General features: G+C 35.0%; 24 protein-coding genes, 2 long non-coding RNA genes, 2 other non-coding genes and 1 pseudogene across 47 annotated transcripts; 19 read left to right on the top strand and 10 right to left on the bottom strand.

The window, feature by feature from the left end:
- The first annotated feature begins 10,541 nt into the window (after window positions 1-10,541).
- On the top strand, window positions 10,542-18,490 carry LOC108205045 (disease resistance protein At4g27190-like). 2 transcript variants are annotated; one of them, XM_017374804.2, is made up of 4 exons: window positions 10,542-13,660; window positions 15,490-16,065; window positions 17,501-17,963; window positions 18,352-18,490. In XM_017374804.2, exons 1-2 carry the CDS (start codon window positions 10,922-10,924, stop codon window positions 15,550-15,552), a joined length of 2,802 nt encoding a protein of 933 aa, XP_017230293.2. In that variant the 5' UTR covers window positions 10,542-10,921; the 3' UTR covers window positions 15,553-16,065; window positions 17,501-17,963; window positions 18,352-18,490. The 2 variants fall into 2 exon arrangements, with proteins under 2 accessions (XP_017230293.2, XP_017230294.2); XM_017374805.2 differs by lacking the exon at window positions 18,352-18,490 and having other exon boundaries at window positions 17,501-18,130.
- Window positions 15,646-19,764, top strand: LOC108216578 (uncharacterized). The gene is made up of 3 exons (XM_017389375.2): window positions 15,646-16,065; window positions 17,501-17,899; window positions 18,352-19,764. The coding sequence occupies exons 1-3, from the start codon at window positions 15,646-15,648 to the stop codon at window positions 19,762-19,764; spliced, it is 2,232 nt and encodes a 743-aa protein (XP_017244864.2).
- A 9,656-nt stretch (window positions 19,765-29,420) lies between these two features.
- Window positions 29,421-37,835, bottom strand: LOC108198426 (uncharacterized). The gene is made up of 3 exons (XM_064091021.1): window positions 37,757-37,835; window positions 30,229-30,779; window positions 29,421-30,123 (listed from the first exon to the last, which is right to left on the bottom strand). Exons 2-3 carry the CDS (start codon window positions 30,742-30,744, stop codon window positions 29,455-29,457), a joined length of 1,185 nt encoding a protein of 394 aa, XP_063947091.1. The 5' UTR covers window positions 30,745-30,779; window positions 37,757-37,835; the 3' UTR covers window positions 29,421-29,454.
- A 180-nt stretch (window positions 37,836-38,015) lies between these two features.
- LOC108204609 (disease resistance protein At4g27190) lies at window positions 38,016-44,936 on the top strand. 2 transcript variants are annotated; one of them, XM_017374133.2, is made up of 3 exons: window positions 38,016-38,170; window positions 39,159-41,820; window positions 43,040-44,935. In XM_017374133.2, exons 2-3 carry the CDS (start codon window positions 39,205-39,207, stop codon window positions 44,516-44,518), a joined length of 4,095 nt encoding a protein of 1,364 aa, XP_017229622.1. In that variant the 5' UTR covers window positions 38,016-38,170; window positions 39,159-39,204; the 3' UTR covers window positions 44,519-44,935. The 2 variants fall into 2 exon arrangements, with proteins under 2 accessions (XP_017229622.1, XP_063947085.1); XM_064091015.1 differs by lacking the exon at window positions 38,016-38,170 and having other exon boundaries at window positions 38,758-41,820; window positions 43,040-44,936.
- A 4,444-nt stretch (window positions 44,937-49,380) lies between these two features.
- On the bottom strand, window positions 49,381-50,403 carry LOC108216567 (uncharacterized). Its single transcript, XM_017389364.1, has one exon. It carries the CDS (start codon window positions 50,401-50,403, stop codon window positions 49,381-49,383), a length of 1,023 nt encoding a protein of 340 aa, XP_017244853.1.
- Window positions 50,404-52,041: 1,638 nt separating this feature from the next.
- On the top strand, window positions 52,042-57,852 carry LOC108205060 (GTP-binding protein ERG). Of its 2 annotated transcripts, XM_017374836.2 has the most exons (9): window positions 52,042-52,663; window positions 54,603-54,692; window positions 55,198-55,343; window positions 55,439-55,597; window positions 55,683-55,749; window positions 55,941-56,048; window positions 56,293-56,432; window positions 56,635-56,704; window positions 57,714-57,852. In XM_017374836.2, exons 1-9 carry the CDS (start codon window positions 52,178-52,180, stop codon window positions 57,732-57,734), a joined length of 1,287 nt encoding a protein of 428 aa, XP_017230325.1. In that variant the 5' UTR covers window positions 52,042-52,177; the 3' UTR covers window positions 57,735-57,852. The 2 variants fall into 2 exon arrangements, with proteins under 2 accessions (XP_017230325.1, XP_017230334.1); XM_017374845.2 differs by lacking the exon at window positions 57,714-57,852 and having other exon boundaries at window positions 52,043-52,663; window positions 56,635-57,032.
- Window positions 57,853-60,735: 2,883 nt separating this feature from the next.
- On the top strand, window positions 60,736-62,601 carry LOC108215362 (protein UNUSUAL FLORAL ORGANS). The gene has a single exon (XM_017387839.2). It carries the CDS (start codon window positions 61,173-61,175, stop codon window positions 62,454-62,456), a length of 1,284 nt encoding a protein of 427 aa, XP_017243328.1. The 5' UTR covers window positions 60,736-61,172; the 3' UTR covers window positions 62,457-62,601.
- An 8,712-nt stretch (window positions 62,602-71,313) lies between these two features.
- Window positions 71,314-73,261, bottom strand: LOC108209975 (B-box zinc finger protein 22-like). The gene is made up of 3 exons (XM_017381204.2): window positions 72,948-73,261; window positions 71,877-72,305; window positions 71,314-71,635 (listed from the first exon to the last, which is right to left on the bottom strand). Exons 1-3 carry the CDS (start codon window positions 73,128-73,130, stop codon window positions 71,561-71,563), a joined length of 687 nt encoding a protein of 228 aa, XP_017236693.1. The 5' UTR covers window positions 73,131-73,261; the 3' UTR covers window positions 71,314-71,560.
- Window positions 73,262-81,777: 8,516 nt separating this feature from the next.
- On the top strand, window positions 81,778-86,511 carry LOC108214975 (uncharacterized). 7 transcript variants are annotated; one of them, XR_010290847.1, is made up of 7 exons: window positions 81,778-81,910; window positions 82,094-82,162; window positions 83,497-84,813; window positions 84,946-85,039; window positions 85,639-85,689; window positions 85,769-85,838; window positions 86,185-86,511. It is a non-coding gene; the product is annotated as an uncharacterized LOC108214975 (long non-coding RNA). The 7 variants fall into 7 exon arrangements; XR_010290851.1 differs by having other exon boundaries at window positions 81,821-82,162; window positions 83,497-83,763; window positions 83,963-84,813; XR_010290850.1 differs by having other exon boundaries at window positions 81,821-82,162; window positions 83,497-83,763; window positions 83,947-84,813.
- Window positions 86,512-87,708: 1,197 nt separating this feature from the next.
- LOC135150653 (protein UNUSUAL FLORAL ORGANS-like) lies at window positions 87,709-106,952 on the top strand (annotated as a pseudogene).
- A 24,390-nt stretch (window positions 106,953-131,342) lies between these two features.
- Window positions 131,343-133,690, top strand: LOC108213672 (pentatricopeptide repeat-containing protein At4g20090). Its single transcript, XM_017385470.2, has one exon. It carries the CDS (start codon window positions 131,572-131,574, stop codon window positions 133,546-133,548), a length of 1,977 nt encoding a protein of 658 aa, XP_017240959.1. The 5' UTR covers window positions 131,343-131,571; the 3' UTR covers window positions 133,549-133,690.
- Window positions 133,691-136,431: 2,741 nt separating this feature from the next.
- On the bottom strand, window positions 136,432-137,951 carry LOC108193682 (uncharacterized). Its single transcript, XM_017360454.2, has 2 exons — window positions 137,660-137,951; window positions 136,432-136,781 (listed from the first exon to the last, which is right to left on the bottom strand). Exons 1-2 carry the CDS (start codon window positions 137,877-137,879, stop codon window positions 136,648-136,650), a joined length of 354 nt encoding a protein of 117 aa, XP_017215943.2. The 5' UTR covers window positions 137,880-137,951; the 3' UTR covers window positions 136,432-136,647.
- Window positions 137,952-139,097: 1,146 nt separating this feature from the next.
- On the top strand, window positions 139,098-141,679 carry LOC135149913 (uncharacterized). The gene is made up of 3 exons (XM_064086138.1): window positions 139,098-139,102; window positions 141,183-141,286; window positions 141,384-141,679. The coding sequence occupies exons 1-3, from the start codon at window positions 139,098-139,100 to the stop codon at window positions 141,677-141,679; spliced, it is 405 nt and encodes a 134-aa protein (XP_063942208.1).
- Window positions 141,680-144,751: 3,072 nt separating this feature from the next.
- LOC108216526 (MYB-like transcription factor 4) lies at window positions 144,752-145,983 on the top strand. The gene is made up of 2 exons (XM_017389312.2): window positions 144,752-144,924; window positions 145,254-145,983. The coding sequence occupies exons 1-2, from the start codon at window positions 144,792-144,794 to the stop codon at window positions 145,925-145,927; spliced, it is 807 nt and encodes a 268-aa protein (XP_017244801.1). The 5' UTR covers window positions 144,752-144,791; the 3' UTR covers window positions 145,928-145,983.
- A 439-nt stretch (window positions 145,984-146,422) lies between these two features.
- On the bottom strand, window positions 146,423-152,559 carry LOC108216516 (eukaryotic translation initiation factor 3 subunit H). Its single transcript, XM_064090992.1, has 12 exons — window positions 152,422-152,559; window positions 152,226-152,308; window positions 151,039-151,155; window positions 150,786-150,889; window positions 149,836-149,902; window positions 148,792-148,925; window positions 148,629-148,677; window positions 148,402-148,473; window positions 148,222-148,323; window positions 148,080-148,147; window positions 147,396-147,548; window positions 146,423-146,768 (listed from the first exon to the last, which is right to left on the bottom strand). The coding sequence occupies exons 1-12, from the start codon at window positions 152,429-152,431 to the stop codon at window positions 146,711-146,713; spliced, it is 1,017 nt and encodes a 338-aa protein (XP_063947062.1). The 5' UTR covers window positions 152,432-152,559; the 3' UTR covers window positions 146,423-146,710.
- A 4,351-nt stretch (window positions 152,560-156,910) lies between these two features.
- On the top strand, window positions 156,911-174,873 carry LOC108216509 (uncharacterized). 3 transcript variants are annotated; one of them, XM_064090989.1, is made up of 13 exons: window positions 156,911-157,140; window positions 157,393-157,538; window positions 161,098-161,238; window positions 161,797-161,927; window positions 170,492-170,698; window positions 171,171-171,349; window positions 171,512-171,612; window positions 172,274-172,444; window positions 172,808-172,863; window positions 172,974-173,031; window positions 173,840-173,960; window positions 174,051-174,161; window positions 174,300-174,873. In XM_064090989.1, the coding sequence occupies exons 1-13, from the start codon at window positions 157,131-157,133 to the stop codon at window positions 174,398-174,400; spliced, it is 1,533 nt and encodes a 510-aa protein (XP_063947059.1). In that variant the 5' UTR covers window positions 156,911-157,130; the 3' UTR covers window positions 174,401-174,873. The 3 variants fall into 3 exon arrangements, with proteins under 3 accessions (XP_063947059.1, XP_063947060.1, XP_063947061.1); XM_064090990.1 differs by having other exon boundaries at window positions 157,000-157,140; window positions 174,327-174,544; XM_064090991.1 differs by lacking the exons at window positions 174,051-174,161; window positions 174,300-174,873 and having other exon boundaries at window positions 157,000-157,140; window positions 173,818-173,918.
- A 1,793-nt stretch (window positions 174,874-176,666) lies between these two features.
- On the top strand, window positions 176,667-178,441 carry LOC108199390 (protein phosphatase 2C 51). Its single transcript, XM_017367190.2, has 3 exons — window positions 176,667-177,406; window positions 177,779-177,884; window positions 178,107-178,441. Exons 1-3 carry the CDS (start codon window positions 176,924-176,926, stop codon window positions 178,439-178,441), a joined length of 924 nt encoding a protein of 307 aa, XP_017222679.2. The 5' UTR covers window positions 176,667-176,923.
- Window positions 178,442-190,616: 12,175 nt separating this feature from the next.
- On the top strand, window positions 190,617-195,255 carry LOC108201256 (LRR receptor-like serine/threonine-protein kinase GSO1). The gene is made up of 2 exons (XM_017369795.2): window positions 190,617-194,628; window positions 194,713-195,255. The coding sequence occupies exons 1-2, from the start codon at window positions 191,205-191,207 to the stop codon at window positions 195,081-195,083; spliced, it is 3,795 nt and encodes a 1,264-aa protein (XP_017225284.1). The 5' UTR covers window positions 190,617-191,204; the 3' UTR covers window positions 195,084-195,255.
- Window positions 195,256-195,574: 319 nt separating this feature from the next.
- LOC108202094 (uncharacterized) lies at window positions 195,575-198,749 on the bottom strand. The gene is made up of 3 exons (XM_017370782.2): window positions 198,438-198,749; window positions 198,175-198,312; window positions 195,575-195,905 (listed from the first exon to the last, which is right to left on the bottom strand). Exons 1-3 carry the CDS (start codon window positions 198,526-198,528, stop codon window positions 195,889-195,891), a joined length of 246 nt encoding a protein of 81 aa, XP_017226271.1. The 5' UTR covers window positions 198,529-198,749; the 3' UTR covers window positions 195,575-195,888.
- A 7,056-nt stretch (window positions 198,750-205,805) lies between these two features.
- On the top strand, window positions 205,806-209,305 carry LOC108204951 (galactan beta-1,4-galactosyltransferase GALS3). Its single transcript, XM_017374651.2, has 2 exons — window positions 205,806-207,196; window positions 208,715-209,305. The coding sequence occupies exons 1-2, from the start codon at window positions 206,082-206,084 to the stop codon at window positions 209,058-209,060; spliced, it is 1,461 nt and encodes a 486-aa protein (XP_017230140.1). The 5' UTR covers window positions 205,806-206,081; the 3' UTR covers window positions 209,061-209,305.
- Window positions 209,306-213,055: 3,750 nt separating this feature from the next.
- On the bottom strand, window positions 213,056-214,471 carry LOC108207273 (uncharacterized). The gene has a single exon (XM_017377735.2). The coding sequence runs from the start codon at window positions 214,327-214,329 to the stop codon at window positions 213,205-213,207; it is 1,125 nt and encodes a 374-aa protein (XP_017233224.1). The 5' UTR covers window positions 214,330-214,471; the 3' UTR covers window positions 213,056-213,204.
- A 452-nt stretch (window positions 214,472-214,923) lies between these two features.
- LOC108207282 (ycf3-interacting protein 1, chloroplastic) lies at window positions 214,924-219,446 on the bottom strand. The gene is made up of 6 exons (XM_017377743.2): window positions 219,039-219,446; window positions 218,780-218,824; window positions 217,875-217,988; window positions 217,070-217,150; window positions 216,305-216,469; window positions 214,924-215,147 (listed from the first exon to the last, which is right to left on the bottom strand). Exons 1-6 carry the CDS (start codon window positions 219,309-219,311, stop codon window positions 215,058-215,060), a joined length of 768 nt encoding a protein of 255 aa, XP_017233232.1. The 5' UTR covers window positions 219,312-219,446; the 3' UTR covers window positions 214,924-215,057.
- Window positions 219,447-234,310: 14,864 nt separating this feature from the next.
- Window positions 234,311-235,063, bottom strand: LOC135148341 (uncharacterized). The gene is made up of 2 exons (XM_064084196.1): window positions 234,854-235,063; window positions 234,311-234,742 (listed from the first exon to the last, which is right to left on the bottom strand). The coding sequence occupies exons 1-2, from the start codon at window positions 235,061-235,063 to the stop codon at window positions 234,311-234,313; spliced, it is 642 nt and encodes a 213-aa protein (XP_063940266.1).
- A 3,035-nt stretch (window positions 235,064-238,098) lies between these two features.
- Window positions 238,099-239,588, top strand: LOC108214895 (probable purine permease 4). The gene has a single exon (XM_017387138.2). The coding sequence runs from the start codon at window positions 238,231-238,233 to the stop codon at window positions 239,461-239,463; it is 1,233 nt and encodes a 410-aa protein (XP_017242627.1). The 5' UTR covers window positions 238,099-238,230; the 3' UTR covers window positions 239,464-239,588.
- Window positions 239,589-244,669: 5,081 nt separating this feature from the next.
- Window positions 244,670-249,572, bottom strand: LOC108211733 (uncharacterized). 6 transcript variants are annotated; one of them, XM_064090986.1, is made up of 3 exons: window positions 249,248-249,467; window positions 247,157-247,953; window positions 244,670-244,989 (listed from the first exon to the last, which is right to left on the bottom strand). In XM_064090986.1, the coding sequence occupies exons 1-2, from the start codon at window positions 249,324-249,326 to the stop codon at window positions 247,172-247,174; spliced, it is 861 nt and encodes a 286-aa protein (XP_063947056.1). In that variant the 5' UTR covers window positions 249,327-249,467; the 3' UTR covers window positions 244,670-244,989; window positions 247,157-247,171. The 6 variants fall into 6 exon arrangements, with proteins under 6 accessions (XP_063947056.1, XP_017238914.1, XP_063947058.1 ...); XM_017383425.2 differs by having other exon boundaries at window positions 244,978-244,994; XM_064090988.1 differs by lacking the exon at window positions 244,670-244,989 and adding an exon at window positions 246,200-246,394.
- A 1,022-nt stretch (window positions 249,573-250,594) lies between these two features.
- LOC108196340 (uncharacterized) lies at window positions 250,595-267,880 on the top strand. 4 transcript variants are annotated; one of them, XR_010290686.1, is made up of 7 exons: window positions 250,595-250,919; window positions 251,728-251,930; window positions 252,391-252,549; window positions 252,712-252,804; window positions 254,110-254,251; window positions 266,366-266,448; window positions 266,547-267,880. It is a non-coding gene; the product is annotated as an uncharacterized LOC108196340 (long non-coding RNA). The 4 variants fall into 4 exon arrangements; XR_010290689.1 differs by having other exon boundaries at window positions 250,595-250,957; window positions 252,475-252,549; XR_010290685.1 differs by having other exon boundaries at window positions 250,595-250,957; window positions 266,390-266,448.
- LOC135150000 (small nucleolar RNA R71) lies at window positions 264,163-264,269 on the top strand. Its single transcript, XR_010288355.1, has one exon. It is a non-coding gene; the product is annotated as a small nucleolar RNA R71 (small nucleolar RNA).
- A 6,961-nt stretch (window positions 267,881-274,841) lies between the features above and the next one.
- Window positions 274,842-274,948, top strand: LOC135150002 (small nucleolar RNA R71). The gene has a single exon (XR_010288357.1). It is a non-coding gene; the product is annotated as a small nucleolar RNA R71 (small nucleolar RNA).
- Window positions 274,949-279,941: 4,993 nt separating this feature from the next.
- LOC108205080 (uncharacterized) lies at window positions 279,942-284,140 on the top strand. The gene is made up of 5 exons (XM_017374861.2): window positions 279,942-280,185; window positions 280,696-281,343; window positions 282,157-282,706; window positions 282,845-282,925; window positions 283,772-284,140. Exons 1-5 carry the CDS (start codon window positions 280,178-280,180, stop codon window positions 283,823-283,825), a joined length of 1,341 nt encoding a protein of 446 aa, XP_017230350.1. The 5' UTR covers window positions 279,942-280,177; the 3' UTR covers window positions 283,826-284,140.
- Window positions 284,141-288,358: the final 4,218 nt, after the last annotated feature.

Raw genomic sequence — 288,358 nt, 5'->3', positions numbered from 1 at the left:
ATAACAACAGAGTGGAATCAGATCCTTATGCTCTTAGAAGATTATTGAATATCTGTAATTCTACTTGCTACCTGTTGCACTTGTGTTAATTGATTTAAGTAGAGAGTATCGAATCTTCTGAATTGCATAACTGCCTGTCTTGCTCTTGTCTTGTCTTATCTTTGATTGGTTGCCATGTGTATTCAACATCATGTCTGCTTATTTTCATGTCATGAATGCACATCTTTGTACTTGCATTGATTTTAGAAAAGCATGTTTGAGAATCACATTAGGGCAATGTCTAGATAAGAATTAGCATGTTAAGGTTGCTTCTGTTGTTACCATTGTTAAAGATAAATCTCTAATCCATTCGGACCCAGTTATGCTTGGGGACCATAGAACTCTTTCCATTTGTGATTGCAGGTTACATATGTTCCATATGATTTTTGGTGCACTCTGTTTGCTGAGTAGCTGAAATCATATGATTCACCAAAAGTACCCTGTTAGCAAATGTGATCGTGTGAGCAGTTCCGTCAATAATCTTTGAAAGATGACAACAAAGATTTCCTTGCGGGACATGCCTGTTTTCCTGGAATGTCATCATGGAAGCATATCTTTCTTGGAAGAGTCAAAGCACACAAATTCTTAGTATCAGACTGTTCTCTGACAAAGGACATTATGTCAGTTCAAGGAATAGTGTTTTATCTTAAATCAGGAAGGATGTGAATTTTTCTCGTAGCTAATATGGAATTTCAACTGAAGATGAAGTGAGCTGTTTCGATAGAGAAGCTTCATCGGATGAGTATTAGCTATGGCACTTGAAGCTCTCAAACTTGTATGTCAAAACAAGGAGCTCTTTTTATTAGTAAGAAGAGATTTGGTGAGAGGACTACCTCATCTGGAATTCAATATGGATGAAGATTATGAGGTATGTCAATAGGGAAGTCGAAGGAGCATCGCACAGAAGTAAAGATATGATTAACATTACTGAGCCGCTTCAGATGATACGTATGGATTTCTACGGATCAGTTAATGTCATGTCTGCAAACAAAGCCAGATATCTTTTTGCGATGATCATTGACTACTCTAGATTCTTTCGTGTTGTTCGTAAGTGTTCGAAGGATAAGACGTCACAAATGAAGGTTGATCAAGATGAACCCTGATCATTGATAAATCCAGAAAGGCACCATTCTTGTCAGTCGCCAATCAGAAGCAAACACTAACTCTTGGTATGTGTTTGGAGGAAAATGCCTCTTTGCAAGTCTTGCATTTGAAGCTCATTGAATATTTTCCTCGGCTACTCAATGGAGTCTACAGTCTACAGGGTGATTGTGATTAATCAACAGAAGGTGATTGTAAGTCTGGACAGGACATTGAACGACACTTTGCTCCAAGCTGTTAAAGGTGATAGTATTGGTTTAATAATGATTCAGATCCAAGCAGAATCTCTTTGCAAGGATAAGGATTATTAAGGAGATCCCAGCAACAGCTTAGGGGGAGCATTTGGTGGATCCACTAGTCAAACTCAACACCACATTGAAGATGAACAGGACATATCAAGAACGTATCTGCTTAGACAAAGGGTTTGAATCTATATCATTCCCGGATTCTAGTTCTAAAATGTTCCTAATGGTGAAGTGAAGACTGGGAGAGCTATTGTGAAAGGATGTTATTTCTTTGAGTTTCAATCTGAAGTGAAACTTGAGGAAGATTCAGAAGCTCTTAAATGGATCCAGATTGAGTGATTGCACAACAAGATGATCTCAATCAGTTTGAAAGCAGATTGTGCGGATTCTGATACCTTGACCTAAAGACAATTCAGTACTTAGTACTTGTTGGGTATTCAGATTCCAACTGGATAATTTTGGCTCTGTTACGAGGGACAAGCCAATTTGGTTGCTAAGAGTTACCACAAAAGAGAAGGTTATGAAGATGATGGAAATAGAATCTTCAAGTTCAGGACTCTACATCTTAGGGGACTCAACAACCTTCATGATTGAACTAAAGCACCATTGACAAGACTCGGGTTCAGGATATTACAGTGATCTAGAGGATGAAGATTCATACAACATTTCAAGGACTTTGCAGTTGCGGATCCAATAAAATTTGTATTCTCTTTCTTCACCAGCTCTCTATGAGTTGCTATTCAACACCTGATGATCGTCACGGACATGGTATGACTTCTGACTAGCATATTATTTTAAAATATCTGTTTGCTAGAGTCATATTTGGTATTCAAATCATTACCTCTCATGATACAAGGCACACACAATACAACTATCTGTGCTGTGATACCATGATTATATTATATGTGGACTAACGTCACTTGTGCAAGATAATTGCTAAGTGAATGCAGATTAGTGGTATGATGAGTTTGTTGGAAAGTTACAATTCTTTATGGTCTACTAGTTAGCCTAAAGAATGATGGCAATAAAAGGAAGTCAAGGATCTTTTAAATATGCGCATTTTGGAAGATTCTAGACCTGCCAAGACTTATGCCAACAACCACTGGACTTGATCAGAACAAGAAAGGTACATCAACTGAAATGTCAAGTCTCAGAGGTATTCAACTTATCACTTTACTTAACTGCAAGTAGATCACATACTATATTTTCTATAAGGTATTACTTCTTTCATGAGCATGTCTATCGTATTTCTTGAATGAATTCATGAGTATTAAATTGTCTATACATAGGACTTGTGAATTTATTTAAAATCCAGTACCTCGTGCTTTTGGCTATGCTATATGATTGCCATGTTTATTGCTTTGCATGCTTAGATGGTGATTATATGTTTTAGCATGAGTATTTGTTATTTCAAATTATTTAAATTGTGTTGCGTGACAATTAAGTGACTTATTTGTTCATGATTTAAATGATTAGAGATGACATGAAGCATGACCTAATTATGTTATTTTTCTTGATCTATACCTCTTCAACAATTGGTATCTAGTAGAGAACTTTGACATAATCTAGTTGTGATATATCTGTATTTGTGAATATACTTAGGATTATTTTCTAGGTTGAATTCATCCTTATAGGTATTAAATCTGAAGCATGACTTATTTGTTTCTAGACTTATGACTTGTATCAGTAATTGGTATGTGGTTAGAATCTAGTTAGAATTAGTCATGATATACTAGTATTTTTGGAGTTACTTAGATTCTCTCTAGGCTGAATCCATTTATATTAGTGTATATACTCGAAGCATAACTATTTGTGTTGGATATTTAATGATTTATTATTTGGTATTTTATTTCATGTCTAACTGCATATAGTTGTGATACTTTTAGTGTTAGTGATTTTTTTTGCATGCTTATATGTAGATCACTAATATTAATTGTTAATATTTTTCTGCGAGGAGTTGTGTGAATTCACTTGTGTTTAATGATTACATGTATAGGACTTGTGAACTTTTCTTCAACTTTCCCTCGGGCTTGCGAATATCTTTGTATGATTGTCATGATTTTAGTTGTTATATGCCCATCTGATAATCATATGATATTGCGTAGATAATTATTATTTTATCTTAGTTAAATTGTGATCCATGACAATTATATGCTTATTTGTTTCATGATTGACTTTGATAGAATAATAGAAGCATGATTAATTCATCTTTGAAATATTTGATTGGTATCTTTTCTTGATGCTTTATTGATGTTTTATTTGTGAATTGATTGTGATGTATTGGCACTGGTGAAATATTGTTGCATATTTCTTAAAACCACTAGTGCAAATATATATTAGGTGTTTAATATTCTGAGTACAAGGGAGACAACAAAATCTTTATTTTGTCTCATATTTATGTTCTGGAGTGGTGAGTTTCTTCAAAGAAATTTTCTTATCAATTGATTTCAACAATTGGTATCCACTACTCTATTTCATAAATATTTCTTAGAATATTTTGCATCTATACATGTAGCGTCATAAGACGAGACATTGATTATCTTGTATTTGTGTACTTGGTGATCTTTGTCACTTGCAGCGTCTGTTTTGACGATGTGCTAGTATGAGGCATTTTCACTAATTAGTGTGGCGAGTGCTTTATACACTGTAGCGCATAAATTTTCTTGTTTCCTTTTTAAATTGTAGTGAGAAACAGGAGTCTGTGTCTTTTTCAAAGACAAGTTCATTTAAACCTTTTATGCATAGATTCAGACTCTCGTACTCAAACCAGTTTTTAACGGAAAACTTTGATTCTTTTTTTCTAAAAAGATTAAATGCAATTGCTTTCATTTAAAATCATAGATTTTCTAAAGTGCATTTATATCTCATTCTGTTCTTTGGAACTTTATCAGCCTCTTGGCTTTCCTAGATAGTCATAAGGTTGAAAACCAACAATCTTTATCCCAGACTATAAAACCAAATTCAGAACACATCCCAACTTTTCCCCTGGAGTAATAAGGAACTTTTTAGACTAGAGGTCAATGAGGGAGAAACTGTACTCGTTACAGCAAATAAGGATGTGAGGGATATAGTGTACCCACAGCTCTACCTCTCAAGAAGAAAAGGTGTTTTCAAATTTGAGGTAACTGTTGCTCATCTGTATTCTCCCAAAAGAATATAGAGCTGAAAAGGCAATAAAACAGTCTCTGGAATCATTCTCTCAACAGGATGAGTCCATTGAAATTCGCTCGTCAGCCAGAGCATCTTGTATTGAGTCAAGCACATTATCAGTCATCACTCTGATGAAGAGCCTAAACAAAAATCTTATGGACACAATACAAGAGAGTGCACAGTGAGGTTAAAGGTTTTGTTCCAGAAGCAACTTCTTCATTTACCATTTTACGGTAGATAAGATGGTTGATGCCTTTACAGGTGTAAGGAGGAAACGAGGATCTCAATTGCCAAATCTTCAGGATTCTCGTCTCCCTCCCCAGATAAGAACAGATCTGGATCCAATCGGAATGGATTTCCTATTTATAGGAGATCGGCAACTCTCTGACTATGAGTCAGTTTATTGATGAGTCAGTTGAGGATTGGGGATTTACGAAACCCCATTGCACCGCCAGTGACCTCTCTTGAAGGGGCTATGGTGATTTTCTCATGCAGGTACAGAAGACCATACTTTGAGTGCTGAGAGAAACACTATGAGCCAAACACTGAGAGCTAAACACTTGGTGCGATTCTGAGAAGAACCAGTGAGATATCAGAATGAGAAATATGTGAGCATGAGTGAGTGCAAACACATAGGATATTGAGAAGAGTGAAACACTTGTGAGGTACATATTATAATATTTAGTATCGAAAACTCACATGTTGAAAGAATTGACGGAAGCAACTACGGTTCATTCCATTTCATGGTGTGAACTTATGGTTGATGATTCTCTTGAATCAAGTGTCTTCACAGACATTGAGGAGGACTTAGGCCTTTGCCATAATTAAGCCTTTGTCTAACCTTCCAGAGCAAACAACTCTGGATCCTTAATTGGATAAGCCACTTAGTGGTTGGCAACTTGTGGACCATGATTCGGATTTATCTGATGAGTCTACAGGGACTGGGAATTACGAACTCCCATTGCACCACCAGTGACCCCCTTTAAGGGTGGCTAAGGTGATTTTCTTGCAGGTACTCAGCATTTTGGAAGCTCAGTATTTGTGTGGAGGGATACACTTACAGAACTCGTGAGTGACACCCTTACCCAAAAACCGAGAGAAAATTGAGTGTTGAGTGATACACCTGCAGAACATTTTAGTGAGACACCCACTAATTACCAAATTTATACCTAAAGACAAAGTGGATGTTGTTACTGGAATATTAGTTTTTACTCATTACTTTTCCGTTTGGAACCTATTCTTTCAGCATAGGGACCAACCCAATCAAAGTAAACCCTTCTTCTGAACTCTTTCTTCGACCCCAGCTTTAGCGTTGTTTAGTTCTCTATGGGGAGATTATCTTTTGGTACAGGAAGTATTGTACGCGTTCCTTGACCTATTTGATACCACATATCCTCGGAGGATTCCACAACTAAGGGGGAGAATATATTTAGGGGGAGAATATATGAAAGGGGGAAGAAAAAGTAAGTTAGCTTTCTTCTATTGTCTACAACTAAGGGGGATTAAACTACTCTTTAGCTGTGTACTACTGAGGGGGAGATTCTTCTTCAACTACGGAGGAGGATTGATCTTTCATCTAAGGGGAGATAGCTACTTATCACCAAGGGGAACCTGATCAAGGTAACGGGAGGAGAAGTATAAGGTGATACATTTATTCTTCAGTAAGTGGTAGACATGAACTCATTCATTACCACTGAAGAATTCAATGAAGCTGCTGATTGTTCTTTGCATAATGGAATGTTTTGAATTCTCTTCAAGACAGACTATGAGGATTATCTGGCAGGTAAGCAAGAACCAGAGAAATAAAGGTGATATGCACATTTGTTATTTCTATTCATGAAATCTGGAAATGTATTATATGATCCAGAAACTTTGTAGCATTATTTACTAGTCCAGGACTTTACTTTTTCTAGTGTTAGTTGAGTTATCCTCCAGAGGATTTGCTTGTTATGATTAACAAACAAATAGGGGGAGATTGTAAGTCTAAATGTAAAGACAACCCTATCTGTTACATAGGGATGATAACTCAACAATAGAACAGGACAAGTAAATAACACTACGCCTGCACCGAAATCGGAAGATACGAAGACAAAGGTTGAAGAAGCCATCTACAGTCTTAAAGGAATAAGTTCACTGGAAGAAGTTCATTAATATGTTCATGCCTCAGTGAAGAATAAAGATTGAAGTATTCAAGATTGTGGAAGCAATGAAGATGTTGTCCAAGTACTCGAAAGATTTCAGTGCAACCCCTGAAGCAAGATATTTCTATATATCTTGGTTGGTTATTTATAATCAACAAACTGAAGCATAAACTAACCCGGAACCGACTGATCAATGTTTGCTGACAAAGAAGGTACAATGTTTGACTTCAGTGTTAGTCGCTTGTGAACCAGACCAGTGCACTAAGCGTCAGCACGTACGGAGTTTGCAAAGTATTTATCAATCGAAGAATTGATCAAGTCATAACAAGTCATTTGTTCCAAAGCCAAGCCAAATGCCTAGCCTCTGCAAGCTGTATCAAGTCTACCGCTCAAATGCTCAAGCTTCCACACAAAGCCATATCAGGAAGTGACCTATCTTTTATATGTGTGCACTTATATATTTGTATATGTACAAATATATTTATATATATGTATATATGTATATTTAATTAAATATAATATATATAGTATATATGTATATATGTTTTTTAAACATATGTATATGTATATTTATATGTATATATATTTGAATAAATATATATGTATATAATATATGTATTTATATTTTACATAAGCAATTATATAATTAAGTGTATATATATATTATATTATGTGCATAAATATATGTATATTTAGAGAGAGTTATATATATCTTTATATATATATTTATATTTATATTTACACATAGTTATATGTATATTATATATATTTAAATATATGAGAATATATTTAAATATATGTGTATATATATGTTACTATATGTTTATATAAATATTATATATATGTATATATTTATATATACTTTTCTTTATATATATTTATGTTTATATTTATATTTATAAATAACTATATATATCTCTATATATATTTATATATATATTTACATTTGTATTTACATATAATTATATATTATATATATTTAAATATATGAGAATATATTTAAATATATGTACATATATTATTATATGTTCATATAAATAATATATATGTGTGTATATATTTATATATACTTTTATTTATTAATATAATCACAACATAATATATTATATTATATATATTATGCATGCATATGATGATGTCAGGTGTCTAGGGCACTCTAGGGTTTGCATGTGCATGAACCCTAAAGCACCTGGTATCTACTGTTGAAGCTAAGTGGAAATAAATCTAAGGCAGTAGTATACAGGGCTCCTTTGAGCGCAAGTTAAAAAGAGATAAGAGTGTGCACAGTGGGAACAACAGCGCCAACTCAAGCATTTGAGTAATATTGGCTAAGTGTTGAGTGAAGTTGCGCCTATACACACTCTGTGTATATACAGGCGCAAGTTCAAGTCAATGGTGGTCCAAGGAGAGAGATCAAGGGGAGTTCCTTCACTAGTGAGGCGCCAATTCAAATTGTGGTTTAAAGAAACTAAGGCAAGGCTCCCCATAATACATACAGTGTACATATACCGGTGTGGGCGCAACGTTTGACTCGAGGTCAAAGTTGGCGCCACCCACTCTCACTCTCGTCCAAGCGCAACTTTCCTCCCTGAAGAATTCTCTAAGTGCAAATTCAAGAGAGCATTGTATACTGAAGGTTGAAGCGCAACATTTGACCAAAAGTCAAATGTTGCGCCTCCTGTCCTTGCACTCTCCTTCACACCATCTACTTAGATTTATTCCAAGTAAAGGCAATGCAGTAAGTGGTGATTGAGGCGCAACTTTGTTATATATATATACAAATATATATGTATATAAAGTTGGCGCCACTTCCTGCATACATTTGGAGTTGGATTTATTTTGATAAATCGAACTCGTCCAGGACGAACTCAAGTCGTCCAGGACGAACTCGTTAACCATGGTTAGTTTATGAAAGCCTATAAATATGTGATTGTGGTTCTCACAATTCACAGATCATCCTTCGGGATGAAATGGCCAAGTGCTCTGCACGGCTACTCCCACTATATATACACTCTAGTCTAGCTTTGTAATAGAAATATCCGTAGCGGTTAGAGTTTGTAATATTGAGAGTAGTGGTCATTGTAGCCAACCTTCGGGTTTGGATTTGTAGCACCCTTCGAGGTATTTATCAATATACAGATATACCTTGGAAAATATTGTGTGTTGGTTTAATATTTTCATATCCTCAGAAACCGACCCAATAAATATCCGGAACACGAAACCCATTACAGACTGCAATTTATTTATCCGCAAGATTCGAAAGAATTTTAAATTGTAGTGAGTATCGTATTCAACCCCCCCTTCTACGATACTTTGGACCTAACAAACCTTAAATTTATGGTCTAATTTAGGGTTTTCTAAATTAAATCCAATTTGTGAAAATTGGTGTCATATGAGGGTCGCTAGTGATTCAAACTTTAATTTGACTACTTGAACTTTAAATTTGGATATCACTAACACCTTCAAAATTGCTTGGATCCGTAGTAACATCAAGAACCCTAGTTAACACCGTTAGAATCTATTTGACGGAAGGACTTAGATAAGAAAACAGAAAAGTTAAGTGACCTAAAATACCGAATCTTTAATTCAGGAACCTAGACAATAAAACGTCAATAGTTCATAGAGCTATAATTTAATTATCCCTTTATGATGAAATATTAAAAAGGAGGCCAGAGCAAGTCCAATAGGTTACTTATATGATGTCCTAAACTCACATTTAGGTAATGTGTCAAAAAAATGCACTCCAACACTATCCTAGTGTTATCCTAAATCGCTAGCACAATCTTAATTCTCCTAGCCATTACCTATTTATAAGTAGCCCCTAGGCATTATCTATTTAATATTTATGAATAAAATAATCATCTCTCTCCTTTTTCTTTGTCTATTCTCTTCTTTTCCCCTTTTTCTCTCTCAAATTTATTATTAAAATAATCTTAGGAGAACAAATAGAAGGATTACTATTGGAGTTGACACTAAAATAGATTACCTAAATCACTAAGACATACTAGCACTCATTATTTTATATTATTTAATATTATTTATAAGTAATAGGATAGGTAACTATTAGACTTGCTCAAGATTACTAGCATTCGAGTAGTCCAAATGTGTGAATGTATAATTCATCAACTAGTCCAAAATGAGCACCAATCTGTTTATTACCCAATACCAGTAATGGAAACTGTATCACCGAGGTGATGATCGAGCACTGCAGAGTAACTAACTACTGCAGTTGTTTTACCAAACATTTTTGAAATTACATCTGAGACATAAACAAATTGTTGCAACCTTGAATGAGTTACAAAGGAGAATTGATTGCATTGCATGTGAAACAAGTTTTATAAAACTCAAAATAACATCCGACCATGAAGTTAAAATACTTGGACAACCTAACCCTCCCAAACTTCAATTAGTAAAAATTTTTAAGGCTGTGTCCTTAGGCAGTACACCATTCAACAACGAAAACTGAACAACAGAACACCGTGCCATAGTCCGATTCACCAAGCTATGCAAAATGACAACAGGACAAGACCTCGTAAGTGTAGACGTACGGTTTAAACTTTAAACCGCGTGTAGAAACTTTAACTTGAGAGTGAGAATCATTACTTAAAAGTTTAAACAAAAATGCTCTTAATGTATTTTGACTAGCTGGAACGATAAGAAAACAAGGCTGCCGCGGAGCTTTTTTGGTCCACCCATTTACTTAGATTGATGCTTTCTGAAACTCAATTGGTCCACCATTTACTTAAAGGGTAGTCCAGAACATATAATAGTAGCATATGTTCATTGTGAAAAAAGCGTTGGACGTGAAACCTAGAAGTAATTTTTCATAAATTTTTCTCCGGCAAACGTATGCTACTTAATTATATATGTGTCTTAGGGATCCAATCCTTACTTAAATTATACCTTTTGAAACTCAATAATGTTGGGAGAATTATTGTCCAGCAAAGTTTTCCACTGTGCATCTTTTAATTTTACTATTTGATTTAAAGTAGCTTTGAAATTTCAACTCATAGAATCAAACTCTCATCTTTGTTTGTTTGTATTGTCATATTACAAGATAACGCAGTGTATCCACCACTCATTCTTGCTGCTCTTCTGCTCCCTTACTATTCAACTGCTCAGCTTGACTTCCTGTTCCGTTTGCTCCTTTTCTTCTCCCCTCTTATTCTTTAATTGCATTTTAAGTTGTTCTACTGCATCTTGTTACACAATTACAGGAAAAAAAATTAGAAGCAAGTAAGAATCATGGTTGGTTTATCTGACATTCCATTCGTGGGGAAACTTGTGGACAGAATATCTGATGCTGCAGTTGACACCATCTTCCGTGGATTCCGTTACATGTTCTGTTACAAGGATCTTGTCAAGACTCTCGACTCCCAAGTCGAAAAAGCTAACACTGAGGAGGAAAGGGTGTCCACAAAAGTTGCTGCAGAAAGAGCTAATGGTAAAATTATGGAGGATCGTGTATTCAAGTGGCAGAAAGAGGCTGAAGAAATCAAGGAGAGTGCCCAAGAGTTTGCAGAAAGATACAAAAACAGACATTCATGGAGGTTCATTCAGTGTCTGCCTATTCCTAACCCTGTCTCTCGGTTTCGACTCGGCAGAGAGGCGGTGAAGAAGACAGAGAGGCTGACTGAGCTCATTAATTCGGGAAAGGAGCTCTTGGCTGATGAAATTGCACATCCTGCGCCAAATGAAAATTTACCAAAAAGTACTACAGAGTTCCAGGATTTTCAATCCAGGAAAGATGCTTATGCGGAGCTATGGCAAGCGTTGACCACAGATAGCTCTCTGATCCTTGGTATATATGGAATGCCCGGAGTAGGGAAAACCAGGATGATGGAACAACTATGGAAAGAAGCCAAGGAGAAGAAGATCTTTAACAAGGTCACGAGAGGGAACGTGGGTAATGAAATTCTGGATGTGATACAGCTACAGGAACAGATTGCTGGGCATCTTGGTTGCACCTTTGATTCGAAAGATAATGCGGAAAGCAGAGCCTCTCAGCTGAAGCAATGTTTATTGAATGCAGGCAAGACACTCGTCATACTCGACGATGTATGGAAGGAAATTCCTCTGGATGTTATTGGAATTCCATGTGGTGATGGAAAGAGTCCTATGGGTTCCAAGATTCTCTTGACATCTCGGGAGAAAGATGCATGCTTGCATAACAATTGCAAGACTCCTGTAAAGATCAAACCCCTGTCAAATGATGAAGCGTGGGATCAGTTTAGCGCAGTGGTCGGTACTGCTCGATTTAATTCTTTGCAGGAAGAATCTCTGGCAAAAAATGTGTGTAAAAAATGCAAGGGTTTACCACTCCTAATTCATGCAGTCGGTAAAGCCTTGAAATTCAAATCTCTCAGTTCATGGGAGGATGCACTTGAACAACTTGAGAAGGGTAGCTTTGAAAAGATTTCTGGAATAGATCGAGAAGTATATTTTTGTGTAAAATTGAGTATCGATCAATTGCCAGACGATGCAAAGTCATGTCTCTTTTTGTGCTGCTTGTTCAACGAAGATGCTGACATCCCGATCTCGAAGCTTATCCGGTTGGCAACCGGGTCACAGCTTGTATCTGGGGAATCTAGGGTACTATCAATGGTTGATACTCTCAGATCATCTTCTTTGTTGCTCGATTGTAAAAAAGATGATAGGATCAAACTTCATGACCTCATCAGAGCTGTAGGGAGATCTATAGCGTTCAAAGATCCAAAATTTGCATTTTCACAGGTAAAATGTGACGTGCAGTTGCTTGATGTTGCTGATGTTGAGACTACCAAATATTTACGTCTAGATCTGGATGGTAATAATATTCATATCCCTGATGATCTTGTATTCCCAAATCTGCATAGCTTGTGGATACTATGCAAAAATGATATAGATTTTTCAGCCTTTGCACTCGAGGGCAGATTTTTCAGCATGTCTTCGAATCTGAGATTTTTATATGTTGAAGGTGGTCTCAGTTATCCTCCAAAGCTTCCGTTCACTACTCTTCAATCCTTGGGTAAACTAAGGACGTTGGTTTTAGATTGTTGTGACCTGAGTCAGGTGACTCACATTAACAACAAAAATGTTGGCTTTTTTCCTGAAAACCTACAAACTCTTTGCATTTTGTATGGTATTTTTCTAGATCCTCTGGATTTATCAAAGCTGAAATACCTTCAAAAGCTAGAAATTACGGGGGAAGGATTGAGAATCATGCCAAATACCATTTCCAGCCTATCCAGACTTGAAGAATTGCATATACCCCATGGCTTTGAGATTTGGCGTGATGATAGCTCTGCTGTTGCTAAACCCATTTTGGCCGAGATTAATAATCTAACCCACTTGAAAAGTTTGCAGATACAATTTAAAATATCTGAACCTCTTCAAAATTCAAATATTTTTCATAAGCTAAAATTATTTAATATAAGTGTACGTCAGCGTTGGTTAGGTTTTGAAAATGCAGATCTGTCTTACAAGACATCGGTTGAATTGGAAGACTATCATGAAGAAAGCTTGAATAGTCTGATAAAGAAGGCTGAATATGTGAGTTTGAAGCGCACTGATATTAATGTGATCAGTAATATCTTCGATAGCAACCGGGAAGCATTCACAGAATTGAGAAAGCTTTACATCGAAGAATGTAACAAAATGGAGTATCTAGCAAGGATGTCACAGGGTGAGATTCAGCATAGCCAGCAGACATCTTTTTCTAATCTAACCTGTTTAGAAATTAAAAAATGCTCCGGTTTAAGATACCTCTTCTGCAACTCTGTTGCAAAATGTCTCACCCAGCTGCAAAAGTTGATAATAAGAAATTGCCCTGCGATGGAAGCAATAGTAATGAATGATGGCTCAAGCAAGGGAGATATCATACACTTTCCCAATTTAGAAGAATTGGAGCTAAGCAAAGTGCCGAGACTCAGCAGCTTCTGCAGTGAAAATAAAGACGCCATGATGCAGCCCTCTGCTCAGTTTCAACCTCTATTCCATAATATGGTACGCTCCCGGCTCCACCCTTTGCTTTTCTAGTCATCCTTGAAGCACTTATTTTTATTAATATTTTGGTTGTTTAATAATTACATATCAAAATTTAAACAAAATAGATATTATGTGCAAATAACGGTTAAATCTTAAATGATTAATTTTTTTATTATATTTATTTATTATAGTTATATAACTTGAATAATTTTATATCAAATATAATGTAATTATCATTTTTCATTTTATAGTTGTTTATATCTTATAAATTAATATTGTAAAAGTTATAATTTAATATTTTTAATGTTTTAAAAAGGATGTGTAGGGTTGTGGTTAGGGGTGTTTAACGAACCGAGCTGTTCGCGAATAAACTCGAGCTCGGCTCGTTAAGAGCTCGAGCTCGAACACAAAAAATAGTTCGTTAAGAAAATGAGCTCGAGCCGAGCTTTTAGTATGTTCGGCTCAAGCTTGTTCGACTCGAGTTCGGCTTGTTAAAACTCGAAAAATGTAATATTTTTTGGGGTTTTTTATAATATATATATGTGTGTGTGTGTTATATTGAAATCAGAATTCAATATGTAATATATCTATAGATTTTAGTGATGTAACCAAAGTTTCGGGAAATAATAATTTTATTTGTATTGCTATTTTAACAATCAAGTAGAGGTTTGACTAGTACCGCTAACTAGTGTTTAATCCTAATTTGGTGTTTCCATATTTTAAAAAATATTTTTTTACCGATCCAACCGTATGAATGTTAACATATATACATTTTAGTGAAGGCTTAATGACCTTTTAGCCCTTGAAGTTTGGGTGGAAGTTCCGATGTGGCCTCGAAGTTTAAAAACGTATCTTTCGACCATCAATGTATTTTTGTCATACCTTTTAACCCTTATGGCGTATATCGGTATATAACAGGGTGGACAAAGTTGATATTTCACACGTGAGGGTTAAAAGGGGCATTAAACATTAAGGGTTAAAAGGAAGATCTAATGTATTTTAATGTATTCTTTAGGGGTTAAAAGGAACGAGATGTATACTTTAAGGGTTAAAAGGTACACCCAAACTTTACCCCGGATATGAATTGTCAAGTTTATCCTCTGATTTATACCGGTATTTTTAAAAAGGGCTAAAAGGTACGACAAAGATACTTTGAGGGTCGAAAGGTACGTTTTTAAACTACGAGGCCGCATCAGAATTTCCACTCATACTTCGAAGGCTAAAAGGTCATTAAGCCTTTAGTGAAATAACCAAAGTTTTAGAAAAAAAAATTATTTGGTTAGCTATTTTAAGCATCAACTAGCGGTTTGACCTTATTTTTTTCTGGCTCGGCTCGGCTTGGCTTGTATTTGTTCGCGAACAAGTTAATGAGCTCGAGTTCGAACACAATTTTTGTTCGATAAAAAAGTTCGGCTCGTCAGGAAAAAAACTTAAAACTCGGCTCATCAGAAAAAAATTAACCCGGCTTGGCTTGGCTCGGTTCGTGAATAGCCCGATTGTGGCTCCCCAGATGGGTATAGTTGGGGTCTGGGTGGGACCGGAAAGATTAAGCGTTTGTTTTTGTCATTTTGTGCATGTCTAGAGCATAATTGAGAGCCGTCTTAACGAGGCTCTAGTGGGTCGTATTAGATTGAGTGGGTCAGACATGGTTGCGGAGTGGTGGGTAATGTCACGCACAATTGGTTATGTGTATTTTATGATTTTATATAATAGTTTGAATTTAATTATTACTATATATCTCTGTCTACAAAATTTAAATAAATTCCATTTGTGTTTTATGCCTATGCATTTAAGTTCCAAAGTTTGTAGTAGGATAACAGTGAATTTTGGTGTTGAATTATTAACAGGTTGAATTCCCTTCATTGAAAGATTTGAAAATCAAAAATGTAAAAGATACAAGTGATATTTAGGAGAGGGATTACAACTGCGAATCCTCTTTTTGCAAACTAACAAGCATCTCAGTACAAGGCTTTAGTAGATCGGAAACAATAATTCCAGTTGTCATGTTGCATAAGCTATCGAATCTGCAATTCTTAAGAATAAGTGATTGTAGTTCATTGATCTCCGGAGTGGGCACAGATGCAAGCAACATCGATGTATGCGGCTTGCCAGCTTTAAGACATTTGTATCTGAATGAATTGCCTTGTTTAGCGGAGACAGGGTTGAAGTCAGGGAACCTGTATCCAAATCTCAAAAAACTAGAAATAAACGATTGTCATAGCCTTACAAACGTGGTTCCCAGAGATGTTATGCACCTTGAGGAAATTATTGTAAGAAAATGCAAGAAGATGAAAAGGATCGTGGGGGAAGCTAAACAAGGAGAAATCAATGATGCCCTAGTCTTTCCAGAATTGACGTGTTTACGGTTAGAGCTTTTGCCAAACTTGACCAGCTTTTGTGGTGAGGAAATTGATACCTGCAAGGTACTATATTTATATTCGTTTCTTCAATTTTTTATGTGTACTATATTTATATTCATTTCTTCAATTTTTTATGTTAGCAGTGCTTGGTGCATATAAATGTGTCAAAAATTTTGTACAAAATGACATGTGGTGAGTTTTAATTAAATAGAGCCTGTATTTACATCAACAACCTCAATTAAAACTCAGCACATTAATTATCACATACAAAATTTTCGCACACAATTTTGTGCACACAACACCACTCTTTATATATTTTTATGTTACTGCTCTCCAAGAGAAAAATGGAGAAAAGTGTAGGTGGAATGGGCCAAATTAATGTTGAAATAATAATTTTTCAGGTGAATGTTGAAAAGGTAATTTTTTCTTGATTAAGTAACTTTTAATCTAATAATTAGATTATAGTTGGAACCAATAAATTATTTTATAAAGAGGTTTATACGCTTACTAGAAAAATATGTAAACTTGCTCCTCTATTTCATTATAGAAATTAAATAATGTAGTTATGTTATATAGTTTTATTGATAAAAAAGTTGTTTTTAAAATTGATTGTCTGATTATAATATTATAATTATTAATATTCACAAAATTTAAAGTTAATAATTAAATTTTAATTTTATGAAAAAATAATGATTATATTATTAAATCAACTGTCATTAGTATAATAAAAGCTAACAAATAGGAACCGAAAAAGAAATATAAATTTTTCTCCCTCACAACATAAAAGCTAATAAAATGAAATGAAATTCTTATTTTCAACTAAAAGTTAAAAGATTTATAGAATTCCTATTAACAAGTAACAAAAAATTAGAACAAATAAGAAATATAATTCCTAAAAATTATATAATAATTATTTAAAAAGAAATAACTGAAATGGAAATCATAAAAATAAATATAATTATTAGTTTTAACTATATAGAGCACCTAAAATAGCTTGAATCTAATTTTATAATTTTTTGTTTATAATATAATTAAACATCATTTTATTAGTAAGATATTTTTGTATTAGAACATCTATTAATCGATTGAATATATTTTCTCTTAGATATTTAGCATTTATAATATTTTTTTATATATGATAAATGAGTAGTGAAAGTATCACGTGGATGTTTTTCTTATATTAATATATGTTAATCATGATAATTTTACAATTCTAATATTTAATCACAAATTATATTTTTCATATTTATTATTTCTCTATTTAGAAAAAAATGATATTATATATCTTTGTATTGGTTAGATGAAAACTTTCTATAACAAGTTAAGTTTAAGCCTCTCATTATTAATATATAATTTTATTTATTTTAAAAATAAGATGTATAAAAGAGTACCACAAATCAAATTATAAATTATCTATTTATAATATTATTATTATCAAGAAAATAAAAGAAACGTTCTCAGCGTAAAGTTGACAAAATGAAAAATATTTATTTTGCAGGTTGAATTTCCAAATGTAGTGAAACTTGGAATTCGCAGTTGCAAGGAAATTAAGCTGGAATTGATAGAGTTCAGCAGCCAACTAAAGAGGTTGTATATAAGTTGTGATGAGGAGATGCAACTTCCGTCTACATGGCAACCTCGATTACATAATCTGGAAACACTCTTTTTGAGTGGGTGTTGGTCGCATGAGCTCAAATCTTTACAGTTCCCAGTGCTGAAGGTGCTTAAAGTTCGCAGATACTCTGGAGGCGCTGCTCTTTTCACATTCTCAGGCTTTAGAAGTCTACAACAACTCCGACAACTAGAAATTTCAGATTGTGCTTTCTTGGAAGAAATTACTGAGGATGACAAAATATCTGGCATCAATAAGAAGACTATCACGCTCTTGATGATAACTGTGAATTCTCTACTCTCTTCACGTGCTCTGTTTTCAGGAATCTCCCAAAACTCCATTCTTTGAGGTTGGCATGTTTGATCCGTGTTTTCATGTCTTCTTGTTCCAGCCAAGCTTCATTTCAGGAAGATAAGTATCAGTCGGTTGGTCAAAACCTTGCCATACAAAATTCTTTTCACTAAATGCATCTTTGTACAGCACGAAATTAACATCAAGAAATCAATTGTTTAAGAACATTGTGTTTTAAATGTGATTTGTTAGGTCACAACGTGGATGCTCAGGAAGTATCAAACTCCATACAAATAAGAGTCAACTCAATTCAATATATTATAAATGGTTCCGGAAAATCACATGAAACTTGCATTGCGTGTTCAAATATATAATGCATGACTAATGAAGGTGCATGTAGACGTTCTCTCTGTCAAGTTGACAAATGAATGGCATTTATTTTGTAGGTTGAACTCCCAAACTTAGTAAAACTTGAAATTAGCAGTTGTGAGGAAATTAAGCTGGAATTGATAGAGTTCAGCAGCCAACTAAAGAGCTTGAAAATAAGTTGTGATGAGGAGATACAACTTCCGTCTGCATGGCAACCTCGATTACATAATTTGGAAACACTCATTCTGAATGGATGTTGGTGGCATGAGCTCAAATCTTTACAGTTCCAAAGGTTGAAGGTGCTTAGAGTTCTCAGATACTCGGGAGGCTCTGCTCTTTTCACATTCTCAGGCTTTAGAAGTCTACAACATCTCCAAGAAATAGAAATTTCAGATTGTGCTTTCTTGGAGGAAATTGCGGAGGATGACAAAATGTCTGGCATGAATAAGAAGACTATCACGCTCTCTCACCTGGAGAGAGTTGTTCTAAAGGATTTACCAAAGCTGAAAAGTATTATTCATGGAGCAAATTATGGGTGCCATGTCCCGTCTTTAAAGAAAGTGGAAGTTGAGGATTGTGGACTCTCTAATCTTTTTTCATTCTCAGAGTTGACAAGTCTCGCATTTTTGAATATATCAAGCTGTGCTCATTTGGAAGAAATTGTGGAGGATATTAGGAGTGATGAGGTTTCTGGCATGAACAAGAAGACTATTACACTCTCTCAACTGGAAAGAGTTGTTCTTAAAGATTTACCAAAGCTAAAGAGTTTTATCTACAGTGCAAATCATGAGTGCCTACTTCTGCCAAATTTATTATATGTTTCAGTTATTAATTGTGGACTCTCTTCTCTTTTCATGTGCTCAGCAGGCTTTGGAAGTCTACGGAGTCTAAGAGAATTAAAAGTACGGGATTGCAGAATGTTGGAAGGCATCTTTGAGTATGCAAGGGGAGATGAAACTTCTGGTATGAGTGAAGATATTATCTCACTCTCAAAACTCGACACACTTGAACTTATAAATTTGCCAGACCTCAAAAGTTTCATCCACGGTGCAAATTATGACTGCTATATGCCGGCTTTGTGGAACATAAAAGTTGATAACTGTGGATTCTCTACTCTCTTCACTTGCTCTGTTTTCAGGAATCTCCTAAAACTTCAGTATTTGACAGTCTTAAATTGCATATTGTTAGAAGTCGTTGTGGAAGATGCAAGGGGTGACGACACAAATGACAAGACTATTACACTCCCTCGACTCGAGCTTATTAAACTTGAAAATCTGCCAAACCTCAAAAGTTTTAGTCGCGATGAAAGCTATGTTTTCAATATGCCCCTAGTAAAGTATTTCAGTCTGGTTGGGTGTCCCAGGGCAAAGAATTTCACTTGTTTGAATACAAGTACAGGAAACGGATATGTAAGGACTGACGGGGATAAACGTGAAGAAGTTCCAGATCTCAATGACTACATAAAGAGGCTATTTATAGAGCCTATTTGAAGCAGTTAACAGGTCTATTATTTGGTGTCATTATTTATTTGGTGTAAATTCTACCTTATTGCAATGTTATATTGGAGTTTGATTTCCATCGTAAAGTATAAATATCTGATTAATATGACGAAAGTCAAATTGCACAAAATATTTAAAATTATATTATATTTAAATTAGATTTCATAATGTACATGATTATTTTAAAAAGTAATAAGAGCCCATCTTCCTGAACTCCATTTCCTAGGCCCTGTTTGGGAATTAGCTGTTAGCGGTTAGCTGATAGCGGATTCATTAGCTGTTTTGACTAGCGGATTTAATTAGCTGTTTTGACTAGCGGATTTAGATTAGCTGTTTTGTCTAAATCTGTTTGGTAGTTAGCTGTTTGAACTAACTGTTTGTATTTTTTTAGACACAATCACAAACCTCTAATCCAAAAAGCTCCTCCACTTAGCTTTTTGAAAATTAGCTTATTGAGCTCAAACCGCTATTACAATCCGCTAACAACCAAACACCCAAATTAGATGATTCTTTTGGTCAAACCTCTAATTTAACCCAAACCTCTAATTTTTGCTCAATCCTCTAACTCCCAAACAGGGCCCTAATCTTTTGAACAGCTCTCTTAAATTTGCTAGCATTTTCGGCCAAATCAAACATTAGCGGCATAGTTGTTATATTCGAGCTCCCCAGAGAGTTAGTAGAATTCTACATTATTTTAGTATTGTATTGGAGTTGATTTTACACCGTAAATATATTGTTGGGTTGGATTGTTTATTTAGATTATAAACAACATTTATAATATTAAATTTATAATTATATTGTACAAGATTAAAATATCTTTAGAAGTTCAATATATATTATCTAATGATATAAAAATTTTATGAGACATCGTACTACTTCCTCTGTCCCCCTCAATTATTTATATTGGACGACGAAGGCTCACAACGCATTTTAATACTCTCATAAAATATAGTTTAATAAATTATTTGAACTTTTTTTTCAGAATAAAAATTTAAACATTAAATTTTTATACAAAAAAGAAATGCTTTGAAAACAAATTATGAAACTATATTTTATGCGCGCCTTAAAATGCGTGTCAGGTAATAAAAAAATTGTAAAAAAAGGTGATAAACAAAAATAGTACCTCCTAAAGAAATAAACTTCACAAATTAACATTCTTTCATGTTATCCTCATAGCCATTTGCCAAAAGAAATAAAGTTTCAAATTGATCACAACAACAAAATATCCATTTTAGAACTGGTAATACTAATGCCAGTTCAGTGTTATCCTCCCTTTTCAACTTAAAAACATGAACTTGTTACACGTTGTGTTAGTAATCTTTATGTTATTTCTCGTGGTGAATGTTTATAGATGGCAAAAAACATAACCCATTCAAAACAAAGCACTAAGGTTCGTTTTTTCTGGAGCGAAAGCAAGTAAATGCGAGTGAAAGCAACTAAATGCAAGTAAAAGCAAATGTGCTTTCAATTTCATCTCACTTGTATAGTAAAGTATATTATATTTGCATTCATTTTCACCTGTTTTCCTCTTTTTAAAAAACTGAGTGAAAGTTATACAATCTTACTTATTTTTCATTTGCTTTCCTCCCTCCTTATAACTCGAGAGAAGGTGTAAAACATTGGGTTATTCAATTTGTTAATTAGTAGCTTCTGGAATTAGGATTTCTTAAAAAGCATATAATCTTGACACTTGCATTACATACCTACATGACCTATAGCTCTAGCTTATTTGGGCTTGCTTGCATACTACAACTCAAGCATGATATGGAATAACCCGGGTACTACTTCCTATGGACCCGGACCCACCCGGACCATGGTCCTCGGAGAGAGCACATCATCCCAGACCCTACTCGAGTACATCACCCGGGTTAAGAATTGGACCCGGGTAACTCCTAACCGCACCCCTCGACCGGGGTCCAAACATGTACCAGCCGACAACTACTGCACGAGCCACAGACTGACACGAAGAGGACAAATATAACGGTCAACTACTGGCGATAGAGACAAGCCAGGGAACATTCCAAAAGACTACTTCTACGCCGACACCTGGACACGTGTAGGGGATCAAACCCCTACACGTGTAGGACCAGGATCCAGGTACGCACCCCCGAACCCTAATCCTTGGCCTATAAATAGACCAAGGATCAAGAGTCTGGGGGTCAACTTCACTCTCTACACACTCGTTCATACACACTCTCACACTCTCACACTCAGCATACACTCAAACACTCTCAGCCACCAGCAACCACCAGCCATACACCTTCACTCACCACACATAGATAACACTTTCTCTAATCTTTATCCTTCCGAAACCTACGCTTACTCTCACGCCGGAGGCGCCTTGGGGCAAAACCCCCCCGCCGGCGTTGTTTTGTAGGCCCCCATCCAGCAGCTGCACCACGAAACCATCAGTCACGGCGGAGGAAGGACCGGGATCGGAGTTTGGAGTTATCATTTGGCGCTAGAAGGAGGGGAAGGTGTCCTCTGTCCTGTGGTCACGGTGCCACTGGACTCATCTTCTTCAACAAACCCCCGAAACGGGGGTCCAAATAACACCAGTAAGCTCTCACCAAACACCCAGCTTCTCAGAACCCTCAGCCATGGCTTTTCTTGATATGAGCATGTTAGCAAACCCTGTCTGAGCAAAACCCTAATCTTGTCTGTAGCACATAAAATCTTTTGTCTCACACCTGCACACATTTTGTCACTTAACTATTTGTGGTATCTCTGAAAATAGTAAGTTGGCTACTTGTGCACACTACTTTTGTCATCCTGTCACTATCTATATTATTTGTGGGCACTACCACCAAAACAGCAACCATATACCCTGTGTGAGTTCTTGAAACCATGACAAAAAGGACACGCTCCCACCTGGGTCTTCCCCAGAACCCGGATAACCCTCAGACAGACCAGGATAACCCGAACCAGGATCATGCCTCGGGACCCCTTTTCACCCATGTGAACCCAGACGAGAACCAAGCAATCAACCCTAATGATGCCCGGATCACGATCGAAGCAAACCAGTACAAGTACACCGATGTCCCGGTCACCACCCTCCACCTATCCCAGCTCACAAATGTAGAGTTGGCCGAAGCCATCCGGCAGTACCATGATCGCTGGGAGAGCAACCGCAGACTTGAGGACATCGGCGAATCCGAGGACTCCGGGAACAGCCGTCAATCCCGGGGTTCCGTCTTCGACCGGATCGGAGACAAAGCCAAGAAAAAGAAACAGAAGGATAGTGAGGAAACCCGGCTAAGAATCTTGGCTGAAAGAAAAGAACAGATCCGAAAAGAAGAAGAGGAAAAACTTGAACAAAAAATTGCCATCCGGATGCAACTCGAAGAAGAGAAACTGATAAAAGGATCCCGGTCCAAACGATACCGGAAAGAAACAACACCCGAACTCATCTCTGAGGACGAGGATGAGAGACCGGGGCAGACCAACCTCAGGGACATGATCAATGAACTCAACCGGAAAATCGGAAATGATTCCGGGCTTGAAATTGGAGGAACCCTGACTCCCTTCAGCCACTCCCTGGAATCCATACCCCGACAAAAGGGTATGAAACACTACAACTTTGAATCTTTCAATGGACTGGGAGACCCGGAGGAACACCTGCACTACTTTGAACAGATAGCTCTGATCTACTACTACAATGATCTGACCAAATGCCGCTTCTTCGCATCCACATTCAAGGGAGGGGCCCAGAGATGGTTCAGCCGGATCCCCTCCCGAAGCATCGGATCTTGGAAAGACTTCAGGGAAGCCTTCCTCAGAAGGTTCCGAGCAAACAAGACACATGAACTTCATATGTGTCACCTGGAAACGGTTCGACAGTATGACAATGAGGCACTCTCAGACTACATGAAACGTTTCCAGGAAGCAATCAACAAAATTTCCAACCTGGATGAGCGTGAGGCTCTGAGCATATTCCGAAGGAACCTGGACCCGGAACAAAATGAGAGATATGTGGTCGAATTGATCAACAAAGAACCCCAGAGCCTGGCAGCTGCCTATGCCATGGCCGCAAAATTCATTAAGGAGACCGATGTGCTCCAAGCAATGAGGATGACCCGACAGGGCAGTTCAAAAGGAAAACAAGTCGAAGATAGACCCAGGAAAGAATATCACCAGGATAAGAGATTCAAACCGGACAGACAGACAAACTTCATCCAGCAATCAGGGTCCAAGAGGACCAACCAACAGGGATCCGGGTCCAGAAGTGACCCCGGTCCAAACAAAGCAACCAGGGAACCAAAACCAGAGCCCGAGTGGACTCCTCTAAACAGATCCCGCGAGGACATACTCAAAGAGGTCCGGGACAAACCCTTCTACTACCCACCAAAACCCATGCAAACTCCTCCTGAAAGCAGACCTACCAACAGGCACTGTGATTACCATGGTACCCATGGCCATAAAACTGAAAATTGCATATCCCTCAAGTACTTCATTGAAGAACAGATCAGCAAAGGCAACATGGGGCAATATATAGCCCGGAATACAGCAAACAAGGGAGATGGTTCGGGGAAACAAAAGAACATTGTCAACGTAGTACTGGGCGGATCCTGCTCCCCCCCTCCCAGCCCGGACTCCTGTCAAGAAATCATGTCCATCCAAGCCTTCCCCGAACAAGTCATCTCCTTCAGCAGCAAGGACTTCGAGGGTGTCACCCGGGGTCACAATCAGGCCCTGGTGGTAACCTTGGATATAGCCGAGAATGAGGTCAGACGGATCCTAGTCGACAACGGCTCTTCAGCAAACATCTTGTTCAAGCATACCATGGACCGAATGCAGCTAGGGAACATCCGGATGAACGACTACAGGGAGGACCCCTTATACGGATTCGGGAACAGCATTGTCCCGGTCCTAGGCACCCTTTACCTCCCGGTTCGTTTTGGAACAGCACCAACCCAGGTTGTCCATATGATCAAATTCTATGTTACAGACACTCCTTCCTCTTACAATGTGATTATTGGCCGCCCGGGTCTAAACAAAATCGAAGCCATCACCTCTGTCACGCACCTGAAATTCAAATTCCCAACTCCGTTCGGGGTAGGCGAAGTCAAAGGAGATTCGGAAACAGCCGGGGTATGCTACAGCCAAGCCTTGGTATTGGCGGAAACACACCTAGACAACAAAAGAAAGGCAACCGTCTTCCAAAAGCAGAAAAGCAACAAGAAGCATCGGCCTCACCAGAAAACAAACCCCAAAGGAGAAGTCCAGGTGATCGAACTCGACCCGGGTAACATCAACCCGGGAGCTGCCAACCCTGATCCCAGAAAAAGCAACCAAAAAGCAACCATGAGCTCAGCTCGAGATTTTGTGGAAAAGAACACTGACGCCCGAATCCAGCAAATGATCTCGGCACAAGAATTAACCAAGGTCGAAGCTGCGGTCGAGACCGAGTCGGTCCTGATCGAAAAAGACAACCCGACAAGGAAAGTCAAAATTGGAAAAGGCCTAGATACTGTTTTTAAAGAAGAACTCATCCAACTACTCCGGAGCTATGCAGACGTCTTTGCCTGGAGCCCGGACGACATGCCCGGGTTGGATGAATCATTGGCAATGCACAGCCTTGACGTCGATCCCAAAAAGAGGCCTGTCAAGCAGAAGCGAAGAAATTTTGCCCCGGAGAGGCAGAAGGCAATAGATGAGGAAGTCGGGAAATTAATGAAGGCGGACATCATATGTGAGATCAAATACCCGGAATGGCTCGCCAACGTAGTCATGGTCAAGAAAGCGAATGGAAAGTGGAGGATGTGTGTCGACTACACAGATCTGAATGCAGCATGCCCCAAGGACCCTTATCCTCTACCAAGCATTGACCAGCTTATCGATGCCACGTCCGGACATCTGATGCTAAGTTTCATGGACGCTTTCTCCGGGTACAACCAGGTCAAGATGAACCCAGCAGACATAGCCAAAACAGCCTTCATAACCCACCGGGCAGTCTATGCCTACAAGCTGATGCCTTTCGGGTTAAGGAACGCCGGGTCTACATACCAGAAGGCAATGAATGAAATTTTCAAAGACCAACTTGGAAGAAATTTGGAATGCTACGTCGACGACATCATCTCCAAATCTACATCAGTCCCGGGTCACATTTCAGATCTCAGAGAATGTTTTGAGAACATGAGAAGAACTAAGCTAAAGCTCAATCCAGACAAGTGCACATTCGGGGTAGAGGCTGGAAAGTTTTTGGGTTTCATGGTAAGCAACCGGGGTATCGAGGCTAACCCGGAGAAGATCAAAGCTGTACAAGAGATGCAACCACCTCGGACTCAGAGAGAAGTCCAAAAACTAGCAGGGTCCTTAGCAGCACTTCGAAGGTTTGTCTCCAAACTCGCTGAAAGATGCCTACCGTTCTTTGAGTTGTTAAAAGGGGCGAAAAATCAGAAGTTGGTAGAATGGAGCCCGGATTGCCAAAGAGCTCTTGACGAAATAAAAGCATACTTGTCCAAACCCCCGATCCTGACAAAAGCCCTACCCGGAGAACCTCTCTATCTATACCTGTCAGCCGGACCTTTGGCCGTTGGGGCAGCCCTGATCAGGGAAGAAGCCGGGCAGCAGAAGCCTGTCTACTATGTCAGCCAGGTCCTCAAAGATGCAGAGACCAGATACCCCAACTTAGAAAAATTTGCTTTCGCGCTGATCACCGCCTCCAGGAAACTCAGACACTACTTTCAGGGAAGAGAGATCAGGATCGTCACAGACCAACCTCTAAGGAAAATCATTCACAAGCCTGACATCTCCGGGAGACTAGTGAATTGGGCAATCGAACTTAGCCAGTTCAGCCTGACATTCCTACCCCGGACAGCAGTCAAAGCCCAGGTCCTAGCAGACTTCGTAGTGGAATGCAACTTTCCAGAGAACCAGACAACCCCCATGGAAACTGACCCGGAAGCCCCGGGAGAACTCAACCCGGAGGCTTGGGTACTTCATGTCGACGGTTCCTCAACAATCGAAAGATCAGGAGCCGGGATAATCCTGAAAAGCCCGGATGGGTTCATAATCAAGACAGCAATCTCTTTCAACTTCGCAGCAACCAACAACCAAGCGGAGTACGAAGCCCTGTTGGCGGGGTTAAAGTTGGTCCGGACACTGTCAATCCGGAACCTTATCATCTACAGCGACTCACAAATCGTGGTCAGGCAGACAAATGGGGAATACCTCGCCAAAGACCCGATCCTGACCAAGTATCAAGCCTTGGTGAAAAGCTACCTTACCATGATCCCCGGGTGCAAAGTTTTGCAAGTCAACAGAGAAGAAAATGCTGAAGCGGACAACCTCTCTAGGTTGGTCCAAAATTCGGCGGATCTGGACAGCTCGGTCTATTTCGAAGAGTTGCACAAGCCAACAATAGAGCAGGAAGAAATCTTTGAAATCAACAACGACCCTACCTGGATGACTCCCCTGATCAACTACATAGAGAAGGGAGAGTTACCCGAAGACAAGGGGAAAGCGCAACGGCTGAAGGCTAAGGCGGCCAAATTTTTTGTCGAAGGAGGAACACTCTTCCGCCGGACCTACTCATCCCCAATCCTGAAATGCATAGGTCCGGAGGAGGCCGAATATTGTCTAAGAGAAGTTCATGAAGGGATCTGTGGAGATCACATGTCGGCAAAAGGCCTGGCATATAAAATCATCCGACAAGGCTACTACTGGCCAACAATTCATCAAGACTCCGTCGAGTTCGTGAAAAAATGCAAGAATTGCCAACTATTCAGCAACGTACCCCGGGTAAGCCCTGTTCTACCCTCATCAGTCCTATCTCCAATACCTTTTGCTGTTTGGGGGATAGACATCATGGGACCCTTTCCCCGGGCCAAAGGAGACCTTAGGTACTTGCTAGTTTCCATCGACTATATGACCAAGTGGGTCGAAGCTAAAGCAATGCGGACAATCAATCAGCAAGATGTCATCCGGTTCATGGACAACATCCTGATGAGATTCGGGCTACCAAGAGTCCTGGTATCAGATAATGGACCCCAGTTCATAGGGTCAGACTTTGAAAGCTACCTGGCTGAAAGAGGCATCAAGCACAAGAAGTCTTCAGTCGCCTATCCTCAAGGAAATGGCCAGGTAGAGGTCACCAACCGGATCCTCCTGAGAGGAATTGAAAAAAGGCTAGAAGAAAGCAAGGGCAAATGGCCGGAAGAACTACCCCATGTTCTCTGGTCATACCGAACCAGTCCCCGGACAAGCACCGGCGAAACCCCGTTCAAGTTAGCCTATGGAACCGAAGCAATGCTTCCAATAGAAGTCGGGTCACCCTCCTATAGAGCAATCAACTTTGATGAAATCGCCAATGAAGAAGGACTCCGGGTCAACTTAGACTTGGTAGATGAGGTCCGAGATCAAGCAATTGCAAAAATGGAAAAATACAAGGAAAAAACCCGGGATCACTTCAGCAAAAAGTCCCGGGTCAGAAACTTTCAAATAGGAGACCTGGTCCTACGAGACACCGAAGCCTCTGATCCAACCAACACTGGCAAGCTGATGCCTAAGTGGGAAGGCCCATACAAGGTCAAAGAAGTCCTAAGGCCGGGTACCTACAAACTAGAACACATGGACGGGTCAGAGGTATCTAACACCTGGCATGGCCTCAGGTTGAGGAAATTCTATCAGTAAAGCCGACGGGAAGAAAAGACCCTAGAAGACAGCTACGCACTCCTAAAAGCAACCATGTATTTTTGATTATCAAAGCTGTGTAATCATCTGAATATCAATGAAGTCTTTTGCTACCTATAAATCCATATTGTTATTTACTTAGAAAGTTTCTAAGGCAACCAAGCAATACCAATAATCAACCCGGGAAGTATCTACCCGGGTCCATCCATGCAACCATTTAACTTGGAAAATTTCTAAGTATAAAAGCTAAGAAAACAATCAACCCGGGAAGTATCTACCCGGGTCCATCCATGCAACCATTTAACTTGGAAAATTTCTAAGTATAAAAGCTAAGAAAACAATCAACCCGGGAAGTATCTACCCGGGTCCATCCACGCAACCATTTAACTTGGAAAATTTCTAAGTATAAAAGCTAAGAAAACAATCAACCCGGGAAGTATCTACCCGGGTCCATCCATGCAACCATTTAACTTGGAAAATTTCTAAGTATAAAAGCTAAGAAAACAATCAACCCGGAAAGATCTACCCGGGTCCATCCATTCAACCATTTAACTTGGAAAATTTCCTAAGTATAAAAGCAAAGAAAACAGCCAACCCGGGTAGATATTACCCGGGTCCATCCATTTTTATTTACTCGGGAAAATTTTCTAAGTGCAAACATATATAAAACAATCAACCCGGGAAAGATCTACCCGGGTCCATCTATTTTATTTACTTAGAAAATTTTCTAAGTGCAAACATATAAGAGCAGTAAACCCGGGTAGATATTACCCGGATCCATCCATTTTTATTTACTCGGGAAAATTTTCTAAAGTGCAAACATAAGCAATCATTATAAGCAATTAATCTGGACAAAGAAACAGACAAAACAATAGAAATCATTCACAAACAAACACGACAAGCAAATATTTGGCCAGAAACAACATCCATAGTACCCGGGTCCACACAGACCCGGTCAAATCATCAATCCAAACACACAGATATACTTAAGATCTTACAAAACATTGTTTTTTTTTTTTTTTTTTCAAAGCAGAGGCAAAAATAAATCTAAGCAGGTGGAGGGACTTGGACGGAGAGGTCATCGGCAGGAGGATCTTGGGCTGGAATCTCTCCGTCCACAGAATCTTGGACAGGAATCTCTTCGTCCACCGGTTCGGAATCAGCCGAAGAATCCGAGTCCACATCCTGACCCGGGGCCACGTAAGGCTCGGGCTCCGCCCCACCTGCATTGACTTTGTTCTTCACATCAATATACAGGTCAATGAAGCTCTGGGCAGTGGCACCCGGGTCGGTTTTGATATGCTTCTCGGCCACCGTCCAGCAGCGCATGACTTCCGCAGCCGCAGCCTTTGCTAGAGCATCTGCATAGACCTGGGACTTCTGGAACTCGGCAACAACTTCAGTCGGGGCTTTCCGGCTCTCTAACTTCTTCTTCAGCTCAGCCACTTCTTTCTCCAGCCCGGATGCCCTCTTCTCCGCATCATCAGCCCGGGCCTCAGCATCCTTGATTTCCTGAGCCAGCTCAGCTTCCTTCTTCAGCTCAGCCTCTTTAATCTTGGAGCTCAAACTAGCCTCTAAGGCCTCCCGAGCTGACCTCTCACGATCCAGGTCCTTATCCAGCTTCCGGACCCGGGCAAGAGTCTCAGCAGAAAACTCTCTCTCCTTCTTCAAGTTGGCCAAAGCATGGGTGTTGAACCCGGCCAAGCGTCCACCGAGCTAACAGAGAAACATCAGACCCGGGTCAGCAAAACCAGAATTATAAAAAACAAGGAAAACAAAACAAAGTACAAAAGGAAAATTGAACCCGGGTAGGAAGATTACCTGACCCCAGAGGTCCCCGATCTCCTTGAAATTTTCGACCAGACCCTGGTCCTCCATCACCTCCCAATCCTGGTCAGAAGGGAGCTCAGACATCAATCCGATCACCTTCTTGACCGGATACTTCCCAAACTTGGGCCCCGGACGGGAACCACCTCCGAGTTCGACCCCCGGATCAGCTACATCCATAGCCTCCTTGCCCGGATCCTCTGCTGTCATGTCAATGATCTCCATGTGAGAAGAATCAATCTTCTTTTTCTTTTTCTTTGGCTCATGGACCGGGCTCTCCACCTCCAGGGCCTCAGAATCCAACTCCGGGTCCCTCACCTGCAGCTCTGGATCCGGAGTTGCACTCGAGTTGCCAGTCCCCTCCGTCTCCTGACGAGAGGACCCGGACTCACCCCTCTTCACAGCCCTCTTCTTCTTTTTTGCCGACTTATCCTTCGGCTGAGGCTTGGGAACGGTATGAATTCCCCCCAAGTTCCGTAGAGCAGCAGCAAAAGAATCGTTCGCAGACATGGCCCTCCAAAGATCCGGGTCAAAGTATGGAAGACCTGTCAAGAATCAAGAGAACTCGGGTCAATACAAAGAAACACTACAATAAATCATTCTAAGGAATAGGCTCCAAGCAAGAAGACCCGGACAAGACATTAATACGCAACATACAGATTGCAAATAAAAGGACCCGGACAAGACATTAATATGCAGATTGACAAACAAGAGGACCCGGACGAGATACTGCAAAAATAACAACAAAAAGCTAAGGAAAAAAGCTAAGGATGAAATGCAACTCACAGCCGCCCTCGTGCAATTGGTTGTGCTGCATAAACGTATCCCGGGTCAACTGAAACCCGAGACAAGTGCAGAACTCAACCAACTGAGCCCGGAATTCCCCAGCTGCTCCGGGCGCCCCAGAATCAGTCTTCACCTTCTTGTCATCCGTCTCCATATAAGGCATGAAGGCCAAGTCTAGACCCTTCAGCATAAGGACTTCACCATTCCACCCCTTCAGCGAACTCTGATGCATAACCGGGCTCACGAATCCGGAGCCTAGACCACACTCCTTCGAACGGAAGCGTAACTCATATAGGGGCTTCACCCCGGACTTCTTAAACTGAAACAGCATACGGAACAGCTTCAAAGTGGGATAGTAATTCATCTTATTGCAAGCCCACAGAAACCAGGTCATCCACTTGACCGCATTCGGAGTTAGCTGCATCGGAGACACCTTCCACTCATATTTACATAGATGTTTGAAGAAAATGTGCCATCGGGGATTCCACCCGGACCGGAGATGTTCCATCCACACCGGGACGAAACCATCTGCAGGCCGGTGGTATATCATCTCCCCGGGCTCGGGCCACCTCCACTCGACCTCCGGCGGCAGTTGGAAGGCAGTCCGGATCATCCTATCAATCGCACCCGGATCCATCTCTCTAATATGGGCTTTCAACGGAAAAGGAGCCCGGACTCCAGTCAACTCCCGGAACCTCTCGTCGAACTCTTCTTTGTTATAGGGAGCCAGACGACCATTTGGATGCTTGCATCTGTAAAATCCGGACATATTGGTGTAAAAGCTTTTCTCCTCCACCAACGGACCCTTAGTGACAAAATACGACTTGCCATTTCCCCACATGCCCTCCGGGGTCATTATTACTTGCCGCCCGGTTGAAATCACCACATCTTGATGCGCGGAGACGACCCCGGACTCCGCAATTTCATTTTCTGCCATCTTAATCCGGGCACGATGAGATAAAGTCTGGACCTCGTCGCACTCTGTATCGCTAGAAAATTCTCCGGGCACTCCTGAATAAGGGACAATCTTTTGCTTTGGCCGCTTGGAAAGCCGAACCCGGGCACGATGCGCAAGAGCGTGAGAACCGTCAGACTCACTATCACTAGAGGACTCCCCGGGAACTACCAAACAAGCAGCAATCTCTCGACTTGACCGCTGGGGGATCCGGACCATAGACCTAAATAAAGAAGCAATTCGGATCAGTTTTAAGGATTCACAAATTATTTCAAGTTTTATTAAGGTCCGGATCCCGTCCTAAATCTATGTGAAGAAAGCCAAGTCAGAAGGAAGCAATTAAACACAAACAAAAACAAAAGGAGAAGGACTGTACCCGGGTCCATATTATCTACCCGACTCAGTTACGTACACATCCTACAAACCCGGGCTCTCTCCTTCTGCAGATTTACGGGGGAGAAGGATACTAGATACTAAAAAGACACCCGGATCCTATATACATACCACAGCACAAAACTTTCCCAAAGTACAAAGCAAAACACCCTAAACCTACCCAACCCGGGCAGAAGGATCAGGCCCGAGTTCAGTTCAAACATTCCCAAAGCAACCCAAACCCCCTACCCGGGCTTGACATATATACCCGGGTCGGGAAACCTACTTTTCGCTATCATATACACCATCTACCAAAACACCTAAAACAGCCATATCCTAAAGCTACCCAACCCGGGCATACTGGTCATACCCGGGTTCAGTTCAAACCACCGAAAAAACCCAACAGGCACAAACAGTTTTATAACCATTTCAAACCAAAAATCAAGATCAAAACTCAAACCCTCACAGTTATACACATATCTATACATACATAACCAAGAACATTCAAACAAAACCTCAAACCGAAACTCAAACCTCCAGAAACCACAACCCCAGACTAAACACAAACACCTGCCCATTTCAAACCAAACTCACAAAACCCCAACAAACACATGCAAATGTCCAAACACAAACGAAACCAACGAGCAAAATGCTTACAAATTTCAAAAAAAAACTACGAAAGCGACATCAAACACATATCAAGTGATACAATGCAAAAGCGAAAGGGGGAAAAGCAACGCTTACTTGAAAGAAGAATGAAGAGAAAGACAAGGCGCTCAAGCGACGGCAACGGAAATCCTCAAAGAGCACTTGAAAACCCAGCAACCTCAGAAGAAAACTCCGGTGGAAAGATAATTTCGAAAAACAGAAGCAAAAGTAAAAAATGGAAACTAAAAGGAAGGGCCATATTTATAGCCACATCGTAGGCCACGTGGCAACGTATCAGTGGGCAACCAGTTTTAATTATTACCGCTGTAATAATTAAACACTCCCCTCGAAAACCGCGACGGCTCAGATATCAAAGCGTTAGAAACGGTTACGAAACCCCTCGAAATTCCAGCGTACTGCAAACGCTTCACTCTCACGAAACAACTCGGGAGGACCCTCATGACCCGGGCTCTGCCAACTAAGAGAGCAGAACACACTCCCTGCTTAAATCTACCCGGGTCGGAGAACAACACCGGGTGAAGACTAAACACAACCGCTACCCGGGTCCAAGGGAAAACCCGGAACTCTACTCGGGTCCACTCTGCCAAAGCAACAAAAGCAAGAACTCCGCTCTACTCCCTCACATAGAAGATCTATATAAGGGAGTGGGGGGCAAATGATATGGAATAACCCGGGTACTACTTCCTATGGACCCGGACCCACCCGGACCATGGTCCTCGGAGAGAGCACATCATCCCAGACCCTACTCGAGTACATCACCCGGGTTAAGAATTGGACCCGGGTAACTCCTAACCGCACCCCTCGACCGGGGTCCAAACATGTACCAGCCGACAACTACTGCACGAGCCACAGACTGACACGAAGAGGACAAATATAACGGTCAACTACTGGCGATAGAGACAAGCCAGGGAACATTCCAAAAGACTACTTCTACGCCGACACCTGGACACGTGTAGGGGATCAAACCCCTACACGTGTAGGACCAGGATCCAGGTACGCACCCCCGAACCCTAATCCTTGGCCTATAAATAGACCAAGGATCAAGAGTCTGGGGGTCAACTTCACTCTCTACACACTCGTTCATACACACTCTCACACTCTCACACTCAGCATACACTCAAACACTCTCAGCCACCAGCAACCACCAGCCATACACCTTCACTCACCACACATAGATAACACTTTCTCTAATCTTTATCCTTCCGAAACCTACGCTTACTCTCACGCCGGAGGCGCCTTGGGGCAAAACCCCCCCGCCGGCGTTGTTTTGTAGGCCCCCATCCAGCAGCTGCACCACGAAACCATCAGTCACGGCGGAGGAAGGACCGGGATCGGAGTTTGGAGTTATCAAAGCACATCCGGAAACTATGAACAAAATTTTCTCAGAAAACTTTCTTTAAATCGACTCGTGACCAATACTATTATAATCGCACACATGACGAAGTCCTTTTCACCATCCATTTTGATAATAAAAACTGATTAAGTAAACAGTGTGGCATGATCTAATCCTTTAGAGCAAGTCCAATAGGTGTGCTAAATCAAGTCTTAAATCCAAAAATAGGGAATATGGAATAAAATTGCACTCCAACACTATGCTAGTGATGTGCTAAATCACTAGCACAAGCCTCCCCTTCCCTATTTTTAGAATATGCTAGCCACTTCTAAACTATTTTTATCATTAAAATATTCATTTCTCTCTCTCCTTCACATCATTTCCCTCTCTTTTTTCCCTCTCTCCTCCACTATTTAATATTATTATAGTAATAGGGAATGGATATAGGGAGTACTATTGGAGCTCATGTGCTAAATCTTGTGCTAAATCACTAAGACATATTATTTTATAATATTTTTAGGGAACCTCTTAGCATAGTGTTGGACTTGCTCTTAAGCTATGCATAATAACAGTAGGACAACTTGGTATCTTTGATATCTTTCATCCCAGTCTTTTATTCAAAGATTCCATCACCTGATCAACTTTTTTCTCAGAAACTGCCATAATTTGTGGTCGTCTCATGATTGAAGCAAAAAGACTATGGCCCTGTTTGGGGATTAGCTGTTAGCGGATTGAATTAGATGTTAGCGGTAATTAGCTGTTAGGGGATTGAATCCGACCAACAGTACTTCCTCTTTTATATTGTTTCACTAAGCTCATTTTTTACGTAAAATTTTTTCACCAACTGACTCTTTGTTAAAAATAATTAATGCGACTTATTTTTTAATGGTTTAAATTAGATTTAATATTTGCTGCAGAAATAGTTTACCAAGTCAATACCAGTTAAACTTGGACAAGGTTGTTCGTGTTTATTCGCATTTGAATAAGTCAATAGGCTAATATTAGCACACAATCCTGCAAGAGATCGTTGAGATACACATTCGACATAATTCGTTGGAATTGTGAATTATTTTGATGGTTGCTCCTTTGTCGAAATATTAGTTACACTCAGGTAGCCAGCCTCTACTGATTAGTTTGTCATATGTTGGATTTTTATGTCCATGTAGGAGATTGTGTTCCTCAGCAACTTACTCTCTGCCGAACAATGACTTGAGAGTTATCAATTTCAATTGCATTCCTAATGTCTTCTTCCTGAAATAGTTATCAATGAATCACACAGACTCATCAAAAGTTCTCTCTCATTTTACAAGTTTTCAGATGGTGAGCAAAAAGTTACAAAACCATTACTACATCCCCGTCACGCTAAAAAACTAGTGCAATGTCATTACTATTCCATTGAGGTAATGCAACTCTCATTGTAAAATGTGATCATGGGATTCTAACCCAGTTAACATGAATGGGAATGAGATTTCATAAATTCATTTTCTTTTCTATTAATGGGGTTGGAATTCTACTTTCCCATGATCCAAAAGGCTTTGTGTTACATTAGGTGACATAATGTTATTTTAGACAAACAAATGTTGTTTTATGTTACAATAGGCACGATAAAGCTAATAAGTGGGTCTCATATAATGATATGGAAGTGTGAGCTCCCATATGCTGATGTGGCAGTCCACATGGCAAATTAGGCCCCACATGTCAGACCACATGGTAGTGTGGGCCCCAACTGCTGACGTGACAAAACACATGGCAATGTGGGTCTGATGTGGCCATGTGATCTCCCGTCGTGGGACCCACATTTTAAACAATGAACTTTTATTATAGATACAATTAAAATTATAGACTAAATTTATATTCATGTAATTATTGTATAATAGAAAAGAACTAGTTGCACACTAATTGCAAATCATCACTCGACACAAATCCCCCGTCAAAAAAAACTAATAATTCAGCTTCTACATACTATCTTAGTGATCACCGTATACATTAAGCCCAAACTACTTTGCATTAACCTAGTTTGGTGCTCTTGATAAAAAAAATTGATATAACCAATACGGATTAATAATCAAGTGAGTCACCAAAGTGAACTCGATATATCAAGTTGGTCACTGAACTCAAAACCGTCTCAAATTGGTCATTGAAGTCAGTTACAAGTATCTTTAATTATGAACTCAAGGAGTAAAAAAATAATTTATAATGATTTACACGTTATTTTTTATTGTTACCACAACTAAGTACAAGGTTATGACTCCTAGTATTTATGATAATATATTAAAATTTTATCAAGTTTATTTATTTTTTATTTTTTATTATATAGTTATTTCTTTGTTTTAATTAAAAATAAATAGTAAATAAACTTGATAAATTCAGAAGTACATTATGATAAATATTATAAGTCATAATCTTGTACTTAGTTGTGGTAACATTCAAGAATAATGTGTAAAACTCTATAAATAATATATTTACTCCTTGAACTCGTATTTAGTGATATATGTACCTAACTTAAGTGACCAATTTGAGATCGTTTTGAGTTCAGTGACCAACTTGATATATACAACCCACTTTGATGACTCACTTGATTATTAACCCTAACCAATACCTGTCGTGAAGAATGTATTGCCGAGGTTCAACACAGCAGAGTAACTACTGCAGTTGTTTTAGCAAACATTTACAAAATTATATCTGAGACGCAAACAAATTGTTGCAACCTTGAATGAGTGACAACTACGCAGGAAGAGTGATAGCATTGCATGTAGAACAAGTTTCATAAAACTTAAGTTCTAATAACATCCAGATACAGATAACAAACAAAACAAATTGTACAAGTACGATAGATGCAACCATGAAATTAACAATATTGGGCAACCTAAGCCTGCTAACCTTCAATTGATAAGTGGTCACTAAAAGGTCATTTCAATACAGGTACAAGATATGCAAATTATAGACAATTCTCTAATTCTGTGGTGCACACAAACGAGCCTTTACTGTAAATCAGACAAAAAAGTCAAGACCCTTTGTTTGTAATCCTAATGTTGTCCGACTTTTTAAACTCTTTGGGTAGCAGAAAACCGAATCTTAATGGCCCTGATCCATTCATCAATGCTCAATAAGCAATCTAATAGACACTGATGTCACCTACGCTTCCACTGTCCTTTTATACAACTTGAGTACTTGCGGATATTTCAAACAATATTCATCCACGTACTTATCTTTAAACCGATTCTCCATTGGTACTATAAAATTGTTCAAGGCCTAATATTTTTATCCTCACCAAAACCCATATGAAGCAAATACATCCAATCTAGGCCTAATATTTTTATCCTCACTAAAAGATACCAATGAAGGCTGGCGGCTGCTATGCATTTTTTAATTAAACAAAAGGGGTTGCTAAAAATGTTAAAAAGTACCAATTTTTGAAGCTCCGCCGGAGTGGTTCGCCGGAAAAATGGGCCTTTCTTGAAAACCTAGCCGAGAAAATGAGGAGAAAAAGAGAGCTGTAGTGTGTATTTGTGTTATTTGAAACGACCCGGTTAAGCGTTTGTGATGGGCTTGAATTGGGCCTGACTTGGGCTCATGGGCCTTATAAGTACTAATTGATAAGATTTTGTTGTTATGAAAGAGACATGAGATTTTGCAGTCTCAGGATCTGATTTTATTTTTTTCAACTGTCTGCTGCTGCTACTGAAAGAGACATGGCGAGTTGTTACTGAACTGCTGTAATTGAAGCTTAAGTTTACAACTGTACTGAGATTGGAGAAAGAATCAACGGGAAGAGCTGGTGGTGGCGAGATGGGTGGATGAAACAAAGCTCAAGTGTGTAGGTATGTTACTCATCACTTTAATAAATCAAGAGACTTGCATCAATTTGATCCATTTAATAAATGTGTGAATGCCATTCATGAGGAGAACTGGAGAAGCATGTGGGTACTGAATTATAATTTTACTTCCTCCGTCCCACAGTATATGTCTCTTTTGAAAAAATTACGCATATTAAAGAAACATTAAATAGATAATATTTTCTCACTTGCACCCTGATAAATGTAGTATATGTCTCTTTTGAAAAAATTACGCATATTAAAGAAACATTAAATAGATAATATTTTCTCACTTGCACCCCTGATAAATGTATAAATGTAGACTCTTATTAATTATTATACAACTTTCAAGAAAGGTAAATTTGAAATAATGTCAATATATTTGTATTGGAAACTAAAAGTGGATAAGTATTATGGAACAATTTTTTTTTCTCAAAAGTGACATATATTGTAGTACGAAGGGAGTATTATATTGTGCTCGCTTATGCAGAACATAGTCCATAGCTACGCGTCCCATGTCTTGTTAAACTCCGGGGCAGTAAAATAAAGATTCCAAAGTAGTTTAGAGTGGGTAGGATTGTTCAATCAGGGTCAAGGGTGGACGCCCGTTGATGACAAGAGTCGTCTCCTTTCCATTTAAAAAGTAGTATTGTGCTCAGGCCTGCATCTTCAGCTTCAATTGTTTAAGCTGTCGAGGCTGTGGTAAACTAAATTATGGAGTATTTAAGATTAGTTTAAAATTGTAAGCATCTGCTAGTCCTCGGAGAGTGGATCTAACATGCACTTATGGCCAAAACCTTGAAAAACTTAAATCAGATAATTATATATTATGAGTTAATTATGCCTGTGGTCTGTGGATTAATCATCCATCTCAAGATTTTCCTTTTCTTTTGCTATCCTTCTCTCTTCTCTTCTTTCCTTTTCTCTCACAATTCCAAGAAAGAATCATGGTTGGTTTATCTGATATTCCATGTGTGGGGAAACTTGTGGACAGAATATCTGATGCTGCAGTTGACGCCTTCTTCCGTGGATTCCGTTACATGTTCTGTTACAAGGATCTTGTTAAGACTCTCGATTCCCAAGTCGAAAAAGCTTACACTGAGGAGGAAAGGGTGTCCACAAAAGTTGCTGCAGAAAGAGCTAATGGTAAACTTATCAAGCCTCATGTAGATAAGTGGCAGAAAGAGGCTGAAGAAATCATGGAGAGCGCCGAAAAGTTTGCAGAAATACACAAAACCAGACATTCATGGAGGTGCATTCAGTGTCTACCAATTCCCAACCCCGTCTCTCTTTTTCGACTTGGCAGAGCAGTGGTGCAGAAGACAGAGAGGCTAACTGAGCTCATTAATTCCGGAAAGGAGCTCCTGGATAATGAAATCGCACATCTTGCGCCAGCTGAAAATTTACCCAAAAGTAATACCGAGTACCAGGAATTTCAATCCAGAAAAGATGTTTATGCGGAGCTATGGCGTACGTTAATCACGGATAGCTCTCCAATCCTTGGTATATGTGGAATGCCAGGAGTGGGGAAAACTCGGATGATGGAACAACTATGGAAAGAAGCTCAGGAGAAGAAGATCTTTAACAAGGTCACACGAGGGAACGTGGGTAATGAAAACCTGGATGTGATACACTTACAGAAACAGATTGCTGAGCATCTTGATTGCAAATTTGAATCGGAAGATAATGCGGAAAGCAGAGCTTCTCAGCTGAAACAAAGTTTATTGAATGCCGGCAAGACCCTCGTCATACTAGACGATGTATGGAGGGAAATTCCTCTAGATGTTATTGGAATTCCATCTGGTGATGGAAACAGTCCTGTGGTTTCCAAGATTCTGATGACATCTCGAGAGGAAAATGTATGCTTGCGTAACAATTGCAATACTCTTGTTAAAATTACACCCCTGCGAAATGATGAGGCGTGGGAGCAATTTAAGAATTTTGTCGGTACTGCTCAAATTGATTATATGCAGGATGAGTCTCTTGCAAAGAAAGTGTGTGATAAATGTGGGGGTTTACCACTCCTAATTCATGCGATCAGTAAAGCGCTGCAGTTCGAAACTCACAATTCATGGGTGGATGCACTTGAACAACTCCAGAAGGGTGAATTCGTAAACATACCTGGAGTAGAACCACAAGTATATGCTTGTGTAGAATTGGGTATCAGTAAATTACACGGCGATGCCAAGTCATGTCTGTTTTTGTGTTGCTTGTTTCCGGAAGATGCTGACATCCCTATCAGGGAGCTGATCCAGTTGGCAACAGGGTCACAGCTTGTATGTGGGAACTCTAGGGTACTATCAATGATTGATACTCTGAGATTATCTTCTTTGTTGCTTGACTGTGAAAAAGATGATAGAATCAAACTGCATGACCTCATCAGAGATGTTGGGAGATCTATAGCTTTCAGAGATTCAAAATTTGCATTTTCACAGGTAACATGTGACGTGCGGCTGCTTGATGATGCTGATTTTGTCACTACCAAATTTTTACGGCTAGATCTGGATGGCGATAATATTCATATCCCTGATGATCTTGTATGCCCAAATCTGCAAAGCTTGTGGATACAATTCAACAATGATATACAACAATTCTCAAGCGGCTTCTTCGGTATGTCTGCGAATCTGAGATTTTTATATCTTGTGGGTACCTATTCTCCTTCGAAGCTGCAGTTCTCTCTTCGACCCTTAGGTAAACTGAGGACGTTAATTTTGAAAGGTTGTAACCTGAGTCACATTAACAATACATGTGTTGGTTTTTTTCCTGAAAACCTAGAAACTCTCTGCATTTGGAAAGGCGATTTCCCAGAACCTCTGGATTTATCAAATCTGAAATACCTTCGAAAGCTAGAAATCAAGGGGTCGAAAGTGAAAATGAAGCCAAATACCATATCCAGTCTATCTAGACTGGAAGAATTGCATATACCCGATGGATTGGAGATTTGGTGTTCTGAAAGTTCTGATGTTCAGAAACCCATTTTGGTCGAGATCAATCAACTGACCCGTTTGAAAAGTTTGCAGATAAAATTTAAAATATCTGAGCCTTTTCAAGTTACAAACATATTTGATAATCTAAAATTATTTAATATACGTGTGGGTGGGTGGGGGTCATGTGTTGGAAAAACAGATCTGTCTTACAAGACGTCGATTGTATTGCAAGGCTGTCATGAAGAAAGCTTGAAAAGTCTGATAGACAAGGCTGAATATGTGAATCTGCAGTGCAGCAATATTACTGTGAGTAGTATCTTCGAGAGCAACCGGGAAGCATTCACAGAATTGAGAAATCTGCAAATTGAAGAATGTAACAAAATGGATCATCTGGCAAGGATGCCACACAATGATATTCAGCATAGCCAGCAGACATCTTTTTCTAAACTAACCTATTTAGAAATTATAGAATGCTCCGGTTTAAGATACCTCTTCTGCAACTCTGTTGCAAAACGTCTCACCCAGCTGCAAAAGTTGATAATAAGAGATTGCCCTGTGATGGAAGCAATAGTAATACATGATGGCTCAAGCAATGGAGATATCATACACTTCTCCAATTTAGAAGAATTGGAGCTAAGCAATGTGCCCAGACTCACAGGCTTCTGCAGGGAAAATAAAGACGCCATGATGCAACCATCTGTTCAGTTTCAACCTCTGTTCCATAGAATGGTATGCTACAAAATTTACTTTTCTAATCTAATTTTTATTTTATTCGATAGAATAGCACTTATTTTTATTATAGAAATGCTAGAAGTATCAAAAAATTATTTCAAAAAATTTCCGAAAAATATGTGTCAAGTTGTTTTTTTTTTTTTGTGGGTAAATGAGGGCGGCACCTCGTGTGAATTTTATAAATTAAACAAAAATATACAACCTGGGGAGAAAAAACCACACCCAGGACCAATCACAAATTTCTTAGAACACCCTCTAAGAAATTGACACAGCAACACCTAAACACCATAAAAAATAATACGTCCAAGCAAAATTACAAGCTGAATAAATAATAAAGCAAGTCCTATTAAAAAACCCCACAATGCTCCACCAAAATAAACTGGTGATACACCACAGATGGCTTCTCCAGGCGACCACCTTACAAAACCATGGGGGGACCTCCAAATAATTTCCACCTCCCCCAGGACAATCAATACAGCCCAGAACCCCTCTGAAGCTATCCTCCAAGCCACCATGATGAAGCAGGCCGCACATGAAAGACCAACATCTCACCGGATCACCTCTTAAAAAATACCACAAAAATTGGTTACTCTGTTATAAATCTAATGACATGCACAACAATTTCACTAATTAAAACATGTCATGGGTTTTTGGGAGTTATTTTTGTATATCGAGCATTGCTCTTTTTATCAATATTTTGGTTGTTTAATAATGAGTAATTAGCACTTTATAGTCCTTATTTTTAGGCGTTTATAGGCTCTAGCAAAACTTTAAATACGAAATTAAAATGCCTCATCTGTGTTTTATGCCTTGGCATTTCATTTCTAAAATTTGTATTAGGATATTAGTAAATTTTAGTGTTAAATTTTGATGTTTGGAGCTTCTATGATAATGTATTAATATTTGTTGAATGTTATTTATCGATTGACTATATTTTTTTCTTAGATATTTAGTTTTCATGATATTTTTTATATATTGTAAACATGTAGTGGAAGCTATACACATTTTTGTCACGTAAATGTTTTTCTATAGTTTTACCTTTTATTAATATCTAATTTTAGTTCATATTTTTCATATTTATCTGTACTTGTGAGAAAAAAGATATTACTAATGTTTGTATCACTCACATGAGTTATGATGGCATTGAATAGAGATCAACCCATTAATAAGAGCTGAATTTCAACTACTAATAAAATGAATGACATTTATTCTGTAGGTTGAATTCCCAAACTTAGTAGAACTTGTAATTAGCCACTGCGAGGAAATTAACCTGGAATCGATAGAGTTCAGCAGTCAACTAAAGAGGTTGAGAATAAGTTGTGATGAGGAGATACAACTTCCGTCTACATGGCAACCTCGATTACATAATCTGGAAACACTCTTTTTGAGTAGGTGTTGGTCGCATGAGCTCATATCTTCAAGGTTCCACAGACTAAAGATGCTTAAAGTTTTCGGATACTCCGGAGGCTCTGCTCTTTTCACTTTCTCAGGCTTTAGAAGTCTACAACAACTCCAAGAACTAGTAATTTCAGATTGTGCTTTCTTGCAAGAAATTGTGGAGGATTTTGAAATGTCTGGGATGAATAGCAAGATTATCACGCTCTCTCACCTGGAGATAGTTGTTCTAAAGGATTTACCCAAGCTGAAAAGTATTATTCATGGAGCAAATTATGGGTGTCGTGTCCCATCTTTAACGTATGTGGAAGTTGAGGATTGTGGACTCTCTAATCTTTTTTCATTCTCAGAGTTGACAAGTCTCGAAACTTTGAAGATATCAAGGTGTGCTCATTTGGAAGAAATTGTGGAGGATATTAGGATCGATGAGGTTTCGGGCATGAACAAGAAGACTATTACACTCTCTCAACTGAAACAAGTTATTCTTGAAGATCTACCAAAGCTCAAGAGTTTTATCTACAGTGCAAATCATGAGTGCCTACTTCTGCCAAATTTATCCATGGTTACAGTGAGTGATTGTGGGCTCTCTTCTCTTTTCACGTGCTCAACAACCTTTGGAAGTCTACAAAGGCTTGAAAACTTACTAGTACGGGATTGCAGAATGTTGGAAGGCATCTTTGAATATGCAAGGGGAGATGAAACTTCTGGTACGAGTGAAGAGATTATTATCTCCCTCCCAAAACTATGGTTACTTGAACTCAGAAATTTGCCAGACCTCAAAAGTTTCATCCACGGTGCAAATTACGACTTCTATATGCCAGCTTTGTGGGAAATAAAAGTTGATAACTGCGGATTCTCTACTCTCTTCACGTGTTCTGTTTTCAGAGATCTCCAAAATCTCTTTCGTTTGGAAGTATCAAATTGCAAATTGTTAGAAGTGGTTGTGGAAGATGCAAGGGGTGATGAAACTTCCGGCACAAATGACAAGACTATCACTATTCCTCAACTCGAGAATATTGAACTTGAACATCTGCCAAACCTCAAAAGTTTTAGTGGTGATGAAAGCATGGCTTTCAATATGCTCCAATTAAAGAATTTTAGTCTGGTTGGGTGTCCTGGGGTAGAGAATTTCACTTGCTTCAATACACATACAGGAAATGGATATGTAAGGATCGACGGGGATGAATGGATAGAAGTTCCGGATCTGAATGACTACATAAAGAGCCTATTTAAAAACGAAGACGTCGCAGTGCCGGAGAATCAGAGAGACTCAAAGATGAAAAGTCTCGGGGAGCCATAATAGGTCCTTTTGTTCAATATTCACTTCTTAAAGATAACGAGCATAATAACTCGTGCTAGTTCGAAACGTTTTACGATTTGAAAATGACAGATTGTTGTTTAATCAAAAAAATTTCAAAATTCGGTTAGATAATAAGCTTTTTGAATGAAAGAAACTCCTCGGAGTAGCGGCGTTTTCTCGATACGAGCAAGTGCATTTCTGTCAAAAAAAAAAAAAAAAAAATTTCAAAATTCGTCTGGGAGCTATATGTGAAGATCCCGTCATTATTTTCCTGTTCTGTCATCTTAAAATCCTATGATTGGTTATGTTACAGTAAATATGCAAAAATATTCAGCAATTATGTACATGAATAAAACTTTAGTCCCTCAACTTATACATGAATTTTTTGGTATATTTTAAGATGTCTTCTTTTCTTTCTTTCCTGATTTATATCAGCATTGGCTTACCTTGGCAGTGTTGCTGACGCGAGAAATTTTTTAATCATGTAATAATTGGTAGATGTTTTTACCTTGTTCACTAAAGTATATATATTTTTTTGGGTGGCAATTTCGGGTAACGGGTCGTGTTCGTGTCAGCAATCGGGTCGATTTCGGGTCAACCTAAAATCACTTAAAATTGAATAAAACCAAAAATTGAAGTTATTACAAATGAAATTCTAACTTCGGGTCATTTCGGGTCCATTTCGGGTCTGTCGGGTGATTTTCGGGTCACTTTCGGGTTTCTGTCTCAGTAAATCAGGTTTCGGGTTGGGTCGGGTTCGTGTCGGGTTTCGGGTCGTGTCTGATATTGCCACCCCTCAATACTAAGTTGGCAGTATTTTCTTCCTATTACTAAAACCATTCAGTCGTTCAATTCAGTTCAGTGTGGATGTTTAGACGCTTTAGCATGGTTTTAAGGTCTATAAACCGTAAAAAAATTGGAGTGGTGACCCCTTTGTCACAATTTCAATAAATATTGTTTCAAATATCACTTAGCGTTTTAGTCCAAACCCATTACAAAATACATGCAAACTCTATGACCCTAACGCAAGATAATGTAAAGTTATGAAACAACCTTACTTTTTCAGACGTTGGAAGCCCAAAACCCATATAAAATTCACTTTAAATGTTATATCGTATGATGTAGTGTCTTATATTTATGATATCTAGGACCATATTTTTACAATATGATATTTGGGTTATTTCAACTCCAAATTGTGATATCCACGATCTTTTCTCAAAAAATGTTATGTTGGCGAGGAAAGATACGAGGATAGAAAAACGGTTAACACACTGGATACTAATCTTGAAGTAAATTATTAAAAAGGCCCCACCCTCTCCTGATCCAATTTATAATAATGTATTGTCTGCACGGCAAGATAAGATTTCCTTTTATTTGTAAATTGATATGAAAATACTGAATTTAAATTATGAACTTGGTGTTAAATTAATTTTGAGTTGAGCTCTGTTTAATGATATTTGAACTTTGTAGAAAATGAATGCACTGTAGATTTATATGTGTGCATTTTATTCAAAAATTTAAAATATTTAACTCTAGGTCCTTAAAAAATTTGTTTTTGCTAGTTCTTCATCCATGTTCATGTTCATGTTGGACGCTCGTGTTTTGGTCTCTCTCTAGTCTCTTGTGCCTTTAGAAGTTTCAGCATGTAGATAGAAAGAAAAGTAATTCATCCTTTTTAACCCTCTTTGGCCTTTACAAGCAAAAGTGAGATTCCTACAACTACAAACTCCCTCCTTGCAATCAAAAGTGAGAGCAAGTCCAACAGCTGCCCTATTTGTTGTCCTAAGTCATAATACAGGGCATTTGATGAAAAAACTTGCTCCAACAATATCCTAGTGATGCCCTATATCACTAGGACAATCCATTCAAGCCCTATTTTTGAGGCACTCTCTCTCCTTGCCCTATCCCATATTTTATAATAAATTTTTACTAACATTCTCTTTCTCTCTCTATTTTATATTATGTTTTAATGATGAAAGTGAACTTTTAATAGTAAAATATTAAACATATAGTGAAAATAAGGCACATTGTTGGAGTTGAAACTAGTAGAATATGTCCTAAACTACTAGGACATAATTTTTTATATTATATTTAGGGCTCCAACTAGGACACTGTTGGACTTGCTCTGAGACGCCTACAACTGCGAACTACCTCTTTCAACACATTGCAACATCTATTATATATCTAATAGAACAAGTGTGAGTAATTTAATTCGTTGAGACGAAACTACCCTTGCTCACAATACATATATATTCATAAATAGTGAGGCTATTATTGACTTTTTATTTTAACAAATTTATTAGACATTAATGTCTCTTCATTAATATACATTAATTACTTTATAATTAAAACTCCAATATACATATAAGTATATACTCCCTCCGTCCCTCCTATTTCTTATCAAATGGGTTGGGCACGGAGGTTAAGAAATATGTATAAAGTAGTGGAAAAGAGGAAGAAAAGTGGATGAAGTGGTGGGATCCATTGATTTTTATCGTATAAAAACAAGATAGTGGAGTAAAAGTAGTGTGACAAGGAAAGAAAAATGGAGAAGTAGTGGGACCCATTAACTATTTTTGGTAAGTTTTGAAATGTAAAGAATTGGATGGGACACCCCAAAAAGGAAAGTGTAAAGAAATGGGAGGGACGGAGGGAGTAATATTTATAATTATGATTTAATAAACATGATCATTATTTGAAATTAATTTAATATTATATATGTTAAAACAATATATAATCATTTTTAAACTTTAAATTTTCCCCATAAATTTTGTAATTTTTTATATCCTGGCTGATTTTCAAGCTATTAATCAAATCTCTTACCAATTAGACATCGATTTAACCGGATTTTACCAAATCGGATCAAAATCTGTCCGATTATCGATTATTCCGTTAATTCGGCTGATTTTTAGAATTTAATTATTATGATTTAATAAAATTTATATATATATATATATATATATATATATACACACTCTAATATATACATACATACATATATATACATACATACATACATACATACATACATACATATATATATATATATATATATATATAATAGAATGATTATAAATAATATATAACTATATGACAAAGACTCTAATTCGGCAAGAACCTCATTTTTTTAAAACAAATTTTCAATAATTTTAGGTGAGTGGTATTTTAATTATATAATAAAAAATTTAAATAGTGTATTTTTTTTGTAATTATATTTTAATAAATATTATTATAGTGAGGATATGTGTACATATATACATCAGCATAGGGGTCGTTTGGATAAACTTAAAAAAAGTGACTTCTTACTTAAAAAAAAAAGTGGACTATTAGTGAGAAGTAAGTCTAGACTTTAAGTTTATTAAAGTGTTTGGAAGAAAGTAGAAGTCCTGATAAAAAGATGGAATTTTCGGTTTCTTATATGTGCTTTTGACTTTTTACACAAACGGGTCAATAAAAGTAGAAACTAACTTTCTTAGAGCATCTCCAAGAGCCTCCTGTTGGCTCCTAAATATAATATAAAAAATGTGACTCTTAGCAATTTAGAACAAAGTTAAGAGTGTGAACTCCAACAATACTCTCTCTACATCTCTTCTCTATTTCATATTTTATTCATATATTGGGCTCCACGAGAGTGAAAGATGGAGGTGAATTGGATGGAAAGATTTTTTTATTGTAAAAAAAATAAGTTAGGAGCCATGTGGTGGCTCTTAACTTTGAGGAGAGAGGAGAGAGAAACAAGAGACTCTTAAGATTTAAGAGCCATTTAAGAGCCTCTTGGAGCAACATTTTTCCTCACCCTCCTCAAATCTCAGTTAGGAGCCTAAATGAAGAGGCTCTTGAAGATGCTCTTAGAAAAGGAAGCCGGAAGCAGGAACAACCTAACATACACATGATATGACTTCAAATACAAACAAATAATATATTTAAATTACGTTTATAACACAAATAATCTTAATTTGGAAAAGATGAACAAAAAAATATGAGATATATTAAAAAAATAATTTAAAACAACCCGTGCTTTGCACGGGTTAAAAAGCTAGTTCTTTTAAACAATGAACATTTGTTATAGATGGGTAACAATATATAATTAAAATCATAGACTAAATTCATATCATAATTATCGTATAATTGAAAAGAACTAGTTGAGTGCCCACTAGGTAATTGCAAAATCACCCCCCACCCCCCCACCCCAAAAAAAAAAAAAATAAATAAATAAATAAATATCAGCTTCTACATACTTTCTTAGTAATCACCGCATACATTAAGCTCAAACTACTTTGCATTAACTTAGGATGGTGCTCTTTTTTAAAAAAAAAATTGATATAACCAATACCTGTCTTGAATAATGTATTGCCGAGGTTCAACGCAGCAGAGTAACTACTGCAGTTGTTTCATAAAACTTAAATTATATCTGAGACGCAAACAAATTGTTGCAACCTTGAATGAGTGATAACTACGCAGGAAGAGTGATAGCATTGCATGTAGAACAAGTTTCATAAAACTTAAGTTATAATAACATACAGATACAGATAACCAAAAAAACAAATTGTACAAGTGCAATAGATGCAACCATGAAGTTAACAATATTGGACAACCTAAGCCTGCTAACCATCAATTGATAAATGGTCACTAAAAGGACATTCCAATACAGGTACAAGATATGCAAATTATAGACATCTCTAATTCTGTGGTGCACACAAACGAGCCTTTACTGCAAATCAAACAAAAAAGTCAAGACCCTTTGTTTGTAATCCTAATGTTGTCCGACTTTTTAAACTCTTTGGGTAGCAGAAAACCGAAGCTTAATGGCCCTGATCTATTCATCAATGCTCAATTAGCAATCTAATAGACACTGATGTCACCTACGCTTCCACTGTCCTTTTATACAACTTGAGTACTTGTGGATATTTCAAACAATATTTATCCACGTACTTATTTTTAAACCGATTCTCCATTGGTACTATAAAATTGTTCAAGGTTGTGTCCTTAGGCAATACACCTTTCGACAGCAAAAACTGAACAACTAAACACCGTGGCATAGTCCAGTTCTCCAAGCTATGCAAAATGACGATAGGACAAGACCAGACATCCGCCGCATTCCATCCCATTTTCTTAATCAAAAAACCGAACACCCGCTCTAGCTTCTCCTCCGAAACAACAAGAACATTAGGCTGCTTCCTAAAAGCCAAAAGAATTTCATCATCTGTCCAACCCCACTTCTTAAACAAATCCCACTTCCGCTCTCGATTTTCCTTACTTAATCCAACAAGCGCATTGATAGCTGTTAGGAAATGACCCTTAACCGGCTCAAACCCCATTTCAAGAACCTCTCCAACGACCACTTTAAATCTATCACTCCCTAACATCAACACCCTCGGCTGAACCTGTAGAAACCTCACAATCCTATACTCAGGAACCCCATAATCCCGCAAAACTTCAATATTGGGTTGCAAATTGTGCTTATAATCGTGCTTAAGTACCCAAGTAGACCGCTTAACAGTAGCAATAAAACTCTCATTATCCTTAACCACACTCTTCAAAAACTCGCAACAAGGTACAATCTGATTCTTAATACCACGTCTCAAGATATCGATATCCGAAACAAGTATCTGATATATATCAGCAGAAGAAAACCCATATGAAGCAAATACATCCAATCTAGGCCTAATATTTTTATCCTCACTTAAAGATAACAATGAAGGCCGCTTACTCAAAAGAGTAGTAATTTGAGGCTCAGTAAATCCATAATTCTTGAAAAGAGACACAGTAGAAGTATTTTTTACAGTATCTGAGAAAAGACGTTGATTTAAGAAACACAAAGGGGCTGTTTTCAAAGAAACATTAGCAATGTTCTTGATTAAATTCTTGTATATATAGCTATACATTGTTTAATTAAACAAAAGGGGTTGCTAAAAAAGTTAAAAAGTACCGATCTTTGAAGCTCCGCCGGAGTGGTTCGCCGGAAAATGGGCCTTTCTTGAAAACCTAGCCGAGAAAATGAGGAGAAAAAGAGGGGTGTAGTGTGTGTTTGTGTTATTTGAAACTACACTGTTCGGCGTTTGTGATGGGCTTGAATTGGGCTCATGGGCCTTATAAGTTATAATTGATTAGGTTTTGTTTTTATGCAAGTCTCAAGATCTGACTTCTATTTTTTAATTTTCTGCTGCTGCTGCACTGAAAGAGTCATGGCGAGTTGTTACTGAACTGCTGTAATGAAGCTGTGGAGTTAATTTCTTAATTCTTGTAATTTTGTTTTGTGTTAATTTTTCTGTATATAGAGTTGTGTATGATGTAATATTGATATTGCTTTGGTTAATAATTAAGGAATATATAATTGTGTTATATGTTTGACACATATTTTAATACTCTTATAAATATAATTTTATAATTTACTTTTGAAATGTATAAATAAATCGATTTATTTAAAGTTTTATTTTTTTTCGTCTGGGATCTACATGTTCGTAGACGAGTTACATGCTCGTTGATAAGTTGTATCATAGATACAATAGCCGCCTATAGATTTCTTTCATCTAACAAAGTTTATCATCTAACTAATACGCAAAGATTTAGACAATAAGACTTTAAAATTTAAATAAGAAAACCCATAAATCCGATAAATCAAAACAAGCAAAGAGAATTCGTATTTTACGGATCGAATTCGTGTCGGGTTGTCGAGTAGGGTCCAATATTGCCATCTCTAATATTTACACACGTAATCTTCTAGAATTGAATATAATATACTCATACCTTAACTCCATTGAATAACTTTTATGATAATGGATGACATCAAAATTATTTGACAGGAAATCTAATATAAATTAGTATTAACAATTATTATTATATGCATAAAATATATAATAAAATGCAGGAAGATATTATGTTTTTCTTTGTTTAGATTTTTTTCATATTCAAATATTACTTTCAGTATAATATATTTAAAAAGATGTATGATATTATTAATTTGCTGAAATAAGTATTTATAATATGAGAAGTAAATGATTTATATTTTGAAATCAAGATAAAATACAGCCGCTTGCAAATTGCAATGAAAAACCAAAATTCTATATTTAATTATAAATAATTTTAAACTTTAATAAGAAGAATTATCCAAGTTTTTTTTTTTGAAAAACAAGAATTATCCAAGTTTGTTCTTGAATACTAGAAGTTAATTATTTAGAAGAAAAAGGTTTTTAACCACAAAAATATACTAGTCTCAGCACGTTGTTTACGTTTAATTTGCACATATTTTGAAACTCTTATGAAAAATATATAGTCTTATAACACTTTTTATTTGTTTTTAAATAAAAGTTTAAATGGCCAGAAAAAAGGTTTTAAGAAAATATTATAAATTATATTTTAAATCTCAAAATACGTATCAGAAGCTGCTTGGACTTTGGACCGTGGGAGTAAGTTTTGCTTCCAAAATAAAAAAAATATAAAATTATTAGTAACGTTTTGTAATCTTAATTAGCTGCAGTATATTAAATAAAAATCACTTCGGCTAAAGCCCAAATAAAAGCCCAATTCAAAACCCCCTCTTTTGCTAAACCCTGAAACCCCAAGTCTCTTTTCTTCTTCTTCATCATCACCATTTCCTTCTATCACCCATGAATCTATTCCTCTACACACACCTATATTAACACCCCCAATCCTCTAAAAATGAAGTCTTTAAGAGTCTTGCGAGCCCTCTCTTCCCAATTCTCAAGACCCCATTTCAATGCCCCCTTAATTCCGCCAAGATTCTACTCAGCCCAGCTAGAAAAAGAGACCCAAGTGGCGTTTGATGATGAAAACGGGGATGGGGTGTTTGATTCTACTCAATTTGAGATACCCAGTTTGGGAAATGTCGAAAAAGTTGGGCAGGATGGGGGGTGGGATGAGAGGTATAGAGAGAGGGCTGAGGAGAAGCTGTTTGGGAAGAAGGTGGAGGGGAGGAGTGTGTCGAGAGCGGTGGAGAGGGAGGAGGAGAAGAGGAGGAGGGCTGCGGTTTTAGCTAGGGCCTTGTTGGAATCGGTTATGGAGAAGGGGGAGGAGGTGGAGGAGGAGGTGGATTGTTTGTCGGTTAAGGAGGAGGATCAGAAGTCGTTGTCGGTGGGGATTATTGGGGCTCCGAATGCTGGGAAATCTGCGCTTACTAATTTTATGGTATGAGTTTCATTTCGAGTGGTTGTGTAATGTGTATCTTTTTGTGTGGTTATGAGGTTTGGTGCATTGTTTTTTTTGATTGGATGTGGACTTGCGTAGTTTCTATGTGGCAACGTTAGCCTAGGAACCTATTAGGAAAATGACGGTTTGTGCGTGATGTATTGATAAATTTGTAATGTATGATTACCTTTAGGTTGTAGTATATGGGAAAGAACATTAAAATATTTCAGAAGTAAAAAGAGAATACTACTCAGAGCAATTACATTTAACTGTGAGTATAGAATCGTCAGGATCATCACATGCAACTAGAGAATAAGACGTGAAGCTCGCCAAGAAACTAGATAAAGTGAAGGATCAAATTATCAAGTTTGCTCACATCTTCAATTTTATTTTCACCTCTCTTGTGAATACCTTTTGATTATAATCACTTAGAAACATCTTGGCTCTTAATCTTATATGATTATGTCAATTATGGTGGTGCCAACCCCTTTCAAAGTTATGTCACTTTGCAAACTTGTATAAGGAGTTTTTTGTGAGCTGGATATTTGCAGTTCTAATGATTAGCTGATGAACTCAAACTTTGAAGTTTCGTTTATAAACGGTAAGGGAAGTAGCCAAATCCAGCTTTGGTTTAATTCTATGTATTTTCATAAAAATAAAATCTCTTATGCTATTAAGTCTTCTTCCTTCTTAATGGTTAGCTTTATCTGTTTTCCGTACTTGAAAGTTGTATACGAGGAAGTGAAGACAGTAAACAATAAACCCACATGTCCATTCTCATGTCGGTTTGTAAAGATATAGAGATGCACACTTTGAGATATGTTGCGCAAAATGAGAGAAACGGAAATTTTAGGTTCTTTACTCAACTAGAATGAGGTTCTCGAATCATATCTTCGATCATGTCTAGTCATGCAAATACTCTTGGAACTAAACTGATCTTTACTTTATGCTTAAAAGCTGTGTATCCACCAATGGCAATGTGGAGTCTCTTGTACATCAATGGCAATATAGAGTCTCTTGTACATCAAATAATTATTTCACAGTTAAGTATGAAGTAGAAATGTAGAAATATTTTCTTGCACATTTTACATGAAAAAGTACGGGATTTGCACATTTTTTATGAAAAAGTACGGTATACATGGTCAAAAAAATGCCGCAGATCAAGGCGGCGTCAGTGTGTCACCATTCTAGTTTCCTTGCTATTTTTATAATATGGAAGTGTTTTATTTTTTAAAATAAAGAACACTTGTTTGTGTGTTTCCTTGTACATGAAATACAATGGGAAAGTATATATGAAATTTGAGAGTTAAATTTCTTTGATAGAGGGAGAGGGAATGCAAGTGAAAATAAAAAACATCCAAAGAAGAGGGAGAGAGATGTGACCCAATTAGACAGACAGTGTTTATAATAGTTTGCAATTGCATCTTACTTTTGTTTGAAATTTCTAAATTTTTTTCTTCTCTTAGCTCTGACTCATAAAGTATTAAGGGACTGTGTGGTTTCATTCCATTTCTCAAGACATGTTTGTATCTAGTTTTAGTTATACATCAGTATCTGCAAAGTTCATATATTTAATTAGCAAAAGGAAAGTTCATATATTGAGTAGCTTAAAACAAATGCAAAAGGCTAAACATGGATAACAATTGCAACAATTGACGAAGAACCGTTATGAAGTACTCCCCGAGAACAGAAGTCTCTCTTGCTGCGTATCTGGTCTTTTAATATGTATTACATCTGTATCAGTTAGTGTATTTCCTACTTTCTTGTTAGGCGCAGTAGTGATATATTGGAATTATTAAATTTTATATGTCTTACAAGCAATTATGTTTTTAGACTTTTTCCCTGTGATCCCTATTTCCAGCATAGTATTCTTTTTAGGTTGTGCATACTCGTATCACTTGATAAGCATTTTGTTCAAATATTTGCTTTTCTGTTATAGGTTGGGACAAAGGTTGCTGCTGTTTCCAGAAAGACACATACAACTACACATGAAGTTTTAGGAGTGATGACCAAAGGAAACACTCAAATTGTATGTCTGTTGTGCTGATAAATGCATGAATCCGTGAATATTTATTTCTGTACAGTAATTTTTTTTTCCAGCTTATGTTTTCCTCCTGACCCTCCTTCGCATGAAGTGTCACGTATATCTCTTAGAGCAACTATAAGCTTATTTGGGGTTCAGACAAAATTTATGTCCGAGGATGGTTTTTTCAATTATAATTACCAAACATATCTGTACATCTAATAATAATAAGTATGTTGGTCACATTAGAACTTTGCATACTTATCTCTGATATACCTCTTGGAACTTGAATACTAGATCCCTGTTGAGCTGTATGTTGTATGCTTAAGAAGTATGCCCTGCAAGTTCTACTTTTGGTGGGATGTAGTGATTAAATTTGGATCTCCGTTTGAGAACAAAGAGTTCTGAAGGCATTACAGGGAAAACATGCATACATTTATTCGGTTTTTTAAGTTTTGATAGGACTGCGCAATGTTATTATTTCAATATATCTGATTGATTTTCTGTACAGTGTTTTTTTGACACCCCAGGGCTTACATTAAACAGAGGAGGATACCCGTCTAAAGACATAAAAGTTCGGGTGGAGTGTGCATGGAGTGCAATTGATCTATATGATGTTCTTATTGTTATTTTTGATGTTCACAGGCACCTTACCAGGTTAGTATTGGTTTGTGTTTTTATTAGTTTATAGATTATTGATCATATAGTTCAATTACTAAATAACTTGTCTCTTATTACATTTTACATCATAGGCCTGACACTAGAGTTGTAAGATTAATCAATCGAATGGGTTCCGATGCCAATCCTAAACAAAAGCGCATATTATGTATGAACAAAGTTGACTTGGTTGAGAAGAAAAAAGATCTGTTGAAGGTAGCTGAGCAATTCAAAGAGCTTCCAGGATATGAAAAGTACTAGAACCCCTCTTCTCGCTGTTATAAAACTAGTTTTATTGCCCTCTCAAGTTTTTTGTAATGATGCATGCTTCTGTTTCAGGTACTACATGATCTCAGGGCTGAAGGGTTCTGGAGTCAAAGATCTCACTCAATTTTTAATGGAACAGGCATGTGTGTTTCCATTGGTTGCACCTTCATAATAGTTGCCTAATTTACTTCATGTCATAAGTATGACAAAAAAGGGGGTAGTTTCCTTGCACATGAGAGTGCTATCTCTTCTCACAAAAGATAGCTTATTGACGAAGTTATATGCACTATTTCTGTTTAGGATTCCTCTAATATTTTTTACTTCTGTTAGGCTGTTAGACGACCTTGGGATGAAGATCCCCTCGCACTGAGTGAAGAAGTCATGAAGAACATATCCTTAGAAGTTGTACGTGAAAGATTATTAGACCACATACATCAGGTAGTGTTTGGAGGAAGCATATTTTTAATTAATTAGTCTTCTTTTCTCTAGAATATATTTGGTGTTATGGTTCATGTCCCGCTTTTGTTGCCTCCCAATCTGTTGAGAATTGTGCCATGAATCATATTACCTAAGTCTCTATAATAATTATTAGAATGTCTAGTGTACTAGAGCAAGTTTAAAAGAGGGAGTCTGTATAGAACCAGGTTAAGTATTATCATAATAAGCTTTGTTGATGTTACAGGAAATTCCATATAGTATTGACCATCGGTTGGTGGATTGGAAGGAGTTGAGAGATGGCTCTATTAGAATTGAACAACATTTTGTCACCCCCAAACTGAGCCAGCGCAAAATTCTTGTGGGGAAGAATGGCTCCAAGATAGGGTATTACTTTTTGTACTATTCATTTTCTCTTTGTTGTGCATTTTGGTGCATAAAGTTGGATTGTAACAAGTGCCTGTGTCACATCCATCTATGCATTTCCCTTGTTTAGAGGCCTCTAAATTTACAGCCATAATTAAAATACATCGTGTCAATTGATTCGTATCTCACAAAGCAGCTTATGTTTTCTTATTAACAAACTCAGGAGGATAGGTGTTGAAGCTAATGAAGAGCTGAGGTCTATATTTAAGAGGAATGTTCATCTCTTTCTCCAGGTCAGACTTAAATGATGCAACTAGCCAGATGACTTGGAGCTGTTTTTTTGGCCTCCTAATCGGGTGTACATAGTAATAGCCTGTTAATTGTACAAGTACCCTATCTGAATTGTTTTACATTGTCTAGCATACACGGAATTCTACATGACAATAAATATGAAGCTTTCATTCAGATAGTTGAGAGCCTAAAGTTTTAGGTTATTCCAACTTTTCACTATAGCTCCCTTTTGTACTAGTTAATTCTATATCTTATTTGTTCGGCCATGTTCTGTAGACTGCAACTCTATATTTCTTTATGTTCTCAATATATTATGTTTATGTTTTTAAATTGTAACTGAATATATTTTAAAAATATATATAATTAGTTGTTTCAAAGATTTTAATTTTCTTAATATAAGTCGTTGAAGATTTCAATATTCTTAATCCAAGCACCTCCTTTCTAATTCCTGAGTTTGGTTTGAGGGCTATATTTTGCAACCATTCTTCATTATTTATTTATTTTTTTCTAATCATTTTCACGTGACTGGTGACCTGCATAAAAATTCTTCTTGACTATTTTGGTTGCCCTTCTTTACAGGTTTATTAGTCTGCGCCTGTTTTTCTTCGTTCATTTTTTTCCGGTAGTCTCTTTATTCATTTTCAGGTGGACTGTATAAATATTTTTCCTGAATGTTCTGCACCTGTTCTTCTACCTTCATTGTTTCTTCTGTTAGTCTCTTTATTCGTTTTTTTTTTTGAAAGGCAAAAGTTCATTGATAGATAAATATTGGGTACACATATCTGTGAATATGTGGAGACAAAAGAAATTTTTATTCGTTTTTTGGTGGGCTGTACTAAAGTTATTCTTATTTTTTTTTTTTTGGTTCCCTTGACAGTCCTGTGTGTTTAATTAGTCTAAATTAGCATAATTAACTTATCGGTTTGGCTAGTGTGTGCCCATGGGCACATGCTAAGCGCGGAAATTTTTGTATTTGGGAGATTTTGATTGGTGTGGTTGGTGTATTTGCAGGGGGGTCCACCATTATCATGAGATAGGAGCCAATCAAAATGATCCAAACACAAAATTTTCCGCGCTTAGCATGTGCCCATGGGCACACCATAGAAAAACCGTTAACCTATTTGTCATGAAACAGTGTAATCAGCTTAATAACAAGTCAAATTCAAATATGATTCATGTATTTGTTTCAGAGTTTTACAGGTCTGTCTGGATATTATTATCTGTTATCATACTATTTTCGAATGATAGGCGGCATTTAACCTATTCGAGTTCAAGTTACATGTGAAACTTGACCTAAACTTCGCGAGAGCTGCTTTCATTACCCCCGACAAGGGATGGTTGCACACTCGTACTCGTTTGTTTGATCATAGAATGCTTCATGTTTTTCTTAACAAGCCAGATTATGCAAGCCACAACTTGGCTCTGCTTGACTAGTCGATTTATACCTCAAATGTGTTATCTTCTGAGTTACAAATATTATTTCAAGTGATTAGTAATATTTAAACCTAGCGGATCTCTAATTTCTCATTAGTTGTGATTTCTTGTGAGTTGTGACAATGGAACTTGTTCACAATCAGGAATCAGGCCTTAGCCTCTGTTGTGTTATTGAAAACTACAAGAAAACAAGTCACAGCATATTTAATATGTTAGGAATACAATGCAATATGGGGTGGAAAGATATGTATCAATGAGTGTGAGGTTGAGTTAGAAAACACCAAGTGATTGAAAAGTTCATGCATGAAATTTACTGTCACACATCCTATCAGGTATTTCACCATTCTTGAGAAACTATAAGAAATCTCAAGCTTGAGTGCCTGAGTGAAGATATCTTCTTCAAAGTCAACCCTCTCTATCACGTTTGCACTAGTTTCACATCATATACTCCATATATCCCAAAATAAGTGTTAAGGTTTGACTTTTTGCACGTAATTTGAGGTGTAAAATAAATATATTTTATCCATTATCTTTCAAGTTTTTTTTGAATAAATTTAATATCTATATTATTATTCAAAAAAAGAAATTTTTGAAAATTAATGTGTGAAACATGTCTGTTTTTTCATCATAAAATACGTGAAAAAGTCAAAGCAGGGAAGAAGTATTTTCACGAAAAAGGTGAAATTCTTGTTTCAACTGCAATGCTATAGCCTTGTATTTAGATGAGTGATTTTGATAAATGAATAAAAATATATAACATATTTTGGTCAAAAGGTATTCATTTATCGAGATTCACCCGAGATGAAATAGGGGCCGTTTGGGTGAGCTTAAAATAAGTGCTTATTACTTAAAATAAATAAGTGGAGTAGAAGTTAGAAGCAAGATGAGACTTATAAGTGATTAAAGTGTTTGGAAAATAAGTAGAAGCCCTGAAACAAAAGCTAGCATTCCTAACTTTTTTTAAGTGCTTCTTGACTTCTTACACAAACGGTACGAAATAAGTGCTTCTAACTTATAAGTCGAGAAGTCGAGCTTATAAGGGGGGCCAAACACCCACATATTTTTATTTTCTTGTCGTAAGACTTACAAAATTATTTGAGCAAGTATAATTTATGAGAGAGATGGTGGGGTGGGGAAGGTTCCTTAAGGTAAACATTAAATTGAAGATGAGAGGAAAAGAAGCTTTTACTAGAAAAGGAGGTTTCTTGAAGGAGAAAACAAAGTTCCAAATCTGAGCAGCTCCCCTTTTACCAGTTATGGATGGTGGAAATATTTGCATCGAGGCAATCATATTTTGCAAAAGCATTGACAAGGCCAACACAATGGGTGACTGCTGGTGCGTGAAGAAGCTCTGTCTGTCTGACTTGTATATGCTGCTGCAGACCTGCCAGCTGCATGTTCCCCTAACAAAACTAAACAAAATCCAAGAGTTTTGCATAAAGAGAACTTGATCACTCAGTGAAAACAGCAACTTGTAAATCAAGTAGAGAGAGAGATGGGGGAGATGGGGGAGAGAGAGAGAGAGAGAGAGAGACTTGTACCTTCTTCTCCTGTGTCCTGGAATTCAAGTTCTGATAACTTTCTGTGTGTGCATGTTTCTGGCCCAACTTTATTATTTTTAACACTGTCAATTCAATCACTTAGATGAGATGGGATTGGACAGAGATGATCTGAAGCTCTGTCTGTGTATGTTATTCACCCCTCTCTGTCTGGATCATTCATTCTAATTTCGGAGCTTCTCTTCAAAAAATAAATCAAAATATCAACAAATACTCATTTATAAACACATAGCCTAACTAAAGCCTAAACACAAACCCTTACCTTGTTTATAGTTTAAGATCATACTACTTTTGCATAACTTTTGAAATGCCAAATGGTTACAAATCTCTAACCTTTCTTTCCATAAATGTTGTGTTTCAAATTCTTGAACTAACAACTCCTTTTTTTCAACATCTGGTAACTTTAAGTAGATACTTCAAAGACTAAAAAAACGAGTCTACATGGATTTTGACAAGAAATACGTATATTTAATCCTATTCTCAACCTTCTGATAAGGAATACTACCTTGTGACAAGAAATACGTATACATTTCATCCTGTTCTCGATCGAGAGATCTTATTATCCTATTCTAGATGATCCTTATGGTTAAACCACAACAAGGGAAAAGAGTTGCAAAATGAGAGGGAAATGTTTGAATGCCATGCATGTCATTGTTGGACTATTTTGACTTCCGGCTCAAATCCAATTTCTTAGTGAACAGTGTGAAATTGTCAAAATTATCTGTGAAAAGCAAATTTTATCTTCTCCTAGCTCATCATATATGTACATCTCCGATTAGTCTGCTCTGCAGCTTGAGCTTTGTCCTTCCTTCCTCGGCCATGACAAGAGATACATTGAATAGATAGATGGATCTATCAGAAACAGTACTGTCACCCTCCTTTTCTTCCCACATGCACCAAAAGATAGAACAATTATTTGCTTTTTATATAAAGAAGAAAACACAATAATGAAGTTCATAATTCGTATCCCCACAAATTAAATATGATCGTCTGGGTACATTTTTGCATTATTATTGAAACAGAGGGAGAGAGATAGGGAGGGAGAGGGAGAGAGAGAGAGAGAGATGGGAGAGAGATCATAGGGAGGGAGAGAGAGAGAGAGATAGGGAGGGAGAGAGAGAGATGGGAGAGAGATAGGGAGGGAGAGAGAGGAGGGGGAAGCTTACCTGCTTATACACATCATGTAATCACTCTCCTTTGGTCCTTCCCGTCAAACAAACCAGTCCAAATGAATCCAACAAACAAATATCACAAAGGCAAAAAGAGTAACCAAGCAATGCTTCTTAGGTTTCCTACTTAGGACTTGTGGCCTTGTCTTTCTCTATAAATATGCTACCTTTCTCCCCTCTAATATACCCTCATTCTCCCTCAACCAATATTTATAGAAAACCACAACAACCTTAAATTTCCCACTACATTGTTCCAAAACTCCTACCAAATATTGTCATCAACAAAAAGCCATCTTTCTTCACCACAAATGGAAGCCTTTAACCCCCACATTAACATGCCTTGCATTCCTTATGCATTCACCACAATCAGCACTGCAAGCTGTGCCTTCCCCGGTTCCATCACAGCCACACCAACTCCCTGGATGGACACCAGGATCTGGAGCAGACTCCCTCACCGCCTCATCGACCGAATCATCGCCTTCCTCCCCCCTGCAGCCTTCTTTCGATCCCGCTCCGTCTGCAAAAGATGGTATGCCCTCATATTCTCCACACACTTCCTCCAGCTCTACCTCCAAGTCTCCCCTGTCAGACACTGCTTCATTTTCTTCAAACTCAAAAGCCTCAAATCACACATCTACAAAAACACCAATCCCCCCTACAACATTGACCAAAACAGACTAAACTGCGAAGGCTACTTGTTCGATCCCGAAACCATAACTTGGCATTGCCTTTCCTTTCCCCTAATCCCACCCGGATACTCACCATCCTCATCCTCCGGAGGCCTAATCTGTTGGGTATCCGACGAAGCCGGCCCAAAAACCATTTTCCTCACCAACCCTCTCATTGGCTCCCTAACTCCATTGCCCTCAACAATAAGGCCAAGACTCTTCCCTTCAGTAGGCCTAACCATCTCCACTTCTTCCATCGACATTGTCCTAGCTGGCGACGACATGATATCGCCTTACGCAGTCAAGAACCTCACCACCGAGAGCTTCCACATTGACAGCTCAGGGCTCTACTCCCTCTGGGGCACCACCTCATCTCTCCCAAGACTCTGTAGTCTCGAATCAGGCCAGATGATCAATCTCGGCCCAAAATTCTACTGCATGAACTACAGCCCATTCAGCGTTTTAGCCTACGACATTTCATCAAACACCTGGTGCAACATCCAAGCTCCCATGAGAAGGTTTCTCCGATCACCAAACTTAGTTGTGATCAACAACAAGCTTGTCTTAGTTGCTGCAGTGGAGAAAAGCAAGCTCAACGTGCCGAAAAGCCTGCGGCTCTGGGCCCTACAGAGCTGCGGCGGCGCGTGGGCGGAGATTGACAGAATGCCGCTACAACTATACGCGCAGTTCGAGGCGGAGGAGGGTGGCAGAGGGTTTAACTGCGTCGGAAACGGTGAGTATGTTGCGGTGGTGATCAGAGGCTCCGGCAAGGCGGTGCTGTTCGACATGGGGATGAAGAGGTGGCAGTGGATTCCGGCGTGTCCGTACGAAAATGGCGGCGGAGAGTTGCATGGCTTTGCTTATGATCCTAAGTTAGCTACGCCTGTGACTGGGCTTCTTGATCAGTTAACAGGGCCATTTTAGTCATTAATGTTTAGCTAATGCATGCACAAGTATGATTAATTATGATGTTAATGATCAATATTACTGCAACTTTGCTTAAATTAGTTATGATTAATATTGTTATTTTTCGTGAAAAATATATGTAATATTGGATTTTAGTATTATTGGGATGATGGTTAAAAATCATTACGAAACTAGTTTTTCTTTTTGGTACATTTTTATGTAAATTATTGTTTTTAATATCCATATGTATACATTTTTGGACATGCTCAAAATAATTCATATTAAAGTTATTTAGTTAGTACTTTTTTATACTTATTTGTTGGATATGGTACTTGAATAATTCTCTTCTCAAATCACTATTTATACTTTTACAAATATAAATTTCAACTAATTTATGATAATAGATACAAGAATGTTACACTTTTACATCACTATTAATAACTTTCAAGTGATTTACACTAATATGTACTAATCTTATTACCCGTGCCATGCATGGATAATTTATAATTTTATCGTATATATTTTAAATTTAATTGAAATACAGATTAATTATACTGATCGAATATTTAAATGTTTTGATTTAATTGATAATAAAAAATTATTAGAACACGTTGTATGTTAAAAAGACCAGTAGAATAATATCGACCGCTGATAAAACTCGACCGACCAATAAAATTATTAATATTTCAGTTTTAATAGAATAATAATAATATAGTTTAGTATTGTATTATATCATTTATTGTATATATTAATAATTATATATAATAATATTATTCTTTTTATATGTATGTTGCATGTGTTATTTAAAGAAAATCGATTTTTAGTTAGAAATTTGAAAAAGATAACGTGTTTTAGTTAAAAAAGGTAGTTGCTATGTTATCCAATTTTATTTGTAGAAAACTTGATTTTTTGTAGTTGGAAAATATAAGAAAGATAATACTTTATTTTTTTCCGAAAGAAATGCACTTGCCCGTAACGAGATACACTAACACTACAATGTTCCGAGGAGTTCAATTCATTCAAAAAGCTTATTTATCTAACCGAAAGACATGAAAAAGTCTCCGGAAGTTTTGATAATAAAACTTAATGCCCGAAAAAAAAGTCCCAACTTGAAAGACCACGTGACCTGAAACAAATACAATCCATTAATAACAAGAAAATAATAATAATAAATTTAATTATTAAAATCAGTATAGATTCTCAAAATAAGATAAATCCAAAATAATTTATCAAAAAAAGAAGAAAAATAAAAAATAAAAATAGAAAAAAATATACCTAACCAAATGGAGACCCTTTGGCTAGATATATATAACAAGCTAAATAAATACTAAGAATATAATTAATAATATAAGTATTAAAATATAAATGTTGAAATATAAAACATATTCAAAATAATATCTAAAAATTTAAGAAACCGACTAAATATAATAACAAGCCAACAAAATGGCACTAAATTGCCGTATACTAAGCCAAAATATACGCCATCAATCATAATCACCCACAAATGGTACAATAAGTCATTAATCAGCATTAAACATGATTAAAGCATTTAGAGCATATATAAGCAATTACAAACAAAATAAAATTCAAAATGAGCATCAATCAAGCGAGTCAAATTACCATTTGAAAAATAAATAAAATTTAAATCATCCTTACTACTATTAAAGTCAATTCAATAAAATAAAGTTGGCAAGAAACTTACTAATTAAATAAGAAAATCTTTAATCATGCAAGAAATTTATTCAAGAATATTCCTATTCAAAATCACACTAATTGATAATGACATCTCATCATCACCAACATTGAACGTCCTAACCCACATTGAATCGTACTAATCTTGTCATTGTCACTAGCAATAACAATGAACAAATTATAACCCCTACAAACTCAGAAACACGATTGCAAATAAAAATTTGTGACTCACAACAAATCATGAACAAAATATACAAAATAAGTGACTACACCTCACCAACTTTCTCATCTTCTAGATAAATCAGAAAGAGATAAAATAAAAACATAAAACAACACATACAATAATTGATTATCGAGCATAAAACAAAACTAATGAAAAAATCCGATTATTTACATCAACACTTTTAAAAACAAAATATGTAAATGTATCAAAGGAAAAAAGAATAGTCACATAAACATATAAGTTGAGAATCAGGGAGAGTACACCTTTGTTTTGAATGTCGAAATCTTGACACGTAAATGAGTCATAGTAGTACGATCAGAGCACGGGTGAATCATGATCGTTGGAGTAGAAGTATAGAAAAACCCCAAATCAGAGTAAAGTACGACAACTGAAAGATCAGTGACCTGGCTCGTTCAAGTGGTAAATCGGTGATAGACCAGAAGTAGAGCTTGGTGGCGGTGACGGCAGATGATTCCGACGATGAAAAAGGTAGTCATGAATTGGCAAATAAATACGATAACTGATTCTATTATTTACATGTACCTTATACAGATCAAAATTTCGGCCACGGAGGAAATCGGAGTTAACGAAAACGGGAATGGATGGAGAGAATCCCTCTAACTGAAACGGCTTGACAAATCTTGGAATGTAATTAACAAATCTTGGAATGATACTGAAAATATTGATATATTGTCATATTGGTCCTAGTGTCGTCTTATCCTTTTGATACAAATTTGCAGGTTGAAAATATTCAAATTATTATTTTTATAATTCACATCACATGTTCTTCTATATAAACAACTAATTGTCAAAGCCGCGCTTCGCGACGGCGTATAATATTTATTCATAAATTTTCAAGTATAAGATAATATAAAATTTGTGATATTGTATCATAAATTTTGAATAATTACAAAAAGATAAATGTATTCAAATACGTGTACTTACTAATTAAAAAGATAATACTTTTACTTAAAATGGATAATTGACGGTATAAATAGGCTCATAATTCGGACTAAGTACCGACTGACCAAACTTAATTTCTATGTTATAAATTTTATTTGTATAAAATTGAGTTTTTTTAGTTAAAAAATATAAAAAGATAATACTTTTAGTTAAAATGAATTTGATGATATGAATAGACTCATAATTGGGTCCAAGTACCGACCGATCAAATTTTCAGGGATCATTTGATTCGCGGAGTGGTATGGTGTGGGAATGAGTAATCGGGTTAAGTTGGTATGAGTTTGAGGTATCATATTTGATATCATGTGTTGGGTTGAGTGCTGAAATCAACATATACAATATTTGTAAAAAAATAAGTTATTTTATTTATATTAATTAAAAAATTTTAATAAAATTATTATTGTTATATATTTTTGCATCATTGATTTAGGGGCTGGTATTGTATCATGACTTTTAATGACAAATTTTGGGAGGATGACTTTAATGGATTTTATAGACTTTTAGTGACTCTCTTTGACTTCTTAAGATTTCAAAAACAATTCATGACTCCCGAGACAATGACTTTTAAAAACTTTAACAAACTTTTTTTTACAAATTCATGACTTTGAAATACTTTAATAGACTTTTATTAAAATCATAAATAGCCTATCTGAAATCCTATAGACCTTTTGCTATACCCTCTCGATTTTTTGCTATACCCAAGTTGGGTGTATGTTCACAAATTCGGCGACTACAAAGTCGAGTGGGTGTATGTTCACAAATCTGGCGACTACAAAATCGAGTGTACAAGGTATTATTGTTGTATTATATATACTATAATACTGTTTATTGAATCATATTTATAAACATAATGTTAATTGTGATCTTGTATCATATTATCTTTAACAAAGGCAAAAAAAATCCAAACTATGCAAAACATTACCCAGGCATTTACTCTTCTTTGTATCATTACTGTGCGGAAGGTAATATTAAAAATCAACGCTTGCTAATGAAGCAACAAGTGGTCAAGTACAGGTGAATTACTCGTATCCTTTGTGGCTTGTAAAAGCACATGTTGCACTTGTCACTCGTCATAAACCTTATGCATTCTTTTTCATCTTCCAGGTGTGGAGAGCTAGATTACTGATGTAGCAGTCCTCTGCAGTGAAATATCCTTCAATATCTGGGCACTAATACTACCACTATTGATGGCAATACAGCAAACACAATGATAATAAAGAATCATAATAGAGAAGAAAAGGAACTTTTTTCACAGAGGATGAATTGGAGAGACTTTTCGCAGAGGATGAACCCTAGGTTGGAGCGACCGGTTAATTGAGTGAAGATAAAGTCATGTCAAATCTTTTCAAGAATGGCATGACAATTTTCTGAAAAAATATATGCAATTTTTCATAGAAAGTCATTAAAAGTCTATCAATTATATTTTTCCACCAAAGTCATTGATATATTGAATAACAACTGACTTTTAATAACTCTTTAGAAGTTGTAATTCAATACCTCAAACTTTGAAAGATTTTTTAAAAATCCTGATACAATACCTCTTTACTTTTAAAGAGTATTTAAAAGTTGTAATTGAATACACCTAGATTTTAAAAGTCAATAAAAGTCATTAAAAATCATGATACAATACCAGCCCCTTAATTTTGTATCAAACATTAATATTGCATTACTTAAATAGAGATTAAAAAAATAAAAAATGGATGCATCTCATACCCACCTCCCCACTTTGGTATAAAAACTCGTACCTCTTTGGGGGGTTTTAAGGTATGAGTTTGAGATTTTAATTTTTTCAACCAAACACCAAATATGGGTTTGGAACGGACAAGCCCCATTCCTGATTCTAGATACCCATGAACCAAACAACCCCTTAATATTTTGGAACACTATACTGATAAGAAAATTTATGCTTTCACATTACTACTCATACCTAACATGTTATTTTAGTTATTTGGATACACTTATCTTATAAAGATATTCATAAAGATTATTTATAGTTATGTAAATATATCATTTTAGAGTTGTTTTGTGAAAGTGTTCTTTTTGTCAATCATAAAATCTAATAGGCGATATTCAATATTGTATTTTAAGATTAATATATATTCGCCTACCTCTCTCTCTCAAAAAAAATCCTAATTCTCTCTAGACTCTCTCTTGTCGTAGCCACATGGGACTTCCACAGGTTTTCATTAATGGAAAGCCCCGAATCAGTTAACTACTTTGTTTTATTCTTATTTTTTGAATAATACTTCTTCTTGGGAAACTTAGATCTGAAATCAACGGAGATTTCGTTGTCTCTCTTCCAAGCGGGTGGGTTTCAGTCCGATTTTTTTTTATGATTCTGCTCGAAATCTATTATCGGGGGAATCATTAGATTTAAAACCATCGGAAATTTTGCTATCTTTCTTCTCTATTTCAAACGGGGGGATTTTCAATCCGATTTCTCTTGTTTCTATGGTTAATTCCATCTATGGTTGTTTTCTCTCCCTAGCGAGAACTTTGTTTTTCACTTCTTAATTACCATTAGAATTAAAGATGTAATTACCATTAGAATTATATTAAAATATTAAAAATTATATTTAAATTATTTGACTATTACGATTGTTCAATGAAACAGATAATTCATTAATTATGTCAATAGTAGTATTTTGCATAATCTAAAAGATATTGGTCTTTGGGCAACAATATTAATTAATGATACTGGAGTAATTGCTATTTATTACTTTTGTTGGTTGTAGATCTTTGAATGACATGTTGCTATTTCTTTTAGCTATAAATATATATATTATGCTACTAATATTATTGCTCAGTATCATCCTTATAAATCTAGCACACCAAGCCTAATATACATAACAATGACTACAAATAAAATCTCTCAATTCTCAAATATTGTAATCTTAACTTTCCTTTTTATTGTTCTAATCATGAACAAAGGTATTCTTCTTTTATCTCCCCCACATTCATCTATACTTGAGTCTAACTAGTGTAAAATGAAACTTTTTCCTTATATTCAAAATACATACATATATATATATATATTAGTAAAATCATAGGTTATATTCTATTTAAAATTATATAACTATTTATATTGATGTAATACAGGACTCGTAACTGCTCAGCCAGTCCCCTTAACAGACTTCGGAAGATGCAAAGATCTCCTTGGAAAATGCCTTGATGATGGGTGTTATAATTATTGCGAAAGTGTTGATTATCCTGGTGGAATGTGTGAATCCATCCGTGGCCAATGTCGGTGTATCTGCATAAGTGCCGAGCCTTAAATGCTGAACCACACATGTACTCTACAAATTTGCAGAGAATCGTTGGAACTTATATAGAATTTTAAGTTATTTTTATTATAATACTCTTGTCACTTAAGTGAATGGATATCTTAAAAAGTTGGGTGATGTTAGTAATCCATTATATAAAGTTTTTATTTATTTCCACGTATTTTCAAGGGTTTTTCTATATGACTGAAATTATTAATTTAATTAATTTTCATTTTATGAATAAAATATTAAATAGACAATTATAAATTCTTGAAAATATAATCAAATATTATACGTGAATTAGATCAATCGAGTCTTAGAATGATGGGTATCCTTTTATAATAGTAATGATTAAAAACAAGTTAATTGATTGTAAATAAATTTGAATTAAAGATTTTATAAAAATTAATTGAATCTTAGAATGGAGGTGGTCAGGAGTACTATGTTAAAAGTTATGCATGAGTTGGTTGATAGTTAATCATTAAATTATATTAATTTAAAACTAGTACTCTAATTGTTAGTTGATGATCATTGATCATTAAATTATATTTGTCTTAAACTCATACTCTAATTGTTAGTTAACAATCAATAATTATTAAATTATACTAATCGTATATATTCTCGTTATTGGCTGATGAATAATAATTATTAAATTATATAAGTTTTAAATTAATACTCCAATTGTCAGTCGCCCATCAATTATCAAATATTAGTAAAATGATGGGGGTTTTAATTTTGGATTTTAATGATAATAAATGATGAAATTCAATGGATTCTAACCGATTTTGATTTTATGCGGGGTTGAGATAAAAGATCATCATATTGATGAAGAGTTCTTATGATTTAGACACCGTCATTAAGAATACCGTGCATTCGGTAGTATTTTTGAAAATGTTAAATAGCCTCACAAGAGTTATTAATTTTTAAAGTTTAAGAAATCAATAACTTGTGAATACCACTATATTATAATAAATTTTATATTAGCTTAATCAAATATCATCATATTTTGAAAAATAATGTAATGTTTAAAATAATTTTGATCAATCTTTTTTTTTTCAATTTAAAGATGTAATTACTACTAGAATTTTATTAAGATATAAAACTTATATTCAAATTATTTGACTATTAGGAGTGTTCATGAAAACGAATAATTAATTACGACAATATTTAGTATATTAAAGATGATATTAGTTACTTCCTCCGTCCCATAACACAAGTATTTTTTGAAAAAACTATGCAAATTAAAAAAATATTAGTTAGATAATATTTTCTCAGTACCCCTAATAAATGCATGAATATTGTAGGCTCATATCCAACTCTTGTTAATTGTTATACAACTTTCAAGAAGAATAATTTTGAAATGATGTCAAAATAGACAAGTATTATGAAAAACAAATTTGTTCCCAAAATGACTATTGTGGGGCCGAAGGAGTAGTATGTATCAATTAATTTAGTTGGTTGCAGATATTTATTAAATAACGTTGGGAGTAATTATCATTCAATATCATCCTTGCGACATTCTATAAATTTACCATAACAACGCTAACATACATAACAATGGCAACAAATAACATTTCTCTATTCTTCAATATTGTGCTCATAACTTATAATTATTGTTCTGACCATGAATAAAGATATTTTTCTTCTGTCGAAAAATACCTTTTTCTTTTATTTAATATATTTATATATCAAAATTGTGTACCTGAAGTTTGAAGATTCTAGCGATATGCATACTTATGTTAGTTTAGGATGCACGCCGTTAGTTCTTTTACATTGTTTGAATAAACAAACAGCTAGAGTGCACATGCATTGGAGAAGGCAAGCATAATTTTTTTTCATAGGATTAGGACAAATTTGATTTACTTCATGACTAGCTTATTTCCGTTTAAATAACTTTCATTTGTTTTTCATTATTTATTATTTGTTATAATATTTTTTATTTAGTTACTTTGTCATCTTTTTAATATATTTATCTACGTTATCGTTGTTTAAGTATAAAATATGATCTTATTTTAAAATTTGAATTTTCTTAAAAAATTACTCACTGTGATAAGAATTTATTTCAAAATGAAAAGTAAAATGAAAGATTTTATTTAAAATTTTTTTTATATTGTTATGATTCTAAAAGAGATGAAAAAATATTGAGCAGTAACGAATATAAGTTGTCTTGTAAGTTTTTAAATCTTCAATAAAATTTAAAATTTTTATTTCATAATTATTTAGAAATCTAATAGATATATTATCTATAATGCTAGTTGAAGTTACTATTTGTTAGTAGTAATTGTTTCAATAGTTATTTGACAAATTAATATAGAAATCTAATGTTTTTAAATTAAATTATTTTAATTTGAAATTAATTTATTATTAAATTCTTATGTTTTGATTCATTTATTATAACGACAACATGAGCAATTATTATAATAATAACAGTATCAATGACATATTAGAGTTTGAATTTGTCATGTCAGTGTTAAACTATTTTCTTCCTCTTTATTATATAATTTTGTGAAAGAAGGGCTTGAATTTTATAGAGTTGTTTATAAATTAAATTATTTGAGTTTTAAAATTAAAATAGATATTTTTATTTATAATTAATTTTGTAAATTAAATTATTTGAATTATAAGTCATGAAAATTAAATTGAATAGTTTTATTAACGATAAAATTCCAGTATGAAAGTTTTTTCATGATAGTGTAATAATTATTATTAAATAAAAATTATATTAATGTAACAATTGAGCAATAGTAATATGTTTATATAAATATTCCGGATCCTATTATTAAATTTTTACACAGGACCTCACAATTTGTTGCTGAGGCAGTGCACAGACCTGGCTTCCTCTGTTTAATTGCTAGAAGTAATGGTAGTACACCGCTGGAAAGTACTCAACTACCCTTCACTTTGTAGTCTTATTACAACTTCAACTAACGGTGTTAACATAAAACTAACGGGAGTATGCTTTTCGATAGAATCTTCAAACTCTAGGTACACAATGTGCCAGAAAGTGATAGTTCAGGTACACAAAGTGCCAGAAAGTGATAGTTCAGGTACACAACCTGCAATTCACTCTAGGATTAGCCATATAGATACATGGGTTAGAATTAGGCACAAGGGAAAAGAAATTAGTAACTTTTCCAGACTTATAAATGTCAGAGATTAGCAAGGCTGCTTGTCACAGCAACTGATGAATTTTTATCTACACCCATACCTATCCCCGGAGTCAAAAACTCACGCTGAAAGCAATGCAATAGTATAATAAACAAGATAAGTTATGGTACAGGTTTATAGACCATATACCTTGGATGACCCATTGTCCATATAGTTGTAATTCTGATTGAGATCGCTTACTCCAAATATTTCATCTAATTGCCATTGTTGAAAGCTTTCACAATCAGACCCTCCACCAAAAGGCGAATTGGTCGGTGCCACCTCACCAACTTCGCCAACTTGGAAATGTCCACTGTTGTTTTGACCTTCCAAAGCCACGTTGTTATTCTTTTTAGACAATGGCCTTGACTCTGTTTCAGTAACTTTGTCAGGGGACTGAGACTTTCCTGAAGAAGATGGCGCACTACGTTCATCAGTAGGTTCAAGTCCCACCTTCACTCCAGTTAGCAGAAAGCGTTGATGAGCTGAAACATGGGCATTGATCGAATGTATGGAGACGTCACATTTCCTGCATAGCAAAGCACGATCTTCCAGACAAAAGAAATATCCAACTGTTTCCTGTACATGGAAGCATCTTTGAACACCACAATGAGAAAACAAAAATTCCATCTAAATGTTGAACACTGAAAAAATGTGAACCTAAAAAAAATCTGTCAAGGACACTTCACTGACACTCGAAGCTATGCTATGTACCCCATACTCAAAATTAATTAGATGAAACGAATAATTATCCCTTCATGAGTCCTGACTAATAAAAATCATCAGATAGATATATTGTTTTTATCAATTTTATTGGTCACACTCCACAGAATTTAATCTCACAAGGGAAGCTTGTTCAAACAAGGGGATCTTTATTTAATTTTTGCCAACTGATCGAATTTGACTCGGTGCTACTAGATCAGTATGAGCTTCTACACTAAGACGCTTCACTAATCACTAGGTTATAATATCCACAAAACCACATCTTCATTTCCCGTGTATACAAATCCAATGCAAGACAACTTCGATTTAACAATAATCAATCCAATTGTTTAAATTCAGTTGACAGGAAAGTGTATGCTTGGTTAATTATATTCAATTCGTAATTGATGGATTAAACAGGTAAAAAAAAAAAAAAGTCTACCAAATTGTGACTTTAAAAGAGTGATAATCAGATTAATCAAAATAATATCAGACTTAATCGATAATGACACGGTTAACCTGACAAATATCGCATTTGGGCATAGGAGATGAGGAGTTAGTGAGAGAAACTCTCTGGTGTTTACTAGCCAGCTTGTTAGCTGCATGGACGGTCTCATCGCAACCATAACACAACGCCGCCTCGTCGGCGCAGCACAGCACCGTCGCCTCCGCCGCCTCACACACGTTACACTGTATCTTCATCTCTCCCTGGTGATGAGCAGCTATTAGAGGAAAGGATAGTGTGTTTTAGAAACCACAGTGAAAAAAGGTAAGTGGATCAGCTTGAGGAGATTATGTAGCATTACTTGTACTCATCCAAGGCCGGCCCACATTTGGGTGCCCTAGACGAATTTTGAAAAAAGTGCCCCTATTTTTCAAGATCATAAATGAAAATTTTATATAAATTCAAATTATACATTGGCATGATCAAAAACAATATTTTAAGATTAATAACACAATCAATTCAAATGCATATATATATATATAGGGATAGGATCAAATAAAAACTTTTTTAAGTTACAAACTTTTTTTTATTCTCCCATCGTGTTAATCCTTAGTTATATAAAATATCTATGTTGAAATTTCTTCAAAAAAAATCACAATTTTTAAAAATAACGCATAAATAAATCGCGTTTTCAACACATTTATAACTGGGGTTCAACATCGGGTGTTGAACACTAATTATCATTGTGTTGAATATATCTAAAAAGATGTTTAAACTATAACTCTGGGGTTTGGGTAGGGTCTAGAAACATAAATATTAGTTATATAACATGTTTACCTTAGTTCTTACATTTAAAAATTGGTTTACGTACTTCTCCACCACTATTTTAATCGATGTTCAACAAATTATGTTAAAAAAATGTTGAACTCAAGTTATATATGTGTTGAACAAAAAAAGTTTGTAAGTTTGTAAGTTTGTACTAGAACCCTCCCCTATATATAGGGATATATATATATATATATATATATATATATATATATATATATAGAGTGAGGTTCCAGAGAAAACCCTCTTATCAAGAAAACTGAGGAACCCTCTTAGATACCGTTGATCCACAATAGATAATTATTTATAAATATTATATTTTATTAATGGCAAACTTGTAATAGTTTCAATTTATATGTATCATTGTTAGGGGGTAAATTGATATTAAAATGGTAACAGCTGTACTACTACTAATTGCAATCAATCACGATTTAATGCAAATCAAATCAATAACCTATAACTTATTTAGAATTCATATACACTTTATATACACACAGAATTCATATGCACGCATGTAGCAGATTCTGACAAACCACTGCGTCTTTCTCATCTTTCTTCAACAGTGATACTTACTAAACACAGATGCTGCAAATTTAACCAAGAACTCTAACGACTCAAGATTCTTGTTGGTGATGTATTTTACATACTCCAAATTCTTAATGGTGTTGGTAATGAGAATTTTGTATTCTTTTCATCTGGATTCTATAGGGTGTAGTTTTAAGAATCTTAGTCACCAAAGATATCACTATTAAGAATCCATAGTCAATGAATTATCATGTTCATAATCCTTTTTTACAGGTTTTTTGAGTCAAAATTGATAAGAATTCGTAGATTTCGCCAACCATGGAGAGTGCCTTCTAGTGTGTACTTAGACATGGAGAGAGTGCAGATTCTTAAAAAATTTGGAGAATTCAATAATCCGCGAAACTTAAGCAACTCGGAACTTTATATGGGCTCTAAAAGCTTTAGCAAAGACGAAATTCTTGGCAGTGGAGGTTTTGGAAGGATTTATAGAGCTGTTTTATCTAGTTATGGATCCGTTGTCGCGGTTAAGTATTTAGCTGAGAAGAGTGATCGGTTTGAGAAGACTTTTGCTGCGGAGTTGCTGGCCATGGCTCATCTTAGGCATCAAAATTTTGTTATCCTAAGAGGGTGGTGCCTTTATGATGATCAGCTATTTTTAATTTATGACTACATGTAATAGTAGCTTTGATCACCATTCTTTTTAAGGCCAAAAGGTCCGTGGTTCTTGATTGGGGTCAGAGAGTGAAAATAGTCAATGGTTTAGCAGCTGCATTGTTTTATCTCCAAGAACAATTGGAGACTCAGGTCATACACAAGGATGTGAAGACCAGTAATGTGATGCTGGATTATGAACTTGACGTGAGGCTGGGTGATTTTGGATTCTTAATAGTGATATCTTTGTCTTCAATTAGTAATATCGGGTAATTTAAGCAGACAATTTGACGAGTTGTGTCAGACAAGCAAAAATATTCACATGGAGGTTCTTAAAAAAGGAAGGCGCAAATAGAATTCAGTTTTTGATTTTATCGTAATAGATGTCGTTTGCTTGAAGATTGGTGATCAAAATGCTTGCAAATGAACATTCTGTGTAAATTTAAAATTCTGCTGAGTGTTCTGCTCAGTGTTCCATCAGATATAATCCTATTAGGATTCCAGATTCTGCTCAGTGTTCTATCAGATATAATCCTATTAGGATTCCAGATTCTCAGAGGAATTCAATCAAGGTATTGGTTGATGCGGTCATCTTTCAAGAACATAATGCATTTGCGCCGGGTATCTTAGCTAGAAACTCAGACAGAGAGGTGATCTTTGCACGCACTGTTAGGCATTGGGGTATGGTTGGTCCAGATATGACTGAAGCCATGATAATCAAGGAGGCTTTAAGTTGGTGTAAGGAGACTAATACAACTGACCAGGAGGTCATGATTGAATCCGATTGCCTGGTGATAGTCCTGGCAATACGAAGCAGTGTTCCAATGTTCTGGTTGGCAGGTTGGCAATTGGCATGCCCTTAGTTTAGCTAGAGCTTGGTATTCGTCACTATTCCTGTTCAGATCCGTGGTGTTTGGTAGAGTTGATGTACCTGAGAAAGTTGTCAATTGTATTATGAACGATTCTCTTTGAGTTAAACAAAAAAAGAAGATCTAGTTTGTCCACTTTCTCTTATAGCTTTTTAGGAAATAATTTTAAATAATTTAATATAAATTCTACATTTCTATTAATATTTTAAATATAGTTAAATAAATTTTATTTAAGAATTTAAAATTTTGTATTAACATGTATTTTATTTAGATTCTATTCGATGATCTTTATTTAGCTATACACTTGGAGAGAATCTATTATTAAAATATTAATAAATTGAGTAAAATCTTAGATTGAGATAAATAACTAATTATTTGTCGAATTTTAATTTATATGAAGTTGTTTTATTTGTCATACCAAGTAGACATTCCCACAAAGACAATTAAAGAATTATTAATAGAAAGCTTATTAGAATTTTATAGTTGAGAATCTTAAAAAAAATAATTAAAAGAATAATAATATTATAGAATAGATTTAAAAATATTTTTAAGAATCTCAATTTCTATCATATATTATATAATTTAAATAAATATTGAGATTCCAGTAAGTGTTAACTTATATATAATAATATCTGTATTTTATTAACTAATTTAAATAAAATATTGAGATTCTAGTAAGTGTTCACTTATATATTGAGATTCTAGTAAGTGTTCACTTATATATATTATATAATTTAAATAAATATTGAGATTCTAATAAGTGTTCACTTATATATTGAGATTCTAGTAAATGTTCACTTATATATTACATAATTTAAATAAATATTTGAGATTCTAGTAAGTGTTCACTTATATAATATCTGTGTTTTATTAACTAATTTAAGTGTTCACGAATTTAAATATTGAGATTTTTCATACCGAAATCAATAAATTTTATTGCATATTTACTGAAAAAAGAAAGATTTCATTATATGTGATTACTCCCTTTTAATTACTGTTTACTATCATTGTTCTAAGCATTTTAATATAAATTTTACATTCTATTGTAATTTAAATATAGTTGAATAATTTTTATTCCGAAAATTTAAATTCTTTCTATTGACATGTATTTTATTAAAATTCTATTCAATATTCTTTATTTTACTATATACTTGAGAGAATCTTATTGTTAAAATTTTATTGAACTGAATAAAAATTTAAATTGAGATAAATAACTAATTTTTGTTAGAAGCTTAAATTAAATACTTTTTATTTGTCCTACCAAATAGACATTCATAAAAAAATAATCAAAGAATTCCTAATAGAAAACCAGTTAGAATTTAAAATTGAGAATCCTAAAGAAATAATTAAAAGAATCTTCATATTATAAAATATATTTAAAATATTTTTAAGAATCTCAAATTCTATCATATATTACGACATGATAGTTTATTATTTTTAAAAATATAATCTATTATTCTATATTCTCTATAGTATATAATACTATCGTGTTTTAATAACTAATTAAATTTGTTAAGTGTTTTTCTAGGTGATTTTGTAAGAAAAATTTCTTAAATGCTCCTTGTCTACATAAAATATTTTATAAAATCTTAATTAGATTTTGCATATCAAAAACAATAAATTTTATTGCATATTTATTGGAAAAAAAAGACTTCGTTATATGTAATTACTCCCTTTCATTATTTTTTATTCGGGAAAATTTAAATTCTTTCTATTGACATGTATTTTATTAAGATTCTATTCAGTGATCTTTATTTAGAGAATCTTATTTTTAAAGTTAACTTAGAGGAATCTTATTTTTAAGGTTAATATTAATCAAAATTTTATTAGTTCTAAATAACAACACTTTGGGGAACAATTTAAATAATCTTATATTCAATTAGAATTTAATGAATATTTTAAATTCAAGTAATTAAATATTAAAAAACTTTAATGATCAGATTCCATAATTTGAATGAAATAAGAAAAAATATATTTGTTAAAAAAGATTATATAATAAAATATTGAGAAATTTCGAACTTGTTCATTAAAATTATCGAGAATCTTTAAGATTCTTTAAAATTCTACAAGGTGCTCTTCAAAATAAAATAGTTAAAAATTTAAAAATTTTATTTAAATAATACTCGAAAGAATTTCTGGATTCTATTAGGTGATTTTTAAAAGTAATAAGTAATATAGTAATTACATATTAAAAAATAAGTTATTTTATTACAAAATTAGTATTCAATTATACTGGGAGTTGTAGATTCTGTTATGTGTTTTTGCCTAATATACTCAAAATATTATTAATGATAGTCCGAATATAAATATTTTTATTATATTAGATTTACTATTAATTAGTACTCAATTATACTTGGAGTTGTAGATTCTGTTATGTGTTTTTGCCTAATATACTCAAAATATTATTAATGATATTTTTATTAATATAATATTTTTTTACTTATATTTTTAGATTCTACTATGTATTTTGAGTTCTACCAAAACAAATAATCAAAACTTAAAAGAGAAATAAAATTAGTTACTTAATTGCGAACTTATCCATGTATTTTTACAAATATATTTTTTTAATTCAATATAATTTATAATAATAAATTTCAATAATCATCCCAATTATCATATTCCCTTAAATATTTTAATATGACTTATTACATTATTTAATATTCAACGAAGTGTTCTAATGTAAAGATCTATTTCAGTATTCTAGTATTCTAGTATTTCGTATTTTATATAAAGATTCATTTCGGTATTCTCGTATTCTTTTATAAGATTGAATTTTAAACATTTTTCATTGGTGTTTATAGTTTCACTTACCTTATATTAGATTCATTTAAGTATTCTCGTGTAAGATTAATTTTTTTCGTAAATTCTATTATATATATTTATAATATAAGATTTAATTTTTTTATTTTTTTAGAATACAAAGCATGTTACTTATTCAAAATAAAGATTCTTTTGAGATTTTTATTTGATTTTTAAAACACAAAACGCGTTAAGTAATTTGTTCCGGCTGCTTATGGGTTCAGTACACTTTTTTTGACATCAAAGTCTTTTAATTTTTTTTTTTTGAACGGAAGTCTTTTAATTTTTAATACACTGATCACACATAACAAAAACGGAATCGTTGTAGACTTATATAAATAAGGAAATTAATAATGCAATTTTGAATTTTAAAATCTATAAAATGGAATGCATAAATCAGGGATCCGATTGCTGCCTGGAAGATAAGATGTACATGCATTAATGTACCCCAACAATGCAAATTCCAGACATGTCCTTGTGCTTTTTTTAAAATTAAAAAGTGTAAATTGCTTGACCGTTGGATTGTTGATAAGATCAACGGTGATGGGGTGGGTTTCTCGGTTTTCTTCATAAGCTGGGTTTTCTTAGGATCTTCCTCCTATATATATATATATATATATTTAGGCACTTGTTCAAATACAAACCATACTTAGCATAAAAACCTAAAAACTAGTTTCAAAATGATCAAATTTCTCCTCAAACTTTTAAAAACTAACAATTACCCCCCCTACTTTTGCCATCAATGTTCCAAAACTTACACTTTCTACCCACCTGCCACGTCAGCATTGGGGCCAGGCTGCCACGTCAGCTGACGGCAGGTCTGCTGCCACGTCAGCAGTGGGTCCCCCCAGAAAATTAAAAAAATAAAAAAAAATGGAGTTCGGTTAGCAATTATGGAGTGCTCATAGCAAAAATGGGAGTGTACTTAGTGGTTTTTAGGTTTTTATGCTAACTTGGTTTGTAGTGGAATAAGCCCCTATATATATATAGGGATAGGATCAAATAAAAACTTTTTTAAGTTACAAACTTACAAACTTTTTTTTATTCTCCCATCGTGTTAATCCTTAATTAGTTATATAAAGTATCCATGTTGAAAATTCTTCAAAAAACATCACAATTTTTAAAAATAACGCATAAATAAATCGCGTTTTCAACACATTTATAACTCGGATTCAACATCGGGTGTTGAACACTAATTATCATTGTGTTGAATATATCTAAAAAGATGTTTAAACTATACCTCTAGGGTTTGGGTAGGGTCTAGAAACATAAATATTAGTTATAAAACATGTTTACCTTAGTTCTTACATTTCAAAATTGGTTTACGTACTTCTCCACCACTATTTTAATCGATGTTCAACAAAATATGTTAAAAAAATGTTGAACTCAAGTTATATATGTGTTGAACAAAAAAAGTTTGTAAGTTTGTAAGTTTGTACCAGAACCCTCCCCTATATATATATAAATGTATGAATTTCTCGTTATATACTACATATGCATAATTTTTTTGATGCTCCTGAAGATAGTGGTGCCCTGAACGATCGTTTTGGTCGTCTTTACCGAAGGGCCGGCTCTGTACTCATCATCTCGTTTTGCTCCCGCATTATCTTGTGCTTGTAATAATCTTATTTAGTCTGACCATTATGCCCCTCCTGCGATATTTTCGATAAAACAGAATCCCCAACACGTGGCGTATTTGTGACGGCAAGTCACCATGTACGTGTAGCTTGCTGGGGCGTCCAAGCTCTGTTCAGTTCTACTCAGCCTCCATTCAATTTTATATTCTATTTTCGCCGTATGGTACATATTTTAATATAAATAATAATTTTATAATTTATTCTTAAAATTATAAAAATAAGTATAGAATTACGTTTTACGAAAATATTAAAATATACTCATCATCCCTTGATGTATACATGAGGACGAAGAAATTATGTGTTTTTTCTTATTTATGATCGACTATATTCTTATAAAGTACTTGAATTTACTGTTAATTAACGGATATTATTGCACAATAAATTGGAAGAAGCATCTCAGAAATCTCTCGAAAATTCTGTAAATTGTGTAAATTGTGGTCTTGTTAACTTAAAACAAACAAATCTTTACGATTCTGGAAGGTGTCTTCTTGGTACAAATCAACAATGCATGTTTTCTGAGGGGTGGAATCGTTTGTGAGGGGGAATGTCCTAGATATCCGCATCAAATATCAAAATTTTCAAACAAAATTACCAGTTGTATAAATATCTAAAAACAAGTTGGTCAAAGTTAAAATACGCAAATGGAAGAGATATCTTAAGATCTGGTTCAGACATCATAAAAATCAAAATTATATGGAGAAAAAAATATTGAAAGTAATTCATTTCTGAATTTATTAAATATTCTGAACATGATGAACCGAGAAATCACAAATATTTAATAGATTCAAAGATGAATTAGTTTATCAGCAAGAAGATTTTTCTTTAAAAGTTACAATATAAGGGGGAAAATGAAATTTTTAGACAAACTAGAAAATGATTGAATAATATATTTTTGATTTTCATTCTTTCTTTTTGTTTTCTTTAAAAAAGATAACTGAAATTTTAAATCATTTTTTTTAAAGGATTAATCAATTTTTTATTCATCAGGTTTCATATTTCCAGCCTGCTCTTCTTAGAGCATCTCCAACCATAGAGTACCCTTAGCTAAAATATGAGTTGTCATACCATAATTAAAAATTATAGCCAACATCGTCAAAAAAGTACACTCCAACCACGCCCACCTGTTGTCTATAATTTTAGCCAACCTCCTATGGATGGCTAAATTTGTCGAACCTCTACAGGTCTGTAAGAAAATCTGTAGCAAGATTGCACATCATTTATTACCATATTGAACTGATATATTCTATTTTAACAATTTGAAATATTAATAACATACTACTTTTAAATTATAGCCAACCAAGATAGCCAATACCATTGAAGCAAAATGTGTTACAGGTTCAGCAAATTTTACATAAAATCTTACAGGTCCAATTTAGCCAACGGTTATAGCCAACGCCGTTGGAGATGCTCTTACTCACGTATATTCTTCCTTCATACTTATATTTTTTTGAGTTAAATGCAAACTGTGTATTTAAAGTACACATCATGTGCACTTTGTGTACCTTGTGTACCTGAAGTCTCTCTATATTATAAATCCTGTTGCGTTTTTTGCTACTAAAAGACTAAAGTGTCCCTCTACATTTTCCGTATTCACATCCATATGCCACTCTTTCCGCTTCAACTTTATACACTCAATCCATTTCATCCGTTGATTTCAAAAGCAGAGCCGCGTGTCACCTCTTCCACTCCTCTCTTTCGTTTCTTGATTTTATTTCAAATTTGAATCTCGCTGTGTGTATCTGTCTCTATCTCTCCTTCTTACTCTCATATGTTTCTCTCTCATATTTTAACATATAGCCATTGATGATTGATTGTTCTTGCAGAAGCTTGATTCTAGGGTATTTTGAGGAGTATAGATTTATGATTTAGCTGTTTGACTGACGATTCTCTCTGTTGTGTGCCCCTTTTTTCTAGGATTTCAAGCGCTGCTTCGCCGCTGGGAAATCAATTATCCTATTAAATCTATCTTTCTCGCCGGAGCTGGTAATCTCTCTAACCTCTCTTCGTTTTTTAATTCAATTTACTTTAATTACGTTTAATTAGGGTCCTATAGTTGTTTTTTACTGTCGGATCTAATGCTCTTTTGATCCGATTTGTGCTTTTCATTATTAGACGAGGTGGTAAATACAGCTTTATTATGTGCTTTTCGATGAATATAATCAAAAGGCTGTGTTATAATTGATCAACTGTTCTTTAGTGGTTTGAATCGTGTAGTTGGATCTGTAATTTGTTTTGTATATTTGTTGGATTTGACTGACAATGAGAGCATTGTAAAGTTGTATGATTCCGTGTCTTTTTGGAGCAGCTTGTGTGATTGTGTTTGTTTATATTAGCAAATATTGAAGCAAGGTCATTCTTGCAACTCTGTTCAATCTGCAGTGTCCTGCATATTTAGACAAAAAGCAAAGCACAAGCCAAATTCTTTATTCTTAGTAGGATAATTATAGGAACATTCATCAGCATTTTCTATGTTAAAAGTAATCATTGAGCTAATAAGATTATACCATTTGTCGGACATCGTTTAATAATATTATCAAATGTAAGAGTATTCTAAGTAATTAATATATTTTGGATCAAAAATTGCCTCTAATTTTGATAATACTAATGGCAGCCGTTGTGAGGGCATCAATTTAATTCAAATGTGTATATGTGCTGCAGTAAAGTGTTGTTTTTATATATTTTTTGTATCGACTGTTCTTTAGTGGTTTGAATTGTGTAGTTGGAGCTGTAATTTGTTTTGTATATTTGTTGGATTTGACTGACAATGAGAGCATATGTAAAGTTGTATGATTCCGTGTCTTTTTGGAGCAGGTTGTGTGATTGTGTATGTTTATACTAGCAAATATTGAAGCAAGGTCATTCTTGCAACTCTGTTCAATCTGCAGTGTCCTGCATATTTAGACAAAAAGCAAAGCACAAGCCAAATTCTTTATTCTTAGTAGGATAATTATAGGAACATTCATCAGCATTTTCTATGTTAAAAGTAATCATTGAGCTAATAAGATTATACCATTTGTCGGACATCGTTTAATAATATTATCAAATGTAAGAGTATTCTAAGTAATTAATATATTTTGGATCAAAAATTGCCTCTAATTTTGATAATACTAATGGCAGCCGTTGTGGGGGCATCAATTTAATTCAAATGTGTATATGTGCTGCAGTAAAGTGTTGTTTTTATATATCTTTTGTATCGACTGTTCTTTAGTGGTTTGAATTGTGTAGTTGGAGCTGTAATTTGTTTTGTATATTTGTTGGATTTGACTGACAATGAGAGCATATGTAAAGTTGTATGATTCCGTGTCTTTTTGGAGCAGGTTGTGTGATTGTGTATGTTTATACTAGCAAATATTGAAGCAAGGCTGGGTGACCTGGGTCCATGTGATCCTAGAACACCATAATTGTGCAAACCTGCCTCTTCGTACTAGCACACACTCTCCAACATGAACTGGTATCTCTCTCATTTTTTATGTGTTTTTAACAATCTCTTTAGATATTGTTCAATCTAACAATCTCTTTAGACATTTATTGTTGTTGTCTTAATTTTTTTTGTATTTGTAGCTCATCTTCTACCCATCCAGAAGGTTTCTCTCTGCCCCTCATAATCCTATATAAGCACGTCTTTTTGAACCTATTTTTGTTTTTCATTACTGTATATTGGAACCTCATGTTCTGTAGATACTATATATTACTTTTTCGTTCTATGTTTCATTAAGCAGTTAACTTTTTGAATACTGTATTGAATTGCCTACCGACTTCATCCCCAGTGTTCTGTTATTCTAGCTGAAGATGTTCCAAAATACACAGAACGAACTGGAAAAAGACATAAGAGCATGGAAGAGTCATAGCCAGTGTTATGAAAAGCGCAAATCGGCTCTAGGCGGTGAAAGGACCTTCTAGCGCTTAAGCGGTAAAGCGGACGCTTAAGCGGATTAATAAAATATAATTAAATATTTAATTTTAATATTAATATATTCAAAAATAATGTTATATTGTGGTAAGAATTTAAATTTTTAAAAATATATATATATTAATTCTTTAATATAATTATAGTTATATTATATAAAAAAATATTTTAAAACTGAAAAATTAGCAAGTCAAAATCATTTTGACCGCTTAAGTACCGCTTAATCCGCTCAACGACCGCTTAATCCGCTTAATAGTCCGCTTAATTTTCAAAAACGCTTAAGAACCCGCTTAATACAAAATCGAGGCGTTTTAGGGCCGATTCCGCTTAGGCGGCCGCTTAAGCGGCCGCTTAATGCGCTTTTTAAAACACTGGTCATAGCTTGCTCATGCCAAATAGATTTGACTTTCGCGGTTGAGAGCACATTCACAAAAAAAGGATGTTTCCAACTACTTTAGGTGAGGAGGAATCCCCCTTGCCCCCATTACTTGCTAATTGTTTGAATATGTCGGGTAAAAACCTTGGTATCTCTGTTTGTGAAATTCCGCCTAGCAACTCTGGGCCTGTCCAGGATGTCAGGATCTCTTTCCAGCAAAAGAGAATGCTTGGCTTTGTGACTTCCGTTTTTGCTGAGACAGTAAAGCAAATCTGGCCAAAAGGAATCCTCATTTTGTGTGGGGTGCCCATGTTCTGGTGAAGCCTTGGAGAAATTAAGGCCTTTTGAGAGGTACATTGTGAGTGTGTGACTCTGTCACTAAAATTTTGGTGACAGAGTAAAGCACTGAATTATGCTCAATGAGCCGCACACTTTTGTAACACAAGAGTATGATGTTGGCCTCCTTCTTCACTTATTCTGCAGGGCTGAAAACTCTGCGACAGAACCTTAAATAGTTGGTCACAATGATCTTCTTACTCATGCAACTGCCATGGATATTTACAGAAAAAAATACAAGGTAGACAATACATCTTCTTGCTCATGCAACTGCCATAGATTATATGCTGAATAACAAGGGTCTTTTGTAATTTAACAAAAAAAATTTTGTTTGTTTTGTGATTGTTTTTGGTTGTATGTGATTTTTGGGTTTTTGTGATTTCAGTATTGTTAGTTAATAATAGAGGTTGAGTGATTGATTGGCCTTGTGGGTTTGCTAAATTTGTTTACTTGGCACGTAAAGATTGGATTTTTTGAATTTGTTTTTCCTGGTATGCCTATCAAGATCAAAATTTACGGTAAAAATATTTTTTGCAATTCTTGGAACCCAATTAATTAGTGATAGAATGAGATACTTCTTACATGGATGTCCTATGGTGCATTTTCGCTGGAAGTACAACGAGTTGGCTTGAAAAGTTTCAGTTATGTCTCCCTAAAATGATAATCCACTTTCTATAGCAGAACGTAGTTCGTTGTTTATTAGAATCAAGCTCCACTCTGCAAATTATTACAATTATGCTTCCACATGTCAAGAAATTCTTACAATTATGTGAATCCATTAGTTCTCATGATATTAAGAAAATTCTCAATCTAGGAGTTTGTGTTTTGCATGATTTACAGAGAAGTGCGGCGAAAAGGTCGCTGAGTATATTTGAAGTGGCTATGGAAAAGGTATAAGTTATTTTTTACTGAAGAATTGGAGGTTTTTGTTCTTGACGATTTAATTATTGTATTCGGATTTCTTGACCAGCAACATGATTCAAGGCTCGAAATTCAACCTGTACTTGACGACGTTTGGAACGTAGATGATAGATCAACAGGTAAAGAAGGTGTTTTTCTCTGTATCCTATGTTGTTGCTATATTTCTATATACTGACTTCTTGATTTATATGTGTATAAACTCTGAATCTTTTTTATTTGGCCTTGAAGGTTTGCTTTTTTAACTTTACATTTGTTGCTCTGTTCTGTAACAGGAGTGTCATAATAATGTTATAGGACTGAAAAATGCCTCCATTCTAGATATATAATTTTGAAAAATGTCTCCATATGGACGAATTGAAATCTTATGGGAGTGTCTTGGATTTGCTTTTTGTATTTTCAGTTATTTGATTAACATGAAATATATCAAGCTTGCTTATTAGATGTTAAAATTTGTAATTTTTACAGGTTTTGAGCTTTTATAGATCAAAAGTGAATTGAAGGGCTCATTACGAAAGAAGAAGCAGAAGCTTCACTCGAAGATAATGGAAGGTTTCAGGACACGGGGACATTTGTACTGCGATTCCCTACATGAAGGAGCTGGCCCCATCCAGATGCCGGCAGTCTTTTAGTCACTTATAACGGTTGTGATTATTCACCACAAATTTCTGCGATTTGATCTATAGATTTGTGTCTCTTCTTTCTAATAAAACAGAGCATATCTGAAACTGATGCGAGAATATCCACTTTCTAATCTTCGGTTGTCATTTGCAAAGTGTGGATGTTCAGTGTTCACACAGTGTAGCCATGTTGATACTCGATAATTTCAACAAATTCACAATCATTGATAGGTAGCAAACAAGTCAAGTGTGTATTCCTGGACTTCTCTTCTCATCTCCGGATTACAAAAGCCCATTAACAATAAAGCTGCTCTCCAATTTACTGGCAAAAAAAAAGGTGTTTGACCTAGACTGAGTTAATTTTTAGGATTAAACTGTCCAAAATTTTTCTTTTTCCGCCTTCTAAGTGTAAGTTTGTCATAACTGTTGCATTTGCCAGCCTGTGGCCTAATACAGGGTCCAGTGTCAGATTTCATGAACTTGAGATCCTCAATCTTCATTAAACTTCTAAACAATTTTTAGTCCCCCTCATTCATGGAACCTTTGCCGTTTGAAACTCATGGAACCTATTAAGTAGCGGAAAGCATACTTAGTATATATATAACTATTTATTCATGTAGAGTTTAATTTAAAAATTATATATTATATTTTATTCTCTTATAATCGTAAATTTTATCAAAATTAATACTCCCTATGGTTCTTTTTATGAGTCACTTAGACTTTTGGTACACAATTTCATGTCCTTTGACCACTTTTTTAGAATTATTTTTTTCTAAGTTTTCCTTTTCTAAATTAAAATATGAGATGTATATTTTTATTTATAAAAAATATTAAAAATATTAATTCTAAGTGTGTGGTCAAAACACTTAATTTTGTGTGCAACAAGTCAAGTGACTTAAGGACTAGAGGGAGTATATAACTACAGACGTGTAAATCCTATTTAATTTTTAACTACTTCTATTAGTACAAATAAATGAAACATGTTTTTTTATAAACTATTTAAAAGTTCAATTTTAAAGTAAGTCATAATCATAGCACATCATTGGATGATAGAGATATATCGTCTAATTTAAATTATGGAACATGAACATGATTATTTTTAAGACAATTTGAATATATTAGTTTCCGGTATGGACATAAACAGAAACGGCAAGCACTGATTGTTTGCAAAGAAATAGCTATAGGATTTGGTAAAGTCTCAAAAATCAGAGAGAGAAGCGGGTTATGTTCAAAAAGAAAGAGAACGACAAAGAAGATTAATGTAGATGTAAGTAAACAGGAAAAATAAACACCACTACATATATTATATATCGAGTTAAATTTTAATATTAACACATTAAATTTATAAAATAATTTTTCATTCGAAAGAATAATGCCTGCTCTTGCGAAGCGGGCAAGCATACTAGTTTTAATTAAGCACATTGTGTACTTCAAGTATCTAAGTATCAGCAATTTGTGTACTCCGTTAGTTTTAGTTAACAGACCTCTGTTAACTGCTTACGATGTCTTTGCTTTTCCGTTCGTTGCTCCACTGAGCTTAGCTATCTTTCACTCTGGATGCAATATCTTTCACTCTGGATGCAAGAAAGAAATAATAAAATAATTAAAGGAAAAAAAAGCGTATTTTCAAAAAAGTTTAACTCAGAATTAGTGTCCTGAACTAATTTATAATTTTTAATTAATTATTTATTGAATTCATTATTAAAAAAAATTCTAACATGTTCCTTCAAATTTTTGTATATCCAAATTTATAACACCGCTTTAAATTAATAATATTGTTATTTATCATATATTTTAATTTATAATTCTATTGTGAATATAAAACTATGTTTGAATAATATTATTTATTAATTAAAATAGATTTTTCAATAATTAACAAATGCGTTTAAATTAATACATTTTTAGTGAGTTTTAACATTATAATATAAATAAGAGCAAGAGATTGACTAAAATAGATAATATAATAATATAAAATATTGATTATATAAAATCTGTTAACCTCCTTTAGAGCTTAAATGGTTAAAATTTATACGACTTTATTTTGATGAGACTGACTATATTTTATAAAATAATATTTTATTAATATTTTTATTTCAAAATAATAGTTGTTTGAGTTTTTATATATAGTTTGAGGTGAAAAAAAATTGTAACTCTATACATTATTTTCTAATTTTTCTCTATCTAAATAAAATATATGTGTTAAATTTTTTATTTAGAATTTTTTTCTAAAAAATAATGTGTAGAAGTAACTTCTTTACACTTCAAGTTATGTGTAAAAAGTTAAATTGAATATTATTTTCGAATGGAATATATTATTTTAATATGATAATAGATGTTGTAAAATATTTTTTACGGTTCAATAAATATGGAAACAAGGAAAATATTTGTGCGGTTCGACAAAATAATTATTCCTAAAATTTATATTTTCAACATAATTTATAAATATCAATTTTTTTATGTATATGCAAATTATTTTTCAATATTCTCATAAATTATTGTTTACAAATTTTATGTGTGTTAGATTTCTACTTCAACAATATGAGATAATAAAAAAAGTGAGAAATATAAATTTCTTTGAGTTAATTGGAGATCTATATAAATCTAATTTTAAAATACTCCCTCTGTTTTGAAATATAAGTCGTTTGACTTTTTGGCATACACTTTTAGGTCTTTTGACCGCATGGTTAAAATCATTTGTTTTGAGAGTTTTTTTTTTGAATAAAAATATATGATTAATATTTTAATTCAGAAAAAGAAAATTTTGAAAATAATGATTCTAGCTATGCGGTCAAAGGACTTAGAAGTGTGTGCCAAAAAGTCAAACAAACTATATTTTAAAACGGAGGGAGTATTATATAAAAATTAAGTGTAAAGGAATTATAAAAATTATTTTCAGTTTTGATTATTTTAAAATATGTGAATTAATTAAATTAAATCAATTAGATAATATTATTTGTCATCATTAAAAAAAATATAAAATAAAATAATAAATTTTGATATAAAGTCTTAAAATTTATAGAGGCCCATTTAATTGATTTATTTCGTGGTTAAAATTTTTTATAACCAGTGGACGTGTTTATTGACAATGCCTTCACTGGAGTGAAGTTGTGTCTGGGAGGGCACTGAATAAAGAGATCAAAAGAGGAAGCTATGAAAGTTAACGGACGTTAGAGAAAACTAACCGGAGTACACACATTGCATATATTTGTATAATTAAGGTACACAAATTGTTCAATCAATAATTGAGGTACACAAAGTGCATAACGCATACTTTAGGTACACATTTTGCATTTAATTCTATCAAAAATTTAGTAGAACAATATGTTATATTATAACTTGGCATTGTCTTTCCTTTCCTCTGATCCCACCAGGATACTCACCATCATCATCCTCTGGAGGACTAATCTGTTGGGTATCCGACGAATCCGGTCCAAAAACCATATATTTTTAAGCAATCCTCTCTTTGGTTTACTAATTCCAATATTGCCCTAAACCTTAAGGCCAAGATTTTTCCTTCAGTCGGCCTAACCGTCCCCATAACTTCCATCAACTGTACTAGCTGGAGACGACATGATATCTCTTCCGAGACTCATGAGTCTTGAATCAGGCCAGATGATCAATCTTGGAACAAAAGTCTACTGCATGAACTATATATAGCCCATTCAGCCTTTTAACCTATGACATCTCATCGAATATTTGGTGCAATATCCAAGCTCCAATGAGAAGGTTTCTCAGATCACCAAATTTAGTGTTGATAAACTACAAGCTTGTCTTACTGCAGTGGAGAAAAGCAAGCTCAACGTTCCGAAAAGCCTGAGGCTCTGGGCTTTACAGAATGCCACTACAACTGTATGCACAGTTCGAGCATGAGGAGAGTGGCAGAGGGTTTACCTGCGCTGTAAATGGTGAGTATGTTGCGCCGGTGATTAGAGGGTCCGGGAAGGCGGCGTTGTTCGACATGGGAATGAAGAGGTTGCAGTGGATTCGGCGTGTCCGTATGAAAATGGTGGTGGAGAGTTGCATGGATTTGCTACGACTGTTTTAGTCATCAGTGTTTAGCTAATGCATGCACACAAGTATGATTAATTAATGTTAGAGTTTTAAGAGTAGTGTATATAAAATTTGTACATATGACAATTGTTGTGACATGTTTTAATTGAGATGGTTGATGTGAATGCAGGGCTCATTTCAATTAAAACTCTCCACATTATGTACAAAATTTTGTAATATGCACCATACATTTTCTTTGTTAATTCAATATTACTGCAACTTTGCTTTAAATTTATGCCGAGTATGGGATTTGACCAGTCAAGTTATGATTAATATTTTTATTTTCCGGTGAAAATTGAGATGTAAACTTGTGACATGCATATATAGTTGGACTTCTTAGGCTGGTGAAGAAAAGAAAATAGAGATAAAAGTAACTTTTCACGGAAAATACACTGCCAGAGTAATCGCGTATTGCATCTAAATTTAGTCAAGGAAACATATCTGTGAGGAGACTCCACGGATGGTACGATAAGAGATCTTGAAACCGATGAAGAATTTTTAGATTTTAAACACAATCATTTAGATTTTCATGCATTATGTAGAATTTTAAAAAAAATATTGAATAATCTCACAAAAGTTATAAATTTATATGGCTTAATAAATCCATCAACAGGGTGAATGTCATTATATTTTAATAAATTCTGAATTATCTCAATTGAATACTATTATATATATGTGTAAACATAATGTAATGTGACAGCATGCAACAATTTTTGTACAATTTTCTTCAGATGATGAGTTGTCCTCTAGTTAATGATCAAATTTTTTCAACAAATAAAATAAGGCCTTGCTCGTCGAAGACTTAGAAATGAAACTATATAGCAAAAATTAAAATTTGTCATGTCATTTCAAAATAATTTTGAGATATGCTTTGTGAGCTTTGGCATTATTCTAATTTAGAATCCTCATCGAATATCACCAGATATTTTGGACAATTAGAAATCATAACTGAATATCAATAAGATTTTATCATATTTTTTAAAATCGAATTAATACTCCTAAATTTTAAGAATGAACAAAAATTAGTAAAAATCATAGCTCAGAATGTCTTCTTTTTAAGTATCCAACTGAATCTAAAAAAAAATCTAATACAATAAAATTATAAAAAAAAAGTAACCTAAAAATTAAAAGATACTTATTCGCTTACGAAAAAACACGAAGAAAAGTATCTCATAAAACTAGACGTGAAAATACTCACTCAAATATTTGATAACCATTTTATAAGAATTTCAATTACTATTTTGTAAGAAAATAATTTTGATCAATGTTTTTCTCAATTTAAAGATGTAATTATCACTAGAATTACATTAAAATATCTAAAATTATATTTAAATTATTTGACTATTAGGATTGCTCATTGAAATGAATAATTGATTAGTCAAGATTTTGTCTAATTTAAAAGATATCGATCATTGTGCAATAATGTTAATTAATGATAATGGAGTAATTGCTATTTATTAATTTTGTTTATGGTGGATCTTTGAATGATATTATTGCTATTTCTTGCCGGCTATATATATAATGCCACTCATGTATGTTATCACTCACTATTATCACTATAAATCTAGCATACAAGCCTAATATACATAACAATGGCGACAAATAATATTTCTCATTTCTCAAATATTGCGATCCTAACTCTACTTTTTATTGTTCTGGTCATAAACAAAGATAATCTTCTTTTGTGTCTCTGCATACATATAGACTTGAGTCTAACTACTGCAAAATGAATTTTTTTCCTTTTGTTTTTGTTATTTTACACCAACTATGAGAAAGATTGTAGAAGGGGGGTTGAATACAATCTTTTACAAATTTAAAAGATTCAAGAACAATACACTAAGAACACAATAAACAGGAAAACACCAAGTATTAAAAATACGGGTGGATTGAATGATCCACCCGTGAGATTTTATATAGAAGAATCTGTGGATTGTTTTACAATTCGCACAGCTGCTGGTTCATCACTTAATACAAGTTCTAACTCTCAGATTTTTCTCTCAAGTAATTTGAACAAGTTCAACTGATGCTACTAACTTGGTTATATACTCCAAGTTTTACAAAGCTTTTAGCTAGATTACAAAATGCACTCTAATCTAAAAACAATGCTGCACAACTTTGTCTTATGCATGCTTTCTGAGATGTCTTCATCTTTGACCATCATCTTGATTTGATCCAGATTGCACTGCATGAGATAAGTATGTTTCTGCTTCTTCTTTATTTTCCTAATTAGGCTTCCATGTCTATTTTAGTGTAATTCGATCCATGTGATTTGTCAGACTTAAGCTCTAGTCACTTTCAACTGCTCTTTGCTTCATCAGTTGAAAGATTCTGGTTGCTTTCAACTGCTATTGACTTTATCAGTTGAATGCCTGGCTCATCAGTTGAATGAATTACAAACTCCATCAGTTGAATGCTGTTCCAATCTCATCAGTTGAATTCCTCAGCATTATCCGTTGAATACTTTGTCTTCAGTTGAATGCTTGATTTTCATCAGTTGAAACATCATCCAGTCTTATCAGTTGAACAGTTACATCTCATCAGTTGAATATCCTTCACTTAGGTAAAATTACATGGCATTGGATATTTACAATTAGCCATCCTATTCTACCCATCCGTTGATAATTCCCAAGGACAAGAAATGTAACAATTACAACTGAAATTTGATAAAGATTCTAAGTAAGACATGTTACAAAATGTTTATGTTATCATCAAAAATTATTGATTCCTAACAATCTCCCCCAATTTATGACTGGAGAAGATGCAGACATAAATTCTACACTTGATGATAACAAAACATTAATAAAATAAAATGCAGAATTTAAATACAAGAGTTAGAAAAGATTACAGATGATTATGCTCCTCTAGACTGAGCAGTTACTTGTTCCTAGAAGATCTTCTTCTTCTGGACTTAAGTTTTTCTTCAAGAATATTAATCTGCTTCTGAAAGATCCTGTAGAACCATTCTTCATCACTATCTTGTCTGTTGAGCTTGGATTGAAGAGTCTTCAGAGTATTCAAGCTAGCAACCTTGAGTTGATCTTTAGGTCTGAAAAATCTCCTAACACCTTGATTGTCCCTAAATTCCATGACTGGAGTAGGTTCATGATGAATTTTCTTTCCAGTGTAGGGAATTTTCAGCCTTCTTTGTAGACTAGCATCTGAGTTCCATTCCTTCCTGATCTCAAGGATTCTCTTTAGTACCATTTGCTTGGCAGGTGGTGTAAATCCTCCAGTCCTCTTCATAGATCCATATATTTTTGTTAGAGAACTGAATCCCTCAGAATTCAGAACTCTGTGAAGAGGCCAGATGACATCACCCTTGTTTTTGTAAGAGAATACCAATCTTTCAGGTAACTTTGAAGTTGCTTCTATTCCTCTCACTTCTTGAAGATCATCCAGCTCCAGCTCCAACTCAGAAATTTCTTCAATGTTAGCAATGATCAGATAGTCATCAGGATTTTCAGGTTCTTTTGGAGGTTTAGGAGGGTTAGCCATCCTCTTAGCCACAGACTTGACTTTCTTCTTTGGCTTGGAAGATTCTTGAACAAGAAAAGCTGGAATTGGGATATCTTCCAAGTCAATTGGCTCCTCCTTTGGCATTATTGGCTCATCATGGAAGTTGACATTTGGATGTACTACTGTGGTGTCCTTGATTGGAGAAGAAGGCTTTGAGATAGGCTTTTCTGGTACTTCTTCTCTTCTCTTGGCTGCCTCAGGCATCTTAGTCTTAGATTTGACTCTCTTTTTCTTTGGAGAAGATTCAAGAGGCAATCCTTTCTCATTTAAAAGCTCAGCTGTCAACTCCTCTTCCAGCTCAATAGCATACCTTTCATCCACCTCTATTTGGTTCAAAGAGAGTTGGGATTCAAACTCCTCTTTTTCACATTCTCTGGCCACCTCTTCAGCTTTTGCAAATGAGTAGTGAGGATGGCCAGTTCCAATAAACAGCTTCTGGCCTTCTCTGTAGATGATGGCAAAATGAGCCTTTAAGGCCACATCTGCACAATCTTTATAACTTTTGATTTCTTGGCCCAAAAGCTTGTATTCATTTTTGTCAGGCCTGGCTGGTGGAAAGTAGATTGAGCTTGAGTCTTTTCCAGGCCTGGAGTAACCACAATTGTTTGGAAACAGAATGGGCTTGAATTCATTCACAATTGATGGCTCACCCTTTTCTGTCTTGAAAGGGATAACAATCTCAGGTGTAATCACCCTGAGAATTGTGGTTGTGGTTGGAAAAGAGATTTGAGCTGTGGTGGCTGTAGAAGATGTAGATGATTTCTTGCCCAGTTGAGCCACTCTTTTTGCAATGGAGTCCAATTCTTTCATCCTTTCAATCTTTTGCTTTTCCCTTTCAGTGTGGAAAGGAGGAGGAATTTGACTGATTAATTCTGCAGGAGTTGGTAATTCTTTCTCCCCCTTTTTGTTAGCAGCAAGTGTAAGGGATGGACTGGGAAGAGAAGCACCAGAGGCAAGAAGAAGATGTTGAAGGAGTCCAGTCTGAATTCTTTGATGCTGCAACATCTCATCCATTCTAGAGTTTAAGATATATACATTGCCTTCCAGAGCTTCTACTTGCTTTTCCAATTGCAGTTGTTTTTGCTCAGAACCAGAAAGAGCTGATTTGACCTGAGCTGGAAGCTTTTCATCAATTTGTCTGGTCAGATCAGTCTTAACAGAGGCAATGAGAGAATTGAGATGCTCTATCTCTTTCTGAAAGTGGAGAGATTGATATTTGTGAAGCTTGAGGTTTTCCAGAGCTTGACTGGCAATGGTGGCAGAGATGGGTTGAGAGGAGGATGAGCTTCCAGGTTGTGATTGAAGAAGAGTGGAGGCTTGCCTTTCCAGCTCCATGCTAACAACAATTGCATTTGCAGATTGCATGGAGAGCCATGAAGGTAGAGAAGTTGTAGGTTGGTCACCAAGAGATTCCTCAAGAGCATCATTGAGGTCTTCATCACTATCATCATAATGAAAATCATCTCCAGCATTGGCAGGCAGAGCTGTGAGTGCCTCCTTTGCTCTAAGCATTGAAGATGTAGTGTGAATCAGATTGAGGTGCCTCTCAGCTGCTTGATTGTTCAATCTGGCAAAGTCTTGAATGGAGGACATCCCATGAGTAAAAGTCTCAGGGTCTAGTGAAACACCATCCAATATGGATCTGTATTCAGCTTGAAACTCTTGTTCACTAAACCCTTCATTGACACCTGCATTTCTCTCAATTTCTCTCTTTTCTTGCATCAAGGGCTCCCCTTGGCTCACCACACAACTCACCTCTCCCTCACTTACCCTTACTAAAGGGTCACTCTTATTCTCTCCTTTTTCCTGGCTAGAAGAAAATGCCAGACTCTCCACACCCTCTCCTTTTGCCAGCTCACTAGGCTGCCTCTCCACTCCATAGCTCACTCCACTCAATCCTAAAAGTGTTTGTGCTACCATGTGATCAACTGCTGTAGAAAGAGGTAAATTAATTGAAGTAGCAGCAGTTGTCAACTGATGAGAGACATCAGTTGAAACATGAGTAGAAGAGGCATTCAACTGATGAGCGCTGTTAAGCAGATCAGTTGAAGGACAAACACTTGTCAACTGATGAGGGAGATCAGTTGAAGAAAATGAAGAAATAGGTTTAGAAGCTGTGATAGTTGAGTCTGTGGTGATTGATTTTAAAGGAAAATCCACAGAACACACTGTCACAGAAGAAGGAAATGGAAGAGAAAGATCCAACAAATCATCAAAATGATGATGATCAATCTCAGATGGGGGCTTCTCCATGAAGTCCAAAGATGGAGAATTTACAAGTGTGGTGTGAATTAATTCCACATCCACAGAAGAGGTTGGGGATTGTGTTTGAGGAGTAGAAATGGTAAGATCACAAATATGGGTGATTTGTTGAGATGAAGAAGGGGGCTGTGACTCCACATTTATTGGAGTCACATCAATCTGACTTTGAGAAGTTAAAGGCATAAAATCCAGAATGGATGCCTGTGTGTGTGCAGAGTGCTTCAATTTTTCACTTCTCAGCTTCTTTCTCCCATAAGCTTTTATTGGTGAAGAAGTGGTGTCCCTCCCCTTTTTTGACTGTGTCCCTGGTTGAGGACTATTTTCAATAGCAACATCCTTTTGGGAGGATGCTGCTAGGGATGAGTTTAATTCCATATTAACATCTACAGTCTTTTGGGAGACTGCAGAGTGGCTTGGCTGGTTAACACACATCTCTCCATCCTTATTCTTAGGGCTTCTTTTATGTTCACCCTTTCCCTCCCCCTCACAACCTCCAATCACACTCCCCTCAGGTTTGTGTTTCTTGGATTTTACAACAGATGTCTTTTGGGAGGCATCTGAGGTTGGTTTAGAAGACTTGTTCTTAGAAGATTTTGCCACTTGTGTGGACTGTTGATGGGCCTCTTCAACAGCCCTGATGGCAGAAAGCAAAGAAGGTGAGGGTTGAGAAGGAGTAGTAGGAAAGCCATGTACCTCTTTGTGCTTTCCAGCCTCCATTGTTGGCAGGTACACCACCTCCAAGGAAGGATATAAATTCATCCTAAAGAGGTCTTTAAAGACTCTCTTTTCCTGCACAAAACTGGGAAGCTTGGCTTCCTTGTTAGTAATAACTAGCTTATCATTGAGATGATTAGCTAGCATCATAAGAAATCTGACATAATAAATATTCCTAGGTCTATCAGTTTTATCACCTAGTTTCTCCCCAATTTCTTGGATCATCAAACCACCAAAGTTGAAATATTCATTAGTCAGGTACATGTAAAGCATTTGTAAAATCTGAGAAGTAAGAGCATTAAAATTACTGATTTTACCAGAAAATGCCTTAATAAAAGCATCACATAAATAGCTCCATTCTCTCCTAAGACCCCTCCTTTCTATTTTACCTAAGGCATCAGTTGGTAAAACATAATTCATAGCATAAAGTAAATTAACCAACTGAACATCACTAGGCAAAGATAAAACAGTATCTTCAGGAATCTTAAAGCATGCTTTCATAATATCAGCATTAACAGCATGAGTTTCATTTTTAATAGAGAAGGTTAGAGTTTCATTCTCACTATTAAACTCTGCAGAAGTCCACATCTCCTCCACTATTTCATGGTAAATGATGGGAGCTTCAGTCATAGCATAAGAGAGCTGGCTTGACTTGATGAACTCCATCATCCTGTGATACTCCTTCTCCTCCACAGCCTTGGTATCCACAAATGATGCGAAGTTGTTCTTCTCATAAATAAACCCACTTGGTGCAGTATACTTCTTCATCGGTGCCATTGCAGTTACAAAGAAAGCTTGAAGAGAAATTAGAACTTGTTTTTGCACAGAGAGAGAAGAGAGCTTTGAGAATTCGAAAGAGTGAGATGAAAAGAAATGAAAATGAATTAAAACACTTAAATACTTTCTCAGAAAATTGCTGTGATTGGCTGAGAAATTACCGTTGAGAAGAAATTACTCTTATTTATCTCTACAAAAATTACACACACGATCGTGTGTATAAAGTAGGTGAGAGACAAAAGAAGTTTCAACGGCTCAGATCTGATAATACTTTCAACGGATGAAATAAGCGCCTCTTTAAACTTCCTATTCAACTGATGAAGATCAGTTGAAGGCGTCCTCAACTGGTGTCATCAGTTGAATGAAAAACAACGCAAGAGGATATTGTTTCAAGCATCAGTTGAAACAATTTCACTAGTTCATCAGTTGAAATATTATAGACTTTTATCCAGAATTATAATTAATTCAATTTTGATAAATTAGAATTAATCAAATTCTGGCTGCCAAATTACAGAAAAATTCAGTCTAAATTAGGAGAAATTTAACATACCTAATTTACTTACCAACCTTGTGAATGTGGATTCATCAAGAGGCTTTGTGAAAATATCTGCAATCTGTTCTTCACTTGGAACAAAATGCATTTCAACAGTACCAGCCATCACATGTTCTCTTATGAAATGGTATTTGATGTCAATGTGCTTGGTTCTTGAGTGTTGTACTGGATTTTCAGTTATAGCAATAGCACTGGTGTTGTCACAAAATATTGGGATTTTTGAGAGATTTAATCCATAATCAAGTAATTGATTTCTCATCCACAATAATTGTGCACAACAGCTTCCAGCTGCAATGTACTCAGCCTCAGCTGTAGAGGTTGATACAGAATTTTGCTTTTTGCTAAACCAAGAAATCAATCTGTCACCAAGAAATTGACAGGTGCCTGTTGTACTTTTTCTATCAATTTTGCATCCTGCAAAATCAGCATCTGAATATCCAATTAGATCAAATCCAGAGTCTTTAGGGTACCAAATACCAAGATTTGGTGTTCCCTTAAGATATCTGAATATTCTTTTTATAGCAATAAGATGTGATTCTTTAGGATCAGATTGAAATCTAGCACAGAGACATGTAGAAAACATAATATCTGGTCTACTAGCTGTCAAATATAAAAGAGAACCAACCATGCCTCTATAATTAGAGATGTCCACAGATTTCTCATTAGGACTTAATTCTAATTTTGTGGCTGTTGGCATGGGAGTCTTGGCTTCTTTGCAATCCAATAAATCAAACTTTTTAAGTAGATCATAAATGTACTTAGTTTGATTTATGAATATACCTTCCTTTACTTGTTTAACTTGTAAACCAAGAAAGTAGGTGAGCTCTCCCATCATGCTCATTTCATACTGACTTTTCATTAGATTAGCAAACTTCTTGCAAAGTTTCTCATCTGTAGAACCAAAGATTATATCATCTACATAAATTTGAACCAGAATAAAGGCACCATTTACATTTCTGTAAAATAGTGTTTTATCCACAGTTCCTCTGGAAAAATGATTGTCTAACAAGAATTGAGACAGAGTGTCATACCATGCCCTTGGTGCTTGCTTTAGTCCATAGAGTGCTTTTAATAACAAGTAAACATACTCTGGAAATTCTGGATCTTCAAAACCAGGAGGCTGACTGACATATACCTCCTCTTCCAGTTCACCATTTAGAAAAGCACTCTTGACATCCATTTGATAAACTTTAAAGTTTGCATGAGCAGCATAGGCCAGGAAGATTCTTATTGCTTCTAGTCTTGCAACTGGTGCAAAGGTCTCATCAAAATCAATTCCTTCAGACTGAGAATATCCCTTAGCAACAAGCCTTGCCTTGTTTCTGGTGACAACTCCATTCTCATCCACCTTGTTTCTGAATACCCACCTTGTTCCTACAATAGTTCTGTTTTTAGGTTTGGGTACCAGCTTCCATACATTGTTTCTCTCAAATTGATTTAATTCTTCTTGCATAGCAAGAACCCAATCAGCATCTTTGAGAGCATCTTCTATGACTTTAGGTTCATCCTGTGAAAGAAATGCACTGTACAAACACTCATCTTGAGTTGCTCTTCTTGTTTGTACAGATGCATTTGCATCTCCAATAATTAGCTCAAAAGGGTGATCCCTTGTCCACTTTCTTTGTGGTGGAAGTGATTGTCTTGATGATGTGGCTTCATTATTGAAGTTCAGGTTTCCATGTTGGAAAGCTCCCCCTAAATTTGACGTCTCATTATTTCTAGACTGATTGAAACTTTGAGATATTCTTTCAACTGATGATCCTTGAGGTGTTTCAACTGATCCCTCCAGTGTAGTTTCAACTGATGCTTCAGTTGAATTTCCAATTACAGTTGTTTCTTGCACCAGAGAGTCATCAGTTGGAATATTAATTCCAGGATTAATTCCAACATTTTGAATAATGTCATCATCATCATCACTGTCATACAGATCACCTTCACCTTCATTTTCAAATCTGAGATTATCATGAAATCCTTCATCTGAGAATCCTTGAATCTTCTTATCATCAAAAACCACATGGATTGATTCCATAACAATGTTGGTTCTCAGATTATATACTCTAAATGATTTTCCATCAGAGTATCCAACAAAAATAGCTTCATCTGCCTTGGCCTCAAATTTTCCAAGATTTTCACCTTGATTTCTTAGAACATAACACTTGCATCCAAACACATGAAGAAAGCTAATTGTTGGCTTCTTTCCTTTGAAGAGTTGAAAGGGAGTTAGATTGTGAGGTTTGGTAATTAGTGAAATGTTTTGAGTGAAGCAAGCAGTGTTCACAGCTTCAGCCCAAAAATAGGTTGGAAGTTGAGCTTCATTAATCATGGTTCTTGCAGCCTCAATAAGAGTTCTATTCTTCCTTTCAACAACACCATTTTGTTGTGGAGTTCTTGGTGCAGAGAACTCATGAATAATTCCCTCTTCTTCACAAAATTCTTTCATCACTGAGTTCTTGAATTCTGTCCCATTGTCACTTCTTATCCTTCCAATTTTGACATCTGGATTGTTGTTTAATGCCTTGATATGATTGATGATGATTTTCCCAGCTTCATCCTTAGAATGCAGGAAGAAAGTCCAAGTGAATTTTGAAAAATCATCAACAATCACTAGGCAATATTTCTTCTTTGAAATAGACATGATGTTGACTGGTCCAAACAAATCCATATGCAGAAGCTGAAGGGGTTTCACAATTGATGAAAGAGTCTTGCTTTTGAAAGAGCTTCTCTTTTGCTTTCCTAGTTGACAGGCTCCACAAAGTCCATCTTTTGAGAATTCCAGCTTTGGTAGACCTCTTACCAAGTCCTTCTTTACTAACTCATTCAAGGTTTTGAAATTTAGATGAGACAATCTCTTATGCCATAGCCAACTGTCATCTGAGCTTGCTTTGCTGAGAAGGCAAGTGATAGATTCAGACTTGACAGAATTGAAGTCAGCTACATACACATTTCCTTTTCTTTGTCCAATCAGAACCACATTGTTGTCATCTCCTTTGGTGACAACACAGGCTGCAGGAGTGAAATTGACTTTGTAACCTTTGTCACAGAGCTGACTGATGCTAAGCAAGTTGTGCTTAAGACCAGACACCAATGCAACTTCATCAATGATGACATTCTCTTTTGCAATCAAGCCATATCCCATAGTATATCCTTTGCTGTCATCTCCAAAGGTAATGCTAGGGCCAGCTTTCTCCACAAACTTTGTGAGCAGGGAGGAATCACCAGTCATGTGCCTGGAGCATCCACTATCCAAGTACCACAAATTCTTCTTGTGGTTTCCCTGCACACATTTTAGAAACAGATCAAGTTGATTTTGGTACCCAAATTGCTTTGGGTCCAGATTTGTTAGTCTTAGCAGCCTTTTCCACTTTCTCAACCTTTTCCTTGGATTGAATTGGTTCAATCTTTGGTTTTGGTTGAGAAGTTGGAATATCAACTCTGTTTTCAAACACAGGCCTTTGAGACATGCATAAATTGTTCATTCCATGCAAATTTGAATGAAATTGAGGCATGTTAAAGGCATTAAAATAAGGATTAAACATATATGGCATGTTAGGCTGAGAATAAGGATTGTGAGGCAATAAACCAGGCATCATATTCATAGCAGATAAATTCATGTGACGAACAGATGTCATAGGAATAGGCAAAGACAAATTAGGAGCAATCACAGTTTTACAATTGGCAGATAAATGATTTACACTACCACACTTGCTGCAGGTTTTCCTAAGAGCACTAGCATTGGGAGTGTAATTGGTGTGCTTGTTAACTCCTATTTTGCCATTTCTATTTCCTTTCTTCTTTTTAGTCTCCTCAGATTTATGCTCACTAGTATCCAACTTCTTCTTGTTCTTGTTACTGGAATTAAGAGTGTTATTAATACTATCACTGGTCTCAGAAGAACTATTCTCACCTTTAACAAAATTCTTTTTAACAGGACCATATTTCTTGTTAAGCTTCTTGAGAACACTCTTGTCAACTGATGAGTTTTTGTTCAACTGATGACTCTCATCAGTTGAGACTTTGCCTTTCAACTGATGATCATCATCAGTATTCTCATCACCTGAACTGTTCTCAGATATCTCAAGCACTTTCTTACTCCTTTTCCACTCATTCTCTACAAAGGTCTCTCTACCTTGCATGTTGATGATATTGGTGGAAACATTCCTACCAGATTTCCATTTGGCAATAATCTCTTGTTCCTTATCAAGCTGCTTTCTTATGATCTCTTCTCTTTTCAGAACAACCAAGAGATCATCCTTGGCTGTCTGACACTCAATTTTCAGCTTCTCAAACTCAATAAATTGAGCTTCTAAAACACTGTTTCTATCACTAAGAAAGGTGTTAGCTTCCTTAATTCTACTATTTTCCTTAGTGAGAGATTTTAAAGAAACATGCAAATGATACAATTCTGTAGACATTTCATTAATGGTAGCATTGCATTCATCTTTAGTTAACTCAACTAGGTTTGTAGTGAATACCTGACTACTGCTTCCAGTGTTTTCTTCTTGATCTGTGGAGTTGGCCATTAGAGCTAGATTGACAAACTCCTCCTCTTCATCAGAATCATCTCCAGCTGCCCAATCATCCTTTGTGATGAATGCTCTTTCCTTTTGTTTGAGAAGTTCATAATATTTCTTTTTGTAGTCAATGTTTTCACTTGACTTCTTCTCAACTTTAGGCTTTCTGCACTCATTTGCAAAGTGACCTGCATTCCCACAATTGAAGCACTTGAATTTAGATCTGTCTACCATGCTTCTATCAGACTTGGGATTGCCTTTAAAAGATTTTGCAGAATTAAAATTCTTTTTGAATTTCAGTTTGGAGAATCTTCTTGACAGGAAGGCTAGATGTTCATCAATTCCATCACTTTCTTCACCAGAATCAGCTACTTCTTTCTCCTTTCTTCTTCCTTTGCTTGACTCTGAGCTCTCCTCTTTGACCAACTTCTCAGTTTCTTCAACTTGAGACTTTCCCTTGTCCTTGACAGTATCCTCCAGAGATGCAACCAGAGCCACAGATGAATGCCCTTTCTTTTGGCTTTTCTCAATTTCTTCATCTTGCTCCATTTCAAGCTCATAAGTTTTTAAGGTTCCATACAGTCTCTCCAGAGTATAGTCTTTAAACTCTTGTGTATTTCTGAGAGAGACTGTCATGGGCTTCCATTCTTTAGGAAGAGCTCTTAAGAACTTCAAGTTTGAGTCTTTAACTTGATATACTCTTCCAAAGAGCTTTAGACCATTTAACAGTTTTTGAAATCTGTTAAATGTATCACTCAAACTTTCACCAGCCTTGAAATGGAATGACTCATATTGTTGAATCAGAAGCTGCATTTTGTTCTCTCTCACTTGCTCATTTCCTTCACAGATGGTCCTGATGGTGTCCCAAACTTCTTTGGCACTTGTGCAGCTAATAACACTATCAATCATTTCTTGATCCAAACCATTGAACAGAAGGTTCATGGTTTTCTTGTCCTTGTGCACTTCTTCAGTATCTTCTTGAGAATATTCATGAATAGGTTTTGGAATCATCTTACCTACCATGTCTTCACCATCAGCTCCCATACTTGTGCAGACCTTCATGGGGACATGAGGTCCTTTTTCAATGCAGTTCACATAGCTTTCATCAATGGACAACAGATGCAGATGCATTCTCACTTTCCAGTGAAAATAGTTGTCTTTGTCAAGAACAGGAATCTTCACTCCAGCATCCTTCTTTCCCATCTTTCTCTAGCAGTGTTGATCTTTTTCCCTGTTTGTTGGGAACCTCGCTCTGATACCAATTGTTATTTTACACCAACTATGAGAAAGATTGTAGAAGGGGGGGGTTGAATACAATCTTTTACAAATTTAAAAGATTCAAGAACAATACACTAAGAACACAATAAACAGGAAAACACCAAGTATTAAAAATACGGGTGGATTGAATGATCCACCCGTGAGATTTTATATAGAAGAATCTGTGGATTGTTTTACAATTCGCACAGCTGCTGGTTCATCACTTAATACAAGTTCTAACTCTCAGATTTTTCTCTCAAGTAATTTGAACAAGTTCAACTGATGCTACTAACTTGGTTATATACTCCAAGTTTTACAAAGCTTTTAGCTAGATTACAAAATGCACTCTAATCTAAAAACAATGCTGCACAACTTTGTCTTATGCATGCTTTCTGAGATGTCTTCATCTTTGACCATCATCTTGATTTGATCCAGATTGCACTGCATGAGATAAGTATGTTTCTGCTTCTTCTTTATTTTCCTAATTAGGCTTCCATGTCTATTTTAGTGTAATTCGATCCATGTGATTTGTCAGACTTAAGCTCTAGTCACTTTCAACTGCTCTTTGCTTCATCAGTTGAAAGATTCTGGTTGCTTTCAACTGCTATTGACTTTATCAGTTGAATGCCTGGCTCATCAGTTGAATGAATTACAAACTCCATCAGTTGAATGCTGTTCCAATCTCATCAGTTGAATTCCTCAGCATTATCCGTTGAATACTTTGTCTTCAGTTGAATGCTTGATTTTCATCAGTTGAAACATCATCCAGTCTTATCAGTTGAACAGTTACATCTCATCAGTTGAATATCCTTCACTTAGGTAAAATTACATGGCATTGGATATTTACAATTAGCCATCCTATTCTACCCATCCGTTGATAATTCCCAAGGACAAGAAATGTAACAATTACAACTGAAATTTGATAAAGATTCTAAGTAAGACATGTTACAAAATGTTTATGTTATCATCAAAAATTATTGATTCCTAACAGTTTTAAATATTAATAAATATTATTTAGTAAAATCGTATGTTATATTTTATTATTATTTATAATTATTTTTTTGACAAATAACTATCTGTTCTAAGATATTCTCGAGACGAGTCAGGGTCGAATCAAGACCTGGGACGACCGAGGATAAGCTCTTAACCACTAGGCTGAAACAGGATTTGTAACGGCTCAACCTGCCCCTTTAGGAGGATGCCAAGTTTACGAGCGATCATTATGCGTCGATGATGGGTGTGCTCGTTATTGCATGAGTATTGGTCATCCTAATGGTGGGATATGTGAGCCAAGAGGTGACCCACCGGTCCATGTCCAATGCGAGTGTGAGTGCGTGCCATAATTCGCAAGACTAATTAAATCGGTCAAATGATAATTTTGAACCAGACATATTTTCTCAGTGTACTCTACATATTTGTGAGTATTTTTGTCGTATTACAACTTATATACTATAATTTAAGTGTTTTTTTGTTATAATACTCTTGTCAGTGTGCTAGGTGGTTAAATCTCTATTTGTGATCTTACAAAAAAAAATTCTCAGTCTAAAATGAAGATATTAGTCGAGATGATATGTATTCATTGTAAAATTTGAAATCAATTTTGTAAGAGAAAGACACATAAGAAAATTGCATGAACTACTCAACAAAAAAATCATAAATTTTTTTTAACATTCTCGCCACAATTTTAAAAACTCAACTACAAGTAATTTCAATTTGTATATTAAAAAAGTTATGTTTGTTAATGGGTTTTTGCTAGCTATTCTTTTTTTTTTTTAATCTCGTTTTTTTTTAAAGAGAATTTTTTGGATGGTTCACTTAACATATACTCTCTCGATTTGAATCGACACGAAGCAGATATATTTAATTGTGATTTTAAGGGATTTTTTATTCATGAAATTCAAGTGTATTCAACCTGGATTTTAAAAAATGTATCTGGATCTCGAGGTATTCAATTAGGATACCAATTTTGCTATAAATTTTGATGGTAATCAAAAATGATTTTAAATAATGTTTAAAAATCTGATGATATATTTAATTGAGATTATATAAAATGTTATGGTATTCAAAATGGTGATGAATTTTTTTAGACTTATTAAAATGATGATAGATTTTGTGGGATTGTTTCTTTATATTATGCCTTTTGAAACCCCACCATAACATAGAGAATTTGAAACATTGTTTAAATCCTAAAGATTATACATTAACTCTTTTATCTCGAATACGCATAAGATCAATATCAGACACAATCCATTAAAAATATAGATTATATATAATACACCCGGGAATATTTATGCTTTTGCATCACTGCAGTCAATATCTTCCGACTTCCATCAACATTGTACATTTGTACTAGCTGGCGACGACATGATATCGCCTTAAGCTGGTGCAATATCCAAGCTCCAATTAGAAGGACTCTCAGATCACCAAATTCAGTGTTGATAAACAACAAGCTTGTCTTAGTTGCTGCAGTGGAGAAAAGCAAGCTCAACGTGCCGAAAAGCCTGAGGCTCTGGGCTTTACAGAATTCCACTACAACTGTATGCACAGTTCGAGGCTGAGGAGAGTGGCAGAGGGTTTAACTGCGTTGGAAATGGTCAGTATGTTGCGATGGTGATTAGAGGGTCCGGGAAGGCGGCGTTGTTCGACATGGGGATGAAGAGGTTGCAGTGGATTCCGGCGTGTCCGTATGAAAATGGTGGTAGAGAGTTGCATGGATTTGCTACGACTGTTACTGGCCTTCTTGATCAGTTAAAGTGCCGTTTTAGTATCAGTGTTTAGCTAATGCATGCACACAAGTATGATTACTTGATGTTAATTCAATATTACTGCAACTTTGCTTTAAATTTATGCCGAGTATGGGATTTGACCAGTCAAGTTATGATTAATATTTTTATTTTCTGGTGAAAACTGAGATGTAAACTTGTGACATGTATAGTCAGACTTCTTAGGCTGTTGAAGAAAATAAAATAGAGATAAAAATAACTTTTCACCGAAAATATACTGCCAGAATAATGGCGTTTGCATAGAAATTTAGCAAAGGAAACATATCGTTAACTGCAAAATAACAAAGACTAGGGAGGAGACTCTACAGCGTTGCTACGATAAGAGATCTTGAAGCCGATGAAGAGTTTTTAGATTTTTAACACAATCAATTAGATTTTCATGCATTAGAATTTAAGAAAATATTGAATAATCTCGAGTAAATGACAAAGTGGTGGCTATAGTTTACCAAATTTAACAAAATGTTGGCTGGTGTTCAAAAACTACAGATTGGTGGCTGAACTTTACCTCCGCCTTTTAATAAGGTGGCTGCCGTCAAGCTCCGTAAAATCTGGCCGTTAAATCCAAAAAAAATAATAAAAAAAAGGATAAAAACGAATTAACTACCCATCAATCTCCTTTTGTCTCTCTATCGTCTCATCCCTCTGTTTTTCGTCCTCCCTACTTCAACCTCCTTATTTCTCCGGTGAAAATCGTCCTGCCAAAACCCTAAATCAACAACTTTAGTCACGAACTCATCACACCCATTTAAGTCCGACGGCGGCGACCCATTTAAGTAATTTCTGTCCAGAATTAATGTTCTAGGTCTTTGTTTCTTGTTGTATTCAAGTGGGTAGAGAAACCCGGATAATGAGTTGGCTTAGATGGCAATTTGGTGGAGGCTTGGGGGTAGTTTTTGATTGACCCGGTAAGTTTGTTGTAACTCAAGTCCAGAGGAGTCAGACTCGTCGCCGAGTTCAACGTGTTTGGCAGTGGTCCTGAGAGAGAATTATGAGACAAGTCTACTAATTCTAGTTTCTCAAGAGCGAAAACTGAGGGTGGGACTCAGCCGGAGAACGAGTTGATACTGTAGATTTTTGTAATCCTTTCATTTGATTCAAAACGAGCCGTTGAAGACGATGTAGATATATATACAAGTTGGATAGGATTTGTTTGCGGCAGAAATTAATGATCGGCATTAGACCAAGCTCACTTGTTGATTTTTTGATAATTGATTTCAGTGTGATCTTGTCTATATTAGATGGGCAGCTTTTTTCTCCTAAATTTGTGCAAAAACCCATTTTTAACCTTTTTTTAATTATTTTTTTTGGACTTAACGGCCAGATTTAACGGACCTTGACGGCAACCACCTTATTAAAAGGCGGAGGTAAAGTTCAGCCACCAATCTGTAGTTTTTGAACTCCAGCCAACAATTTGTAAATTTTGGGAAACTACAGCCACCACTTTGTCATTTACTCAATAATCTCACAAAAGTTATCAATTATATTTTAATAAATTTAAATTATATTAATTGAATACCATCACATAAACATAATATAATGTGAGAGCGTGCAACAATTTTTGTAGAATTTTTCTCCGATGATGAGTTGTATCTAGTTAATGATCATATTTTTCTCACAAATAATATAAGCCCCACTTACATACAATAATAGCAAAAATTTGCCATGCGTCATTTCAAAATAATTTTGGAATATGCTTTGCGAGCTTTAGCATTATTCTAATTTAGAATCCTCAACCAATATCACCAAAGCTTTTGGACAATTTGAGATCATAACTGAATATCAATAAGATTTTATCATATTTAACATTCTCTCCACAATTTAAAAAACTCAACTACAAGTAATTTCAATTTGTATATCAAAAAAGTTATGTTTGCTAATGGGTTTTTGCTATCTTTTTTTTTTTTTTTTAAATCTCGTTCTATTTTTAAGAGAATTTTTGGGATGGTTCACTTAACATATGCTCTCTCGATTTGAATCGACAAGAACCAGGTATATTTAATTGTGCTTTTAAAAGATTTTTTATTCATGAAATTCAAGTGTATTCAACTCGGATTTTAAAAAATGTATCCGGATTTTTGAGATATTCAATTAGGATATCAGTTTTGCTATAAAATTTGATGATAATCAAAAATGATTTTAAATAATGCTTCAAAATTTGATGGTATATTCAATTGAGATTATGTAAAATCTTGTGGTATTCAAAAATGGTGATGAATTTTTTTAGACTTGTTAAAATGATGATAGATTTTGTGGAATTGTTTCGCCTTTTGAAATCCTACCGTAATATAGAGAATTTGAAACATTGTTTAAATATTAAAGATTGTACATCAACTCTGCAATAATTTATCTTGAATACGCATAAAATCAAAATGAAACACAATCCATTAAAAACATAGATTATATATAATGCATTAAAATCCAGTTAAATATACCCCTGAAGATTATAAAATGAAATTTCTAAATTTAAAATAATTCATGATAATACAAACAAGAAAATTTATGCTTTTGCATCACTGCAGTCAATAACTAATTTCAACTAATATGTATTGTGAGAAAACTAATTTAATTAATTGAATAAACTTATCTAATACAAAATATTATGAGATTGTTTGTAATTCTGTAAATATATCATTTTAAAGTTATTCAGTTAAAATAATCTTTTTTTTTTTGAAAAGCAAAGAAATATATTAATAGAGCAGCCAAATATTCGAGTACAGAGCCAGATACGTAAGCCACAACCCACAAACAGAGACCTAACCAATCATACTGCATACTAAACCTGGGATATAACAAAAGGAGCCATCACAGCAGACCTACATAATTGGATTATAACCTAGGAATATAATATGGGCACTAGGGGAAAATGGCCCAGGGCATGCATGCAATCCTATCCATATCAGTCATCCAAGATCTCGATCAACTCCACCATCGCATCATTACCTTCAGCCTGATCAGCCACCGCCCGATGGACATCCTCCACAACAGGCTCTGCCTCTCCATCTTCCACCTCAGGATTGAGATCCCTCTCATGAACAGCTACGAACCTGGGATCGACGGAGCCAAGTCCTATGTCCAAGCTCCAAAGCTCTCGAATCCGACCAAAAGGTTGATCGATAATAACCAGCATCTTATAGTTCTCTGCACCATGATGAGCAAGATAGGTGGCCAAAGCATTAGCATTTGCATCACAAAGTGTTACCTCTATTGAAAAGTTTCGGTCTGCTTGTCTCTGATTGAGTTGCTGCACAGCTTGTGCATGCTCAGGATGCACTCCCTCAAGCGTAGAGTTTTTCCACTCCCAAAATGAGTCAAGGTGGTCACTCTCGAGTACGAAATACTTCCAGTCTTCCAGATACGCACACTTGCAGCCTTCAAGTAGAGCTTGATATTCATTCAGCCTCCTATTAACAAACACCAGTGACCCTGCAATCATTCTGAGAATCTTACCCTTACCATTTCTCACAACCAAACCAATACCAGATCTGTTGCCATTTGGGAGTGGATCCTCAAAGAAACAACCATGCACATTTATCTTAACCCTTCCATTGCGAGGCATGAGCCACCTAACATTGGCCTCGACCGCTTCAACTTCCTCCATGTTGTTATTGCAGAAAGAAGTATAAAAAACTTTCTCTAAGAGATGAGAAAAGAGAGCTGAAGATAGTGTATCATCTGGGGCTGTATTTATACTGGAAAATGGCCTGCTATGATGACTATATTTCGAAAACCGAATGAGTGCATGAGAATGGCATATCTCCTCAGCTTCGCATGCAACAGCCCAGGTAGAGGTATGCAGATAAGCCTAGTCTACAGTGCAAATTCCCTAGAAAATCTAGTGCACTATTGTTTCCAAAAGCAGGCCATCTCTGATCTCTGAGCGCCTCGTTTGGCTAATAGGTCCGCACGGGCATTAAGGTCCCTAGAAATAGATTTTATGGACACGCTAAGGGATGAAGCCACCTTATGAAAACTGGGATCCGAGTCATACTTTTTGACAATTTGCATTTCAAGAAAAGCTTTTACCACAGCACTATTATCTGTATATATACATACAGACTTTGATTTCCACTTTGTTTCGAAAAGAGAAAATAATAGATACCTGAGAGCCTGCCATTCCACTTCAAATGGGCTTTTTGAGTTAGCTGGGCCTGAAAAGGTGAATAGAACTTTTCCTTCCTTATCCATAACCAGGCCTCCCAGTCCAGCCCAACTAATAGAATTAATTTCCTTTACTGAGCCGTCTACAAAACCCACCAACTCAGAGTCTGTACATAAGAGTTCCTCTAACTGAAAAGCTTCAGCGTTTGTGACTGCACCTACTGGATTACTTATCCACCATTTAGACGAGAATTGAGTGAAAAGGCCCGAAGCTAGTCCCCAATCTTTAGAGTAAAGTTGAACCATAGTAATCAGGGTTTTAAGAGGAAAATGAAGATTTCTAAAAACGACCTGATTTCTATTTAACCAGAGAGTCCAAAGTGTAGCACTTACCACCACTTTCCATGCATACCTTAACTTCTTAGATCGGCCTCCCCTGAAAAGATTCCATCTCATACTTAAATTCTCATAATGATTTACATGCATTTGTATGTTCCACCACCTCAGGACCTCACCCCAAAGAGCCACAGCCACCCTACAATCCATCATTATATGAATTCCTGATTCTACATGATCTGAACACATAGGACAAAGTATGTTTTCTTCATGAAGAATTTCTCCTAGTGCTAGCAGCTCCCTTGTAGGAAGGATGTTGAGATGAATTTTCCAAAGGAAGATTTTAATCTTTTAGGGAACTTTCAGCTTCCATATGAATTTCCACCCTACTTGCACCCCTCTTGATTCTAAGATTTCTGAAGCTTTTTTGACTGAGTATTGAGATTTATTAGGAGACCACAACAACAAATCCATTCCATAACCTAGTCGAACCCCTGTAAGCTGTAATTCTAATCTTTTAACTTCTTCCAACTCCCAGGATCTGAGTGTTCTGTTCCACAAATACAGGCTATCATGAGGTATATTGGACCAATACCAAAAGAATTCAGATACAGTAACGGCCTTGAGAGAAGAAAGTAGGTATAACTTCTTAAAAACAGATTGGAGAGACCCTCCATCCAACCAGTTATCTTCCCAAAACAATGCCTGATGTCCACTTTTAATTTTCCAGCAAAAATTATTACCATTCAACACGCTTTGGAAGTTTGGATCCCCTGCAGCCTCAAGTATACCTTTCATCGTGTCAGAGAGAGACTTATTACCCAGATCATCTCTTATGTTGCCATAACTAGTACAGTTGTACTTGCTCCTTACCCACTTATTCCATGGTCTGTGTCTGTCTCCGATCCACTTGTACGACCACTTCCCAAGCAAGGACAAATTCCTTACTTTAACAGGCGTTAGCCCTAGACCTCCTTGTTCTTTAGGCCTGCATATCTTCTGCCAAGACGTAAGATGAAGCTTCTTGCTATTACCCGGTGCATGAGCCCAGAGAAAGTCCCTCCTTATGCGCTCAATTTGGTTTATGACAATGCTTGGCATTTTATGCATGCTCTGCCAATATACAGGCAAACTGTCCATCACAGCCTTGACTAACACTAACCTACCTGCCATATTTAAATAATTTTCTTTCCATGCGGCCAACTTCTGCTTCATTTTATTTATAAGAGGCAGCCAAAAAATCTGTCTTTTGGAGGATGTGCCTATAGGCAATCCCAAATATTGCATTGGCCATGTCCCAGTCTTATATCTTAAAATCTTTGCTGCCTCCTCTAAAATACTACCAGCATTCCCTGAAGCATAGACAACACTTTTCTCAAAGTTAATCTTCAGGCCCGAAGTTAACTGAAAGGTCTGAAGAATAGCTTTGACATTCCTAATAGATTCTAAATTTGCTTCTATGAAAACCACAGTATCATCTGCAAATTGCAGGTGAGTCAGTTGTTTTGCTTTGTGTCCGAGAGTGACTCCTTTGAAAAGTCCCTTATTAGCAGCAACCACCAACATTTTATTAAGTACTTCTCCTGCTATGTTAAATAGCAGAGGCGAAAGCGGATCCCCTTGCCTGAGGCCTCTGCCAGGCGAGAATTCCTTCGTAGGAGATCCATTAACTAAAATGGATATTCTTGAAGAGTCCAGGATTGATTTAACCCAAGAGCACCACTTCTGATCAAAGTGCATGGTTTCCATGACGTGAAAAAGGAAGTCCCAGCTGACTGTATCAAAAGCCTTCTCGAAATCTAACTTCAGGACCAAGCCTTTACACATATTTTTCTGCATTGCATGCACAGCTTCCTTGACTACTATTATGCTATCGGATGCTTGCCGTCCTTTAATAAATCCTGACTGAACATCATCTATTAGGCTATTCATATACGGTGCTAGCCTTGGAGCCAGAACTTTAGTCAAAATCTTCATGGAAGTATTTATGAGACTAATGGGTCTATAGTCTCTCACCTGTTTTGGATCAAGTACTTTTGGGATCAAAGAAATGAAGGACGAGTTCAATCCCGGTGGAATGAATGAGGTGCTGTGAAAGTTCTCCAGAAAAGAGATTATCTTGCCTCCAACCAACGGCCATAGAAATTTGAGGCTCTTAATGTTAAAACCGTCAGGCCCCGGAGCCTTGTCATCAGCCATAGAGTTAAGAGCAACCTCAATTTCAAGCCTCGAAAAAGAACTAACCAAAGAATTCCTAGCTTGATCTGATAGTGTAGATAGGGGGAGCGATCCTAAATTGAAGAGAGGTTTACTATGCTCTTTAAAGAAATCTGAATAATAATTCAGAAAAGCCTCCTTTATTTCATCTGGACTTGACAACCACCCATTGTTCCAAAAGATTCTTCTAATCTGATTTCTGCTTTTCCTCTTTTGCACTGCTTGATGAAAAAATCTGGTATTTCCATCCCCTAATTTCAGCCAATCCAATCGAGATTTTTGTCTAAGCATTGACTCTCTTTTTGCATATAGTGTCATCAAAGTTTGCCTTACTACTTGAACCTCCCCGTCATCACTAGCTAACTGATCAAGCTTTGTCATTTCTTCCTCTAAGCCTTTTATCTCTGTCTCAAGTGAATGAGAGCTACCTGCAGAAACCTCCTTGATTAATGACTTAACCTCCTTTAGAGATTTATGTATGTTTAGATCATCCCAAACCCTGCTACTTGATGCCCAGCTCTTGACTTTCTCCATCAGCTCATCATTTAAATAGAAATTAAAAACTTTGAAAGGTTTGCACCCCCAAATAGCTCCTTCATGGGAAAGAAGTACAGGGCTATGGTCAGAGTGCTTTCTACACAAAGCCTTGGCCTTCCAACAATTAAGCTGCATCCACTTATCATTAAGGAAAACTCGATCCAATTTGCTCTTCTTACCTCCACCACCCATCCAAGTAAAGCTTGCATTACTTAAGCTGACTTCTAGCAAATTGCAACTGGATATAAGATCATTAAATTCTGACATTTCCTTGTAATTACAATCACAGTTAAACTTATCAGCTGGATCTCTTATACAGTTAAAGTCCCCTATAAAACAAATAGCCTCCTCCCCAATACATCCAATAATACTTCTAATATCCGACCAGAGTTGTCTCTTATGTTCTAAGAGCTGCGGACTATAGACATTTATTACATGCATCTGCTTTTCTCCACCCTGGAACCTGAAATTGTTCCATATCCACCACCTCGACTGCGCTAATGCAATACACTTAACACTACTAATTTTCCAAAAGGTGAGCAGCCCTCCAGAAAGCCCTACCGAGGGTTGTTGTGTGAAATCAAAAATGCTAGAATCCAAATATTTGTTTACCTGCTTATTTACCCAATAGCTAATCTTGGTTTCCTGGATACATATTATATCCGCTCTAGAAGAGTTCACTAAATCCTTAAGATTTTTTATGGCTATACTATTATTGACACCTCTAATATTCCATGAGAGTATCCTTAGTTCATTCATTGATGGATAAGAACAACTTGTCTAAAGATATATGTGCAATCTCCTCACACCTAGATTTCCCCCTTCTCTAATTTGTTGACTATCACTTTCAACACTTCCTCCCTATTGCTGCTAGCAACTAACCCCATAGCCTCAGCACTATTCAGAATTTCTAATGCCTCCTTAACACAGTTGCCTTCTAAGTTTGCTGGAACCACCAGGTAGTTGGCTTCCCCCACTTTACGACCCCTCAATCTAGAATTGCCTTTTCTTCCCTTTCTTTTAACATTCCTTCTCTTAAACTTTGCACCTATATCAAACGGATTCCTGGGACAGGGTCTTAATTTCTTAGGTCTACCTCTGTTGCTCTTAACCCTAAGCTTCTTACTTATATCCACACATAAGGATGATTGAGAGCTGGGGTTCTGAGGAGGAGTATAAACTTCCGACTGTACTGACCCGGGGGACTCCCGCACACTAGTAATGAATTTTCCAGAACCAGTAGAAACTTGGCTTAAGTTATGATCTTCCCTTTTATCAACTTGAGGACTCAGCTGCTCTTCCCCTTCCTTACTAACACTATTCCTTCGTAGAGCTAGTTCCCTTCCCAAAGCAAAATCTGCAACTGAATTAGGATCATCCTTTACTGCCTCCTCTTGTCTTAAACCTGGAACATTCTTCCTTTGCCTTACAGTGCTCTTGGCATTAACATTATCGCTCATCTTTGGCTCTGTTTCACTAGAGAAATCCATTGGCCACACTTTTCCTCGAAGAGATGTTTGATCCGTGATTTCTTTAAATTCAATCTTAATTTGCTTTCCTTTGTATAGCACTGTTAATCCTTCCTTAATGGGCTCACTCAGCTCAGTGTCCAAACAAATAAGTGGATTGAAGAAGTCTAGAAGATCATCACTTTGATATGTCTAACTAATCCATCTGCCCAAGAAGCTCGTGAAGGCCCTGAGATTTTCCTCCTTCCAACCTGGCATAGGCAAGCCTCTGCACTCCAGCCAGGTGACTCTTGAGATGATATTATCGTGTTCTTCATAGTTTCTTATTTTACAGAACCAAACAGATAGGTCTGTCGCCTCTAGCATTTCCCAGCTTTCTTCATCATCTTTCCTGATGAGAAACTTTCTTTTGGATAACGAGTTAACTTTGAATTTATTAAGCCCCATATCATTCAATTTCCCTTGTAAGACTTCTGTCGATTCATCAAACCAAGTATATCCAACCTTGCATTTCTTAAGGGCTTCTTCCACCTCAATATCCACCTCCATTTCCGTAAACTCAAAGAGCCTTCTACCAAAGTCTTGATTCTCCTCCGGAGGGTCCTTCTTTTCGGCTTTTCCATGAGTTTGCCCATTCCTTGATGATTGATTCTGGTCATGTTGGGGAATATCCTGGTATTGATTTTGATTAAACCTTATTTTGGCAGACTCATTGATAGACATTACCAGTCTTTTCCCCAAACCCTTACACATCTTTACATTGTTTATTATAGCACCAGCTTCCAATTCACTAACTGTTTTAACGAAACCATATCTCTTCCCTTTGACATCTCTCTTCTTTGGCAGGATATATCAATAATGTTACCACAAGATTGAAAAAGACTCCATAGATCTCTACCACTGGTGTCTTCAGGAATGTTATGTAAGAAAATGGTGGTTGCTTGGTCTGCCCTTCTGTAAGACTGGTTCAAAGATGTCGTTTTCCTATAGGAGACCTTAGTCCATCCATCATCTAAGTCGTTTTTAGCTTCCTGTTTGAGATCACTCAACACTTCCTTGTAGGTTTTGTCCCTTCGCCCAACTCGTTGAAAAATCCCACTCTTATTACCAGCCATAGTATTTGTACTTTCCTCAATACTTCTCCAGTGTATCAGATCCAGTGCCTCCCCAATCGCTTTCTTCTCCCCTACATTAAGTCTTTCCAAGATTCCTCTATCAACCCACTTCGTGTGCGCCCATATGAAGTTTAGAACCTGCCTCTCCTCCCTATCTTGCTTGACCCTTCGGTATTCCGGCCGCCGTCCGTTGCGAATTTTGAAATTTGAATTTTGAAAGCTTTCCCAATCGCCACCCTTGTTGAGAGAAAACATCGTATCGTTCGTAGTGAAAATAATCTATTTATCAATCGTAAAACATAATAGGCGATATTCAATATTATATTTTAAGAAAAAGAGTATGTATTTAGGAGGAAATTTATCTAGGTAAATAGTATAAATCACAATTTTATCATTAATTTATTAAATGCTTAAGTTACATAAATCTACATTTTGCATTCATGTAAAAAAAAAATTGTTGTACGGAGTTGGCTGAACTTATGACTTATGACTTATTGTAAAGTATGACTTAACGTGTGAACTCTCAACCATTTATGCGTTGGAGAGATCGTTTCTTATTTTGTGTCCAAGCAATTTATAAAGCACAGGCTGAAACTGGTGATCAAAGGGCATTACTTGAACGCTACTTATATGATAAGTTGACCGTTTTAAATATCTGTTTAGATAATTTTGACTTATTTATGACTTTTGAGTTATTAAAAATATAATAATATACATAAAAGTGATTTATAGGTAATTTAAATTTTATGAGTAATTTTTAATAGCAAAAAATTTAAAAAAAATTTAATTTATTGAAAAAAGTACATCAAGCTTTTCTGCCTTTCAGACGATTTTTGACTTATTACTAAGTTTAAATCAGCTTCTACATATTTTCATCTTAAAATTAGAAACATATTCATGCTAAAGCCAGGGACAAACATGCTCCTAAACTAAAACTGAACTAAATAATAAATGAAACGAAGTTTATGAAAGTAGCTTAGTTGGCAATATTGAGTAGCATTACCCTTTTATTTTATATATTATTAGCTATTTTTGTGAATTTTAGAGTCATTCTAAATAAATATGTCCATGATATTTTGTGAAAACATCATGATTTCAACATAAATTAATAATCTTATTATTATTTTTGTTGAGATGTTTTTACAATAAATCTTGATAGACAAGATTTAAGATAATGTATATTATTCTTTTTGAGTCTTGTAAATCTATATACAACTCATTTGTGTTTTGGATTTTGATTATTTTTAGGGTGATGTATAATTTATTTTTTTAATTTAATATCAATTTTATAGAAAGTTTTTATATTAAATGATTTTTCAATCGACCGTGATATGAGCATGGTGATTTCAAACTAAGGGGTGGAACTTCTGCCTAACATGGGCATGGGGAAGTGGTTGATGGTCCACCTCCTAAAAGATCACTCAAATGTAAGTTCCCGGACTTTTCTTATGATGCTTATGCTGATATTGAGGATCCTGTCTCAATGGCCACAGAGCTTAATTGTTTCATTCTTTTCTGGTGATCAGCCTTTGTTGGCTATGAACCCACAGGCTACTGAGGCTGTGCCTCCTGCTGCTGAGGTCAATGATGCCAGTTTCAAGATTGCTGATATTGGAAAAGGAAAGGATAAAATGTATGATGGCTATGTTTTCTTTGCTAATGGAGCTCTGTCAAAGAGAGCCATATGGAAATCCTTGACTCGGGTGCTCTGCTACACTATTCTTATGTCTTTGGTGAACTAGTCCTGGAGAGCCATATGGAGATCCTTGACTCGGGTGCTCTGCTACACTACTCTTATGTCTTTGGTGAACTAGTCCTGGACTTTGAAGCCCCCGTGTGGAATGGTTGTTTGCCAAGGACATCCTGTTGGGCCGCGCAACACCCATTAACTCCGCATTAGTATGATATTGTCCGTTCTGGGCTGTGGCCAAACCGGCACGGATTTGTTTTTGGGCTCCCCCCAAAAGGCCTCATACTAATGGAGTTCTTTGGCTGCTTATATTCAAGATAAATCTTCTTTATCTTTCCGATGTGGGACTTGGGTTGAACCTGTTGGAAGTTTGTCATTTTGAGCACCAATTTGAGTGAGGCTCGGCTACGTGCTCGTGGCGGGTTATGCTTGGATTATGTTCTCCTCCGAGAGAGCTTTCCAATGCATGTTTATTCACTCAAAACGACTAAGGAATGGATGAGTTATGATGATCCAAAGTTGCTTCCTTGGTAGTGGAAATTTGGAGAGAAAAACTTGAGTCCCACATTGATTCTATAAAGAGTCTTTAAAGGCTTTATATAGTAGAACACTCTTGTAGTGTTTAACTTGTGTTAGTATGTTATGCTCCACCACCTACGTGCGCGCAGGGAGGGTGCAAATTGTGGGATTTCGAGGGGAGTTTCGTGGCTTCGCAAGCCTCGGGCTTTTCCGCGTGTGCGACCTGCGGACACGAATGCAACAAAATCTGGGCTTGGGCTCAATTAAATTGACAGAAATTAATTCCGATTTGATTTCGGATTAATTGTTTGGTTTTAAATTAATTCGATTTGATTTCGGATTTAATTTATAACCGTGTGAATTAATTACAAAGCGTAGCGCACAAGTCTTGCATTGCCTATATATATTCATTATAGTTTAGGGTTTGCATACACGAAAAACCACAGCCTCTCGCATACAAAACCCTAGCCGCGTCGGTGATAGTTCTCAGTCTTGTTCTGGTTCGTCGAAGGTGCTTATTGCATCGTTCAATCCGTTTTATCCTGGGAGGCGATCGTTCATCACACACGGTGAGGGCGAAATACGCTTTAAGGAGACAGTTACGCACTGGACTCGGATTTCTGTTCATATATCCTTCGTTCTATCCTGCCTCCTTACGTTTACTGTTTTCTCACGCACACACACAAACGCACGTATTGAATTGTTGGTTTTGCACAGATTGTATAACAACCCACTCAACAATCTCCCCTCAATCCAAGAACCACCATTCTTGTGACCCTTATACCGCCGCTACTCATCGGTTCCTCATCTTGCGGGACACGCCGTCCGACCACCTTTGTCGGAAAGACTTTCGACACAAGCCGTCCAAGACCTCCGATCGGAGTTCTGGAGAGCCTCCCCCACATCACACAACTGCAGCCCGCAACCCCAAGATCAACTTCTTAACCTCGCTCTGATACCACTTGTTGGGCCGCGCAACACCCATTAACTCCGCATTAGTATGATGATCAACTTCTTAACCTCGCTCTGATACCACTTGTTGGGCCGCGCAACACCCATTAACTCCGCATTAGTATGATATTGTCCGCTCTGGGCTGTGACCAAACCCGCACGGATTTGTTTTTGGGCTCCTCCCAAAAGGCCTCATACTAATGGAGTTCTTTGGCTGTTTATATTCAAGATAAATCTTCTTTATCTTTCCGATGTGGGACTTGGGTAACCCACTCAACACATCCTTCATCATCATACTAATCCGCCACTGCTTGGGTTGAACCCACTCAACACATCCTTCATCATGCTGTTCAAGGGACCGTGGAGATGATAGCTTTCATGCTACAGGACAGTTTTGCAAATGATGTCACTCTGCCCAGCCTGGAGAGCATGGAGCTTATGCCAGTAAACAAGGTTCTTTCTGCTATGGGGTTTGACAACACTGTTCTGTCTGATGCTACAGGGCGGCTAGTATCTGAAGGTCTCTGCTGTGTGGTTTGTGTGTCGTCTGCTTTTGTTCCGAGGTGCATGGCCTTCTCGAGTTCAAGAATTTCACTATATGACTCAAATTATTATATTAATTATTTTTTTTATTTTATGAATAAAGTATTAGATATTAAATTATTATTCTAAAATGAAAGAAAATAAAAAATTATAAATTCTACCAACAAAGTAGAAGTTCTTGAATATATATTATTAAAAAGAAAATGTTGTATGCAAGTTAAAGAATTGAGTCTCATGGTGGATTTTCCTACCTAATATAAGTAATGATTGTTAGCTCACAATCAATCATTTAATTATCTTAGTCGTGAATTGATATTGTATTTATTAGCTCACGTCTCACGATCAAATAATTCTTAAATTATAGTATTAATTTTAAAATGATACTTTGATTGGCAGTTGAACAGTTATTAAATACAAATTGCTTGCAGATCATTACATGATACTCCCTCTATTTTTTTATATGACACTTTTGACTTGAACACCTATGTTTAGGTGGGTTGACCGGGTAGTAAAACTTATTATTTTTAATTGTTTTTTTTGTGAATTTAAAATTTTGATTACATTTTTTTATTCAGAAAAGAAAATTCAAAAAATACATTTAACTACCCTGTCAAAGCACTTAAACAATGTGTGCCAAAAAGTCAAACGTCATATATTAAAAAACAGAGGGAGTATTAGGCTCTTTAAAGGTACTCCCTCTGTCCCATTGATTAATATACATATGGGAAGTCACGCGGAGGTTAAGAAAAAGTGTAAATTAGGGAAGAAGAGTAAGAAAAGTAGGTGAAGTGGTGGGATCTATTAGTATTTAATGTGTAAAATAAGGGTAGTGTGAGTAAAGTGGTGGGAGCTACTAATATTCAATGTATAAAGTGGGTGTAGTTAAGTTTTTATATTATAAAAACTTACTATTTCTTGTATGTACACAATTGATGGGACGACAAAAAAATAAAATTGTATGCAATTTCATGGGACAAAAGGACGGAGGTAGTAGTTGTCAACACTAGTAGAACTATCGGGATGTTAATTTTGGATTTTATTATTAAATTTTAATTTTAAGAGATTTTGACTAATTTTGATTTGACGGGGATTATAGTAGGATTGAGATAGAAGGTCATGAATTTGATAAAGAAAAATTTCAGGATTTAAATACAATAATTTAGAGTCTCGTGCATTATATAGAAGTTTTATAAATATTGAATAATCTCACAAAAGTTATCAATTTATATAGTTTAAAAAATTCATCAACTTGTGAATACTATTATTTATTTTTTTTTAGGAAATTCGAACTTGCATTAGATAATAGAATCTAGCTCCAGAGAGCGAACAAGAAAATTAGGAGGAGTGACAACCCACTCTCCTATGTCTGTCATAGAATAAGCAGCCTGTGCTAAGACATGGGCTACGTTATTCGCAGAACAAAAAGCAAAACTAAATAGCACTTGATTTATGTGCTTACTCAAACCAATACAATCAATCACAATTGTATCAAATAAAGAATGCCCCGGACTTCCATTGCATGTGGCAGCTAAAGCATAACAATCTGTTTCAAACTCACATTGCATATATCCTCGATCAAGCACCCAAGATAGCGCCTCCTTTAGAGCTAAAGCTTCAGCTTCCCGAAGGCTCCACTTTCCTGGTAATTTCAAAACACAGGCTGCAACAAAGCCTCCTTGATCGTCTCTGACCACTGCTGCAACTCCAATGCCACCCATCATGAACACCGCTGCATCAATATTTATTTTAAACCATCCAGGAGACGGCTTCGACCAAACTCTATCCCCAGTCTTTCCTCTAATGAGCAATTTCTCTTCTCTCGTCTGTGCTTTCATCCATTCCCGAAGTAAGCATGTGGTTGTGTTACGAACACCAAAGATAGACCCATTTGCATGATTCCAGACCTACCTATTTCGACGGTGCCATAAACTCCAGCATAACATGGATACCTGTAAACACTGGTCTTTAGAACCCTGTTGAAACACACGATCAAAAATCTCCTTAGGCGCTTCCTGGTCTGTACAATGCACCAGCGATTGTAAACCCACCGTTCGCCACATCGTCAGAGCAAAATCACAGAGGAAAATAGCATGCAAATTCGTTTCAGCTGCAGCATGACACCACAGACATAGTGGATTTACATTAACATATCTATTGTACAGTGCTGTATTAGTAGGAAGGCAATCTTTACACAACCTCCATATGACGTGTGTCACCTTTCGAGGTAATTTCAACGCCCAGATTCTCTTCCACAAACTTTTGTACTCATCATCACATTCCCCTTGAATGAACCTATAGCAGCTCTTGACAGTAAAGATTCCCTTGTCCTCCAAGAGCCAATACCACGAATCATGTTGAACATGCCTGGACAACGGAATGCTTTGAATTCGCTCACAATCTGCTTCTTTAAATAAATCAGCAATGACCTCAAGATCCCACTTTGTACCCTCCATTGTCATCAAATTTCGAACTTTAATATTCTGCAGATGTTCATAAACAGGTGTTCGAATATAACCATTTGATTGATCTGGTAACCACGGGTCCCGCCAGACCAAAGTATTCTCCCCATCCCCAATTCTTCGACGAGCTCCACCTTTTAACCATTCCAAAGATGCAACAATTCCCCTCCAAACATAGCTCGGATTGTTCCCTAGATTAGCCATTAACAGATCAGTTTGAGGGTAATATTTAGCCTTCATAACTGCACTAACTAGAGGATTTGCCTCCGTTAAGAGCCTCCAACCCTGTTTAGCTAGCATCGCAGCGTTAAACTCCTTTAACTCCTTCAGACCCAACCCCCCAACCTCCTTCGGCACACACAATTTCTTCCATGTGATCCACTTAACCCCCTTGCCTGTAGAATTACCCCATAAGAATGCATTCATTTTCGCTCTATCTCTTCACATATCACATCCGGAATTAAGAAGAGACTCATCCAAAAGTTTGGTGTAGTTTGTGCTGCTGTTCCAACCAATGTCAATTTCCCAGCCTTTGACAATTCCTTATTGCTCCACGATTGTAATTTTTTCTGGATTTTATCACTTATAAACCCAAAGAGCTCTTTTTTGCTCCTCCCCACATACATAGGCATGCCTAAGTACTTGCCCGGTTTATCTTTTACATTCACTGCTGACATCTGACAGATTTTGGCTCTTACTACATCACCAGTATTCGGGCTAAAAACATTGTCCGATTTTCCAAAATTTATCTTTTGTCCTGACAGCCTCTCGTATCTCTGCAGAATATGCACCAAACTCTGAGCTTCAGTACTTCGGGCTTTGAAGAACAAATAACAATCATGTGCAAAGAGTAAATGTGTTATACTCGGAGCTCCTCTTGCCACTTTACAGCCGTGAATTAAACCACTTTCTTCATATTGGCGAAGTAACCCAGTTAAACCTTCAGCACAAATTATATATAGATACGGAGAGATTGGATCTCCTTGTCTAATTCCCCTAGTCGGCTGCACCTCACCAAAAACCTTTCCCTCTCTCACAAAGCTATACGAGACCGTCGTTACCAACTGCATAATACGAGCTATCCAAATCTGAGGGAACCCCATGTTTTGTAACATTAGCTCAACATATCCCCACTCCAAACCATCGTATGCCTTAGAAATATCTATTTTCAATGCTGCTACCCCATCAGCCCCTTGAGTTTTTCGATGAATATAGTGATTAATTTCAAAAGCCAGCATCGCATTTTCTAGTGAGAAGCCTACCCCCAATAAAAGCAGATTGATTGGGAGATATTATGGAGTTTAAACAGGGCTTCAGTCTGTTGGCAACTACTTTCGACACAATCCGTATAATCACATTGCACAAAGAAATTGGACGTAAATCAGCAACCTGTTTTGGGCATTTGACTTTAGGAATTAGACATACCAACGTTTTATTCACATCCTTTGGAAACCTCCCATGTTCAAGAAAATCTCGACAGAACTTAAACACATCTGCACTTACTATGCTCCAGTAGGTTTGGAAAAAACATGGGTTAAGGCCATCTATACCCGGTGCTTTTTCAGGATACATAGCAAACACTGCTTCTTTCACCTCTTGTTCAGTCACCTGTTGCAACAACACATTACTTTGCTCCTCTGTAATTTGCTTGAAACGAATTCGCTCTGGTAAGAGTTCATCCGTATTGTTCGCCAAGAAAATCTCATCAAAATATTTTACAATAGTGCCTTGAATATCCTCCTCCGTATCACGCCAATTACCATCTGCATCCTTCAACCTGCGAATTTTACTATGCTCCTTTCTTGTGGATGCAAATCGATGAAAAAATCGAGTATTGTTATCCCCATGCTTCAACCAATACTGCTTAGCCCTTTGGCTCCAAAACACTTCCTGTTTCTCCAATAATTTCAAGTAAATCCATTTCGCCTCATTATACAGATTCACGCCATACGCATCCCGCCTAGATCTCATTCGTTGCATCTCTTTTCGATAAAAAATAATAGGATTATGTTCTATAACTCTTAGCCTAAGAACCTTATCTTTATTTCTATTACTAATTAAGGTTCTCCAATAAACTGCACATGCAAAAAATGTGGTGTTTATGTTATATTTTAAAATGAAAAAAACATATAAAATTATTTTTGAACACAAACAACAGCAAAATCTTAGTGTTTCTAAAATTCTATTTTTAGAACTAGTTTTCTCTTCACCACGACCCTATTTTTATAAATTTTAAATTGTCTTATTTGAACATATGTTTAATCATGATGTAATGTTAGAGCAACCATACCCAAATGATAGAGTTGTAAACTAGTATATTGACATTTTCCTAGCAAATACAATAGGCCCTACTATATGTACAATAACTAACTAGAATTTCAATTTATCATATGTCATTTAAAAACATTGAGACAAGTTTCTCGAGCTTTAGTATTTTTCAAATTTAAAATCCTCATCCGGTACTACCAGATTTTTAGGATAATTTGGTATTTTAACTAAATATAAATAAGATTTTATTACATAATATCAAATTAATACACCTAAGTGCACAAAAATCAGTAAAAATCTTAGCTGAAAATTTGTTATTTTTATGTATTCAACTAAATCTTTAAAAAATAATGTCATGCTCTAAAATTATAATACAAGAAGTAACACAAAAATTAAAGGATAATTAATTTCCATTGGGAAATTAATGCGCCCTCAATTCTTGAATAACTATTTTTTAAGAAAATACTTATTATCAATATTTGTTTTTCAATTTAAAGATGTACTTACCACTATAATTCTATTAACATATCAAAAATTATATGATTGTTCACATAACCCAATAATTAATTATGTCATTATCTAGTATAATAAAAATGATATAGTTTTTTTGGCCAAAATTTAGAGCGGATTTCATTAATACTTTGAAAAATACTAAATCGGGACAAAGCCTCAACTAGTCATGCAATCAGGTGAAAATAAATAAACGAACTAAATAATTAACCGCTTTGTTTCCGAATTGCTTAAATAACTGAATACAAATATTCTTAAAATTAAAAATGAAAATGATGGTTTCTTGAGCAATGAAAAAGATAGGGAAAATAGATTTTTTTGCCACTCAAATTATGATGTTTTTAGAAACTTACCACCCAACTAATTTTTTTATTCTTTTAGTCACTAATGTTAGGTTTGGTTTTATTTTTAGCCACCAACTTAGGTTTGGATTTGATTATCAGCATTATGATAATTTTTTTATCAGTAAACTTATTGCGTTTTTAGAAACTAACCACTGAACTATATATTTTTTTATTTTACTCACTAGTGTTAGATTTAGCTCTTTTTTTTGTCACTGAAGTTAGGTTCAGATTTGATTATTAGCATTACATTTTATGTGTATCATTATTAAAATATAGTGGTAGTCGGTAATATTTTGATGATTTGATATATGTTTGTATTTTTATATGTAGTACTTTTTATGTCTTCAAGGTCGCTTACCTTGGATGATAATAATTTTACATGCATTATATGGCCTTTAAAAGATGTAGTTTCATATATAACTTTATTTTTTTTCTTCCGAATGAAAATTCAGCGTTTGAATTTTTACATACAAAAATAAGTTATGAAACTATGTTTTATAATAATCTTAAATACATGCTGAGCACTAGAGAAAATTTGTAAACTAATGAGAGGGACGGAGGGAGTAATAATAATATAAAATGATGCATTATATATAGAGGACAATCATCGAAAATTAAGTTTTCCTCTCTATTTATTTATCTCGAAAATTGTAATAAGATAAAAAGTTATTAAAATTTTTGAAGATAAATTTAAGAAAGATCTTAGATTGAGCTAGTCCATTGAAAGTTTAATAGCGAAAGATGATGCGTCATATCATTCAATTACACTTTATCTTATAAGAGAGGGTGAATTGTTTGAAATCATTGATTTCATATTCATGATTTATTGAATTTTTAGAATCTAATTATTATTATTCCTGATTTTAATTTTTCATCAGCTCATTTTATATTACTATTGCTATTGCTATATATAAGGATATAAACATACGACACATCATCAAAATATTAGATACTACTCCCTCCGTCTCTTTATTCTTTTCCTATTTGGGATGTCGGTACTGTTCATAACATGAGACAAATTACTAATTTACATCTAATCTATAAAACTAAATATAGTCATGAGTGATCTTGTTAGATTCGTATTCACGAGTACTTTAATACAGTGAAGTTTTTATTTTTAATGCTACTACGAAATGAAAGATATTAACGATTAAAAATGTGTGTTGGCAAACGTGAAAAGTACAAACAGGAAAAGTATTTAGAGACGGAGGGAGTATCACTATGTATAAATGATGATACAAAAAATTATCATAATGCTAGTAATCAAATCCAAACCTAAGCTGGTGGCTAAAAACAAAACCAAACCTAACATTAGTGACTAAAAGAATAAAAAAATTAGTTGGGTGGTAAGTTTCTAAAAACACTATAAGTTGAGTGGCAAAAAAATCTATTTTCCCAAAAAGATATTGTTAATGGGCAACAATATCTAATAATATTGTAATAATTGCTATTTATTAACTTAGTTGGTTGTAGATCTTTCAATGATAATAATATTGTAATAATTGCTATTTATTAACTTAGTTGGTTGTAGATCTTTCAATGATAATATTGTAGTAATTGCTATTTATTAACTTAATTAGTTGGTTGTATATCTTTCAATGACACATTGAAGTAATTGTTATTTCTTGCCGCTATATATATTATGCCCCTCATATTGTCATTCAATATAATCTTCCTTCTCACAAAATTTTATATATCTAGCATAGTAAGCCTGACCATACATAACAATGGCAACATACAAGATCTCTCAATACCCAAATATTGTGCTCATAACTTTCTTGTTTATTGTTCTGACCATGAATAAAGGTATTCTTCTTTTGTCAAAAAGAACTTTTTTTTCTTTTATTTAATCTATTAATGTATCAAAAATTTGGTAGAACGATATGTTATATTCTATTTAAAATTATAAAATTTTTATTAATGTGACACAGGACTCGTAATTGCTCAACAAGCGCCATTACCACCCCCATTCTTAGATTTTGGAAAATGCGTTGATTACGGAGGTAATGACGGGTGTGATAATTATTGCAAGAGTGTTCAATTTCCTTATGGTGGATTATGTGATATAGTTCGTGACCCACCGAACAAAGGCGAATGTCATTGTTTCTGCATAACTGGCAAGCCGCCTAACTAAACTGTTTAAAGGACAATTCTGAATCACACATATTTTTTCATTGTACTCTACAAATTTTGGAGTATTTTATCGTACTACAACTTATATATAATTTTTAGTTTTGTTTATTTAAATACTCTTGTCACTTTGCTAAGTGGTCATATCTTTATTTATGATATGACAAAAAAAAACTTAGTTTAAGATGAAAGATAGCACGTCAAGATGATATATATATATATATATATATATATATATATATATATATATATATATATATATATTATAAAATTTAAAATTAATTTGGTCAGATAAAGATATCGAAAGAAATTGCATGAACTACTCAACAACAAAATTATAAAATTTTATAAAATTTTAACATTCACGCTACGATTCAAAAAATTCAATTACAAGTAATTTCTATGTGTTACTTGAAATAAAAGTTATAACAACTCCAACCATAAAAAAGTAATTACAAGTGTTTTTGTTGGTCATTTTTTTAGAGAACTATTTAATGCTTTATTTAACACATATTCTCTTAGTCACGAGCAATAACTAATATTTGGAATTGACACGGAGGGATTTATTCAATTGTGATTTTTTTTTTTTAAAAGCATCCATTAAATTCAGGTGTATTCGATTCGGATTTTAAAAACATGTATCAGAATCTAAGTTTATTCAATTAAAATCTTAAATTATTCTGTAAAATATGATGATATTCAATAATGATTTTAAATTATACTTAAAAATCTCACCGGATTTTGAATATTTATGCTTAAATCCTAGAGACTCCACATCCTTTGTGACATTTTATCATAGATCCGCATAAAATCAAAATAAAATACAATCTTTTAAATTCATAAATTGCATTTAGTGCATTAAAATCTCAATTGAATAAACGCAAAGGTTATAAAATGAATCCTAAATTTAACTCGTTATAAATTTTATTTTATTTAAATGTGATAATTCCTTTTGTACGTTCAGTTTTGTGTTTCCGTTTCATACTCGATGCCCTCCAACAACAATGATCAGGGAGCCAACGATGACTTTCTTAGTTCTTACCCTCTCGATCCCTTCCTTTTCCTTCAATAATGCTTCTCCGTTGTCTCCATCTCCTAGCCGCTCTAGGAACTTCTTGTGATCAGTCTAAACTCTAAACAATATAAATAGATAGATAGAAATAGAATTAAGAGCCTGATTAGGATACTGTTTATATATTAGTTCATTTTTGAGAGAATAATGGAGTGAGAAGAGAACTCGATAAATAATTTAAAGAGTTAATTACAAAACGTATCTTTTTATTTCGGTCAATTATAATTATTATCAAATTTTTAATTATTGCATAATACATTTTTAACATATTTAATATTACATAGTTAACCCTTTTGGCCCATTATCTCTATATTGATCTATACTAAATGAAATGGGTACGTAGAATAGAGTTTATAACATCACATTTTAGTTAATTTTTAAGTTTTTTTTAAATTTTCATTTTGATAGGTAAATAGGGACCAAATTGGTCAAAAGATTTCAAGATGAAATGTCAGAATAGGATAAAGAATGCATTCTATAATTACTTAAAGTTTAGATAATAGGGTGCAGTGATTAATATTAAGTACCCCAAATTATGTTTCCAAATTTTGTGTGATTTACATGCGTAGAGTGATCTCACTAGTGTTAGTGAAACCAATCTTATTATGTCAACTAAATTTAAAAAAAACTGAGAACATTTTGAACTGAGCTAGGGGATGTGTTCCTCTAACTTATATATATATATATATACACTGTATTGCTATATGCCACCGGTTTGTAATTCGCAAAATTTGATGGAAAGTGAAATCATGGAATTACTTCTTTATACGAAGCACAACATTTCAAGATTGATGATAATAATAAATTAAAAATTACTTCCCTATGTTTCTCATCTCAAGTCTCAACCAGAAGAGCAGTCTAAGCAGTATAATCTGTCAGACAACTCATTTGCCTATATCTCAGTCTAACCACTTTGGAACAAGATCAACACTCAACTTGGTCAAGTAAATCATAATTCAGGGAGTGAATGAAGAGTGACAAATTTTACTTGAGCAGCAATTATAAATCTCGAAAAAGAGATGCATACAGAACAACTTGGAAGCTCTATGAGTTCGCTGATACACATCAAAAAAAATTAAAAAATGATCATACCTATATACAGACACGGCAGTTGAGGCAGTGGAACTGTTTCTTCGGTATCTGCAAAACGCCAAAAGAAAATACCAGATATAAATCGAGTGCTTAAAATTGTACTTTTTTAACTTTATTATCGTCACATTGAGCTGTTTTTGAAAAGAAATTTAGGTCAATTTATGACTTATAACATAAACAGACATAAAATCCGTGAATTAATTTTCTCTCTAATGTTCAAGTTGCACCTTACAAGTTTGTGCAATTCCGCCAATTATTTGACGAACTCATTTTTCAAGACTCAAAATCTCCCTATTTTTGTAGCAATATAATAACCACTTCTCATAGTATATTCAAATATTATCTTTGTGAAGTTCTCGCCTTAACTGCCACTTCTTTTTATAGATGTTTAAATTTAAGTGGCTTCTTGAAAAAACATATTTTTCCAAGAAAATCATTCTACTACTTTTTATTAGCTGAAATATACAGAATTTATAAGTTTCTACTAACCTAATTAATTAATTTATCAATTATTCTATTCATCCATCAATGCAATTGTACAATAAAAAAATAGTAAGGTATTATATGTTACGGTACCAAAACACGATTTACGCAAATAATTATAATACTATATATATATTCGTAAAAATAATTATATATTCGTAAAAATATGTTGAAAAATCTACTATATATATTATATATATAATTGTAAAAGTTAAATATATTTATTAATTATTTTTTATTCAATGTGACATGGTGTCAACACAAAACATTCACGAAAGAGCATGATTTAACACAAAAATACTACTCAGGAGATTTAATGAAAATTTATATATTAGATTATAATTTAGAAGAAAATAATATATGAAATTATATTTTACAAGAGTTTTAAAATGTACGCCGAACCATCTATTCCAAACATATATACAAATTCGATGAAAACGAATGTTCACCCTAGATAAAAATATGATATTGCGTATGATGAAAAAATTTAGACAACAGGAAAATGAAATTTTAAAAAAATTACATATCTTGAATTAAAATGGATATTTCGATTCCCTGTCATGAGAATGTTTTGTCAAAATTTTTTATAATTGAAAACTATCAATTTATTCATTTAAAAAATACGTAAATGAGGATATATATTTCAGAAATTATATTTTTATTCATTAATATGAGAGATATATTATCGTTAAAATTTTAAATTAAAAAAAAATTGACCTTGGCTTACCGGTGCGCCAGGAAGTGCAGGACACAAAATACAATCAAGAAACAAGCACGAAGAACAAATGTCTAAATTTGTGGAATCACACACAGAGACTCCCCTTTGTGTGCGACAATATACAAAAACAATCCTATTTCACCGTATTCTTCATCCTCTGTAGCTGATATTGTAAGCCAAACCCAATATATTTACACACATAAAGAACAAATTCTGACGATTTGATGAAGAAATTTCTTAGCAAACTGTGTTAACTAAGGCATGGTCCTCATAATCCCCACCACAAAGAAGCTCAATATCAAGATTTATTTAACCCCATGTAAGCTCTTCGCCCTTCAAGCTCTTTTTTATTCCTCTAATCAAGATTTTCAATTAGCTAAAACCCCAGAAAAACCCCATCTTGAAAATAATGAATTTGAGCCCAACCCACCACCAATTGCTGATGAAATTTTTAGATGTAGCCCCAAAATGGGATCTTTTAAAGTGGGTGATTCCACATTCTATAATCTGGTTGCTAATTATGCTAGTGTTGGGGATTTTGGGGCAATTGAGATGGTTTTTGATCGAATGAAGCGCGAAAAAAGAGTTTTCTTGGAGAAAGTTTTCATCTTGGTGTTTAAGGCTTATGGGAAATCACATTTGCCTGAAAAGGCAGTTGAGTTGTTTGAGAGAATGGTGGGTGATTATCAATGCAGACCAAGTGTTCGTTCGTTTAACTCGGTTCTTAATGTTATAATCCAGGAGGGTTTGTTTGATCGTGCGTTGGAGTTCTTTAAGTATGTGATTGGGAATAGGAGTATGAATATATTGCCGAATGTGTTGAGTTTTAATTTGATTATTAAAGCTAATTGTAAGTTAGGGTTGATTGATAGGGCGGTTGAGGTGTTTAGAGAAATGCCGGTGAGGAAGTGTGTGCCTGATGTTTTTACGTATTGTACTTTGATGGATGGGTTGTGTAAGGAAAATAGGCTTGATGAGGCAGTTTCTTTGTTGGATGAGATGCAGATTGAAGGGTGTTTTCCTAATTCTGCAACTTTTAATGTGTTAATTAATGGATTGTGCAAGAAGGGCGACTTGACTCGAGCAGCTAAACTTGTCGAAAATATGTTCCTTAAAGGGTGTGTTCCTAATGAAGTTACGTATAACACCCTTTTACATGGGCTGTGTCTTGCTGGAAAATTGGATAAGGCGATTAGTCTTATAAATAGGATGGTTTCAAACAAATGTGTTCCTAATGATATCACCTTTGGAACCATCATTAATGGGCTTGTTAAGCAGCGACGAGCTGCTGACGCTGCCCAGCTGTTGGTATCCATGGAGGAAAGAGGACAGCGGGCAAACCAGTATGTCTATTCATCACTTATTAGTGGATTATTTAAAGAGAAAAAATCTGAAGAGGCAATAAGAATGTGGAAGGAGATGACTGAAAGGGGATGCAAGCCTAATACAGTTCTTTATAGTACTCTTGTTGATGGGTTTTGTAAAGATGGTAAAGTGGATGAAGCTAAAGAAATCTTGTCTGAGATGAGAGCAAGGGGTTGCATCCCCAATGCTTTTACTTATTGCTCCTTAATGAGGGGATATTTTCAGACAGGCAATGGTCAGAAAGCAATACTCATGTGGAAAGAAATGGACAAAGAAAGTTGCATGCAGAATGAGGTTTGTTACAGCGTTCTCATTCATGGCCTCTGTGGGGATGGAAAGCTTAAAGAGGCTACAGTAATTTGGAAGCAAATGTTAAGCAAAGGATATTCGCCTGATGTTGTCGCTTATAGTTCAATGATCCATGGCTTTTGTAGTTCTGGTTTAGTAGAACAGGGTCTAAAACTTTTCAACGAGATGATATGCAAGGAGCCAAGTTCTCAACCAGACGTTGTCACTTATAACATAATATTCAATGCATTATGCAAGCAGAGTAGCATTTCCCGCGCCATTGATCTTCTAAACACTATGTTGGACCGAGGCTGTGATCCTGATTTGGTTACATGCAATATATTTCTGAAATGTCTGCAAGAGAATGTAAATCCACCACAAGATGGGAGGGAGTTTCTGGATGAACTTGTATTACGACTTTGCAAGCGACAGAGAACAATAGGAGCATCTAGAATTGTTGAAGTGATGCTTCAAAAGTTTCTTCCTCCAAAAGCATCTACGTGGGAAAAGGTTGTAAAAGAAGTTTGTAAAGCAAAAAGGATCCGAGCTGCCATCGACAAGTGTTGGACTGACCTGTTCATCTGAATTCAGAGTTTAGTTATCGTCTAGGATTATACTTTATACTGATTGATCATTATTTGTATTCTAAAAATCCAATCTCTATACAAGCATGTAAATGTCTTGGCCCAATTTTGTACCATTAATCCAATTTTGTATCATTAGCATATTCCATATATCTTCTTTGTCAAGTGCATGTTTCATATTTCTTTAGAGAATGAAAAAGCTGTTCCTTTACGGGTTTATATTTGAGCGCTTGCCTGTGTGTATATATATCATTTGAGGTTGTACGGGTTTCAAATTCTTGCTCAGAGCAGTTTGATAAATCAGAAATATTAAAATATTCTCGGATTCAAAATTAGATTTGGATTTAAATTAAAAAGTATAAATTTAATGGAGTGTGCAAGTACTATAAATACAGAGCTCCTAAGCCTGTGTTGTTTACTTGACATAGTTGTTTTAACCTTGGATTACAGATTCACATATTTCACTATAATAATGGCTATGATTCACATAGCTCACAGCTCAGGTTGTGGCACGGAATGGAGAATTGTTTTTGTCTGGAGTTGTGCGTAGGGAGATGAATAGCCCGAAGTTTCAATTCATGAGGTATGCAAATAGTATGTTCTTGTTATTTACAAAGCTAACAGGTGCATATTTTGAAGTGTTGATGCCTCTCGAGTCCTGAGGGTTTGGGTGATAAACTAAAGAACAGTGTTGATAGCATGACGACTATACTTGAACGTTGCCTATGAAGATTGGAATGGGAGTGTTCTCAAGAGCAGGCAGGGCAGAAAGCTGAGCATGAGATGGAGCAGGGAAGGTTGCAGATGGCTATGATTGATTGACTTTGCTGACAATGAGGATCATAAGTTGCCACCGCCGGTGACTCTTAAGGAAGTTTTAGAAATAAAAAAGATGACAACTTTAGAAGAAGATATCGAGCCTGGAAAGGAAGTACATAAGAGTTGCTTGCTGAGGAAGGCATAAGAGTTAGTTGCTAGTGTTGAAGAGAATGGCTATGATAAGCCAAGTGAAGCCAAAGCAACTCCAATGGAACAGGATCCAGCTATGAAAATTGTGAAATACTACATGAGGCACGAGAGGATCCGTGCTGGGAGAGATCCAACTAAATATGTTGTTAGCTGATACTTACAAATGAGATGAGCAAGAAAAGCAGGATTTCTCCCGAAATTCTAATGAAGAGGATGCGGTTTGGTTGAAAACTCAAACCGCACCACGCTAGCATAAAAACCGCGTAAACCGCACCACAAAAATGCGGTGTGGTGCGGTGCGGTTTGTGCGGTTTGTATGCTTAAGAATAAATACTTTTAGTTGAAGTTCGAAATAAAATTTAAATATATAATAATTAAAAAAAAATTCTTGTAATAAATTTATATGATATTTATCATTTCAAAACTACAACTACTAATAAAAAACACAAACAAAAGTGTAAATATGATAATAAATATGAGTACTAACTACAAAGAGACATATTATAATAATATAATCATTTCATACAAATTTGGTATAACAGTAATGCGAGATTGATAAAATAATAATTAACTATTATTTGAAGAGATTTAACAAATATATGTAACATAACTATAAATAATATATATGTATATAATATAATTTTATTTGAAAATCACTATAATATATATATATATATGAGTTAAGTTCAATGGAGACCACATTTTTTCTGAAGACCTGGAGACCACCTATGTTCTGCAAGTAAAATATTTCATAAAAACATTGCAAAACGTATAGTTTTGCAAATAATGTTCTACGAAATCATTATTTCATTTAAAATCTTGAATATCATATAAGTTTTACATGTGGAACATTACAAAATGTTTTGTTATATGAAATATGTTTAGTCTGCAGAACATTTGTTCAACTTGCAAAATATACATTATCTACTTATTAAATATGGATGATCTTCAAAAATTTTAATGAATACATGATATTTGTAGATCATATTTTACAAAATAATGTATTTTATAGTGTTTTAATTGCTAAACATACGTGTTCTCCAAGGTCTCCGATGAAATTACGGTCTCCATAGAACTTTCCTCATATATATATATATATATTAATATTAATATTATGATATCGCGGTACGGTGCGGTTTGAACCGCACTACTAATATGTCAAACCGCAACCCGCACCGCACCGCGCGGTTTGTGAAAAATTCAAACCACAACCGCACCACGAAAATTAAAAACCGCGTTTTGTGGTGCGGTTTGGTGCGGTGCGGGCGGTTTATGCGGTTTGGGCGGTTTTCTGATCACCCCTATCAAAAACACGAGGATTCAACCTGTGTGATTGAGTATCAGAATCATGAATTTGCTATCATCTCACTGAATGAAAGAGTTTCTAGCTTTAAGCTTCAACATAGAATCAGTCACATACATGATTAATTGTTCATGTGGGGTTAGAACCACCTGATTCTTGATGTATTTCTTGGAGCTAGATTATAACTATACAAGTATAAGTAAATTTCTCGGTGATGTTTCTGGTTTTCGAACTAACATGTACTGTGTCTTTTTCGTTGGAGAAAACCACTTATGTCTTCTACCAAATGTGCTATGTTCTTATATAATAGATATAAGCTTGTACCCATGGCATCAGTGGTTCTTCCAGGAGCTACCTTGACAAGCAATATATTTCAAAATTTCAAGAAAAGATGCAATGCGTTAAGGATGCATTGGTCATATAAATATTTAGAACCTGACCTATTAATGGTTTAAGCACTTTTCTGGCCACAAAGAGTCAAATACAATGCATTCATAATTTCCCAAATACGAAAATTGGAATAATAAACTGAATGCTTTCTTGATAAGCATAATAACATGAAGCTAACTAAACAATATGCACACATATTAATGAAATAACAATCTTCAAACAGATACGAAATGTAAGCCTTCACTATAAATTCATTTAACAATAACACAGAGTTTTTCTTTGAAGGTCAGGGATTACTACACACAAAAACATAGTGCCAAAACTAACACTCCCGAGTTGCGGGAGGACATGATAGCTCCCAAAAACTAAAACTCCTGAGTTGCTGTAAGACATTATAGCTCCCAATGGAGGAATATCAATAGACACCTATCAAAGTGTTTAAACATTGCGCTTCTTCCTGATTTTGCCCTTGCCACCTGACCTTTTACCAATCTTGACTTTCTTTTTCATCTTTTTCCCTACACCGCCAACTGGTTTTAAGGATTTCGAGGTACCTTCAGCCATCTCCACATCTGTTCAACAATATAACAATATTGTCAAAATACACATACATTACAAAATATAGTGCTAATTTAAGTAAATGCAAAAATGAGCACTTAAATAAGGATATTTAACTAACTACATTTGTTCTCTAATACACTAAAATCCACATCAAAGTGTGCAGCAGCCCGAAATCAATAAATATAACTAACATTTACAGCCATGTTTGTACACATATTTTTCATGCAGTTGTAGTCCACAGCCTATTAGCTTATCTACTCTAATTTTTCATTACCTTTATCCATAACTTGTCAAAAAACAATGAATATTCAAATTCATTTCCATGAGATTAGAGTGCCTAGCAAGAGATGGCAGTATCAAATACTCACAAAGCAACAGAGTTTGTTCATATGATTATTTATCTTAAACAGAAAAAAATACAATAGAGCCTGTGTAGAATAATTTATAAACATTCAACAATTGAACAGACTGTAAGCCTCACATCAATCATAGGCTAAACCCCTAATTAATTCACAACAAATTAAAATTTTAAAATCTACTGAACATCTAAAACCACAAAAATTAAGTATAAACATATACACATCAAATTAGAAAAGAGAAAAACATGCTTAACAATTGCACAAAAGAATCGAAAGGGCCATCAAGAAACACAAAAAAGAAACATACCAATGTCAGAAATTCTATTGCCCAAAAAAGTCAAAAGGGCCGTCAAAAAACACAAAAACAAGCAATCAAGCATACCCATATCAAAATCTGTACAAACTAAACATCTAAAACCACACCAATACACAGTGTTTATAAAAATATTAACATAGTAAAGACAAAATTTTGATGCACTACTGCCCAAAAGAGCCAAAAGGACCATCAAGAAACGCAAAAATAAGCATACCCATGTCAGCATTTTCAGTAGAAGTGTTGGTAATAAGCTCCATGGCTGCCGCGGCGGCGGCGGCGGATTTAGACACTCGGACGGGGAGTTTAGGGGCGGCGAGAGCGGCTTCTTGGGCGGCGAGCTTAGCAGCTTCTTTGCCCTCGTTTAAAGGAGCTACAATCTCTCTTCTGATAGCTCTTAATCTCTTGATTCTCTTCGATCTCATTGATTTCGCCATCTTGTTTGTTCTTCGCCTCTGCCTCTGAGTGTGTTTTGGGAAGGGGTTTTAGGGTTTGAGAAAATAGGGGCAGTGTTTGTGTGGTATATAAACGAGTTTTATTCATATATTTTTATAAAATGAATCAACAAATAGAATATGAAAAATTCACTAATGTCACTAATGTCAAACGATTATAATTTTTAAGTTCCAACTTCTAACTATTATTTAATAATTTTTCTTATAAAGCAGTATATTCTCACAAAAATGAATGATCAATTTACAAAATTATAAAAAAAATTATATTTGAGATAAATAATATGTGAGTACTTAATACTTTTTTGTCACAAACATTTCTTTGAACTTTTCATTACGTATGTCTTATTCAATTATTTATATTTCAAAAGTTATTAACTATAATAAGATTTTATAATATAAATATGAGCTTTTCTCATAAATACCCAAGTTTAAATGATTTTTTGCAAAATTATTTTCATTTTTAAAACAAATTGTAAACATACTATTTTTTAAAATATATTTGCAAAAATATCGTTGTTGCATATGCAACCATATCCACAACTCCAGCAACCATATATGCAACCACAAATGCAACTTTGAAAAAATCTTTTGAAAATTACGTTTAATTGCATAATAAGTTGCAACTAGTTGCAAATGGCTAAAAATAAATGCCCTTGCGAGGACGATAACAATAACACAAAAACAATCACAAAAGCAAAATCAACAAGTATTGCAACCAAAAAATCAACAAAAGCAACTCAATTTATAAAAAAATCAACTCAAAAGCAACTCAAATATTTATCTCTCCTTCTAGACATTATTTCTCTCCGGCGATCGCGCTGCCGTGGTCGAGAGAATCCGTCGTCGTTGGAGCTGCAAGAGACGGCGACGGATTTGATGGGGATGTGGGAGGGGAAGAAAAAAGGGGGGTTAGGGTTAGGGATTGAGTGGAGATGAAGACTCGGTGTCGTCGGAGCCACTGGAAACGGCGGCGGATCTGATGCTGTGCGGCGGGGGAAGAGAGAGAAAAAGAGATAAAGAGCAAGAGAGATGCGTGAATGAAAGGAGAGAAGCAGAGGGAGAAACTCGGATGTTAGAGAGAGAAATTGAGTTGTTGTGCCTGTTAATGTATATTTGCAAGTTTTTAACTCTTTCTTTGAAAAAAACTGTAAGCTTGCAATAAAACTTTGAAGACCGTAGATTTGCAATTGTTACTTTAAAATGGCGTATGAAAACTAATTTCCCTATAAAAATCAAGTACCCCACTTTTTTTTCTACTACATCTACTTTATATGTTAAATATATGTATGAGTTTCATCACTATTCTCATTTTTTTTATTTTTTTGTTCTTATTTTACATCCTCTTAATCTTAATGTCCAATTCAAATATTTTATACATATTATAATGAGTAAATATTTTAATATTTATCAGGATAAGCGAGAGTCGAAACCATATACGAAAAAAAATAATGAGAAATAATATTTGAACACTATACAAGTAGTAAATGCATTCAATTATACTTTTTTCGTCGAGTATACGGCTTAAGTTGCAATTCTAGCCCGAGGAGAACCAAAACAATTGGACTTTGTTTGCCAATTATTTTATTTGTGATCTTGTGGAGCAGAATGTCTATATTGCAAACCCATATGTGATTAATCTTTCCTAACGTGTTTACGTGTCTGTTTAAGATCAATGTTTATTCAAAATGGATTAATATCATAAAATCGGCAAAGTTGGTACTGTAAATACAAAAGTAGTCCTCTTTTATCTGCCGTTCAATAATTTTTTTTTACAAAAATAGTCCTCTTTTGTCCGCCGTTCAATAAACCTTTTTCTTTCTTGTTCTAGTGAGGTATATCATATTTTAGAAGAGAAGACATTTAATGAGAATAAAAATTTATGTAAATTGTTTGTAAAATTTAGATAATAAAATTGATGTCAAAAGAATTCAAATATCACAACACTAGATAATAAGAAAAATAAGAAATCATCAACATAATATATTTAAAAGGATCAAAACACGTGACTAAGTCTCTAATCAGACACGTGATCGAATAAAGTTATCTAAAATGATAATATATCATCTTAAATAATATTTATCCACCATCATATATAATCAAATCTAGATTATATTTGTCGAAACTACATTGAAACTCTGCAGCTTCTATTATTTTAATAAAATAATATATTTGATTTATAAAAACTTATATAATAATAATGATGATGATGATGATGATAATTTTAAGATATATATATAACCAATTCTATTAGAACACTTTATATTATTATATAAAGAACACTTTATATTATTAATATTTTATATTATTTTCATAAATTATTGTAGCAAATATGTTTAAAGTGCTCCGAAAATATGAGAGATGAAGAAAAAAGAATATGTGCGAAGTAAATGAAATGCAAAAGGTTAATATTTCTTCCCTACAAAGCTGCTTATCATAACTCATAGAATGATAATCAAGAAACTATGGCAAATTTGTTTGGGGCCAAATATTCAACTCTCATGATTTGAGTTGGGCTAATTCAATTCATATTCAACCACATATATATATATATATATATATATATATCAACTTTTATAATAATTAAATAAAATTTTAACCAACAGCAATTAGTTTATGATGGCTATATTACTGTTTTTTGTCGCCAACTAACGGATGTTATATATTTGTTAGTCACCTTCCAATTTGTTCTTCCCTTTTGAGATAAGGGCTTTCTCTATCTGGCTATGTGTGATCTAGTGTGCTAATAACAAATTTTACAAAATTCGAACCTTACAGCCAAGATTATGTACATGCAGTTCATCATTCCCAGCATTGATCAAGAACAAGTGAGAGAGATCATCTTTTTTCAAACGTTAAGGTACTATAATTCTTCAATGTATCTAGTGACAGATCATCATTAATATATTGTGTGTGTTGATTTTTTACACATAAATTAACACTATCATTTTATGTATCAGATACATGCAAATAGTCAAATTGATGATTAAAAAAGGACAAAAAGAGTAAAAATTAATACTACGAAACGGCCTCGGAAAAACATATACTCCCTCTGTTTTGAAATATAGGTCGTTTGATCTGTCAAAATATATATATATATATATATATATATATATATATATATATATATATATATATATATATATATATATATATATATATAGGCTCATGATCAAATAAAAACCACTTTTAAAATAAAAACTAGAAACCAATAGAAGTTAGTGATATCCTCAGTACAATTTAGTGATATTCTCTTTACGATTTAGTGATATGTGTTGCACGAATTAGTGAAAACTTGCGGAAACTGCCCAGAATTTCTGAATCTGTTCTAGTTGCCGATTCAGGTGGTGGTTGCGGTGGTGGAGATAATGGAGGTGAAGGTGGAGATGGAGGTGGTGGACATGGAAGGAGCCTTTAGCTTTGTCCGGCAGATTTTTGGCAAAGATCTGGAATTTAAATCGGCATTAAGCTAGATATACGTTACTGTAGGTGAGGAAGACCGAGGTGGAGGTGAGGACGAAGGTGCAGGTGGAGGTGGAGATTGGGGTGGAATGGAAAGGGCGGTGGAGGCCGGAGGGGGGGTTGGATTTGGTGGTGATATAAATAATGGAGGCCGACATGGAGGTGGTGGCTATGGAGGGTCGGGCGGCATGGAGGTGGAGAGAGTAGCAGAGACTTGGCGGGGTGGTAGGGTGAAGCTGCCAGAAGTGGGATGGAGGGTTGGTGGGTTGGAGAAGAAGAAGGAGAAAGTGGGGTTGTTTGAGAATTTAGTGATATTCTCTTAAAAATTTAGTGATAGTTTCTAGTTTCTAGAATAAGGAGGTTTCTATTGGAGTAAAACTCTATATATATATAGAGAGAGAGAGAGAGGTCGTTTGACTTTTTTATACGGATTTCTAAATGCCTTGACCGCATGTTAAAATTTTTTATTTTTGAAAATTTTTTTTTGAAGAATAATATGTATCATATATTTTTATTCAAAAATTTTTTTTTAAAAAAATAATGATTTTTAACATGCGGTTGAAGAACTTAAAAACACGTGAAAAAAATCAAGTTACCTATATTTCAAAACGGAGGAAGTACTACGTTTGAACGTTTGAACGACAAATTTACTGACACTGAAAGAAAGAGGAATCATCATAATTGTTGATATGCTATGATAAGCTTGTAGACTGCACCAAATTATGGCCGCACTCTCATCATAACATATCGAAATTCTGTGGCGGTGGTCCTGCAATTAAGCAAGTTTAACAAATTTTATATAGCTTGTAAATGAAATAAATAAAAACAAGGTAAATGCATATACCCAGAAAGCAATGAAAGCTTGTGAATTAGTCAGCATATAGTTGTTGAAAGTTTTAAAAGTTACGTTTCTTAATGATATGCAGTGATGGTAAATGATAACTTCATTTGACAGTAACTTCTTTGTGCGGATTAACAGGATATTATATTTGATATATTTATCAAACTTTAACAAAGGATATCTTTTTAGTTCTTTATATAAGATATTTGGTATTTTATGCATAATTTAATAGCTAATTTAATCATAAATCTAAGATTTTTTTTAATAATTTTAATGTTTTGGATAAAAACGTCTTATATAAAAGATCAGAAGAAACGTACGGTTCATATAATAATCTTAATAAATTTGTAATTAGAGAATAATTTATATGTTATGGTTGGTTGAGAAGAATAGAATAAGGTAGAATGTAATGGTCAAATATAAATATATATAATTGACAAAAAAAATATAAATATAAATAATAAAAATAAGAAGAAATTTTGAAAAAATATTGATTGAATGTGAAACTCGAATGGTACGATCCTCCGTCACCTCAGAATGGAAGGAGGTGATCTCGTAGTTCTTGGTCTGTGAAGATGCATTGTTAGGTGCTCCATTTTATCTTCCTATTGAGGTCGAATCTAAACCTGGGCTCGAGAGATAGTTGTCCATACACTGATAAGGAAAGTATGGATTCTCGAGAAGAGAGGAGCCATGGTAGTCCCCCAAACCGCCCGGATCCCCCGAATGAATCGAAAGTTGGATCTCATCTGAATCGCTCCAACTATCCTCTTGAGGAGAAGTTTGGTTTCAAACTCCAGTTTTAACATGAGGAGTACGCCATGCTCATGTTTGAGATTTATACAAGTTGAGTATACGAGACATGGGTCATTCCTTCTTAATCTCAAAAGATTGTGACGTCGGAAAATATGGAATACAGTTTAAGTTAGATTTCATTTTTTCTCAATTCATTCGATCAACCAAATATGACAATAAATATTTAACTATATTTAGTGGGTGTTTGGTGAACACTTATAAGTCCAGCTTCCGGGATTATAAGTTATGAGCACTTATTCGTAGTGTTTGTGTAATAAGACAAAACGCACTTATAAAAAGTTTGGAATGCTAGCTTTTGTCTCAGGGTTTCTGCTTATTTCTCAAACACTTTAATCACTTGTAAGTCTTATCCTGCTTCTAACTTCTACTCCACTTATTTATTTTAAGCAATAAGCACTTATTTTAAACTCATCCAAACGGCCCCTCGGGAGGAAGTTTCTTTGAAATCGACTGTTAAATATAGGAACTTAGGAAGTAGTAAATGGAAGGGCGGTGAATAAAATGAAGTATATGATTAACACCGACATCACCTTTAATCATCGTCTTCTTAATACACTACTGTTTCATGCACCAAATTTTAAAGTAAAATGTAAACTCTAATAGTTTGAGTCCAGCAATAGTGATTTGTTTCCCACTCGGTCAATGATGCTCTTTGCTCATAGTCATTTAGGGGGCGAAAAAAAGTAAATGGGCAATGGAAATCGTGCATGTACATGTGTGGAAGAGTATGGGTGCTTTGGCCTTTGATACGTATTTTGACAGGGATATTCGAGAACCGGATTTGACATATATTTTAATATTTTTATAAAATTTATAAATTATATTTATAAAAAATATAAATAGAATTTTAATATATAATATTTGTAAAAAGAATAATAAAAAATGTTATCAAACTATATTTTATATGTATTTTAATATATGTGTCAAATAATAAAAAAAATTAATGAAATGACAGAAATGTGCTTCGGTTTCTAAAGAGGCAAGGACTTAATTCTCTCCGGACTTTGTTCAACTTGGATATACCGGATATACTTAGAAAAATACTCCCTCCGTCCCAAATTAACTGTCCAGTTTGACTTTTTGATGGTCAATTTGACCCAATTTTGACTGAAAATTAAAAATTATTCTTTTACAATTTTACAAAACTGAAAAATATATTCTAAAATAGATTTAATAATCTTTTCAATGATATATATTTCATAATTTTATTCAATTATTTAATATACATATTTTTCAGTCAAAGTTGGGTCAAATTGACCATCAAAAAGTCAAACTGGACAGTTAATTTGGGACGGAGGGAGTACTAGTTACTCTAAAAAAAATGAATCTAGATAAAAAAATTTCCAAATCTAGTTGGCTATCTATGATTAGTTCAATTCCAATTGATAATAATGAGATCATGTATGTATGTAGGTTCCTAATTAAAATTATTAATATGTCTGGAAAAAAAATTTGAAAACAGAATTCGAGATACGTAACCCAACTCAAATATTTACATTTGATTTGATATTTTTGGATGTGTTTTCTTCGCATACACGTGTTGGTCAACTCCAAAAAACAACATATATCAAAGAAAACTTTACCTGTTACATGTACAAGACATTCTATAGTTATTCTCTACCTGAATGATTAGGAGACAAAATAATATTTGTAAAGTTAAAAAGATCAGTAAATAAACCACACTGTGCCCCCTGTGTGTGTATAAATAGCTGTGTCATCTAGCTAGAGGGAAATTATATGAAGCTGAAACACAGCAGCTGCGAATTCAGAGATCGAAGATGGTGGTGCATCACTGCTGCAGCAAACAGCAGGTGAAAAGAGGACTTTGGTCTCCTGAAGAAGATGAAAAACTCATCAAACACATCACTGCCAAAGGCCATAGCTGCTGGAGTTCTGTTCCGAAACTAGCAGGCATGACATGCATTTTCGCTATTGTCGTTTAAACTTATTACTCCCTCCGTCTCAAAATAATAAGTATTGCTTAGCTTTTCAACAGTCAAATTGGCTAATTGATCGTAAATAAAAATTATTCTTTCATAATTTTTAAAAAATGAAAAAAACATTTTAACGTAAATCAAATATAGTTCTTAATGATATAATTTTGAAATATTTTTAAATATATGATATGTATAATTACTAGTCAAAATTCGGTGAATTTGTTCATGTCAAATTAAAACAAGACTATTATTATCTTGAGATCTTCGATTCGTGGTTTTATATGGTGCTTAATTAATCTGCAGGTCTGCAGAGGTGTGGAAAGAGTTGCAGGTTGAGATGGCTAAATTACCTGAGGCCTGATCTTAGAAAGGGACCTTTCACTGAACATGAGGAATGGACGATCATTCAGGCTCATGGAATTTTAGGAAACAAATGGGCTCAGATAGCTAAGCACTTGCCAGGTAGAACAGATAATGAGATCAAGAACTTCTGGAACTCATGCATCAAGAAGAAGCTTATTGCTCATGGGCTAGACCCCAAAGCTCACAACCTTCTTTCTGTTCATCCAAATCATAGCAAAGGTAACAACATTGACAATGCATGTATGGCCACCACTGACTTCTCTGTAGACACTTCGAAAACGAGCGCTTATGAAGAAAACACAACCAGAACAGCCCTTGAATGCAGAATTCACCACTCTTTATGGAGTAATTCTCAATCTTGTGAATCCTTATTAGGCTTTACAACCGAGCCTTCATTAAAGTACCTTCCCGTTTCATCTGAACCAAGTACACTGCAACAAGAACTGCGTCTCCATTCACAGCCAGAGGACTTTGATGGGGAGTTCACTGATAACTTCGATGAGTTGATGAGTGTCGTAAACCAAGGAATGAATGATCAATCGTTTGAAGGCATCAACTTTGATATGCAGTTTATCGAAACTGCATTAAACTGTGCTGTGTGGAACAATGTATAGGCTGCAACATCTCGTGTAAAAACTGGTATTTAGCTTTATGTTTGTGTTTGTTTTTTGCTTGACTGTTACTAGTAGCTCAACTAATAAGTTAATGATATTTTTAACCATGACTTGCAAACTCAAGCTTTCCATCACCTCAACATGTACATTTCTTTTTTGGTCAGGCATCACCATTATTTTAATATTTTATTAATAATTTTCTTCCAATTACAAAAATATATTAAGAGAAAAAAATCACACAATGTTTGGAAAGAATTTTTGATCAGTACTTCTTACCGCATTTAAAACTATATACGAATGGTTTTCAAAGTAATACTACAAACTTTCATCTCTAGAAAAATTATGCTATGCAGGATCTGGCCAGTTAACAGGGAATAGACAGAAACTGATAATAGAGAAGTGCAAATATAGATATTTTTATGTGCATCTTCGCTATCTTCAATCAGCTGGGAAGGAGGATGCTGATTGCTGACACTCTTTTTAAACTCCAGTAAGAATGACAAGACAAATTACATAAACAAGAAGAGGGTGCAGTTAAGTTAAAACTGTGTTTCAAATTCGATAGATCGCTGAAGTACAAACTATGCATATTCAAAATTTTTTTCACGAAGTTGACTATGCTGTTGTTTTAATGGATGCAATCGGACACAAAGGACCATACAAGAGTATGGATAAAACAAAATGGCACAACCTGCTGATCTGGAACTATGTTCGAGCAGAAAAAATTCATCTCCAACTGATGCCTCACTGAACCACAAATCTATTTTCTTTAGAACAGATCTCCTAATCCTCTTGCAAAGCTTTCATCAAATACAGCTTGCTGAAACTTTGTCCTGCAACACTGTAGTTTGAAAACAGATATACATTAAATTCAAGATATGTCTTATGATCCAGACTATAGAAATGTCCTGCAACTCGGTGATCATAACAGACATACATTGTTAACATATAAAAAAAGCTTGAAAGAAATTAATGTATAATTTAAAATGGTAACAGTGTTAGTTAGGGTGAACTGCATATACTGTGTATATTTATGTAGTGAAAGCCAGCCAAGGTTATTGCTGACAATGATTAATTGTTGAAAGGCTAATAAGCAGAGAAAAAGAAAATTACTGACAACGATAATTAGTCCAAAACAGAATCATCTAACAGCTATAATATTTCAAGCCTGTAGTAGCATATCAAGGGATGTGTAATTCTGAACCCAACATAAATAGTCGTGTGTTAGCAATGGTATAATGATTTATGTAGCTTTTAATATGACTGTTTCCACCAGCAAGTGTTTCCATAGAAGAAACTGATCATGATATTTCAATATACAGAAAGAATGCAACTACCAATTTCAGTCATAATTCTACCTTACATCCCCCTATTCATCTAATAAAGTACACATGTCCCCTGAGTTTCCAGTTTCACATTCTTTTTTATAGTAACTGGTCTATAACTGTTGAAAGTAAGTGAAGCATACCCATTAATTTGGTTGCAGTAGTTGGAAATTTGATTTGTTATAAGGAAACTATCAAGCCGCGGTGGCTCCGGAATTGGCTTGAAAATTGGATTTGAGGGATCCTCCTCAGGCAATGGCTCTTCTCCTGCAGCTTTTCGTGACATGTTTTCAGCCCTATCACACAGAAGAAATAAGAATTTTAAAAAAAAGGTAAGATACTTGAGCACAAGAACACTTGAAGTAAATAAATAATATAATATACTGATGCAGATATTTTCAAACTCTTTGAAATATGCCACAAATTTTATACCAGGCACATTATACCCAAGGTTCCACTACTTTATATTAATCTCATGGCAACCACTTTTCAATATGCAAAACATAACTATAAGTTATTGACCTACCTAATATTCATAATTGAATATTACGTAATATGAAAACATCCTTAAAGAGTAAAAAAAATCAGAAATGTGCATGGACAATCTATCAGATAGATCATAGATGAAACAAAATTCATTAAACCTCTGCTATTAGTTGAAAAGGAGAATGCCGTACAAATACTAGAATTTACTTAGTTAAAAAACAATTACTATGGCATATTGCTAGATTTGAATAAAGAGACATGATAAAATATTTGGTTTTACATCATACCAAACTTGTTAGGAAAAACTTTTCAAAAGCAAAGGACCCATTTACAGAATTTACCTTCTCTTCTGCAGCCATGATTGCTGTTGTGCTTGCTGACGTGATAGATTTCTGTAGTAATATTGGAACTGCAAACAAAAGACTACTTGTCAGCTGAATGGTGATTCGGGAGAGAGAAACCCGATGGGATTATAAGAATTACCTTCTGTTGTTCCATTGACAAATCATCCATGCATTCAATTAAGAATTCAACATTTCTCTCCATAAACGGATTTGTTGATAATTGTAGCCTGTCATAGTCACACTAACATAGACAGAAAGTAGGTGATTAGAATTTAGTAATGGGTCCAGCACCGAGAGAAAAATTGTGATCTGTAATTACCTGGGCGACAGGTGTGTCGGCCTCAAGTTCAGTCATGAAGGCGCTAATAAGAGCAGAATTGGAGACCTTAATCTAAAAATAACAACAAAAAAATGGTATTAAGAATAAAATAATCATATAAGATACAATATCCACAAATATAATCCAAAAATTAACCTAAACTTAAATGACACATATGAACCAGTTTAATTTCATGGATATAGGGAACAGATAGAGTAGAAACATACTGGAATCTCCTCAAATATATCCACCCATGACAGATTTTTCTCCCGCAGCCTAAATATCAAAATATGCAAAGGCATGAAAACATATGCAAAAATGAAGATATAAAAATGATTGACACACATAAAAGCAGATAGTTGATCGAGTACAAGAAAAGTGGGAACATACTTCTCTCCAGTAAAATTATTGTTGCGATAAAGTTCCATGAATGAATCAGAAAGCTTCAAGGCCTTCAATGCTAGGACACCTTGGTTGGACTTGGAGGGATCATAAATGATGCAAACACATCGCTTTATGTTCTCCTGCAAGCACAAAAACAATCAACACAGTGTAGGGGATAAATACCTTTAACACCTCTTCCAGACTGTAAAAGACATTAGTGATAAGTTCCTCAAAAATGAAAGAAGATATATATGTGAATGGAAGGACCAAGGAACAGCTGCTATACTATGCAACTATATTTTTTTCCAAGCTTACATATATAAACAGACACACACTCCGTCTTTTCAATTTTCCCTTATCCATGTCGACTAGACATGACATGGGCGTGGGTATGAAATCTGAGTCAAATCCTTCATATATAAAATGGAAACGTCACCTTAAAGCAAGCTAGTTCAAAATAATATAAAAGGCCTCACAACTACTTATTTTTTAGAGAGTGATGTCCATATATGACTATTTCCATGTTGCCCCTTTTGATTTGTGCTATAAATTCAACATATATGATCACGTGTATCTTGTATTGGTAGAATATAGTATAAGTTTGACTTCTCGACATGCATTTTTAAGTGCATTGACCGCATAGCTAGAATTATTGTTTTTCAATTTTTCTTGTGAAATAAAGTATAAGTTTGATATTTTTATTCAGAAAAAGAAAATTTTAAAAATAATGATTTTAGATATGCGGTCAATGTTTTTAGAATTGTGTCAAAAACTCAGACGTCGATTATTTGAAAACAGAGGAAATGATTTATGCCAAATCCCTAGACCCGTGTCCAATTTTGGATCCATAAGCATAAAACGTAATTTTTTTGAAACTTGCCATCTGACATTTGGATATGCACCAATGTGTCTGACACCCGTGCCCAAGGCCAGAAAACATAGCATACATACAAATTTATATGGATAAAAGTTGATTATAACTTAACAAGCACAAAAAAGGCTGAATAACTTTTGCTTCCTGGTAATTAAATTTAGGAAAAGAAATATTACTTGGTAATTCATGAAAGTCTCTATAAGCTCCACTGTCTGAAAAGAGCCTAGTAAAGTTGACTGGTACCTGAGAAGATTGCTGTTAAGCGTTTGTTTTTACTCTTTAAGAACAATAAAAACAAATATTTGTGCATGTAATTTTAAAGAATGACAAATGCAACAGCATGGGCATAATCAACACAGACTTCCTAGCAACAAATTTTTATCATTTCTGCAAGCAGCATTTTAAACAAAATACTTAAAAATGAAAATATATTTTTAGATTGATCTAAGACTTTTGATATTGATTAGAAGGTCAATATCCACCAACAATTAAGTGCAAAATGATCTATAGCTCTACAGTTACCAAGGTTCTCACTATACTATGACGCAGAATGTAATGTAAGGACAACATGTTAATAAGTAGTCCTAAGTCAACAAACTGTTCATGACTTTCCATATTAAATATTACCACACCATTTAACACCCAAAACCCTGCATTCAGTTTAAGTATATTAGGTTTAAATTCAACAAGTACTCTACTGATTGTTACAATTATTTTAACAATTAAATTTATGATGAAAGTTTTACATCTTAGCTTTATTTTTCAACATTTTTTTTTTATTTTATTTTGAAACGAGAGGAAAAGTATCTGCAAAATCTGGGAATAACACGTGTTTTGGAACCTTTTTTTTGTGACTGATGATCAGCTTATTAATTACTTGCAATTTGTAATGTCATGATGCAAAAACAAAAAATAGACACTTGATTTGAGAAACAATAGAACAAGTTCTCTTTCAAGTATAGAAAGTAATATTTAAAAAAAATGGACCATATGAGCCATTATCATATGAGATACAAAAATTGACTAGAGAACACATACTAATAACTAATATCACTTTCTGAAGATCTGTTATGGATATTATTATATTAGTTTGTTTTGCACTTCACAGATTCACAAGACAACTTACCATCCAACAGTGTTATTGTCAACATTAACCTCTCTCAAGCATCTCATCATCTCGAGCTGATAATTAGCACCTTCTGCTTCAATCTCCTCGTCTTCCTCGCGAATCTGATTTTATTTGAGAAATGTAAGTAAACCATATTAAGGAGGACCCAAATAAGTGTGAGCTCGATTTATCAATAACTTGAAAAAATTACTTTCTGGGCCCATCATTCTTGACAGTAATAATTCCGAGCTAATCTAAGAATGTCACTTACAGGGAAGGGAAAACAATTGGTGACTTCAAGCACACTGCCAACATCTAACCCAAGGAGTTGACCTGTGACAAGCGAAGGTGAAAACTCCTTGCAATGCTTTATAATCTTTAAGATAGCCTGTTATGAGATCAATTACACCAAGTGCAAGTAACTTTATTAAGCAAGCCGAAACATAGACAAAAACCACCCCCAGAAACAAATTAACATGGGGGATGGGTTTGGGTAGGAAGAAAATAAATTTGTAATAATTATCATTTTCAGTCCTCCATTCCATCCATACAAATTTACACTAGAGTTCCATCCCACAAATTGGTAGTTAAAATTTATGTTCGTGCTACAATTTTTCTTTACAAAGCCTGTCACAAAATATTTAGACTCACATTTGTTTGCTCTTCATTAAGGCATTAATACTTTCACCTTAAATTTTTCTGACAATTTATCATTGCAGTCCTTGCCCATTTCATTAGAGTAAGTCAAGACAAAGTAATTTGATTAAAAAGCACAGTTAGCTCCAACATATCATTAAAATTATAGAGCAAATTCCTCTCCTAAAGCTTCCTTCACTTATCCTTACATTTAGTTTTGTCGGATATATAACTCAAATTCTCTTCCCCGATCCAAGTCACAATCTCAAAACCCAATTATATAACAACAAATTATATTAACCAACTCCTAACAACATACAGAAAAACTAACTACCAGCAACCCTACCCCTACCCCTCTTTCCCATTCAAAAAGAAATAGCTAAAAACAAATATGCACATGACATGAAATTCAATATAAGCAGCCCTATAGCAACTGTAGCACAAAATGATCATTTGGGAGTTCAGAGCAGCTAATATGGTTAAAATTATCGAACTTCTATGTGGTTTACACAGCACTTTCATACTGCTCAACATAAAATAGTCAGACAAATTCAACAGCCTCTACTCCAAAATAGTCAATAAAGTCTTTCCAATTTTAACCCCATCATTGACACAACGAAACACACACTACAATCAGTTATGTTTATAGCTCAAATTAAGTTAAATTGTCGCATTTCAATCGATAAATATCCTCTAGCATTATCGATAAAACCAATACCAAATTAAAGCTGGAATATGTACACATACTAATTCAACGAACAAAATCAAAATATATAAATAATAAAATAGATAAAAGGAGATTCTGGGATGTAAAAGTGATACCAGTCCTTCGATCTGAACGACTCTGAGCGGGGAAGCGACTTCTTCAGTGACCGCTACTTGCAGAAACGATCGAACTGCTGCTGCTGTAACAAGTTTATAACAGATATTTAATTTCAGTCCTCATAATTGAGAGGGAGGGCGAGAGAGAGGGGGGGAGAGAGGGGGGGGAGGGGGGGCGAGAGAGAGAGAGACTAACGTTGCGCCATGAAGATGAATCGACGAATGGAGACGAAATATGAAGCTGATGAAGAAGGGTATCTGCTAGTACTTTCGGTGAAACCCTAGCTGAACAAAACAGAGATTTGTGAGTGAATTTAGAAAAAGGAAAAAAGATAACTTTGTGAATGTAAATTAGCACGGATTTTTTGTATAAAAAATACTCCCTCCATTCCTAAATAATAGTTTGCACGTATTTTAAGGTGCAATAAAAACATATTTCTACACGTTATTTTTTAAAAAAAAAAAATTTTGAATAAAAATATAGATGTCAAACTTTTATTCAGAAAAAAAAAATTATAAAAATAATATGTAGAAGTATATTTTTTGGACACCTCAAATTACATGCACAAAGTCAAAACGACTATTATTTAGGAACGGAGGGAGTATTCAATTGACTTCTGGTTTTTTTTGACAAACAAAAGATTTTATTAATACGAAGCACAAACTCAGCCGGGACAAACCTCCGAACTGTCAACTACAATCTGATTGTGAAACAAAAAACGAACTATGCAAATAGTCGTTTTGTTTTCAGATCGCTTAACAAATAGAATATGCATATTCTTTTATCTAAAAAGTATTACAATGATATCCCGAGTAATCCAACCTACACCAGTAATGAAACTAGTAGTAACGCAATTGAACTTCACATAAGCATCATCTGTAGCCCAATGTTCAGAATTATCAGTCAAATCAACTGATCCTGGAGCACCAAACGTCCCCAAAACATGAACAATTATTTGCTGTGAAAGGTGAGCTCTTGCGGTATCCACCATCGTTCCGAAATCGATGCGAGTTTTACCGATCTCCCAAAATACCGTATAAATCCTTTCCAGATTGATAATCGAACAACACATCAAGACACATGAAAATACGAAAACGTAACAAACTGACATCCCAAAAAGATGGGCCCACACTAACATCCCAAAAAAATGTGCATATAACCTTGATAACAAGGTACACAAACAAGATTAAATCTTGGATTCATTGAAAAACTAGTAAAATAAAAGAGGGGATGAGAGAGCGAAGGGGTTAATCGGTGAAAAGATGAAGATAGGGAAGGCGGACAAGTGACGGCTGAAACCCTAATACGGAAGTCGACTCTCAAAACGAGAGAGAAAAGAAAACCCTAATTTTAGCTTTTACTTCTGGTTTTTTAATTACTTAGACGATCTACAAAAAAAATATCTTCACAAATTTATGCAAAATCGAAGTAAATAGAATTTTAATCTACAAAACTAAAGAAGAAAAATAAATATAAGTAACATTTGAACAAATGTTTATCCTAATTTAAATTTTAAACTAAGTTGTGACAAAAAAAATTAAACTAAGTATACAGTAAATTTAATTTTTGTAAATATTATTTTCCAATATAAAAATAATTATTTTTTTATTATTAGAATTTATAGTTTTGAGAGTCGAATTTCAAAGTTAAATTTCTAATCGTCACTTCTCTGCCGACCTTCATCCCTTTCACTTGTACTTATTAAACTCCTTCATTTTTCATACTCTCTCATATTTAATGACGGCAACGTGGAAGAATGAATGATTATGATGCTGAGTGGTAGGGAGAAGAGAGTGAACGACGATTCAAGCAAGAAGGTGGCAGTTGTAGTTTCGTCGAGTAGGTGACGATGTTTTGTTCTCCCAGACATTGGTGTGAACTACGAGAAATATCAAAAATAAATGAATATTTATATCTTGACGGTTGTTTCGGGTGGATGATTTTTTATAGTCAGGTGGGGTCATCGTGCGACGGAGGGTTGAGAACGAGGGAGTTCGCTAATTTTGCTTTAATTGAAGATTTTTTCGTGCCATATATGGATGACCTGATTGTGGACATATTTTTGGCCTATAAAGGCAACCACATGTTATTTTGTTGACTTATTTATGTATTTGTTATGAAGTTATTATTTATTATTTATTTTTTTTAGTAAATCACTAAAAAAAATTATTGACTAGATTTTATGTTATTTTCTCTTAATCAATTGTACACACACTTTTCTATAATATTTCATTAGCAAACATAATTTTCTTATTTTATATAATATGTATAACTTTTACATATTGACTCATGTCTTTTGTTTTTATTTGATTTATTTTCACGAGATTTGTAAGAGATTATCGAAAGGCTCGTGTACCTCGATGTACAAGACAACTTAGCTACAATTTTAATGAAAGATACTTCTTTTAGTTATCAGAAGATAATAGTTTAATCTTTAGTTTGTTTATGACCCCTTGAGTTTCTTCCTTATAGAATTTCACTTTTACGTGATTCTAATGAGAACTATTTTGATGGGTTTTCTTTTAGACATTGAAGGCGATATTGTCTAAATGTGCGAGAGTACTTACTTATTTTCGGTTAAATAATATACTTCTTTAAATGAAGAAAATTTTGTTTCTCCAAATATTGTATCTTCGATTTTTTCAATTAATATGATTATCTTACTTATAACAAAAAAAAATCTAAATCTAATTCTTGTTAGCCCTGGAATGATCTCTACGAAAGAATTTTAAAATCTTCCGATGAATTACTGAAAATAGCTCTAATACCAGTTTTATGACCAGTTGCACTTGAAGTAGTCGAGAAGTATTAATAGACATTGATCTTTGTCACCCTGACAATGGAGGCGTCTAATGAAGAAACATAACTAAGTAAAAGAAGATGGAAATGAACTGAGATATCATGCTCTAATTCAAGCTAATGCCTCTTATAAATGCTACTAAAATTACTTTACAATATGCTTTCATTCACTCCTTCAGTAAATAGAAGCTATGATGAAATCCTAAAACAAATTCAAGCACTACACTCCGTATTTATCAAATCGCTTTCACGGTGGATATAAAATTTACTATATATTTTTTATGTTATAATTTATGTATTGTATTATTTAAAAGTGAAAAATAATATTCCGAAAGATGATGAATCAAGCGTATATCAAAATATATTAAAAATAGTAATAGGTTCTTGATAAAATAATATATAACTATTGAAAAATTAACGATTACCATTCTTGCTGAATGTGTTTACAAGATAACTACTTACATTTCAATAGACTTTTGAAAATGTCTCGTAAAATATAATTTGATAAATTTTAAAATGCATATTTGTACACTTTATCTATTCATCATATGAGATAAAACCTAAACTATTAACTGATTTCATGTATTGATTTCTTGTTGTGACTATATTTCGGATTTGGTCATCAATTTACATATGATTTGTCTGTCATACGAATAGTGCATTATTAATTGAGTTTGTGCATTGGTTTGTCGATATGAATACTATCCAGAACCAAATCGTCAGTCTTACATTTATTTTCTCTCATTTTTGACTCAAAAATCAAATTCTCGAATTGTCATAGTTTATACATTCCGATTAAATTCAAAGTATGAAATCTCCATAGCACATACAACCATACAACTATCATATAATACTTAATGACGACACGGCCATCGTAATATCTCTATCCATTTCAAAGAAGATAAATATATTATATCACTGGCTACGTAATATGACCCACATCCATAACAACTTCTCTATTATCATATTTTACTTGAAAAAAATAGTCATAATTTTGTCCATAACATAGTTGTCCTCTAATTTTTTTTTCCAGAAAACCGATATTACATATGAAAATTAAACACATAATTATAAAGTAAAAATATGATACTATTCTTGACAAAAATTAATTACACACTAGTACTTTAAAATCAAATATGATTCCACAATAATTATATTTACTTTCTTGGTTTAAATTTAAATTAGCCTCGTGAGATTATATTATTATATATTTTCATGAAATTATAGTATATTATTTTATAAATTATTGTAACTAATTTTTACATAAAACTTATATTAATTTTTATTTTATTATAATAACGACCTTTCCGAATAGAATATTAAATTAATGAAATCATATATACTCGGGAACTTTCGCCCAAAATTTGTCGAGCCAAAGCCATTACAAGTTTACAACTACGATAAAGAAAATCGAAGAGGGGTGTATTGGATTGGGATTTTAAAGCATTTTTTTGCATTCATGAAATCCGAGGGTATTCGATTGGGATTGTTTGAAATCCATTAAAATCTTGAGGTATTCAATTGGGATTTCAAATTATGCTACAAAATCTGGTGGTATTCAATTGGGATTTTAAATTATGCTTTAAAATCCGATGGTATTCAATTGGGATTGTTTAAAATCCATTAAAATCTGATGGTATTCAAATGCTGATGGATTTTTTTGCATTTCATAAAATGAAGGATTTTGTGGCATTCTTCAGTGTATTTTAAGTTTTTTGAAATCCCATCAAAATCAATGGGATTTTGAAGCATTGTGCTTAAATCCTATCAACTCTGCGACATTTTATCAAGAATCCGCACAAAATCAAAATCAAACACAATCCATTAAAATCCATAGACTAAAAACAATCCATTAAAATCCCAATCGAATACACCCCTCGAAATTTCGAAACTTCGACACAAAAACCTAAGTGCAACGGGAACCCGCCTGCTCAAACATAACTCCAGTTCAGTTTTGCCGGAGAATCTTACATAAGCAATTTCTCTCACACACACGACCTCCATAAAACATAGCACCGGCGGCAATTTTGCATATTCATTCGACTCTCTCTCTCGCCCCCTCCCTCAGCTTTTTCATATTCAGAGTTTAGCATCTACTTGAAGACATGCCGCAAGGTTCTCTCTCCCTCTCTCTCCCTCCCTCCCCCCCTCTCTCTCTCTCTCTCCCTCCCCCCTCTCTCTCCCCCCCTCTCTCTCGATGTTTAGAGATAATTGTTCAACATAACTCTCTCTCTCTCTCTCTCTCTCTCTCTCTCCCTCTTTCCCTCCCTCTTCCCCCTCCCCTCGATGTTTAGAGATAATTATTTAACATAAGTATCATAATTATTCTGATAGATTGTGTACTTATAGATATGTTATGAATTACAGAGCTTCCAGGTTTCTATTTCGATGCTGAGAAGAACAGATACTTCCCTATCAGAGGCCCTATTCCTGGCTCATCTCGAAGTAATAATGATAATAATGCTTCTTCTTCCTCAAGCCGTGCTCATAAATCTTCGACTGAACCTGAACAGGTTTATTATTTCGCTTCCCTTTTCTTTTAGTATCATGTTATTGAATTTACTCTTTCGTGTTTCCAGTTCTTTTACGGTCAATATGAGCTTCTCCTATTATTTTAATGGATTTTTTGAGTGCTATTTATGCTTATTAGTATTGTTTGTAATCCGGAACATGGTGTTGCTAGTCTTGCTTAATATGTTTTAGTCATGGGAGAGGATTTGACATAATTGCGTTATACTTCAACAAACCAATAGTAGTTCCTTTAGGGGTCGTTTGGTTCGTGGAACGATATGGGGTTGGAATTAGGAATCGGGTTATGGAGGAATGGGGTTAAGGTATCATTTCTGATATCATGTGTTTGGTTGAGTATTGGAATAAATATGTTTAATTTTAAATATTATTATGTTATTGTTTAAATTATTTTATTTTATCAGATAAAAAAATTATAAAATTTCAATTATCATTAATAACAATTATTTGTACACATATATTTTTTTGTCATTCGTATTTTTGCGAAGAATAAAAAAACAAAACCAACAATGATACCCCCTACCAGCATCTCATACCCACATCTACTTTTGGGTTTCAAAAATTCATAATATGGGGGTTTAAGGTATGGGTATGAGGATAAAAAAAGTCCAACCAGACACTAGGTATGGGTTTGGTTGATTTCATACCCATACCTGATTCCTGATACCACACAACCAAACGACCCCTTAATGGTGTGTAGCTATGGGGTACATGAGAGGATAACATAAAGATAAAATTTGGTGTTTTGGTTGATTTCAGGGAGCCAAGCATAAATGAATTTATCATGATATGCTTATCAAAGAAGTCTCGCTCTGATTTCATGAGATTAAGTGTCTGCAAACATTAGTACTTCAAATTAGAGTAAACTAAACACATTGATGTTTAATACAAAAACTGTCATTATATTGGACATCTGTACTTATTTACCAGTTATGAAATTTCTTAGTTTGTGACAATTGTGTTGAAAGTACAAACTTTGGGGTATTGTAACTTGATGTACTTTGTTATCGCACCAAAACTTTAACACATCGGTCATTAAAGAAAATATCCGAGAGATGGAAGATTGGCGGTCTCAATATAATTATAGTTTTCATATTAGAAAACTATAATTATGGTTTCTCCATATTTCAAAGTTGGTGCACACATGCCATGACCTTAGAGTTAGCTATCTTTGGATTTGGATTAGCAGGTAATGGGAAAATTCATATGCACTTGACTACCCGAAGTTAACCAAAGCACCAAATTTGATCTTTTTGTCTGTCTCCTCCAACACGCCATAATTATGCATCCCAAGCGAACCTATGTTTCGCTTGATTGGTTTCTGGGAGAGTTCAGGGGATAGTGCAATTAGTGGGACTCGACTCAAATCCCATACCTGTCCATTTCATGATTACTTTACACGGGCTGTGAAGCTCGAACTCTTTGGGAAACCCAACTATATCCTTGTTGACATGGATATGGACACGGGCTATTTGGATAATGCGCACTTCTCGTTAGAGAAAATTGTAGATAGTCAAAGGTCGTTAGAGAAATTTGTAGGTAGTCAAAGGGTGATGTTGCACGAAGAGATAATTAAAAAAAGGTAAAGATGCTAAATCATCACTAAACTATAGTGGAACTTTTGGTTGAGTCACCAACTCAAAAAGTTTTCGATCAAATACTTGAACTATTTAAAACTTGCATAAAGGTTTCCACCTTTAATCCCGTTAAATCCCCTGACGAAAAATGACATGGATGCTGACATGACATATATAGACTCATCACTCGATATCGTATCATTTTCAATTAGATCACCAACTAATTATAATTTTAAATTAATTAAATTAAAAATTGAACATACATGTTTAATTCATTTAATTCATATTCTTACAAAAGATTCCACGTTTTTCAATTTTAATTATTTTAACAGTGAAGATTTGTACCAAAAGTACAACATATTCAAATGTTTAACTTTTCCGAATGTTTCAATTTGAAAACACGCAATTAATATATATGCCTTTTAGTCGATATGAGCAAATGAATATTTATAAATAACACAATTTTCTATCTAGTTTTTTGTTATCTATGAATTGCACCGAAAGTGTAAATGTTGTAAATGTTTAATTTTTGTTCTAAATGATTACACGTTGATTAAATTTAAAATTTTACGTACTCATTTAATCCATATGCTTATAAATTGATACAAGCACAAATATATTTTTAAAGAGATACCGATGATTTGTATACAAAAATTTAATTATAAAAGTTTTATGTGTGATTATAATTCAATAAAAATTAATATGGAACATGCGCATTTAATTTAGTGGTAAATTAGGTTCATGATTTTAATTTTGATGTGGACGCTGATATGCAGGGCCGACTAATCATTCTGGGATGCCCTGTTCAAAGAAAAAAAACGAGGCCCCTGAAAATGTAAAAATTATATTTTCATATAAATTTATTTTGTTAAAAATCATAAATAATAAATTATATAGAAGTAACGTTATTTATATTAATATAAAAATCAATAAAACAATGTTATATTGAATAATCTATTTTTACAAATAAGTAATATTATATTGTATATGTGATTGTTTACGTTATTTAATATAAAATCAATTTACAAACAAATATTAAATAATAAATTATAAAAGAAAACTACATAAGTTAAATTTTAATGGCTATGAACATTAAATTCTTATTTGATATTTACGTAATTTTTTATACAAAAAGTTAAAGATTTGAAGATAAATAAATAAACAAACAATCTATTTAATCAAATTAAGTAAAATATATAATATGCATAGTGATTTATCAAATTTGGGCCCCTTAAAATTTGAGGCCCTGTGCAAATGCTCCACTTGCACATGTTAATAGCTGGCTCTGCTGATATGGCTCCCACGTTGCATCTGACGTGGCTTAATTTAACGTGCTCTGTTAAGATTCGATGCATTTAAACGGCAGTGCAAGTGTTTTGAAGTCCAGTGATATGATTGCAGGCTAAATGAATTTTCTTTTTTGGGCTGGTGACTAACTGAAAGTTTCAGTATAGTATAGTGATGAATTAGCCTATATACCCTAATTAAAAATTAAGAAGAGTGAAGAAGAAGAAAAATAGGAGGGCCTGATGAGAAGATGTTTGAGGCAGAGGACAGAGCCTTTTTGTTTTTCTTTTTTGAAGTGGAAGGTATCTGGACAGTGTTTTTTTTTTTTTTTTTTTTTTTTTTTTTTTTTACTTTTTCGAAATGCTGTGTCTGGAGAGAACAATATATTGTACCCACCCTGATGTATTGCCCTGTCCAAATTGATTAAAGTCTCGGATCCTTATATAATGTTCCCAAGTCTTTGTTTTTTTGACACTGTCTGACGTGTGGATCTGATCTGCCTTCAATCAATACTAAAAGATACCAATTTAAAAATATTGAACACTGCTGTTTATGCTCTCTCATCACATTTCTTGAGGCATACTTTCATTTCGAAATACAACACTTATTTTAGTGTTTGTGTAATGCCTATCTCTTGTTCAGTCTTCACAGAGCTAATATCTAATTTTGTGCATCACAGTCTATGATACGTAAAGTATATAGAAGAGCTACCGCTAAAATGCTTCTAAGCAGGGAGTTATATGGTCATGTCATCATTTCTGCGAAAGGAAAATACAACTTTAGGGAGGAATGTACAAAGGGACTAGTATCAGAACCTACGGTATGCTCATCCAATCATATGCACATAGTTTCATAACTTGAGAATTTATTGTATCAGTTCTCGAGTGTTGTTAATACACATAACCCTTAATTAATTCGTACCCTTAAAGAATATATGAGTCTGTTGAGTGTGCCATGCTGTATACAGTTCTTTTTTCTCATATTTCAGAAGGTTCCACATAGTTATTTATAATATCTTGGAAATATATTTCTAGCCAAACTGTTAGCTGTGTAATTGATAATGTTAAGAATTACCATGTTGCAACAAAAACTATTTCTTGATTTCAAATTCCTGGTACAATGGACATTGACAATCAACACTTTCTTGATATTTGAACATTTTTACTTCCATATATTTTTGTTAATAGTGAGTATTACTAGGTTAGAGAAATGCTGAACGTTTTTTTCCTATAGTCAGGTTAATAACCATAGATGATTTAATGAGACTCATGTTGATATGTTCAGACATGCACCGTCTTTAATTTCATCCTTTTGTCAGATGTTCATGATTGATTATATTATTACTAGTACTTGCATTTAGTTTGACTTTATGGTTCAGATTTGGAGGTATAGTGGGACAGATGGTATTGCTTATAGTGCCTTGGAGCAAGTAGATTGTAGTACTGCCATGCAAAATGGGGACGTTAAGAATGAAGTTCTACTAGCAGGCGGTACAAATGGTTATCTCAGGTATGCCTTGTGATTAAACAAATTTTTAGTATACGGGACATATATAGTATTATAATGTTATTTTGATATGCATAACACTGTGTACTCTTAACTCATATTTTCTAGAATACATGATTAACAATGCAAATTTATGTTTCTGATAATTTATTAAAACATGGTATATAAAACATTTATAATTTATTAAAACATGGGCTTGATCATATTTTTTGTAGTCAGTTAGTGCGTAGATGACTGCGCAAAGTAGTAATAACCTGACAAATCTTATCACCTACAACTTGTGTTCAATAAAGGTTTTCAGGGCATGCCGGCATGGGCATGCCCACCAACTGAGTATAATGTATATTCTTTTCTTTTGATATGTTTTGGTCTAAATGGCTATGGTCAATATGAAAACTGTTATATAAATACATCAACAATTGTGCATAATTTCCTATATGTTGTATGACTGTACAAAATTTGTTTTGGGTAACATTAGATAGTCTTAAAAAATGACCTACTTATAAGGCACCTCAAAAGTTTGATTAAACATATAAATAACTTTTTTTTAAAAAAAAAACTTTGTTAGTTTTAACTCTTTTGAGTAGAGAGAATTTTTGGACTAAATGAGACTTAGGGTATTTAAGAAAGAAATTTTACACCAATAAAATGTGGTAATATGACTCTCTCTCGTTATATAACTATAACCGAACAAAGATGTGTAATGTGTCTCACCAAATTATAATAAGTGAAAAGAAAGGTTGCACGAGGACCTGACTCTTAAAAAAAAAATCAAATAATACAGTTTGAGTAGATCTTGAGATGATTTTAAGTCCTTATTTAAGATTATGTAGAGAAAAGGCATGCATTGTGAAGTGCAAAACATCATAAAATAATATTGTAGAAGATAATGTAGTAATTTATAAAAATCATACGAGTCTCTCCTCTCACCCTCTCAAAGCTGCCATCCCCAGTGGATGGTACTATCATCATCTACTAATTAACTGCAGTCTACCCTCTTGCTTTATTTCATTATTAGTAATGGATGTGAATTGCTCTATGTTACGTTCTGAAGAAAACCTCATCATGTATGTTGTCATATCACCACTTGTCCACATTAACATCCTTCTTAAAGCAACTTTCAACTTCATTTATACACCTTCTTTGTCCCCAAAAACTTGAATCCATATGCCATAGTTGGTCTATCGGCTATTATTCAACTATATAACTATCTGTTTCAGTCGACTTTGTCACAATATTTATCCACTTGTACCTCCTCTTTTAGTTACTACATCTTTTGATGATCAGTTATTCCCTCCCCCCCTCCATATAACCATAGTCTTGACTAATAATTTGAATTGAACTTTGTCATAACATTCATTACAAGCATTCCACTTTTTGTCACTATATCTCTCTACTATAAGTTATTCCTTCCCAATCAAAGTCCCTTCCTCTCCATACTTCTCCTGATGATAAAGGCCTACCATTCCCTGGATGAAAATTGTACTTTTTGGTCATCACATCCAATGTTGATGTCTATTTCCTTTCGGTCAAAACAGGTTGCATGAAGTTTTGTGCCATCAATGTTGGCCTCGTTACTCCAACGCACATACGTTTCTTATATGTCTTAGTAACCGTTAGTTATTTTGTTAACGTATGATAAATACTATGGACACTGTTTGGAGTAGCCTATCTTAGTAGTAGTAGTAGTACTACTACTACTACTACTAATAGTCTAATACTACTACTACTAATAGTCTAATACTACTACTACTACTACTACTACTCCACTGCTACCGCCGCTCCTGCGGCTGCTGCTGCTACTACTGCTACTCCTACTGCTACTGGTACTACTGCTATTAGTGTAGTTGATTAAGGGCAATGGCATTTCTGTCTTTTAATTGAGGGCAAAGGCATTTCCATCTTATAATTAAAGTAGTTACTCATTTGTGAGATTATATAATTGATCTATCAGTTGTATTTTTCATCATGTTGAATGATATGAAATTGGAACTTTCTTCCATTAATGTACTCTCTCCAGGGTTTCTAACTCTATTATCTCCTTCTTTGCTATACTGTGAAGCATGGGTTCGGGGATATGTGAATTCGGCAAATTTTAAAAAATGGGGATTTGGGTGCGAGTGCCCAGGGATACAGCAAATAATAAAAAGTAAAAAAAAATATATTATATATATATTTATATAGCAAAGCAAGAACTTATTTAGCAAAAGCAAGAACTAGTAAACTATGTAGTCATATACACCAAGTCTTTACAATTAAAAGACATCATACTAAGTCTTAGAAAATAAAAACATAATATTAATTTGACACTAAATATCATCATCAGCATAAATCATGGCTTCCATCTCGGGCTCATCAAGTAAAAGGCTCACTATCTCAAGCTCTTTAGCACCATCAGGTTGATCAAAGTGATCACCGCCAACATCCCACAACCTTGTCTCTCCTTTCAGATAATGATCACTCTTTCTGGAAAGGAGGTGCAGATTGGTGTGCACATAAACCAAGTCCTCTGCCCGAGTTGGTAGCATCTTATTCCTTTTAACTGAATGAATGAATAAAGGAAAAGTTGTCCTAATTGCTTCAAAGCTATTCTCTGAATATTTGGAGCTGAAGCTCCATGAACAAGCCACCACCACATCTTTGGATCCATAGTGCCTCTATCTTTTATAGTTAAACGTGTAATCGCCTAATGACCGCCTAGGCGGTGCACTAGCCCCTAGCATTACCTATATGCCTTAAGAAGTATGATTTGAATCATAGAACAATTAACACATTGGTGGGATTTATATATGCATCGCCTATTTCCTGGATCAATTAAATACTTGAATGACTACACAATGTGTATTCATATAAAGCACATCTCCGTAAAAAAAAATTGAAGTTAAATGGTAATGTAACACATCCGGGTCAAGGCACAAATATGAAAGTATTTACAAGGACAAGGCTCAAGGGTAAAAGAGACATTTCCAATGCAGGGGCAATTGTGTCATTGGAGAAAGGTGAGAGCTGCTAGGGTTAAGGACAGAGCAAGACGGTGGAAGGGGGTTATCGAAATATTGTGTGTAGTTTTTCTTAATAGATCTGGGAGAGAGCGAGCCTCTCGAAAGCTCTGCAATTTGTTACGCTATAATCAGTACTAATACTCTATTTCTCAGTCTTTTGTTGCTATTAATTGAGAAGTTGCTTGGAGCCCTTGTTCATTTTTGCTAGCATTCTATTACAATTGGTATCAGAGCCTTCGATCTATGGGACCACCGACTGTTAATCAGCGGATCGAGCAATTGGAGGACAAGGCGACGACAATTGAGGAGTCGATGTCGGAAATGGTGACTAAGGCGGTTGATGCAGCTCTGGTTGCGATGAAGCATTCGTTAACTGAGTTGTTGGTGGAAGGGCAAGCTGTGGCGGTGCGCAAGCAAGGTGAGGAACTTGATACTCTCGCCATGCGACTGGAAGGGCGCCTTAGTCGTGCTCGTGAGCACCAGGAACAAATGATTAATATGATCAGATCTGATCAATTGAAGTTTCACTCTGAGATGCGATCTACCCTTTCGAGTTTTCACTCATCTTTGGGCCAAGTGGTAGACAAAGGAGAGGGCAGTGCCAACCATCTCGGCTCGCCGATTGGGGGTACTGGAGGGGGCCCTTCGGTGGCTGTGGGAGGTCGACTTGGACCTTCAGTGGGGATGGGGGTGCCTGTGAATGATGGTCCGGGATTTGGGCATTTTGGATCTGGAGTTCCTGGGAGTCATACGACACATGGGGGATATGGTTCGGGTGGCTCAGGGGCTGGTCAGGGCAATTGGCGGTATAGAAAATTGGATATGCCAGTGTTTGATGGTACTGATCCTGACGGTTGGATTTTGAGGGTTGAACGCTATTTTAGCTTTTATAGACTGACTGAGGAGGAGATGCTCGAGGCTGTTGTGGTGGCATTGGAGGGTGACGCCTTACGTTGGTACCAGTGGGAACATAAGAGGAGACCAATACGATTGTGGGTGGATTTGAAGGACTTCATCCTCCGTCAGTTTCGACCTACTAATGGTGGCTCGTTGTATGAGCAGTGGTTGGCCACATCTCAAGTCACTACGGTACTGGACTATCGTCGAAAGTTCATAGAGATGGCGGCACCTCTTGACCGCATCTCCGAGAATATTTTGATGGGACAATTTATCAATGGCCTGCGGGACGATATCAAGGTCGAGGTGCGTCTGTTGAATCCCATTACACTCGAACAGGCCATGGAATTGGCTATGCGAGTAGAAGAGCGCAATAAGGTGACTGGCACTCTAAAAGGGGGGGGAGGCTCAATTAAATCGGGCTCTTATGCTGTGACGGGAAAAGGGGGTTCGAATTTTACAGTGCCAAACAAGGGTGGTGCAGTTAGTGGGTCTGAATCTCAGGCTTCTGTGGCCTCGCCTAAGGTACTGCCCCCACTGCTCAGTGGTGCCAAGCCATGGGGCGAAGTCAAGCGTCTCACGGAGAAGGAGTTGATGGACAAGAAAGCTAAGGGGTTGTGTTTTCGTTGCGACGATAAGTGGGCTCAAGGGCATAGATGCAAAAACAAAGAGCTGAGTGTGCTGCTTATGGAGGAGGATGCAGAGGATGGAGAGGTGGAGTTAGTGGTACAGGAGCCGGTTCTGGAGAACCCCTTTCATACTGAGGTATCACTAAACTCTGTCATTGGGCTTTCAAATCCTAAAACCATGAAATTGTTAGGTTATATTGGTACTGAGGAAGTGGTGGTGATGATAGACCCCGGGGCCACGCATAATTTCGTGTCCCGGGCTGTCGTAGAGAAACTACAGCTGCCTGTCACAGAGTCGGGTAAATTTGGGGTGAGTTTGGGCAATGGGGAAGCCATTACTGGGCAGGGTGTATGCCAGAATGTTCAACTCCAGTTGGCTGGGGGCGTGGCTGTGTTTGAGAATTTTTTGCCGCTAACTTTGGGAAGTTCGGATATAATTCTGGGTGTACAGTGGCTTGAAAAGTTGGGCCCCGTCACTACTAACTGGAAGACCCAGGAGATGCGCTTTGATCTTAATGGACTTCCAGTTCGCATCGTGGGTGACCCATCTTTGGTTCATGCCAAGGTGTCCTTGAAAGCCATGTTTCGTCAATTACGGAAAACCGGTGTGGGATATTGGGTGGAGTGCAACCAGTTGGATACATCAGTGTCTCTTGCGGAGTCTTTTGAACAGCAGTTACACCGGATTCCGGCCTTCCTTCACACAACTGTGGGTCAGTTTTCGGGAGTTTTTCAGAATCCATCAGGTTTACCTCCAAGCCGGGGTCATGAGCACTCCATTAATCTCAGACAGGGCAGCAATCCAGTGGGTACTCGACCTTACCGTTATCCCCAAAGTCAGAAGGACGAAATTGAGAAATTAATTGCAGAAATGCTTGCTGCCGGTTACATTAAACCTTCTAAAAGCCCATACTCGAGCCCGGTGTTGTTGGTTCGCAAGAAGGATGGATCGTGGCGGTTTTGTGTGGATTACCGTGCCCTGAATAAAGAAACAATTCCGGATAAGTATCCTATTCCGGTCATTGAGGAACTACTGGACGAATTGAAGGGAGCACAGATTTTTTCGAAGCTCGATCTTAAGGCTGGCTATCATCATATCCTTGTCACCCCCGAGGACACCCACAAAACCGCGTTCAGAACTCACAATGGCCACTACGAATTCGTGGTCATGCCTTTCGGCCTCATGAACGCACCGGCAACCTTTCAGTCATTGATGAATGACGTGTTCCGGTCTTACCTTCGACGCTTCGTCCTCGTCTTTTTTGACGACATCCTAGTGTACAGCAAGTCCGAATCTGAGCATATTCATCACCTGCAGTTGGTTTTGGAACTGCTTCACAAACATCAGTTGTATGCTAACTTGAAGAAATGTGACTTTGGGCGGACTACTATATCATATTTGGGGCACATGATTTCGGGTGCTGGGGTGGCTGTGGATATGGAGAAGGTCCAGTCAATGTTGGATTGGCCTCAACCCCGCAATTTAAGGGAGCTCCGCGGATTTCTGGGCTTGACCGGCTATTACCGGCGTTTTATAGCCAATTATGCCCACATTGCTCAACCATTGACTCAGCAGTTAAAGAAGGATTCGTTTGGCTGGTCTGAGGACGCTACGAACTCATTTCAGAACCTTAAGGCTGCTCTAATTAACCCCCCTGTGCTGGCATTACCAGACTTCGAAAAAGAGTTTGTGATTGAGGCCGACGCCTCCGGATTTGGCCTTGGTGCGGTTCTGATGCAAGCAGGCCGACCTCTAGCATACTACAGCAAATTGTTGGGGGTCCAGGCCCGTCAAAAATCAATATATGAAAAAGAATTGATGGCGATTTGCCTAGCAATTCAGAAGTGGAGACATTACCTTGCGGGCCGCCATTTTATTGTCTGCACTGATCAGCAGAGTCTTAAGCATATCATGTTACAGCGGGAGGTGAATGTGGAGTATCAGAAATGGGTCCGTAAGCTGATGGGATTTGATTTTGAGGTCCGTTATAAGCCAGGGCTGACTAACAAAGCTGCGGATGCTCTGTCCCGGAAACAAGCGGAAATTGGGTTGAATGCCTTGGTTTCGCGAGCTGCCATAGATTGGACAGAATTAGATAAAGAATTGGCAGCCGACAAGGTGATACAGAAGTTGGTCACCACGGTGAGCCAGAGTACTGGGAATGTTAATGGGTTTTATTTGAAAGAAGGCCGGTTGTGGTTCAAAGAGCGTTGCGTCATATCACAGTCCTCCAGCTTTATTCCCTCCTTGCTCTATGAGTATCATGACTCGGTGGTGGGTGGCCACGGGGGCGAGCTTAGGACTTATTTACGCTTAGCAGGGGATTGGTACTGGGTTGGTATGCGGAGAGATGTGGCTAAATATGTCCAGCAATGCTTGATTTGTCAGCAGCAAAAAGCGTCTCAACAGGTTCCTGCCGGGCTATTACAGCCCTTGCCAATACCATCTCAGATTTGGGATGATATTTCTATGGATTTTATTGACGGGTTGCCCTTGTCTAAAGGATTTAATTCGATTTTTGTTGTGGTTGATCGCTTATCTAAGTATGCTCATTTTATTGGGTTGAAACACCCATACACTGCTCCCACTGTAGCGGAGGTTTTTGTTCGTGAGATTGTACGCTTACACGGCTTCCCAGTTTCCATTGTCTCCGATAGGGACCGGATTTTTCTGAGTTTGTTTTGGAAGGAGTTATTTCGCTTACAGGGGACTGCTTTGAAGCACAGCACAGCCTACCATCCTCAGACGGATGGCCAAACCGAGATTGTGAACAAGGGTTTGGAGTCTTATTTGCGGTGTTTCATTGGGGGCAAACCAAAATCCTGGGCTCAGTGGTTGTCATGGGCTGAATTTTCTTATAATACTGCTCCCCACAGTTCTACAAAGTTCAGTCCCTTCAAGATTGTGTATGGCCGCGATCCTCCTCAGCTGTTACACTTCGGTCGTGGTCAGACCCCAGTGCATAGTTTGGATGAAATGTTGCTGGAAAGAGATGCCATTTTAGCTGATTTGCAATTTCATTTGTTACAATCCCAGCAACGCATGAAGGCTGCTGCTGATACGCACCGTCGGGATGAGGTGTTTGAGGTCGGGGATCAAGTTTTCCTTAAGTTACAGCCGTACCGTCAGAGTTCTCTCGCACGGAGGCCGTTTGAGAAGCTAGCATCTCGCTTCTATGGGCCATTTCTAGTTCTGGAAAAGGTGGGGAAGGTGGCGTATAAATTGGAGTTACCAGCCTCAAGCCGGATTCACCCTGTTTTTCACATTTCCCAGCTGAAGAGGTTCATTGGCACTGCTCCTGTGTCCCCCAATATACCAGACCAGTTGTCTCCAGAATTGGAGTTGGTAGTCGAACCAGAAGAGGTCTTAGCTGTCAGGCAAGTGCACCAGGGTAACTCAGCTCACATGGAGGTGTTAATCAAGTGGAAGGGATTACCCACATTTGAGGCGACTTGGGAGGACATCACACTCACGTCACAGCGTTTCCCTTCATTTCACCTTGAGGACAAGGTGAATCTTGCAGGGCGGGGAAATGTAACACATCCGGGTCAAGGCACAAATATGAAAGTATTTACAAGGACAAGGCTCAAGGGTAAAAGAGACATTTCCAATGCAGGGGCAATTGTGTCATTGGAGAAAGGTGAGAGCTGCTAGGGTTAAGGACAGAGCAAGACGGTGGAAGGGGGTTATCGAAATATTGTGTGTAGTTTTTCTTAATAGATCTGGGAGAGAGCGAGCCTCTCGAAAGCTCTGCAATTTGTTACGCTATAATCAGTACTAATACTCTATTTCTCAGTCTTTTGTTGCTATTAATTGAGAAGTTGCTTGGAGCCCTTGTTCATTTTTGCTAGCATTCTATTACAGGTAAGCTTGTGGATGCTTTGGTTAATATTATTTAGCTACAATGACTATCAGAACCATTCTTTTGTTAGTTTTTATTAGTTACCATTTAATGTCAGCCTATTGTGAATATTTGTTGTGAATATTTCCATATAATTCTTTGCAAATAGTTTCCGTTTCATATTTAGCCTTTTGCAGTTTTCATGTAGTTGATAAACATGCTCTACAATTTACTCATGGAGTTAGAGGCACACCAGATTGTGCATGGCCTCTTGATACGAAAGCGAAAGAAAGATCTGCTCAATCACCTGGACATCTATGGAGACTTGATGGAGCTTCACTGAATATGTCCTCTTCTATATCTTGCATAAAGAAATTCGGGAAGCCCGGTCAGCATAAGATTTTGTATCCTTTAAATTTTTGTGAGGATGTGTATCTTTATTTTATAGGAAAGAATAATTTTTTAAGCTGCTTAATAAATAACGGTATTATCTTCTAAGTATCTCTTGCATCATGTATCTTCAATATCTTTAGGAAACTGAGTCTGTTACCTTTATGCATGTGCATAAAGGTAGAGAAGGTACCCATCGGCACAACTAGAGAACTATCTCATGTTAAGGCTTATCATCTTATTCTCTGCTATTTTTATTGGGATGTATGTAGTCACAGATGTGATGAACAATCTTCTTGCACATTTATGGTTTCTGAGTTTCTGTATTGTAGCAGAAAATCATCTTGCTTTCCTGCTTTGAATTGGCTGTTTAAATGGGGAGGTTTTGACATAGGCTCAGTTTGCAAGTAACTTCAGGTAGTCATTCAAAGCTTTATCTTATGTAAGTGAAAATTGAACTTGTAAAACCTTGACAGAAGGGAACAGGATTGCTACCCTGGGATCTGACACATCTGGTGGATCTGTTTCTGTGCTGAACCTTAGTCATCAACATGCGCTCCCTTCAGGTTTACCCATGATACAGGGAAATTTTTATGAAATTGCATCATTTAATCGCACAGTTTGGACTGCAGATTGCAACTCCAGGGGTAGTCAAGCTTTAATAGGCAAGTTCAGAACTTTTCTTTAGCTAGTCAATCACATATTAATTAAAGAATTTCAGTCTTGCTTCATTCTCTCATAAAAATGTTTTTGATACTTGCTTATCTTGCAGTATTAGTTTTTATTTGTACACTTTGTAATCAAGCCCCACCTTTTTGGTCGTATAGGAACCAACCTTGGAGTTACATTATTGAATATTGAAACTGGATCACAGTTATGGGTTTGTCGTTGTAAGAGCGATATTTTCTCAGTACAAATGGATCAATCGGTAAGTTTCCAGACAGCTCTTGATTACGTGTCTGTCTTACAGGTGCCTATATCTGAATAAGATAAACAAGTTTATAAAAGTGATGACTAAATTAATATTGCACTTTGTTGAGTAATACACCCTCCCACCCACCCAATGCTTTACATTAGGGGTGGGCATGGAGGTTGAGAAAAATGTATGGGCATGGAGGTTGAGAAAAATGTATAAAATAGTGTGAAAGAGTAAGAAAAGTGGGTAATGTGGTGGACCCATTGATATTAAACTGATAGATGGGGAAAGGTGGATGAAAGTAGTGGGTGAGATTATTTTTTTATATTATAAAAGTTTACTACTTTTGGAAAGTTTTTAAATGTAAAGAATCGAGAGGGACATCCTAAAAAGGAAAGTGTAAAGGAATGGATGGAGTACATGTTTTACTAAGAAGAGACCTAATTAACAGTGCTGTAAGTTATACTTGTCGTTATGAGATGCAGATAAAGTTTAAATATTATATCCAAGAAAATGGCTTCTCTTTGTGCAAGGATAGTAATACTCATAATTTACAGTTTGAGTTATATCTTACAAGAATATGTTCCAAGTAATAATTTCTCTCCATAGTGCTTATATAAACTTCCTTCCAGAGTTGAATCTTCAGCCTAGTGAACTTGTTTTTTTTTCCCAGGAGAATAGTGCATTGTGTGGACTGCGAAATGGAGCAATTGTGAACGTTGATTTTCGGCTGAGGCCACACAGCAATTTTAGACTTACTAGACAACGAGTCGCGCTGCATTCTAACAACACTAGGAAGTCATTGAGCGGAGCTAGTCAAAATGCTAAGAAACACTGGTTTGAGGTTATTTTCTTTGCCCTGTATATACATGATAGTATAATTTTATTATTTTTATTGTCATATGATGCGCCCTTTGTCTTCTTTAAACAGGCAAAGAGTTGGTCTATGTATGTAGTAAAAGCATTGTGAATTGAAGAAATTATTTGTATAATCTAGCCTTTATATTCAACCTGTGATTTTAATTACAACATAATTGGCATTATCTAGACAGTACACTTTTGTATTTCAGGACCAGATACTAGATACTGATATTAATTCTTTACCTAATAGTTTGAAACAATTCTGTACGATTTCATCGGATCCTGTGTCTTTTAGCAATACATTCTATAAATATGTCTTATCATTTCTCGATCTGATGCTATGCAGTTTATGGGGAGCATACATCACCATGGTACAATATCAATGCCTTCATCTATTTCCTGGTAGGTTCATTCACACACCCCATATTAGTTACAGTCCACGCACCCTCTCTCCTCCCCCCCCCCACCCTCCTCCACTCTCTAATGATTTATAATTTTTTTTTTTAATGCAGTTTGGCATCACTTAAGTTGTATGACCAATACTTTCTAGCGAGCTCCATGGATGGATCTGTAAGCACTTACATTTTCTTAATTTGTGAATAAATTTTAAAATATATCCTTTCTGCACATGTGCAAGATTTTTCTCAGCCTACCTGTTATTTAGTGGATTGACTGAATTGAACTTTTAACTTTTCATTTTAGAAAAGAAGTCAAAAGCATCCTAAGGTCTAATTCAGTAGATCTTCCTCAAGTTCTTGAGGAAGTCTAGAGCATAACAGTAGAACTTTCAGATCAATAAGCATAAAGAAAGCATGTTCACTAAAGATGATAAGAATAGTAGTAGATAATTGAGCTGGTAACTATTATATGTTTATTAGCTCCTACAAGTTGGAAACTTTTTACAATTGGTTGGCTTAGACTTACAAAGGTACCCAGAACTAGTAAGATCTTTATCACAGAATTCTCTTTTTAAACACTCTACAAGAGATAATTGCTGGCTTTAATAGGTCGCCAGAATGTGGGAGTGGTAGTTTGGACCCGTTTTCGATCTTACTGAGAAAATTTGTGGAAGTAGCATGCTACCTTTTGGAATGGCAGATGAATGACACCCCCTCCTCAAAAAAAAATGTAAAAGAGAGAATCCACTATCCAGTAATGATTGACTAACCAGGGGTAAGCTGTTGCGAATTTGGCGACTGTGCTATATTCCAGCACCTAACATCATTTGAACCAAAGGTTTAATGATCCATATACTGATAAGATTGGAATTAAATTTTCCTTACAAGTATTCAAGTACTTATGTCCAAAATTGATCTCTACTCTTGCAAATGTTTGCTATAACCTTTTTTTTGGCAGTCATAACATGTTCACTTCTCAGATCAAACTTTATGATCAAAGAATGGTTCAGAGGGGGGCTGTGCAATCTTACGAGGGAAATGTGAATTCTCATACTAAAATTCAGCTTGGAGTTGACCCATCAGAGAACTTTGTTGCATCAGGTTACAGTTTAAAGCTTATGTAGTATAATCTTTTTATGTATTCCTAGTAGTTTTTAAAGTCTAGCTTATATAAATACTAAATCAAAATAGGTGGAGAAGACAGCAAATTGCGGCTTTGGAGTATCAAGTCTGGAGAACTACTGTTGGAGGAGAAGTTCATGACTTCTATCCCCTCAGTTGTTTGTTGGCAGAAAAGCGAAGGTATCTTTTTTGGTATCAATCCCTCCCTAATACGATAAGAAAAATCCGAAAAACAAAAGCAAAAAAATAGATGACATGCACACACTTGAACATAGGTAATTAAATTTTGCAAGGATATCAAATGACATTGCTTGGCAGATAACTGTGCAAGGGGTGACTATATAGATGATGAGCACTCTTATTGGGGGAAAGCCTGGCTTGGATCTCGAGACGGTCTCTTTCATATGCGGTGGCCGTAGTTTGCCTTTAAAACCCAAATTCACTGTCTTCTGAATTCGTTCATTTTCTACCTTGATATCAACGGGCTCTACTTGAAATTTAGCAAAGTGCTGAAATGGCCATACTTTGGATTTATCATCCAAGTTTTAAGTTGGTCTCTAAAAGATAATAGAGCTTAATCTAGAACTCTGATCAACTTCTTAATCTCCAAATTATTATTATGGACGCCAAAATATAACTCACTCCTGGTGATCAACTCTTCAATCTCAACTATCAACTTCTATGGCCCATGGTGATCCATTCAAACTTGTAAATTTGGATATGAAGGTTAAATATTGTGGATTTCCAAAGATGTACTCTTTAGTTGGACTAATGAGTCTTCAATTAAATATGAGATGTATATATATGATCTAACTCAGTAACTTTGTTTTGTATTTTTATGTTGATGTTTATTATGGGAAATTAAAGACCTTGGCCTGAGATTTATATTGAATTTTTTGAGGATTTTTTAGCTTGTGATTTTTAACATTTGTCTTGAATATGAATTAAGTTTAACTATCTTAGAATGAAATTTATTAGATTGACATTTTTAATAATTTTTAACTTGTGATTTTTCAACAAATAGGACTTGTATTTAATTTGCCAAACACTAATTAAATTTAACAAATTACACTTATATATAATAAGTGTAAGGGAGATAATTTGGTCGCATGGTTGTATGGTCCAAAAGCTTATCATCCGTTAGATCGTATATGAACAAATAAACACCGTTAGATTAGAATAAAATTAATTTCTGTTCCATAAGAAAACTGATATCTACTTGTATGTTTATAATTCTTTTTTCTAATAGTTTCCCGATTCCTTGATTAACAAATTGTTCCTAGTTTTTCGATTCATTCGTTCAATCAACAAATAAATATTAAAAGAGCTAAAATAACTTATATTTATGTGAACAATCGAATTTAGTTTTACAAGATATTTATTATTTATTACAAAAGTTATGTAATATATTCAATATACCTTTTTGAAAATTTAAAAAAGTATGTAATTTATTCAAATATAACTTGTTAATGATATTATATTCTATTATCCTAAATGTTCTTGATTATTATTTATATGTTTTCTATATTGTGATATCAATACTATTAATACAATTTTTTAGGTTTTGGATTTTGTATAATTTTAAGTTTAAAAACTGAAATTAAATATCATTTCAAAAAAGCATGATATTAAATATATGTATTTAGTTTGCCTTTATAATACTTTGAATTAATAATGTAAAATATTTTAATATCAAACTAAAATTTAATTTTAAGAACACATACTTTTTAAAATTTGGCTAAATAAGTTCTTAGTAATAAATATAATAGAGGATACTAAGTTACCGATGATGACATAATAATTAAAATAAGATAATTTATTATTAATTTTAATGAACTACTCTCTATGTATTTTAATTGTTAAAATAATTATTTCTAATTTTTTTCGATTGTAAAATGTTTAAATATTTCAATTGATGATATCTGAGAAAGATCTTTCACAATTTGAAAACATAATTAATTATTTTGCAATTCAGTATAAAATTTTAAATTAGTGAATACTAATTTTATATGAAATAATGTTTTAATGTTAAAACTTATCTATATTACATATCAATGTATGAATTATATTAATATGTTTCCTTATAATAGATTAAATATATTATATACGATATATGTATCAAAAGATTATCAAACTTTTATGGATTGTTTTACTAAAGTTTTTTTTCTTAATATATTTATGATCATATTATTCAACTTTGTTGTTTTTTTGATAATATTTAAATAAACAAATATATTATAATTTCAGGGTGAATAAAAGAATGTCATACATTTCTTTCCTAACTTATTAAGACTATAAATCTATCATCATATCTTTGTCACATTTATAAATAAAAATTTATATAACTTCAATTTTCTATAAAATAGTTAGTCAAAAAATATATACATATATTTTGCAATTTATTTACTATCTTATATTTTGAGTACAAAGGTTTGAAAAGAAATATACTACTTGTTTCTTAATAATTTATCATCTTAATGTGTTTTAATTTGGTTTTGGTGCTACATTCTACTAATTTGCCTCACATCAAAAAATAATATAGAAGTCTAAGTTAAAATCACTTTTATAACTAAAATAAATACTGGTCGTATTTGTAGGACCAAAATTTGACGCATTACGTCATATATATAACTCAAATTGTTAAATAGAAAAGATGTCAGCGTCTAGACGTGCCTATATCTTGGATGTCCACGTCTCCATTTCTAGTGTGTCTCCCCTTTTGCTTAGTCTCTTCTCTGTTCCTAGAGTCGGTTGCAGTTTGCAGCGACCCTCATCAATAGTGCTAGTTTCTTGTATAAATAGTGCTATTGATTGAGTTTGTTTAGCCTTTTTCATAGTCTTTTTGAAAGAAATTCGTTGAAATTTAAACACAAATGATGAGGACCCGAGATTTAGTTAATTAGGGAGAAGAATTCACAAACACAACTTATTTGTCACAAAATATGTCGGAGAATAATAATTTTGTTCTTGGTAGAAATAAATCAGGAAATGGTAGTGAGAAAGCTGTGACTTATGATGCACATGGCAGTATTTCGGCGAAAGGGAAAAGGAAAGTTATGGAGGATACTTTGACAGTGAATTTAGGGTTTCTAAGGTGGGAATCGAGGAAATATGACTATTTTGGTGTTTATGATGGTCATGGAGGCTCGGAAGTAGCAACTGCTTGTCGTGATCATTTGCACCATTTGGTTGTAAAAGAGGTGGAGAAACAGCCCGGGAAAATGATAGATTGGGAAAAGGTGATGGTCACAAGCTTCCTTAGGATGGATGAACAAGTGATTGCCGAAAGAGTTGATGGTTTAACAGGCTCAACAGCTATTGTTGTGGTGGTAGGAGAAGAGGTGTTGGTTGTTGCTAACTGTGGAGATTCTAGAGCGGTTTTATCACATTCAAACATTGTTGTGCCATTGTCATTTGATCACAAGGTATGCGCAAGATTATTTAGAGTGAAGAACAAGTGAATTATCTTATTCAAAATACTAACATAAATACTATAAACATTAAAAGTACTATTTAACAATTTTAAAATGTAATCTTTGTCAAACATTGATATATAGTTGCACAAGATAACTTAATATGCATTATCAAACTATCATTTATATGTGTTTATATAATGAGTTGTATGTGAACATTGTTGCATACAATCTGATGGCCACCTTAATTGGTTCATATGTATATAGACATTCTAATTTAACTAGTATGTAATTCAGCATTTTAGCCAAAAAAAACTTATTCTCCAAGTGCATTTATATATGATAATTGTTGTTGAATTGACTAATTTTATATTTTATGAAAAGCCTGATCGTCCGGATGAGTTAAAGAGGATTGAAGACTCTGGTGGAGTGGTTGTCAATTGGAACGGGGAAAGAGTTCAGGGTGTTCTTGCAACTTCAAGATCTATAGGTAAATAAGTAATACATAGACTTCAAAGTTCAAATACATAGGAACATGGGATTTTATTGAATTATACTTCTATTTATTTAATTCATATTAAAAGAAATAAGACATCTAATGAATACTAGTGATATTTTTTAATTAATTAGTAAGAAAGGTGATCAGAAAATTGTATTACATTTAATTATTATTAACAAGTATATGTTTAAATCATATTGAAATTTGATTTAGGGGATGAACACTTGAAACCACATGTAATAGCTCAAGCAGATGTGACAGTGAAAGCAAGAAGTGATCTTGATGAGTTCATAATATTAGCTAGTGATGGTTTGTGGGACTTCATATCAAATGAAGAGGCATGCAAAGTTGTTAGATTTTGTTTGGAGCGGCAAACACAAAAGAGCACCATAAAGAAGTCTAGTGTAATCACCGATGAGAATGAGACTAAGAGTCGTGCTGCAGTAGCTGCACAAAGCCTTAAAAGGATAGCAATGAAGCGAGGTAGCGAAGATAACATTAGTGTTATCGTTATCGATTTGAACAAGCTCGGCAAAACTTCTGCCTAAAAGAGTATTCAGAGCTCCTGTGTTGCTGTATGTTAATTAATCTAGGGGTCGAGACTATCGTCAGGGGAGTTAAAAGTCCTTCGAATTTAATTAAATTTATGTACTAGCTAGTACCGTTTATATGTGTGCTTCTGGATTTCAATGTTAGTCTTCATGTGTTGTTTTCCAACTATCCTTGTGTTTTGTAATATAAATCTATCTACATGTTTTCTGACTTAAATCCCTGTGTTAAAATCATCTCTGTTGTGACTAGTAACTCGCAGTGATTTTTATGTTTACACGAGTTCCTTGTAGTGTTAGCTGTATATCGATCAATATTCAGGCCCAGAAGCTGATTTCCTCTTCTTGGAGACTTCAGCTCGCAGAGCCACAAAAACAAATCCTACATGAACATGTAGCGTAATTCTTGTTATGTTGGATTGACGGAACTTTTCGGATTTTGTTAAGGTGGTAATTTTGTTTCGATTTTTAAGTTACTTAGAATTCAGTAAATACTCTCTTTTTAGAAATATGTACTAAAACCGACTGATTATCACTACTGTCAAATTAAAGCTAATAACGGCTGGTTTTGACCTGAATTATACTAAAACCGACTGATTATCACTACTGTCGGAAGCTACTGATCGACCATCTACATTCACCCCAACTTGGTGGTTAAACTCCAGTGCAGTGACGATACTGCAGGGAAAGTCCTGCAGAAAAATAGCTCGACGACAGTATGATAAAAAGCTTAATACCGCCATTCTTTTGCTGCGGAAAAAGATCAAATTTTTTGTAGCAGTTACAGACTTGTTAGATTATCGTGTCTTTCTCAACATTGCATAAAGCCGATAATGCTATATATGATATATCTATATATCCAGCTTCGCAGCAGATAGTTTAAGAATATATATACTCATATTTTAATGAATCTGCAGCATTGATGGTATGGAAAGGTCAGGAAGACAATTTTACATATAAATGATCCGAGGCATCAGAGCCAGCATTTAGAAATGACCGTAATTTTGTCGGAATAAATATAAAGAATCTGTCACAGTTATCCGAACTCGACTGAACTTTTTAATGTCTAAATTCATAGGCAGTAGATTTTAAAATACTCTCTCCATCCCAAATTAAATGTTCTTTTCAATATCCTCGAAAGCAAAATGACCAATCATTAGCTAGATATTAAAAAGTATTTGTTTGTTATTTTAAAAATTAAAAAATTACATTTTATAATAGATTAGATATATTATGAAATGATACTTTAATTTATTTAATATTCTAGTTCTAGTTATATAATACATATAAGTTTGAGTTAAAACATAGTAGTTAATTTAACTAGTCAAAAACGACATGTATCATCGACGCGGAGAGTATCCCGGTAAAAGGAACTGAGGAAGATAAAGTTGAAGCAAGGAAACACAAGGTGACCTGCCATTAAATTGAGGGGCAGATAATCTTGACTCTTTGAAGAGGTATTGCGTTCCCAATGCATATATCCAGTTCTGCCTAAATTTAGGAACTTCATGACCATGAAAGAGAAGGAAACCTGCAGAATAAACTAGTCTTTCCATTTATATATACAACCAAAATGCATGCAGATGAACGCAATATAATACACAATGATGTTTGTAACACATACGGCGGGAGCATACGAATCCACAGTCGCAGTGTATCAATTTCATGTGTGATGGCATGTGAGTAAAGACTACCCAGAGTAGCCAGACCAGAACTCACCAGACCCCGTGTTTATCTCTTCCTGGCTCAGAACAATGAGTGAAAACTAATTGTAAATAAACAACTGCCTGTGGGACTCGAACCACCCTCTTCTTCGAGATAATAATTAGAATTTATTTACTCGAGAATGATCAGTAAAAAACAGGACAAAATCGATCGCGTACAACCGATGGACACGAAAAAAATGTTGGGATAAAACCGACTGGCATAAATAAGTCGATTTTATTAACTGGAATGACGTCAATCTACCTTCCTAGTAAGACTTCGACTTATTTAAACCGACCGAGCCAAGGTTGGTCGGTTTCGGAACTCAGGATCTTCGAGACTAAAATATATGGAATTTTGACCTCTCTGAGTTTAATATTTGATTTTAAAATTTAAAACATAATTTAATTAGGCTAGCCTCTCTTAGTTTTGCCAACGATAAGAATGCGGGTGTAAGTATTTTTCTGGCATACGAAAAGATTCTTATCTCTCCACAGTCTCAAGAGACAGGAGACTATCTGTTCATGTTTTAGGTCAAATTTTATAACTCATTGACTGAACTGTGAGAGCAAGTCCAATCCCACGTACAAAAATTTGACTAAGCTTTCCAATTTTGTTCCAACTCAATATAATTATAATATATTTAACTCTTTTCTTCCATGTATAATTAGTATTGTTGATGATGCTTAAATAAGATGGATCAAACTATCCTTCATATACATAGGAAAAAGAAGCTATCAGGCAAGCTAACTAGAGCAATTTGCCTTCGCTACAAACAATCTGACTCGTTTTATCTACCATAAGATAGGAGACAGGTCCATGATGATCAATACAGAGGGTTTAGATTTCTTTTTCTAGTGACTTCCGAAGCATATTTATTGAACTTGGAGTCCCTCAGCCTATACAACCAAGTAATCTGGCTGGGTTGGCATTAGTTGCAGTGTGCTTGCAGACAGTCACAGACATCAATATATCACACTTCTCAACCAAATTAACACTGACCCTCTGTGTGTTGCAGTCTTTGTCGTAATTCTTGACATAACTAAAGCTCTAAAACCCACATAAAATAACAACAATGATTGCTGAATTAAGTTTTGCCATCGGCTCCTCCAGCTTATCGAACTGCTGAAAAATCTGGCTCTAATATTTCTTTCTTCCGACTGCATTCCTGTCAATGGGCATGTTTGACCAAGCTTATTTTTCAAGCGTATGAACTTATAAATCATAAGTAAATTATTGGTAGGCTTAAAAAACAAGTAAGTTATTAGTAGGTTTAAAAAATTTATAAGTCAATTCCAAACTTATAAGATAGAATATGAAATATTGAAAAAATTAACTCTTTTTAATAAAATGATCTTATTTTCGAAATTTGTTTTTACAACAATGTGTAAGACCACTATAAAAAATAATTTATAATATTTTTATTATATTAATACTTTTTATACTTGATAATTAAGTTGTAAATTTTCAAAAATATAAATTAAAATTTACTTCTCACTGATAATTAACTTATCATATAAATAATTTATTACGGTTTTTGATTGGTTAACATGTCAATAAATGGTGAGAGATTTCATTGTTATGCACCTTTTAAATGTTTGTATACCATTTTAAGTTACATTATTACAAAATTAAATGAATTTTTTTTATCAACACAATAGTTTTATTAATTTATTAATAACTAGCCTTTAACCCCGTGCAAAGCACGGGCGGGTATATGATTAGTAATTTATTAATTATAATTTAATTCTTAACACCATTTTATTAGTATTTTAGTATTAATGAATTGGATTTTAGTTAAATTATATTAACCAACTCGTTATATCTTCTAACGGAAATTTAGACAAAAGATATTCAAAATTGTATATTTATAATTAGTTATACGTTTATCTATAAGTAATTTTTAATATTAATATATGTTATTAACAGTAGTTTCACCTTTTTTTTAACTAATTATAAATTATATTTAAAAAGATATTAATATACAGAAGGAGTGTTTTTAGTATATGAAACTGTTTAATAGATATCTACTTCTAGATTTTTAGTTTTAGAAAAGAGGACCAAACCAAAATTTTGTACGACTACAAATTATACCTATGTTGGCTTTTTATAGTAAAGTATAGTACTAGCCTTTAACCCGTGCAAAGCACGGGCGCTTATATAACTCGTAATTTATTAATTATAATTTAAATCTTAACACCATTTTATTAGTATTTTAGTATTAATAATTTGGATTTTAGTTAAATTATATTAACCACTGATTATATCTTCTAACGGAAATTTAACTTTCACAATTTATTATCTATCTATAATTATTTTCTGATATTAATATGTGATAGTTTATTATTCAATTAATTTTAAATCAAAATTTTCATATTTCATATATCTTCATATGTTACGTAATGGTTCGTGTTTGTAATGAAATAGAACACGTTATAGTTAAATTTCGAGTAGAATACGTTATGATTAAAAAGTAGCGTCTCTAATTATTTATATGTATTTTAGACAAAAGATATTCAAAATTGTATATTTATAATTAGTTATAGATTTATCTATAATTTTTTTTTAATATTAATATATGTTATTAACAGTAGTTTCATCTTTTTCAACTAATTATAAATTATATTTAAAAAGATATTAATATACATAAGGAGTGTTTTTAGTATATGAAACTGTTTAATAGCTATCTACATGTTGTAGACTTTTAGTTTTAGAGGAGAGTACCAAACCAAAATTTTGTACGACTACAAATTATATCTATGTTGGCTTTTTATCGTATAGTATAGATTTATTTTGATCATCAATCTTATTAAATTTCGATGGAGTGACTGTCAGACGATTGAAAAAACCAGTACAAAAAACTCGCGTAATTTTGATAGGAGATTTCTGTCAACGTTAGTTATTTTCGTTAGAGTTTTTTAAATTTATAATGTGTCTTACTGGTGTGGTCTTAGTGGTCAACAATCTAACCTGGTAGCTGGGGTCTCGAAAAATTGAACGACTTCCAACTAAATATTCTCTTTGTCTTAAAATAAGTGTCATTTCGATTTTCTGCCCGTAATTTAAAGTGTAAAGAATATATACTTCTAAACATTATTTTTCAAATTTTTTTTTGAATAAAAATATAGTTGTTAAACTTTTATTTGGAAAAAGAATATTTGAAAAATTATATATTGAAGTATGTTTTTTTTGCATCTCACATTGCGTGAAAAATCAAAACGACACTTATTTTGGGACAGAAGGAGTTTATGTATTCTAAATCGATATTCAATCGAGTATAATCAAATCCAGTTCAATAAATATTCAAATCAGATTTGACCGTATCTTAATCCAAAATTTAACCGAGTTTGACCCGAATCAAAACCAGCCCGATCTAAACCGAATTCGATCGTTATCAATCATTCACGGCATGAATAAATTTCAAAGTATTTACTCTTTAAATGATGAGGATATGCTGGTCACTGTTACGAGATTATCAGAACTATGGTTTATTACACTAAACGAGGGGAAAAACTGCACCAAATGTACGTACATTACATACAGTTATTCAGTAGAGACTCAACCGCAAATTATACACATGCTACATATACTATCATATATCTAACTAGTTTCTCAATTACCTATTTGAAATTGGATTGGTACCACTAGGAACTTCATGAGCGCTGGCATTGATAGCTCCATCTCGCCACTTTAATCCTTGATTCTCCAATGATTTATAGGCCCTTCCATGTTGAACTGTAACTGGAATTGCATTTCTTTGCGTACTAGCTTCTTGCTCGGTGGTGGTGCCGTTTCTTTGCGGAGTTTTTAAATTTGTGAGATTCGATTTCTTGGCAAAATTAGAATCAAATTCTGCTGTATCTGGTCTTGGAGAAAGTGGTGGTGATGTCTTTTCTTGGAGAGGCATGACAGGAATTAAGAAGAAGATGAACAAGAAGAGAGCCATTTTGTTGTAATGGGAAGTCTCCCCTGATTTTCTAGCCATGCTCATGCATACAATTTTAAAGGAGAAACTTATTATCCGTGAGAGCAGGTTTTTTACGTTAATTTGGCACGTATTCTGATATTTTTATACATTTTAGTTTCATAATATTTGTTTAAAGTTTTTTCTTAAATAAAATTTTAACGTTTAAACTTTTATTAAAAAAATAAATTTAAAAAACATTATGAAACTATATTTTATAAGAGTCTCACATGTTACAAACCGTAAATGTAAAGAACGTGCTAAGAGGAGGGGAGTATTCAACAACACACATGCATTTACACGAAGGTCTCTTGATATTGGCTTTTTATATTTTATTTTATTAAATTTGTTATCTTATTATTATACATTTGTTATTTATTTTCTTTCAAAGTTTTAGATTCTTATATGTTTGATATCATCCGATACGGAGAAATACTTATGTCTATTTGTAAATATTTTTGTGTACGAGAAAACAATTTTCTGGTTGCAAATCAGGCGCATTGATTTTGAGATATATAGGCCGTCAATTTCTGATGCCTTTTAATCATAGCCAGGTTCTAATTGTTCTAAGAATTTCGGTTCATTAAAAAATTTGTTAATCCTGATTAATTTTAAAAAAGAAATCACCGATTAACCAATTACACTCTAATATGAGTAAAAATCTAAGACTTATTCAAAAAATCTCCGCTAAATCTGTTATAAATCATGAATTGACAGATCAATTGATTAGTTCTTATTCCCGATTTATACGATTAAGATTGATTAATTATATCTATATGTTTAATTAGGCGCCCACCCACTGCACAAGGGAGCGGAGAGAAAAATGAAAATGTCAGACTGGGGGACAAATGCATTAATTCGAATTTGTTTTTCCGCAGTAGCTTTTACAAAGTTTGTTAAGGGTGACAGCACCTTTAATTTGTTGTTTTTCAAGTGAAAACGAAAATGCATTAGTAATATCAAAGAAAAACACAAGGGAGAGGCCGCAGAGAAGTTAGAAGATGGTAGTTCACTAGTTCTTAGGTAGTAGACATACAGATGAAGCCAGCTTAAATTTGGCATGGTGACATGCAGATTTGAAGTTTTGTAGAGGAGAATTTAATGAGAGGTGCATGCGTGTTATGCTGACAAAACAAAGATGGATCAGAGAAATCAAAGATGTTGATGAGGAGCTGCATTGAATTGATATGGGATACGTATTGCATGGCGTTTCATTTCGGTTCTGGTTCGATCTTTATGTTTATTGAAAATATCAAATTCTAATCGGTAAAAAATCACATGTGATAAAATATATTATAAAATATTGAATTAAAATTTCTGATTTACGGGTGTTACTGATTTACAAGTTTTTATTTATTATATATTTTCAATTTATGATTTTATTTTTATTTTTTGAAGAAAAAAGGGACTCTTGAGCAGTGGTGACTGGTGTAACATCAATCAGCACGCTGAAAGCAAGAAGAGGCTAATGATCATATGCAATAATATTCTGTAGGGTTTGCTCCTAGGCCCTTTTCATAATTATCCTTTCAAGTTTCACTGCATATTTTACTCAATTTTGTGTAACTCATTTGGGCCTGTTCATCCAGCCCAAAAGTTGCTGTCAACAGAAATTTGGAGCCTACATAACGGCCCACAAGCCACTCAAAATGACTAGCATGCTCCTGTAGTAAATAAAGTGAGTTTAGTAGTTGTAGTTAGCTGTAAAAGCCTACATATTTTGAAGCTTTGGCTGTGAAAATAAATATGTAACATGCATGACTAAGACTTAAAGGACACCTTTGATAAAAAAAAAAGACTTAAAGGACACCTCATTCTTTTTTGATTAGAAGTTCTGTTACATCTTTTCAGCTTTTCTTTGAGCCTCCACGCTATGATATTTGTGATAACTTTTGGATAGGCTGTGGTTTTTTCAGATGGGGTGATTTAACAGATACCGAAGGTGTTTGCTTCGGCTTATATGTTTTGATTTTAAATCATTTTTGATTTTAAGTTAAAAAAATATTTATTTGTATACTCCTTCCATCCCTTTGAATTATATACATATGGGATGTACACAAAGAATAACAAGAAAATACAAAGTGGGTAAAGTGGTGAGACCCATAGATAGATTTGAAAAAGTAGATGAAATTAGTGGGTGGTTGAGATTTTTATATTATAAAATTATACTATCTCTGTTTTTTATTATTTGAAGTTTTGACTTTTGGCACACATCTTTAGGTGAGTTGATCGGATTGTAAAAATTATTATTTTTGATTGATTTTTTTTGTGAATTAAAATTTTGATTATATATTTTTATTCAAAAAAAAATTTAAAAAAATAATATTTTTAACTACTCGGTCAAAGCACTTAAAAATATGTGCCCAAAGTCAAAACGTCAAATATTAAAAAACATAGGGAATACTAGTTTAGAAAAATTCTGAGATGTATAGAATTGAATGAGATATCCAAAAAAGGAAAGTGTATAGATTTCAGTGGTCCGGAAGGAGTAATAAATAAAAAATTGATGTAAATTTAGTAACAATGCAAAATTGACTTAAAGGATGTACTCTCCTAGTCAATTTATTTTATTTTTATCATTTTTTAATAAAGAAATAGTTTCAACACTAAAATAAATAATTTATTAAATTAAATTTTTAATTATTATTTTAATAATTCATAAATCATCTATAATATAAAATAATCCAAACCAATAATTAAAACCGAACACTTTTTACATTAAATCATATAAGTTATAATTTTAAACTTATCCGGTGTCACTAAAACGTAAAAATAAAACCTGAGCCACAAAAATATTGTATCAACTTATTCATCAGCGTGGAATAAACATTATTAAAGTGAGCATTTACGGATGAAAAAATTAATATAAAATTTAAATACAATATACGATGTAAACAGAGATCTAGACATTTACTGGCTTTTGAAATTTGCGGGCCAACATTTCGTAAGCCGAAAGAATCAAGCCCAAAATTGTAATAATTTTCACACTTAACAGGCCCGTCAATATCTATGTCCCACAAACTAAAAATAAGCCCTACAACTCTGTACTTGTCAAAACCAACCACTCTGACCCACTACTTGTAAATCAAAGGGAAGAATTTTTATTTGTTGAAGTGTAATCCACCAACTCTGATCTTCAGTACTGTGTTTGGAAACTTAAATGGTTAATACTTCTACTGCATCAAAAGTCTTGTTATGTTTAGCCCAATGCAGATGGCTGGCTTATTTGAAGAATTCAACCAAGCCTTATGAGGTCGTGTACTTGAATAATATTGGCTTCAGATGGATCATGGAAGGTGCATTATGATGTCAAAGAATAATGTTTGTTTTCGACTTTTAGTTAGAGGCGGATTTCTGACAAGTGATCGATATTCTCTCAGTGATTTTTTATAGGTGAAATGTGAAAACACTAAAATGGTTGTAAAACGCAGAAACAGTGACATGACTCTACATTTGGGGCATAAACTTGCCTTTCGCTCCCTGAGAGTTGAACCTGAGTTTCTCATGAGCCTTAATTCCGTTATCATCTTAAGTGATTGAGTTTTTGTGAGCATGACCTCTCTCCCAAAACTCAAAATGCTAGAAAGAAGGCTTATTATGATCATATTATATTCTAACATTTTAATTCATTAATCCAGGACATAGTGTTGAACATCCAAACATTTAAAATTATGTCATCTACCGTTCTCAAAAAAACAGAAAAACACGAATTGATGATACATCTCTATCAATGCTGCAACACGGTCCATTTTAATCTGCAAAATCTTCACAGTCTGAATTGTTTGACAAATTGGTCTGGTCTCGCCTGAGTTGCACTTCTCTACGAAAGTGACCATCGTACTGTGATCAAACTGATAGTCTGACAAATCGCAACCAGATAAGCCGTGACAACGACATTATCATGAAAAATACTCACATTAATCCGTAATATAATTAATACTCGTACGCATAATTTAGCTGGTTAAGAATGGTTTAAAATAAATACATTTTTGTCTGCATGCATTTGGATTAGGCATCATATTAAGCACATCATTATCGCCAAAACCAAACATCAGAGACTAATTTGCCAGGCACTGCAATTGTTTACTCATGCACTTTGTTGCAAATTATACTAAATTTCTTATCGAATATTCTTATTGTTGATCATTAGTAATTTAATGTATTTCTGTTTGTTAGCTAATGATTTAGCTGTTACGACAATCTTTCAGATATCCGGGGAGTTACCTTGATCATCAGAATTTAAAAAAGTCGAGTCCGATGAATGTCTGGGGAGTTACCTCGAACATTTTATTTTACGAACTCTTGTTATCGAGACGAGAAGATTCTGGAACCCGAAAAAATAGGCAAATCTGAATTCAGTGTATGTTATCTTTGTCTAGCTCACCCTTGTGAACAGCAGGACCATAACCAGTTGTAATTTTGTATGGTCCGTGACCTATTGTCAACCAAAAATTGGTCTGACAAATTATATAAATCACAAGATTCTTAGAGAAGATCGAAGTATTAATTTATCTTTTCTTTTCATAATGTTGTGTTTTATGGCTAGCTTTTTGTAGACAATAATTTCAGTCCTTGAGAAAAGTTGACAGATATTCCAGGGTAAAAATTCAGTGCAACCTGGACATATAAACAAAAATGCCACAATTTAATATGCAATAGCATCATTACTTAATAATTCATTTCCAAGCATTTTTTCAGACATATAGGATTGATCTTATGAATTGGAGTACTGCTCTTCCAGAGCACTGGTAAGTTCTATGTATCCAAATCTTGCTTTACGACCAAATATACCGGATATGTTTAATTTAGACAAAAGGAATACTCTCATATACTTCTTCTGTCCATCAATCGTTTTGGAGGACGGAATTTGGTTAAGACTCTTATAAAATTTAGTTTTATAATTATTTGAATTTTTTTTTCTGAATATAAATTTAATATTCAATATTTATAACGAAAGATTTTAAAAATAAATAATAAAATTATATTTATATGTACTTTAGAAGCGTGCCAAATAAAAAAGATAAAAAAAAATGAGAACGGGGAGAGCTTAAAATAATTGTATAGGATTTGAAGGATAAGGGATTAGAACAACTAATGGCCAAAGAAGACAACAAGTGTCAACCACAACACAACGAAGAGTAGAGATGTAATTTTGTTCTGTTAAAGAAAAAAAGAATCGTGTATGTACTAGTACTTGTATTTTATAGAACTAAAGCTTTCGTTTTATATAGTTTAGAGGCAGAAATGAGGGGTTGGCTCACCTAATAAATCCAACAAAAGCAACAAAAACTCTATACACCCTTTTCATTACTTTCCACATTCTCTATACAAAGCCACAATTTCAATAACCTGTCAAAATATGTATTCCTTGGCTTTTTAAAAATATTTTTGAGGTATTATTATTATTATTATTTTTTGTTATACCGGGTGTCCGTATCAGTTTGTGAGCACCTCGGAAGGTGACAGAGCAACGCCACATTCCGAATATCATAGTATTGACGTATTGTTGTCAAGGTTTTCATAAATATATGAATGTGTTTGATCGTAATTGATACTCTCTTCTAAATTAGAAAATGTATGGAAATGTTGACCATAATCCTACAACACATGCAGGAGTTGATTCTGTCACCACTATAATTGAACTTGTTGATCTGACAATAGTTTGGACAGATTATTAAGTTTCACAATTTCACTCAAAAGTGAGTTGCTGATGAGATATAAGAAAGAGCCATTACAGGGCTGCTATCAATCTAGAAGAACCAAGAAAGCAGACTTATAATTGGCCAATTGGGCTTAACCTTTTGTTTGTTTGGATTAGGTAGGAACAAAATCATTTTGTTCAACACATATTTATCAATACAAGTCTGAGTTAAATCAAACATGTATAGAATTTAACCTAATTTACTAATTTCAGAAGAATAGACATAAGTAAGAATCCACAACCTTTTTCTCGATTTTTGTTTTTGGATGATTAGTCGGAACTGTAGTTTAGACTGAGCGTCTTAACTCCGCAACTCATTATAGCTGAACGTATCTTGTTAAGTTCTTCACATCTGAATTATGCCAGAGAAAACTACAATTTTGTTAATATGAGTAAGAGGTTAATTGCACACTTCATTATAATTGGAGTGTCAAAGCCCAAAAGCAAGAAACACCAATTAGGAGATTCAATGTAGTACAAAAAGCTTCAAAAATCAACTACTTAAAGTATAGTACTTGCAAAAGGACAGGGGGATTTGGTAATCCAGCAGATAAGTCATCAAAATATATAACTGCATGCAAAAAAATAATCTTTATTCCATAATACTAGTGCTTTTTATTATGCATGATAACGAAATGTGAAGTAAAAAAACAGAAATGGGGAGTAGAGAAGTTTGTTTATAGCTGCTCTGGTAAGTTGATGCATACGTGGGAACTGGGGACAGAGTTGACTTCTTCACAAACTGCTTCATTTATAAAGGCTTTGCTCCTCTGGGTGCAGTAGCTCAAAATAAAGCACACATACTTAATACTCACAAGGGTTGGTTGCACGATAAATTACGAGTTCTCCTAAAATCTCGAGTGTTAGGACGAGGGCGTCACCGGATTTCAAATATTCATACCTTCTGACTTGGAAAACTTGTTTTATATTTTTCTTTGCTTCTCATGTTGACCTTTGTCTGTCATCAAACAGCAAAATCTCTATCCTGCTCCATTATTTACTCCACATTAAAGTTTAATTCTTCAACTTTTTTTTCAATAAAACAGTAGTTAGGTGCTCATTAAAGATAGCAATGGGGATTTGCTGACAAGGGTTTTTCCTCTCCTCATCTCTTAAATTGTCACCCTTTTCAAGAAACATCATAACTTCTCTACAGACTACAACTACAAGTACCCAAAAACACATAGTTGCATGCAGTTTAATACGCGTCTCTTCTCAACCAACATCATCAAATCTTCTTGTCCCATAATTACTGCACTCTGCAGAGCCCAACTGCACATTTTTTTCATAATCTTCTGCATGCAAAACATAAGTCTAATGAGTCAAACACTGGCCTTTTGTTTCCTTCATCACTTGCTTCTTTAGTTTGCTGTGAATCTTGGTCTCAGACAAACATGGCAACAACATTCTTGTCAAAACATGTGTTTAGTCATCCTTTGTTTCTTGTTCTTTGCCTCTTCTTTGTTGCTAGCTCTGTTGTCTGCAAGCATTCATCATCAAAAACTTTATATGTTCTTCTTGAAGTGAGACAGTCATTTGTAGATGACCCACAGAATGTACTTAAAGATTGGTCTGTAAAGAATCCAAATTTTTGTACATGGAGAGGGATTTCATGTGGAAGAGACCCTAAAGATGGCTCACTTCATGTAATGAGTTTGAACCTTTCTGATTCTTCACTCACTGGATCAATATCTCCCTCTCTAGGCCATTTGAATGACCTGCTCCACCTTGATCTTTCTTTAAACCAGCTCTCAGGCCCTATCCCACCTAATCTCTCTAACCTTTCTTCTTTACAAACTTTACTACTATTCTCTAACCAACTCTCAGGGCCCATACCAACTCAACTTGGATCACTTTACAGCCTCCAAGTGCTTCGAATTGGCGATAACGGGTTGACAGGGGAGATTCCAAGCTCATTTGGTGATCTTGAGAACTTGGTTGTGCTTGCTTTGGCCTCTTGTAGTCTCAATGGCACAATTCCTAAAGAAATTGGGAAACTTGGGTCACTTCAGAATCTTATCTTGCAGCAAAATGAGTTGCATGGGCCTATTCCAGGTGAGCTTGGCAACTGTTCTAGTCTTGTTGTGTTCACTGCAGCTGAAAATTTTCTGAATGGGTCAATCCCAGCTGAATTGAGCAATCTCAAGAATCTTGAAAATTTAAATCTTGCTAATAACACTTTGTCTGGTGAAATTCCAAGTGAGCTTGGGGAATTGGACCAGCTTGTTTATCTGAACTTTCTTGGTAATCAGCTTGAAGGGTCAATTCCGAAGTCTCTTGGAAAATTGGGAAATCTTGTAAATCTTGATCTTTCTGGAAACAAGCTGACTGGTGAGATTCTTGGTGAGTTTGGCAACATGGGTCAGCTTCTTTTCTTGGTCTTGTCAAGTAACAATCTCTCTGGGACAATTCCAAGAAGTATTTGCTCTAATACAACTAGTTTAGAGCATATGATGATCGGTGAAAATCGCCTTTTTGGCGAAATCCCAAGGGAGTTGAAAGATTGCAGGAAGCTTAAACAGCTTGATTTGTCCAATAATACACTAAATGGATCAATCCCATTGGAACTTTTTGAGCTTGTTGAACTGACTGATCTTACACTCAACAATAATACTCTGGATGGTTCCATTTCTCCATTTATAGCAAACCTCACCAATCTTCAGACATTGGCATTGTACCAGAATAATTTGAAGGGTAATCTGCCAAGAGAAATTGGAATGCTTGGGAAACTCGAGATTTTGTATTTGTATGACAATCATTTGTCCGGGGAGATTCCAGTGGAGATTGGTAACTGCTCTAGCTTACAATGGTTTGATTTGTATGGAAATCATTTCTCTGGGCAAATCCCTGTGACACTCGGAAGGCTAGAGCAACTGAAGTTTCTTCATCTCAGAGAGAATGATCTTTCGGGCAAAATTCCAGCCACTTTGGGTAACTGTCATCAATTAACAGTTCTTGATTTAGCAGATAACAGACTCTCTGGAGGAATTCCCGAGACTTTCGGATATCTTCAAGCCCTGCAACAGTTCATGCTTTACAACAATTCCCTTGAAGGTAACCTTCCCAGTGGCCTAACTTATCTTGCAAACTTGACTAGAGTAAATCTTTCGAATAATAGGCTAAATGGTAGCATTGCTGCATTGTGTAGCTCGCATTCTTTTCTTTCCTTTGATGTCACAAACAATGCATTTGATAATGAAATTCCGCTTTTACTTGGTAAATCACTCTCACTTGAAAGGCTGAGGCTAGGGAAAAATCATTTTGTCGGGGAAATTCCTTGGACATTAGGAGAAATACAAAAACTTACACTCCTAGATCTTTCTGCCAATTCACTCACTGGTTCAATACCACCCCAGCTTTCTATGTGCAAATCACTGACCCATATTGATCTTAATAACAACCATCTATCTGGTCAAATCCCGTCGTGGCTAGGAAACTTGAGTAACCTGGGAGAATTGAAGCTCTCTTTCAATCAGTTCTATGGCCCTCTTCCACCAGAACTATTCAATTGTTCTGATCTTTTGGTCCTTTCTCTTGATGGCAATGCTCTCAATGGAACAATCCCTACTGAAATTGGCAAACTTGGGTCAATTAATGTCCTCAATCTTGACAGCAACAATTTTTCTGGACCAATTCCTCCAGCCATTGGTGGGCTAAGGAAGCTTTATGAGCTTCGGCTTTCAAGAAACAGCTTCAGTGGTGAAATACCATTTGAGCTTGGACAACTCCAAGACCTTCAGAGCATTCTAGACCTTAGCCACAACAACCTCACAGGCCAAATACCATTTTCCTTCGGAAAACTGATCAAACTTGAATCACTGGAGTTATCTGAGAATAAACTTGCTGGAGGAGTACCACCCCAGCTTATTGAAATGAGCAGCTTGACCCGCCTGAATCTTTCCCACAACAATCTTCAAGGGAAGCTTGACAAGCGTTATTCACACTGGCCAGTCGATTCATTTGCTGGAAATACAGGCCTCTGTGGAAGCCCTCTTGAAAATTGCAATGATGTTGATTCCAACAGTCAGCAATCAGGCTTGAAGCAATCATCAGTAGTTGTCATTTCAGCAATATCAGCAATTGTAGCCAGTGTCCTAATGTTAATAGGAGCTGCCCTCTTCCTTAAACACAAGCGAGATTCTATCAGAAGAGCAAATGACATCAGTTATACTTACTCTTCAAGATCTTCCAAGGCATCAAGGAGGCCTTTCTTTCAGTACGGGGCTGACAAGGATCACTTCAGATGGGAAGCAATTATGGAAGCGACAGATGATTTGAGTGATGAGTTCATAATTGGGTCAGGCGGATCAGGAACAGTCTACAAAGCTGAACTGTTAACTGGTGAAACCATAGCAGTCAAGAAGATACAGAGAAAGGATGATCCTTTGATGGACAAAAGCTTTGGACGAGAAGTGAAGACACTTGGGATGATAAGGCACAGGCATTTAGTGAAGTTGCTGGGATACTGCCGCAATAGAGGAGAAGGGCCAAACTTGCTGATATACGAGTTCATGGAAAACGGAAGTGTGTGGGATTGGTTGCACAAACAACCACTCAATGCCAAGAAAAAGAAGTGCCTTGAGTGGGAAACAAGATTGAGGATTGCAGTTGGATTAGCCCATGGTGTCGAATATTTGCATCATGATTGTGCCCCCAAGATCATTCACAGGGATATAAAATCCAGCAATGTGCTGTTAGATTATAGCATGGAAGCACATTTGGGAGATTTTGGATTGGCAAAGACAATCTCAGACAACGAGTCGATCACAATTGAATCTAACACTTGCTTTGCAGGATCCTACGGTTATATTGCTCCAGGTAAAATTCAGATTATCATCTTAAGTATCCATGTTTAGCATGTTATGTTTCTCTAGTCTCACATATGTTTCCCATTTTTTTCAGAGTATGCTTATTCAATGAAAGCAACAGAGAAAAGCGATGTTTACAGTATGGGAATTGTGCTGATTGAGCTCGTGAGCGGTCGGATGCCAACTGATGGAAGCTTTGGAGAGAATATGGACACGGTTAGTTGGCTCGAGTCCCGGATTAATGCTCAAGGATCTGATCACGATGAGCTGATAGACCCAGCTCTGAGACCGCTCTTGCCAAATGAAGAGAGTTCTGCATTCCAAGTGCTTGAGATAGCGATGGAGTGCACAAAAACTGCACCAACCGAGAGGCCATCTTCGCGAGAAGTTAGTGATCTTCTCGTCCATGTCTACAATGATAGGATGCATCAAATGGAAAAGATGAGTCCAGATTCATATGCATAGTAACTAAGCTTAGTCTGTTATGAAAATTCTCTGAAATGGATTGGTATATAACCTGATATATTAGTGTTTATTATATATTTGGACAGAGTTCTGGGGAGTGGGATCTTGGATTAGTGCAAGTAAAACGTTCGTAAGAATTAAGATTAATGAAGAGTACATTGGTTTGCTTTCAGCTTCTTTGGTCATTTTATGATTGACATTTTGCACTTGTTCAAAGTTCAAACCAAACGATGGAATATCAACACAAATAAAAGTTACACATAGCTATGTTACCCGTACTCAGCTAAAAATATTCAACTTAGATACATGTCAAAGTATCAGACTCGACAATAATTTGAAATTTTTACATGTTCTTGGCTTAAAATAAACGTCGGAATATCCATACCCATGTCCGAGTGTCGAGTATCCGACATGAGTACTTGAGACAAAACAAAAAGTCCAGATAACATAGCTTCTAAGACTAAAGATAATGAAATGTTTTTGCAACAAAATGGCACAAACAATTGCTGTCATAAAATACCGTGCTTCCAGCAAGGCCAATACGAAGCTATTATTAATTCGATCCATTCGTAAAGAAACTAGAGCAATTTCTCAACATTAATATATCTCAACTTTTGAGTGAAGAAAATTATATCTGAATCAGCCCTATAAAGTATAAACACAGAGCTAAATCAGAAATACAGACGAACAATTAAAGCAGAGAAATAACAGAAATGTCTAAAGCTTCACAGTACAAGCCAACACTGTTGGGAAAGTGAATGCCCATCGCCAGAATTTGAACTTTATTCATTCCAAGCTACCATAGCTAATCTTCGTCTTCATCTGCAAATTTGAGTTCCAGATTTATCAAAAGATTAGTCAGGAGAGCCAATAATTCCAATATGCAACAGTCCTAACGATTCAAAAATAGGAACTTTTTCTAACAGTCAATAGGTTTAGAAAAAAAGTAGCAGATTCCACACACCATAATGTTTCTTGTGAAATATATCTTTTAAACCGACAGATATACAATACAATTATACAAAAATTGAATCTACGATGCAAAAGAAACAGGCAATTGGATTAATAGGAATTTAAATGTCAAAATCACCGGCATGCAAAAAGTTAATGGTTGCTAAGCAAATTGTACATATCCTGCCCAGGGTATATATTACAATCATGAACTTGTCAATTATCTAATGAGTAATGCTAATGTAAATAACTGTTAATATCTATCCCACTAGAAAAATGCTAACTGTAGCCTACTTGTTATTCATGCGGCAACTATATACAAGGAGATATTTTGAATTCTAGTGTTCCTCTTTCCCTTAAAACCCTCCTTTTCAGCTTCTCCGCCTAAAAAAAAAATAAAATTGTAGTATCTGTAGTTAAGTATACAGGAGCACACGCTTTACTGGAACTAGTTGAGATTAGGCAGCAAGGTGGCAAAGAGACTCTGCAGCGGACTCAAGTACTTTGCCTTGTCTCTGAGTGTGATAATCTAAACATTTTCTGATTTATATCCACACGATTAATAAATCCAGTAACCCTAAAACTCAAGACCTATATGTACAACCTGACCTGGTTTTAACCTAGAGAGTTATCATGTTAGGAAATATAATAAACACAAAAACATTTAATCAGTCACAAATCTAAATGATCAGTTGTACATCAGTCAGGATTTGAAAGGGAGTAATTGGTGGAATATTATTATTTCAGCTTTAACTTGGTGATTATGATTTGATGTTGGGAGTTATAAAAAGGGTCATTGGTATGTTGAAGGGGAGGAAGAAATAAGAGTGAAGTGTGTGAGTGGAGAGTGGAGAGTGGAGAGTGGAGAGTGGGTTCTTTCTAGAAAACCACCTAAGGTTGTGTTGCAAGAGTGTCAATAATCTGATTTTGGTCGGATTGTCTTGTACTCCTTACTTCCATTTTATCAACTATATCAGTTCCCATCACATCTCTGTAGAGTTCCTTCCCTTTGATATTCCAATAAACTCCAGGAGAATATCTTAGCAACTAACCCGAGCCTCACAGAGTTGGAAAGAGATAGAATGTTCAAAGAGACTCAAAGAATGAAGCAATATTCATTTTAAGAATAGACTGATGATGAGTACTAAAATGCCATAGTTTTTACAGTTCAACATAATCTAAGGACTGAGGCAATCGTATATCACATCTGGCTCCTTTGGGGACCTCACTCGCTTTTATTTGACTTTATATGATGAACATAATTTGCTTGTATAACATATCATTGTCTAGGACTATCATTCAGCAGTGTAAAATTGCAAGAGAAAATTGTATTTCTAGTCTCGTATTCCTCAGTCCCTAAATTGAATGATACCATGCCAATGATATCTAATCCAGTGAAGAATATCTCATTGTTATTACTAGTTCGGAAACAGAAATCTCCAGCAACTTAATGTCAGAAAAACCTAAACTAAGACTGATGAAAATAAATGGTTTTTTAAAACATTATAAATTCAGATTGCATAAGGATAGGGAAACACAGAAGAATTTATCCGCCTTTTGATCTTATTTTTGCCAATGGCTTGCTTTACTCTATGATTAATTTAACACAAATTCACAAAATGAGAAAATACAGCTAAACGCTACAAGCACATTCTACTTATCAGAAAACTCACGACTACCATTTTCAACCTACTAAATACACCAGTTGCAAAGTTTCCTAAGCCACATTACACTGCAAAACCAAATTCACAGAGTTTCCAACAAAATTTTATCAATCATACAACAAAACAATTCTATCAACAAACTCTCGAAACTCTAGCAACTGCTGATTCAAAACCGCCAACATTCATTTCACAACAAATATCAAACATTAATGCAATCCTTGTATTCACTAATCAAGAAAGAAGTAATAGACATCAAAACCGGATCCTACACTAAGAAAATGAAACAATGCTATTAGTCTATTACCACTCTCAAAATCTTGCAGCTACCAATTTAAACATTTCACAACCTAACAAACTAACAATAAGCACGGTAGCACCCAAATATCAAGACTTAAAGCAACACATCTATTGACAACTCAATAACCAACTAAAACACATAAAAATCAAATCTTTCGAAAACCCAATTCAAGAATTACCAAAATAACGGCGTTCATTTGCAGCCTTAGACTTTTCCAGCAACTTATCGAGATCTTGATCAAGCTTGACCTCCCACTTGACAAGCTGATTAATCGCCACCACTCCCAGACCCATCCCCAACACATGCTCCCACGGATCTAAACAAAACCCATATCACCAATTTCAAGATTAGGCCAAGAAATTATTTAATTTAAATTTAATTTCGAATAAAATTCAGAAATACATATAAAATATGGAAGGATAAGAAAAGGGGGTTTCTTACGGCGCATCAAGGGGAGCTTGCGGAGGGCATTAGAGTAAATCTGGGTGCTTAAACCCAGGAGAGCTCCGATCATCGTTGCAGTCGCCGGCATCTTTTTACTCTTGAATTTTTTTTTTGGGGAGTGTACAGTGTGAAATTTGTATACCTGGTATACTGACCTACCTTGAATTTTTGTAATAAAATAAATATTTTTTTTAATTTTTTATTTAATTTGAAAATTATTTTATTTACTTGTTGTCAGGGAAATTTGTTTTTGTAGTCTAGATGGATTTGTTGATTTACGTATGTATTTAAGAAAAATAAGCATGATGCATTGTAGTTTTATCTTTGAATAAATAGTGCATTGTATTTGCACATCCTATTTTCAAATCAATGATTTATATTCGGATATTATGACTTATGAGTTCACTTTATTTTTAAATGACAGATTCAAGAGGATAAATCTAGAAAAGAATATATGAGTGAGAATATATGAGTGTATTTTGTCAATGAAATAATTATTTCAATAAACAAAATAAATAGATAACTTTCAATTATTTATATACTAGGGAGGAAACGCGCTCCGCGCGATTGAGAAATTTATTTTATATATATTTAAAATATATTCTATTTAACGTTATAAAAAATAAATACAGTAAATTAATCAAAAATGTGATATTAAGATCACAAAGTATATCGTTATTGTCATGTGGATTCAATATTATCTAAATGCAACAACATATCCCAACCGAAGGAATAGCTGCACTAACACAACATAGCACGTTAAACTTGAAACCTTTTTCGACACAAAATGAGTAAGAATAAAAAAAGAGTTTTGCAGTAGGGAAGAATACATCTACACAAATAATGAAACAATTTCCTTCTTTTTACCTTTCTACCATTCTCTCGTAAGAATCTTTTTTCCGGACCTCACATTTTATTCTATGAATCCGATACACATAAACAATTTGCATTTATCATCAAATTCATCTTCTAATTATCATGCTATCGTGCATATCACCCCTTTTTATATTTGAACCAGCTTCATTTTGTTACAGCTCAATGCAGTTCACAAGGCATGGGTGGAAGCAAAAATAAATATAGGCTAAAGCGTTTTCGACTTTGTACGGTCCACAAGACATATCCTGTCTTCCACCTTTCTTGTTAAGCACCTCATTACAAAAGGGTCCAACACTCACTCGGCAGTTCTTTGTATTACATAGTTTATAACATTGCTGCCTCAGTAACAGAAGGAGCCCTTGTCATTCTCTCGTCCCTTACACAATATGTAATCTGTAATCAGAATTCTTGGACAACCCATTCTTTAAGGCATTGCTTGATCAAGCTCGAGAGGAGGATGATTTTACAGCTACCTCAAAACTCTGGATATCTTGCGATGAGGTTGTCTTTCTCAGTGTTCTTCGATGTGCAAAGCCTCGATGGCATTAAAATGTCCTCTGATATTTAAGGAGACATTGAGTTCATCTGTCGATTAGTAGTAAGTATGTCACTGCAAATCTTTTCAGGAAGCCAAGTAAAAAAAAAAAGTACCTATGTAAAATATATGACAAATGAGCATAGGAATAAACAGTATACCTCAAAACCATAATTATAAGTCCAATCGAAAACAATTCTAAGAAAAATGCAAATAAGGTAGTAGCAACATCCTAATACTACTGCCATCCTTATCAAAATAAGATGGAAATCATGACTTAACTTTTAATTTGGTTTCAAAAAAGAGAAAATAACATGACGTGCTTGTAAATAAAGACCCTGTATATGTACCAGATAATATAGGTTGAATCCAAAATATGCTCCCTTACCAGTTTCGATACATAAGTTATATTGAATTAAATATATACCATGATAATTGCACTTATCACCAATTATACGATAGACCTACCAGAGCATGACACCAGAAGCCGCAGAAAGTCCCAGAGATCAGAAAAAGCTTCCAGTCACAAACCAGTCCATGCTTGAGGACAACCGCCTCGAATGACATACCACAGTAACCCGAAAAATATAAGCCAATTTACTATGCCCAATGCAACAGCTAGTCCAATCACCCCGCTTAAATTGGTACACAAAAATCCAACTAATGACAGCATTGATCAGGAAAACAGCAAGCGAAACCCATGCCATCACCCCAACCTTAAAATGGCTCTGCAAGAACCTCTGCGTAAGCAAAAGAAATCCAAAGCTAAAATGCATGTTGTGTTTCCATAAACAGCCTCTTTATGAGCCAAGGTGTAGATATCAGACGTGTTGAAATTCTATATAATTTACGATGTATCAATATAAAATAACATACAAACATGGTATGAGACCATCTTTTTATCACACAGAATACTGCAAAATACATTATTATTCACAACACATTTTGTTTGCACAACAATATATAGTCTCCGAGTCTTTAATAAAATAGTAGTCTCCATATACCGTTTCCCGACAAAACAGCTATAGTATAGCAGCAAAAAGAAAATAAGAGAAGTTACGATGAGCCCAAAATAACAGAATGTGGCGATTTTAGAAATACAATGCACAGTACAAAATTGAGACTATGCAAATGATTTAATGCAATAAGCACCAGAAGATCACCACAATGTTCAGGGACCGGCAACTTAGGCTTGCTCCTTCCTAAAGAATAGGTAGTTTTACACCAAGAATACCTGACATTTTAGTCCATAGTTCCTAAGCAAGAGTACAATGAATAGCTGAGATCTAAACCAACTAAAGAAACATAGCAGATGGGAGCTGTAATGAGATTCCATCGGTGCGAGGAAACAAAATTAGGAAGCTCCCATCTAATAAGCTACAAACAGGTCCAACAAAATAAATGAGAAAACATCGTAGACACCACCATGAAAGCAGAAACAACACAAATCATATCAGGGGGAGGGGGGGTTTGCACAAACACCAGCACAAAGTACCTTAATATAAACATGTTCAGCAGCTTTTTCTTTCTCGCTCTAGACTTTTCCACTACTTTGAAAACCTACGTGACACGAACCTAGCCAGTACCCTCGATGACATGGTTGTTAGCCTGCAGAATGGAAAAATCTCACTGCTAAATCCATCACAATCTACCTCCTAAATTCTTATGCAAGGGAGTTTAGACTGCGCTACACACACATACACAACAGCATACATATCTCAGAGATTTAACTCGTACACACATCCATCAATACATACATCTAGTATCCGCACCGATTCAATTGAAATGTGAAACAAAAACTCAACTGCAATATCAACAACGCAGATACAAAATCAAAGGAACAAACCACAACAAACGATAATAGAGACTGCACGTATAGTCAACTGCAGAAACACAATCGAATAGAAAGTGACAGAACCTTCTTCCTCTCCCACCAACACAATTGCATTCACAGTTGGATTTTCCTTCTCCACTATTTCTGCTGCTGCTTGTCCATCTTCTCCCACCAGTTCCGGCCATGAATTTTTACCTGATATTTCAGTTTAAATAAATTAACCATGATATATATATATAGCAGGAAATATATATATAAACAGCTTCTAACATGAGAAGCACTATGTTATCATGTGCCATGATATATATTAAACCTTCACATATGGATTCCATCAGCGTTGCTTCACATCCGGAGTTCATAATGTCCATTTGTGTTGTTTGTAGAATCTTTATATTTATATGAAGGAGGTTCCTCAATAAACACCCAACTCAAAAAACTGATCAAAATCACTAACCACTATAAATTGATATATACAACTTATAGATACATCTAAGCAATAAAAAAGGAGAGAGCTTGAAAATCACCTCTTCAAAACGAATCGTAAACCCTCAGAAGAAAGGACTCCCTTGGAAAATCGGAAAATGTCTTGTAATGGACAGAGTATAATTTTATCGATAAACGCTTGTATTTTAGACATCCAATTACACCAGGGCGCTCTTCCCACCAATTAGCTTGTATTTTAAACTCATCAGCCACGATCACTACGGCTATTGCACAGAAGGCAAAGAGGCACGGTGGCTGTTCATCTTTCCATTACCCTTTTATATTTTCAGTTTCAAAATTTTAAAAATATATTTAATTTAATTTAAAAATGCAAAAATCCGGAAAAGAAGAAAATCGGAAAGAAAAGCTATCAAGCGTGCCATGTCAGCATGTGAGGAACCTCCTATCAAGCGTGCCATGTCAGCAAATATAAAGATTAAGAATTATAAAATATATGACCTCAACAGATGAATGAAGTTATGTAAGAAAAAAAAATCGAACGATTGAAGTTTTTAATGCTTTGATCAATGCATAGATAATGTCGGTCTATATTGATTTACATGAAATAAAATGGCAAAAATGGAATAAAATTTGTATGCTAAGTTATGGATAATAAAACATATATATAATATTTAAAAAATGTTAAGTATTTTGAAAATTAATTTCCAAATTTTAGTTGTTTAAATTTGATGGGTTATCCTCGCTCTAATGAGATATCTGTATACATATAAATCATTTTTGTTTTTGAGTGTTCCCGTAAGAATGGGAAGGCAGTATTACTTAGGGGCGTACACAGTTTGGGTTGGTCGGTTTACCGGAATTTAACAACTCAACCCAATTAAATCGGATTTTTCAAAATTTTAAATCAACCTGAACCGTATAAACCCTAAAACCAAACCAATTTGTAGTGTTTCAGTTTAGATCGGTTTATTAAATATGATAAAAAAAATTAAACAAATGCTCAACTCTCTTATGCATATCACTATAATCATATCAGACTACTTGGTAAACTGAAACATGTACCGCAAGGAACTTAAATATTTCATAATAAATTCTCCGAAGGTACACTGGTTAAGAAACTTTACCTTTGGAAACATTGCAGAAGATATGCATTTGGTGAACAATAATCTTATATTTGCAACACTAATCACTAATTTAGACAACATAATAATATATTTAAGATATATTCGGGGTGTTGGGCTATGCATATATATATATATATATATAATATATATAATATTTAAAATATTTTATTTATTATTCGTGTTGGTTTGGTTCGGCCAAAAAAAAAAATCGGGTTTTTTTTAAACCAAATACAAATTGAGTTTAAAAAATTCAGGTTTGTTCGGTCGAATAATGATCAGTTCGATTGATTTGGTCGGTATTACCGAATCCTGTGCACCCTGGTGTTACTCATGATTTTCTCCCTCAGTGATTCTATCCGAAATATTTGAACTCATATCTAAACTCCATCTTTTGAGTGGAATGTCCATTGCACTTATTTGACATACTTCCTCACAATTTTCGTTCTTCAAAATTTAGACTCATATATTTGATCATTATATTTCTATACATTTCTTTTAATCATAAGATTTTATTATAATTTTTCCCCTCATTCTCCGCTCGTTTCAATTCATCCAAACATGACTCGCTGGTGACCTGCGGCTCTCACATATACTTCCCTTGAACTTAAATAGGCTTCGGTGTTCGGTTACGTTATTGGGCTGATTCTTTATCTCTGACGGACTGGTCCATCAAACCCATTTGAAGGTTTTATGGGCCTGAACTTTTTTGATTTTCACTCCAAGTGGCTAATTAGTGCCAAATGTGGGCAGTGGGCTCACCGGCACGACCAAGGTACCACCAGTCACTCCCTCATGTTTCCGGTATATTATATTCCGAGTTTCTTAAAAACAATTAAGCTTGTCCAAACCAATAATCAAAAAATTAAAACTTTTTATTATTCACACTATAAAAAAAGATAATATTATTACAAGTGATATGTTTTAAAAAAGTAATCCGTCGACGTCTTTTGTACTTTTGTGCGTAAGAAAGGAACAAAGTGCTAGTAGCTCTATTATTTGTCTTCACACCTTTATGCTTCATGATTAAATCACCATTTATTTATTTATTTTTGTTAGTGCCGGTCTTAATCTAAAATTATTTTAATATTTTTATCTTAATAGGAAAGTGTAGGGTTTGGGCAAGTCGGTCTTGTCTGGTTGCTGTATATATATTCGCAGTTCTTTTTATTTCATTACTACTACTTTTAAAAGAATGGCAGCCAGCGAAAGTGAGCCGCCGGTTCTCCCTGTAAAAGTATGAAGCTATGAGTTCTAACTCTTTTGTGTTCTAACCACGTCCTCCCGTTCGATATGTCGGGATTCTTCATGACATGAAATAAGTTATTAATTTATAGTACTTAATTTATAAGACTAAATATAATTATCGGTGATTTTGTTGGATTCGTATCCATAAGTATTTTAATACGGTGAAATTTTTATATTTCATATTAATACAAAATTAAAAATATTAACGATTAAAAGTGTGCGTTGGCAAACACGATAAAGAAAAAAATGAAAAGTATTAAAGAACGTAAGGAGTATTATTTAAGAATACTTGTCAATATATGGAGTTTTGAAATTAGAGTAAATAATATGAATTAAGAGGTATTTTTCAATTATAAAATCTGATAATAACATTAAAATTCTGTTACCAAATTAAATTATATATTTATACGAAGTTTCTACATATAAAAACATCTAAAATATATCTTCGATATCCGTATTCAAATTTCGAAATATCTTTACAATAATTGTGACACCGTGTTTGCCACTGACCACGATTGAGTAACAACTCCTAATCAAGAATCTAAATAACAATAACATCCATTTACTATTATTTTGACTGATTTATAAACTACAACGTGGAGAATTGAGTTTAGTGATATGCCGGTTTTTTTTTATGATACGAGTTTGAATTGTCGGTAGTCTGTCCACGTTATGCGAAACTAAGTGACTACAATTGACCCGAAACAGCCTCCCATGATCTAACCTCCACCTGTCCTCGGGTTCATTTCTCAAGATCCCCCTTCCACCATCACAAATTAGAAATTATTTCATTCTGAACAAATTAGAAATTAAAAATATCAACTTAAATTTTCGCTCATAGAAAAATTAAAACAAATTACATAATTATACAATATCCCAAATTATATAATCAAAATCAACGAGTCCATTCAATTTGACATGAAAGAAGCATTTTTTTTGTTGTTGAAAATGTTATTACATTTCAAAAATAGATATTTTTTGAAATCTTAGTGGAGTATAAGTGTTCTCAAAATTGTTACTTGGTTTTTGAGGTTTTGAATGAGTCATTCCATCAAAATCTCATAAATATATATTAAATTCTTAAAATTACAAAAATATTAGAAAAAACAAATTCCATCAGATTTTACTTCTTAACAAAAAATAGTATTTATAATATCATATTAAACATTACTACTTTCAAAAGCAATAAATTTCAAGAATATATATCAAATTGTTTCAAAAACAAAAAGAATATATATCAAATTCTAATATGGGTCCGCTTAGAATTCTATTTCGATACAAAATCCACCTCTGAACATACAATCTACATACCAAATACTACTTGAAAATTGAAAAACCAGAACTGAGGCCGGTTGCTCTGCTTGCTTTGTTTTTTCTCCTTCTCTTTCTCTTTATATATAAAGAGTAATCATCTAAAGTATATAACTTTCACATTATAAGCTCTCCCCCTCACAAAAACGTTCTCCTCATTCCCCTCCTTGTTCATGTTTTCTTCGCCTTACATCAACTAAACCTCGTCTTCAACTGTGACAACCCTGGTCAAATCCCGAGAACTTATACGCCACACAAACACAACTAAACCAATGGGGACCAACATTACAGATGAAAAAGAAAAAAAGATGTTCATCGGAGTGATCTGGAGCTGTGCAGCAGAAGTAAAAATCCTCTGCACAGCTCTCCTCTTCCTCTGCTCTCTCCTCACAATCTTCCAGTTCTTCCCCTCCCCTCTCTCCTTCGTCTCCGTTTCCGATCTCCGCAAATGCGTCTCCGCCATCCCCACCTCCCCGCCACCACCACAACCAATCCAACTAGACCATGATCTTCAAAACGGCGTTATAAAAAGATCTTTTGATCCACGTGGAGCCGCGGCCTATAATTTCATACTCATGTCAGCTTACAGAGGAGGCGCTTCCACTTTTGCTATAAATGGATTATCTTCGAAACCTCTGCATGTTTTTGGAAACCCTAGTTATAAATGCGAGTATGTTCCGCATAATGTGACTCATGCAAACGAGTCGATTATTGTGGATGGGAACAAAATTTTACCTGATTGGGGCTACGGTCGTGTTTACACGACCGTAGTCGTTAATTGTACTTTCCCGATCCCTGTCGGGGAAAGTGGCGGGAAATTAGTCCTCCGTGCCTCCACGAACGGTGGAGGTGACACGGAGGATACCCATACCGACATCATGACGGTGTTAGATGAAGGTTCGAGGAGTGTGAATTTTTCGATTTTTAATGAGCCACCGAAATATGATTATTTATATTGCGGGTCATCTTTATACGGGAATTTAAGTCCTCAGAGAGTTCGTGAATGGATTGCTTATCATGTGAGGATGTTCGGTGAGAAATCACATTTTGTGATCCATGATGCCGGTGGGGTCCACCCCGAAGTTATGGAGGTTTTGAGGCCGTGGATGGACCGAGGGTTCGTGACACTACAAGATATTCGAGATGAAGAGAGATTCGATGGTTATTATCATAATCAGTTTCTTGTGGTGAATGATTGTTTGCATAGGTACAGGTTCATGGCTAAGTGGATGTTTTTCTTTGATGTTGATGAGTTTATTTATGTCCCGAAAGATAGTAATCTGAAATCGGTTGTCGATTCGCTTTCGGAGTATACTCAGTTCACGATTGAGCAGAGGACAATGTCTAACAAGCTCTGTCTCACCGAAGATGAAGGCAAAGAATACAGGTATGATCTATAATCTTCATCTCCGCATTCGTTTATTCATAAGTTCCGCGTTTTTTGCTTATTCGCTTAGTATACGATGAAATACACTACTAAGATCGAACCAAACCAGACGTAGTCGGTGTATAACGCTCACAATACTAAAATTGGTAATATTAGATGGACTTGCCGAATTCAGATATAGGGGTTAGACTTTCATTGTATTGAAGATATAATTTTTTCGAACTAAAAAAAAAATATATTTCATGGTGTCTAATTCTGGATTACTTGTTTGGTCTGTGAGGAATGAGTTTCATTCTGTGTATGTAAATCAGTATGCTATTGTCAAGAAAGGTGAATATAAGTCACAATCTAATATTCAAGTTTGTTGCTGGATCTTGTGTACGAAAACAAAAATTGACCAGAGGAGATCAACATCTGTGTGCTGTGAATGAGGTGACTAGCTACGGAATTTTCTTGATTTAGGGTCGTTACTGTGTGTTTGGTAATCTGTCGACATATGGATTTTGTAGCTAGTGGAATTGAGAAATGTCGATTGTGATGTCACATTTTTATACATGGCCCAGAAACGGCAAGAATTACAAAACACACACGACTCATATAATTATAGACAGACAAGATATGCGTGTATTAGTTCTAAAATTTAAAAATATTTAATACGAATTTGTGAAATATATGGTGCCCGAGGCTAATAATCCCGAGTTAACTAAGGTCCCGTAAATTTTAGAATTTTAGAACCGACTTGTGGTATATATGTTACATCAAGTGGTGTCTGTGTGCTTGGAATTATTGCCATGTTCACTGGTATTCGAATAGATGTTTCTTGTTTCCTTCCTCATATTATGGGACACTTGGAAAGTGGGGCAGGTTGTTCCTTTGTTGTAAAGTGATTGTTCCATGATGATGATATAGACATTAATAAATTTTTTAATTTAATTTTAATATGCATTTCTTGAGGACCGTTCAGCTATATGATTCCATATGGCTATGATATCTTATATTTCAATTCCCCCTCCATAAGGATCCTTTAATTGAATGTTGTGGCCAGCATGTTGGTGTTTGTTTGTTTCTTTAATCCAAAGCATCAAATCATTATCAGACTCATTAGAAATTTGTTTTCATGATTAATAGTTTAACCAGTCACATTCCAATCATTCTGATTAACAAGCAAATGTAATTTAGATTTCACATGGGAGTTGATTATTGTGTTTTTCTGACTTGCTGTTCTGTTCTGTCTGATTACCTGGGCTGTCTTGGATGTTTGTTAAATGTAATCGGACCGCTCATTTCATTCTCTAGTCACGATCAAATGAAATTCTGAATTGAAACAAATAATCTGTTTGGAAATATAAAATTTGATTTCATTTGAAACTCAATACATTCAAATATTAGTTTAAACCGGAGAATTTAAAATGACAACTGAAATCTCAGTCTAAAATTCTTCTAACCAAAAATAAATGACATCTGTAAAAAATATGTATCCTGTCACTGAATTCTGCTTTTCTTAATTTGTTTTTGCAGGAAATGGGGATTCGAGAAGCTAATGTACCGCGATATAAAAAGAGGAATCAGGAGGGACAGGAAATACGCGATCCAGCCGCGAAACGTATTCGCGACCGGAGTCCATCTGAGCCAGAATTTCGCAGGCAAAACAACCCACAAGACCGAGGGGCGCATAACATACTACCACTATCACGGAACCATCTCAGAAAGAAACGAGCCATGCCGGCAGCTAGTGAACGAAACAAATCTCAAGCTCGATACGACACCATATGTAATGGACACCTCAATGCGAGACGCAGCTGTAGCTGTCAAGAGATTCGAGCTCAAAATGATTGGCTCTGCTTTACAAAATACGCGGCAATGACAGGCTTGTTTCACACAAGGAGATGAAAATCTTGCAGTGGACTAGTTCCAAATCGGCGAGATCATGTTTATAGTCATACTAATACATATATGATTCCATTTTAAAATGTTTACGATCGGTTTTATTATATGAAGAGGAACTAAAATATTGAAAGAAATAGAATTAGGCCGGTTCTTCTGTATAGGGTGACTGATCTATAGAGTTATATTTATTTTTTTGATCTAATGATATAAAGTTTTTTTAAAGTTTGAGTTTACAAATTATTTTGATATATATGTTGTGAATAAATTTGAGGATATGCGAGAATTATACGGTGAACATGAGATGACGGAGAAGAAATTTAGTTCATTCGGGACTCGAGTAATCCATATTCATTGTCTGAATTTTTTAGGTGTTTTCTTGACATGATTATTCAAATATGATTGATCACTATATATTAATTTTAAAACTAATAGAATAGATATAATAAAATAAGTATATTATATTATTTTCAAATATCTAATTGATAATTGAATTAATAATTTGATATAATTTAAATATTTACATCAATTTTCGGATTACCAAATCAAATATATCCAATATATCCTGATCAGAGTAGAGTTTGGAAAAGATAAAATGTAAGCATATCATATTCATATTTTGAGAGGAGGGACGCACATCATATCTATATTTTGAAAGAGTGGAAAGCTGTTTCTGTGATTACTTTAAATTAATACTCCCTCCGTTCCAGTCAATTGTATACGTTTCTTTTTCACTGCTCGACACGCTTTTTAAGGCTTTTATAAAACATAGTTCTACAACTTATTTTTAAGATTTTCTTTTTTTGTATAAAAGTATAAATGTTATATTTTTATACAAAAAAAGAAAATCTTAAAAATAATTTACTGAACTATACTATATTGAAGCATTAAAGTCCGTGCCGCGCCCCCGTCCCCCAATGTATACTATTGACTGGGACGGAGGGAGTACAAGACAATATATTATGTGAGATTATTTAAATAATATTTTAATTTGTGATTTTCTGCACGTGAAATTCATCTTCGTAGTGAACTTATTGAGAATTTAAATTTTCTCATTAAGATATGGTATCAAAATCTGACGGTTAGATAATAAGTTTTCTTGAATGAAAAAATATTACGGTGAATTGCCGATTCTCATTGAGATTTATTCTCATTTAAAAAAAAAAAAACACTCAAAACCACTAAAGAGTATTTCAAACCAACCAAACAATCTCAAAACGTCATGAATTCAACATCAACCAACCCAATCTTGAGCGCGTATACACAAATCATTCTCCCAATAATTGTCCCAACTGTTAATCTAATGTCTATCGCACCTTTTATCTCTGGTATTTCGGATTATTTTCTACTAATTGAATATGATTTCCGCTTCTGTAACATTACCCACACTAATGAAATGTTGGAAGGGAACAGGAAAGAAGATGCATAGCAATAGCATGATGGCATTCAAGAAAAGTCAGCAAATTGGCATTTCTGAGTTGTAAGCCATCACACGTATTCCGGATTCGCCGCGAAAAGAATACGGATAAATTGCAAATCTATAATTGTACTTCCGCGTTTTTGATATAAATAAATAATCATTATAACGTATGCTGGTATGCGAATACGAGAATTTCATTCATTTTTATCGCCGGCATATATATGATTTGATAACTTTATTTTGTTAAATTTATTAAATTTGTTATTTTGTTAAATTTGTTAAATTTGCCGGGGCGTGTAAAGGACACCTTCTTGTGAATAATTCTTAAGCAACAATAGCCCAACATGACAGTCAACGCGAGCACATATATTTGGGGGCAAAGAATGAGAATAATATTGGCCCGGAACAAAGACTATTGGAAAGCCTAATACTATATACTTTCTCCATAGTCCATCCCATTCATTTACGTGACGTCCTATTGAATTATATATATTTTAAAAATAATAAAATTTTATAGTTTTAAAAATTCAACAATTACGGTTTCAAAAAAAAAAATCAACAATTACTATATTTTTCTATTATACCCATTTTATATGTTAACAACCCTCTACATTCATTTTATATATCAAATATTAATTGGTCTCCTCACTTTATCCGGTTTTTTTACAAAATTACACATTTTCTCACACACTTCATGCATATAATTCCATGTGACAGCGAGAATAGCGGCTATTTTGTTTGAATTTAAAAATTCTTATTCTAAATTTATAAGTTAGAAGTAATTTATTTAAATCGTTTATATGAAATAAAGATTTAAATCAACTTTTGACTTGTAAGCCGGAATGATAAGTTGGATTTTCCAAAAACTTTTTTAATGACTTAATTTTAATGTTAAAATTTGATTTCATAAAATGTGAAGAACCACTTTATAGAATAATTTATCATGATTTATTATTATATTAATAATTTTTACAACTGATAAATTTCAAATATAAAAAATTTATAAATTAAAAATTAATTTTTACTTACAATAATATTTTATTTATAATCAACAAACACTTCTTTTATTTTTTTTTAAATTGAACCAGCCCGTCCAATATATCCGTGCATATATCGAGCCTAGATCTTCGTAGATCATGCATATCAAAAATTGCATCTACATATACATATGCTCAACGAGCTTCGCTAGTCGAACCTGTAATTAAGGATACAAGTTCCTCTTTAACCAGCTAAACCAACCCATGCGCGGTTAAATCAATCCATGCGACTATGCGAGTTTCTCTTTAACCAGCTAAACCAACCTATGCGCAATTAAACCAATCCATACGACTATGCGAGTTTCTCTTTAACCAGCTAAACCGATCCATGCTCAGCTAAACCAACCCATGCTGGCCAAACTGCAATGTCGACTAATTATAGTTAGGCCCTAGTTTGTTTCAGAGCTTTTTTAGTTGCCACGCAACTTCATGAAACTAATGTGTATTATGTTAGTCCCTGTGTAAATAAAGAACTCAGATTAGCTTGTGTGCAATCAGAATTTTATAATTAATTATTTGTGTATAATACAAAATATCAGTTTATATAAGTAAAAGAATAAATAAATAGATATAATAAACATTGAGGTGCAGTGATTTTTATCAAATAATATAAATTCATTTTGAGACGTTCTTTTTCATAATTTAAGTTTATGCGGCTTATCTTTAATTATGGTCGTGTTTAGAAGTTAGCGGTTTGTGAAAAAATTAGAGGTTTGGGGTGAGTCAGAGGTTTGACCATTTCAATCCGTTAATAATAGTGTTTGATAGTTTGCGGATTGAAATAGATGTTTGAGCTCAAAAAGCTATTTGAGGAGTTTTTTGGATTAGCGGTTTTGGTATATGTCATAAAAAGCTAATGAAACAGTTATTTACCAAACAATTTTACACGAAACCGTTAATCCAATCCGCTAGTCAAAACATCTATTTGAATCAGTTAGTCAAAACATCTAATTCAATCCGCTAACAGCTAACCGCCAATATCCCCAAAGAGGACCTATATTAAGAGCTAGTCTAGAGAGGGGTCCTGGGGGCGGCCTCCCATCCCATACCAGATTCAAGCTAATTTCTTAAAATTCAACAAAATGAAAATTCTAAGTTTCCATTAAGTTATTTTGAATTTTAAAAGGCTCAATTTATATTTATCAAACGGTATTTGGCATATTTTTTTATCAAATCAATATTAACATGCAATTCAGGACGAATAAAAAAATAATTCAAAATGCAACTTTTGATGCAAATATCTGCCACCCTGCAAGTGTGGTGTTTCCTTAGAACAACTGCGATGGAAATTTGCTGCTATTTTTGTAGAGTACTATATCCGCAATCTGCAAACTCTTTTCATCCGTAAAATGGACTTCTTGGAACCTAGTTTCTTGTGTTGGAAATATGTCAATGCTCGTGAATCTTTAAGTACCTTTATGTTACAAAAATCCTTCAGCTAAATCTGTGATGGTTCGCATACAGACCTGAAAGACAATTATTGTGAAGCTTAATCTTCTTAAATTTTCTTTTGTTTTCACACTTTTAAATCTTTGCTGCACGCAAATAGACAGACATTTAGCAAAAGGCACGGGGACATCCTACAATTTTTTTCCGAAGAAATTACTTCTAGATCCCCCCTGACATTGATTATACATTTGATCAAGTTATAGTCCATTGGTAATGCACTAGGCACTCTGTGCTTCTAAGAAGGCATTAAAATCCTCCCTAGCCTTCAGTAATCTAGGAGTAATGCAGGGTGATGGTGCTGCTGAAGTTGGCTGCTGAGGAGCCTGGGATGCACTCGAAAAACGAACATTGCGAGATGATTCATGGGACTTTCTGCCTGTCCCTCTTGATGCAACATTCTTCATAATGCCCTTCCGATCCTTCTCAAACACGAAAGCTGCTCTCACTGGCAAATTCGCGTCGTTTTCACTGCACTGAATCAGCTCCAATGGCAGGTCAAAGAATTTGGAAGAATCGCCGTTACCATTGTCATGCATGAGGGCTGATGAAGACCAAGATGCACATTCAAATTTCTCCAGAGAAACACTCCTGGAGATCACATGGGGCTTTTCTGGCAACTCCTTTCGTGATCTCACTGGTTTTCCCTTGCCAAAGCTCGGCAAGAACAAGCACATCGCCCCGCATTTGAAGTTGTCATCGTCGTTAGAATCCAGCATAATTTGCCTCCCATGATGCTGATCATTTCTTGTTTCAGTACTTGAAGGAAAGCTGTAGCGCCTGCTGTTCGCGTCAGTTAACCAAAGATCAAATTCATCGTTTACTGCAGAGATTCTGGTTTCACCACAAGACTTGCTCCTTTCAAAGTGTTTCTCACGCAGCTGAGCAAGATTAGATAGTGCAACAGAATGTTGACGAGCGACAGACTTCAATGCTTGACCATGGGGCTTCTTCTTCGGTATAGCTGAGCTGAATTTAGGCGATGAAGCAGCAGAACCTGGGAGGCTATAGCTCAAGAACCTGGATTTTCCAGGCGGGAGAGGCAGAGGAGGCATACCGTAATCTTTTGGAGAATCGATTACAGGTAGCATCATTCGGGACTCTTTTTTGGGTGATTCGATCAAAATAGGTGCCTTTCTGGATTCTTTCATGGATACCGGATCCACAGAAATTTGCCTTTCTTTCTGCAGACTTTCCTCCATTGGCACTTGAGGTTTCTCTATGGTAAAGAACTCCGACTGATTCTGTTTTCTGACCTGCGTAAAGACAGCTGCGAGTTGGGTGTAGGCTTCCTCTGCCACAGGATGGTCTGAGCAGAAGAATTCATCAGAATGAAGGAATGCCATTGTGATTGAGAATGAAAACTGTAATGATTAGAAGACGGGTTGAAGCTCTTAAGAAGGAGATACAGCTTGATCACCATGGAACGTGGATAGCATGTCCCCAGCAGGCCATATCTCAGTAGTGCCTTCCATGTCCTATCGTTTTTTATTACTATAGAACAGGCATACAGTTGCACACACTCCACAACTATATAAATTGGCTGCCAAATTATTGTTAGGATATAATATGATCATGGTAAACCTTCCTCCAGTTTTGAGAGAATTTGTCGCTTAACATGATATCAGAGCTTCCTCCTAACACCTTAAAGTTTTGAGAGAATTAGTCGCTTAACATGATATCAGAGCTCAGACTCGCGGGCTTTCGAGAGAGGGGGAATGTTATAGATATGAGCTGCAGCTTATAAAAATATAAATCGTGCTTGCAGTAACACAATCTGATTATAATATTTAATACAATTACATGAGGAGACGTTCCGAGAGATGTACTATATTGAATTGAAATCCTCTTAGACATGCAAGAAACTGTGGTTTGAACCAGTAAGAACTCAGTGACAACTGACAACAATATGGAAGCTTAAAGTAAAACCAAGTTCTAGGTGGCACAAAATGAAATTATCGTATTACACTATTATTACAATATACAAAAATTAGTGGGATCGGGGGATATTTTTTTTAACCCTTTGCAATCGCAAGCCATGCAGAATATACATCCAACTATCCGAGCTGAAAGATTACTGTAGAGAATTGTAAAACAGAATTAATACTACGGATATACCAATTATGATGGGGAAGGCTGACACCAAGTACAGTGCTCCAAATCCCTGCAAGAGAATACATCCCCCTTAGGCCCTTAGTACAAAATGCTAACTTGTTAATATTAACAGATATTTCTATTTAATGTGTCCATCCTTTGCAATGCTGTGAACCTAAGTGACAACTGTAGTTTGTCTTCTATTTGTTGAGCATTCAACTAGATATATAATAAGGGGAATTCCTGATGGTACGATTGTGATTTTGGCTTTTCCAACTGGTACCATTTTCCCATAGTATTGGCTTCTCTGAATGGTACCGGTGGTATCACTAACAATCCTCTAATTGCATATTAACATTATGGAAAGAATAGTGAAAGAAGGACATTTAGAGAAAAGATTGAAGATAAATATACTAAACTGCTTGTTGATTCAAGAAAGAAAGAATATCAGACTAAATTTATCTCGATCTTCATTTTCAAATGTTAGATTATAGTTATAGTCAAGACGTATCTTATTTTGACAAATTATAAGGATATTAAACAAACAAGTCAAAAGTTTAGGTACGCCATAAGTCTGTCAAAAAACCAAAATGGTACCACCGAGAAAAATCAATATGATGGTACCATTCAGAATATTTCTACATATAATAACTGAATCATAATATTATTGATTTTTTAGTTTGCTATTCATTATTTAAACATATGATGATAGAATAAAATGCCATTTGCGAAGACACCATATGTATGAAGAAACAATTTTTTCGAATCAATCTAACTGATCTATAACAAAACCAATTTTTTTGTATGTCTGGGTCTTGTGCTGAGTTGGTGGCGCGTTGAATCTAGGGAGTAAACATCATTCTCTTATGTGGAACTCCTTAATTTTGGCTATTTTCTGGGCAATTTGTTTAGAGACATATACATGAATATTCAATGATGTCTGCAGCGCAGTTGATAGAGTTTGGGATGGAGCGAAGCTTTGGGTAGCAACAAAGTGTATTGAGTTGTGAGAATTTATCCTTTGCAGGGAGTGGAGTTTTTTCTCAACTCTTCGTAGTTTAGTTGGTTTTAATTGTTGTCCAGGCTGTGTTTTAATTATAAAATTTTCCCCAATCTAAAGTGAGTCTTCTATTTCTAATACTGAGAGGCCTTGTTTAGCGTTTTCTTTTATAAAAACCAGAATAACTGCAAAAATAAATATTATAGTTTACAGGTATATAAACTGACCAGAACTGAAGGCACATCACGTTCATCTTTGAAATCAGAATCATCAATTTCAGCAGCTGAATCCCAATCAACCTTCAGTCTCTTTGCGGCAACTGCAGGATCTACCCCAGTATCTGTGGCTTTAGCATAGAGAGATTTGCGCGGTCCTTTCTTTTTTATTTCAACCTGTCAAGTAACAACATAAGACTATTACATAATTAACATGAGGATATCAAGAAACATTATTGAGCTTCAGACTATTTTTTTGGAAGTCAGCTTATATGTCAAGAGAAATGTCAGAGCATGAAAATAGTTAGGGCATCTAGAGCTGGAAGATTTGCATGGTGCCGTGGTTTCCTATACCACATTGACTTTTCACGTTGCTCAGAAGCAAGCAGATGAAGAATCTAAACAATTCAAACTGAGCATCCACTGTGTGACCCTCCATTTAACCTCAAACAACAGGGGGAATGCAAGCAGATACTGATATATATAGGTAACACCTATTACAGTAATGCATCTATCAACAGAAGCCACAAAGGTAATACATTTTGTGGAAAAGAAAATGCACTACTAAGCAAACAACTAAGTTAATAATATGACATTTATTCACCACCATTACTTTCTGATAAGTAGACTTTTATAAGCAAATTCATAATAATATAGCCAGGACAAATAAAACTCACAGAAACCATAAAACTTTAAAGTACATGAGAAGAGGATAATAACAATTGCAGATAAAATATATATTCCATAATTATTGTTCCTACAGAGTTGCAAAGGTACCTCTAAGTTTGGCCATTGCATCATTTCTTCTGCAAGCATTTGAAGCACAACACGATCTTTCGGAATCTTCCCTTCATTTACCTAGACAAATGAAATTAAGAAAGGAAAACAGGATTTGAAAATCTTGTTGGGAAAGCAAATTCTGCAGTGAATGATCCAAATACATCAAACTGTGGCTGTTAGTTGACATCCATATAAGAAAACCAATTCTATGATGTATTTTTCTTTTTTTCTATTTTATTTATCACGTCTTTCAATCTTTTGTAGCAGAAAGGAACCAAAATATGCTTATCACTTTGATTTGCATGATGTATATTCGGCCAATATGAGAAGAATCGACAGGTCCAGTGTTAAAAACACAATGCAAAAAGGTCCATATAACTCACAAATAGGCTCAAGTTTAACTTCTACTGTTAACAAATTATTTGTAGTACCCTTAATTCAAATCCTCTCTTCACCACAAGCCAATATTATGTTAAAACCTTGAGGACACAGAACTGCTTGATTTTCATCCGCCAAATAGTCTCCGTGGACTAATAAAAGTAGTGAAAGCTTAGGTAGTGTTTATTTGTTAACAAGCTTTGGAACTTTTATGCTCTCAAAATGTTAAAGACTTATGACAGCTGGGCAAAGGTTCCAGCTGCCTGCGGTCAGTGGATGGTTGTGCAAGATTTTCAAAAGCATGCTTATATTGGATATATCTTTAACTTGAAACAAGGTAATAATAGCAATTTCAATTAAGTGCTATGGAATTATTTGTTTCATACATAAATTTAGCTCTGGGCAGAGGAAACACGGGACTTACTTCTTCTAATGCTTCAGCTAATTCATCCCTTGTTGGGGCATCAATATCATCAATCCCGAGCAACCTTCTCCTCTCAACATCTCTTGGATCCTCGATCATCACCGTCAACTTAACCTACAGATTCCAAAAAATAAGACACTGAAAATGAAAATTTAGCCACTACATGTTTATCATTATGCTTGGTAAGAAGCACCAATAACTTCAGCAGGCCTGGAAATCAGAAAGGCACTCTATGTGGTCTAATCAAAGAGTTGAATTTGTACTTTGCATGATCGTGCATATTCCCTACATATGTATGGACAATTTACATTGACAATGACAATATATCCGGGTAGATACTGGATATCACAAAACAAAGAAATATGACAGGATCTCTATTATATTACATAGAATGACGGAATCATTACATTGCGATGAAAGGCAAGCGCGAAACAAGTTGCGCTAACCCCTTTTCTGGATAGCAAAAGTTATTAGTACATATTAAGGGCAAGCCCAATCCTGATGCCACAATGGCTTTAGCTATTTCTGTATTTGGTACCATATAGTGGTTTTTTGGTGCTAAGATATAACCTAAACTCCAATGTTAATGCTAAAATGGCTATAGCATCATTATATTTAAGTTAAACTAATGCAGCAAAGATAATTCCCTTCCTTTTTTAATAGTGGCAAACATATCTATAGCCATAATTTGGTCTCATTGGTAAAGCCAATTACAGTTTATGCAAATTTTCATCCAATTATAGCTATGCATCGGAGTCATCTTATAACTGTAGTTCTATACTCTGGCAATGCATTTGGACTTTCTCTAACATAACTATATACAACTTTTTCGACTCTTCAAGAATCTCCACTGCTTAAACCAATTACATCAAATATAAGAGTAAAGGTAAAAAGTGGCGAATCACCTCACTAAAGAGCATGTCCCTGTTTTTCTTCAAAAGCTCCAACACCTACAAAAAGATTAGGTCCTCAGCAATAAGTAATTAAAGGGTGATTACATATTAAAACACATAATAACACACACAAATGGCAATCATGCAAATTATGAGAGGGAGGGGGAGAGGGAGAGAGAGAGGGGGGAGGGAGAGGGAGGGGGAGAGAGAGGGAGAGAGAGAGAGAGAGAGAGAGAGAGAGAGAGAGAGAGAGAGAGAGAGAGAGAGAGACCCTTTTGATTTGGTTGACATATTCAAGGTCCTGAGGATCAGGGTCAGGCTCAGACTCCGATTCTTGTTGTTGTATCGAATTAACCACTACTTCAGTGTCTTCTTTATTAGCTAAAACTACAGAGCTGCTACACCTCCTTGTATGCTGTAAAACAAGTGGCTGTGAATGATGATGACTAAAAGATAGACATAAGGATAAGGCTCTGCACGAAGAAGAAGAACCACCACTGGCACTGGTGGAGAATGATGCCTGAAGTGGCAAGTGTAATGCCATTTCAGATGATGATATATGAAAAATCTCGTGAGCTTGTGTCTGAATATCTTAGTATGTTTAGGTGTTTAACTGAGGAAACTCCTCAAAGTTGGAGTTTCTTGGATGTTCTTGGTCTAAGTTGAGGCTCACTAATATGACAAAAAAAATAAAAAACAAAGTTGAGTCGCACAAAGATTTTGTGTTAAAAGTTTGGACTGCAAAATTTTTAGATTCATTTAATCATTCTAAATTATTCATTCGAAGAAATCAAAGTTTATAAACCAATACATACTAATTGAAAGTCTTTGGATTGTGTTGAGGGGTTTGTAAGGATACAAAATAATGAGTTATTATGATGAAATAAACAATATTATTTGTTATATATAAGCCATTAAATTGCACACAATATATACTTCCAAATTTATTATTTTATAATTTATTATCTATTTTATTAATATTTTAATACATGGATGTCCATTTTTCTTGACATGGAAAACATTCTTTGAGGGAAAAATTTATTTTATATTTTTTATTGGAATTTTATTCATTGATTTAGTTCTCGATAATAAATAATAAGAAAACATATGTCAATAGAAAATATTATTTCTCTGTCCCGAAAAATAGGAAATTTGAATTATTCTAAGAGAATTAAATATTGTTTAACTATAGTATTATTTAGATGTTATAAATAATAATTCATATTTTTCCATTTGTCAAGTTTTCAAATGTTAAAGTGGATATTAATTTGAGATATTAGATGAGATGAGAAATGAGATATATTGATCCATCTGTCATCTTCTCCCATCCGGCAGCTTCTCCGATTTAAAATCTAGAGCTAAAATTTCCTCCGGACTCTCATGGTTTAAGTTTGGTAGGTTTTTAACCTAGAAAACGCGTTACACTATTATTATTGAGTTACATTTTTATCATAATGGCAACTGTGCTGAACTCATATAACAAGAAACAATGAATATATGATGATTAATGATTATCTAATAAAATTGGGATGACAAATGCCCATGTAAAAGTCACCGGAAATTCTGATATTTTTGTTGGTATTATATAAATAATTAGATAAAAATTTTAAATTCAACAAAGATTTTATGTTTATTTAGTTCGACCAAATAACAACTAGATATATCTATTAATAGTATAAATAATCGTATAATGTAGGAGTTATGACACATAACCATCGTAAATCAGAGTTAATTAATTAGTCACCCATTCCGATAAATTGGAGTGAAATTGGATGTGTTTTAATATTAAAAAATTTTATTTGATATTTAGTTATTATATATTACTAGTTATCTATTAACAAATATATATTTATCGTATCATAAATTTTACAATTATTCATATTTAAAATAATATAATATTTTAATTTTAATTAATTATTATATATATATATATATTAAGATAAATTCATAAAATTAACCGGATTTGTATTTCAATTAAGATAAATTCATAAAATTAATTGTATTTCAAAAATCAAATTGTTCATTTTATAAAAAGTTATTGAAAATTAATCAATTAAATTGGGAATCTTTAACGTATTACATATATCATTTATGGAAATCATTAATATATTGTAACTAAATAAATGAATAGCTTAATTAAATATACATGCCAGCCTGCCAGGTTATAAATCACAATATATGTTAAAAAGTTATTCTGATGTGCTTTTTTATATTTTGTTGAATATATTATATGTTATCTAAAATATTTTATTTATAATAATTAAATTCTTTTTAAATATTATAACTAAAATGTACCGATCATCCAAAACATTTTACAAGCTTAATAAATTTTATATAATTGTCATCTTAACTAAATATTTTAGCGAACACATACTCTCGAGTCTCTCATAAAGATAATTAGTCACTTCCTTCTTTATCATTTTTCTTAAAAAAAAATTATGCATTATCACAATTTGCGGAAAAGCGTCAATAGCTTTTTTTTTTTAACGAAAAAGCATCACTAGCTATTCTTTTGTTTAAAAAATAATAACATAAAAGAATAAGAAAGCGGAATAGAAGCCTACAGAAATGAAGACCGATTTTGAGACTAAAAGCCCAAAATAGTTTTGAGTTTCTAAAATTCCAACTGAAGCCCATAAGGGAAGTAGAAATGAGCCCGACTTCGAGACTAGAAACCCAAAATGGTTTTGAAATGACACCTTTCTCTCGAATTGTCTGTATAAAATTTCAGGAGAGTTCCATGTCTCTGTTAAAATCATCTAAACTTACATGAAATCAAAATTTTAAATTTAATATAATCAAATTTTAATTTGAATCATTTTCGAATTGATCATGTCATTTTCGAATCACTTTTTCCCAATTTCCAATCACGGTCGGGTCTTCATCAGTGTCGAAATTTCGGATCGTGTCTGCATCTTGATAAATACATATTAATACTTTCAGTTAAAGTCACTAGCAGACATGGCGTTACTGGTGCCAAACATCTGTATAGAAATATGGATAAGAAGAAGCAAAGAAAAAAGCTGAGGTTGCTCCTCACAAACATTAAGCCTGGCCTTCTAGCTCCAGTAGCGGAACTAGGATTAAAAATCAACCGGGGCTCAATTATTTAACATCAAGAATTCATATTTTTATCTCATAAAAGTAAGCGTACCTTTTTTTATGTGCTGGTGCTATCATCCTTACTTGAAGTACTAATAGACGATAACTGAATCCTCCGAGTTTGCATATGCTGATAACGTTGCAAGATTGATTCGTTATCCACAGTCGCAAATATTGCCTTCTCGATGTACACCATTATACTATCATTCAGCCACTCATCCCCCATCCGATTACGCAAATCAGACTTTGTTAGGTCCAAAGTATCGTAGAAGGGGGGGTTGAATACGATACTCACTACAATTTAAAATTCTTTCGAATCTTGCGGATAAATAAATTGCAGTCCTGTAATGGGTTTCGTGTTCCGGATATTTATTGGGTCGATTTCTGAGGATATGAAAATATTAAACCAACACACAATATTTTCCAAGGTATATCTGTATATTGATAAATACCTCGAAGGTGCTATAAATCCAAACCCGAAGGTTGGCTGCAGAGACTACAATACACTCTACACACAAACGCCTATCAAAACAGATCTTCTATCTAAGCTCTCGTATGTGTGTAGTGTGTGCACTTTACAAAGTGTGTAGTTGTTTTCAAATGAAAACACAAAGCCCTATTTATAGACTTTCCAACAACTAACCATGGTTAACGAGTTCGTCCTGGACGACTTGAGTTCGTCCTGGACGGATTCGTTTTCTAAAAATAAAACTAACTCCACCAAATCACAAGAGATTGGCGCCACTTTCATATACACATATATATACATATATGTATAGCTAAGTTGCGCCCCAAATATACTTATATGTATATTCCAGTGGTTTTACTTGTGAAAGTCAAAGATGGCGCCCTCCAGAGTCAAACATGGCGCTTAACCGTACACCCCTGTGGCTTGAGATAGAATTTATACAAGGCCACAGAGTTGATTAAGTGTCAAGCGCAAGTTTTGACTAAGTCAAACCTTGCGCTTTGACACGGTCAAAACTTGCGCTCCTCTAAGGAGATAGTCCCACAGTGTAATAGCATATATGACTTAATCGATTTGTGAGTAATGAAGGTTTTACTGTATGTGGCGCAAGTGTTGACTTAAAGTCAAACCTTGCGCCTGTACAGTGGAAGGGTGAGGTTTGTTACTTAGAATAAATCTAAGTAACGAGACAACCTTGCGCCATTCACCAAATTCCTTCCCTGTTATCTCTCATAAGACTGAGGGTTGACCGGGGAGACTTTTCATAATATATATATTTGTATATGTATATTTATGATTTATTAATTGATTTGATAATTACTTGAATTAATTTCTTATTCAAGTAATAATCAATTAATATCACATAAATATAAATATATAAATATATATATTAACTTGAAATTCCTTTGTCACTTTTAGGAGTAGTTCTTTTGACTTGGTCAAATATTCGTTGATCGAATCCACTGAATACTTTCGTATGTCCTGACGTCCTGTGCACTGGTCTGGTTCACGAGCGACTCGAACTGAAATAATTCTTTGAATCCTTTGCTTGATAATATTCTTGATCAGTCATTCCGGGTTAGTTTATGCTTCAGTTTGTTGATTATAAATAACCAACCAAGATATATAAAAATATCTTGCTTCAGGGGTTGCACTGAAATCTTTCGAGTACTTGGACAACATCTTCATTGCTTCCACAATCTTGAATACTTCAATCTTTATTCTTCACTGAGGCATGAACATATTAATGAACTTCTTCCAGTGAACTTATTCCTTCAAGAATGTAGATGGCTTCTTCAACCTTTGTCTTCGTATCTTCCGATTCCGGTGCAGGCGTAGTGTTATTTACTTGTCCTGTTCTATTGTTGAGTTATCATCCCTATGTAACAGATAGGGTTGTCTTTACATTTAGACTTACAATCTCCCCCTATTTGTTTGTTAATCATAACAAGCAAATCCTCTGGAGGATAACTCAACTAACACTAGAAAAAGTAAAGTCCTGGACTAGTAAATAATGCTACAGAGTTTCTGGATCATATAATACATTTCCAGATTTCATGAATAGAAATAACAAATGTGCATATCACTTTTATTTCTCTGGTTCTTGCTTACCTGCCAGATAATCCTCATAGTCTGTCTTGAAGAGAATTCAAAACATTCCATTATGCAAAGAATAATCAGCAGCTTCATTGAATTCTCCAGTGGTAATGAATAAGTTCCTGTCTACCACTTACTGAAGAATAAATGTATCACCTTATACTTCTCCTCCCGTTACCTTGATCAGGTTCCCCTTGGTGATAAGTAGTTGTCTTCCCTTAGATGAAAGATCAATCCTCCTCCGTAGTTGAAGAAGAATCTCCCCTTCAGTAGTACACAGCTAAAGAGTAGTTTAATCCCCCTTAGTTGTAGACAATAGAAGAAAGCTAACTTACTTTTTCTTCCCCCTTTCATATATTCTCCCCCTAAATATATTCTCCCCCTTAGTTGTGGAATCCTCCGAGGATATGTGGTATCAAATATGGTCAAGGAACGTGTACAATACTTCCTGTACCAAAAGATAATCTCCCCATAGAGAACTAAACAACGCTAAAGCTGGGGTCGAAGAAAGAGTTCAGAAGAAGGGTTTACTTTGATTGGGTTGGTCCCTATGCTGAAAGAATAGGTTCCAAACGGAAAAGTAATGAGTAAAACTGACATTCCAGTAACTACATCCACTATGTCTGTAGGTATAAATTTGGTAATTAGTGGGTGTCTCACTAAAATGTTCTGCAGGTGTATCACTCAACACTCAATTTTCTCTCGGTTTTTGGGTAAGGGTGTCACTCACGAGTTCTGTAAGTGTATCCCTCCACACAAATACTGAGCTTCCAAAATGCTGAGTACCTGCAAGAAAATCACCTTAGCCACCCTTAAAGGGGGTCACCGGTGGTGCAATGGGAGTTCGTAATTCCCAGTCCCTATAGACTCATCAGATAAATCCGAATCATGGTCCACAAGTTGCCAACCACTAAGTGGCTTATCCAATTAAGGATCCAGAGTTGTTTGCTCTGGGAGGTTAGACAAAGGCTTAATTATGGCAAAGGCCTAAGTCCTCCTCAATGTCTGTGAAGACACTTGATTCAAGTGAATCATCAACCATAAGTTCACACCGTGAAATGGAATGAACCATAGTTGCTTCCGTCAATTCTTTCAACAACTTGTGAGCTTTCAATACCAATTATCATTATATGTACCTCACAAGTGTTTCATTCTCTCAATTTCCTATGTGTTTGCACTCACTCATGCTCACATATTTCTCATTCAGGTATCTAACTGAACCTTCTCAGAATCTCACCAAGTGTTTAACTCTCAGTGTTTGGCTCACAGTGTTTCTCTCAGCACTCAAAGTATGGTCTTCTATACCTGCATGAGAAAATCACCATAGCCCCTTCAAGAGAGGTCACTGGCGGTGCAATGGGGTTTCGTAAATCCCCGATCCTCAACTGACTCATCAATAAATTGACTCATAGTCAGAGAGTTGCCGATCTCCTATAAATAGGAAATCCATTCCGATTGGATCCAGATCTGTTCTTATCTGGGGAGGGAGACGAGAATCCTGAAGATTTGGCAATTGAGATCCTCGTTTCCTCCTTACACCTGTAAAGGCATCAACCATCTTATCTACCGTAAAATGGTAAATGAAGAAGTTGCTTCTGGAACAAAACCTTTAACCTCACTGTGCACTCTCTTGTATCGTGTCCATAAGATTTTTTGTTTAGGCTCTTCATCAGAGTGATTACTGATGATGTGCTTGACTCAATACAAGATGCTCTGGCTGACGAGCGAATTTCAATGGACTCATCCTGTTGAGAGAATGATTCCAGAGACTGTTTTATTGCCTTTTCAGCTCTATATTCTTTTGGGAGAATACAGATGAGCAACAGTTACCTCAAGTTTGAAAACACCTTTTCTCCTTGAGAGGTAGAGCTGTGGGTACACTATCCCTCACATCCTTATTTGCTGCAACGAGTACAGTTTCTCCCTCATTGACTTTTAGTCTAATAAGTTCCTTATCACTCCAGGGGGAAAGTTGGGATGTGTTCTGAATTTGGTTTTATAGTCTGGGATAAAGATTGTTGGTTTTCAACCTTATGACTATCTAGGAAAGCCAAGAGGCTGATTAAGTTCCGAAGAACAGAAAGAGATATAAATGCATTTTAGAAAATCTATGATTTTGAATGAAAGCAATTGCATTTAATCTTTTGAAGAAAAATGAATCAGTTGTGACTGTAAAATGATTTTCATAAAGAATGACAATCACAACCGATGAAAGAATCAAAGTTTTCCATTAAAAACTTGTTTGAGTACGAGAGTCTGAATCTATGCATAAAAGGTTTAAATGAACTTGTCTTTGAAAAAGACACAGACTCCTGTTTCTCACTACAATTTAAAAAGGGAAAAAGAAAATTTATGCGCTACAGTGTATAAAGCACTCACCACAATAATTAGTGAAAAGGCCTCATACTAGCACATCGTCAAAACAGACGCTACAAGTGACAAAGATCACCAAGTACACAAATACAAGATAATCAATGTATCGTCCTATGACGCTACATGTATAGATGCAAAATATTCTAAGAAATTTTATGATATAGAGTAGTGGATACCAATTGTTGAAATCAATTGATATGAAAATTTCTTTAAAGAAACTCACCACTCTAGAACATAAATATGAGACTGAATAAAGATTATGTTGTCTCCCTTGTACTCAGAATATTAAACACCTAAAATATATTAGCCCTAGTGGTTTTAAGAAATATGCAACAATATTTCACCAGTGCCAATATATCACAATCAATTCACAAATAAAACATCAATAAAGCATCAAAGAGAGATACCAATTAAATAATTCAAAATGTGAATTAATCATGCATCTATTATTCTATCAAAGTCAATCATGAAACAAATAAGCATATAATTGTCATGGATCACAATTTAACTAAGATAAAATAATAATTACCTACGCTATATCATATAATTATCAGATCATCATATAACAACTAAAATCATGACAATCATACAAAGATATACGCAAGCCCGAGGGAAAGTTGAAGAAAAGTTCACAAGTCTTATACATGTAAGCATTGAGTACAAGTAAACTCACACAACTCCTCGCAGAAAATATTAACAATTAATATTAGTGATCTACATATAAGCATGCAAAAATATCACTAACACTAAAAGTATCACAACTATATGCAGTTAGACATGAAATGAAATATCAATTAATGAATCATCAAATATCCAACACAAATAGTTATGCTTCAAGTATATACACTAATATAAATGGATTCAGCCTAGAGAGAATCTAAGTAACTCCACAAATACTAGTATATCATGACTAAATTCTAACTAGATTCTAACCACATACCAATTACTGATACAAGTCACAAGTCTAGAAACAAATAAGTCATGCATCAGATTTTATACCTATAAAAATGAATTCAACCTAGAAAATAATCCTAAGTATGTTCACAAATACAGATATATCACGACTAGATTATGACAAAGTTCTCTACTAGATACCAATTGTTGAAGAGGTATAGATCAAGAAAAATAACATAATTAAGTCATGCTTCATGTCATCTCTAATCATTTAAATCATGAACAAATAAGTCACTTAATTGTCATGCAACACAATTTAAATAATTTGAAATAACAAATACTCATGCTAAAACATATAATCACCATCTAAGCATGCAAATCAATAAACATGGCAATCATATATAATAGCAAAAAGCACGAGGTACTGGATTTTAAATAAATTCACAAGTCCTATGTATAGACAATTTAATACTCATGAATTCATTCAAGAAATACGATAGACATGCTCATGAAAGAAGTAATACCTTATAGAAAATATATCATGTGATCCACTTGCAGTTAAGTAAAGTGATAAGTTGAATACCTCTGAGACTTGACATTTCAGTTGATGTACCTTTCTTGTACTGATTAAGTCCAGTGGTTGTTGGCATAAGTCTTGGCAGGTCTAGAATCTTCCAAAATGCGCATATTCAAAAGATCCTTGACTTCTTTTTATTGCCATCATTCTTTAGGCTAACTAGTAGACCATAAAGAATTGCAACTTTGCAAAAAACTCATCATATCACTAATCTGCATTCACTTAGCAATTATCTTGCACAAGTGACGTTAGTCCACATATAATATAATCATGGTATCACAGCACATATAGTTGTATTGTGTGTGCCTTGTATCATGAGAGGTAATAATTTGGATACCAAATATGACTCTAGCAAACAGATATTAAGATAATATGCTAGTCAGAAGTCATACCATGTCTGTGACGATCATCAGGTGTTGAATAGCAACTCATAGAGAGCTGGTGAAGAAATAGGTATACAAATTCCGTTGGATCTGCAACTGCAAAGTCCTTGAAATATTGTATGAATCTTCATCTTCTAGCTCACTGTAATATCCTAAACCCCAGTCTCGTCAATGGTGCTTTAGTTCAATCATGAAGGTCGTTGAGTCCCCTAAGATGTAGAGTCCTGAACTTGAAGATTCTGTTTCCATCATCTTCATAACCTTCTCCTTTGTAGTAACTCTAAGCAACCAAATTGGCTTGTCCCTCGTAACAGAGCCAAAACTATCCAGTTGGAATATGAATACCCGACAAGTACTAAGTACTGAATTGTCTTTAGGTCAGGGTATCAGAATCCGCACAATCTGCTTTCAAACTGATTGAGATCATCTTGCTGTGCAATCACTCAATCTGGATCCATTTAAGAGCTTCTGAATCTTCCTCAAGTTTCACTTCAGATTGAAACTCAAAGAAATAACATCATTTCACAATAGCTCTCCCAGTCTTCACTTCACCGTTAGGAACATTTAAGAACTAGAACCCGGGAATGATATTGACTCCAAACCCTTTGTCTAAGCAGATACGTTCTTTATATGTCCTGTTCATCTTGTGTGGTGTTGAGTTTGACTAGTAGATCCACCAAATGCTCCCCCTAAGCTGTTGCTGGGATTTCTTTAATAATCCTTATCCTTGCAAAGAGATTCTGCTTGGATCTGAATCATTATTAAACCAATAATATCACCTTTAACAGCTTGGAGCAAAGTGTCGTTCAATGTCCTGTCCAGACTTACAATCACCTTCTGTTGATTAATCACAATCACCCTGTAGACTGTAGACTCCATTGAGTAGCTGAGGAAAATATTCTTTGAGCTTCAAATGCAAGACTTGCAAATAGGCATTTTCCTCCAAACACATACCAAGAGTTAGTGTTTGCTTCTGATTGGCCACTGCCAAGAATGGTGTCTTTCTGGATTTATCAATGATCAGGGTTCATCTTGATCAACCTTCATTTGTGACGTCTTGTCCTTCGAACACATATGAACAACACGAAAGAATCTAGAGCAGTCAATGATCATCGCAAAAAGATATCTAGCTTTGTTTGCAGACATGACATTAGCTGATCCGTAGAAATCCATACGTATCATCTGAAGCGGCTCAGTAATGTTAGTCATATCTTTGCTTCTGTGCGATGCTCCTTCGACTTCCCTATTGACATACCTCATAATCTTCATCCATATTGAATTCCAGATGAGGTAGTCCTCTCACCAATTCTCTTCTTACGAATAGAAAGAGCTCCTTGTTTTGACATACAAGTGCGAGAGCTTCAGATGCCATAGCTAACACTTATCTCGTGAAGCTTTACTATCGAAACAGCTCACTCCATCTTCAGTTGAAGTTCCATATTAGCTACGAGCAAAATTCACATTCTTCCTGATTTGAGATAAAACACTATTCCATGAACTGACATAATGTCCTTTGTCAGAGAACCGTCTGATACTAAGAATTTTTGTGCTTTGACTCTTCCAAGAAAGATATTCTTCCATGATGACATTCCAGGAAAACAGGCATGTCCCGTAAGAGAATCTTTGTTGTCATCTTTCAAAGATTATTGACGGAACTGCTCACACGATCACATTTGCTAACATGGTACTTTTGTGAATCATATGATTTCAGCTACTCAGCAAACAGAGTGCACCAAAAATCATATGGAACATATGTAACCTGCAATCACAAATGGAAAGAGTTCTATGGTCCCCAATCATAACTGGGTCCGGATGGATTAGAGATTTTTCTTTAACAGCGGTAACAACAGAAGTAACCTTAACATGCTAATTCTTATTTAGACATTGCCCTAATGTAATTCTCAAACATGCTTTTCTAAAATCAATGCGAGTGCAAAGACATGCATTCATGAAAATAAGCAGACATGATGTTGAATACACATGGCAAACAATCAAAGATAAGACAAGAGCAAGGTAGGCAGTTATGCAATTCAGAAGATTCAGTACTCTCTACTTAAACCAATTAACACAAGTGCAACAGGTAGCAAGTAGAATTACATATATTCAATAATCTTCGAAAAGCATATGGATTAGACACAAGAAATTAATAATCACATTATCAATTTATATTAATCCCAATCTGTTGTTATATGGCATTATACTATCTCTATTACCTAAGTCAGTTTTAGATCTAACATGAAGTTCTAAAAGTTCTACTGACAGAAGGTAGACATTCCATCATAGAACAAATAAATTCCTTAACAAACAATTCAGATAAATAAGCAAATCTAATTGTACTAGGGAATCTGAAAGTAAATGTTTTAACAAAGTTATATATGCTAGGATCATAACCCCTAAAACTAAGAGTTGTTTTCCAAAGGAAAGCTTCTAATCTCACCATAGCAAATAATCAAATCCTAAATATTCATACACATGTTAAGAATCTGCTAAAGACACATGCACAAGATTATCATCAATCCTAGTTACCAGAACAATGACCTAGCATACTAGTTCAACATTATCTATTGTGATGCTATCATGCTTGTGCTTGTGTGTTAAACAATTCTACTCAGAGATTTATAACATGCTTTGAATATAAAGAAATATGTATTGCATAGTTAGAAAGAATTCGTACCTGAGATGTGCGAGTTGAGTCATCTTCAGAGAATGCTAGGATAGCCAGATAACCATAATCATCCTTCTCATCAGCAACTGATCCAGCTCACACCTTTCCTAAAATAGCATAAGAACTTGTTGTGATGTTTCTTTCAAAACATCCACTTGAATTTCAGACAAGCCCTATCATCCTTGTTTGTCGTGGCTTCAAATATATATAGCAACCATTCTTTGCTAAAGATACCAATCAATATTGTGTGTACTGACCAACTCAGTTTTCAAACAACCTGTCGAACTGAACCCCGAAGAGTCACCACTTGAAACCAATGGATTCCATCTGAATCTGACATGACTAAACCTCTCAGATAGTGTTATGCTAATCCTTGAAGTTATGTCCTCACATTCTTCAAAAGTGTTAACTTTCGTCGACTTGAGCTTCCTCAAATTCAGTAGTTACAAACTCTTCTGTTCAATCCTAAGGTTCTGACATAAATGCACGAAACTGATTTGGTGCAGTAGTAACTCGATAATTATATCCTTAAACCTCCACAATTCTCTGTCTTTGGTTCAGTTGATTCTGGATGGATTTAGCATTGATACAATTCACCGTGTAATTGTATTTCCCTGAATCACTGAGTTAGATTGAAATCCCTTGAAGATTCTTCTGCAAAAACTTCTCTTTTTCCTACTACTAGTGGTGCCATTCAAAGTTGACATTCCGAGCCCTGGGAAGATGCACTCATAAAGCAAGTTCCCATCCTGATCTGGTGATCTGATAATCAAGTAGGAGTAATTACTCAGATCAAGGCCTGAAGTACCTTCTTCAAAATCCACTATTAGTAGTACCAAATTAGTCTTCAATAGAATCTTCTTCGAATCACAATCATCTTTGTCGAACATAGAAAACTGCTTCTAATAATCCTTTGAGAAATCAATTGGATTGGGTCATCAATGTACTTCCATTACCGGTTCTGAGAATCTGGTATTTGAAAGCCCGGTGTTTGTCTTGTAATCTGTCAGCCTGATCTGTCTCAACTAAATGTCAATCTGATTTGTCTTGGAGTAGAATAATTAAAAAGGTTACGGGACACTTGATTATTTAAACTAAGTTTAAATTATAAAGAAAATAAATTTAAAAATAAGTTTTAAAAGATGAAAGAAAATAAAGTATAAAATAAACTTAGTTAAATCTATAAAGTAAATTTAATTATATTTAAAAAATAAATTCAAATAAATTCATAATAAACTGAATAAGTTTAGAATAAATTTATTTCAAATTTATTTAGTAAATATATTAAAATTTATTAAATAAATTTAATTTTTGAAAATATTCAAGTGTCTCGTCTCCAATTAAATCATAGCTTCCAGAACAAATGAAATTGAACCCTTGAACTTGAACTTATATCCATAATCAGTTAAATCCTCTTAAATTTATATTTTATATTTTAACTTAAATATAAATTATAAACTATAAAAATTTAAATAATAAATTTATAAAATTTATGATAAACTTAATAAAGTCTAAGAGTAAACTTTACAAGTCTAAAATAAATCTGAACAAATTTATTAAATGAATTTCATAAGGTTTATAAAATAAATTTAATTAAGTTCATAAAATAAATTTAATTAATTCATAATAAACTCAATTAATAAGTTTAAAATAAATTAAATCAAATTTATAAAATAAACTTATTAAAATTTAAAATATAAATTTATAAGTCCTGGTCCAAAGTTCAGTATCCAACAGATAATCCTTGCTTAGGCCTACGGACAAATTCAGCAACACAAACCGGAAGAACATTTCCCCTAATCAAATATCAAAAGCTAGGTTCTTGATTTTCCGTACGATTAGGATCCTGATTTGTATATCAATCAGCCTGGCTCTGATACCAATTGTTAGGTCCAAAGTATCGTAGAAGGGGGGGTTGAATACGATACTCACTACAATTTAAAATTCTTTCGAATCTTGCGGATAAATAAATTGCAGTCCTGTAATGGGTTTCGTGTTCCGGATATTTATTGGGTCGATTTCTGAGGATATGAAAATATTAAACCAACACACAATATTTTCCAAGGTATATCTGTATATTGATAAATACCTCGAAGGTGCTATAAATCCAAACCCGAAGGTTGGCTGCAGAGACTACAATACACTCTACACACAAACGCCTATCAAAACAGATCTTCTATCTAAGCTCTCGTATGTGTGTAGTGTGTGCACTTTACAAAGTGTGTAGTTGTTTTCAAATGAAAACACAAAGCCCTATTTATAGACTTTCCAACAACTAACCATGGTTAACGAGTTCGTCCTGGACGACTTGAGTTCGTCCTGGACGGATTCGTTTTCTAAAAATAAAACTAACTCCACCAAATCACAAGAGATTGGCGCCACTTTCATATACACATATATATACATATATGTATAGCTAAGTTGCGCCCCAAATATACTTATATGTATATTCCAGTGGTTTTACTTGTGAAAGTCAAAGATGGCGCCCTCCAGAGTCAAACATGGCGCTTAACCGTACACCCCTGTGGCTTGAGATAGAATTTATACAAGGCCACAGAGTTGATTAAGTGTCAAGCGCAAGTTTTGACTAAGTCAAACCTTGCGCTTTGACACGGTCAAAACTTGCGCTCCTCTAAGGAGATAGTCCCACAGTGTAATAGCATATATGACTTAATCGATTTGTGAGTAATGAAGGTTTTACTGTATGTGGCGCAAGTGTTGACTTAAAGTCAAACCTTGCGCCTGTACAGTGGAAGGGTGAGGTTTGTTACTTAGAATAAATCTAAGTAACGAGACAACCTTGCGCCATTCACCAAATTCCTTCCCTGTTATCTCTCATAAGACTGAGGGTTGACCGGGGAGACTTTTCATAATATATATATTTGTATATGTATATTTATGATTTATTAATTGATTTGATAATTACTTGAATTAATTTCTTATTCAAGTAATAATCAATTAATATCACATAAATATAAATATATAAATATATATATTAACTTGAAATTCCTTTGTCACTTTTAGGAGTAGTTCTTTTGACTTGGTCAAATATTCGTTGATCGAATCCACTGAATACTTTCGTATGTCCTGACGTCCTGTGCACTGGTCTGGTTCACGAGCGACTCGAACTGAAATAATTCTTTGAATCCTTTGCTTGATAATATTCTTGATCAGTCATTCCGGGTTAGTTTATGCTTCAGTTTGTTGATTATAAATAACCAACCAAGATATATAAAAATATCTTGCTTCAGGGGTTGCACTGAAATCTTTCGAGTACTTGGACAACATCTTCATTGCTTCCACAATCTTGAATACTTCAATCTTTATTCTTCACTGAGGCATGAACATATTAATGAACTTCTTCCAGTGAACTTATTCCTTCAAGAATGTAGATGGCTTCTTCAACCTTTGTCTTCGTATCTTCCGATTCCGGTGCAGGCGTAGTGTTATTTACTTGTCCTGTTCTATTGTTGAGTTATCATCCCTATGTAACAGATAGGGTTGTCTTTACATTTAGACTTACAGACTTCACAATTTTCATTGCCGAGAATACTCTCTCAACGGTAGCTGTCGCAATAGGCAAAACAAGAGCTAACTCAATCAATCGATAAACAAGAGGATAAGCTGTATGTCTACGAGTCTTCACCATTTTAATTGCAAGCTCCCCTATATTCTTAAGTTCTGAAATATGTTTATCGCTTCGGACATCAAAGATGAAGTTGTTTAACTGAGTACCCAACAGTTCTTGATCCATTAACGAGAAATCATTTGGATAAAACTGTGCTAATCGAAGAAGCTTTGCATGATCAAAATCCAAAAAAGAATTTCGGGGATCAAGAGAGGCAATGCAAGTAAGCAGCTCACTGTTTGTCTCTGAAAAACGATTTTCCATCTCTCGAGAAATAATATCAATCACCTGAAAATTAAATTTGAGCAGAATATATAAACATGGCATAATCAAATAGATAAGTTGTACTATTGACTAAACCAATAAAAGACACATAAATAATTAAAGTAAGTAACTAACCCCACAAAATATTTCAACACGGTATAGATGAAAGTATGTAACAGCTTGTCCTTCACGCCTTGAGCGACCCCGAATTGGTATTGTGTCATTCATATTAGGTACTTCAATGGAGTTCTCAACACAAAAATTCTTAACACTTTCTAAAAATGTCTCCCATTTGTCTTCTCTTAATGACTGTAGTTCCACTTTCGTAGCTCGAACCATAGTCATGGCGTTGATAATATTTTGAGTCTTTTGTTGTAAGGCTTCTGACAAATCATTGGTTATTGCCAAGATATCTTTCATCAAACGCAATGTAAACACAAACTTGGGCATATGTTTTGATAATTTGATGTTCTGTTCTCAGTTCATATGTATTACTGATACCTCTGCTTTTTTAATGTTAATTATATTAATTTTGATTATTCTAATAATTAAAACTAACAAAATTGTAAACAACAATTAAAGCAATAAATTAATTCTTTTTTAATGTTTTAGCCAATTATTTTTTTAAAAAGAAAAAAAATTATCCGGGGCTCAAAAATTTTCTTTTCTTTATTTTATAATATATCTATGACTAAAAAAAAAAAAATTTTATTAAATTTTTTTGATCTAGCCGGGGCTCAAGCCCCCCTCTGCCCCCCCCCTAGTTCCGCCCCTGTCTAGCTCCAAAAGCCTGGCTAGTGTTATTCTCTTCAAAACGACCCCATCCACAATATCTATGGCTCAACATTTACAAAAGCATGAAGGAATATAATTCCTCGTCCTACACTATGATTTATGCATGTCACTGATTCCGTTTTGCTTGCGTACAGACATTTTATAATGCAGGCATGTTAAGTAGCTAGAGAAGCTGCTGGTTTTGTTGTCCTTAGATTCGATTCGATTCGCTTTCGAGATATCAGCTACAGCTGCACTCATTCCTTCGTCGAGTATTGTCTTAGAATTACATATTATGTTATCTGAGCTTCTATGTGGTAAAAAACACTGTCGATTCGACCAAAGATCAAAAGGAACCTTTCTCTCATCTATTTTTTAAATATTAACTGTCTGCTCATCTATCTCAATTATTTCTTTACGTTTTACTTTTTCAGATATACCATTTTTCATAATTTTTTTCTCTTTACTCATTTACTAAACTTCCGTAACCAACTCATATCTAAACATTTGAGTGAGACGGAGAAAGTATTATTTAGCAGTGACTATTTTGAAATTCTGATTGCACGTAAACATAGTACATCTGTAAAACGCACCAGAAAACCCAAGAAGATCTAGATAACTACATGGATAAACTCAATCTATATTCATGTAACTTTTCTTATACTTTCAGTTTAAAATTTTACCAAATGACTATGAAAAGATAGAAGAGGAAGGATACCAACCCAATGGTTTCTACTGTGCATGCATGTAACCTTTTGCAATGTTACAAGAGTCGGACATAATATATTAAAGATGTCCATTCAGTTGCACAAACAAGCAAAAGAATACAATTCTATAACTGCTGCTAGCCATTCAAACAGAATACATGCATAAAGTTAACGGTATCGATCAGTTATGTCATTACAGTATTTTTTGTTTACACAATGCCTTGACTGTAGCAAATGTACCATCCATGTACGTATTGTGGGTTGAACACGGAGGTTAATAAAATAAATAGAGTAAAAATATAAGAAAAGTGAAAGTGAAAGTGAGATAAGCAGATATTTAAAGTATAAAAAAAGTAGCGGAGAAAATTTATCAGACTAAGGTACTGTTTGGGGTTGCTGTTGCAGACAGCAACAGCAGCTTTTTGCTGAAAAGCAGGTGAAAAACTGTTTGGTAAATCTAAAAGCAGCTTTTCCGAACAGCAGATTTTAGTTGAAAAGCTGCTGTTAGAAAAAGCAGGTCCTCCCATGCTTTTAGAAAAAGCTGCTTTTCAGCTTTTGCAGAATGCTGTTATAGATTTCATTATAAAACATCACCAAAATCATTATTTTTTTTATATTATAACTCAAAATAAGTAAATATCAAAAAATTACCAAACAGTTATCTGATTTCTACAACAGCACTTAATTTACCAGCACTTTTTCTGACAGCACAGCAATTTTTAACAGCACTCCCAAACGGATCCAAGGTGTAACTGGCTAGCTAGACAGTTTGAAGGGAAAAGAATAAAACTCAAAATAAGGAAAAGCATGTGCAAGAAATTGGCTAATCAGGATTAAGGATACATGTTGCACTTGATGTGGAAGGGAGGCAATAAAGATGAAGAATTAAGGTGACAATGACCTAGCTCTTGTAAATAAGAATTATAAAGTGGATATACATATAATTAGATAAAGTATTAAAAAATATGTTGCTTCAAAATAGAATTGTACAAAGATTCCAGAGATTCCTGTTCCCACCACAAAATCACTCCAGTGAGTTTGCTTCCAAGGAATTGGATTCTATTTCAGATGTCAAATGTTTGTACTCAAATAAGCTTCATTTTTATACTTGTCTGTGCATGCATCAAGACATCATGTATCTACACTACTTCATCAATATATATATATGAAATTTCTGTAATATACACCTATTTTTCTTTAGGACAAAAGGCTGTAATTAAAAGGAAATGCAAGTGAAATATTCGTACCGAAACTAATACGTAGCTATTTAAAATTGATTTAAAACGGAGAGTGCTACAGGAAATCTATTCATTTATACCACCTAAGAGTCTAAGACTGGTATTCTGAAATAATATTTGATTAATTTTAATAAAATAATTTATCATTCATATATCGATTTGACTAAAAAAATTCGTTTTATTGAAAAATTCCGACAAATCTTGAATCAGTAACTCAACTAATAAATTTTATTTTAGATTTCAATAACATGTGTACAACCAATCTCTTAAAACCAGTGGTACAAAATTGGGTACCAGTCATTTTATTCTGATCAATACTCAGACAGTTTCCGAGTAAAACGGTAACAACCGGCCGGAAACCAATTGTTTGTATTCTTGTAATGTACTGATATTTTGTTGAGTAACGGTTCCTTTTAATTATATTAACGAGAGATAATGATAATTGATATCCAGATGTTTAGATTAGTAACTGTTCCTTTAATTTGTAGTTTATCTTCTACTTTTTACATATGATTTCTCCTAATCATATCCCCACAGAAAATGATGAAGCCCACTGGTTTAACTATTTTCACAGAAACGTTAATGTGCTTATTTATTTTCAATCATTGTATCCTCAAGTAAAGCTCCATCGCTCCAAATTCCACTAGAAAACGTACGTTCCATACAAAAACACACACACAATTGCTCTCTCTTTCAACATAAAGTTACTTTTTTTAATGCAAACACATGAACCTGATCCCCTGTAGCTCTTAATATAAATAGCCATACAATTCCACCCTTTCTCTTCATTCAAATGGAAGCCTCATCCCAAATCCACCACCACCACCCTGAGATGACTCCCAACCTTACATCCCCGCCTCCACGAGGCCGAGATGGAGGCGGAGATGACAAGAACATCCTCGCCATCACCACCACCACCGCTACCACAGTTGAAATTACTAAAAAGAAAGGAGGTTACATTTTGCTTTTGGTGCTAAACTACATGTTTCTTTTCGTAGGCTCGGTTTCTTCAAGTTTGCTCTCGAAATTCTACTTCAATCACAAGGGCTCGAGTCGATGGGTCTCGACTTGGGTCCAATGTGCTGGATTTCCTCTCCTTGTTCTTCCCATTTTTTTACCATTTTATCTCTTGAAAACAACTCAGAGAAAGCCCTTCTCAGACATAACTCCAAAGCTACTCATGATCTCTATTCTTGTTGGGCTTCTTTTGGGCCTCAACAATCTCCTCTTCTCTTGGGGAAACTCTTACTTGCCCATGTCAACATCTTCACTACTCCTCTCTTCTCAGCTCACTTTCAACCTCATTCTCTCAGTCATCATAGTCAAACAAAAAATCACATTCTCTAATCTCAACTGTGTAGTCCTCTTGTCTCTTGCCTCCGTCTTACTGGGCCTCACTTCGACCCACGACAAGCCCAACGGCCTGACCCGGGAAAAATATTTTATTGGCTATTTTTGCACCGTGGGGGCTGGGTTATTATTCGCGCTCTACTTGCCTATTATGGAAATAATTTACAAGAAAGTGTACTGTTACTCCATGGTGATGGAAATGCAGCTGATCATGGAGGCCTCTGCGACGGTGCTGGCCACCGTGGGGATGGCCTTGGACGGTGGTTTCTCCGAGATGATGCAAGAAAGTTCGCTAGGGTTTGATCTAGGGCAACGTTTTTATTGGTTGACAATAATTGGCAACGTGGTGACGTGGCAGCTATGTTTCATGGGGACGGCAGGGATGGTCTTCTTGACCTCAGGGCTCACCGGAGCTATCTGCATGACGGCTTTGACGGGGGCTAATGTGGTGGGAGGAGTGGTGGTTTACGGCGATAAATTCGACGGCGGGAAGGCGGTGTCGGCGGTGTTGTGTGGGTGGGGATTTTGTTCATATGTGTATGGATTGTATGTCAAGTCTAGACAAGGAGAGAAGGTTCAAGAAGATGTTAATGGGGTGATTAAAGATGGTGATTATAGTAATAAGCATCATGATCATCAAGGTTTGGAAATGAGTGAAGTTGTTGTCACTTCTTGATTAGTTAGTTAAGTAATTATGGAATTACTATTAGCTATGGTGATTGATTGTAAGATACTATATAAGTAGCCAGAGCCTCAAGGTTTTGTATGTTTTAATTTGATATAGTATACTTTTAAGTCTTACATGTTGCTTGTGACAAAGGAAAAATGTCTTACATGTTGCTAGAGTATATACACCCACGGAAAACAGGTCAGAACCGACCACCAATACTGTCGGTTATGAATGTAATCAATCGGTTATAAAGTTAAAATCGACCGATAAACGTGGTCGGTTAAACCTTGGTCAGTTATGTTAATTGGTCGTATTTAACACTTATAACCGGCCGTATGGATGGTCGGTTATGTGCTTTTAGTATGATTATGATTCATGACGGTGCAAATAATTCTACAAAATTGCATCAGTTATATAATATAATAGAGTAAAAAACAAAGTGGTTTGGCGAATTTTATATATAATATATATAAAATTTAGTTATCATGTAATTTCTTCTCATTCACTTATATATAATAATTAATTAATATATACAAATAGATTTCACTTATATACAATAATTATATATATATATATATATATATATATATAATTAGAGAAATGTTATATCTAGAGCAGCTTTTTAATTTCTGGAGCAATTTGAAGAAATTTGTACTGAAGTTGTATGATTTATGTGGATTCCGCTCCGGAAACAAAATTGTTGCTCTAGAAATAACATTTTCAAATAATTAACTTCAATCTTAATGAAAAAACACGAAAAGTGTATCTTTTAGCGGAAAAATGACTCGTTCTACAATTTTAACTTTCCAACATAATTTTTTCTTCTAAAAATATCTTATTTATAATCGACCGCTCAAGATCACTGTAGAATGTGCTTAATGTGTTACTTATAACGATGATCCCTCTCATAACATAAAATTAAGCATGAGGTGCTAAAAAAAAATTAGCACGAGGGCACTGCTACTAGAAATAAAAGATACGCAAATCAAGTTTACATTATACGTTAGTTCTTTAAACGAACCACAATGGTATCAGTTTCGTTGGAAGATTCATTTTTGATACTTTAGATATTTATAAAAATAATTATTTGTAAAATTATTTATATCGTTGGATTTATCGTAAATGTCTCTTGTCCGAGGATTTTGCAACTGATTAATTTATATGGGTGTTGAGGAGCTTCGAACTTTGCGATGGCACATTCCTCGTACTCGAGCTCTAGCCTATAAAGTGCTCCTCATGTGTTCTTTTTTATTTTACACGCGTTTTGATTTAAAAAAATACTTTACTGCCTATATTAAGATTTTTTTTTCTGATTTTTTTTATTACGACAGCATGCAGCACATGTATTATACAAGGATTTAATATTATTTTATACGTGTGACTAAAGATCAAGGTTAAGGTGCGTATCATTAAGATCACACTCATGGATTATTATGATCATTGTTACAAGTGGCAGCATTATTATTTAATTCTTTGCAAAATATATCCTCGTATTATATATAATTTATTAATTATGATTTAATAACCAGGCGTGATAGATTCATGACAAATTAACATGATTAACAAATAAATTTTGTACTATGAGTCTATGAGTTTAGCCTTTCAAGTTTTAACTGCACAAATAATTGAGCTCGACGGGATTTAATACTTTGCAAATAAACCATCATATTCCAATTATGAATAGTCCTTAGCTAAAAATTGGGTTTAACATATCAAAAATAAAAAATATAATCAATTTCGTCAAAAAATCGCAATCCAGCTATACCTACCTATTATCTATAATTTTAACCAATCTCTGATTATATTTGTGGAACCTCATGTCCGTAACAAACCTGTAGGAAGATTACAAATCATTTATTATCATATTAAACTGATATATATTATTTATAATAATCTAAATATTAATAACATATTATCTTTAAATTATAACCAATCAATATAGTCAATACCATCGGAACACAATATCATATAGGTTCAACAAATTTTACATAATGGGAGATGCTTGTGTAGTATTTATTGATTACGATTTTATAACATGATATATGTGCTTAATCTATTCTTCTCTTCTCGATTGTGACTTTTTCTGCTTTTCTTATTTTTAGTATTATTAAGCACTTGCTATCTAGGTGCTTAGATCATATATGTGCATACTTCTCGTCATTCAGTGATAATTCCTCTGGTTATTCTGAATATTCTGCCGTATAAATTTGAATCTACCTCAGGTCAAAATGTGATATACTCAGACACGGAAGTATAGAAGGATTTACCTGGGCTTAAGTCAGGGTAATTTTTTTAAAAAAAGATTTAGTAGTTATATATATTATGTAATTTATGTGTCAAGTAAGTCCAAGCCTACTATCAACTAAGTCCAACATCATATAATCAAGTAAATTCAGAAAATAGAATAGAGAATGTTGATTAACCGGGTGGAGAGCTCATTTTCTTCGGTTGCTAGCATGAATGAAAGTAGATTTTTCATCGTTATTCACTTGTCAAGCCCACCACAACCCAAATTCCTGGTTCCGTCTGTGATTATACTTGGTCTAGTTTTCTTTTTATTTGAAAGATTCACAAGAAAGAAATCGGATCGCAAATTATTAAAAAAAAACATGGCAAATTATAACTAGAAAATAGAGGAACCGAACCAGTAATTTGGTTCGATCAGTTTTATTAGTACCAGCTAAATTAGATCATTAAATTTGTGAAAATAACATTTTATGATGATGATTCCACCAAATGAAAACCGAACTACACTTTGTGAACCAGATTTGGATTTACACAACTTTACAAAACTAGCTACACACATGACAAGAAGTTATTTGATCGATTGCTAATTATTTCTCAGTACTGAACATAAAGAAAGGTTGGAGCCGGAAGCCAGTTTGCCTGGTCTCTGAGCCCGGTTTTTAAGTTATTTTTGATTCTAAACCAAAAAATATTTGTTTGTCTAATAAATTGGAAGCCGTCTTAAAATAAAAACTAAACTAACTCAGAGTCAAAAGTTAGTATGAGATATTTTTCAGTGACTTAATTATTTAAACTTTTTGTAAAAGTTACTAATAAGTCATAAATCACTTTTTTATTATTATATTTTTTATTAACCCATATCCAACCAGACATATTAAAATTTTAATTTATCACATTAAATTATGTTAAATCATAAATCACAATTTTAAACTCCGTCAAACGGGCTCCGGGTCTTTTTTGCCTAAAATTCAGATCTCCCTTTACCAGTATTTGGCAGCTTCTCTGCTTGTGTCAAATTCCACTAAATCACCAAAGGGCATGCAATGAGTTGGGCTAGCTCAAATATGGATTCTCATCCCTATGTGCATCTTTAATATATGTAAAAAGTCACATCTTCATGCATAAGATGATTACTTCTTTTGTTTATGCCTTTCCCAAGATATATATTAAGCATTAAACATTAATTAAATACAATTTATAGTGGACCTAAACTCATAGCAATCAAGTAAAGAATAATTACAAGATTTAAAATTAATGATTAGGGCCATGATAAAAGATGATATGGGTGGATATCCCTCTTTATCTATTTTAACTTATGTATTGCCAATGAGGATTTACATACCTTATTTGAACTTTTGTATTTAAGCTAAGTGTGAGTCATATGCCATATCAACTATGGGAACTTCACCAATGAGGCTCTTAATTTGTGCTGCCTTTTATTTGTCTCCCATCATTGTCAAGTGCACTTACTAATGTTTCATCACACTTCCTTAAACTCTTTTCTCCTCCTCCTTGTAATTTTTTATTGTGAATTTGATAACACTACACTACACCTTGTTTCATCTCAGTGGAAGGTGGTAGTGGTGGTAAAGCTGGTAAATCTGTGGTGAAAAAGATTTAAGTGCCTTTGTCTGTTTTTGGATAAGCTATACCCCTAGTTTTCACTAAACAGAATCATCACATGATGATTTTATTCTTTCAGTATTACTACCTCCATCCCAACTTCAGTTGCATTGATCGTCTACTTTCGAAATTTATTTTTTTATTTTTTCTTTTGTAAATAAAAATTTCATATTTTAATTTTATTTACAAAAATAAAATTTTAAAATTAAGTCATGTAGCTATGCGGTCAATGAACCTTAAATTGTGTGCCCAAAGTCAACGAGGTCATCTAATTTGAGATGGAGGGAGTATTATATAAATTTAAAAATCCGTGCAAACCTGATCCGGTAAGGACATGTCCTATCATAAAATTTGGTTAATTTTATTGATTGATAGGATTATTGGGACAAAGATCCTATTTTAACAAATTTTGATTAATAATTTAGGATCAGGACAAGTCCGGGATTGATTTAAAGTTCAGGGGCGGGAATAGCATTCTCCGACTCGTGACCCCGACAGTCATCCACGATGTTTAGAAGATAACTCCTAGGCACTCGTAATTTAATAGAAACTAGTTTTAGGCTTTTAGCCCCTTCGAACATTGATTTCACTTCGGAATTTAAGTGTTCATCTTTTTACAGTGATTGCCTCGGCTTTTTTGGAGTGATCTAAAAGCACATCTATGAGTGAGCACCCCACAGGATCTCTTGCCCTTTCAAGATGTGTCAAGTATGTCACATAATTTGTTTAATCGACATATGTTTAAATATACCTAACTGTGTGAATATCGGCAGACGTTAGGAATTGGTTTTGCTTCCAGTTTTTAGTGTTGCTGACGAGGATTCCTGATATCCACGTACATGATACATCAAATCCTGGCACGCATGCATCATCCTATACCACAATACAAACACATTCTTAGTAGTCAGTGTTTTTTCTCGAAGTACCTGTATTAAACACTCAACACACACTTGAATATCGACACTTGTTTTTGATTAAAAATATTATTTTTTAACATATTATCTAGTTCGATATATGAATATTTATTTGTGTTGGACATTTTTAGCCGAATCTGAATGATATAGGTTAAGACAATAATAGCTCAAAAAGATCTCTAGGTATTTTGTTTCAACTTAAACTAACATCAAAACCCAAATGCAGTTATGTTTTGTTCCTAAAAGTCACAAGATTTTTTCATCTAACCCTCGACTGGTTTGAAGAAATTCCGCCACTGCATGTCCTTTGAAATTATTTTACATGTACAGGCTGCCTAAATGGTTTCAATTAAGGCTCAAATATTGTTGGAGGGTTTAATAGAAACGTATAGAAGCCAATTGATTGATCTGCTGCAAGTCTGCAACTGGTTCATGGAGCTTGCAATCATCGCCAGTATATATTTCGCTGCAGATTGCAACCTTCGGTTACAATGACAAACTTACAAGTTTTCGGAGTTCAGTGATTGCGGATGAAGGGAGCTTGAGAGATTTATCTACAAGATGTCTGGCGAAGACACTGATTGGTTTATAGCATCACAACTTATGGATTTCACCAAGAACATAAAAGAACTGTGATCTGTAATGTCCCAAGAATTCAAAAAATGCTCAGAAACTTGAAAGGCTTGTTTAAGAGATACTACGATTCACTTTGAGGCCTGTGTTTTGACTTTGAGGAATGAGAAGCCTCCTGGACTACTCGCAACCAAGAAAATGAGAAGGATAGATATGTTAACTAAGAACAGAATGAATGGTTATCGAAGAACAAACTGAAACATGAAATACAAAGAGAGGCTTGACGAAAACATTAGATCATACTCCAGAATTCATATAAAACAACTATGGACATGTCTGTTTGATCCATGCAGCATAATAATATGAAATCACCTCCAGACATGCATGTCACAAGTAACTAAGATTATCAAGCGGGAAAATGGCAAATATAGCTCATGTTTTCGATGATGAACTTTTTAACTAACAGTTTGAGTTTTAGTGTTTATTTCGGACATGGAAGCTGCAAGAAACCAGAAGTGTAAAGAAAGAAGTCAACATAAGTGTGACTTTCCAGAGAGCACAACAGATTGAAGAGAAACATTAGAGTAGCTAATTTCATGTTCACCTGAGATTCAACTACATTATTTAGCTGATACGAAAAATATCATAAAGATAAACATCAGAGGATATAACATGTGTACGGCATCAAGAACTGTAAGATCTGTGTGGTTTCCTGTTAGATAAACACACGTTTAAATTTCAAACTGGTAAAGTAAATTATTATCAAACTCCGTTTAATTTATTAAAACTCTTTTCTCCGGAAGAAACTATGTTAGCAAGTAGAATAAACCCTAAATATGTGTAGTAGGATATTTATGAATAAATACAGGACAAGATAGCAAAAGCTAAGATAAACAAACCCTCAGGCCATTGAATCGCAATTCAAATCACTACCCCAAGTTTTAATCCCTAAATTGACAATAATCAATTCCAATTCAGAGAAAACAATGTTCGTATATCAAAGCTACCATGATATGTGGGGATTACATCATCATATAGACAATAAAATACCTACCGGACTAAGGCCCGTTAACAATTGGGCTTTATTATAAATAAACTACTTGACTAATAAACTAGTAGCCCTGCATATATAATTAAATAAACTACACTAATTTCCAAACACTAAAAATGATCAAACTATTCACTAAAAAAAAAAAAGACGCCTTTTATTTTCTTTCCCGTTCCTCATCAAAAGGAGTATGTATGCATGTCTTTTGCGAAGGACAGTGACATCAAAGCCTATGATCATGATAGACACTGATATATGTAAGAACAAACATTTCCAGTACGATGCTTATTGCTGTGTAGATCAGTTTGGTCCCTAATACATGCAAAGTAAATATAGCCAGACGTTTTGAGATGCAAAGTAGTTCTACATCCCTCATTCATTACAGTATGTAAACTAATTTGTAGACAACATTATAGCAAGCAATATGAACATATTAAAGACTAATGAGTACAGATTGTTTAAGTTAAAATATGACACAAACGTTAAACTAAAACAATTTCCATAAAGTAACTGAAGTCGCTCAAGTGTATTCCTATACAGAATTATATCAAACACATCATACACGGAGTTTTAAAAGAAATATAAAATAAAGAGTCAAGCTACACAGACAAAAATGTATTAAATCCTCAATCAGTTCAAGTTTTGCAGCTAGACTTTGGATTTAATATTAGTACATATCTCATGTATATTGTATTAGTATCCAGCCCATGGGTATAATTTGAAAAAACATACTGCAAAATATACCCATAATTTAAATGTAAAGGTAGTGCATATGTCATAGTGGTAGATGATGAAGAGACTGGATGGATTAAGCCATATAACAAATACAAAAATAGTACAGCCATTCTCTAATTAAATTCAGATTCCCCAAAAATGTAAACTTTCTAATGCTTTAACAACCAAATTACAAAAGCGGGTGGTAATAATTGACTATGTTGGGGTGATCCATCTACTTGAAAACGGGAATTTTCCTTATCACTAATATATGCACCTCTTCATGTATGGACAAGTGTTGTATACTTTCACTTACATTCTAACATACTCATAAAGTAGCAATTCAGACCCAAGCTTTCTAAAATGTCATTAGTAATTTAGTTCATGATCTATAAACTTATTTGTTGAATTTGGCTGATCATTACCTAGAATAAAACCAGAAAACAGGAAATACCCTATAGACGGAATCTTATACACACTTGAGATCAATCAAAAGCAAAGAAATCAAAATTAAAAAATTAGAATACATATGCAAACCAGAGCATGGATGTATACACCTAAAGAATAAAGGCTTCAGTACCTTTTGATACATCAATTATTGTTCACTGTCGCGTTTCCAGAAGGACAAACGAGACATCTGTGTAAAAAATGACTCGCTGGCTTTTGTATTACCATTTCTATTTTTTGATCTACTTTCATTATTCTCTATCTGGATATCAGGATCACGCCAAAACTTCACTATATGAAGAGTCTCTTCTTCTGTTGATCTCTGGACAACAATTCTAGAAGCAAATCCTTTCTCTCTCATTTGAAGGCAGACTTCTGAGGGATTGTTTTCTGCTAGGAGTACCATGTATAACCAACCCTTTTCTGATAAAAGATTGTCAGCAATAGGCAGTATCTTATCGATAACCCTCCGACCATTCTCCCCTCCCGCCCAAGAAGATGCAATCCCATCACGACCCACCTCATCTTCAGGAGTTGGCACATAGGGGGGGTTGCAAACAATAACATCCACCAACCCATCCAACCGCCCCTCCAATCCAGATGCAATATTAGTCCTTATTAACTCTGCATAAACCCCGTGTGCTTCCAGTGTCTCACTAGTCACTTGTATTGCATAAGGGTTAATATCCGTAGCCATATAGTACGCCCCACTCTCCGCATGTCCAAGTATAAGAGCTAGGGAAGTAATGACATAACCACTGCCGCAACCAATTTCCAAGCATAACGCTGGCTGGTGTTCCAACAACTTACTTCGGTCAGCTAACAACGCATCAACCAACGCAAATGAATCTTCACATGGCTCATAAACTTCAGGATGTGAACTCACTAGTCGGATCTGTGCTATCATGGAAGGCATCGTGTGTACTTGTGCTGCCAAAGAACATGGTAATTTACTTTTAAGTCCACAATAATTATATGCTCGAACTTGATTCAGCAGCTCAAATAAGAATCAAATCCTGAAAACATAACTACTAAAGACATGAACTTTAACAAAATCAAATCTTGAAAATATGATTTACTAAAGACATGAACTTGATTAGGTTGGCTCCGCACAAAAAACAACTCTTGAAAATAAATTACTAAAAGGCAGGAACTTGATTAGCTGGCTCCAAATAAAAACAAATCTAGAACTATATAATTATTAAGGCATACACTTGATCAGGTTGGCTCAAAAAAAAAAAATCAAATCTTGAAAAATAATAAACTCTTGGAAAATACTAAAGGCAAGAACTTGATTAACTTGGCCAGTGAAAAACATCAGATCCTGGAATGATAATTACTAAAGGCATGATTTTATGAACTTGAAAAGTTTGGCTCAAAATCAAATCCAGTAAACATAATTGCTTAAGACATGAACTTTATAATTTTGGCTGGAAAATAACACCGAATCTCACAATTTTAGTCTGTGATGCTCGGACTCTCCAGAAAACCCAGCCGTACCCGTGTCCACAGGACACGACACTGACACTGACACTGGGATCCGGATCCGAACATCATCCAGAAATCAGACTCTCCATCTTAGACAACCTATCTTTAATTTCAGTGACCTATCTCTAAGAGGAAGATAGGAATAAGAAAATATATGAAGAAACAGAGGTGAAATGGATGTAAAAGGAGAAACGAAGCAACTTTTGCCTTAATTTGTGCAATTGTTTGTTATGCAGTATAATAGAATGATAGGTATTTATTTATAAGAACTATCATATTAATTAAAAATAATAATTGCAGTGTCCAAATCCAAGTGTCGGATCCTTATAAAACGTGTCCCTGGGTCTTTAATTTTGAGGTTTGAAAGGTCTGACACCCTGATATGTTCCGTGTCGGATCCTTCTAAAAGAGTCTGAGCATCATAGATTTTAGTTACTAAAGGCATGAACTTGGCTCGAGATAATATCAAAACTAGGATAAACAATTACTAAAGGCAAGAACATCTAAAGCCTGGCTTGAAAACAACATCAATATCCTGGAATTACAAACTACAGCCATGAACTCGATAACCTTGACTCAAAAAAGAATATCAAATCTTGGAATTATAATCAATAAAGACATTTAACTTAATAAATTTGGCTCGAAGAAAAATCAAATCTTGAAAATTTGATAGTAAAGGCATAAACTTTATTAGATTGGCCTAAAAAAGTTCAAATCTTGGCAAATTAATCCATACCCAATTTACCCAAATTGTAGCAACGCAGATATATTACAACACACATATGTGTAGCTCCAGTAAATGCATATAGTACCATACATTATTTTTTCATAATTAAGTGAATTAAAACAAAAGAGAAGCTTAACAAAACATATGAATACATACATACATACAAACAAAAAGATTATGAAAGATGTGTAATCAGAGTTATAAATACAGATTGATGATGTATATATGATTATATGGGTTAGAGAGAATCTTACTGACAAGCGTTGTGTTGCCGCTGCTTTGTGCTCCTGTTCTTTTTGGCCTTGGTTTTTAAATTGAGCTTTAAATCTTCTGATTCGCCATATGCGGGTCGGGTCGGGTCATAGTCATAGAAAGTGAAAATAAATTATTATTTTTTGCCAAGAGTAAAAAATAATTATTAAAAAGTTTTTGAAATGTTTTTTGGCAATTAATTGATAAAAATTTGAAAAGTTCTATTTATGTGAAATTCCGTGTTGATGGTTCAGAATAGGATTATTGTAGATAAAAATATCATTTTTGACCTTGAAAGATGATAAAATTATAAGGTTGAGAAGTAATTGATTAGATAAATTTATTAATAATCAGTTGAAGGTAAAGATCAAAATATTTGATGTGATTGTCATGAGTACGGCAGATAAAACCAAACCAGACGTACTTTGTTTTGAGAAGAGTCTGATGCTGTTTCCGTAAGACCTCTCGCGTCGTGCACAATAAATAAAATAACGTATGATACAATATAAATATATTTCTTTTACTCATGGTTAACTTTACATGAGATTTACCTTCACCCATAATTTTGTTATATGGGACTTACGTGTGTCACAAAATTTTCCGCCAATTGAATGATTTGAACGCTTTTCGAAAGATGATAATTTGAAAATGGATTTCGTCTCAAATATGATGTTAAATGAAACCAACAACCACGTGTCGGAAGAAGTTTATGATGTCCGAGTAGAGGGGTGAAATATTAATCAAGACAGTTACGTGAAGAAGAGAGAATGTTCACTGGCATTTACTGTGCACGTCCCCTCAGAAATCGAATGAATTGATGCGGAAAACTCTTGAAACAATTGATGCACAGTAAATTGTCAAAATATTATTATTAAATATAATGATCAAGATTCTATCCCTAAAAAATATAATAAATTAGTTTAATATCATACCTATTTTTCTAGACAAAAATAGAAATAAATGAAATATAAACATATCCGGTGTGATATATCTATATCTATATCTATATCTATATCTATCTATCTATATAATCCTAATTTGTGAATACAAACAGGATGCCGAATTACACTTTCTGCCCCTACTTCCTTTTTTTTCCCAGTACTATCCAGGGGTTTAAAAGTAATCTGCCAGGCTCCTTGGATCATCCAAGTTCTAACGGGTACTGACCCGTTGTACAATAGAACTAAGACCTGCTTCAATTCGCGTTGGATCCGACCGAAAGCGGGCGCTCCACATTATTTTTTGAAATCCTCGGTCGGTTATTTTTTCCCGTCATTTCAGGAGCTGTTAACTCCACCACTTTCCATCCATGATTTCAGCAGCCAGATACTCCTGCAATTTGAAAACTCAACGTGCCTGTGACGACTCTTTCTACCGACGCAGAGTTTCAGATTCCGGTACACACTCATCTCTCAGACAATGGAATCAGGTAAGTGTCGATCTTCGCTAGGTGTACTCGAGATTAAGGTAATTGATCTTTGATGCATAGTTCAATCGTTTTCTTTGTCCTTCAAGCAACTTCTATAGTCGGTCAATATTCAACATTGAACTCTATGGTGGTATAGAGCGTACCATTTAGTAATGACCATCAAAGCTGATTTATTCAAGTTGAAAGTTTCTACTTTAATGGGTATTGCAGGTTCTTACTCCGTCAATATTCAACATTGAACTCTATGGTGGTTTAAACTCCTTTGTTTACTTAAAATTGTGGAGTTACGTCCCTGTGCATTGTGATTTTTGAACAGATTTTTTACACACACACACACCATATATTGAGGTCTAGAAGAGATATTTGATGTGATAATGCATCATATATAGTCCTGTTGAATTTGTTAAAGTTGGTAACGCCTCTCGACAAAAAAGGGCCAAGCTGATGAAAGAATTCAGTTAGTATAATAATCATGACCTCCTTACAGTGGATGCGATCAAGATGATGCATAAAATCTTAAATTTATTTTCAAATTTTTTCTTATAAATATAGCTGATCTTGAACGGAAGTTAACCAACAGTGTCTGTGTTTTTGCCATTGAAAAAAAATTAAATCTTAAATAGATATTATAAGCTTTTCTGATTATTTCTTTACATTATCAGATATGTGATTAGTTTTTATTTTATCAGTTTCTTCTTTTGTAAGTACAGTGGTTTTTGATTATTTCTTTACATTTCATTTATATGATGGGCTTTCAATTTTAGAATCTTCACTTCCAATACTATAAGTCTTTCTGGAAATTTCGCAGGGAAAAGGTAATAATCCCGGCATCGAAGCCGTATATCTCCTTGATTGGAAATCAGAATGCAGCATATCAAACAGTGATAACTTGGGGTGACAAAGCTTCTGATATAGTCAAGGATGGCACTGTTCTTGGCACCTACAGGCTACAGATCAGCTTCTGTCACTGTTCTATCCGATTACCTTTGTGCGGCTGGGATCACTTTCGAGGTACTTATCAGGCCCTTTTTTAGTAACTGAATTATACTTTAGTTTGCTAAGGCCCTTTGCCCATTACCAGCTGCTTGCTTATCTTTCTTGCTGAAACAACCTCCCATTTAGTGCAGTTCAAAAATACCCTGTTCAAGATTAATGTTTACACATAATCCAAATTCAAGAACTGAATAAACCCAGTAAACTAAAGTATCTGAAATCAAGAAAAGGGTAAAAAGATTGAATAATTAACACAAAACCCCAATTTTTCTTCTCTGTAAATGCTAAAATTCACAATTATGCAAAATCCTCACACACTCTTGCCCTCATTCATGAAACACGCATAAATAGAAAAGTTAAAAATTTTCATTCTAATGGATAAAACAGGTTGATAATGTATTTGACAAAAAATGCTAAGTTTGTATAAAGTTATATAATACATATTTAGGCTCTTGATATATTTATGATTTTTTTCCAGATTTCAAGTGCGGCGTTATGACATGTATACTATAGTCGTTAATTTAAGCACCAAATTGGATTAAGATTTTAAAATCATATACAGGATTCAAGGATTCTGCATTGACTATTAGTGAAGTTTCGGGCAACGCATCATAGAAGATTTATCATCGTGATATTGGTACATAATTTCTTACATATTTGTGGATGTTGCATTTTATCAGTTTCATGTTCTGTGACATACTAACTGTTACTTGACATTACATTAATATATAGATTGATACATATGTAAAATTTTCTTCAGCGACTATGGTTCTGAAGCAATTAGATTTATTACTTGCAGCATATAACAAGACTGTGCCAGTTTCGCGATTTGAAACTCCAACTCCTGCCAATATGAACCACCAACAACTCTCCCAGTCCACACATGGTTCAAGTACAAATACTCTTAGCTCAGCACATTTCCTGGCTCAGTACATTCTTTACACAAGATTGACACATAGATATTTCTACCAATTATTATGTGACTATGATGTTATGACTGTGATGTTAGGTTCTGGAATCACACGTGCTACACCATGCACATGATTCCCAAACCTGACATTGAAAGACTCGGGCACTCTAAACTATCATTAATCACTTAAACTATGATAGTTTAGAGTCATGAATGCAAGTCATGATCTTGCCCACATGTGGTTTGATTCCACCTCGGATATTAGCCAATCCAGTGACTAAGAGTCATAGTGATAATGCACCTTGATCCAGGCATAATACTATAAGAATGCGTTTTTTGAATCGCATATTGTAATTTCCTCTTACTTATGTTTTTTGATTGTAGAATACAGGATTGGGCTAATATTTCATAATTTTAGCTAATCTAATACAGGATTGTAGAATGCAATGTTTTTTTATTGATTGACTTGCAGTTATTAGAATTTGACGATCATGATATAATGCAGATATGAGATATTGTAAATCGTAACATGTTCTGCTGAAAGAATTATGCTTAAGTGCCTGTAATGTATATGTATTCTGAATTTGTATTGACATTTGGTGATTTATTTGGAGAAAAGGGATCAATATTGAAGTTACGTGGTTGATATCCTTTGCAGCTTCTGATACGAGAATTCTGTCACCACTTTTAGGATCAGAGAGCAGCAATGTTTATCTGCCCAAATAATTATTCATTTGGTGACAGGATAATGAGCCATATTTTCCTAATGTTTACAAATTTCTATTACCACATTTGTTGTTATTTTTTTGAAACCATTAGTTGATGCAGACATAACCTATATATATATATATATATATATATATATATATATATATATATATATATATATATATATATATATTGATTAATACTTCTTATCTGTCCTGAAGAAATTAAGCTGAACTTTCTCTTGAGTTGTTTGTTTTGTTCTGTTCTGATGATCCATATCACAAGTCTACTTTATAATCACATTAAATTAGGTGTGAACTCCATGCAATATAGGTGTGCCAGAGGCCCAGAAGTTCCTTATTCTGTTTGTCATATATTCACATATGCATAAGATCTAAAAACAATAAGCAATGTGTAAGAATCATTTTAGATTACTTAGAAAAGTTGTTCACAGTTGTAGAGGAGATAGAAGTGTAAATTTCATTACTAGGATTATCTGTTTTTGTGTTTTGAATGCATTTTTAGATTAATTATTTAGTTTATTCACAAGTTGTAGTACCAATGTGTTCTATAATGCAGCATTTTGTGTTGCTGCTGTTGAATCTGCTGGTTGACAGCTGCCTATGGCTTTCCTTGAAAGAATCAAGGAAGATTTTACCAAGAGATATGGTGGGGGCAAAGCCGGAACAGCTGTTGCAAATAGTCTAAACAAAGAGTTTGGGTAATTCAACCATGTATCCCTACGCTTTCTATATTGTACTTTCCTCTTACCAGTGTTTTTTGATTGTAGAATACAGGATTGGGCTAATATTTCATAATTTTAGCTAATCTAATATAGATAGTCATCACGAGAGGTTCTTGGGTTGAATATAAATTGAAAAGATAGTTCACATAATCATATTAGTCTAATTTTTATATGTAATTCTAATAAGATTTCGGTTGTTTTCAGAGAACTTGATGACAAAATTAAAAAAAAATAATTGTTGTCTAGCTACTATGCTGATGGAAGTACTAGGACCACTGGTTAACCAGATCAGACAAACGAAGGAGATAATTAATACAAGATACTTGAAAATCAAGGTCATAGCAACATTTGTTATAAATGAAACAAATATATATCCAGGCTCTAAAGAAGACAGTATTAACCAAACGGCCGAGCTTGACACAAGTGTCATCATTCACAGTAGTGAGGGCGAGTGTTTGGGAACAAGTGCACAACTTAGAAGAGGCTCAGAAGTTTGGGCTTGCCATGGATTGTTGTAAATCAATTATTTTAACTAAATTTAATATAGATGATTTATTTTCTAAATATAGTTGTGTGACTAAATCTAATATAGATGATTTACAAGAGTTTTTGCTTGCATAATCTGTATGATATGCCTGATTTCTGTTATTGTTACACTGTTACTTGCTGTCACTGTTCGCACAAAATCACGCAAGTGTACGTGGTCACAAGTAATATAGAATATTATTCAAGTTCGTACCCACAGAGACCGGTGTATTCAGAAATATGCACTTATGCACCAATGTATGATTATTATTCAATGCTTGGACAAGTAATCAAATTGGGTTTTGGTTTTATACTTAACTAATCCTATTTGAATTATGAAACTAAGAATTATGAACTAATAGAATAACGATTTACTAATGAGAATAGGACATGGGATTCTAGCTTCATTAACAACTTCAATCAGAGTTCTACCTTTATTCGATTGTAATGGTTGATAACTAATCAGATAACACGAAACTGATACACGCTAACTGTCGTTATACGTGCACCATACTGCTACACATCCACAATTAAGATAGAAGGTAAACAGACACCAATTATGCTTAGACCCTATATGTCTATAGAATTTGAAAACATAACGGTTGAAGAGCAAGTTATCTATCAAGATTACATAGGGCGATGCAAGATGGGTAAAATCACATCACAAGTCATGTTATCGAACACGAAACCTATGCTCGCATGGCAAGTTCTAAATCAATATATTCACTGTCGCTTCAATAAAGATTAACCCACAACTTAGATGTTAGCTACGCATCCAAGAAGAATAAGCACAACCAATACGAGGAAATCAAACCATCACATATGAACAAGGCAATTTAACTACTGAAATTCATCGATAAATCCGCTAAAATCCCATGATAATGATTAGTTCATAATCGAACTTCTCATCATCATGGGTTTGAATGTAAACATGGTACTGAATAGGAAAAACAATATCAAAGTACTAGAACAAGAGTTAAGAAACAAATCCGACACGAGCATCCAAAGTTACGCCTACTTCGAAGAATTACAAAAGTAAAAGCTATGAAATTCGATCTTGATCTTCTCCGTAGCCGTCACGTGCTCCTTGGAATGATTCTAGGTTGTGTTTTTAGTCCCCCAAAGCCTTTCTTAAACTTCCCCAGCGAACGGGCCTTGTACCGGATCAGAAACGGTCCAATGGCTTCAATTTTCGCTGCCAGTTTGGGGCGGGTGCCCCAGATTTGGGGCGGGTGCCCCAATTCAGCAGCCCACTTCTTTGTCCATAACTTTTGACTCGCGCATCCGATTGCTTCGCCGTTTTTTTTCACTGAAAGCTATGAATCTCCTCTTCGTTCTCCTCCAAAGAAACCTGCACAACATTACACTAAAACATATCAAAAATATCAAAAGCTTGAGGCCAAATCATCCATTTAAGTCAAAACGAAGGCTTCCAAGTGGATATAAAATCCACTTATCACACCCCCAAACTTAAACCGATGCTTGTCCTCAAGCATAGACACACACACAATTTCTAATAATACAATGCATGAATGCAACTAAATGCCTACATCTAAGCGAATCATGAAGTGTAATCCTTGTTAACATAGCATCCTCAAAATATGCAACATTCTCGGCATTCATCTCTTTCACACTTTAGCCATGTCCTCTTCCACTACTAGTGTGAAGTGCATCGTGTGTGCTAACATGCTCTCTAGCGAAACAAAACAAAGACTATCAAACTTCAACAGAGTCCTCACTATGAGCCGTTAATCAGAATCAGGCTTAAACACTTCTTTACTAAAGAGTCAACTACCACTTAGGGTCATTAAAGAATTCCTATGCCTCTCCTATTTTTTCTATTTTTTTTCTTTTTCTTGCTAAGTCTAAGGTTGGGACGCTTCTCAGTGTAAGTGAGTCACGACCGCCATTCGACTTCTCTTTTTCTATTTTTCCTTTCTCTTTTTTTTTTAATCAAGTAATTCTCCAGTAATCAAAGGTTGTGAAAGGTCACCAAGAATTTGCTTATTCTAATACATTTGCACTTAATACCAGCACAAGTACATGGATCGTCCCTTTCACATGGCATTGCATTCTACCTATTGATCTCAAAGGAGTACCTGATATTTTTTTCTTCTTTTTTTCTTTTCTCTTTTTTTTTTTTTTTTTTTTTTTTTTTAGAAAGGCATATTCATTCCTTAACTCCCCCAAACTTAAGATTTACAAACTCTAATTTCAAAAAGGGAGTACTCCAAACTCTACGCCCGACTCAACGCAAGGACTCAAGAAATAAGTTAGTCTAAGTCTTATCTCTAGAGCATAAGTGTAATTACAATTTCCACACAAGCAGTTTTCAAGTAACACGGCATCACATATGATCGAAACTACTAGCCAAGAAATTATGCACATAAATTCTTCATAGGAAATTAACTTGGAAGACAACTTTCATGATTCATGCAACGCAACTATATGAAACTACTAACACATACTAAACACAAGCATATAAGCATAAAAAACGAACACGAAAATGAACTAATATGCAAACAATATGAGATCATATTCTAAACTATATGCCACATGCAACCTATATGCACACACTATATACTATATACTAGTCCTTAGATTACCACCCCCAAACTTAAAATCTTCAATGCCCTCATTGAAGGTGATAAAAAGGATCGAATGTACCTATAAGGAGTCAGAACGATCACTCTCCTCACCCTCATCGGGTGAAGAGTCAGCTGGAGGATAAATCATATCTGCACCGAACACAGGCCACTCCACGTCTACGCCCGTAGCACGAAAAGCAGTCCCCAACGCCTGTGTCAAATCTCTCGCAAAACGGCTATGCATATCATGCATAGTATCCATACGCCTCGCGAGCCGCCTAAACTGTGAATCACTGAAACCACGGCGCCCCGTACCAGAGCTCTCCACGGGCTCAGAAGGCCCCGCAATCTCTCGAACCGGTGAAACTGGAGGTGGTGCTCTCATCCGTCTACCATCGGCATCTCTATATCCCAATCCTCGAAGGCTGGCGTGACCACCCGGCCACTCAGGTAGCCGCTCTATAAGAGCATGATCAATAGCGGCACCCGGCAGCTGCAACTGCTCATCTGCTGACCACCGAACACCCACTGCAGTACATAACTTGGTCACTATCGTCGCGTGAGGTATAGCCACTCCAGTGCGACTCCTCAAAAATCTCATAATGTTCTGGTGGATGACGTATGCAATATCCACATACTTTCCACTCAGAATCCCAAACAACAATATAGCCCGATCGACAGTGACATCGTGGTGGTGTCCCGATGGCATAATACTATGGCAAATAAACAGGTTCCAAGCTCGAGCATACCTGTTCATAGTAGAGGCAGGGAAAGTGGCTCTCACATTAGTAGACGGATTACGCTTCCACGTAGTACCCGGAATGCATAGCTCATAGACAATTTGATCTAAATCAATGTTCCGTTTGTCCTTTCTCACCCAATCATCCTGAGTGGACTCCATCTCAGTGCCCCCAATAAGCTTTTTGATTGTCTCCAAGGTATAATCCACAGTCAACCCCCTAACAACCGAATACCCGTTTTGATCCGCTCGGGCATTAGCATAAAACTCCCGCACAATACTCATCGGCACCGGTGCCGGTGCCTCACAAAAAGACTCCCACCCCCTATGCCGAATCATCTGCACCAACTCACCATCAGCCGGTGACGGTAAGAACCCCCTCTCCTTAGCAATAGGCTTCCCCAAAAGCCGAGTAAACTCCTCTCGAGCCTCCGGAGTCGTGAACTTAGCAACCTCAACCCCCAAACTCGATGAATCCGTAGATGTGCCTCGCACACTACTACTTTCGGCTCTCCTCGCTCTTTTGGGTGCCATAGGTTTGAATGTGTGTAGTGGGTGTAGAGATTTTAGGAAGATTTAGATAAAAGAGAGGAAGTAGTGTAGGATTGTGTAAATTGGTGAATGTATATGGATGTAGTAGTTGAATTGGATTAGGAAGAAGTGTGTTTGAATAAAGAGATGAGATTGTGCTTGTGGGTGTGTATGGATTTGTAAGTATATGTATGTATAGATGTGGAGATGGAAAGGTATGGAGTTGGGGTTGAGTTGGGGGAGTTTAGGGGCTTAAACTAGGTTTTTGGAATAGGATATGAGTGCTGGGATTACCAAAAAACGAGCTGGGAAGGCCAAAAAACGAGCAGAAAAAAAATTTTTTTTTTTTTTTTTTAAGTGCCCAGGAGCCACACTGCCGAAGCAGCGCAGGCGCCCCGGCCACGGCGCAGGCGCGCCGCTCGCGCGGGTGCGTTGCGCGTGGCGCGGGTGCGCGAGCTTGGCAGCCCCAGGCGCGAATCCGCTGGCCTTTTGGCGCGGGTGCCCCGATTTTTGGCGCACCTGCCCCATTTGGTCAGTGGTATTTCGCCCAAAAATTTTTTCTAACTCCAAATTTTTTTTTTTTTTTTTTTTTTTTTTAAATTTAAAACAGTAAAACGCGTGGGTTGCCTCCCACGAAGCGCTTGTTTACCGTCATTAGCTTGACGTGAAGTCCCAAGAATTAAATAATAGTGAGGATGGTGCTTACCGACTCGCGATTCACCGGTCCTCCGAAATATGGCTTCAATCTTTGTCCATTCACTTTAAATGATTCCTCCGGTGTTGTTTCATATATTTCAATTGCTCCATGTGGAAACACCGTCTTTATTGTGAAAGGACCCGACCATCTAGACTTCAACTTTCCCGGAAATAGCCTTAGACGAGAATTAAAAAGTAACACTTGTTGGCCAATGAAGAAATCCTTTTGCACCAACTTCCTATCATGCCATCTCTTCACTTTTTCCTTGTAGAGTTTATTGTTCTCGTACGCCTGAAGCCTAAACTCGTCGAGTTCATTAATTTGAAGCATTCTTTTCTCACCAGCAGCTGTCATATCAAAATTTAATTTCTTTAAAGCCCAATATGCTTTGTGCTCTAACTCCGCGGGCAAATGACATGCTTTTCCATAGACCAACTGAAAAGGTGACATCCCCAATGGAGTCTTATACGCCGTTCTATAGGCCCACACGGCCTCATCAAGCTTTAACGCCCAATCTTTCCTCGAAGGACTCACAACTTTCTCTAGGATTCGCTTGATTTCACGATTAGATACCTCAGCTTGCCCATTCGTTTGAGGATGATAGGCTGTGGCAACTCTATGATTGATACCAAACCGTTCCATCAGCGCTGTGAACTTGCGATTGCAAAAGTGTGATCCTTCATCACTGATTATCACTCGAGGAGTACCAAAACGAGTGAATATGTTCTTCTGAAGAAAACTGATGACTACCGCAGCGGTGTTGGTTGGTAAAGCTTTGACTTCAACCCATTTAGACACGTAATCCACAGCGAGAAGAATGTAGAGATTATTGCAAGACGAGATGAAGGGTCCCATGAAGTCAATACCCCACACATCGAAGATTTCAACCTCAAGAAGTACATTGAGAGGCATTTCATCCCTTCTAGAGATATTACCAACCCTTTGGCAACGATCACACTTCAACACAAACTGATGAGCGTCTTTAAAGAGAGTAGGCCAAAAGAATCCCGCCTGCAGAATACGAGCAGCTGTCTTCTGTCCTCCATAGTGTCCTCCATAAGTAGAGTCGTGGTAAGCTTGCAATATTCCTTCAATCTCACTGTATGGAATACACCTTCTGATAATTTGATCGGAACCTTGACGAAACAAGAATGGCTCATCCCAACGATACCACTTCGCCTCATGAAGGAACTTTTTCTTTTGAGCATAAGACAAATCAGGGGGAATGACATTACTCACCAGATAATTCACAATATCCGCAAACCATGGCTCTTCCTCTTGTACCCCAAATAATTGTTCATCAGGAAACGACTCATTAATTAAAGTGGTGTCTTTGGATGCTCGTGCTTCATCTTCCAACCGAGAGAGATGATCAGCCACCTGATTTTCAGTGCCCTTTCTATCTTTGATCTCCAACTCGAATTCCTGAAGTAAGAGAACCCAACGAATCAAACGAGGCTTCGAATCTTTCTTCGACACTAAATACCGAATGGCAGCATGATCAGTGTAAACCAACACCTTCGTCCCAAGCAAATAAGACCTGAATTTCTCGAATCCATAAACAATAGCCAGCAGCTCCTTTTCGGTGGTAGTGTAATTTAGCTGAGCCCCATTGAGAGTCTTACTAGCATAGTAAATCACATGAAAGATGTTATTCTTTCTCTGACCAAGCACAGCTCCCACCGCATAGTCACTAGCATCACACATCATCCCGAAAGGCTCATTCCAATCAGGTGCAGTAATAACAGGTGCTGTGGTTAATTTCTTCTTTAGAGTTTCAAACGCAACCAAGCACTCTCCATCAAATTTGAAGGGCACATCCTTCTCTAACAAGTTGCACAAGGGTTTGGTGATTTTAGAGAAATCCTTGATGAACCGTCGATAGAAACCCGCGTGACCAAGAAAACTCCTAATTCCCTTTACTGAAATTGGTGGAGGAAGGTTTTCAATTGTCTCCACCTTAGCTTTATCCACCTCAAGACCCTTGTTCGAAACTTTATGCCCAAGGATTATGCCTTCTTGAACCATGAAGTGGCATTTTTCCCAATTAAGAACGAGATTAGTTTCCACACATCTTTTTAGCACCATCGTCAAGTTGCTCAAGCATTCATCATAAGAAGTGCCGAACACAGAAAAGTCATCCATGAATACCTCAACATTGGTACCAATCATCTCGGAGAAAATAGCCATCATGCATCTCTGAAAAGTTGCTGGTGCACCACAAAGTCCAAAAGAAAGACGACGGAAAGCAAATGTGCCGAAAGGGCAAGTGAAAGTGGTCTTCTCCTGATCCTCTGGTGCGATACAAATCTGATTATACCCTGAATACCCATCAAGAAGACAATAGTACTCATGACCGGCCAACCTATCAAGCATCTGATCAATGAAAGGCAACGGAAAGTGATCTTTTCTAGTGGCTTTATTGAGCTTCCGATAGTCCATGCATATTCTCCAACCTGTGACTGTACGAGTCGGAATGAGCTCATTCTTCTCATTAGCTACCACGGTCATGCCTCCTTTCTTAGGCACACACTGAACAGGGCTCACCCAAGAACTATCCGAGATTGGATAAATAATGCCGGCATCAAGCCACTTAAGAATCTCCTTCTTCACCACTTCTTTCATAATTGGATTGAGTCTTCTCTGATGCTCAACAGTGGGTTTACTACCCTCCTCGATCAGAATTTTATGTTGACAATAAGAAGGGCTGATTCCCTTGATATCTGCAATAGTCCATCCAATGGCTGATTTGAACTCCCTAAGAATTCTCAAAAGCTTTTCTTCCTCGCTACCTGAAAGGTTAGATGCAATAATTACAGGTAATGTAGAAGCTTCGCCAAGAAACGCATACCTTAGGTGTTCGGGAAGTTGCTTAAGCTCGAGTTTAGGAGCTTCGACAATAGATGGTTTCAGCTTTTCATGAGAGTCCTTCAGCTCCGATAACCCAAGAGATTCCATTGGAGGATCCAACCGTCTTCTCCAAGGAGAAGCATTCAAGTATTGAAGGTGTTCTTCCTCCTCCTCATCTCCGAATTCTGAGTCACCCGATAGAACCCTTTCCAAGATGTCAGTTTTCAGCCTGTTATCGATTTCCGAATGAGCTGCAGCTTCGAGCATATCCACTTTAAAGCAATCCTCCTCATCTGATGGAAGTTTTATGGCATTGAACACGTTGAAAGTGACCATCTGATCTTGAACTCTCATTGTGAGTTCACCCTTTTGAACATCAATCAAAGTTCGCCCTGTCGCAAGGAATGGTCTCCCCAAGATGATGGGAATCTTTTTATCTTCCTCAAAGTCGAGAATGACAAAGTCAGCCGGGAAGATTAGCTTATCTACCTTTATCAACACATCTTCAACTATCCCCCTTGGGTATGTAATCGAACGATCAGCCAGTTGCAAAGACATATTAGTAGGTTTCAGCTCCGGAAGACCAAGTTGCAAGAAAATAGACAAGGGCATCAGATTTATGCTAGCTCCCAAATCACACAAACACTTGTCGAACGACAATTGCCCAATAGTACACGGGATTGTGAAACTTCCCGGATCTTTCAGCTTCGGGGGCAATTTCTGTTGCAACACAGCACTACACTCCTCGGTCAAAGCCACAGTCTCCAATTCCTCAAGTTTAAGTTTTCGAGATAGAATACCTTTCATGAATTTAGCATAACTCGGCATTTGTTCTAGAGCCTCCGCAAAAGGTATGTTGATTTGTAATTTCTTGAAGACCTCTAGAAATTTGGCAAATTGTTTGTCGAGCTTATGCTTTTGCAGTCTCTTCGGAAAAGGTGGAGGTGGATATACTTGCTTGACCCCAGTATCAGTTTTCGGGCTAGACTTTTCGGTTGAATCCTTGCTTGCTTCCTCGTTGACCTTATTCTTTTCAGCCTCAACAACAGTTTTTCCACTATCAGACTCAGATGAGAGTACGGGTGTTTCAACCTGTTGATCACTCTCTTCCTTGTTCCGCTCTGTTGCTGATTCTTTATCTTTCGTAACCTTTCCGGATCTCAAGGTGACAGCCTGTACCTGTTCCTTTACTTCCTTCTTGCCCGGATTGGCCTCAGTATCACTAGGAAGAGTTCCTTGTGGTCTATTAATCAACGCATTAGCAATTTGCCCAATCTGATTCTCCAAAGTCTTGATTGACACCGATTGGCTTTTCACCATTAATCTCAATTCTTCCAATTCTGATCTTTCATTGGAAGACTGTCCAGCCACCCCATGATTTTGTTGCTGGAATCCGGGTGGATGGAATTGCTGTCTCGGTGCAAACTGTTGTTGAAAACCAGAAGGGTTAAAAGGTCTAGATCCTTGCTGCTGAAACTGTTGCTGTTGTTGTGGCATGTAATTCTGATTATTGCTCCAGCTGAAATTCGGATGATTCCGATTATTAGGATGATAAGTGGCCGGAGCTGGCTGTTGTGACCTCTGAAAGTTGCTCACAAACTGAGCGGATTCGCTCGATATAGCACACTGATCCGAAGAATGTGCTCCAGCACAGAGCTCGCAGACTGAAGGTGGCTGCTGATTTCCTAGATTTGCCAAAGAATCCACCTTCATAGTAAGAGCCTTAAGCTGAGCAGCTATGGCTGTAGTAGCATCAACATCTAGAATTCCTGCTGCCTTGCCCTGATGAAGACGCTGAGTAGGATTCTGATATTCATTCGCAGCCATCATCTCGATCAACTCATAAGCCTCATCATAGCTCTTAGCCCATAGAGCCCCACCTGATGCAGCATCGAGCATTGGCCTCGATTGAGGACCCAACCCATTGTAAAAACAATTTATCACCATCCAATCAGGCATCCCATGATGTGGGCACTTTCGAAGCATCTCCTTGTAGCGTTCCCAAGCTTCACATAAAGTTTCACCAGACAACTGAGAAAATTGAGTGATAGCATTCCTGATTGCAGCGGTTTTAGCCATAGGGAAGAACTTAGTAAGAAATTTCTGAGCCAGATCCTCCCATGTCGTAATAGATCCTGCAGGAAGAGAATGCAACCATCCTTTAGCCTTATCCCTCAGAGAAAATGGGAACAACCTCAATCTGATGGCATCGTCCGTAACACCATTGAACTTGAAAGTGTCGCAGATCTCAATGAAGTCCCGAATATGAGTATTAGGATCCTCAGTCGGAGAACCCCCAAACTGCACTGAGTTCTGTACCATCTGAATAGTGCTCGGTTTGATCTCGAAAGTGTTAGCCTGAATTGCTGGCCTGACAATGCTCGATTGAATGTCATTGATTTTAGGCTCAGAGAAAGCCTTCAGAGCCTTAGGAATATTCACAGCTGGTGGTTGATCACCCATCGTATCAATCTCTTCCAATTCTTCCTTAATTAATGCTTCCTTACGAGCCTGAGAACGTGTTCGCATACACGTCCCTTAAGTACCTGAAACACACACAACGAACTAAAGTGAGAAAAGAATCCAAGTCAATGAACTTTAACGACCACTAATGACAAGCACATAAACTAAAATAAACACCGAGTCCCCGGCAGCGGCGCCAAAAACTTGTTCGCACAAAATCACGCAAGTGTACGTGGTCACAAGTAATATAGAATATTATTCAAGTTCGTACCCACAGAGACTGGTGTATTCAGAAATATGCACTTATGCACCAATGTATGATTATTATTCAATGCTTGGACAAGTAATCAAATTGGGTTTTGGTTTTATACTTAACTAATCCTATTTGAATTATGAAACTAAGAATTATGAACTAATAGAATAACGATTTACTAATGAGAATAGGACATGGGATTCTAGCTTCATTAACAACTTCAATCAGAGTTCTACCTTTATTCGATTGTAATGGTTGATAACTAATCAGATAACACGAAACTGATACACGCTAACTGTCGTTATACGTGCACCATACTGCTACACATCCACAATTAAGATAGAAGGTAAACAGACACCAATTATGCTTAGACCCTATATGTCTATAGAATTTGAAAACATAACGGTTGAAGAGCAAGTTATCTATCAAGATTACATAGGGCGATGCAAGATGGGTAAAATCACATCACAAGTCATGTTATCGAACACGAAACCTATGCTCGCATGGCAAGTTCTAAATCAATATATTCACTGTCGCTTCAATAAAGATTAACCCACAACTTAGATGTTAGCTACGCATCCAAGAAGAATAAGCACAACCAATACGAGGAAATCAAACCATCACATATGAACAAGGCAATTTAACTACTGAAATTCATCGATAAATCCGCTAAAATCCCATGATAATGATTAGTTCATAATCGAACTTCTCATCATCATGGGTTTGAATGTAAACATGGTACTGAATAGGAAAAACAATATCAAAGTACTAGAACAAGAGTTAAGAAACAAATCCGACACGAGCATCCAAAGTTACGCCTACTTCGAAGAATTACAAAAGTAAAAGCTATGAAATTCGATCTTGATCTTCTCCGTAGCCGTCACGTGCTCCTTGGAATGATTCTAGGTTGTGTTTTTAGTCCCCCAAAGCCTTTCTTAAACTTCCCCAGCGAACGGGCCTTGTACCGGATCAGAAACGGTCCAATGGCTTCAATTTTCGCTGCCAGTTTGGGGCGGGTGCCCCAGATTTGGGGCGGGTGCCCCAATTCAGCAGCCCACTTCTTTGTCCATAACTTTTGACTCGCGCATCCGATTGCTTCGCCGTTTTTTTTCACTGAAAGCTATGAATCTCCTCTTCGTTCTCCTCCAAAGAAACCTGCACAACATTACACTAAAACATATCAAAAATATCAAAAGCTTGAGGCCAAATCATCCATTTAAGTCAAAACGAAGGCTTCCAAGTGGATATAAAATCCACTTATCAGTCACCTTAAAAGCTTTTTAATACAGATTTTTATACAGACTAGGAAAGCCTGAATTAGACTAATACTGATTAGGCGAAGCATGAATTAGACTAATACTGATATGTATAAATTTTTTATTCACAAGTCGGGCATCCTGGATACTATTTCATGACCTGACTCTTCTGAAAATTAATGATTTAGTATTTTACATTGTTGCTGACAAAGTATCACAAGGCAGCGACACACCGGGAACTGCTACGTCTTCTCCAAAGAGAGTTAAACTGGTAAGCTTTTTTGGAATATCTAGGTTTCACAACTTCTGTTTAGATAGACGTTTGTGTCCACATTGTGAGCCGTGACATGTGTGAACGATCTGTTACAGGAAAAATAGACTGGAGCTTCTTGATGATAAAGGCATGCTGCTTCAACTGGACGGGGAGGTCATCCTTGGATTCTCAATGTCGAATTTTTCTTCCTTATTCGCAATGGATGTTAGTATTTTATTTTGGTTTTTCCAGAAATTATTGAATGTTTCGGATTATTACAATTATAATATTCATGTTCAATGCTTTGCGGTTTGTTCAATCATCCTGTTTGTTTGTTGCTAATGACATTTAATATTTAAGAACTATCTATTTGCAGAAATGATTTGCTGTTTTGAATAGCAAAACAGGATATGCAGGTTCATTGCATATCTGCAAGTTATAAGATCAAGTGTAACCAGTTTCTAATTCTTTCATCTGCAGCTTAGAACATGATTTAATCTTATAACCTTTTATTTCGCTTTTACTACTTTTGCCAGAAGGAGAATTATTATTTATTTCATTTGTCTTGGTGCTGATCCTTAATGTCCAGGAAGTGATTTCGCGTGCACTTCATTAACCTCAGCTTTTGTCCAGACCTGCTTTTTTAAGAGTACAATGCATACATAATGAGATTATGATCAGTTCTGATTTATTTTGCGTTGTTTTCACTAATAACATTTCAATGATTTCACTGATGATCATGTGCAACTATAGATCTTGCATTAAACTCTATCTAGGATTCGAGCAGACGTTTCTCAGATTTGTTTTCTGTCTGTAGAGGTAGATTTCCTCCACCGTGAGATTTTAGTAATTTATAAAATGGGATCATAGCTTAACTAAATGGTTTACAATACCGATTTCATGGAACCATAATGGAATCATCTGAAAAGCTCGAGAGTTAGCTTTTCACCATCGGTGTTCCTTATTGTCCCATTACTATGCTGCTTTCTAAAGATAAGGAGCCAATATACCACACTTAACAATCTAGAAAAGGGTTACAGAATACATTACATGGAGAACTAAATCTTCTCATAGTTCTCGTGTCTTTTTTCAAAATTTTCAAATATGCAGACTCCAGCAACTATTCGTGACGAGGAAAAGAAGCTACCAAACTATGTGCAGATCTATGTGATGCTCCAGGTCAGTTACTATTACAATCATCAACGAGGCAGAAAACGTGTTCACTTGCTGTGCAGAAAGCACTATGAAGCACTGGTTTATGCAGGCACTTGAAGATAATCAAGGTTCAGTTGTGCTGTATCTGCAGCCACTGATTTTATGGTTATTATCCTCCAATTGCAAGATTAATGCTACCACCGTCTACAGCGCATGATACTAAGTTCTGTCAAATGAATTAAATATCACTCAAAGAGTAATAGTAGGTTGTGGCTCAAAGAATGTGATTTGTAGCACAATGAACATCCTTCTGTAATTTAATCCGTGTTTGTCACAAATAAGAACATTACAATCAATTATTTAGATTTTAAAATTCAAGCGTTACCCGTGTGCGAAGCACGGGCAAGATTGCTAGTTAAACCTAATAGCACGTGTTAATACCGGTTATAATTAAAGTCAGACGACAAATGATTAGTTCTAGCACTGGGCTCTGCTCGCATATTTACAATTCCGGCCCAAAATATATCATACTTTATTTATCCAGATAAAACATTTGAACCCGAGTTCCCGCCTGTTCGCACAAAATCACGCAAGCGTACGTGGTCACAAGTAGTATAGAATCAAATTCAGTTCGTTCCCACAGAGACTGGTGTATTCAGAAATATGCACTTATGCACCAATGTATGATTATTATTCAATGCTTGGACAAGTAATCAAATTGGGTTTTGGTTTTATACTTAACTAATCCTATTTGAATTATGAAACTAAGAATTATGAACTAATAGAATAACGATTTACTAATGAGAATAGGACATGGGATTCTAACTTCATTATATACTTCCTTCAGAGCTATGCCTTATCGATATGTGATGGTTGATAACTAATCAGATAACACGAAACTGATACACGCTAACTGTCGTTATACGTGCACCATACTGCTACACATCCACAATTAAGATAGAAGGTAAACAGACACCAATTATGCTTAGACCCTATATGTCTATAGAATTTGAAAACATAACGGTTGAAGAACAAGTTATCTATCAAGATTACATAGGGCGATGCAAGATGGTTAAAATCACACCACTAATCATGTATATCGAATACATAATCCTATGTTCGCATGGCAAGTTCTAAATCAATATATCCACTGTCGCTTCAATAAAGATTAACAAACAATCTAAGATGTTAGCTACGCATCCAAGACGAATAAGCACAACCAATACGAAGAAATCAACTTTATCACACAATTATTTAAGGCAAATCAACTACTGAAATCCATATATAAATCCGCTAGAATCCCACGATAATGATTAGTTCATAATCGAACTTCTCATCATCATGGGAATAAGAGTAAACATGGTACTGAATAGTTTAAACAATATCAAAAGAGTAAAACAAGAGTTTCGAAACAAATCCGAATGAGCATCCAAAAGTATCGCCTAATTGGAAGAAGACAAAAGAAAACTATGAATCTAGATCTCCTCCGTAGCCGTCACGTGCTCCTTGGAATGATTCTCTTCGTGTTCCTCCAAAGAAACCTACATAACATAACACTAAAACATATCAAAAACATCAAAAGCTTGAGGCCAGATCATCCATTTAAGTCAAAATGAAGGCTTCCAAGTGGATATAAAATCCACTTATCACACCCCCAAACTTAAACCGATGCTTGTCCTCAAGCATAGACACGCACACAAATACTAGTAACGTAATGCATGCATGCAACTAAATGCCTACATCTAAGCGAATCATGAAGTGTAATCCTTGTTAACTTAACATCCTCAAAATATGCAACATTCTCGGCATTCATCTCTTGCACACATTAGCCATGTTCTCTTCCACTACTAGTGTGAAGTGCATCGTGTGTGCTAGCATGCTCTCTAGGGAAACAAAACAAAGACTATCAAACTTCAATAAAGTCCTCACTATGAGCCGTTAATAAGAATCCGGTTTAAACACTTCTTTACTACAGAGTCAACTACCATTTAGGGTCACCAAAGAATTCCTATGCCTCTCCTATTTTTTCTATATTTTTTTTTCTCGCTAAGTCTAAGGTTGGGACGCTTCTCAGTGTAAGTGAGTCACGACCGCCATTCAACTTCGCTTTTTTTTTCTTTTTTTTTAATCAAGTAATTCTCCAGTAATCAAGGGTTGTGAAAAGTCACCAAGAAATTGCTTATTCTAATACATTTGCACTTAATACCAGCACAAGTACATGGATCGTCCCTTTCACATGACATTGCATTTTACCCATTGATCTCAAAGGAGTACCTGATATTTTTTTTTGTTCTTTTTTTTCTTTTTTTTTTAGAAAGGCATATTCATCCCTTAACTCCCCCAAACTTAAGATTTACAAACTCTAATTTCAAAAAGGGAATACTCCAAACTCTACGCCCGACTCAACGCATTTCAAAAAGGGAATACTCCAAACTCTACGCCCGACTCAACGCAAGGACTCAAGAAATAAGTTAGTCTAAGTCTTATCTCTAGAGCATAAGTGTAATTACAATTTCCACACAAGCAATTTCCAAGTAACAAGGCATCAAATATGAGCAAGACTACTAGCCAAGAAATTATGCACATAAAAATCATCATAGGAAATCAACTTGGACAACAACTTCACTATTCATGCAAATGCAACTATGTGAATATATGAACTACTAACACATACTAAACACAAGCATATATATAAAAAACGAAAACGAACTAATATGCAAACACTATGAGATAATATGCTAAACTATATGCAACATGCAACCTATATGAACACACACTACTACTAGTCCTTAGATTACCAAACAAACTCATAGTACAAAATCACGCACAAAATCACGCAAGCGTACGTGGTCACAAGTAGTATAGAATCAAATTCAGTTCGTTCCCACAGAGACTAGTGTATTCAAGAATATGCACTTATGCACCAATGTATGGCTATTATTCAATGCTCGGACAATTAACAAATTCGGTTGGTTTTATCTAAATTAACTAATTAAGTCGAATTATAACTAAGAGAATTAAAATCGAATTACTATGGAGAATAAAACATGGGATTCTAACTTCATTATATACTTCCTTCAGAGCTATGCCTTATCGATATGTGATGGTTGATAACTAATCAGATAACACGAAACTGATACACGCTAACTGTCGTTATACGTGCACCATACTGCTACACATCCACAATTAAGATAGAAGGTAAACAGACACCAATTATGCTTAGACCCTATATGTCTATAGAATTTGAAAACATAACGGTTGAAGAACAAGTTATCTATCAAGATTACATAGGGCGATGCAAGATGGTTAAAATCACACCACTAATCATGTATATCGAATACATAATCCTATGTTCGCATGGCAAGTTCTAAATCAATATATCCACTGTCGCTTCAATAAAGATTAACAAACAATCTAAGATGTTAGCTACGCATCCAAGACGAATAAGCACAACCAATACGAAGAAATCAACTTTATCACACAATTATTTAAGGCAAATCAACTACTGAAATCCATATATAAATCCGCTAGAATCCCACGATAATGATTAGTTCATAATCGAACTTCTCATCATCATGGGAATAAGAGTAAACATGGTACTGAATAGTTTAAACAATATCAAAAGAGTAAAACAAGAGTTTCGAAACAAATCCGAATGAGCATCCAAAAGTATCGCCTAATTGGAAGAAGACAAAAGAAAACTATGAATCTAGATCTCCTCCGTAGCCGTCACGTGCTCCTTGGAATGATTCTCTTCGTTCTCCTCCAAAGAAACCTACATAACATAACACTAAAACATATCAAAAACATCAAAAGCTTGAGGCCAGATCATCCATTTAAGTCAAAACGAAGGCTTCCAAGTGGATATAAAATCCACTTATCACACCCCCAAACTTAAACCGATGCTTGTCCTCAAGCATAGACACGCACACAAATACTAGTAACGTAATGCATGCATGCAACTAAATGCCTACATCTAAGCGAATCATGAAGTGTAATCCTTGTTAACTTAACATCCTCAAAATATGCAACATTCTCGGCATTCATCTCTTGCACACATTAGCCATGTTCTCTTCCACTACTAGTGTGAAGTGCATCGTGTGTGCTAGCATGCTCTCTAGGGAAACAAAACAAAGACTATCAAACTTCAATAAAGTCCTCACTATGAGCCGTTAATAAGAATCCGGTTTAAACACTTCTTTACTACAGAGTCAACTACCATTTAGGGTCACCAAAGAATTCCTATGCCTCTCCTATTTTTTCTATATTTTTTTTTCTCGCTAAGTCTAAGGTTGGGACGCTTCTCAGTGTAAGTGAGTCACGACCGCCATTCAACTTCGCTTTTTTTTTCTTTTTTTTTAATCAAGTAATTCTCCAGTAATCAAGGGTTGTGAAAAGTCACCAAGAAATTGCTTATTCTAATACATTTGCACTTAATACCAGCACAAGTACATGGATCGTCCCTTTCACATGACATTGCATTTTACCCATTGATCTCAAAGGAGTACCTGATATTTTTTTTTGTTCTTTTTTTTCTTTTTTTTTTAGAAAGGCATATTCATCCCTTAACTCCCCCAAACTTAAGATTTACAAACTCTAATTTCAAAAAGGGAATACTCCAAACTCTACGCCCGACTCAACGCATTTCAAAAAGGGAATACTCCAAACTCTACGCCCGACTCAACGCAAGGACTCAAGAAATAAGTTAGTCTAAGTCTTATCTCTAGAGCATAAGTGTAATTACAATTTCCACACAAGCAATTTCCAAGTAACAAGGCATCAAATATGAGCAAGACTACTAGCCAAGAAATTATGCACATAAAAATCATCATAGGAAATCAACTTGGACAACAACTTCACTATTCATGCAAATGCAACTATGTGAATATATGAACTACTAACACATACTAAACACAAGCATATATATAAAAAACGAAAACGAACTAATATAATATGCAAACACTATGAGATAATATGCTAAACTATATGCAACATGCAACCTATATGAACACACACTACTACTAGTCCTTAGATTACCACCCCCAAACTTAAAATATTCAATGTCCTCATTGAAGGTGATAAAAAGGATCGAATGTACCTAGAAGTCGGGAGGATCACCCTCCTCGGGTGGAGGATCAGGTGGTGAATATACCATGCCATCTCCAAACACTGGCCAATCAACCTCCACACCAATAGTTCGAAAAGCACTCCCAAGAGCCTGAGTCAAATCCTTTGCAAAACGGCGGTGAATGTCATGCATGTCATCTATGCGCCGTGACAACCTTCTAAACTGCACATCACTTAAGAGATCCGGTGGTAGTTTGAGTTCGAGTATAGGAGCTTCTTCAATAGATGGTTTAAGATGCTCCTGAACATTTTTAAGCTCTGTTACTCCTTGAGACTCGAATGGAATATCAACCTTCCTCTTCCATGGAGATGCATTCAAGAACTGAAGTTGCTCTGCTTCCTCTTCACCTCCGAATTCAGCTTCACCTGTTAGAACCCTTTCCAAGATGTTAGTTTTCAGCCTTGGGTCAATTTCTGGATGAGCTGCAGCTTCTATTGGCTCCACCTTAAAGCATTCTTCTTCGTCAGTTGGAAATTTCATTGCGTTGAACACTTTGAAAGTGACACTATGATCTTGAACTCTCATTGTAAGCTCTCCCTTTTGCACATCGATCAAAGTTTGGCCTGTAGCTAAGAACGGCCTTCCCAAGATAATGGGAATCCTCTCATCCTCCTCAAAGTCTAGAATGACAAAATCAGCAGGGAAGATGAGCTTATCCACCTTCACCAAGACATCTTCCACTATACCTCTCGGGTATGTGATGGACCGATCAGCCAGTTGTAAGTACATGTTTGTAGGTTTCGGCTCCGGCAGACCAAGTTTCTTGAAGACAGATAACGGCATCAGATTGATGCTAGCTCCCAAGTCACACAAGCACTTGTCGAAAGATATCTTTCCAATAGTACAAGGTATCGTGAAACTTCCCGGATCTTTCAGTTTCGGAGGCAATTTCTGCTGCAGCACCGCACTACATTCCTCGGTCAAAGCCACAGTCTCCAATTCCTCAAGTTTGAGTTTCCGAGATAAAATACCTTTCATGAATTTAGCATAACTCGGCATTTGTTCTAGAGCCTCCGCGAAAGGTATGTTGATTTGTAATTTCTTGAAAACTTCTAGAAATTTAGCGAATTGCTTATCGAGCTTATGCTTCTGAAGTCTCTTCGGGAAAGGTGGAGGTGGATATACTTGCTTGACCCCAATATCAGCTTTCGGGCTAGATTTCTCGGCTGAATTCTTGCCTGCTTCCTCGTTGATTTTATTCTTGTCAGCCTCAACAACAGTTTTTCCACTATCAGACTCAGATGAGAGCACGGGTGTTTCAACCTGTTGATCACTCTCTTCCTTGTTTCGCTCTGTTGCTGATTCTTTATCCTTCGTAACCTTTCCGGATCTCAAGGTGACAGCCTGTACCTGTTCCTTCACTTCCTTCTTGCCCGGATTGGCCTCAGTATCACTAGGAAGAGTTCCTTGTGGTCTATTAATCAACGCATTAGCAATTTGCCCAATCTGATTCTCCAAAGTCTTGATTGACACCGATTGGCTTTTCACCATTAGTCTTAATTCTTCCAATTCCGATCTTTCATTGGAAGACTGTCTAGCCACCCCATGATTTTGTTGCTGGAATCCGGGTGGATGGAATTGCTGCCTCGGTGCAAATTGTTGTTGAAAACCAGAAGGGTTAAAAGGTCTAGATCCTTGCTGCTGAAACTGTTGCTGCTGTTGTGGCATGTAGTTCTGATTATTGCTCCAGCTGAAATTCGGATGATTCCGATTATTGGGATGATAAGTGGCCGGAGCAGGCTGTTGCGACCTCTGAAAGTTGCTCACAAACTGAGCGGATTCACTTGATATAGCACACTGATCCGAAGAATGTGCCCCAGCACAGAGCTCGCAGACTGAAGGTGGCTGCTGATTTCCTAGATTTGCCAAAGAATCCACCTTCATAGTAAGAGCCTTAAGCTGAGCAGCTATGGCTGAAGTAGCATCAACATCCAAAATCCCTGCTACCTTGCCTTGATGAAGACGCTGAGTAGGATTCTGATATTCATTCGCGGCCATCATCTCGATCAACTCATAAGCCTCATCATAGCTCTTAGCCCATAGAGCTCCACCTGATGCAGCATCGAGCATTGGCCTCGATTGAGGACCCAACCCATTGTAAAAACAATTTATCACCATCCAATCAGGCATCCCATGATGTGGGCACTTTCGAAGCATCTCCTTGTAGCGTTCCCAAGCTTCACATAAAGTTTCACCAGACAACTGAGAGAATTGAGTGATAGCATTCCTGATTGCAGCGGTTTTAGCCATAGGGAAGAACTTAGTAAGAAATTTCTGAGCCAGATCCTCCCATGTCGTAATAGATCCTGCAGGAAGAGAATGCAACCATCCTTTAGCTTTATCCCTCAGAGAAAATGGGAACAACCTCAATCTGATGGCATCGTCCGTAACACCATTGAACTTGAAAGTGTCGCAGATCTCAATGAAGTCCCGAATATGAGTATTAGGATCCTCAGTCGGAGAACCCCCAAACTGCACTGAGTTCTGTACCATCTGAATAGTGCTCGGTTTGATCTCAAAAGTGTTGGCCTGAATTGCTGGCCTGACAATGCTCGATTGAATGTCATCGATTTTAGGCTCAGAGAAAGCCTTCAGAGCCTTAGGAATATTCACAGCTGGTGGTTGATCAACCATCGTATCAATCTCTATCGTTTCTTCCTTAATTAATGCTTCCTTACGAGCCTGAGAACGTGTTCGCATACACGTCACTCAAGTACCTGAAACACACACAACGAACTAAAGTGAGAAAAGAATCCAAGTCACTGAACTTTAACGACCACTAATGACAAGCACATAAACTAAAATATAACACCGAGTCCCCGGCAGCGGCGCCAAAAACTTGTTCGCACAAAATCACGCAAGCGTACGTGGTCACAAGTAGTATAGAATCAAATTCAGTTCGTTCCCACAGAGACTAGTGTATTCAAGAATATGCACTTATGCACCAATGTATGGCTATTATTCAATGCTCGGACAATTAACAAATTCGGTTGGTTTTATCTAAATTAACTAATTAAGTCGAATTATAACTAAGAGAATTAAAATCGAATTACTATGGAGAATAAAACATGGGATTCTAACTTCATTATATACTTCCTTCAGAGCTATGCCTTATCGATATGTGATGGTTGATAACTAATCAGATAACACGAAACTGATACACGCTAACTGTCGTTATACGTGCACCATACTGCTACACATCCACAATTAAGATAGAAGGTAAACAGACACCAATTATGCTTAGACCCTATATGTCTATAGAATTTGAAAACATAACGGTTGAAGAACAAGTTATCTATCAAGATTACATAGGGCGATGCAAGATGGTTAAAATCACACCACTAATCATGTATATCGAATACATAATCCTATGTTCGCATGGCAAGTTCTAAATCAATATATCCACTGTCGCTTCAATAAAGATTAACAAACAATCTAAGATGTTAGCTACGCATCCAAGACGAATAAGCACAACCAATACGAAGAAATCAACTTTATCACACAATTATTTAAGGCAAATCAACTACTGAAATCCATATATAAATCCGCTAGAATCCCACGATAATGATTAGTTCATAATCGAACTTCTCATCATCATGGGAATAAGAGTAAACATGGTACTGAATAGTTTAAACAATATCAAAAGAGTAAAACAAGAGTTTCGAAACAAATCCGAATGAGCATCCAAAAGTATCGCCTAATTGGAAGAAGACAAAAGAAAACTATGAATCTAGATCTCCTCCGTAGCCGTCACGTGCTCCTTGGAATGATTCTCTTCGTTCTCCTCCAAAGAAACCTACATAACATAACACTAAAACATATCAAAAACATCAAAAGCTTGAGGCCAGATCATCCATTTAAGTCAAAACGAAGGCTTCCAAGTGGATATAAAATCCACTTATCACCGCCCAACTCATAAAAAAATTGCCACTTTCGGAACAAAATCTTGTAGAACACCTTATAACCAACTATGGACTAACACTGGCCCAATTCAGATCAGCTGTTAATTTGAACCCAAAATTCCAGCCCAGAAACTGGTCACAAGAAAATTACCAATTTTCATATAAAAAAAAACCAAAGCTCGCAGAAATCAGAATATTTTATAGCCAAGCGGACTAACAACGGCCCAATTCAGATCCGCCCTTTGCAGCCCAGTAAGTCGTGTAAGTACCAAACTTGAGAAACAATGGATGCAATAATACATACATCAATAAATCTTGACGTACATACTAATCCACTACTAACTCACTACCTAGTTTTTAGATAAACACAAGGCCCACTTTCTTACTTGGTTCACTCTCTGTTATTTCCCCGAGCCAAATTTTCACTTTCAACTTCATCTAAAAAAATTACCTATAAAATTTTGACTTTAAAAAATATTTATCATATAATTATATTTCAGTATATAATATATAGTTATATAAAATTATATTTTGTCTTTCATGATTAAATATTAAACTTATCTTGTATCATGTGTCAAAAATTATTTTTAAAATTTAATATTATTTAACTAGAAAAATATATGTACGGTTTTATTAATAAAAAAATCTGATAAATAAATTACTTAAATAGTAAAAGAAGGAAAAATAACTAAAACACAATAAATTTATCATTTCATATAAAAATATGATATATAACATCTAATTTAAAATATACAATAATTAAGATGATTGTTCTTCACAACATAGTTGTACAGGGAAAAAAACACAAAATTAGCATAACTCCATGATTTCCAATATTGGTTTTTAGATTTAATACTCTGATTTTACATATTTTAGAGATGATACTTAAAAATTAAAATTGCACCTATTAAACATGCAAAGAAAGTCAGAGAGAATGAACCGAATGCTACACATGAAACACATAAAAATATAGGAAAGCAGTAGGCCTGTAGCTTATTTTTCCTTCTTTTACTATTTAAATAATTTATTTATCAGATTTTTTTATTAATAAAAGCGTACATATATTTTTTCTAGTTAAATAATATCTAAATTTTGAAAATAATTTTTGACACATGATACAAGATAAATTTAATATTTAATCATGAAAGACAAAATATAATTTTATATAAATTATATATTATATACTAAAATATAATTATATTACTATCGATAAATATTTTGTAAAGTCAAAATTTTATACGAGAATTTTATTAGGTGAAGTTGAAAGTGAAAATTTGACTAATACTAAAAATAAGAAGTTAATAAAATAGAGGAAAAATGATAACAGAATGTGAAACAAGTGAGAAAGTGGGTCACGTGTTTCCTCTAAAAACTAGGTAGTGAGTTATTAGTGAATTAGTATGTACGCCAAGATTTGTTGTACATACATACAAGTATACAACTTCTCTACCGTTATATTTTTACTTTAAATTTAATAACTTTACAATTTAGTTTTTATTTATTGTAATACTATAAATTTCAAAAACTATAAAGTATAATCTAATTGAAACATTGAAACTGGTATAAATATATAAAATAAGATTGATATTTTCAAATTTAAGCGAAATCTATACAATATAACGATTAATTTTCTATTTAATTTACACATTATTATCATACAAATTTTTATATGACCTGCATGATTCCATACTAAAAATATAGGAAAGGCATCATAGAAAAAACAGTTACTCATTCTATCACGTTTCTAGGCTCGCTTTTACCCAATATTAAATTATTAATTCCTTACTAAATGTTTTTCCTTAGGTAGCTTATACAAAGAAGGTAAATTTGATTGTCATTCCACAAGTATTATGTTGTTCAACGAAAATGACCCAATAAGAATGCAGTTTCTTCGAAAAACTATCGGATTAAATAATCAAAATATATATCCGAGATGATAAATACTATACGTTGCAAGATATTTTGTGTGATTTTGTCATTGAAACTCACCGTTGAATAACAAAAAGTAGACGACAAGCACCACCGGGATAGAACCCTATAGTAGAGGGAACAATAATGATCGAATATGTCTAGCTAATTAAGACTACGTCAGGAAAGGTTAAGTGATAAAAAGATTTCCGCCATGCTCCCCGAGGTATAATTAGGGAGGAAAACAAGTGAAAAATAAGTAAAGTTATGTAAATTTCATAAAAGTAAAAGCACATTTGCTTTCACTTGCTTTCATGATATTGGAAGGAGCTTACCAGTATTTTTCTTCTTTTTTTTTCCCTGAAGAAACAGAATTTTTTTTATTTGAGCCTATTTTCGGATCGAGGATGAACCAAGAACACCCATTTTCGAAGACATAATTTAATCACATATGAATAATTAAATATGAAAATATTAAATGTTACTGACTATGGAACTCAAATTTCAAAATAAAAAAGATTTATCTTGATCTTACTATTATATATTTTATTAAGGATAAAATTAGCCAAAAAGGATGGCCGTGTAAGGTAGTGTTTGGGGTTGCTGTTGCAGACAACAACACGGTTTTTTGCTGAAAAACAAGTGAAAAATTGTTTGGTAAATCTAAAACCGGCTTTTCAAAATAGCAGTTTTTAGCTGAAAAACTGCTTTTAGAAAAAGCAGATCCTCCCTTACTTTTGAAAAAAGCTGCTTTCAGCTTTTACAGTAAACTGTTACAAATTTCACTAACATCACCATAATTTTTTTATATTATAACTTAAAATAAGTAAATTTAAAAAAAAAATTACCAAATGGTTATCTGAAATCTACAACAACACATTTTTATCCGAACTTTTTTTGACCGAACAGCAATTTTTAATAGCGCTTTCAAACAGACCCTAAATCAACTAGTTTCGAATTACAACGTGATACAGTCAAAGTTTGAGATCAAATAGTACATTCCTCCCAGCAAACTTCACGAAAACAAAACATTCGTTGTAAGTTTCGAAATTTCCCTAAAACAACTTGAACACTTCTTTTTCTTTTTCTTTTTTAACGTCCTACACATTGAGAATGGAGGATGACCTGCAGGCTGCAAGAGTACTTGTACTTCAGTCCCACCATTGTTAATAGATTCAATTGCATATATTCAAGAGGGTAGATTCGTACATTCACCACTTTACAGCCGTCCTATATAAAAGGCAATGTGAAACTAGAAAACAATTCAAATCAAAATAAAGATTAAAGAAAATAAATACAATGGAAAAATCAAACAAGGGGATCTGAGGTGGCCTGATGAGAAATAATTAAGAAAACAAGGGGTATTTTAGTAAACAGAAAATGTAGAATAAATCTAACTTATCCCTCCCCTGCTTCTCCTGTTCTTGCTCCTCAACCTCCTTGCTGCATCTCTCTCTCTCTCTCTCTCTCTCTCTCATACTATCCATCTCCTCTCTCTCTCTGCATTACAAAGATTTTAAGAGCATCAAATGAATGTCAAAAAAAATCCCATTTTAATGATTCTTTCAATCTCTCTCTACACAAACTCATAGCCTCAACCTACACAATTCTATTCATTCATGCTAAACTTGTTCTGTTCTTGGATTGTTGAGATATGATGAGGTTCTCACTACCTTCCCTTTCTCTCTTTCTTTTCTCCTACAAATTTCTACTGTGTGTTTTTCTCTTTCTGTGTGTGTTTTCTGATGTTAAAAGAAAAATTAATGATGTTTTGTTGAAATCTTTGGTACCCAATCGAACTCATAACTGTCTTGATCAATGTCAGAGAGTCTTTTCAGTAGTACCAATTCTTGAAATTGGTTTTTTTTTTCGTTGAAGATTTTTGATTATTCTACTGATTTTAAAGCCAATTTTTTTGTTTGAAAGAATGGGTTGTAACTGATTTATGTTAAAATGAAGTAAAGATGAAGTCTTGAAATCATTAAGGATAAGAATGTTTTGAATAGTTATGTTCACCCTTTGTGTTCTTTGAGTCAATCTTGTTTTATTATCGGATGATTATCAAAGTCATCACTTGTTTGGTCCATCTGATCGGATAAAGTCCAAATCTTGTTCTTTTGATATCAAATGTCAATCTTGTTTATAACAATTTGATTGTTTTTTTTGTAACAGATACCAAGGATTGAGCCCAGAGCATCCACCTTTAAACAATGGTAAAAGATCCCACAAGAGGATTTGCAAAGAAGATGATGATATTATTGGAAATGATGCAGATGGTCCAGCTACAAAACCAATCCCAAATTTTGTTGAAGCCCACAAAGGGGTTCCAAAGATCAGATCTTCCTCCTCAAAACCACCTCAAGATCAAAACTTTACGACATTTTCGACTACTGTCCTTAACCCCTTGCCAAAAACCAACCATGATTTGAACAATTCCACCACCACTCCACTTCACAATGGAACTAATACTAGTGGAGACATGTTGTTACAATGGGGTCATAGGAAAAGATCAAGAATTTCAAGGTCTGTCGAAAACCGGGCTCCCGGAGCTGGAAATGGCTTGGCTGATGACTCTTCATCCTCTTCATCAACTCAATTACAAGCTATGATGAAGGTTCCAAGAAGATCCATCACTGCAGGACTAATAGAGACCAAGAATTCGAGTCATACAAATATCATGCCTCCACCATCTTCTATATTGCCTAATTCAATTTCAATAACATCATCAGCAGCAGCAGTAGTTACCAATTCATCAACATCTCATGGCAAAGTTGGAAGCCACAAGTCTTCTAGTAAAGATAACTCTTCCTTTGTGAATAGGTATGTGCATTATTTTTCTAATTTGATTTGTCTTTTGTTGTGTTGTTTTGTCAAATCAAGTGTTTCCATTTTTTATTTTGGGTTTTTAGAATTTAATATCCAGGATTATCAACTTACAATAATGTACAGGTTTGGTAATGTTAATAATGATGATTCTTTTTTGCCGTTTAAGAAAAATCATGTTTTGTTCAAGCCCTTTTTACCTTGCAGATCTGTGCTGTAAAACTGTGTGTGAAATTCCTTTTATACCCCTGTAAAAGGTACTCAAACCCTACCATCAATATCTATCTAATATCTCTCATGAGAGCTACTTATTTCTTCTGGTCATCACTCATCTAGTCATCTGGCATTGCTCATGCTCATGTTGCTCACTATGCTAAAATATTATTTTTGATAATTCTGCTATATTTTTTATTCATAAATTTATTAACATTGTTAGGTGAAAATTGATGTGTATGAATTATCATCTTATATTGTTGTATATAAAAAGAGTCCTACTTTTTTCCAATATTATTATTTGATAATCCTGGGTGCTTTTCTTCTTTTTATGGGGTGAGAATTTAAAGTATGTCGGTTCTTGATTTACATGACATATTATTTTATGCATATTCCCACATCACCACATGTATTTGCATCTTTTTGTTGTAGATTACATTATTTTACATCAAGTATGCAAAACCCATGAGTTTTCTTGAAAAAACAAGCCTAAAGTTACTACCTTTATGCTCTTCTAAACATTTGATCACACACACAGACAGTCCTGTAAGATCTTGATTCAGGTTCTTGTGTTTCTTGGGACATGAATATTTATAGGAGGAGCTTGGAAGATCGATCTGGTAGCGGAAGTGGGTCCCATCCGCCTAGAACTAGTAGCAAAGGAGTTGTGGCAGCAGCAGCCTCTTCATCAAGATCCAAGGTGTTGAAGAGATCACCGCAGAAATTTGTCGAAAAAAATGATCAGGTCAAGATTGTTGGTAGTGCTGCAGCAGGACCAGCAGTTGCAGCTTGTTCTTCGGGATTTGGTTTGTCGAGTGATGAGAAAATAAATGGATTGGTGCATCAGGAACAAGTTAAAGGCCTTGATACAAGTCATCAGGACAATATTATTGGTTCTGGTTTACCACAGGAAGCTGGCTGTAGTAATACTGCTGCTGCTACTACTAATAATAATAATAATCATCGCGGAGATATGAAAATGATCGGAGCAGGGACGGGGAACGGTGGTGGAGAGGTGAATGAGTGGCCAAGGGTTCATATTCCTCTAACAAAGAAGGAGAAAGAAGAAGATTTTCTTCTCATGAAAGGGACAAAACTTCCCCATAGACCTAAAAAAAGGCCAAAGGCTGTTGACAGAATGCTACAGGTATTTGCTACTTTTCTTTAAAACAATAATTTTATTAAATTATTATTTTGATATAATTGAGAGTTTTTCATGTTATCCTGTTATTATTTTAATATGTGAATTTTCTAGGTGCTAATTTTGTTTGGTATACATTGGCAGTATTGTTTTCCAGGGACTTGGTTGGCTGATGTGACCAAGGCTAGGTATGAGGTGAAGGAGAAGAAAGGCACAACTAAAAAGGTAATCATACATACATACAGCTAACACTTCATTCTACCCCTATTTTTATATTAATTTTATTTTTATAATTATAATAATAATAGGCCAAAGTGAATATTGTAAAAGTCAATACCTACCTCAAACAAACAGTTTTTGTTTTTTAAAAAAAATGAAACGAGTGTGATGAGATAGACCAGTGATATGAGTTGGAATCTCGTTCTTGCGAGTTTTATCAACTCCGAAAACTTGTAGTTCTTGTGAGATTTATCAACTCTGAAAACTTGTAAAGCTTTTTTGGAGAAAATTATAAAAAAAAAAAAAAAAGGAAGTGTTTAGGTTTTGTTTTATTAAGTGTTTGTTTTGTTCCCGAGTTGCTGTTTCCAAACAAGAAAGTGATTCCATTCCATTTATTTTTGTCAACTCACCCACTTCAGGTCCCTCAGCCCACCCCCAAGTATGATTCACATTTATCTGTAATTTCATCATTCATATACAGGTGTTACAACATGACAACATCTGTCATTACAATTCGCACCACTTTTGACATTCATCGATCGAGTTTTAGATCTTGAGAAAAATAATTTGGATCCAAGTCCTGATATGTGTATGCTGGAAATCAACAATATACCGTTTTCTGTTCTGAATATTCATCCAACGGTCAGAAAATTGTATTTTAAGAGGTCCCCAAAATCCCCATCATACGTGTTGTGCTCAGACCAGGATCCAAAATAATTAGAAAGTGTGTAGTATTGTTTATGTTTTCAAGTAAATATTTTTTAATTATATTTTATATTTTTTAATTAGTTAGTGTTTTTTGTGATCAGATATATCGGAGTATATATTAACCCCTTCCACTTCATTATGTAGCCAAAGCGAAGAGGATTGAAGGGAATGGAGAGCATGGAAAGTGACTCTGAATAGTGAATTCCCATGATTTTAAACAACCATCCACCCTCCTTGTTCCCACCACTCGCAAAGAATATCCTGCTTTCGAACGGGACATATTAAACAAACGTCGGAACAGGACTCAATTGTACAAACAAATGTCGAAAGAGCAGACCATGGCACTGACCGGAGAAGAAGCCCTTTTGAGCGTTTAACGGTTTCCTAGATTTCCAGTTCTGTTTGGTTCCCAGTTAGTGTAGCCTTCTAATTCTTTTGGTTATCGTTTATCTTGTCCATTTTATTTTTCTTTTCAAATACCACCCCGTGGCCTATTTGTGGCCATTTCTTGTACATGTCAAATGAAAGTTGCTAGGTTCAAAATTTAAAATACCGGTCAAACACAATTGAGTGGATCGATGGTGAAATAACGATTGAGAAAATGACATATTTAAATTGTTTTGAGAAGAAGAATTTGACACAATTTCTTCAATTCGAATACTCCCTTTATCCTGGTTTCTAGTCTCGGTTTTTTTATTTTCTTGTTTCAAAAAAGTTGTCTATATTATATTAATATGATAAATTTGTTAATTATTTGAAAAATAATACAGAAATTTGATAATATATAATCTATATTTTATTATTGAATAAGATGTGAGTTTTGATAAAAATTAGAACAGAGGGAATATTTACTTATCGACAAAAACCAGATTGGCCAATTCAAACGGAGTAAGATTTGCCGGTATATTCGACAAATTTGTTTTACTATTACGATTTCCACGGAATTCAGGGTTGCATGATAATCCTTCAACCATTCCCCTAAATCTCGCCAAGGCAATTCAAAAAAATCACAATAAATATAGTGATTTAGTGCATTAAGAAATGAAAATAATGTTGAGTTTCAAAAAAATCACAATTAATATGTAGATAAATTTGTATTGAAAGAAGAGAGGGACAAGTATTTTGGGACAAATTTTTTTTCCAAACTGGACCTATAAATTGATACGGAGGGAGTAACTTTTTTACAAAAGATCCAATCGTAGAAGCAAAAAAGAAAAATGTCAGTGCTCGAAAGTTGATACTGATAACAGGTGGCAGAATATGATCCTGGAAATGTTAGAAAGTTTGGCTAAATTTATCTTTCAAAAATAAAAAATCTACTTTTGATTAAAAATTATAAAAAATTATTTTTTCTATAATAAACTCTTATTCTTTTTATCATATAATAAATAAAAAACAGTTCTTCAATATTTATATTCAAAAAGTTATAAAAAAAATTTATTTTCCTGAAAAAAATTGAAACTTATTCTCTAAAATAAACCGTTATCAAACGGACTAATTGTAATGTGTACACCATGAATTATTGAGTCTGGACAATGTGAGCTCAACTTATATACCAACCGGGAGTCCAGGAGCATCATATAAAATTATAAATAATGCAAGGATAAGAAAAGTCAACAAAATGGAACTACTCGGCCTTCGTCCAAGTTACTGAGCCTTCATCGATGATACCGACTACCGAGCACCGGAATATCTTCATAAAAATATACAGAGCTCGTTCGGATGAACTGAAAATAAGTGTTTTTTTATTTAAAGTAAAATAGTGATGTAGAATTTAAAAATTAGTTAAAATTTATAAATGATTAAAGTGTTTGGAAAAAATAAAAAAAATTTAAAAATGCTTTTTCATTTTTTACACAAACGGTACGAATAAGTCCTTCAAACACCCGCATAATCACTTTAAAATTTACTTTATCATTTTGTATTATCTAATTTTCTAATCTTATAAAACGTAAATATCAATTAAACTTATCCAAACATATGAATTAAATATTATCTCACCTACAAACAATAAATAACTTTCTCAAGTTTAGCTAAATAGTCTCATAATGTTATTTGACTTAATTTAAAATTAAAAATTACTTATTGTTTGTTAAAAAATAATTGTTAATTTGTACAATTGGGAAAATTACTGATAATTTATAATTTTTGAGGTATAAAACTACTAATATAATAATAAACTATTATAAATCATCTTTTAAAACAAACATTTTTTTTCATATAAAGTCAAAGTTTTAATAATTAACATGACCGGTTGAAAATCAAATCAAATTAGATTTTTTTGATCAAGAAATGAAGGCGGTCTGTTTAAAGGCATCTTCGACCATCAATCTAAACTTCATATTTCTTCACTTTTAATTTTATAAACAGAGTAATCAATCTTCAATCATCGATTACTCTATTTTTATATATAAAATCATGCACTATCCTACTCTATATATGAATTTGAAGTTGAAGATAAAACAAAAATTGTTTTATTTATAAAATGAAGTAATGGTTGAAGTTGGATAAAGATATAAAATGAAAAAGGTGAAAAATGAAGATGAAATTGTTTTATTTATAAAATTATAATCGGAGATGGTCTGAGCCCGCTGAATAGCTGCCATGTATCTTAAACCTTCTCCATTCACAAATGCCTTTCTGGTGACAAAATAAAGTAGAATAATATTTGACCCATAATCTTACAAAGCCCAAAAAGTTCTATTGATTGATCATAAAATGTCCATGTATAAAGCATGAAAGAGAGGCCCAACTCAAAAAATCTATATATTCAGGATTAGGTCCAATTGATGAGGTGAGATGTACAAAATATACAACCGAATAAATTTGAGTTGTAAAATTCAACTTGCCATTAAAAAATTTGTGCAACTTATTCTCACTAATACTAATTTAAAACAGGATTGGATAGCTATGGGCAAAAAAAAAAAACAGGATTGGATAGTTCAGTTTGTCTCGATTTAAATTAAGATACTTTATATTTGAACTATTATCGAATTGAATTATGGGCAGAGACGGAGGAAGGGGGTATGGGATGGTCTTTCCGCCCCCCAAACCCTTATATATAATCAATTTATATGATGAAAATTCATAATTTATAGTATTTGGTCTCCTTAAAACTCATAATTTTGTAATATTTTATCCTTAAAAAAAATTTAGTAAAATTTCGGCCCCGAACAATATTTTTGCTTCCGTATCTGATTATGGGCACCGCTGTTCTATACATGTACCTACAAACTCTACGATCTGAAACAAGTAATGTAGCGTAAAGATTCAAGTTACTACAATCTAGTAGGGGTGTACACAGTTCAGTGAAACCGACCGAACCAACCCAAACCGACCATATTTCACCCGAATCAATCTGAATTTTTTTGACCCGATTGATAATTGGATTAAAAAATGAGTAACCCGATTTAATTGGGTTGGCCACGGGTTTCGGTTTTTTTTAACTGATCCAACCCAACCCGATAAAAAAATAATAAATTATATATAAAAATTATTCACCCCACCCCAGTAATCCTTAATATGTTAGCTTAGTCCATTTAACTAAATTGTTGATTTGTTGTGCTTTGCTAATTGTTGATTTGTTGTGCTTTACTAATTGTTTTTGTTCAACATAATTTTTAAATTTATTGTCGTAATTCTAAAACTTCTGGTATCGAGCTTAACTTGGTATCGAGCTTTAATTGTTTTGGTCAGTAGTGCAGGTTTTTTAGAATGTTATAGTACTTAACTTATTTTGTATATACTGTTGTGTTGTAGTACATTCAGTTAAAGTTTTATCTTTTGATGTGTCAAAAATTTGTTTTTGCTAGATTATGGAAAAGAAATTATTTTATATTTCATAACCCGATCAAATCGATCCGAACCAATCCAAACCGAAGTAATACAAATTGGTTTGGGTTATGAATTTAATTTTTATGATTTGGATTGAAAATTTGAAAAACTGATTTAATTAGGTTGGGTCGTTAAATTTTTTTAACTCACCCAACCCGAACCGTGTACACCCTTACAATATAGAACTTTTATACATGATTTGTACTATTTTACGGACACGGAGAAGATTCACTCGTGATTTGTACCTCGGGACTCTGTTTTTACCCCCCACAGGGACTCTGTTTTTTAGTGTGCTATTGTATGCAAGTGTAATGAGGTTGGTGTTGAGGTTTGCTTCTTAGTTTTAGTTTAGAATTAAGGAAATAATTATGGGGTTATTTGGATCAATTTAAAATAAGTGTTTTTTGTTTAAAGTGAATAAGTGAAGTAAAAGTTAAAATTAATTAAGACTTACAAGTGATTAAAATATTTAAGAAATAAGTAGAAGTCATGAAACAAAAGTTAGCATTTTCAGGGGCCGTTTGGCTGAGATTAAAAGAAGTGACTTATTACCTAAAGTAAAAAAATGGCTTATATGTGAAAAGTTAATTTATACTAGTATGCTTGCCCGCTACGCAAGTCGCAAGGGCAGTCATTACTCTTCGGAAAAAAGTTCTTTTATAAATCTAATTCGTTGATATTACAGTAATATTTAAGTTTATATTTATTATATGTATTTATAGTTATTAAAAATGTTTGGATACTGTGATTTATAAGTTAAGTATTTCTATTAGAAGAAGCTACAATCGAGGGAAAAAAAGCTAGCTTTCCTCATTTTTATTTTTTGGGCTTCTTAAGTCTCAATATAAGCACTTCTGTTGATGTGTCACACGGTCTCCTCTTAGCATATGACACTAT

The sequence above is a fragment of the Daucus carota genome, chromosome 1 (assembly GCF_001625215.2).
Source record: "Daucus carota subsp. sativus chromosome 1, DH1 v3.0, whole genome shotgun sequence".
In the NCBI taxonomy this organism is placed as follows: domain Eukaryota; kingdom Viridiplantae; phylum Streptophyta; class Magnoliopsida; order Apiales; family Apiaceae; genus Daucus; species Daucus carota.
Note: the sequence above shows the minus strand (reverse complement) of the source record. Positions and strands in the feature narration are given on the sequence as shown.

What these genes read in the sequence shown, in the direction of transcription:
- LOC108207273 (XM_017377735.2), bottom strand. Translation starts at nt 214,329, where the DNA reads ATGGCATTCCTTCATTCTGATGAATTCTTCTGCTCAGACCATCCTGTG.
- LOC108204951 (XM_017374651.2), top strand. Translation starts at nt 206,082, where the DNA reads ATGGGGACCAACATTACAGATGAAAAAGAAAAAAAGATGTTCATCGGA. An exon ending in GATGAAGGCAAAGAATACAG is followed by an intron (nt 207,197 to 208,714) that starts GTATGATCTATA and finishes TTGTTTTTGCAG; the next exon opens with GAAATGGGGATTCGAGAAGC.
- LOC108214895 (XM_017387138.2), top strand. Translation starts at nt 238,231, where the DNA reads ATGGAAGCCTCATCCCAAATCCACCACCACCACCCTGAGATGACTCCC.
- LOC108204609 (XM_064091015.1), top strand. Translation starts at nt 39,112, where the DNA reads ATGGTTGGTTTATCTGATATTCCATGTGTGGGGAAACTTGTGGACAGA. An exon ending in AACCTCTGTTCCATAGAATG is followed by an intron (nt 41,821 to 43,039) that starts GTATGCTACAAA and finishes TTTATTCTGTAG; the next exon opens with GTTGAATTCCCAAACTTAGT.
- LOC108216526 (XM_017389312.2), top strand. Translation starts at nt 144,792, where the DNA reads ATGGTGGTGCATCACTGCTGCAGCAAACAGCAGGTGAAAAGAGGACTT. An exon ending in TTCTGTTCCGAAACTAGCAG is followed by an intron (nt 144,925 to 145,253) that starts GCATGACATGCA and finishes ATTAATCTGCAG; the next exon opens with GTCTGCAGAGGTGTGGAAAG.
- LOC108193682 (XM_017360454.2), bottom strand. Translation starts at nt 137,879, where the DNA reads ATGGCGAAATCAATGAGATCGAAGAGAATCAAGAGATTAAGAGCTATC. An exon ending in TACTGAAAATGCTGACATGG is followed by an intron (nt 136,782 to 137,659) that starts GTATGCTTATTT and finishes ATTGTTGAACAG; the next exon opens with ATGTGGAGATGGCTGAAGGT.
- LOC135148341 (XM_064084196.1), bottom strand. Translation starts at nt 235,063, where the DNA reads ATGACTATGGTTCGAGCTACGAAAGTGGAACTACAGTCATTAAGAGAA. An exon ending in GTGTTGAAATATTTTGTGGG is followed by an intron (nt 234,743 to 234,853) that starts GTTAGTTACTTA and finishes TTTAATTTTCAG; the next exon opens with GTGATTGATATTATTTCTCG.
- LOC108202094 (XM_017370782.2), bottom strand. Translation starts at nt 198,528, where the DNA reads ATGCCGGCGACTGCAACGATGATCGGAGCTCTCCTGGGTTTAAGCACC. An exon ending in CAAGCTCCCCTTGATGCGCC is followed by an intron (nt 198,313 to 198,437) that starts GTAAGAAACCCC and finishes GGTTTTGTTTAG; the next exon opens with ATCCGTGGGAGCATGTGTTG.
- LOC108213672 (XM_017385470.2), top strand. Translation starts at nt 131,572, where the DNA reads ATGGTCCTCATAATCCCCACCACAAAGAAGCTCAATATCAAGATTTAT.
- LOC108216578 (XM_017389375.2), top strand. Translation starts at nt 15,646, where the DNA reads ATGTTGCATAAGCTATCGAATCTGCAATTCTTAAGAATAAGTGATTGT. An exon ending in AGGAAATTGATACCTGCAAG is followed by an intron (nt 16,066 to 17,500) that starts GTACTATATTTA and finishes TTTATTTTGCAG; the next exon opens with GTTGAATTTCCAAATGTAGT. An exon ending in TCACGCTCTTGATGATAACT is followed by an intron (nt 17,900 to 18,351) that starts GTGAATTCTCTA and finishes TTTATTTTGTAG; the next exon opens with GTTGAACTCCCAAACTTAGT.
- LOC108205045 (XM_017374804.2), top strand. Translation starts at nt 10,922, where the DNA reads ATGGTTGGTTTATCTGACATTCCATTCGTGGGGAAACTTGTGGACAGA. An exon ending in AACCTCTATTCCATAATATG is followed by an intron (nt 13,661 to 15,489) that starts GTACGCTCCCGG and finishes AATTATTAACAG; the next exon opens with GTTGAATTCCCTTCATTGAA.
- LOC108198426 (XM_064091021.1), bottom strand. Translation starts at nt 30,744, where the DNA reads ATGTCTGCGAACGATTCTTTTGCTGCTGCTCTACGGAACTTGGGGGGA. An exon ending in TCGGGGACCTCTGGGGTCAG is followed by an intron (nt 30,124 to 30,228) that starts GTAATCTTCCTA and finishes TTTCTCTGTTAG; the next exon opens with CTCGGTGGACGCTTGGCCGG.
- LOC108205060 (XM_017374836.2), top strand. Translation starts at nt 52,178, where the DNA reads ATGAAGTCTTTAAGAGTCTTGCGAGCCCTCTCTTCCCAATTCTCAAGA. An exon ending in CTGCGCTTACTAATTTTATG is followed by an intron (nt 52,664 to 54,602) that starts GTATGAGTTTCA and finishes TTTCTGTTATAG; the next exon opens with GTTGGGACAAAGGTTGCTGC. An exon ending in GAGCTTCCAGGATATGAAAA is followed by an intron (nt 55,598 to 55,682) that starts GTACTAGAACCC and finishes CTTCTGTTTCAG; the next exon opens with GTACTACATGATCTCAGGGC.
- LOC108207282 (XM_017377743.2), bottom strand. Translation starts at nt 219,311, where the DNA reads ATGGCATTACACTTGCCACTTCAGGCATCATTCTCCACCAGTGCCAGT. An exon ending in GGGACATGCTCTTTAGTGAG is followed by an intron (nt 217,989 to 218,779) that starts GTGATTCGCCAC and finishes TGGAATCTGTAG; the next exon opens with GTTAAGTTGACGGTGATGAT. An exon ending in TGCAATGGCCAAACTTAGAG is followed by an intron (nt 216,470 to 217,069) that starts GTACCTTTGCAA and finishes GTTACTTGACAG; the next exon opens with GTTGAAATAAAAAAGAAAGG.
- LOC108201256 (XM_017369795.2), top strand. Translation starts at nt 191,205, where the DNA reads ATGGCAACAACATTCTTGTCAAAACATGTGTTTAGTCATCCTTTGTTT. An exon ending in CTACGGTTATATTGCTCCAG is followed by an intron (nt 194,629 to 194,712) that starts GTAAAATTCAGA and finishes CATTTTTTTCAG; the next exon opens with AGTATGCTTATTCAATGAAA.
- LOC108216567 (XM_017389364.1), bottom strand. Translation starts at nt 50,403, where the DNA reads ATGTATAGCTATATATACAAGAATTTAATCAAGAACATTGCTAATGTT.
- LOC108199390 (XM_017367190.2), top strand. Translation starts at nt 176,924, where the DNA reads ATGTCGGAGAATAATAATTTTGTTCTTGGTAGAAATAAATCAGGAAAT. An exon ending in CATTGTCATTTGATCACAAG is followed by an intron (nt 177,407 to 177,778) that starts GTATGCGCAAGA and finishes TTTTATGAAAAG; the next exon opens with CCTGATCGTCCGGATGAGTT. An exon ending in TGCAACTTCAAGATCTATAG is followed by an intron (nt 177,885 to 178,106) that starts GTAAATAAGTAA and finishes AATTTGATTTAG; the next exon opens with GGGATGAACACTTGAAACCA.
- LOC108205080 (XM_017374861.2), top strand. An exon ending in AACTCTTCCTTTGTGAATAG is followed by an intron (nt 281,344 to 282,156) that starts GTATGTGCATTA and finishes GAATATTTATAG; the next exon opens with GAGGAGCTTGGAAGATCGAT. An exon ending in AGAAAGGCACAACTAAAAAG is followed by an intron (nt 282,926 to 283,771) that starts GTAATCATACAT and finishes TTCATTATGTAG; the next exon opens with CCAAAGCGAAGAGGATTGAA.
- LOC108211733 (XM_064090986.1), bottom strand. Translation starts at nt 249,326, where the DNA reads ATGGTACTATATGCATTTACTGGAGCTACACATATGTGTGTTGTAATA. An exon ending in CTACAATTTGGGTAAATTGG is followed by an intron (nt 247,954 to 249,247) that starts GTATGGATTAAT and finishes GTTCTTTGGCAG; the next exon opens with CACAAGTACACACGATGCCT.
- LOC108216516 (XM_064090992.1), bottom strand. An exon ending in AATAATTTTACTGGAGAGAA is followed by an intron (nt 148,678 to 148,791) that starts GTATGTTCCCAC and finishes TTTGATATTTAG; the next exon opens with GCTGCGGGAGAAAAATCTGT. An exon ending in CCGACACACCTGTCGCCCAG is followed by an intron (nt 148,324 to 148,401) that starts GTAATTACAGAT and finishes TGTCTATGTTAG; the next exon opens with TGTGACTATGACAGGCTACA.
- LOC135149913 (XM_064086138.1), top strand. An exon ending in AGGTGAAGGTGGAGATGGAG is followed by an intron (nt 141,287 to 141,383) that starts GTGGTGGACATG and finishes ACGTTACTGTAG; the next exon opens with GTGAGGAAGACCGAGGTGGA.
- LOC108215362 (XM_017387839.2), top strand. Translation starts at nt 61,173, where the DNA reads ATGGAAGCCTTTAACCCCCACATTAACATGCCTTGCATTCCTTATGCA.
- LOC108216509 (XM_064090989.1), top strand. An exon ending in GGGTAGTCAAGCTTTAATAG is followed by an intron (nt 171,350 to 171,511) that starts GCAAGTTCAGAA and finishes TTGGTCGTATAG; the next exon opens with GAACCAACCTTGGAGTTACA. An exon ending in TTGTTGGCAGAAAAGCGAAG is followed by an intron (nt 174,162 to 174,299) that starts GTATCTTTTTTG and finishes ATTGCTTGGCAG; the next exon opens with ATAACTGTGCAAGGGGTGAC.
- LOC108209975 (XM_017381204.2), bottom strand. Translation starts at nt 73,130, where the DNA reads ATGAAGATACAGTGTAACGTGTGTGAGGCGGCGGAGGCGACGGTGCTG. An exon ending in CCAAATGCGATATTTGTCAG is followed by an intron (nt 72,306 to 72,947) that starts GTTAACCGTGTC and finishes TTCCATGTACAG; the next exon opens with GAAACAGTTGGATATTTCTT. An exon ending in TGGACAATGGGTCATCCAAG is followed by an intron (nt 71,636 to 71,876) that starts GTATATGGTCTA and finishes AGTGAATTGCAG; the next exon opens with GTTGTGTACCTGAACTATCA.